At 39.6% G+C, this 226,979-nt stretch overlaps 1 protein-coding gene across 3 annotated transcripts; it reads left to right on the forward strand.

The window, feature by feature from the left end:
• Positions 1-83,473: 83,473 nt before the first annotated feature.
• Positions 83,474-222,635, forward strand: ABLIM1 (actin binding LIM protein 1). 3 transcript variants are annotated; one of them, XM_026069785.1, is made up of 23 exons: positions 83,474-83,535; positions 100,172-100,306; positions 120,718-120,901; positions 123,528-123,637; positions 139,440-139,566; positions 140,764-140,857; positions 163,130-163,217; positions 168,061-168,119; positions 177,168-177,245; positions 179,357-179,512; positions 184,852-184,887; positions 186,141-186,270; positions 198,655-198,759; positions 201,102-201,149; positions 203,538-203,678; positions 205,889-205,980; positions 206,098-206,194; positions 208,284-208,345; positions 208,635-208,695; positions 209,710-209,717; positions 211,018-211,092; positions 214,120-214,200; positions 215,424-222,635. In XM_026069785.1, the coding sequence occupies exons 1-23, from the start codon at positions 83,520-83,522 to the stop codon at positions 215,535-215,537; spliced, it is 2,097 nt and encodes a 698-aa protein (XP_025925570.1). In that variant the 5' UTR covers positions 83,474-83,519; the 3' UTR covers positions 215,538-222,635. The 3 variants fall into 3 exon arrangements, with proteins under 3 accessions (XP_025925570.1, XP_025925568.1, XP_025925569.1); XM_026069783.1 differs by lacking the exons at positions 83,474-83,535; positions 100,172-100,306; positions 120,718-120,901; ... (1 more) ...; positions 139,440-139,566; positions 140,764-140,857 and adding an exon at positions 148,070-148,266 and having other exon boundaries at positions 215,424-215,999; XM_026069784.1 differs by lacking the exons at positions 83,474-83,535; positions 100,172-100,306; positions 120,718-120,901; ... (2 more) ...; positions 140,764-140,857; positions 203,538-203,678 and adding an exon at positions 148,070-148,266 and having other exon boundaries at positions 215,424-215,999.
• Positions 222,636-226,979: the final 4,344 nt, after the last annotated feature.

Raw genomic sequence — 226,979 nt, forward strand, 5'->3', positions numbered from 1 at the left:
GCCGCGCCGCGCTGCGGTGGGCGGCGGCTGCGCGGGCCCCTGCGGAGCGGGGTGAGGCGAGGTGATTTCGTCCCCGCTCCCCGGTACCATCTTGCAGCGCGGCCGTGGAAGCGCTGCGGGGCGGCCGCAGCGGCGCTGGCCGCCGCAGAGCGTCCGCGGAGGGGGGAAGGAGCCGCGGGTGCGGGCGAGGCTTGGCGAGCTGCCTCGGCCCGTGAGGAGCCCCCGCTTGGGGCTCAGCCCCCGCGAGCCGAGGAGCAGGTGTAAGGTGCGGCAGTCTGCGGGGCTTTTAAATTATAGTGGGAATACGTGCATGTGGAGAAGGGAATATGGTGGTGAGGATGGCTTTAGGGTCAGAACTCAACACATTATTATTTAGGAAATATTAACTGATTGGTACTTTGTGTCTGCTGAGCGCTAGCAGGGAATCTGGCCTGTTGTATTGCCTGTAAAGCAAGTGCTCATGCTAGGGCGTGGTGTCCAGTCATCAGACCGTACCTTTGGTGGGCATTTGCACCTAGCTTGAGATGAACGTTTTGCTCCAAATTTGCATTTGTTTTAATAATGGCCTAAACTGGAATAGCCTTTCTGCTTTGCAAGCATTTTTGTGTAGGCTTTGACTCTTATGCTTGGTAAGTCTGGACTGCAGGCGAACAAATAACCCTCACGAAATGCAGAGCATACCTTGTCCCTAACTTCTGCTTGCGATTTGATAAACTGATGCAGGCAAGACCCAGAGACTGATGTTTTCAGTTTGTATGGTTACAATTGCTGCCAATTAAAGGACTGGAGGAATGAAGTTAAACATTTTCTTAACATTGTCATAACAAAGCAAAAATATTAATAAGTGTTTTTTTTTTCTAAAAGAATAAACTATCTGCACAATAATGGCAAGTCAAACACTCCCTGGTTATCTCTGAATTGAAAAGTACTTTGTCAAAAATACAGATTACAAATGAATGAACCTCTCAATGTAGGGATGCATCCTATTTGTTCATCCCCTTATTTCTCTGCATCTTCAGGTATATTGCTGAGTATGGACCAGCTCTTTTATTTCCTTGGATTTCTATTGACATCTAAATGAGCTTCTTGCACAGGGAACACATTGTGCCACTATGCTGAAAGGTTGTCAGTACTTTGTGGCTATGACCATATTCCTAAAGCATCACACCCATTTTAGATATAAATAATAAATGGTGTTAGATAGCATAATTCTTCATGGCACAGTAGAATTCTTGCTTTAGGAAGACATGGGATTCCAAAGAATCCATTTCTTAAAGAGTTCTGATTATATTAGGATTCAGTGTTATGGTAAGGCTGCATTAGTACCTGTGGGGAAAATCCTGACCTCAGCAAACTTTATAATATAGATTATTTTTGTTGTCTTCAAAGGGGCACCTGGACTGAGGAAGTGATGGAAAAACTTTGCAATTTCAGCTCTGCAGGTGACTCCCAAAACTGAAGTGTAGAGAATGGAAACCCAGGGAACATTTTCACTGGCCATATCAGTTCTCCTTCCCCCACTGTCCCTCCTTTGTATTTTATCTGCACAACATGCATAACGTTTGATGCCTGCTTGATTCTGCTGGAGAGCTGCCTGGAGATGAAGGGTGAATTCTTTCTCAGCCTTTCCAGTGCCATCTAGTTTTTTCAGAGTAATTAATTGGAGAGAGAGAGAGATCCCGYGCATTTATAGAGAGGTACTGAATAAGATTCAAAAAAGAGATTAAGATACTAATTTGTATCGATACAAATTAGTTTTAATGCATGGACTTAGTTGGAAAATCAGCATGTCTGTGCGAGTAAATTGTAGAGTTACTCAGTACTGACCAAAGGCTGCTTTTGTATAAAGCAGTATAGAACATTTTTATTCGTAACTGTTTTAAATGCTACTGCTGTTAAAAACTTACATATGTATTTACCTTTACACATTTATGTGGTATAATGGGTCTTCATGGGGATACTCAAAAGGATGGAGCTCAAATAAGAAATATGTCTTTGTGGGATCAGGGCTTTGTTTGAATGTCAGATAGGGACCCTTTGCTCCATGAAGGCAGAATACCTCATGCACACGGAGTCTCGTTAAAGCGATTGTATCATTGGGGTCTGCATGTTCAGCTAATGTTGATTGTTAGTATTTTATGTTGCGCTGGCTGTCCAAAAGGTGACCATTATTATTCTGAATGTGTCAGAGACATGGAGCCATCTGCCAACTGATTACACACCAAACTTAACAAGAATAKCAAAAGAGTTAAGCATTTACCTGTGCCATTTTTATTACTAAACTGCTGTCAAGACACAGTAAAAACCATGACAATATCAGCTGTGTTTTTATCTGTGCATCAATCTTTATTCATCACTTTTGCTCCAGGAGGCAGCATGGTCTAATGAAGTGACTCCATCAGATGACAGAAGAAACTCCTGAAATCTAGCAGTAGCCCTGTAGTTTTGGGCAAGTCCTTTCAGTTCTTCTGCTCTAGTCCTCATTTGTTATTCAACCATGAATACCCTTATAGTCAATGGTATTATGATAAAATGTAAAACAATGTGTAAAGTATAACTGATAATTTAAATGAATGTAATTTTGCCTTAAATGGAACTCTGGATGGAGATTTCTGTACTTCCCTACTTGTACAATGGAAATAGTGGTAGCTAACTTTTCAGAGGGGTTGCTTTGAGGACTAACGGTTCACTTGTGTTTTAAGATCAATTTTCTGGAGTCTTCCTTTCTTTTCTACCACCCTTCACAGACTCAGTTGTTGCAGTCCAACACTCTTGTCCCACCCTCTCGCTGTTACGAAAATGTAAGGCCATTCCTTTGCTGCTTTCCTCATAATACAGCTCTAGCCGGCGTTTTGACCAAACGCCAAATGAAGTAGTTGAGTATTCCCAGAAACTTGGATGAATCATCGTTTTGGAAATGGGGTGATTTAACTGGGAACTGAAATGAACTTCGAAAATCCCTCTTCACTTTCCTGTCTAGCTGGAGTCCTTTCCAGAGCACCCCCCCGAGCTCTTCGGAGGCCTGGTGGAGTCAGCGGAGGGCTGCCATTGACTTCAGTCACGCTTTTCAGTTTTGCAGACTGCAAAGGTCTTCATGTTCTACTTAGAGCTGTAATGGTACTAAGAGTTGTTACGTAATTCCTGTTAGGGCTCATCCCTGACTGAATTTGGGTGTTGGAGTAAGCCTAATAGGTTGTTACTTACCTAAGGGCTTGTTTGTAAAGAGCTATAAATTCTCTGGATGAAAGACAGTTTTCTAAAGCCAAGTATTACTGTGACCTACTTGTGCATGTTATCTCAAACTGTTTGAAAACTGTCAAAACTACTTGTTATTACAAAGGTCTAAGTTAATGGAAAAATGGCCATTTTTAATTCCTATAATCTTTAGTTATGCTAGGGCAAACAGGCATGATTGGTGGTACTGTTTGGTGTGGTCAAATAAGATCTTTGCTAATATTTTTTTTTAAATACTGAAAAAATTAGCATGAGCTATTTTTAGTCCAGTGGGCAACTTTTTCGGGAAAACAAAGACACATGAAATCGGAGTTTTATCAATAGTGGTGTCTTCTCAGCCTTTTTTGTGCCACAGCAAAAATCACTAGATTTTGGCAGAAGTCAGTATTAAAAAAATATTCTTCTTGTCTAATAGGTTGTGCTGTGCTTACTCTGGTGTTGCGAGTGTGGGTGTTGTAGAGAAGATAATTGTATTTTTTAGCCTACTCAATAGTCAACATAGTAGGCTTAGTTAGTTTGAGAATTTATTTTATACAACAATCCTTGTCTTTCACCTTTTTCATTTTCTAGCAAATGTAGGTCAAACACTTCTCATTTCAGACAAATAAATCGCCATAATACTGGTGGGAGGGAGGTTTTGTCCTTATTTTGAGGACAAAGTGAGRCAAGAATTGAAATTTTTTTTTGTTTTCGCTGAGTCTTAGAGGTAGGGTCAGAACAGGGGAATTCCTGTCTTCTGGTCTTGTTCTCAGACTACTGGTTTGTACTTGTACAAACTGGTAAGTGAATTCTAATAGAAGATTAAAAATGTTATCTCATTATGCTTTGCTCTGGTACTGGTTCTTTTTTCATAGGCATTGCACACATCACTTGGTTGATCTGTCTCACAGTTGTGAACTTTTGCGTGAGGAAATCACAGGTCTTTCAGTGAGAAATTAAATAGTAAGGCTTGAGCCTTACATTCCACAAATTACTTTTATTTTTCTTTTTCAAATCTTCTAGCCTCCCTCTAATAGGCACTGCAGTTGCTGTCAGTGATGGTTTTGGTAGCTGCTGAACTTCTGGTCAACATTTTATTCTGGTCTGTGATTTTTCACAGTAACATTGCTCATATCTAAAGGAACTAGCCATTTAAGAGCTGGTGATGTTGTCTGCCATATCCCTTCTGAAATCTGTTGTGTTTTTCTACTTGATGTCAGAGGTATTTCTGTCAAGCATGTAGCTGCCCTCCCTAATAGCTGTTAGTGGTGTGACTAGTGCCTGTCTATCATCACTCTCAGGCTGAGAGACCTGGTGAGTGGGGTGGGCAGAAACGCATCATGGGAGAAGGGTGGAATATATACTAATTATATCCTGAGATCAAAATTGTTTCATGTAAATTCTCCAATTCTGCAAGGAAAGAAGAACTGAAGCTAGGTGTCACTGATAATTTACAAACTCTCACCAATCTGAAAAAGATTCAAATGCAGGGTGATGGGTTTGGTGTTTAACCTCAGATTCCCTCCACTCCTGTTGTCTGGACCATAGCACTGGTGGCTTTATACTGAAATCACTGCTGCTGTGCTCTTAGTAAAATGGAGGAATAGGCTGTTTTATGGAATTGAGATCCCATTAAGTTTATTTTCCATATATGCGTTTTGCGCAGGTCGGTCCTGGTATGCTGTTTGGTTTCTGTGAAACATTGCTCTTTTGTTTAAGTCCCACTAGAAAAGCATCTGTGTTTACGAAGAATGTACTTCAGTTTTCAGCATTATGTCCAGGTCTAGTAGGTGCACTGGATGCACCTGTGCAGACTTTGGAATGACTGCAGTTATATAGTCTACGCAGCTGATCAGGCAAGTACCTAAATGATCTTGTTTAAGTTACATTTTGGTGCTCTACCTCTGCCCTTCAGTAATATTAAATGGTGCAATCCTATTCAATTATTTGGTTTGTCTTCCAAGCCGACTAGACATTTCCTTAATTTTAGTATGTTTAGAGTAGTAGTTATTCTAGTTTCAAGTGCTCCCAGGCCYAGTGATTTCCACCATTTTCCTTGGGATAGTGCTCCATAGCTTGAAGGAAAGTGTACTTGGCAGGATTCAGTGCTGTGCAGCATTACCTGAGACAAAACTCTGTGACAGAGTCACACCGACACAACTGCTTGCTGGTTTTGATACCTATGCAGCGCACAATATAGAACTGGCTGTGTTCTCTCCCTAGTTTTCACCCTGAGTTTCTTCTGTACTGATTTCATACAGTTATTTAATCCTGTCTATCCTTTCTGTTTACTTCTTCCAAATACAGGTAGTCAGTTATGTTTTTCCGTAATTACTCCTTTTAGGGCTTGAACCTCAACTTAATGGTTTAAATAGCTGCGGATCCAGACCTAGATTATCACTGTAAGCTGTACTTACTTGTCTGTACATGCGAATCTGCAGCCTAATCCTTAGGCCTGGTAGAACTTCTGTTTTGATGGAAAGGAAGAATATTTTATTGAGGTATCTGACTTAAAGAAAAATATCTCTTTTAAGCTACTCTTGTGTAAGTTTTGCCTCCTCTTCCATCTTTTTCCCACCAGACAAGATTAGAGTCTGTGCTGCTTAACTTTTAGGATTAATGAAAGTTAGTCCTGAATGCATGGAAAAAGTCGCATAGGCTAATGGCAACAAGAGGAAACTGGGACAATGAGGCAGAATCTATTTTAGATGCACAGCTTTGAATGGAGTTGCACAGAAGGAAAATAAGCATCAGCTTATGGATGGAAAAGCAGACAAAATTGCATTTAGTGAAAAATACCAGAACCGCCTGTATTTTGCAGTCTCTGAAAATAATTTGGGGGGGATTATTTTAATGTGTTTGAATTTAATATTTTGAATAATTTTAAATCARACCTGTAAATAATTGAAAATGAAAACCAGATGTGGTTAGTTCACGTGACTTCTATAATATTTCTTATATTTTGCAGTATAAAAGCAGGAATGCATAGTAGAAAGCAGATGTTGATCTGTAAGCTCTGAGACCAGCAAGTAGACCCTTTTTCTTATTGCATACTATTTAGGCTGTTATGTCTTTATGAGTAGGTGTTCTTCTTAACTAAAACCAAATCAAAATTACTCCTAGACATTATACAGGAATAGAGGAAAGAACTCAAGTGATGTTCTCATTTTTTTTAGCCATTCAGCCCTTATTGTAGCATGTTTTCAGAAAGGACTTGCTTGTTAGAAGATCAAACCCAATTAAAAGTCGTAATCTGGTAAACATTATTGAGCATTACATTCACTATGTTTACTAGTCCTGTATGTTGTATAAAGAAACCCTTAATTTGTGAACAGAGTTGGACCAGACAGACTTCAGTAAGATACACTTAAAACGAAAGATTCTTATTTTCTTTTTTTCTCATTTGTAAGCTAGAATTAGTGCTTTCATTGAGTCAGGTTGCAGTTTGTTTCGGGTAAATCATGAAACACATCCACGCTGCAGTGACTGCTCCTTACGTGCACACATCTAAGGTAGGCTTAAACTTTGCGTGGCCTTGATCACATAGAGCTCAGCGAGAGCTGAACAGGAGCTGCCTGCCCAGGTCCCTACCCAGCTTCGCGTGCGAGTTCTGCAGCCTGCGTGGCCTCCTGTGCTGTTGTGGTTGGTTTGTTGTAGCCGCCTAACCAAACTCAAATGTGTTGATGCCTCTGAGGTAATTATGGAGCCTTGAAGTTACTTCCCCGTGGCTACAAAAGATTGGTTGCACTTCACATTTGCTGAAAACTATGAATCTGTTCATGTAGGCGCTACACTTTAAAGTGAGGGTCTGTTGTCATGATTGTAAAGAGAAAGACTGAAGTGTGAGGTACTAGAGTGTTTGGTGGCACTGGTATGCTTCCTGCCTTCAGAGAGGAGGCAATGTGGTTTTCCTGCTGTATTTGTATTACTGCTGTAAGAGATCCACTGGAGACACACCTGCTCTGCACAGCTGTGGCTGAGGGGTGCTGTGGAAGGAAGCATGAGCCATCCAGAAGACAAGGCACTCAAAGGTGAGGGGAAAATGTCKTCTTTTTTTCCCTGTGGCATATTTGCAGCTCCAATTTAGAGGAGGGTGGAAGAAAAACAGTCCAAGCAAGTCAGTGAATTATGAGGTTCTGATTCACTGAAGCGCCTAGACTTAGGCTTAACTCTTTTTGGAGTATGCTGAAAAATGCAGTGCATGTTGCTTTTCACTGGCCAAGTCTTTGGTGGCTTTTTCTGTTTCATGCTCTTAGACTTTTCTTGATAACTTACTGGCATGGCACTTAAAAGCTGTCCTTTTGGAAAAATGTCAGAGAGGTGAGTAGCCTAATCACAGTAGACTTTCAGAGGACAGCATGATAAGAAGTTGTAGTTTACTGCTTTCTTACTAATAAAGATGAAATATTCTGTTTCTGGAACTGCACAGACAAGTAATGTGTTATCATAGAAATGGACACATTTTAATCCAAGGTGGCAAGCAGCTGAACTAGAAAAGTTTCTGTAACTTTTTTTTCTTTTCTTTTTTTTTTTTGTACTCATCATTCCCTTTGCTATATCTGAGACCTTAACTTAGTCATTTTTAATGTGCTCTCATTTCAAGTACTGTTTCCACCAATATAAGTCTTGTATGAGTAAGGACTGTGGGATTTCACTCAATGAAAGGATTCTGCTTTAATTACTGTTATTATAAAGCTGATTTTGTTTCTATCACATCAGGCTCTTATGAAGCATCTTTGATCAAGAGAGAAGTCATCAAAACTGCTGTTCAAATTACAGTTTTCTTTTAACTAGTGATGAAAGCTTTCGGTTTATTTTTGGCATTAAAAATCTGGGAGTCAGGCAGGTTAGATAAGTGCTGAAACTTAGTTTAACTATAAAGGAACATAGCTAAGAGACAATGTAATACAGCCCTAAAAAAGGGACTTGCTCCAGCTCTAACTGTCTCGGAGCCTACTCATACAGAAGATGCAAAACAGCTTAGGCTAAAGTGCTGTTTTTCTCCGGTGTCTTAGGTTTGCACTTTTGTTAATCAGCATCTGTGGAAGAGCTGTCTTTAATAAATACTGTGTAAGATGAATGAAGTTCATAGAATTAGGGTGTAAAAGAAGAGATGGATCTAAGACTTGGCATCTCAGTGAAGATGGTAAATCTCTTTTTGAGTTTAATAAGAATATAGTTGAGTCTAACTGTGTTCAGTAGACAATGTGGAAATCAATGGTTTTCTCAGAATGAAAACCAAAGGAAGAAAACACCTTCTTTTCTTGATTCTATAGAGTGAAAACTATAGAATTTTCTTTCTTCAGAGATTGTCTAGAACTTGAACTTCCCRAAGTGTATATTCTGCTGGTTCAAATGCCTGTGAGAGACAGAAGTGAGAAACTGGTTACTGCCCCAAACGCAGATTTTGCACTCTTCAGCTTATGTTCTAGAGTCTCATACTTCAAGCCATCATTGAGGGTCTTTAGTTTGACTTCTGCCATCTTAACTGAGATGTTGACTGTGCGTGTTTAGCACAGTTCTAAGCACCACAAGTTTCACCTTTAAAATTAGATTAAAAAATTAGACACCCACAAGTAATATTTTATGCCTATTATTGAAAATGGACATAGTGTAAGGATACTAATTTTGCTGCCAGAGGACTTACTTTCTTCCAGTCTGAAGGGCGTGTACATACATGAACATGCAGTGCCAAGGGGTGTGTGAATGTTTGTGTTCGACAAAAGGAAATCTACAGATGCTCGAGTGGTTTTTGATGAGCAGAGCTTTAAAACCTCTTGGCTTTCACAGGAATTGTGCCCAGTTTCATTTCTTTAATCTTATTTTTACCTGTACTTGTCAATATTCTCTTCATAAGAATGCAGAAACTCAGGACAGGATTGGAATGTTTCTATGGCCTTTTGCTGCTGTTGTATAATTTTTTTTTTATTGCCATAGTAAGCCAATAAAACAATTTAAATGATAATCAGACAATCCATTAAAAAAATGTAGCATTTGTAAAAAGGAAAAAACTTACTACAAGAAGACAATATAGTTATATAATAATGTAGGTGTCCAAAACTAATGTTTGTTCTACTTTATGAGCTGGAGATAATCCTAAAATGCTAGTCTTTGATCTAGAGAAGAATGATAAAACTTTGATCGTCGTTGAATCAACAGCTACTATAAAAAGCCTATGTCACATTTCTCTAACACAGGCTAAACCAGAACAACTGATAAAAGAATTTGATGACTGCAACTTAGGGATGCTTTCTGACTTGACCTGAAGTAACCTCTGTCCAAAAATGTCTATAAATATTTTTCTGTTTTCTGTTGCCAGATGTTTTGATATTTGAGATGAACGACAAAAATGTTTTGTGTACACACGTGTAATGCGCATTTAGAGGCTAGTGTTTCAGAGAAAGAGGCCCTAGTTAACTGATTATGTTCATACATAACATAAGATTAATTTATAATGAAGTTCTGATGCCATGATCAAGATGCCATTATTATTATCTTGCTTTCTATCTTTCTGAAAATGTAATTTAAAATCTTAAAATAAGTGGCTAATATCTATGAATATATTATAGTTACTGTAGTGATGCTACATGCTTGCAACACAGTATTTTACTAAGTACATTTGTGGCACACTTGTGATGTCCTTCCTGCAGAGTTGCAGCTGGACAGTGGCAATTAATTTAAAGAAGAATGTGAAGAAAAGCCACCTATCCTTTTACTGATCATAAATTGGGATTTTTGAAAAATCCAGAGTTGTATGGATCATCAAAGCTCACAACCTTGTAAAGTTTCTTTGGTACTTCTGAAATTCTACCCATAGTATACTGAATAATTAAAATGGCTGAAAACACAGAATCAAATGGCAGTTGATTTTAGGCTCCTTATTGTGTTTTGGACACTTACATATAGTTCCTTCTCAAGCCCTAGGTACTGTCAGGGATCTTTTAGATCTGTGTGGCAGGGATGCTGTGAGGTTAATGTAATGTTTTGTATAGTGTGTCAAGAGTAAAATGCTATAAAAGGGCTTAGTGTTGCTCTCCCCTCCGTCAAGCTCGCATTACTCTGCTTTCTGTTTGCTTTGTACAATATGTTGTGGCTGAGAAGTTAAAGCAGGGCAAGATTCAGCCTTACCCTTCTTTTGCTTTGCATCTTCCTCCCATCTGGCTCTTCGCTTGGTGTAGATAACCTGCAGATCTACAGTTTTCTATAATACACGGGCCCTGCGTCTTGGACAGTAAATCCTATTGTGTTAAACATGTTGAAAATCTAGGTTTGGGAGATTTTGGGACTTTTTGCAATAGCAATTTCCCCCTCCTCCTATTCTCCTCTGGTGMCAGTTTTTGCAGATACTGGAAGTTCTCATTTTTCCTTTCTGCAAGGCAAACAGACTAAACAGGCCAGTGCTATAAGACACTTTATTCTCTGTGCATTGTTGCCACTCTGTATTTACCGAAAGCAAAAAGACTATGTGCCCCAAGGGGGATTAAGAATTCTTCCCATCTTGCAATTTATGATATTCAGGAGGTATTTTTAGTAAACATTGTTGGCAATGATGCCAAGGGGTACTCCTGATGTAGATTAATTCAGGAGGTAGCCAGCTGAAACTAAAAAGTACTGTGGTTGGAACTGCAGGGAAGTGGTAACAACAGCAAAGACCCTTTGGTGGTTTTGAGTGTGTATGTGAGTATGTATGTGTACACATGCATATACACACACACACACACACACACGCTATAGTCATCAGTGTTCACTGCAGGCATTTGAAAGAAGAGAAGAGGGGATTAATTCATGCTCTTTCTACCTGATACATGTTCCTGAGAGATTATCAGAGTTGTACAGAATAGTTTTACGAGATATTTAGATTCCATACCTGAATCTTCCCACCAAATATACATATACAAATATATCCAGCTGATCTGATTTCTGTTATTCTTATTCTGATCTTGCTAATACAGGTTATGACTCAGTTTTCTAAGGGAGCAAGGTCAAGATTGAACTTGTTCTGCCCTTGTTAAAATAGCTTCCTACACTTTTCTTCTGAAGACTGAGAAGTCATGAGAGCAGTGGGGTAAAGGACTGAGTAAGAACTGGAGAGAGTGGAAGCAGAATAAAAGGTTACCTGAGAACAGTGAGCAAAAAGGAAATCTTTAAAGCAGAGCGAGGAGAGAGAGCGCGTGTGTGGGAATCCTCCTTCAAGATGACACAGACACAGATCAGAACTGGCCTTGAGTATAAAAAAGTGCCTTAGAATAAAAGAGATGGAAGCAGAGAATATTTGGAGAACTCAGTTACAGAGACATCTCTTGTGAGAGGAGCTGTAGTTGTTCTGATATCAAAAAGTTTCTTGTTTTCATTTGTTCTGGGTTTTTTGGACACCCCAAACAGCATAGCAGTGCGTCTAGGGGAGTGTGTAACTGTCCATTGAATTGCTGCAAATATTTCTGTGTTTTTCTGGAGAGTGTGGAGGGAAGTACTGTTTTTTAATAATCTGAGAAAAATTCTTAGCTGCCTAAAAACTCTGAATTTTTCACAAACTACTGTAGGTGCCTGCGCTCTGTCGGGTCATATTCTTAAGCAATTAGTTTTTTTTCCCTAGCTTTCTGTAATTATGCTTCTTTAGCACTATCACACAAGAGTAGAGCCAGGAAAGGAGGGAGGAGGGAGTGCTCCGCAAGCATATGACTTTTGAGGAGAAAAATATAAAACTCCTAAGTTTGGTGAATCAGAGTTTGCATAGCAAAGAGCTAATCTTCAGTGTGACTGAACAGCTCCAGGGCTGGTGCGTGCTCCTCCTGTTGAGTTATGCAGATTGTGTTGCTACTTAAAGGTAGAATCCATGGCTTTCCTTGAACATGTTTCTCCTAATGCCTTATTTGCACTGCAAGTTGAAGTTTCAAACAGAAGTACTATGACTTCCCTAATGAGGTTTCCTGGGGCAATTAGGAAACACCATCAGCTGGGTCATGTAAAGTAACTGGAAAGCATGCCGACAGAAGTCCAATGTTAACTCACTGGGAGTGGATAAATCATTAGATCATCTAAGATGTCTTTTTGCTTTCTGACATGTCTGAAGAGCCCCACCGATGCAGCCAGAGTAGATTGTGGTTYTGTAAATGTAACAAGTAGTTTTTCTATTTGCAAAATACACTTCAAGTAAGTAAGTAAATGAAATTGGGAAGACAGAAAAAAGTATTTGGAATAGAGAATAAAGTCTACAAGAAACACCACTGCTGTCTAAATGCTAATAACGCTATTAACAGTTCCATACTAACAGTTTTAGTCAGAATCTCTTTTCCTTCATTCCTGCAGGATAGCTCAGTTTACCTAGTATGTTCTAGTTTCCTGACTTCCAGCAATAAATGTGGTATTGAAAGTGTGGCAAATGAATCACACAAAGATTAGAGTGCCTGAGATTTTTCTTGGTTCTGGGGACAATAATGTCTTGAAACCTACAGAACAAGATTTCGGTGAGACCAATACAGGAGATTTTTGGTCCATTTAAAATGCATGTTTGTGTGTCTGCTCAGTTCTTAGTAATGCATTCATTGATATTTTTCCCTAGCCTGTATTCCAGAAACAATATTCATCATGGACTGAAATAGTTCATGGCTACTAGAATCTATTAAGTTTCATTTTGCCCCCTGCTTGACTTCTCTAATGCAAGGTAACCTGGTAGGAAAGCTTTGATTCAGTTTTAATTCTGTCCATTATTTACTGCTAATATTGGTGTGTTCTGGAGGCATGTTACTCTTAATATTGATAATTCATCTTGAGAGTGCAAAGGTTTAGAACCAATTTCATTTTCCAGTAGGAAATTGAAGTAAAAAGCCTGTCCTGCTTCACATACATTGAAAATGTCGGTCAACAGTGTTGGCGACGCTTGAGCATAGTATTCTGCAATATCAGAGGGTGAGACAGAGACGGCAATTTGATCTTTCCTTTCATAAGTGCTTTAAAAATAATTAGCATGTATTTTATTTCTGATCTATTTCTGGGCTGAATGGCTGTTTAGAAACTGCAATACTTACTTTATGGACAAAGAATATATTGAAGACAAAAGTTTCTTTGTGGCAGAGCTCTTGGAAGACAAGCTATACTCTGTTGTGTTGTGTAAACCTGGAATAACTGTGGAGGCTAGCAGAGTAATTCCAGATTTGTGTCAGCTGAGAGTTGAATTGGCTGGATTTTGGTAATGATTCAAAGTAGTGGAAGACATTGAGCAGAGGGAATAGTTCATCGTGCCTTGACGCAGGAGAGGCACATAGCTTCTTCAAGTCCCTTTCACCCTTATTTTTCTGTGACTTCTAAGGTTCTGTGCTATAGGACATAAGGGCTTATTCAGTTGTGCTCAGTCCTGAACCCCTATTTTGTAGACTTTGCATTTAAAAAACTTTTTTTTTGCATGTACATTAGTATATGAYGGCAGCACAGATAGCCTCAACTTGTTTATATATATATAAATATACATATATATATTTATATATATATAGTTATTTAGCAGTTTAATTGATAACAAAGTTGGAGTTATCCTTTGGCGTGTATAGAAGACTGTTAATTGTATATGGTGATTCATAAGCTACGTGAAGCTGAATAAGTATTCCCCCCATTTGAAAGTAGAAAAACTGGTGATTTGGGGGGAATAATTCAGTTAGAAGAGTTGGTGTAAAACCTGTATTTCATCCACAGTTGTGTGCTTTATCTGATGTGGGACATGCTAGATGACATACTTTTCTAGAAAGAAGGTGTGAAAATTGCTTTTAGCTGTTTCTAGGGTGTTATGTCAGGTGTCAGATATAAGTTGGTGCAGAGAAGAGAAGTTGTGCAAAACTGGAAATTGATGCTATTCCTAATGAGTTCCAGTTCTGTAAGTTAATCAAAATACTACTTGCCTTCCTTCCCTCCCTTTGGGCTAAACCCTGCTCTGAACTGAGGAGCTCTAATGAATTCCCTTGCCACCCTGGCAGCTACATTGGCAAATTGCTGGAAACATGAGGAACTCTGCAAACTTTAAGTGTGTGTATATAAATGTTTTATTTGGTTTGTGTGTGTGTGGTGATCATGATTTCTGGATTAGCTGAACTGTAGGCAAGTATCTGTTTGTTTTTTTGCTGGGGGGGAAGGGGGGGCAGGCATTGCTTAGTGCACAGTTTGTTTTCCAATCAGTCACGCTTCATCTTCTCTAGAGAAAGTGTAATATCCGGACACTGTTGTTACTTAGTTTTAATACCTCTTTGGGAGAGCTTGCATGCCTGAAGTGGTATGGAGGGCATACTCCCGACTTAGAGCATGGTGGCTTTCTGTCTTGGAGGACATAAACACTCTTAGCAGGATGAAGTGAGCTGCAAGGTTGTTCAGTGGCCAGGGAAAGAGATTTATCGCATCTTTTCATTATTTTTTACCTTGTAAAAGTAAGCTATGAAAGGGAAGGCAGCATGTTGATTATATTTTCTGATGCTAAATTCACATTCTCTCTGCTTTCTTCTGTATTCTTTTTTTAGCAGAGATTTGGCAATGGTTGTATTTTAAATTATTTGATGTTTGGCCATCTGGCGCTGAGCAGGGCTTTAGTTGCACACGTTAGCTGTGTTAAGTGGAGCAATGTGGAAAYTAGGGCCAGATTCAACTCTAATGTAAGCGCAGTGGAATTAGCAAAGTTACATCAGGACTGGGCTGGGTCTTTCAGGTGGCCATTTGCTGGCAGATTACTGAGAAATGTCGTCTTGTTTTCTCCAGTCTGAGGCAGCTTGGTGTGAACAGGCTTGCAATGTTTGGGGTAACTTGCCTGACAAGTAAATGGACACCAGTCAAATAATTTCCAGTGCCTAGGTTCTCTTCAGTCTGAGTCACCTGCAGTTAAAACAAATAATAAGCAATTCTCCCTGGGTAGCACAGCATGCTCTGCAGGGCACGTGGGACCTGCTGACAGCCCAAGAGCTAGCACTTACAGAGCCTATACTTTTAGACTGCATTTAGAGTGCATCTTATTCTCTGGATCTCTCCCCAGGCTCTGCACTGCCGTAGCTCTCTGCCCAGCTTTCCCAGAAGGGATGGCTCCCAGTGCAGAAGAGAGTGAATACAGCCTGACTAGCTTCTGGGATGATTTACTGCTGGTTTGGTTTGGTTTGGTTTTTAATTGAATTGTATGTTGAGTACAGGGAATGGTAGTGGAGGCAATGGACAAGCACCCTTATATAATGGTATTTCTACTTCCTTAAAAATGAGGCTGTCAACACATTTCTGGGCAAAAAGTTTACATTTCACAAGCATTATTATTGGTGATGGTTTCCTTCTTCCAGAACTGTGCTGTCCAGCTTCCTTCTGGGGCTCCATTAGCAGCCCGTAACAGGTTTGTGTACCTCCTGTAACAAGGCAGCGATGGGTCATCTCCAATCTACTTACTTTAAGAAAGCTTGTATTTTTCTCCCTTTATGTTATGAACCTGAATCCTTTGGTATCAATTCTGTGTTTCAGGTATATCTCCATGTGGAGCAGAATATTACTTTCATAACATTTCCCCTCACTTAGCAATTAGCTTTGTGAGTGCTTAGTTAGGACTAGAAAGAGATTGTTGTGGTTTTCTGAAGACAGATATTTAGGGCAGTTAACGGTAGCTATATTTGTTCTCATTCAGAAAAATAATAGCCTTATTGCTGTGACTTAACTTTTCCAACTTTTCTGAGCCCTTGTGTGGAGGTCATCTTTGAAATGAAAGTTTCTTTAGAGTGTTTGATCAAATGGCTTTTGACATGTATGTAATAGGCCAGTTACTGATTTTTCACATTGGGCASTGTACACTGGAGAAAGCAGCTTGGTCAGTGTAGTGGTGCTAGCTGTGAAAGGTGCCTCTGCAGGTGCAGGCACAAGGCATGGTGTCTGGAAGATGGCTTCTCAAAGACCCCTTTGAGAAATCTTGTCAAAATATGAGTTRTGCAGTAGGTGAGAGCAGTATATCCAGGCTGAGCCTGGTTAGCAGTCTGGAAATGGTGCTATAAACAGGAGTCTGTACTAGTTGTGTTTGTTGCTGAAGTATAGGAGTGTGGAAATCAAAGCCTTCTGTTGCTTCTTATCTGCAGATGAGGGGTGTGATTACAATTTGCTGCATAACATGACATAACATCTTCAGTTGGGATTGTCTGGGTACCAGTACGAGGGAAGTCCCGGTGGCTTGAGATTTAGGGAGGGCAGAGGGACTCTGCTTGTTTTGGTGGTTAGCCCGAGCTGAAGTACACATCACTGTGATTTAGTTGTTGCTAGTTCCCAAGCTAAAGACGAATTCAGATATGGCTATTGCTGCCGTAGTCGTGCTTTTGATGCGGTTTTAGACAAGCCCCTGAGACTGATCTTAGAATTCCTCCATCCTATTTCRTTGCATTGCTGTTAATTTCTTGCCACTATGTTGCCCAGACTCTCATTGAGCTTTTCTCCTTATGCAGCCCAGCTGGAAAGAATGAAGGTCAGCAGGACTATAGATGTATATAGCTTGAGGTAGTATGTTTGTTTTGTCAACATGTAGTCTAGCCTACACCTAGTGAGTTTATTTCCTCTTGGACTTTGGTTTCAGTGCTGAAGACAGCTGCTCACAACTGTGTTGGTCCATTTTATAAAGCTTTGATGATTAAAGCTTTTAATGCACAATACAGTCGAGGGACTACTTTAGTGCTCCCCCATCTGGTGATCAAGCTCTTTAATACCTCCAGTGATTGCCCATAGTGGTTCTCTGCCTTTCCTGATGTCTGGACCTGCTACTTGACACAAGTGCTTCTCTTGTTATGGAGCTGAGCGGAGAGCTGGGCCTGACAGCTGACGCAGGGCGTTGTCAGGAGCTGCACAACAGCCTCCCTTTCCGCTGCGCTGGGAAGTCTCCAGGCGGATAGTGGAAACTGATCTGCAAAATCACCTCACCTGTATTTACAGGATTTTCAGAGCTGGTTTAGGAGAGAGAGTTAAGAAGCACAAATTATGGGAGATCAAGTATCACATAGCCCACCTAAAGAATCACTCAGGGAGGAAACGCACTTACACTTGTGTTACTGTTAGTGAAATTCACTTTAAAATGTTTAGTTAGCAGGCATTTTCCGAAATGTGCATGCACCATAATAATTTGATTGCAGGGGGTCAGACTGGATGTAGAAGCCTTAAAATCAATGAATTGTGGAATGACAATAGAGAGAGCAGTCATGGAACGCATTTTGAGTTTGATTGTTACCGTCCCAGGAATCAATTGTCACCTATAGCTCAGTTGTCTTATTTGAGTGCAAAGACAAAGTGTTATGCCAACTGAGGGAACACAACTTCTTGTTGAGGGCATGGGACAAGTGAGGCAGCTCAGTGCCCTGTTTGGGACATTGAGGAAAGCTTGGCAACATTTACATGTGGTCACAGTGGATTTTGCTGTGTGAATCGCCTTGCTTGAGAGCAGAATGTATCATTAGATTTTGGGGACTTTATTTCAGAAGCATTTATTACTTAGTGCTGTTCACTCCCTAGATGAGCCTGGAGATGCGGTTTACTAAGCAAGTATGTAATTTAAAATAGTTGGGGCTTTATAGTAATTCACTGTTGTTAGTGTGTTTGATAAGACTCAGAGCACTGGAATTAGGAAGTTTCTTTGAGTGTGAGATTCTCAGAGCTAGCCCCAGTTTTGTACTTCTCCACTGCTAAGTACAGGCTCAGACTTTCGTATCTCAGTGCTGCAACTTCTCCCCTTCTCTGTGATGCCACATACCAGGCGCCAGCGGTCAGCATGAGCTATGATGGCAGGTGCAGGTCATGATAGAGGAGAGGGTATATAGGATCAGATCCTTATGGTTGAAGGGGCTAGAGAGCACACGTGATAGCATAACCTAATAATACTATGTTGTTCCTTCCCTGTCATCTAGTTCTGTGTGATAAGCATGTCTCCCGTTACCTAGTCCAGAGTGGTGCGGTCTCATTTGTGCAAGAACATTAATGATATTTGGAATAGGCTCACATAGGATGTAAGTGTCATGCAGAGGTGAGCTAATCCTTTGCATGGGGTTGTAGTGAGCTGTTTATGCAAACACATAGTTAGCCTTTTTATGCAAATGTAGTTAGGTACAAAAATTAACAGTTCTAAATTACAAATTCAAGTTCTTTTAAGGCCACTTGGTAGCCCAGGAAGTACCTCAGCATCTCTAACACAGTCCTGAAAAGATGTAGCAGAAATTTGCCACAGCATTTCAGGATGCAGATCTAGTTCTAGTTAAGTGTCATGTGATTACAGGGTGAAAGAGAGAAGGTTTTTTGTCTTTGAACAGGCTAAGTTAAAAGACAAAATCAAGTTTTCCAGCTTTACTGATTTAAAAGAAAATATCGTTAGGAAAATCTCTGTAAATGTTTTTTTGCTCTTACCTGCCCAATCATAATTTGAAATACCAGATGATCAGCTTGGAGGAAAAAAGGTACAGGATAACTTACAACCAGAGGCTTATATTGAGGCTACACCAGGGAGCAAAATGGAGCAGGTTTAAAGCTGTGTTTGGATGACCTTCAAACCCCATCTGCTGAATTCTTTTTAGCTTCAGATTTCAAATGTCAGCTGCAAGTAGATCATTGCACCAGAAACACTTAGGCAATAAAAGATCAAGGATGTCCTCTTTTTTGCAATTGTTTTAGAGGAGAGAGAATTGCTTTGCCCCATTAGGAACTGCTGTCCACAAGTAGACTGATGTCTCTGGAAGGAATTGGGAAAACTTGCTCAATGGGTTGATGCATTAATCAAGGGTGAAAATGGCGACATCACCAGGTAAAGCATAAACCTTAAAAATCCCCCGTGATAGCAGATTGCTCAAGTCTGGCATTTGGGTTTTGCGCCATGAGTTTTTTATCAGCTGTTGCTGAAGAAATGTAAGGGAAATAATTCAATAATTCACTGTTAACAACTGTCCTTCCTTCTTAAAAGGGCGATGTACTCAAAAGAGCACTGTGAAAACAACCCTGTGCGATTTCCGATTTCACTGATCAGTTCCCAAGTGCAACTGGCTCAGTTAAAAGTTCTTCTCTAATAGCTAATCCTTATATCTCCACCTTGGGTTAAGGTGTTGGATTAGCTCTCCATTGGCTTGATTATCTTTGTTGGTAATAAAGTTGATCTAGGCTTAGTTATAACATTAAACTAAAAATTCACCCTTTGTAACATTTGTGTAGTACCAAAGACAGAAATTGGATGAAACAGACTTTAGAAAAATGGAGTGACTCTTGGGAGATGGTGCAAAAATTAGGAGGCGAACAGGACAAATTCTGTCGTAGATGTGAAGCTGAGGGTTAAGAAAGTGCTTTGTGGAAAAACGCATGGTATGAGCTGTAAAGATTGAGAGTGCGGATGTTGGGGGAAGAAAGCCCAAACAATATGTGTAAGGCATAGCTAAGAATATTTAGCCAGCCCTATGATCTCGTGCCTCCTTGAACAACAGAATTTACCAACAAATCTGAAAGGCAGGCTGAGGGAAGAAATCCCCCCCCCCCCATTTCAGCTGTGAACTTTAAAGGGGGAGTRTATTTAAGGTACTGTTACTTTAGAAGCAAAACATTAGCGCAGAGGTTTCTGTCAGCTGGGATGTTCTGTGAGTCCAGTAAAAGCCCAGAGCTGTAGCTGCCCCCAAGGGGCCTTTGGCAGAACTGGGATTGCTGGGAGAGCTCCGAAGCCCGTTTGGCAGTGCTGGAAACGCTGCCGGAGCTTTAATTGTTACCGGTGATGTCATTCAAGCCCAAGTCCCACTGGAAGTTCCTCTGCGTTAATTATGGTCCTGAGGATGATAACTTGGCAAACGCAGCTGCAGCATTGCTGTTGCATCACTTAATTAATCATCCAGGCTGGATTGGAGAGAAGATGTGTTTCTTTACCCTCACTTCAAACAGCTGTACAGAAATGAGGGCATGGTTTTCAGGGCAAAAGGTCCTTTTTCAGCTGTGTTAGGGTGTGATGGCTGTAGGATCCTAATATTAGTGTGCAGTTTGGGGTATGTTCATGTTTTTGAAGGGGTGGTTGTGCTTTTTCCCAAAAAGGAAGTGTGAAATTCACCAAACTTGCAAAAGCAGCTCATCTTTGGTTACACAGTAAGCTATAGAAAAGCTTTGTGTTTGAAATTAATCCAGCAGTAATCACTTTTTATAATTTCACAGGTACAAGGGATAGATCATAGTAGGAATAAATTGAAGATATCTGGAGTGGCTTGCTTAGACAAATGCACAGAGATTATCTCTGAGATGGCTTTGGGAATAATTTGCATGCTCTGGTGATATTGATTTCAGCGTAGGGTTATCAGTCTTTCTTTAGTGCAGCTCTCTGACCTGCTGCTAAACAATGCAAACAACACTTTAAATACACAGTTCATAGGATTCTATAGCAGAGCCTCAGCTGTAAGAACCTGGCCTTTTAAAGGACCTCTGCCAGTTTACGCCTACCAATGATCTGACCTTCTCTTTATCTGTTCCTGTTAATCATTAGGAATATTTATAGAATTTATTGTCCGAAGTGCAAACTATAGTATCTCAACATAGCATTCAGTTAAATGTTGAAGCTAGTGATGTGGCATGTACTTAAGCATAGACTTAACTATATTGCTGAACTGGGTCGCTCTTTCTCTTTGTGAAATTTGATTCTGAGCCTACTTGGGAGCAGAGGTAACACTTCTAACACCATTATTTTGCTGTCTAGGCAGATAAAAGTCTCAAACTGCTTTGTGTAACCTACCTCATGGATCCCTCATGTTGGCTTTTTCTAAGGCAAAAATAACTTACAGGAATGTCAATAGCGATAAGATGAGGTTATTCTGGAGCTATTAAGCTAACTGCACTGAAAACATTCCTTGTATATGATGACAGCAAAAACACATTCATAGTGATAAAGTTATCCTGCAATCTGTAATTGTATGATTCCTAATTTGTTAATTAACTTCTTTCCATGGAATTTGTGTGTGTGTTGGGGGGTGGGGGGGGGTGGGCTGTGTTGTCAGTAGGCCTTTGCAGAATTTGGGTTGTGTCCAGTGATTTCCAGGACAGGCTTGTGGCTAAAATAATGGTTTACACTGTCTGTCTTTAAGGAACAAACTTGAGACAGGGTCTGGAGTGACCTTGCTGGTGTTACTGTGGGAGACCTCCCGCTGTGCCCTGTGCTTGGAGTATTCCCCAAGGTGCACTTAATCATACTGCAGATGACCTGCCTTTGTGGTGATGAGTTTAAGTAAAAAATGGCCTGGCATCCTGCCTTGTAGGGTGCTGAGGTACTTGCTAGAAAGGCCCTGGTATCGGCTGTTGCCAAAAAACCAGTAAGATTTGTAAGAAATCTGTATTTAGGTTAAGTTCAGGCTTCCAAAAGAATGGGGTGGACAGCTGGTGCTGCATATTGGGAGCACCTTGGAATACACAGCTAACTCAGAAATGCTCTCTCTGCAGCCCTGTTGCTTTAGATATGCCTCTCCTTGGAACAGTAAGTGTAATTTCAGTGTTTTAAGATGGACATAATCAAGGTCAAGATATTAAAAATAAATAAATACAAATTTCCAAACCATTTTCCCTTCCTTGACACTAATCTGATCTATGGAGGTAGTGCTTTCTTGATCATTATAATTTTTTTGTTGTTGTTTGCATCCAGTCTAGAACACATTTTACTAGATCATTAGTAAAATTGTACTTTATGACAGACTGAAGTAAACCTGCCTGCTCTTGGCTGCATTCGTAGCATCACAGAGGTTATGACTGTGTGAGAGAGCACTTGTCCAGCAAAGAGGAGGCTGAGGATATACGCTGTGTGAAAATGTTGCACAGATTGCTTTATTTGGCATGGTCAGGCCACCTTGAGAGCCTGCAGCCATATATGCTCCATGGTGATCCTTTGCCTGAGCAGTGTTTGGAGGCATCAATCATGGCCAAAAGTGTTTCTGCCAATCATGTCTTTATTCCTACATTTTTTCTTTCTGCTTGCAGTAGCCTAGTAATGAGAATGGACTGGAAAAGCTTTTCCTTTTGCTCCTGAGCCTACTATTTTAAAATGTATTTTCTTTTAGTCTTTTACTGTAGGCTGCTTTATGGTTTGTTGTGTTTCCTTACAATAAAAACCATCGAGTCCGAAAATGTCAGTTGCTGAATGGAGAAATAGTTGCAGTCATTAGATTTAAAAAAATGGCTTTTTTAAAGGTCTGGATTTTGATCAGCAGAAATATGTTTATGATCATGAAAAATTTGCCTTGTGCATTTAAGAATTCATTACAGAGAATTGGGGAGGAATAACAGAATTTTGCTGGTGTCACAAGGTTTAGGTTTTCAGGAAGAATAAGCATGTTTTGGGAACATGATTTAAGCTAACTTAAATCTGTCAGAAGCCATTTTTTTCCCATTGTTAAAACTGTAGAGGTTCTCTTTAACGGTAATTGTGTTGAGTTAACCTAAGGCAAGCATTTAGGTTGAGGGCTATAATAATTTAATATGTCCGGTTGGAACAGTTGCTGAGGAATAAAATGTGGAGTTCATCATGAAGYGCTTGACAGGGGCGATGAATTGCCCTCTATAGATACTTTTTTCTGTTGATTGTAGAGAAAGCCTTGATGGTTAGCGTTGAGAAGATGCTTATCTTTTGGACAACTAATGATAGGTAAGGTGAATCTTGCTCTAAAAAATACATTCATATTATTAGAATTAGATTAGCACTGGGAAGGCCAGCAGGACTGGGGTGAGTGATGGGCACTGTGCCAAGCCCGCTTACRCATAGGGAAAGATCAGTGCCTGAGGGGTCAGGGATCCAAATAGACAGGATATCTAGAAGGCAGAAACAGAGAAACAGTTTGTAGCCTTTTTTTTTTCTTTTCTTTTTTAGATCTATGTAATGCTTTTTTAGTAGTTCGGACTGTGATAAGTTACTGTAAAGGAGCCAGATTAGCAGGCAAATGGCAGAGAGTTCATCAAAGAAACACAAACATGCAGTTCATCAAATGGATTTAACCATGACTTATATACAGGTACATGTAAGATGTTGAAAAATGAGTAACAGATCCAGAATCAAGTTAATAAAATTCACTTTGCATGGCAGAATAATGTATTTTTTGTTCTAGATAAACAGAGACACGTCATTTTTCAGGGAGTGCTTTTAATCAGAGGTACGTGCTGGCATTATACTATATTTGGAGGATCGTGAAATAGACTTTAATACCCATCTGACACATTTTTAACTTTGACCATTAGCGCCTGATACATAGAGAATCCATGTAAAAAGGATATTTTAAATGAGTTTCTTTACTGACTTTATTCATATCAGAAAGCTGAAATAAAGCTACACCTCACATGATTTTAGCTATGAGATCTAGGGATCTTTATCAAAGCTGTAAGAATGACAGGATTAAGAACATCACTTTAAAAGATCTTTTCCATAAAAACTGAAAGCTGACACTGGTGAATGGAGGCCTTTTACAATCCCTGGATGGCGGCCACAAATCTAGGTCACTTTTGAGTGCAAGTATTGAGGCTGTCAAGTTTTTAAATATTATTTAAACTGTCAGCAGAACGGGCAGAGAAAACTGCAGGGCTTATATTAGGTGTATTGCCGGCCAGCTTGTGTCGTGCTGTGTCTCCTTCGGGTGGGAGCTGCGGTGGGCGCAGGGGGAGAAGCGCCACAGGGATTAACAACTGCCCGCAGAGCGCTGGCGCGGATCTTCCGCGGGCTGCGCAGCGGCCGCTGAACGCCGATGACGGGGCGCTGCGCCCTGCGGGAGGGCTCGGGCCGCCGCTGGCGGTGACCGCACGACTCGCACCGCGGCCACCCGAGCGTTAGGCCGCTTTTGTCTTGGTCTTAGAAGGCAGGAGGCGAAAAAACGCGGCTTTGGGGCTTCGTGGGTGGTAGAGGAACGCGGGGGCCTTGGAGCGGGCTGAGACGCCGCGGCGGCGCCCCCTGGTGGCGGGAGGCGGGCAGCGCGCGTGGCCGCGGGGCGGCCGTTGGGGCGGCCGTTGGGGCCGGGAGCGCGCCGCCGCCGGGCAGCTCGCAGGTCGTGCCGGGCCTGCCCTGACAGCCCGCGCTGGGCGGCGGGCCGCGAGGCAGGTGCGGCGAGGGTGCGAGGCGCAGGGCGGGGTGGGAGTCCGGGTGTGGGGTCCAGGGCCCGGGGGTGGCAGGTAGCCCGCAGGGGTGCGGCTGAGGGGAGCGGGAGCTGCGGGCCAGATTTTTACTTTTGCTGGCTCTTTGAAGATGGGGATCACAGCAGATTCGAGCTTCCCTGTACTCAACGCAGTAGGTGACAGTTAGGACATTACAGTTTTGGCCCTCTAGACAGTGCTACACAGCTTGTACAGGCTCAGAGTGTGTCTGTCGCTTTTCGTTATTCAGAGGGCTCGCAGGTGTGCAGGGTCCTGCGTTGGTGGTAGTCAGCCGTCCTCCACTGGGGTGCTGTTTGGTGACCAAGCATGTGCCGGTGCTGCCCCCACACCTGAGGAAGCAGAGGGTGGGAGGCACTTCGCTTACTTGCTGCAGACACTCCATCGCACTTACTGACCTCTGAGAGCGTTAGATCAGACTTTCAGACCACTCATTGCTGGCTCTAACCCTGGTTACTCTGAATAGGCTTTCAGGGGTGAGTACCTACATTGATAAGTATGGAGCATTCCCATATAAGACTTTTTTTTTTACTCTGGCTTTCAGTTCAGATTCCACATAGTTTTCTTATGTTTGTACTGAGTCTCAGTCTCCTCTGTGTGAATCTGCAAGGTTTTGAGATCTCTTGGTTTCACTAAGTAATTCTCTTAGTTTATCAGATTTGGACTTCTGAAACTAAATAGTTACAGTCCTATATTTGTGTTTTCACTGAATTTAATCACCATGCTTTCACGCTGTTCTAGTGTGTAATCAACCTACTCCTCGGGGGTAAATGAGCATCTTTGCTGGTGGTTTGTTTGTAGATACTGATTTGACTGGCATTAACCATCCCAGAATTCTTGTGAGATAAAGTTTTGCTTTCATAGTTATAAAATGGGCTTGAATGAGACAAAGGTGCAATGACTTAAAGCTGCTGTCACTCATTCTCATTTCCTAAGGATCTTCCTGCCTGTAATTCTGCTTGCAAAGTCTTTTGGAACCACATTGGCAGCTCTTCAGCCACGGGCCTAGCCCTGGAGCAGGTAAGCTTTGGGCTTTTTTTGAAATTATAGACTGGCTCCAGACATTGTAGCACTGTAACTATACTGGGTGGCCTCCCAGGAGCACCTTGATCCTGCCAAGTGATGGCTCTGGAATCCGGACTTCACCTGTAAAAAGAGACAGGCAAGTCAATTTTTTCAGCAATAGGTTGGTTATGTTTCACATTGTAGGTATAAGGAGTAATTTTAGGCTCTACAGACGTTGCTTAGTGTCTTCACAAGTTCAATTCAGTCTCGGAGCGGGGAATCCACATCCCAGATACTTTCTTCAGAGCCATACTTCCTCTATGCCTCTCCCAACTTTTTTTCTCGCTTTTCATCTCCCCTGGTAAAGGGGTCGGTGTCTTAGGGTAGTCTTCTTCTACAGCATCTCTATTCCTTGTCTGTACCCGATTAATACTAAGAGTCAGTGGTGAGTAGTCCGTCTGTCTGGGCTGGACTGGTATACTTAACTCTTTTCTTGGTTGTGAGACTTCACGTGCTCTCAGAGGAGAGACTAAGGGAATTGCAGTGAACTTAAAGTCAAACACTAACATACTCTTCTGTCCTTGCTAGTCACCCTCAAGGCTGGGATATAGAAATGTGTGTGAGGGGAGTTGGGAGTGGGGATGGTGCTTGTCCTCTGCTCTCCCAGTCTCATATGTGCTGTCTCTTTAATGGTTTCCATCATCCTGAACTGTAATGCTTTCATAGACCAGTGTTGGGGAAGAAGTATGGAAGCTCTCTCTCCTTACATGGTTTTGAAGTGTTGTTTATATTTACATATAGAACTTTCAGTTATCCTGAAGGTAACTGGAGTGCATATATTGCAGCAATGTTATCTGAGAATCTGTGTACTTTATAATACAATGAATTGGATTAGCTTTGGCATGTTCTGTTGTACCATAAACTTTCTGACCCTTGTGTGCTGGGAATGAAACTCATGCAACTGCCTTTGCTCTCGTAGCCTCTCTTTTGTGAGGCCTGACTATTATTTATTAGCAGAGCAACTTTACAACCCCTTTTCAGCCTGAGTCACCATGCATCATATGCAGTTGATAAGTCTGATCTGCAGTTTGTCAGCCAGTCACATGGAGTACGTGGGGTCCCAGAGCAGCAGTTAGGCTGTGGTGATGCCTTGCAGCTCTAGGAGTGCCATGCTGCAGGACCTGTGTCAATGAGCAGGCATGCCTGGTCAGCAGCAAGCCTTACGTCATCCGACTGCACGTACCACAGTGTCTCGTTATTCCCCTGCCCCCATCCATTTGCTGGTCATCCCTTTTCTTCACCCACTGAGTTTGTTTTTCATGTGCTGAAGTAGATCTGAGATACTAGGTAATGTCATACTAAAACAAAAGGATGGGGAGAGAATCAAGGTATCTGCTTCTCTGTTGCTGTGGGGTTTTTTTTCCTTGTTACATTTCCTTTTTCCTGTTACTATTCTTTGGAGGAATAAAAGCAGTTGATCTTCAAGCAGAAGGAAAAAATCCTGAGTTTGCATAAATAATTTAAAGCGATTACAGATTTTATTTGGATCTATGTGCATCCAGCTTCTGCTGCCTGTGGCAGAGAATAGTGTGAGAGGGATTATTAAAACCACTTATGGTGCTTTTTCTGTAGGAATGTATGCCATTGGCCTCCTGGGATCCTTTCTCTTCCACAGCCTCAGTTCTGTGTTGTGGGAGAGAAATAAACAGTATTTTTTTGGATCCCTCCGTTTGGCCAACCATTCTGGAWTGGACAGTCTCCCTTTTCCCTGTTTTGCAAGCATTTAACACTAACATGTTCTTTAATTCCTCTCAGCAGTGCAGCCTGGAAATCTCCAGCTGATTTGTCCTATTTTCCTGCCAGCATGTAATTTCAGTGGCAGTAAGGGAGCAGGTCCCTCTTTGTTTTGGGTAGGGAAACTCAAACTGCAAGACACTTTCACAGTAATATGTTACATAATACTGCGCAAACTGAAAAGTAATTAATGTGTAGGTGGAAAAGATATCCTTACTACTCAATGTAAGGCCATTTTGCCTTTTTGACAAAGATAGTTACCTCCTACCTCTTCATTTCTATGAGACTCACACTCAGTATCCCAAAGATAAGAGAAAATAATTGGAAATTTGTCTTTAATCTTTAGCAGAATCTGGTAATACAAGCAAAAGGTTGAGGCTACCTTATTCTGTCTTCTCAGCCACTTAGTATTTGGAAACAGCGAGCAAATAAACAGCTAAATGAAAAAAGATGCAGTGCCCCCTCCTCAGGGCTGCGGAATACCACATTTCTTATCAGACCAGCCAGATTATCATTTCATGATGCACTGGTGAAAATCCAAAGTAACCTAGTAAAACTAATGGCTTTGCCCAGAACAGCTGAAATCGCAGTGTATAAAACCTAGCAAAGCATCAGACTAGCTCCATTTACTACTGGGTTAGCTCTATTATTGCAGAGTGTAAAGAGATGAAAATCTCTTGCATATGTTCACTGCCCGAGAAATGGTCGGACTGCTGAGTTTTCCCTGTTACAGCCTTTCTTACATGGCCCTTCATAAAGATTTTGTTTTGCAGCAGTCTCAAGATACATGAGAATATGATAACAAGAACAGAGTGTGGCTAACCTCCTATATGATGTTCATCTGATTTAGACAATGTGTAATCGTAGATTAAAAATACCCTGAGCTTGGTTACATCCTAAAAATACTATTCAAGGTTCTTAGCCACTAGCCACTGTTACTAGAAATAGTTTACTATTGGGTGGGAAGTACAGTAGAAGCAGAAAATATAAAGACTAGCTTTTTTTTTTCTCTTTAATATTCATCATGACTTAAATACTATGTGTTCAGATAAATTTCTTGAGCACTTGCTCTTAGACTACTTGCAAGGACTAAGGGGGCAATTGAAAGGGGGTAGAGAATGTGGCATATAGAAAATACTGTACATTTATATTGATAAGTGATGAAACTTTTCCTGGAATATTTTGCAGTTCTGATTACTCCAACTCAAACTAAAGAGAGTTCAGAAAAGGGTAACTAACATGAGGTATGCTGGAAATCCATATGATGAAAGACTAAAAAAAACCTGGGATTATTTATTTTAGGCTCCCTTCTTCATGTCCTTTTTGTGTCATGTGAGTAGCTAACATTATAAATGGTATAGAGACGATAAATCAGGACCATCTATTTTCTTTCCTCTTTAACAAAAGTATCAGGGCACTCAGTGAAATATAAATCACGGGAAATTCAAACTTCTAGAGGGAAAAATGAGTGTGTGGTTAGACTTTGAAGATCACTGCAACAGGCATTTGTTGAAATCAAGAAATTAGCAAAATGATGAAAGAGAATGAGCTCCTGAGAAGTGTCCAGTTTTATCGTAATTAGAAAACTTTGCTTCTGAGGTCATGGGTATAAGATAGGTGGGTTGAAGGGGTTGCCTACATACTGAATCACAACAGCATTGTGAGACTGAAGAAAGCAGATGAAGTTGTTATAACTACATGTGGCAGTGCATTATTTTATTTTATTTTATTTTATTTTATTTTATTTTATTTTATTTTATTTTATTTTATTTTTTTAGTTAAGAACATGTGCTGGGAGCCAGTTTTTAGATGCCTGTACCGTGACCAGCACTGGGCACAGCACTTGTACTTCTATGACAAGTCTAGGGCTTCCAAGTCTGAGCTGCTTTTTTTTTTTTTTCCCTAGAATAAATCTCCAGAGATGAGGCTGTCCAGGCCAATACTTTTTCTGCAGATTTGCCAGGCTATATTCTTCCCTTGAGCTGTCTTCGTATTAGCTTACTTGGTGGGACCCTGAAAGCTGTGCAACTCTCTGCGTTGCAGAAAGTGCAGTCCTACAAGTGTGTTTACTTGCAGAAAAACTGTGTCCTTTTAAATGTCCAAAGAACTGTCTCTAGTGTATCAGCATCTGCATAGTATTTTATTTTGTCTGAAAAATTCTGTACATCTTTCCTTCTCCCTTGAAAGTAAGAGTCTTTGCTTTTCATTGCAAGAACTTTCTTTAAAATCCAAAAGAGCTTTACATTATATGTTTACGTATTATTGCCTTTTTTAAAAGAAATTTATTTTTTGTAATTGTCCCTCAAAACAAAATTACTGTATATATTTTGCAAATGTCACCCCATACAATCTTTGTCTCATGCTATATCTTTTAAAATGTTATATACTCTTCACGTGTGTGTGTGCATTCTGAACATGAATTCGGTGTACTTGCCATAATCCTCTCATTTGTCAACCCTCTAAATATTCCAAAAGAAATTGTATTTTTGGAAGTCTTGGCAGAAAGTGCCTTTCATGTGCAGTAAAAGCAGATGGTGGCAAGCGTGCTAATCACCTTAGAGACCATACTCATCAGTCAGTGGTTTCAAGGTATTCTGAAGAACAAACTTAAAAGGAAAACCCCTTGGTTTTGACACACTCTGTATCACGCTTCAAGAATGCAGTAGTCATGACAAGCACCTTCAGTCCCAGAGTATATCTAATCTTGGAGTGCTGCATAGAAAACACTGCCAGAACCAGACATGCAGGTTCTAACATATCAAGAAAAATAATTTGTCATTCTCTTGCTTTAGGTGATCATTTGATTCTGAATGTTATAACAGAAAAAGAGCTATGGTTATCTATGTCTTTCGTCTTGTCAGGGCTCTTCATGTTGTGCATGAGATCTAAATTTCCTAACCAGTTTCACATGTGTCTCCTGTTAGGCGTTATGAATGCAGTGCTTGGCATTTGTAGAATAAAATATGTGTTAATTGTTATAGTACTATTTCATTGTGCTTTTAATATGCCATTTTCAAATTATCTCATTGAAAGCAAACACAAAACCCCCCAAAGGTTCATGAAATAAACAAGAATCAGATGCTTGCTTACTTTCTCATTTGTCCTATTAGGCTACATTTCACTTGCGATGTAAAATACTTCCTTTAGGATCATTACATTTCCTATTAGCCTTTTTTGAAGGAGTAGGAGCATTAATCTTGTTATCACCTTCAGATTACATTCTGACCTTTTGCCTATGGAAAAGATGCTTCTGGTTTCAGAGCATAGACATGATGTGGACATGAACGTGGCATACTTCACATCATGAACTAAGTGGTTGAATCATGTTGCTTTGTGCCATTAAGTGACTGTTGTACAACACTCTATAGGCAGCTGCATTTGCCCTGTGATTTCTGCTTGGGTGGGAGCTGTAAGAGTGATGGTGCCGTGTGTAAACGGGATGCATGGGAGTTAGAGATCATCAACTGAAGGCTTGTAAGCCTCCTGGCTCTTGCTGGCAGTCTGGACTGTGTTTTGGCAACTGTTGCATTCTTCAGTCATCTCCCTTGTCTCCTTTCTCTTGCTGTGCAGTGGGGAAGGTATGCTCCAAGCTATGCGAAACCTTTAATTTGTACCTCCTAGGATTAGGAAACTCGGCAAGCCCACCTTAGGTAGTCACTTGTGCTTTGAAACAGAGGTCGGGGAACACTTAAGAGTAGATATTTTTGTGGGTTTTCATTGCTTCTGATTCCAGACTAGTCTGAAAAGTATAGGAGACATGAACACTTTTAAAAAAGGAAAATTTGACATAGCTGTTCATAATCTCAATATATGTCTAGCTATGACTGAGTTGGTGGAACAGGCCAATGCCTATTCGTGCTCAGGCAAAATTTCAGTGTGTTCTTTCAGGTGTAGACCCATTTCCCAGTTCTGTCTGTGATTTGTCATAACTAGGTTTATTACTCTCTTAATTTTACTTTCAGCCTTTCTCTTTGTCAATTTTTTTTTTTAGTTCTTCCTTTAAAGCCTTCTTTAATCTTACAATTTTCTCTTTAAAATATTTTGTGAGTCTTTGTAGAGTGCACTACAGAAAATAAGCTGTATTGGATTTTGTGTTGTGTGCTGCCTGAACAGTAGGTACTTCACTGAAAATCAGTATCTCTCAATGCCTTCATTGTGTTTGTGTCATTTGAGAGTTTTTCATGTAGGGATTCTAAACTTCCACACACGGTCACATCAAAATCAACTAAGAGCTTAGAAAAAGAAAATACAAAGTCAATTTCAGTCAGTTAGGCGCTCAGTTAAAGGATGAATCTTGCTGGAATTGTTATGTGAAACTCATTTTTTTATTTATTTTTTTCTTTTAGCTGTTGATGTGTCCCTATGATAATGTAAATTGCATCTTATGTCAAATAATTGTTGTTGCTAATAGCAGAGGTGAAATGAACAGGCTTGGAAATGTAGATATACCTTTGATTTTTGGAAGAAGTTCTTTTGAATCCAAGAGGTCTAGAATCACAGACACGTAAAGCAGCCATGTACATTTTTGGTAATCTCTTATTGATGTTAGATTAGTAGAAGGGAGCAGAGAAGAATGCTTTTATCAGGGCTATTTCTGATGCAGAATTGTTTCTATATTTATTCCTCTTTCCTAAACCCAGTCTAGTGTTTTAGTTGAATATTTTTTTACTTCTACTTTAATGTGGCATATGTTAAGTTCTGTTACGTGTCATACTGTACCCGTACTCCTTAGCCAGGAGGAAGCCTTTAGTGCAGATAGTTTTATGTTTTTATACCAAAGGATGACTAGCAAAATATGTGCAAAATTTGGGGCATTGTTCAAATAATTACTGAAGTTTGTAGTGCCTTCTGGGATTCATTTGACTGAAAGAGTATAAGCATTACATCCTGCCTTTATATATATTCCTTATTATTGCAGTTTATTTCTATCTTTAAAGCAGAGTAGAAGCTTCATGATAACTTGGACCATGGGAGACAAGTACCTGCAATATCAAGCTGGATCTTTTGTCTAATTATTGTTATCTAAAGTATATTAATTAGTTAGTGATATCTAATCTGTTCTTATTTTTAACAGTATTGAGATTGTATTTTTAAACGATTGTGTTTTATTTTGCATTTAAATGATAGTGAGAAGATCAGCTGCTTTATTTTTGCAACTGCATGCAAAACGAATAGTAATTCCTTTACCATTTGTAAAAGGGATTTGGTGAAAGGCAAATTGGACAGCAGCCAGAGAATCACCAGCAGCACGCTTAGATGGCAGATGAGACTGATGTATTAGGGAGAGATACTGTATTCAGTGTTTTTTTAAATATATATATAACTTTGTTTCACTTATGTCCTACTTCTTCATTTTAGCTTCTGAGTAATTATCAAATTTGTAAATGAAAGAGTTGTAACCTTGTCCAGTCTCTTTACAGCATAGACTCTATAGCTGTAGAAAACTTACAGCAGAAAATAGCTTCTCTTTTAAAGACAGTAACCTTCCTGCCAATATCTTTTCCAAATATAACTGCAGTAATCTGTTCCATTTTATAAGCTCAAAAGTCTGGGAGTTGTGAAAACCGTGTGTTTAGTAATTGCCTTTCTGTTTTGAAAGCTATACTGTGTTACTGCAGTATGAAAACCAAACAAAGAGTAGACAACAACAAATATTGTAGTATGTAGTTAAGTTTTAAAGAGTCACAAAAGAAGCCAAGGTAAAACCTTCTTACAATTCATATAGGAAAAACAGTGCACTGAACAGGCAAATAGGTGGGGTCAGCTGAGGAACTGAGAAGCAGGAGCCCTCAGAACTGTTCCCCTGACTCTTGGCTGTCTGGTTAAATTAGGCCAATATTGCTTATGTGTCTTTGTGTCTGTAGTGACTAATGTTATTTCATCTTGTGTGGATAATTCACCTGAGGAGTGAAGATGTACAGGTTTAATGCCCTGATTTATAAGACTTTTCTTTCTGATCTTAGAATTCTCTTCACTGCTGCCCCACAGAGCTCCCAGAATGCCTGTAGCAGGGAGGAGGATTGGGCAGTTCCCTGTCAGCATTGCTTTACTTCGTCTGAGAATGACTGACTTGCTGGTTTTGATGACTGACTTCTTGCTCTCATTTTAAAAATTTAAATAATAGGTGGCGTTTAATTAAAAGAACTTGCTTTATTCTTTGCATCGTGTGACACATATAGCTACTATCAAGTGTCTAACACTAATGCGCGCGTGTGTGTGTGTATATATATATATACATACATACGTACATACATACACACACACAGGGTTTGAGGAATATATATAAGCCTGTTTATATTTTCTCCAAAGATTCTAGGTTATTTTGCAGAATTCAGATTAATATTGAATGCTGTTTTGAACAAATCTGGGTTCTATGGTAGTTGGATACTGCAGTGACAGTGCTATATGAAGCTGTAAGGGAGTAGAGAGGAAAGTGACATTTTTCGAATGAAAAAACTGGAGTACTAAGGAGTTTAAATGGATATTTGAAAATATATTTCTGTCAGTATGTGAGCTTTTTTGCCTTGAATTTTGTTATAACTGAAATTTAATGCAGGGAGAAAAGAAGTCTTTTTTCATCCCTTAAAAAGGCAAAAAAACCTTTGAAAAACACTTCAGGCTAAATTTTTAAGGTACCTACTAATTTTAGGTACCATAGTTTTGGGGTCCCTATTTCTGATATTTAGAGCTTAATTTTTGAGAGGTGATACACAGATCTTTAATCAGGCAAAGCAGGATAACTCTGTGTGAAGAATTAGCCTGGAAATTCTGTTTCCCCATTCTTTGGCATCCCTGTCTTGTTCCTTTACCACATTGTACTGCCTGTTTTAAGCAGTACCAGGGACTACCCCAGAAATATGAATATTGTGTTATATTTGGCACACTCTTCAGACAGCCTTTTCATCCAGTCCTAGATAAATAGTAATTTATATAATGAAAATGGTTTAAATCAAATGTTTTAAAAAATATAGCCTGGGTATCTGGATCTGCCGGACTTTTTTCTAAGTAAATAATTCTTTTTCCACAGAAACTTTCTCTCAGAAACATCCTAAGATGAGTCTGTTCAGGTGAGCAGGTTTACTTGCCAGGTATGCCTGAGTACTTGCTGAATACTTACAAGGGGGAAGGAAGAGCAACATGAGATCTGTTTTCGTTATGCGGGTAGACCTGATGCAGTTTTCCTTTTTTCCTATGAAGGTGATAAGAACAGATGACTCTGAATTTGAAACTGATGATTTCAGCAATGCTTAGAAGAACTTTTACAAGCTGAGAGTCATTAGCAAATTACTAATGCAACAAGGTGGAGGAAAATAAAACTTACCTCCTTCTCTTGAGGCTACGTGACAAATAGCGTTTTTGTTTTCCCAGGCTTTCTTTCCTTCCTTCTTTAGTCTTTTCAGAAGGAGAAAGTTACCATAAAGTACTAGCACCGAAGCCAATCAGTCTGGATGCGATACTTTTAACAACTGTTTGTCTGCCTGTTGACAAGACTAGAAATACAATAGAATAATAAACAGTCATGTGATAGGGGAAGGAAAATATAAAATTCATTCCACTAAGCAGAATATATTACCATGGCTTTTTATTTTTAGCTCTCACCAAGAAATTGCTGTCAGTAAGAAGTATGATGGATGTTGGCCTATCAATGATACTGATGATGGATATTTTTCAATTATACCCTAGAAATTTGGAAGATGTTTGTCTTCTGTTTTCTGTAGAGCTCTGCTATCATGACCCTTGTCAGCATACTGCTTCTCCTGCAATTTTTGTGATGGAAAGCAGTGCTAGGCTTGAATCACCCTTGAGYGAGCTTGGGCAAAGGAGTAAGGAGCTGGCTGCCTGCAGTTCTGTGGGGGTGCGCTTGTATCCCTTGTCAGGGCTGAGATGACATTGCAGCATGTCAGTATGTGAGCTCATCATGAAGGTGCTGTTTCATATCTCATGAAATCAAGGTTCTGACCTCATTAAAGTGCCTGAAATCATTTCAACAGAAAACAAAAATTAAATACAGATCAAATTCTGATGGTGTAATTATTATTTTTCTCTCCTGTCTTACCATCCATGTATAACTGCTTGATGTATTTTTAGATGCAAAACTGAATAGCTCCATTTACAGATATGATAGCCTCTGGTTACTTGCTTATGGTACTTCCCACTTCTTGTGCCTCAGTGCTGTATGAAATTGTTGCATTCCATGTAAGAGCTTTTAGTCTTAAATGTTACAGTTTGCTTTTGTAATTGGTTCATGCTCCAGGTATTTTCCTGTTGTTTTGTTATCATTTTACTATTAGAAATCATCCTACACAAGACTGTCTTCATTGAGTACGTCTTCACTAAGCGATGTGTATTTGAATGTGTGTGGGTAGAACACTAAGCAAAGTAACATGTCACCTTCATTCTTACTTCTTTTCATCTCTGTTTCCCTCCCTGGCCTGTCTTCAGGTATTTTTTGTGTTGAAGGAGACTGGACTACCTGCATGTTTCTGAGAGTCAAGATTTCACTTCTTTTCATTCAGTGAAAAAAATGTAGATGGTTAGTGAAACAAAGACTGTGTAACAGTTCAGTAGCAAAGGGAAAAACTTGCTCATGGTTAAAAGCAATTCTTTTGATCATGCCATGAAATTCTCAGGCTTCAGACAATCTGCTGTGCTTTTGAGATTTAGATTTATCCTCAAGCAGTATTTCCCTGCTACTGAGTTTGGCATCAGTTTGCAAATCCTATCCAGCAGGTTCTCTGAATGTGAAACCCCCATTGCTCACTGCCGTTGGAATTCTATGTATTAGGGCCTTGTATCAGCCCACCTCATATTCCAGTAAAGGTTGCAAAGTGCTCTGAATCTTCTGGGACAAATGGAGCTACATGTGTAGATGCAGCACAGTAATTTGGAGCACAGTGTGAATGGTTGGCATACACTCTTTAATACAGCTTTAAGTCGGTTCCTCCTTCATCTCCTGCATGGGTGTTACGATAAGAACTTTCAGGAAACCTACAATTAAAGAAGCCAAAGCACTCTTAAGGATTTATAGTTTTTGTCAGAGTCTCCGTGTTAGATATAAGATAAATAAAAACAATCTTTGTTTTCCAGTGAGCGTTCATTTAACATGTGAGAGAGAGAAGTGATTTGTCCAAGATTTCTCAGTAAGTCTGCGGCAGAGATGGGGTTTAAGCTCAGGTATCTTGGGTGCCATTGCAGGCTTTTAGTTACCACCTCCTTCTTGCTCTTTCGTGCCTCACTTGTGCTGCCTTTCTTTTCAGAGCTATGTACAGATAATATTGACATTTCCAGAGCAGGGCTCAGTGAAGTAATGTTAAAGACAGAGAGAGAGAAACACAGTCACCCCCTTACTCTTAAATATGTACTCTGGCATGCACACCACTAGTAGCTTAAATAGGTGTTGATGCAAGGCCAAATTCACCTGGGTTTATGCCATTTCAAGTTCCACTGACAGTGCTACTCCAAGTCTCTGGAGTCCCAAAGGTTTATACTTGTCATAATTGCAAAGTACCTGGTGAAGCCTTCAGTTACCACACTGCAGATTTTCTTTAGGCAGGTCAATATCGTGCTAATTTGATCAGTGAAACACTGCTCAACTTCTTCAGGGCTCACTGCTTTACAGAGATATGGGACATAAATACAGATTAACTCTTACCCTTTGTAATCTTGGCGCTTATAAAAAAAGCTACTCTTCCAATTAGTGAAGGGCAGAAAGGTTGTCTGACTAATTCTGATCTTTTACTAATGCCGTATGAGAGTAGAAGGTGATTTAAAAATTGTGATCCTAGGAAAGATGTGGTATTTTAGAAAGTGGGGAATACTGGTTAGAGCTTGTTGTGGAAAATATTAGGAAGAGGCTTGGCAAGCAGAGCGAGTTTCTTCTCAGCTTGTTTTGCCTCCCATCTGTCTGCTTGACTTTGTTCTCTGCACATGTAACTTCCTTGCATTGTTGACTGGAGAAAGGGTGTTGTTTGAAGGAAATTGGTTATAAAAACTCGTTAAAGCTTCAAGAGGAAACAGCAAGAGGGCTTGAGCAGTAAATCTGTCAAAACAGGTTATTCCTGTCCCCAAATGAGGCAGCTGGCAACCCTGGTTATGAGGGAAAGTCTCAATACTCAGTGACTGCTGCACGATCCTTGTGCCTATTTCTAGCTCTGAAAACTTCAGTAAAATGTAGGCAGTTTTGAGTCATATGCTTTGAGCTTCTTCTGTAGTCTTTCTGTCTAGTCTGCACTTGAGGAGAAGCTGAGGGCTGTCAAGTGCAGCTCAAGTCACAGCTGGCATTATCCACAGCATTCAGTTAAAATTGCCTTTGGAGCAAGGCCTGGCAGATGCTTAATTTGCTGTTGCTGCTTTGTCTGATGTGAAGACGTGGGACCTGTTGCTTCTGACACCCTGTGCTGATTGTCCCTCACTGACCTCTAGCCACAACCTGCGGTAACTTTTTCAGGGCTGTAGGGGTGAGAGAAAGGCTGCTTCTAGCTATTGCTGGGGTTGCTCTTCCAGAGTATGCAAGGCTTTTGTTGCCAGGTATTCATGGGGAATATTTAAAACAAAAAAACAACAACAAAAACCCCTGCTTTTCTGTAATGCTGTAACCACAGATGGTACCTAGATGGCAGTCCCACACATGCGTTGATATAGTCACCAATATAAAAACCAGCTCTGGTAATGGGGTTGAAAGAGCAGTGATATTGGATGATAGTAGGATTTTAGATATAACAGCTTCCTCAGCTGTTTGCTGCTCCTGTAGTTGGCCTGACACCTTCCTGAGGAGTTTATCAGGGTTCAAAAATTTGAGTGGATGCCAGAGCTCTATAGAAGAAGTTATGGTATATGAACAGGACAATGAACGTATTGTGTCTAAGCAACCCAGTAAATGTTGAATCTACAAAGCAGCAACGTGTCCGTTTCAGATATCACTAGGAGATCTTCCCTTTTCCCAAACAGTCAGTTTTATAGTCATGGTTACTTTGGTATTTGAAACAAGAATATAATAGCCTTGTGCAATAGGATGCCATGTTACAGGGGCCTCACAGTATGATGACCAGGAAGAAAACATGGGAGTATTTGTTTCTTTCCATTTGCTCTCCAGTCTCAGTTTGACACAGTCTGATGGAAAGCCACAGGAACAATTAATACAAATTAAGTAAAGATGTAAATTCAGAGTTGAAGAGGCAATGATTTATCATGACTTATTCCTGTAACAAACTAACTGAAATTGATTAAGGTCACTCTTGTTTATGAGCAAGTGTGTCCACAAAAGGCTTTGAAGTTGTGTACGTAATCCATTTCAGAAGTTAATTTGAAAGAATTTTCTGAAATGTCTGCAGGCAAAAAACCCATTAGAGTCTGTACTTGAAGACTGCAAGTACTCAAAAATAAATCTGCCTGGCTACATGTCCTCACTGCTGTCACAGGTAATTATTACAGAGAGAGTGACATCGTAGTGTCCCAGTGGGTTGCAGGTGGCATGATATTACAGCACAGTGCCTGGTCTCCAATGCTCAAGTCTCTCTTCTGTGCAAAACCTTTGCCTCCAGCCTGCGTCGGGGACTAAAGACTCTTACTAAGTCTGATAAATTTTACCTACCTCCAGTAATTTACATTTCTTTACCCTGGATCTGGTGTATGTTGCCTTCACTCACAGCTGGGAGAGCAAGTCTTTAAACACTTTCTCCAACATTTAAGCCAGAATTATTCTGCGGTCAGCTCTTGGGTGGGACAAGTGCCAGGTCCCCAAGGAATGAATGCACCACCTGGCTGATGAGCTCCAGTTGTCTGGCTGTGTGCCTTGAAGACTTCCTGTACTGCTAGGTCCTGCCAGTTGGTCCCAGCATGTAATTTTTTGTTGTTAATGCTGTTCTTATTAGTGACTCAGACAAGATTGTTTTTAAAAAGCAATATCTCCCTTTTAAATTCAGGAAGGCTATGAAAAAGGAGGAAAGGATGGGCACATGGGAACTGCTCTGAGCTGTTTGTAATGTTCCTCCTCTAAATTACCGCTGGAATATCACTTTTGCACTGTGCCTGTGCTACTCAGCCACACAGAAAAATTGTTTGAGACTATTCTGACAGACTCTCTGCTGCTTAGAACAGCATGTTTGTTGGAACTTCTCTTCAAATTCATGGCTCTGTCATACACTGCTATTGTTAATGGATTGTATTATTCACAGGCACTAAATCAGCAGCCCAGGAGATCCCTTTTATACTCAGAACTGCCTGGAAAAGGCCTCTGCTTTTATGGGGTAATTCTAAGGGATATACAGAGTGGGGTTTTTTTTTTTAATCATCTGTCTCTCTTTTTTTTTTTTTTTAATCATCTGTCTCCTCAGATGGTAAGTAGATTGCTTCCTCAAGAGTAGCAGTCCCTTGCCATTGAATTAGTTGCCACAATAATATGGCAGTGGAATATGAAAGTAATGAGACATGCTGTAATAAGATGGTGCATTAGGATCACCACTGAGTAGCAGATCTCCACTGTGGTAGGTACTAACAAGTCTTATAATACTTTGATACCTTAAAGCCTTGCTTGTGAAGCAGTAGCTACATTAGACTAAAACTGAGCCCATGCATAGAGTTATACGTGGAAACCGTCCAGGAGCTGAAGTCAGTGTAGACTGTGGCTGCCCACTAATTAAGTTGTTTTTGTTACTGCGGTGCCCAGGATATGTGCTGGCCGGCTGTCAGCAGCTGCTCTGTGCCAGCAGTGGTCCGGGCTGGTTAATGCCTCTCTGCCTCCTAGCATTCTCCCCGAGCTTGGCAGTGCTTGCGTAGGTGATTCGCATGCCATTCTGCGGCCTGCCAAATCTTACTTCGCATGTTTGAAAGGTGGAGGCATTGATCCTTGTTTCTGGAATAGATACTGTCATCTCTGAACACAGTGCTGTCTTCCTAGTTCCTCTGGGAGGGCAACAAGGGACATAACCTGGGGGTCACTTGCGTTGGCAAGAGTGGAAGCTTGTTTGTCCAGCCCTAGTTCATGAGTCTGTGAGTATTTGTTTGCAGAGATCTTACTGCTCCTGTGTGTGTGGCGGGGCTTATGCAGGGAAAAAGTTCTTAAAGTGGGAATTCATTTAGGGAAAAATTTGGAATCAAGAGTAGTTTTTCCTTAAATTGAAATTCATTTCGCTTGAGCTGCAGGCAAGAGTTATCACTACAGGCAGGTCTGGAACATGCATTTCAATAGCTTTTAAATAAGCATCTTTATTTAGTGCTAGCACGGGACAGTTTATCACATCTCCAAAGCACTGAAGCCATATAAGATGCTTCCAAGATATTTCCAACTCTTATCTCCCTTCAGATTGGTTTATGGAAGCTTTACTCACGGCATGCATTTAGATTTATGAGAAGATGCCATAATATCTTCTTATGTGTGTTTGTGTTGGAAAAGAGCACGTATTGTCGTATGGCAGAGTTGAGGAGGAAGTAGTGCCTTCTAGAGGTGCCATGATTTTTCACCTACTTCAAGTGCATGATGTGCTAGCAGTTTTTTTTTATTTCTAAACAGCTTCCACAAGACTGAAAACCTCTTAGGCTTTATTCTGTTTTTAATGTGGTTTTACCCAGAGGCAATACCACTGGCATGGAGGAGCAGTGTTTTTAATTTGTGATTAAAATGCATATCAGGACATAGATACCATTAATTATTCCCAGGATTAAATTTATTTCTTTTTGTGTATGTGGTTATAGTTAAAGAACAGTAAGAGCATTTTTCTGTGGCAGCACAGCTCATTCATTTAGTTTAGAAGCTGCTTTGCACTCTTAGATTTGCAAAAGCTGACTTGGAAAAAGAATGGAACTCTCATTCTGGAGTTTCTGGAATGATTGCTTTGCAAATTAATTGGCGATAATGTATGTTAAAGTTTGCTGAGACAGATAACTAGGAAGGAACAGGGTGGGGAGTGGAAGAGGGGAATTGGTACAGTCAGATCTGTTGGAGATTAAAATACAATTGTAGAATGTATTCTAGTGCCTCTCAGAGTAGGGGATGGATGGCCTGGAGATGAGGAAAATCAAGTCCGTTATTTTTGATACAAATTTATCTCTTTTGAATTTAGAGTCTAAGACTCAGTGCGGGCGTTAAGTTTTTTTAGAATTGATGGGTAACACCATGGCTGAAGAGTGTTTTAGATTGATGAGAAAAGAACGGTCATTGTAAATTTAGTCCAGGGGTCACCAGAATTTTCCTGGCTCTGCAAACGTGTGAGTACAATCCAAAATGAATCTTTAAGTACACAGTGACTTTAAGCCTAGCAATGAGCCAGAGCTTAGGATGAAAATAGCATTAGGTCTGAAGCTGAAAATAGTTATGAGCTGGAAAAATCAGTGACACTATAATAAAGCTATCTGGAAACTCAGCTTCCGAGAATATGTGATCCACGTAAAGGTGTCTGCATGAGATGGACAAATGCTCTAAGAGAATGGAATGAAGGATTTGTGTTTCCAGTGTAGGTGTCTGTAAGGTATGTGTTATCCAGCCTTTCAAATCTCTAATCAGAGACACATACTGTAGGTGGAATTCGTTTTGAACTGCCTTCTTTGGCAGCACAGTTGACCTTGAGTTAGACTTCTGATCCCTTTAGTGTACATAAACAACCTGCTGAAAGGCCAAACAATTTTTTTTTTTTTAAACCATTAATTTGTCATGGAACAAATGTAGAACTCATGACAGAAATTAGTGGAATTAGTGTGGGGGTGTCATCAGTGTGTATAAATTGCTGACTAAGTGTTCAGTCAAATGCCAGCTAAATCATTGGCTTGTATTAATTTCTGTTCATAAAATTGTTCCATGAGTTCTTCTCAGATGCCAAAAGGTGGAATTGTTTTCTGATTCATCTGGGATGGATGAGTATCTACAACAGCTCATTCTTTAAATAGAAAAAAACAGACTGCATCTAGCTGCTTTCTGTTCTTTGCAGGAGATCGGATAAATTAATAACAAGAGAATGAGGTGTTAAAGAGCTTGCTAGTATCCCTTTAGTGAGTATAATAGGAAAAAATGAACCAGAGAAAGTTGTTCCTGGGAATATAGGGGGAAGGGAGAAAATTGCAAGTGGTAAGCCAAACTTTGATCGTTTCTGTTGAACGTGCATACAAACATCTTGGATTTCTGAAATGATGCAATAAGTTTTCTTAAAGCTGAGTTTCACTCAGTGGTGAGCACCCTTAAAACTGTTTTGTCCAGGCATGGGTGTGTAATAGGGGTGCAGCTTTGAACTTGAGTGTGCTTGCTATTCCCCAAGCCAGTACACAATGAAATTAATCTCCCGTAGCATTTTTGTAGTCAAAGTGGGAGGATATGGACTGAATGGTTGAACTACAAGGTGTGTGATAAAACTGGCTGTACTATCAGGCTCAAAGGGTCAGTGCAGCCTAACTAGCAGCCTGTGACAAGTGGTGTACCTCAGGGTTTGTTACTGGAGCTAGTACTGTTCAACATCTTCATCAGTGACCTGGATGGTGCCTCCTTAGCAAGTTCACAGATGGCATCAAATTGGGGGGAACAGTCAATACACTGGAGGGCAGGGCTGCCATTCAGATGGACTTAAGCAATCGGGAAGAATGGACAAGCAGGAACATTATGATGTTTAGCAAGGACGAATGCAAACTCTTGCATGTTGGATGGAATAACCAAGCAGACTGGGAGTGACTGGCTAGTTAGCAGCTTTGCAGAAAAAGACTAGTGGGTCCTGATGGACAAGTTGAATATGAGTCAGTAGTATACACTTGTGACACTGAAGGCTTAGGGCACGCTGGGATTCACAGAATCACAGAATCGCTGAGGTTGGAAGGGACCTCTGGAGATCATCTAGTCCAACCCTCCTGCTCAAGCAGGGTCACCTAGAGCACATTGCACAGGATTGCATCCAGGCGTGTTTTGAATATCTCCAGAGAAGGAGACTCCACAACCTCTCTGGGCAACCTGTTCCAGTGCTCTGTCACCCTCATTCGTTTGCTGGAGTGTGGCCAGCAGATCAAGGGAAGTGATTACTCCCCTCTATTCAGTTCTGGGGTCTTCCTCTGGAATACTTTTCCCAGTTTTGCCCCTCTACCCTGCCCCCCCCCCAGTGCAAGAAAGATACAGAAAAATGAGCAAATCTAGCAGAGTGCTACTGAGACAATTAGGGAGTTGGAGTATGTGACTTACATGGAGAAGCTGACGGAGTTTGGTTTGTTTAGTTTTTTGTTTAGCTTTCTCTTTAGGAGAAGAGAAGACTCAGGGTGAACATAGTTGCTGGCTTCAGCTACCTGAATTGGTCCATCTTCTCTGTAGAAACTTCTTTCTCTGACTCACCTTGGAGGTGCACAGTGAAAGGGCAAAAGGCAACAGTCACAAATTGCAGCAGGAGAAATTCCAACAAGATACAAGGAATTTTTTTTCAGAATGAGTGTGCCTAAGCCCTGGATCAGATTGCCCGGAGATGTTGTGGAATCTCCATCCTTGTAGGTTTTCAGAAGTTGTCAAAACAAGGCCCTGAACAACCTGATCAGGTTTTGAAGGTAGCCATGCTTTGAGCAGAAGGTTGGACTAGAGATCTGCAGAGGTCCCTTCCAGCCTGAATTATTCTGTGATTCTTTTTATGAATCAGTGATTCTAATCATGGTGGACTGCGAAACGTACGGGCTTCTGCTCTTCAGTCACCCAGTCCACACACTGAGGTCTGGAGTAGGTAGACCTAGGCCGTTTTTTGGGGGGGCTCAAATCTTTTCATCCTTACTCCTGTCTTAATGTACAGTAAGGATATGAGTGGGCTGCTTGTAAGATAAAGCCCTGGAAGAGTTTCAGAATTCATATAACCAATTGTCTCCTCCATCCCCCAAGCATTCATTGCTCTTGCTTGTCAGGACTCTTCCCTTTAAACTCCTCTGATGGTGAATGACTTGACAAATCAATGATGCGCAATGTGAATTACCGTATCCTGAGTCTCTTGACCCACATGTAAGTCCTGGCTAGCATTCTGCTTACTCTAGCAGAAAATTTTGGCAGAAAGGGGAAAATAATTGTACTCAGGTGAGCTCTCTGTGCTCCCAGCGTGTGGTTTACAATGCATGGAACACTGAGTACTAGGAATAGCAGTGTTGACTATTGGTTAGATATTGCATATAGCAGGCCTTTGAAATAAAGATAATAAATGAATAGAACAGCTGATTCTGCAAGGAATCCCCTTATGCGTTTTAAATAACTAGATGTAAATGTCATTGCCCCACTTCTAAATAAAACTTGCAGATAAAAAAGCATGTGAGCATGGGTTAAGAGAAGAATAACTCTCCCTCCTTTTTGACCCAGCAACCTCTATTGATTTTAATCTTGCATGTTTCTGACTATTTAACATTCTTTATCATTTATTTCTTAGATAAACTATGTGCAGATGCTCCTGAGGCCTATTATACAAGCACTTTCTGTTTTTTCTACTTACTATAATAAAATGTATTATTTTCTCAGATTCACTAGTGGTTGGCATCATAGTATTTTCATAGAGGCTGTTACCTAGACAGCTGTTGAAGTTAAGGTTGTACTTAAATTTCATGCTCTTTTATAGGTGTCTGCACTACTTTGTTTTAATCACTGCAATAAGAAGGAAACTTTTCTTGGTCTAGAGTCACATCTCATACCTAGTGTTTTCAGTGGTAATAATATTTTCATGAAAAACTTTTAATACAGTCCAATAGGCTATGATAAAGCTTGCCTTGCAGCAAAAAAATAGTTGTAAGGCATCATTTGCTTTCTTTTTTTTTTTTCTGCATTCATTTTTTCCCTGTCAGCTGTGCTGTATGCTTAAAGCACATGCAGTACTATAAAGGCCTTTTAACTGCGTTAGATTTGCACCTTTAGCATATTTTTGAGTCTTGGTTCTTCAGATACCCTTTCAATTTATATAAGCAACACATATCATGAAGAGAGACAGAGAATTATTTTTTAATTTTCCTATATTGTTCATTTGTCGTCATTTTTAGTAGTCCCATCAGATGCGTCTGTACTAAAAATAAAATAAAATAAAATTGTCTAATGGGTTCCTGCCAGGAGTGTTCTAATATCCAGGTTCTCTTTCTGGCTTTGCCACTAGTCTGTGGTATGCAAATTTAGACAAATTAATTTCTCTCTCTCTCTCTGCTTGATTTCCCCTCCTGTTATCTCACCTGTTCAGATTATAAATTGGTACTGGAATGTTACAGTGTTACTGACCCTCGTCCAAAAGGGGTCTTAGCTTCAGTAGGCGCCTGTAGGCATTATAGAAGTAAAGAGGAAAATGGCTACACCTCTTGTTTTCTCATGAAACAATGCTGTGGCTATTCTGGAAATGTAGAGGATGTCGGCTGAATTCAACGCTCATTTGAACGAATTCTTAATGACAGAACTTAACCATTGTTTTTCTTCCTGTGGGTACAGAATGCCTTTGACTCCACTTGAACCAACAGAGCAGCTTAGTGCAAGAGTGACTGGTGAGGGGTCATCTTTGACATGCTAGTGTAAAGCAGGGCAGATGAAATACAGACAAAAATCCCTAAGCTTGAATGTTAGTTCTGGAGAAATTACTTGTTAAGGTAGAAGAGACTGAGGTTCATACATGAGTTGTGAGGTGGGCAAGAAAAATAATAGGGGTCTGCTAATGAAGTGTACAGGTGACACAAAGCTGGGAGGCATATTCAGTATAAGTGGGGATTAATGTATTGTACAGAGGCGTTTAGAGCAAGTCCTAGAAATGGAATGAAATTTGGTTGTACTAAGTTGTTTGTATACTTGAGGACTAAGAAGAACAATTTTTGCTGTACAGTAGGAGTTTACCGGTGTGGGAATGGCTGTGGAGGAGAATGATGATGCCTTGTTTGATGACAGGATGGTGGCAGGTACAAACTTCTCTAGGTCTCTAAACAAGTATGTGTTGGTTTAGACTAACAAAAAAGATGCTGAGAGAAAATACTGTACCTATTAGTACATACCTCCAAAAGTATAAGCACTAGTGAGGGGAGAAGAGCTGTTTTAACTAGTGGATGACATTGTCACCAGGAAAAATGCTCAGAAACAATCCATTAATAATTTAGTATGGGAGCTAGAAGAAAGTGAATGCCTAGCCCAGCCTTCCGGTGGGAGTTGTAGAGGTTACTAGTTTTAGACTGGAACTTGATCAGGTTATGTAAAGAGCTGTGCAATGTGATAGATTGCTGATGGCTGAACTTGACACTCTGGAAAGCTGCATCCATTCCTGCCATCCTGGTGTGATATTTTTCTGTTCAGTTCTACACTCAATTTTCTTATAAAGAAGAATAGTGGAGTCTTTTTTAGAGGTTTTTTTTTTTTTTTTAAGAGATTGGAATAGCATATGCTGTACATTCATGCAAATGATGTAATATTACAAAGACACTGGTAAATTAAGTAACCTCCCATTTTAAAGACTCCCACCAGGTTGTGGAAGCCTGATGCTGAGAATGGACACAGTCTCAGGTGCCCAAACTTATGAGTATTGTTCACTTTCTGGTGTATCATATCACGGGTTGAGGAGTTGAGTTTCTGAGCTGACAGTCAGGTCTGTTGTATTGTACTAAATATCCTGACATTGATAATGCCACATGTGTTGATGCTGAAGGAGAACATCTGCAATACTTTCTTCTGTCTATCACTGTTTATGCTATGGATTAGTAACCTCTACATTTTCATGCACTTTTTTATAAAGAAAGACAACTTTGCTTCTCTATTTTTCTGTGTCTCTTTGGAGTGTATTAACATAATCCTGCCTCATTCTGAAAAATAGTCAGAACAAAAGAAACCCATTTTCCCTGACATAAAAGGAAAAAAAAAAAGGATGGGGAAAATGGAGGCACTCTCTAAACTCTCATGTTAAAAAAAAAAAAAAAAGCTCTTCTGCTTGCAGTGATGTATATCAAAAATATTGTTGGGTTACTCCTCTGTTTTAGCTACTGTAGCAAACAGGCACAGGTGAAAAATTCATGCGTGAGTGTCAGTGAGTTTCCTTTCATGTACAGTGCCTACAGGCCTAGGCTTTATTGTAGTGAGTGCAACTGAAACCAAGTTTTTGCTTTCTGTCAATCTGATTTCATGTCTTTATAGCTATTCTTTATTGTAAATTAATCCTTCAACAGTTCCTTTCATTTAGGCATCAGCTGACTTCTGTAAGGGTTAAATAAGAGTCATCCTTGAAAAAATCAAAAATGTAAATATTCTTCTGTCACTGACAGAGGGTTTTCCTTGAGAATTGTTTGGAAGGTGGATCAAAACTGCAACCAGGTTGTGTCAAAATTAGGACCATTCAGAAAGATGTCTATAGTAATTTTTGAAAGGCAAAGACTGAAACAACAGGCCGGGATTTCGCTACTGTACTGCAGCATTTTAACTCCCCAGAGTGAGTAAGTTGAAGGAAAAAGACTGGCAAGAAATTAGGATTCAGACTCTCAGGTGGTGTAAACTGATGCACTGACATCATGTTTCTCAAAGAAAAAGGTTATTTGTTAGTATCAAGGAGCAAAACCAACCATCACTAGCTGAGGATCTGGGCCCAGATTATTGTAGATTATTGTAGAGATCTGTTAAATGCCAGCTGCTGATGGTAATAAATGTCATTCCTTAAACTAACACACTTTTCTTCTGAAAGAAAAAGCCTTTGCTTAACCAACACAATGCCAGTAAAAAATAGAGTTATAGAAAATTTAATTGACAAGATGATTTTAATAGGTCCTATTTTGTTTCTTGGCAACATAAAACATATGACAGTCAAGTGGCTGCCAAACGTTTTATCTGCATGTTATCCATTTGTAATGCGTTGCTTGGCGCCTGAGTTCAGAGCCAAGGCAGGGGAAAGCAATCAGTATCAGTAAGTTCCCAGGCTACATCTGAGTGTGGAAAAGCACAGAGGGAGGTTGCACGTTATTCTAGCTTTGCAAACACTTAGCTTAGCTTAAGAAAAGACAAAATTGTTAAGTAAATCTTTAAAGTGTAATGGGAGACTGACATTTTAGTCGTAGGAACTATTTAAAGCTCAGCATATCACAACTGAAATATTTGCATTTCTTGGAAGTATACATTGAAATCCCAGTAGAATTGACTTGGCCTCCACCATTTTGCATAGATATGTTGGGGAACATGCAGTTTACTCCCTCTCTGCCTTCTGAGACAGCTTGTAAGGTCCAGGATGCCTGGGCTCTTTCATGAGGCCTGTCACTAGCTCTGTGTGTGACCACAGAAAGTGACTTGGCTTCTCTGGGTGGAATTTTTCAAAGTTGGGTGCCTGAGATTAGGCATCTAAATATAAACAGCTTGTATTCTTGCAGCGGACCCAAATGCCTGCAACTCCTGTTCACTTGTCTTTGCCTTTCACTTCAAAAAAAACCCAACCAACCGAAAAACCTTAAAAACAGATGTAAAGGTCTTGTTTGTTGGAAAAAATTGTGTTCCATGTTTGTTTGCCTATATATAAAATTGTCTAGCTTTGAGAAATATGATAAAATTTTCTAAAATCTCGGTTCAGGGAAAGCATGTAGAGAATGAGAATACGGCTTTATTTTTGTCCCCCCCCCAGGATGTAAGATTTGTGGCCTCAACCTGATAAAATCAGCAGGTAGCAGGCTTAAAAATAAACAAAGTTAATTTGGAAGTGTTTCTTTGTACAGCACTGTACTACAGGATGGGGTTCACTACTGCAGAGTGTAGGGCAATGAAAAGGAGGGAGATCTTCCAACAGGAATTAGAAAAAGTTGTAGGTAACAGGTGCATCAGTAGTTGTTAAACACAGGTCTGGTGGCAGTCTCCAGCTAAACCACCATTTTGCTGCAATGTGGGAGACAGTCGAGAAGGATCATTTAGTATTTGCCCTGGTTCATATTCTTTTTCCCCTAAGCACTGGGTCTTGACTACCAGCAGAGGCATTGCAGGTTTTATGTCTTTATTTATTCCTTACCTGGTTAGAATACTGTGCAAGTTAGTTAATGTTTTTAAAACACGGAGATCATCAAATGAAATGGATATGAGGGAATTTCAAATGATGTCTGAAGTGGGAGGGAAGGTCTTCTTCTAACTACAGAGATTTGCAGTTCTGCTGTTGGCCCAAATAGCTCTTCTAATGTATTTATCTACAGGGTGCTGCACTGGATATTAGTAGTTCTGTATTAATGTAGGCCTCCTTTTGAATCCCTGTGACAGTTTACAAGTGCTCTGGGATATGTTAGGATGAAAGGTGTATAAATGCATGTAAAATGCTATAATTAGGATGCAATTAGCAATGCACAAGAAAGAGGTGTTTTCCTGGCTGCACTTTCTATGTCTATAAAGTTTCATTATTCTGAAGCACAGAATACACGGCATAACACTTGCTCTAAGCAGTTACACCAGAAAATAATTGCTATGCACAAGCTCTAAGGAAGCTATTGCAAATTTGTTTTTGGTGTGAGACAGAGGCACTGACACTGATGCAATAATTTCACACGATGGGGAAAAAATTCTAGAAGGATCATCACTGGAAGCAGTAAATGAAAAGGAGAATTACTAGCAGTCAGGAGTCTCAGCGCAGACTGGGGGGTGAGGGACACGGTTTGCTGAAGTACCAAGGAAGACTCTGCTTGTAATTTTCGTCCTGTGACCTGTTGGCTCTGCTGCTGTCACTTGCGAACCAGCCCTGGTGAAAGGACTACATCGTCCCCAAGGACTGTGTAGTTGCAATTTCTATTATGTGGAACTTGGAGTGAGATGAAATAAGGAGGAAAGCCATGAAAGAACAGGGTAAGTTAATTTCCTTATGATAAGAGCTTATTGGTCTCCTTCAAAGTCTCATTTTTTTAATATTCTTCTTTAAACAGAAGGTTGAGTGGTTAAGCCACTGGATTGGGACTCAGGAAACCTATGATCAGTTTCTAAGTTGGACACAGGTTTTTGTGATCATGGACAAATCACTTTGCCTGGTGTTTTGGTTCCTTATCTGTAATATGGAAATAATATCTCAAGAAGGAGAAAATCTTCCAGGGCTCCCTGAGCCTCAGCACACTGAGCTAGTATGGTCAGTGTTGTCTGGTAAGAACTTCTTTGGAAACTCAAAGAAGCAACAGAGTGATTCCTTGCGTGTCTCCCCCTAGACGCAACAGGAATTTGCTGTCTTACGAAGCTATGGCTCTCTGAAGAGTTGCTGGTAACTCTCTTGGTCTGTATGTTTTCTGATAGCAGGTAGTTTGTGATTATGGGTGCTTTCAGACATGAAGTCTGAAAAAAAAAAAAAAAAAAGCATTAAAAGAAAATGGAGATCTCACAAACAAGCTCTTAAGTTTAAGAAAAGTCAGATTGTTTGCCTGTGTACTGTAGTCATTAAGAGCGCTGCTGCTGTTCTGTTCTTCTGACACCAGTGTAGATCTGCACAGCCCTTGCAGTACTGGGACTGATTATGCTCATGCACTTTGTAGGAGCTCTGGTAGTCATGAGAACTGTGTAGGATGGAGTAAGCTAGGTCCAGATGAAATTGCTGGAAAGCTAATAGCCAGCATGTCTCTGCTGAGCTTTAATAGCCAACAAAAACATCTCTCCGCTGAGCATAATAGACTGTCGTCTTTCAAAGTCTTGTCACTTGGGGAGGTTTGCGTATCTTTCCATGGCAGCAGCGCACAATGTGTTTATGCCCGCGCGCTGGTGAATTTCAGTTGCTTTCCCCAAAGTTTCTGGGGGCTGGACCTTCGGCCAAGGAAAGTCTACGGAAATTACTGAGGTGGAACTTGGGACTGGTGCAACAGGCAAGAATTGATCACTTCTTACATGCTGTACTAAATTACTGGGTATGGTCAGTTAATTTAGCATAGATGAAAATCAGCATAAGGTCAGCTTACATTACAGAGGGGATATGTACTTCCATACATAGCCATATAGAACACTTATGTTAAAATGTGGCTCAAATATACCCTCTAATACTATGGCAACTAGTAATATAGCTAGTGTGAGCATGCTGACTCGTACAATATGTAGATGCGTATCGAATCATTGTCATTTTTCTCATCTCTTCCCCTAAGCAAAAAAGATATAAATGTGGTTGACTGCATGCATCACAGTGGCATACTACAGAAATGTTTCTTAATGATGATAGAAGAACTTATTTCTGGACCTACAAAACTCCTCTTTACAGTTGTATCTGAGACTTCGTTCCTAGAAGCAGAGTAGCTATAAATAAATGCTAGTGGTCAACACCTCCTGGGAATGTAGTGCTTTAATCTTTTTTGTCTGTAGAACCAGAATAATTATATCTGTCTACCATATAAGAGTGGTAATAATGGTAATTAATACGTGGGATGCTTTGTTTATTAAAAAATACAGTGGGAGTGGAGAGAAAGCATTATTTCTGGTGAGCTAATCATTTTCAGTCAGGCACATTAGAAGTCCAAAGTGAGTGAACGCCCTGTCCTGCACTAAACTTAACTTGGCAGCAAATAAAACGTACAAAGCCAGAGGAGGAGAATGCCAGACTGAGAATAAAGGCAGAGAGACCAAATTCTGTGCCTGTATATCTGTCTGTGTGTGTGCGTGACTGTGTATTTTTAACAAGCTGGCTGAGAAGGTGACAGTTCAATGTAGAGAAAATGAAGTCAAGAGTTCAGGAAATTGAATGTCTGATCTAGTGCTTGAAGCAGGAATTAAAAATCATTGGCCAAAATTTGGATCTAACTGTTCGTACTCAGGAACCCAGCATGTCATGCATGTTTCAGGCATCTTTTCATACATGTTTAGAAGAGAAGTAGTTTTTTTGTTACTTAAAGTAAAATCTTAGGGAGAAAATGAGATTCTTGATACAGCAGCATCTCTCGGTCCATAGAGTGTACAGACTACAGTAAGTGTAGTCTGCAGAGGTCTTCAGGTTGCAAGTTGTCAGCTTCTGTGTCTTGTGCTTGGCTGTTTTTTGGTCTCATTTCCTTGAGGCTTATACAATTCTGTCGTTCTTCCTTCTCTCCCTCTTTCAGGCAAAAAATCTGGGGGTCAGTTTCAGATTTGGCAGAGGGGAAGAGAAATCAAAGATACTCACTCACCAGTAGCTGGGGTGCAGGGGAAAGCAAAGAAGGTAGTGTGCAATTTAGGGGGTATGGGAAGTAGTCAAAGATACTGAAGCATTTAAGGGAGACAGCTAAGCATACTGTGGAAGGATTTAAAGGGCACGAAGAGAATATGGGAAAGCAGATAAATGGAAAGGAACTGAAAGTGTTTCTGGGAATGGTATTGCCCAGGGAATGTTAGGTGGAGGTAGGGCAGACCTCATGGGTGTTGAGGATGTTGGACGCAAATCTGTCAGAAACAAAGATTCATTAATTCAGCTGCTTATGAAAGGGTTTGTCTCTTGATATGTACAATTGTGTGGAAGGAAATGCCTGGAAGTCTACACTTACGGTCCGCCTAATCGTCTCTGTCAGAGTGGGGCGTTGTGGGAGCCTAGAGCAGATGCATGGGGCTTTGGCTTCCCTGCCATGGGAAGGGGGGAACTGGGAAAGTGAGGACGGTGTTTCTTTTATCCCCATCTTACACGGGCTCTTACTCCTTTACTTAGGCACAATATATGCCTAAAAGAAAAGCAGTGGAGTGGAGACACAGATTTAAATAGAAATAAAACAGTCATAGGGCACAAGTTTGTTGTTTGCAGTCAGCTTTTGAGGCAGATTAGGATCTTTTTGTCTGAAAAAGAAAGTTATCAGTGATAGTAGCTGCTTTGAGATGATCAATATATTGGAAAATTTCACTGTTTGAAAGGCAACATACCACGGTCCAGATGACTAATGGGATATCTAGAGGAAAATATTCACTCTTCCTTTAAATTATTTGGGAACACAGACACACCCGGTTTGCCAGGGCCGCTCCCTTCAGGAGTGCTCAGCCCAGGAAATACTAGGAGTAAAGCCATAAAGTGAGCCATCACTGAAGGATCTCTGTTGTTCCTCCAGCTTGTCATCTCCTTACTCTGAAAGGAGTAAGGAGCTTTTGAGGTCCAGAAACTTTACGGCTTAAGAGCACAAATGGAACTACAAATACATCAGAGCTCCGCAAACAACAAAGGTTTGTCCTGGGCTAGTTCTGCTATATAAATCTCTATAAATAAATTACATAGGTTAAACCATCCACAGGACATTAATTCTAGGATTCACAGAAGGAAAACAGTCTGAGGAAGTTCTGTTGAATTGAACTGGGGATGTTTGTTGATGGAGCAATTTCTATATTTTAGTTTATCTTTACTGAAGAAACAGTGAACCACCTTCCCAGCCTGGTGTTTTTTAAGAAGAGTGGACTTTGTTATGTGGCTGAAGAGCCTGTGCGTGCATGCACGTGTTTCTCCCCTGAACTGAATTTTTTAATAGGGGAGCATAGCTCAGTGGGATAACAGCTGAAGTCTCTTTGATCCAGCTCTGAGTCCATGTGTGTTTTTGTGAGAGCTACTTCACTGCTTTGTTTTGCAGTTTCTTTATTTTTTGATTAAAGATGGTGACAGTATGTTATTGCTGCAATCTAGTTTCTGTATATTCTTAGAGTTCTTTTGTAATGGAAGGTGACATAAAAGTTCAAAGTATTGTTAATTAATGCTTTGACTGAAAAGCTGATAACTGATCTGTTTTAGGGTGCTGTTGAGAGAGCTTTCTTTGGAATTTATCCTGAGGAGACATTGTTATACAACCTGGGACCTCCTGACTAAGCACACCTACGAGCTCTTGGCTGTCGTAGCACTGTCTGTCACTCTGTTTGTTTTTGCACGGAGAGGCAGGTTGCAGGATGTTGAGCAGCTGTTGCTGGGAAGCAGTGCTTTTTCCTTGTTCAAAGGTGCTGCGGGTATGACTGTATGTACAGTACAGAATGCCAACGTGTAGCAACCTGCAAGGAGTTACTAAGAAATGAGACTCAAAACACCTTGCTTCTAAACACCAAAAGAGCAGTCAGCACAGTTTTGGTGGTAAGTTACAAAAACTGATACAAAGGGGCTACTCCTTGCATCCAAGAGGCCTGCAAATCTTAACTCACTTATTAATTATTTCTCTTTTTTAATATCAGAATTTTGGCAAAAGCCAGGGGGCAGGGTGGAAGAGGTGTAATTAAAAATACATATTTAAAAGATATATTTAAAAGATGTATTTAGCTTTCTTAGTAACTCGGGTGTGGGTAGTTGCTGTGCTTGCTTATTGTGTTCTGCTTGGGCAGGTAAATAAGACCTTCAGGGACCCATTTGACTTCAGGGGTTAGAACTGGCAGAAGTAAAACTTTATTTTGTCTTTGTATTTGTCTTTGTATAATCCAATGCTTGCTGCTTAAAAATAACTTTTTACACAGATCTATCTTTATAGGTCTGGCACTTTAAAAATATGTAGGTGTATATATTAAAGAGCTCTGTACATCTATTTATGAAATGTTTCACCTTACCTTAAAAAAAACCAACCCTACCAGCTGTTCATAATAGCAAAAAACCACATTTTTTTCTGTTGTTAATTAGCTTTTTTAGACCAAAGACATACATAATATTGAGCTGGATACAACAGTCCTGCTTTTTTTGTTTCTTTTAACATGTGCTGAATTAGGTGTGCGAAATTACTTTTTCTGACCTATTTTCTTAATATTTTCTTATTTTAATTCCATTTCATGTTAAATGAATATAAATTTATCTGCAGAGAAGTATAAGATGTTAGTATTCAGTTAAAATCAGATATTTCTATACTGTTGTGATGTGGGAACCTGCCATACTATTAAGTGAACATACTGATCAAATGGACATTTGTCCAAGTCCAGTGGGGATTAGACTGAGTGTCTCGTTCTCCGTTCCTGAACACACACACTGCGAGTGGGCGAAGCCTTGCTCATACCTCTGCCTGCTTTGGCTAGTGCAGATGCACTCTTGTGTCGAGATGGAAACCTCTTCTCACCGTTGGGTCCTAGTAGATAAACTCCTGACTGCCACGTTGATAAAGGACAGGAGAGAACGATTGCCATTCACTGCTACTGAGGATATTTGAATTTTCTCTTTCCTAGCATTAGCAAGAAGTTGAGTCTAGCCATTTCAAAATGTAATATACACAGATATGCTTGTTTGTCATTTCATTAAAGTAATGAAAACAGATTTTTTTTTTTTACTTTTGTTTTTAATTCAGTTTCATGTGCTCTTTTTCACACTATAGAAAAATGATTCGCTGCTTCCTTTTGTCAGATGTCTGTTTTGAGTCTAAAGGCCAGACCTTATGACCTTGATGATAATCCTGTAACAGCTGGAGAACTGAAATTTTTTACTTCTTCAGAATCGATTAATTGACTCCAGGAAAAGTACTGGGAGGGTCTGGATTCCAAAGAAAGCGTAAATGTGGGGAAAAAAGCCCCAAACAAACAGAAAACCACTGCAAAATAATGGATTAGCTTGTAACTCATTCATAGTTAAAAAGGAAATAACTGGAAGCTGCCAGCTAGTTTCAGTCTGAAAATATGCATAACATATGTTTATAACATAAGGGTTTTTACTGATAAATTCCATAGTGGTCAGCACCTGTTTTAACTGATTTGTCTGAAAATGCTGCTCATTGCTGCTTAGAAGTTCATCAATCAATTTTCATTAGCACAGCCTGACAGGCTGGCTGGCTGGCTGGCTTGCCTACATTTTTTTTTCTTCTCTTTTTTTGCTATTGTCAATTACACAACTATTCCTAAATCAGGAAAAACTCCTACTGAAATATATGAAGACCCTTAGAGAATGTAAATACTAGAGGGCATGATGAAGCTGAACCTGGAAAGTTTGTACATTGAAAAAGAATTTTTTTTGTCATTGATCTGTGTCAGTGGTAAATCTGTAAGTTAAACAAGTACCACAGCGATAATCATAGCACAAATAAAAGAAAATTAAACTTTTGTCCTAGACTAAGGGAGTGCTTACACTTTAAAAGAAAAAAAAAAGAAAAATCCTAATCTGCACTAGTCGTAGTCGTTTGCACTCTATGTAAAAACTGAAGAGTCGAAGCTCTCATTGTGGAGCGAGTAACCGTATAGATTCAGCAGTCAACATCTCGTAAGTACCAGAAGATATGGAGACTGTGGTGATGACTAAGCATGCAGCAGGAACAGATCATCTCTCAAAGATGGCAATGGCCACCTTAACTTTAAATTGTGTTTTAGCTATAGAATATTTCTTAAAAAAAAACAACAAAAAGTCCTTTTGTTGAATATTCACCTGCTGGAACAGCTACTTTTTCAGTAACCCTAGACTCATGTGACCTTAACTGGCAAAAAGAAGTAGCCTTGCTAGATGGCATCTGGTCAGGCAGTGACAGGATAAGAATTTGTTGCTGAACAAATACTGCTGTAAATCATTGTTGCTTACCTAATAAGGTAAATATCAAACAAGCAGACCGCACAGTGATCTTAGATTTCTTTGTAGCTATTCCAGTTGACTCATTCTGCCTTCCCATAGTTTATGATATCTCTAGGATGACTTTCCTGGTCTGGTAAGACCTTGTTTCCTATCTTTTATTCCAAAATTGTAAGCTTACTAGAGATTGAATGCCCTCCACTTCCACTGCTGGATCAAGACTCTTGACTTAGTGCCATCTGGGAACAACTCTCCTGGTATTTGATAGGCACAGCTGCACAACGTTTTACCTGTTAGGGAAATATAGTAAGATAAGGCCTGTTTGTGTTGAGCACCACTGGTCGAGAACAAACCAGCTGTATCTGTGCCTTCAAGGCAAGGGCATGTTTCCCCATTTTAGTGTCCTCTCAGCTCTGGAAGTTTTGTGTGTTTCTATGATTGTTGCTTTTTCTGTTGGTGCCAGTTTACAAACTGTATTTGAGTAAAGACTCCTCTTGACTATCAAGAAAAAACAAACTTACATTATCATCTCTGCAAAGTCAGGCCATGGAATACCCAAGAGGACTAAAGCCTCAGTTTGCCAAATGCCAGTAGGTTTTTTTTGTATGTTGTAGGTCATACCATGTCATGAACTGACTTGAACTAAATTCCCTGAGTCTGTCTTATGTTCCGTCAATGTGTTTGAAACATAGAAGTGTCCAACCTCATCTCTGCCTGTACAGAACATGATGCCTGTGTAAGCAAGAGCTAGTGGTAAAGACGTAATTTTGCTTAACTGACAGTCATTTAGTTTATAATACGGCTCTCAATCACTTGTGTGTGCGTGCACGCTGCTGATGTATTAACCAGAGGATAGTGCTGACCACGAAAGGAAGGGTTCACCAGTGTTGTAGGATTTATTTAATTACAAAACAAAGATTAGCCAACGCAGCATATTTGAAGCTGCTTTTAGTAGGAATGTTGGCAGTGATGAACTGATCTGATGTCATTTCTGGCATCCTGTAGCAGTGCCATGCTTTCCACTATATTGAAAGACAACCTCCTATTCTTAGTTTTGTTTTTGACAGACATTGACAAAAAGTTTGTACCAACTTCTGTTAGGTACTTAAATTAGTGCTTGGAGCACAGAGAAAGAATCTGTTTTGGGGCTTCACTGGAGCTGGGAGGGGCAGTAAGACTGCAAATGTTAGCCCTTTAGGGTTATGCCGCACTCTGAGAACGGCTTCCATGTTGGAGACAAGGAGAGTTTGATGCACCAACAGGAATACTTAACTGTCTTTAAGATCATGTGTGCTGGCTCTTCACGTCTGCAGTAGAAGAGCCACTGTGATGAGAGAATGGTGAATGTTAAACTAAGATGTTCAGCAAGTTCTACAGTGAACTGAGACTCTCTTTTAATTCTAATACAATTCCTTTTTCAGTGATTGAGTAAAGTTACTGTGTACATTTCTGTAATCATGTGACTTGTCAGAAGAGAGAGTACAATAATATCCAGGTTATTTTAGTACAGAACAAGAGGAGTGGTGCTTTCTTTGATGTCATGCTTACAGCACATCACACTTTATAAAGGTACAAGGAATAAATATGAGGGTTGAAAGAACAACGAGCTTTCAACTTTGATCTCTTTCCTTCCCAGCTTATATCTGTCTCAGGTACTATGAAGTCTCCATTGTGAACAGAATATCACAAAGAATTTTTCCTCTCAGCTGGAGACAAAAATGTCCGAGTTCAGAAAAGGAAAACTGAAAAAAAAGTCTGATTAAAGGAATTACATTTATCTTGCATGTCTGTGTTGAGTTGATGCCACCTTTGTGATTGTCTGAAAGGCAAGATGAATGTGAAACACGGTGGGGTGCTATTTTAATGAACCATCTTTAGTTCTTGGGGCCTCTAGCTAACATAATTTAGTTTCAATTTTTGGATTTTGATAGTTATTCTTTAAGTGGGTCTTTACAGGCTTTACCTGTTAAATAATAGTGACCACAAGTAAATAGAAGAAAATTAAACATTTTCTTCACTATAAAAGTTTTTCCACAGTAAGTATTTTCACCTCAAATATCTGCTTAAATAAAAGACACTTCAACATTGTTGATGAATAGAAAAAAATTGGTTTCATACTGAATATCTAAAGGAATGCCAGCTTTTGCCATGATCCTTTTTGCTAATTATTCCCTAGGGTTGCTTAGACGTCTGTTCAACTTCAAGCATCGTGCGTAGCCCTGTGAAAGTTGTGGGATTATTTATGAGCCTTGGGATCAGCAAGCACTTGAATTGTCTTGTTGAGTCAGTTGTTCAATCATAGAAACTCTTGGGGGTGCAGCAGTTTTTATATTTGTATTTCATATAGCTGTGACCATATCCTACCTACAAAATTGCATCAGTTGTCAGCAATTACAGTTGTTTCTTTTCCACTAATAAGTACAATGGATTGCTTTTGCTATAAGAATATGTGGTGCAGTATTCTTGACAATATAGATCAATAGATTAGTCTTTAATTGTGCTGCCAGGAAATAAAATGCTGAACCACCTCATCTTGTAATAATCCAATAGACCGAACCATTAATGCACACACTGACATTTTGTGTTTGAAAATAGTTGAGGGCAGAGTTATTCTTTTCCCAGACTAGTCTGAAATACACTTCTGAATTGATAAAAAGGAAGAGAAATATCCTTTGGTTGAATCACACCTATTGCCGTAACCTGACCAACTGAGCACCCTTCTAGTCAAAGCAACCGGACTACCAATGATTTTGCTGTTTGGGGCAAAAGAATTTAACTGTGATAAAAATGGAATTCCTGGATCAGAGATGATGTACAGAATTAGTTACATTTGCCTTACCCGGTAACATGATTTTTTGTTGTTTAGTTGAATAGGGTAGAAAAGGATGTCCATAAGCTGTTCTGGATGCAGCAGTAATTCATTTGGATGTTGGTGACATTCTTCACCAGTACTTATCTTAATGGAGCACCCTACTTGAGGCCTCTGATAATTAAAAAAGATAAAATAAAGTCAGCATTGCAGGTGCAGTGTCACAGAAACAACACTTCATTTTTGGGTAATGGCAGGAGGCAGTGAGGAAGCTGCATAGTAGTAAATGGAGTGGAAACCTCAACAAAAAATCTCTACAGGCCTGGGTGTTAGAAAACATCATGGACTCTTAAAATTCAGTCAAGGCAAGTGTGTGATCTTTGTTATGATTAAAGGATGGCTGTATCCAGAATTCATTGAAGTTTTGCATAAGAGTCAAATGATAGAAAGAGGATGATGAAGTCACTTAGCTTGGTTCCTTGATGGACCCAGCTTCAGTTCTCAGTTATTGTGGGTCCCCCCCCCCCCAAGTTTCATAGAACTATAATGTAGAATGAATAAATATTTTGTTACGTGTTAATGAAATCACAGTTTTACAAAGAGGTTTGTTTGTTGCTTTTAAAGAAGCAATAATAACTGCTTTTTAAAAACAGTTTATGTTTATTTACTTGTAGTATTCTTAATAAAAGTGGATTATCCAATATAGAAACAGTGTCATTATGAAACTGATTTAAATCATTCTTTCATCTCCAGTGAATGTGTATCTGATCTCTGACAGCGGCCAATACCTGATGCTTGGGAAGGAAGGTTTTAAGGCCTGCAAAGGCAACAGACAGTACTATGCTGACTGACATTATTGGTTTGGGTTTTTTTTCTAACATCATGTAAACATTTTACTGGACACTTGATTTTCTGTGTACTATTGGAGCCCAGCTAATAATTTCACATGGTGGAAGATGGCTCTTGATCTCTCTGTTGTCCCACACAAAAAGGTGATTAGCTGTAATCTCAAGCATATTGTTTTGGTATTTTTGTGTGTTTAATCTTAAGATGCACTGTCTCACTGAGGGATAAACTTGGGGGATGCTGGGGTTTAGAGAAGCGAGTCAGATTCAGTTTCTGAAACTACAGTAAAGGGAAAAGCATTCCTAAGAGCTTATTTTGCTGCCTGTCCAGCTTTACAATGCTCTGCAAAGCTGACTTTTTGTTATCAAAGGCTCATGTGCCATGAAAGTTATCATACACAGTTGATAACAGGAAGCTGAGCACAATGCTTTAATTCAGCTGAAAGATTTTGCAAATGTCATCAGTTGGGAAAGGAAATTGTCACTATGTGGTCTTCAATTAAGTCCTGAGATAGAAATGTGATAGTGTTTTCTTTTGTGTTTTCTCTTGATAACAAATTTTATAAAAGAAATAAAGGGAAAAGCAATGTTACATGTGTTTTGGAATGAACACCAAGAAAAAATCAGTAAATTCACTTACTTATTTCTGAATTAGTTTAACAAAATGTAACATAGTTTTGTAAATATGTAAAACTGATATCCCATTTGCCCTTTGCCACCTTGGGAGATCCCAAGATGCCTTGTCAAAGAGTTAACGTTTGATGCAATGTAAGATGATAGAAACGTGGCTCCATCCTATTCAACCTTCAAACTAAACTCAGTTTCTTGACTGTTCTTCAGTACTGCATTTTGCATGTGCGTGTGCTGCAAAGAAAGGTGTTTCCAATGGAAGTTGGCTAACTGGTTAGCTAAATGTCAATTATAATAGCAGTGAGGACAAAATCTTAACAGCTTGATAACAAGCCTTTAGGGGTGGCTAGTGCTTAACTGGGTTGCTCAGCTAAGTTATAGCACAAATTATTTTACCTTTGATATCACTTTAAGCTGAGTTAGCCCTTTTCAATAAGCCATTCTTAGCCAATCTCCACCTCTTTTGGTAATATAGACACCCTTTGTCTTTGTCTGTGGGCTATATGTTTCTTCTATTGAAGGCAGTAGTATAGGTTATCTTACACAAAGTTTACTTTCCGTAAGTTTGGACATATCACCAAATTCCTGTTACCTGAGGAGTGCCATCAACACTACCATAAAAAGCCAAGAAAGATCTGTAAGAATGTTGCTTTGTTTTCTGCTGTGTGGAATGAAGCCAATAAACTGACTTGTTAGAGATATGTGGACTGTTGGGCTTACGGCTTCCTCTCTCTCCATAATGTAGGAACCCCTTATGCTGGAGAGCATTTTTGTGATGCATTTGTTGATGTTTTTCTTTTTAAGATTTGTCTTTAATCTGGTTTTGAAAACAAAGGTGGAAAATACAAATTCAGAAAACTTGCCTACAATCAGTAATCAGGAAACAAAAATCACTAGCAGAGCAGAGATTCCTCGTAAAATGACTGGCAAATGAAATAGCTTTGGGAATATGAAGAGTAATTTACTGTGGTTGTTAAAGTTGAAATTACGTGTTTTAGTTGGCTTCTTGTTAATATGGGCTTGGTTAACTCATGTTACAGAGTTCAAAAAACTGAATATATGATGTACAAGTCTGTTCTGAAACTATACTTTGCTAACAGTTTAGGGAGAGTTTGGGGCAGTTGTAACTGAGTACAAAATAAAGGCAAATTTTAAACATCCTAACTGAATAACAGTAAGATACCATGCATTTTCTGGGCATTTTTTTTTCCTCCTTACCCCAAATATTTTGTATGATTCCATGAAGTATGTATCATTGACTCCTTTACTCTACTGATGTCCACAGGTATTGTAAAATATTGATCTTTTCCTACTTGACTTCTTACTTGCCACCTAGACACTTGCAAATTGTTGATTGTTTCATTATATCCCATTGAATAACTCTTTGTACTGATATCTGAATTTGGCCACCTAACAGTATAAAAACTGTTCCAGAAGTAGCTTCACAATTTCTAACATGTGACATACAACTTAATACTAAATGTAACAGAAAATGAGGTAGTATAATAAAACCTTCAGATCAGAAAATCTTCTAGAGCATGGAGAGCAAGAACATGGAGAATCGGACAGGTTATTCCTGTTGCCATTTCTCTAAATGGCTAATTCAGGTATCTGTTTACTATGTTTATGTTCATGATACAGCTCCAGCGTTGTTCAGAAGCTGTAAAATTCATATCTATATGGATTCGTGAGAGCTTTTAGCACAATAAAAGACAGCAATGCCCCTGAGTGCTTTCTTAGATTTATCTTTTGCTTTTATAGACAAGAAATTGTTGAAGTAGCATTAAATATGAATAGCTAGGCTTTTTGATCTGTTGTGTGTAAAATTTGCATCCTGATATACCAACATAGATCTTTTCCGAAAGTTGCTTGTGAGTAATAACAGTGCTTAATATGGGCATCAGCAGTCATTATATGACTATTAATTATTTTTTCATGAATGAATGTGATCTTGGTGAAGAAGCAGCAGGCACTGAGAGAAGGAGAAAGAACACTGTGGTGTGCAAGGAGCGTATTTGTTACGAGGAACTCCTGTGCTTCGCTTGTGCTGATCCCCTGAGCCAAGAGCATATACCCAAAGCCATTCTGTGCTTATTTAGCTAGGTAGGCATCACTGATTGTGTGATTTGTACTCTGAGGCAAGTGTACAAACACTTTCTCACCCTCTTCTTCTGGTTAGGTTAGTCTGATACTGCCATGCCTTTGTGAGAAGCGAAACAGAGACAGGTGCCGGTGGTCTGCCATGGCTTTTGACCCAGAGGAGGGCTGCTGAGTCAGTTCTCCTTTATCTTCTTCCCACCTTTTGACCATTCCTTTTGTTGCTGAGATCAGCCCACTTCCCCCCGCTTGCAGTGGAAGCAGCAGGGATCCTGAGTGTGTTCTTTGCAAATTTACACAGTGGGTTGCTGTTTCAGTTTCTCATTACCTGCACGTGTTAGGCAAGCCAGGATACCCATAAGGTTAGGTTCGATTCAGGCTGCAGTGAGTAAGCTGACACACAGTCCCCCCTTTCCTGTTGTTCAAGGCTGTGGTAGCTTAGTTCTTTTGAAATACCTTGTGCTAGAAAGTACCAGAAAATAAGATGATGCTAGTACCTGGGCTCTTTTTTATTTTTAACTCCCAGAAAATATATAACATTTAGGATTGGGGTATGGTATATATGAGGGACTAAAAATCCTTGTACAGCAGTGGACATGCCTGCTTTTTGGAGTGTAACACATTTCCTTAACGGTGGTAATTTTGTTCCTGGGTTTGAGCTGGGTGAATATGTTAAATGTTTCAATGAGCTGAACATCAGCCCAACTATATTTTCTGTTGCGCAGCAAGAGGATGGATCTTGTTGCAATTTGAAAATATCGCCTGTAAACTGTTGGAGTATAATAACCTGAGATACTTTTTAAGGACTAAAACATAATTACTTCAAAAGCCACAAAGTAGCTTTGCACTGCCGGTTTTTAGAGCTCAGCAGATTTTATGTAGTGCCTGAATTATTAATGGAGATAAACTGGAAGAGAAAGCTCCGTAGTCTTAATCTCTCTCAAGCAAGCAGTAGCTGGTTGACTTTGCAGAGACGGGCAATTCCCTCTGAAGAAATGAGTGAGCAGGTACCTGCCGAGGAGTCCTACGGTGAGAATGGCCTGTGTCAGTATGCCCAGAAGATAACTGCCTGTTTTGGACGTTTAGGTAAAGGAATTTAAAGATCTGCATGTGAGAGGCATGAAATGAGAAGGTGTTTTTGAAACAGTATTAATTCTGATGTGCAAAAGCTGTGAGTTATGGTTTAAGTGTTCTTTCTAATCTATATTATACTGATGAGCCGTTTCTTCCAGTTTACAATAAATAGCAAAGTATTTTTGTACTTCACCCAGCAGTCTTGAGTAAGTAAATTGTACGTGGCAAAACTGAAGAACGAAGCTGTGTGTCAGACATATATAAAATCATTTTACCATAACTGGAAAGTTTTTGTTTCTTTAGGTGTGAAAAGCTGATTTTTAGAGTGATCTTTCTGCTCTCTCTTGCTGTTTTATTTATTTATTTTTTAGAATCACTTGGGTAACTATATTTCTCGGTATTATGGGTGCAGTCCTTCCTCATTTTCCATCTGTGTGAAAGGTTTTTCTTTTTTTATCCTCAGTATCTGTGAGAACTCTTACATGGGAGAAGATGATGATCCTGTCATCTTGGATAGCTCCATGAAATATTGTTTGGGTCTGTCTAAGTATGCAGTAAACGTGCTGTCCTCTGAAGTGGTATGAGGAAGGAAAAGGATAATTTGGTTTGGTTTTCATTTATTTTCTGTTTGCTTTTTATTTTGATTTTTCTTTGCAGCAAAATTTCACTGAGTTGGAGTGATTAACTTCAGTTTATTGATTTTTTTTTTTCAGTACCAGAATAAAATTACACTAAAATGCATCTGCAGAAAATTAAGTTCTGATGACAGAAGCAATTAAAGACAGCATTATGAGTGCACTATACATTTCTGTCTTTTATGAGCTAAAGGGCCAGTTTAATGTTGCTGGAGAGGAGGGAGAGAGATTTTTTCTGCTATGATTTTAGCCCTTGGTGTCTAATCTTTGCTGTTATTCAGTGTATGCTATTCTGTTGTGCAATTTGTTGATTCCACAGTAAAGGTTTGTTGTTACTTCGTGTTCTAGTAGCACTAGTATAGGAGACTATTCCTGGTTGTATGCAAAACATATATGTGCTTAATCATCTGGGCAGTTGGTTGGGTTGGTGAGTTCAAAAGGGACTGAATATGAAAAAGCTTTCAGACAGATGAAAATATTTGTAGTTAAAATACATATAAAAGCAGTAATGAGATCAAATATTTAAAGTATCCAATCTACCTCATTTACATCTCATATCCAGTCCCTTGTGAATCTACCGGTGTGGGAAGCGGTCACATCTGAAAATGCCTGCGAAGCCCCCGTGTTCTGCCAGGCTGGGGCACCCTGCGCCGACCGCTCAGGTCCGACGTGGCTGCGACGCTGCCGTGAGTCAGACGTATTGCGCTACTTGGCAGACACAGAAAATTTCCTCAGTGCTGCTTCTGGGTTGGGCAGGCTGCGTTCCTCAGAGCATTTTTCAAGAATTTTTCTTTTCTCTTCAGCAAGCATATTAGAAATCAGCCTTTTCCATTTGATGGGGTGCTTGATTTAAGTGATCAGAGACTGCCACTGTCTTTTTGATTCTGACTAATGCTAAATCCTAATGCTTGGTAACAGTTCATTGCACAAGGCTGCCTCAGACCCTGTCCGTTACGTTGGCCACGGGGATCTGACCCTTGGAGCCAGCTGCTCTAAACAGCCCTTAGTCTGATAAGAAAACCCCTGTGATGCTTCCTGGTCTTATTTTGCGCACTTCTACTTCTTGTCCTCTTATATTACATATTGACAGGATGGAGGCTCTTAAAGACACACCTTGTGCTTTAAAAACACTGACAAAAAATCATACTGCTTTGCCTTACAAGCAGTATCTAGTATCTGGCCCTGGAAATTGTCCTTATCGGACAATGACAGCAATAGCCTGGGCTGGAAAGGAGCATCAACACAGCAGGCTCCCTCAGAGCACAGTGGTGTTATTTAAAAAAAATTATAAGACAGGATGCTTGTATGGTGACTTGTTAAAGTCACGAAATGCGCTTCTAAATTGAGCTGTCCCCCAGCAATGCTGTGAGTATTAGCGGTGGCAGGAGACTGGATTACACTTAACTGTTTGAAATAATACTTGACCCTTCTACAGCAGTCACAGTCGGACTCTGCTCCTGTGTTTGGAGACACTGTGGAAAAAGAGCACTGACCTCTTTGCTTCCTTTCAGGTTAGCACCAGGGGCTGCTCTGTCTGCTGATGTCCTGCCTAGCAAGTGCAGAAACAGATCCTCTGCATGGGTGAAAGCAGGTTCAGCCTCTTGTGCCTCTGCTCTGCCCCTTCACCTGTACCCCATCATTGCTCTTCTAAAGTTATTCAAGAGTTAAATGTGCAGGGACAAACTGCAGTATGTGATTAAGGGAGTTAATGGAGCTTTCATACTACTATTATGGTGTGTGATTATGTGGCAAAAGACTGCAGCTTCTTCTGATAACTGCTACATAACAGATCTTACTAGTTTAGTACTTTCTGCATTAGCTGGTGTAACTGCTGTCTAGTTGAATGTAGCTGGAAGGTTGGAGTCAGCATGGCTAGAAGAGAAAACTGTGTGTCAGTCTCAAATCTGTGAATTTAAACTCTGGTAAATGACAGGCCCTTCTGCTAGGGTTTAGGCAGACAAGCTGTAGCAAACCTTGTTGCAACAGTTTAAGAAGTTACTGGCACAGCTTGCCATTCTGCACTCTAAGCATTAACTTCAGCACAGTTAACTTTTAGGTAATGTGTGCTTTTGCCTCACCTACTTTAAAGAGCAAAGTCCGGTGTCCAGTGAAAGCGCTGGTGAAGTTGGGTAACTGGTGCTGCTGTCGTCACATGTTCTGTAGCCTGTCAACATGCTTTACAGATTATCCAGCAATACATGACACTGTTATACTAAACTGAGATATGTGTATTGGAGAGAGTGCATCCAGCCATCTCCTGTGAGCTGTTATCTGTCTACTTTAAGCACAGATTGATGATCCACCTTCAGCTGAAGTGGTGGAAGCTTTTGGAGTTTAAGGAGCTCTGCCTTTTCCACTGAGTGGCTGTGGTGTGCAGGTCAGTAGGCTGTGAAATCTGGGAGAGACTGAGAAATTGCTGCAAAGCTTCATTTCTGCGGGGAATGTTGTGAAACGCAGCATTTGCTGAGATCTGTGATCTCTGATCTGGTAGAAGATGCTCTAGGACAGAACTCTTAATTCTTAGCTGTTACATTTATTGAGCCAAACCCTCCTCAAATATAAATTAGCATCATCCAATTAAAATGATTGCATTGGTGCTGATTTATACTGGCTTTGTACCACGGTGGGTATGATTGGTTACAAAACCAATGGCTGTTTAATAGGAACCATGGTTTCAGGCTTGTTTTTTAAGATAACACTACTTAAAAAATAAAACCCAAATGATCTCATGGGAAAGCAAAACTATGTAATAATAGATGATCCAAGACTGGATTGGAGAGACAATATGTTGTCTTTAAAACAGTAAATAAAGCAGTCTTCTCTTCAAACCTTGTCACCATCAGTAGGTAGTACTTGAACTCTATTTGGGTTTTGAGGGAAGAGTTAAATGATAACTTCCCTAGCAGTTTCTCACTGTGCTTAGTAAGCTCATTATTTTGGTGTCTCTTCACTTTCTAATTTAGTGAAAGCCTTACTGGAAGCAGTGCAGTTATTACCCATGGTCATTTTGCGGTTATATCTAACTTCTGCACGTTAAGGAAAACTGAAAGCCTGGGCTGAACGTCATCTGTGCTGTTATCTTGGAGAGTTTGGCTGAATAAGGATTCTGAAGTTGTCTCTGATCAGGGGCCCCGTCTGGCTTCTACCTGTAACTTCCTGTTAGAGATGATAAATGTTGTTTTAGTTTTTGGGGGGGGAGTTGGTCTTTTTTTGATCTTTGGCTTTGGAATTTCCTGTGGCTTTCCAGCGCCCAGTTGATGATTAACTCTGTCTTTACCCAGGGAGAAATATCCATTAGATGATTAGATTAGCAAGTTGCTCAAATTGGATTAATGTAAATACTTCTTGTAAGTGAAGCAGTAAGAATTGGCACAGTATCTGTGAAGCTTCTCCTGTCAGCCATACAGGAAAGTGGAGAGGAAGAGAGCGTGAGGAAATCAGTCCTCAGTATTTAGGGGAAAGTGTAAATGCTTCTGTTTGTAATAGACAGTGGAAGCAGCAGAACGGATTTTGCCAAAGAAATCTGCTTATGAAGTCTTGCTAGTCAGCCTTTGTACATGCCTCAAAAAGGAGGACAAACATGCCCTGCCTTTCGTATAACCTTTTCTCCATTATAAATACATACCTGGCATAGAACAGAGACCTGGTAGATTAAATGCACAGGTGTACGTGTATAGCTTATGATGATGATGATTCTTCCATAATAAGATTTTTAACACAGCACGGTTTTTGTTTTTAACTAATCCTCTTATATACCTCAGATACATTCTTCCTCTTGCCCTGATTAATCCGATTTTCAGATACCCTGTGTGGCTCTGCTTCAGGTTTATGCATTCCCAGGGATGAGTTGTAACTGATTACAATAGTTTTAGATGGTGGTCACCTGACCAAGCATACTGTCATAATCTCTTGAAGATAATCACTAAAAATATAGCTTCCTTAATCTCCTTTGCTGGATAAGGGAAAAAGAGAAGGATCTGTAAAGACAGTGTGCTGTGAGTAGCAGACTCAATATGTGCACTACAGGTTGTTCTCCCTGGCTTCTTGCTAATAGAAATGCCTTCTTTCCCCATTTTAAACACCTTTGTGAAGCTGTGTGGATCAAGTAAAAGTAAAGAATTGGTTTTGGAAAAGGTGAAATTCAGAAATTCAGTCAAAAGGATGTCATTTATTGAGGATGGGGACATTGCAGAGGTCTTATATCTCATTCCCGAGAAGAGTGTACTGAAGCAGCTGCCCTACTTGAATCCAGATGACTATTACTTATGTGAGTGGTTATTTGACAGTCCTAAGGATCTGGGTAAGTGAGGACTGGCATCAAATATTGTTTTTTCTCGGTGTATAGATTGGATTGCTTTACAGTTAGCATATTTTTTGCTTAGCAGAAAGATGTTTATGACAACAGATGTCCTCAGGTGCAGATTAGTGAATGACGGAGAGGATGGAAAAAGAATAAAAACAAATCAATCTGAACAGTCAAAAATAGCTGATGGATATAGACGCATCTCTCTCTATGTGGCCATCTTGGAACAAAGAGGGTCTTAATCTGCAGAAGTACTCAAGCTGGAAGAACAGCTTGTGAAAGTACAGCATCCTGTGATAGTGTTTTCCAGAGCCCGAGTGTGTGTTTTATGAAACTGTATTCCCTTTTGTTTGTTTTAAACCTGTTGCCTATTAGTTTCATTTGAAGCTGCCTAATTTTTGAATCAGAAGAGACAATTAGCAATCGTTCCTTGTTCACCTTTTTCTTGTCACTTGTGAGTTTTAGACCTCTGTCGTATCTCTCACCCAGATACTTCTTTCCCAGGATAAGCAGTCATAGTTTATTTAGATGCTCTTTGTGCCTCTAAAGTCCATGCCTTTGATTATCCTTTTTTACCTTTATCTTTCTAGCTCTACTATAACCCTTGGAAACATGGGGAATAGAACTGCATACAGTATTCAAGATACAGCATGATGTGGATATATGCACAGTCATAACAATCCTCTCTATTCCTCCCTGTAATTCTTAACTTTTGGTTTGTGTTTTTTATTAATATTTAACTTTGGTTTATTCCTTAATAGAACTGTTTATTGGTGGAGAGACTGGTGTATTCATCTGCTTAGCTGATTTGTTATGATCTATTAAGAATTAAAAAAAAAAAATCTGCAAATGCCAGTCTATGAAATTGGTTATGTGTGTTCATCTGAAGCTTGCATACAAACTTCAAAGATACTGTCTTTTGTGACTTGCGTTATGGACCTCAGTTTTGATACCCAATTTGCTTATACGCTGGAATTTTGCCTGTCCCTTGGCAGATCAAGCAGACTGCATATACTTGTCATTCTATTCAGCTATTCAAAATGTTAATAACAAGTGGCTGTATATGGCAGACAAGCATTTTTCAAAGATCTGCTTTCAAGTTCATTACTTCTCAGTGCTAGATAACATTTTTTGTTCTGCGCAAATAGTTTTTTTGCTAGTTAGCTCTGTACCCAATTAACTTCATGGCAGAATAGTAATACTGGCCAAAACCCATATACTGTTTTGGATAGTTACTGCTTCTGAGTAATCAGTTTTGTTAAAAGGAAAATTTTAATGAAGCCATTGCTAAAACATGAGGCAAGTATGTAATATGGCTGTGAACCAGAAAAAGCTGGTAGTATTTGCCTTGCCAGCCCCTCCAGTGTTGTGCATTGGTTTTCTGGAGAAAACTTAGACAATGAGGCATTTTTATAAATCATAACTCAGAATAGAAAATGAATAAACAGTGACAGGCTGTATTATTGATCCGTGCAGGGACTCCAAAGAAATTCTTTGCCAGTGTAGCAGACTGGGAGTCACCTTTTTGCACAGGTGCAGTTTTCTTCTAAATCATAGGAGGCTTATAAATCAGTCTAGAAATTGGCAACCGTGCGATTCTTCACTCATTTGTCAGCAAGTGCAGAGGCAGTGGGTTAGGTTCTGATTAACAGTATGCTCTGACAGATCATGCATAAATCCTTTGGGCCTAATTTTTCTTTCATCCATCAATATGGGTGCTACCATTTTATGGGATGGTAATATGCTCCTGCTTTCCAGTGGTGTGAATAACGCAAGCAGAGAATTTGCAAGGTGTCTGGCCTCTCAGCTTTACTTAAATTACGGCAGTGGAATCGGAATAAGAACCCCAGCTACTTAGAACAAAAACAGTGAAATGGTTCCTGGAAGTGAGTGAGAATGTGCATTATTTATTGGCCTGGTTGTAAAAGGTGCATGTGCCTTTAAGCTACAAACGCATCAATCCCTGTTTTAGGCCATGTGCCTGCTTGGGGATTATGGTGCCTCAAGTACTACAAGATTCAGCAGCTTATATACCCTGCTGGGAGAGAGTTTGTTGTCTGCATTTGGTTTTACAAACAGGGATTAGAGATGACCCTGTCCAAGGCATTTGGAGACAAAATAAATATTTCACTTGCTGCTTACAAGTGGAATGATAATCATCAGGAAAGGCCCAATTTTTAGATTTTTGGAAGGTCAGAAATTTTCTCAACAAGTGCAGAGCTGTTTAGTATTCAGGAAGTGAGTTTGAGTCTCACAGGTTTAACCCTTGACATGCAGATTTAGCACTCTTGTCATGAAATTCCACTGTTTCCCTAAGGGTAGGGTTGGAATATCCTRTCTCAGGCTAAATGATGGCATGGTGCTGTCAGGTAAAAGTACTCTAAAAGTAGAAGAAAACTTCAAAAAGAGAGTTCAGAAGAGTACTGAATCACTGAAAGGGAAGGACAGAAGGGTGACCCTTGGGTTTGTTTGACCAGCAAAGACTGATGGAGCAGCCTTCATTCCCATTTCTAGGGAAGGTGGTAAGGGACTGCTTTCCATGAGGCAAACTGCCAGTCAGAAGGTTTGCTGCAGCCAAATCCGTGTTAGCCAAAAAGGCCTGGTTTGACGTGTGGCTTTAAGCCTCTCAAGGCCAGGCTCTGGTAAAGGGGTGGGTATGGAAAAATGCTTGATGTTCAGGGCTAGCAAAAGTTGAAAGTTTGTCGCAAAAGAGCCATGGATTTTCAAAGAGAAAATAGGCTTGTGAGCTGTGTTGCTTCTTGCATGTGGTACTGTCATCTCTTGCTTCTGCGTGTTTCCCTACATACCCCTGCTCTGTTCCTGCAAACTGAATGTTGCTCAGATGGAACAGGGATGTATACCTGACGGGAAGAAGATAAACACTGTATTATCTAAGACACTTGCTGTATGAGTTTAGTAATGTTTTATGTAACAGTCTTAATTTAAAGCAGGGTTTGTGAGAATGGCTGCTTGTGTTGGATCAGTTGGACGTAGAGGAAGACAGAAGGCATCTGTCAGAGGATCAGAAGAGCATGGCGGGAATAGAGAGAGCATGAAAACACCTCCATGGGGAGCCAGGGAGCAGACTGTACTGGTGCAGGGAAATGTGCAAAGCCTTGAGACACTGACAAAGGGGGTCTGGGGAAAAGAGGATCTGTTTTCTCTGTATGCATGTGTGCAGGTGTCATGAAGGAGTGATGCACTTCACTCATAAGAGGGAAGCAGCACTGTGTTTATTGCGGTAAGATAACAACTTAACAAAGTTCAATCGTAAATAAGAACGTTTTAACGAGGTTCAATTGGCAAGGTTCACTCAGTTATTTACTGCATGAAGGACAGGGTCAGATGCACATGCAACAGAGACCCTCCCGTTGAGTCACGAGGTTCAGAAAGGACCCCCTTGCTTTCTAAACTCCTTCTGAGAGGAGCCTAGGTGCAACTGGATCCAGTCTTAGTCCCAGACTTGGTCAACAGTTTATGTCTAAAGGAGTGTGTGCGAAGGAGACCCTCCCGTTGAGTCACGAGGTTCGGAAAGGACCCCCTTGCTTTCCACACTCCTCCTGAGAGGAGCCTGGGTGCGGCTGGATCCGATCCTAGTCTCAGACTTGGTCAACAGTTTATGTCTAAGGGATTATGTGCACAATCAATCAGAGATATAACTCAGCAAAGTTTCGCAAAGTTTGCAAAGGTTCAGCGTGCTATTAATCACTTACCGAGGATCCGTCGTGGGTCAGGAATCCCTCAACCTTGAGGAGTAACCTTGAGAGGCGTCCCTGCTCAAGAGGAGGTTCTGCAGTGCAGCCCGCTGCCGTGCAGGAGAGCTCCATGGGCTCTGGGCTGCCCCCTATTTATGGGGGGGGGAGATGATTGACTCATAGTCATATTTGCATGCTGGACGGGTCTTAGTTGGCGCGTGCTCAGTTAGCCCCTGTCTACATGCTGTTTACAGGGAGGTCCGGTTGAGGGGCAGAGAAGCACATCGGGGGGAAAGGAGCACACCGTCACAGCAGGGAGGAGGGTCCAAGAGATGAACAAGGTGACATGAGGGCATATGAAGAGGTAAGGTGTTTTTTTTGAGAGGAATTGGTGTTACAGATTTGGAACTGAAGGTCCAGCTATAGAATACCAGCTGCTGCATAAACATTTGAATCTTTCCCCAATATTTTACATCTGAGATCCCACACATCCTCTTGCTTCCTCATCAGTAGGATTTTCTTGCTGTGCAAGAAAGCTAGAGGGTATGATATCCTTGCCATCAGTCCCCAGCTAGGGAAAGGAAAAGGCATTGTGTGCCTCATTGCCATTTTCCATGCTTTGTACCAAGAAATGCCCAAGTTCTCCCTGAAGTCTGCAGCTTCTTTAACAGCTGCCCCTGTTGTTGCCTGGACAGAGAGAAGGAAGACACAGTGGAAAAATGGATTTGTATTTTAATCTTTGGTCTCACCTGCTAAAGGTGTTCCTACTAGAGACACCTGGAGTAGGTGTTCCCCACAGAGGGTGTAATTGCTGTGACCTACAGCCATAGAATTTTAATGGTGCCATATGAGTGTGTCAAGTCTACTAAGCTAAGCAATCTTGAGTGTGGCAAGTGGTGATATGGGAGAGAGAAAAATCCAGGTTTTGTTGATATTTTAGTAGGTGGTACTCTACCCTTAGATGCTGAGAGGTGGTACTCTTCTTTTAGACGCTGAGAGGTGCCATACAGACTGCTTGTGTACATCAGACAAGGTAGTTCTGCTTTTTGGTAGCTCTTCAAATGAATTCCTTCAAATGGTGATCTCTCCTGGCCCCAGTCCTATAATATTTTTAATGCTGACTTACATGAAGAAACAGGGAGCATGCTCATAAAATTTGCGGTAACCCAGGTTTGGAAGCGTTGTGTCATTCTTCTGCAGGACAAGATCTGAATTCAGAATGATCCTGACAAGTCAGCTAGATGGTTTGAAATCATACAGTTGAAATTCAGTGAAGACAAGTGTAAAGTGCTGGACTTGCACAAATAACAAATGGAAGATAACTAACAGTACTCCAGAAAAGAATATAGAGAATAACAATGCTTATCACAATGTAAATATGAATCAACAGTATGATGCTGTTGCAAAAAAGTTGTACTTATTCTGGGATGTGTTAGCAGGAGTGTTCTTTGTATAATAAGAGAGAGAATTTTCTACTGTGCTTGTTACAGAAGAAACCCCTGCTGTATACTGTCTCTGTTTTTGGATATCACCTTTTAAGAAAGCTACTCATAAACTGGAGGGAAGCTAGTATAAGGCTGTAAGGATAATAAGTTTAGAAGAAAAGACTTATGAGGAAAGATTAACAGAATTAGGTTTGCTCAGTCTAGAAAAAAGGAGACTTGGTCAACTTTCAGATGTGTAGAGGGTTGTGAAATGAAGATGTATCCTCCATTGTATTGAGAAGTGCAGAAAGAAATTGGCTATATTTGCAGCAGAGAAGATCCAGCTTGGATAATAAGGACAAACTTTGTAGATACAGAGGCAATGAAGTGGAGGAATTGATTCCCTAAGCATGCTGTGGAATCTTTTAGGAGATTTTTGTCAATGTCACTGATGGTCTAGGTGCTTGATCCAGTGCAGGACTCTGATCTTTTGAGTCTCTTCCAATCCTCTGTTTCTGTGATTACAGATCACTGTGAGTTGATCACCTGTTTGAATGCACAATTATTTGTGTTTGTGGTGGGAGGGAGGAGGGTTTTTTTTTGGTTTGGTTTGGTTTGGTTTTTTTGAAACACATGGTCCTAGTGTCTTGACCCAATTCAGATTTGGGGAACTGCATTTCTCCCTCTTCGCAGGCCCATTTTGGGGGTGGAGGGGAACGGGGTGTTTGTGGCTTGTGGCTTTGCAGTGTTACTGCAGAGATTCCTAGGCCTACTGTGCTGCATGGACTGAGCATGTCATCATTTCCATCCTGGAAAGAACCTGCCTCTCTGGAAACTGGTTGCAAACCTTTGCGATACCAATGTGCAGCTGGGGTGCAGCATGAAAGGCCACGTGTCGCTGGTAAGGATTAGCCAGGCATAGCAAGCTGCTGTCTCCTGGGGCACCTGTGCTCACAGGGCCATTCTAACCACCACCTTGATGGAGAAAGAAACCTTGCTTCTGTTTTCACTGCACAATGCCTAGGTATTACCCCAGTGTTAAATCGGAAGGACTTTTGCACAGACAGCACTCAAAGGTAAAAGCCTTTTCTATCTCTTTTTTTAATAAAACTGCTTTCTTCTCTGCCCCTTACCACAACAGTAGTTAGTGCTGTTGTGATTTTGATCCTGCAATGATTGCATATATTGAAGATGTATTTACTTATTTCATCAGCTTTACCAGGATGGGGTTGTTTTTCACTGCTGTTCCATTAAAACTTAAACATAAGCGAATGTTTTCGCTTGTGTTGCTCCAAGAGTCACGGAGAATGGCTGCAGTGGGCAGAATTCACCTGATGCAGTTGCTTCAGCGTTATCGCACGAGGAATAAATCTGCCTGTGAAACAAGCTGAGTAATGGTTTCATGTTTGAGAARGAAGTGTAGATGAAACTCCTTGTCTGTGTTTGACCCTAAAAATCTTTGCTCTGTAAATGTGCACAGTTATCTCTGTTTTTTAAAAAACAAAACCAAAACTCTTTGAAATTCATAGGCTTCTCAATTAGAACTAGTGCTTCATTTTCTGCTTATGTGTAATGTCTCTGCTCCCATTTAATCACTGAGGTGCTACATTTTTACTTAAAGTACCTGAACATCTAACGTCTTCTTAACCCCTGCATCCAGTTTCTGCCTTCCAGGCATTGAGGGGCGGGTTGTTGCTAGTGTTTTGAGTTCAGTCCAGACTAACTTGCTTAATACTTCGGTGGTTAAGCATTAATCTGCTTTAAAGTAGCATGGTTTAGAGCAACTCGATTCACCTCTGTGGGGCTCTCCACTCCCTCTCTGTCTAAATTCTTTGTCAGCTGTTTTATCCAGTAAGCAAGAACACAATTGCAGTTCCTACTGTTACTAGATGCTGATGAGAAAGATTAGCTAAGTCAGATTTGAGCTGAAGGAAATAATGAAAAAGAAAATTTTTATACAATACATGGGGTATATACATAGGTATACATAGGTAATAGCAGCAGTGTGAAGATAATTAAGGGGAATTTAAGCAAAGAGCTCATTTGCTCTGTAACTCCATAATACCGATAGGTACAGGCAGCTCTGACTGGAAGGAGCATACTCTGGCTACACATCCCCCACTGTTGTTTACAGGGAGTCCTGCTTTTGTTCTATATCTGATTACAACTTCCCCTCCTGTGTCCGTCATTTGCAGTTGTATAATCTTGGTATTTTTTATCAAACAACTGAGAGAGAAATGCAGTCTCCTTCCTGGGCAGGGTTGAAGTAGGAGAGCAGGTTTAGCTTGCCCTCCACTGCTTAAGGTAGAAGGAGAGCTGCCCCTCTTCTGCTGCTTTGTGGGTATTCAGAGCCACTACTCCTGCCTTCCTTGTAAGCAGGAGAGATGAAGGCAACCTAGACAGTTAAATCTGAAAATGGAAGCTGGTTTCAAGCTGAGGAAGCCTTTCTTCCAGTAGGTAAAGTACTAGCGGCACCGGGATGGGGAAAAGAGAAGCAGAAAGTGCTCATTCTTCTGCTCAAAAAGCTATGTCTTGGGCCTACTCTCCCTTTCCAGAAACTGGAATACTGGGACAGACTTCAGAGCAGAGAGAAGGGAATAGGAAATGGCTGTCCTCACTCGCTCTGATTTCGACTTGGGGTGGGGAAAGCATGGGAGAGGAGAGAAACAGAGTACATGGCCTTTCTTCTACTCCGTCATGTTCCTATGTACTGGCTGAGGAGAGGAAGAATGCTAATTCCTGGTAGACCCCTTCTCCACCTTTATGCATGAGAAGTGGGGATATCACTAAGTAGACTTTTATATACAAGGACCTTAAAAGTGTCTTTTAGTTTAGGAAGATGACAGATATTTGACAGACCTCTGTGGGTTTTTTGTTAAAATGGCAGAGAGCTAATAGAAGGAGAGGGAAGAAAGGAAAAGCAGGAATGTTCATCACCCCTTTCCCTGAATGGCAAGTATGGGGACAAGCTTTTGTGAGGCTATCAGGGAATATTTCTTCTCTGCCCGAGTTCTTTTCTCCTTACATGCATGGCTTCGGTATGATATTATGTCCTGTCATGGTGAGATTGATAATGACAGTTGTCAAAACTGTTAATATTCTTCTCATTTTGTCTTACATAATCATAATTCTTGAACTCTTCTGCATTTAGGTGTATGTCATGTTGGCTTCTTGGGCTAGTAAACTTGTGTTTAATAGAGCCGACTTAATTCCAGATTTTGGAAGATGTAGTAACAGGATAGATTAATACTAGACTGCATAGCCAAGTTGCATCTACTTGGAAAGCATATTTTTCTCTTTTCTTTGAGAGCCTCTGTGGTTCTTTTGATAGGACACTGGATGGGGAAATAGCTGTTGGCAGTGAGATACATTTGCAGCACAAATTAGGTGCCTTTTTTAGAGAGTCCTATTTATAGTTTAATGTGGAATCAGAGGAGGAAGCTATCATTTGACATAGTGAAAATTGATTAGTCCAGTTTAAATATAAGGACGGTATATATCCGTTGTCCGCATGATGGATTACCTCATCTTCAAGGATAACAGACTTGCATAGTTATATATTGAGACCTACACTAAAGGTTAATGCTACAGTGAGGTACTCAGTCACGTCTCTTGAGCTTGCAAAACAAAGAGCTTGCTTCTGTCCTCTGCAAATTAACTGACTGGCAGGAAGCTGCTTCGATCTGTTATTTCATGGACCTCTCATGGAGAAGCTCTTCAGACTAGAGAGTCTTTGCTGCACTCCTGCTGATGTCACTAGGTCAAAAACTCCCACAACAGGCTGTAGGAGCTATTCTGCAGAGTTAATCCAATTCTGATGTGGATTATCAATAACAAATCTCTTTAACCTTAGACATGTACAGGAAAACATGACACTTGGATATAGGCTCTCCTGTCAGGGATTCCTGCCTTCATGCAAGTTACTTGCAGTAGTCAGCAGCAATTATCAGATGGTTGCTGACAGTACACTCGTATTCCTATCTACAGCAGTACTRGTTGTGATCATGATTTGGCTAGACTACTAATTCAGATTTTAACAGGTGGTTAGTGATGATTTTATATAGTAGTTTTTAATTAAAAAAAAAAAGACTGTAAACCACTATACAGCATATTACTGTACTATATCTCAGTTCATTGGGTGAAATGTAATATCAAATATGTGTGTATAGTGTAAAAGTTCATGCAGGTATTAATAAAGCATAATCTCCTTTGTAAGGATTAACAGCAGCATAAGCAGTTTGGAAGCCAGTTGTTATATCAGTAATATAAATCTCTGTTCTGAGTTAAACATATGTATATATCTACAGTAAGGACAATACCTGGCAGTGCATTTTGTGTATTTTGGGGGCCACTGTAAAGAAGTATAACGTAACCATCTTTTCTCATCTGTTTGTAAAGGAAAAGATGATCTAGAAGGTTCCGCTACTCTTTACATAAGGTTGTGTGTTACAGACTTCTAAATGCTTAGAGCAAAGCCAAATGTCCTGGTTTCCTTATTTTGTCTTGCAATAAATTAGGCATTACCATTTTACTGTTTCATCTGTATTTTTGCAGACTACTATTGCTGTTCTTGAGAGTAGTAGCCTACTAACAAAATCTTGCTTGCAAGTACCTTCAGAAAATCAAATTCGTTTAAAAAATCCAGACCTCTCAAAATCTGGGAAATGTTGTTATTCCTGAGGAATTTAATTTTATAGAATATTAAATGGTTCTATTCATAAAAACAGTAAGCCCCCAAATCTTGATGCATCAGAATGAAACAGTCTATGTGTTTTGCTCAGTCAGATGATATATTTGGTAAACTTTAATTTCATTTACTTTAAAAGAATGATGCCCCATGATTGTAAGTACTGACATTACAGTATGCTTGAATTCAAGATAGCATGACATAGGCTACAAAGAGAAGCGCAGCACACTGGAAGAGTTATGGATAGGACCCAGCCCATCAGTCATCATTTGCCTATCAGCAAGGATAATGTGATCGTCCCAGGATGTAGGGCTGCAGGGCTGCAATATGTGCCAAGGAGGAACCATGCTCCTCTAGACCGCTTAAAACTTGCGGTAGGGCAGTATAGAGGGTTTCAAGTGGTGAGGTCAGACTGTGGGGTCTTCACAGCTCTTTAACATTCTGGTTCCGCATAGGGCAGTATGATAAGGAGATGGGGCTAGAGGGAGCTTGGCTGCCTAAGGCCACTGGATAAGCTGCAGTGTGAAGTCTGATATCAGAGAGGACAAACTGCGCTGAGGGTATGGAAAGGTTGTAGAATGGAATAACTGCCATAGAGGGACTTGCCCTGCTGCTTGCTACAGGTTTGGAGGACTAATACGTTTATTGAGGGATACTGTAAGAACCTGCAGAGGCAACAGCATTGCATGCAAGAGCGGTCTTACTAAACACCTTACGTCTGTCTTGAGGAGTGAACACCTAGCTATTCAGACCTAGTACGGGGGACAGTTTTGTGTCAGGTATAGGCTGAATTCTGTTCTGCAGTCTGTCTGGGTGAATCTGAAAAACTCCACTGCAGTCATTTGTCTTCCTTCTTTTCTACTAGAGCCAGTAAGAAGCACTGCTGCTTGTGCTGGTTTCAAAGAATGGAAAATGTGTCACTTGGACAAGTGACTGTGGACACATCAGAGGAATAGATATGTTCAAGAGGAACAGAAGCCAGGAAATACTTACCAATATAGCCTGAGAATGCTAAAACTAGAAAGCACGAGTTTCCCTCTCAGAGCACTGGGACCACTGCAGGGTGATGGGCCTGTTGCAAGAGAGCCCTTGTTGACATTAATGGTTTTCCTCCAAGCAGGCGCAGTTAAGACAGGATAATAACTAAAGCAGGTCACCTTCTCTTTAAGAGCATGGTGGGGGGGGGGGGGTTGTTCTTGGAGTAGGAAGGATTTTGCTGAATGCCGGAGTCACGACTTAACAGAAGTGCTGTCTCTTAATTAACTTAGGTTGTGCAATGGTTAAGCCTGTGGCAGGCTTTGTTGTCAAAGCCGTTTGTGCCACGGTTTTTGCCAGAAGCAGAAGAACATTAAATAGAGGGTATTTTCCTGGATGTCACTTACTAAAACAACTTCCACCCTTTCCCCTTTGCTTTCCATTTGTGTTTTCTAATAGACAGTTTCCTTCATTGGTCAGTTAACAAGAGATCTCAGTTTTGAAGAAATTGTGTAAAAATCATGCACTGATTTGTATAAACCATGGTCTCATCTGTGAAGAATGAGAGCAAGATAAAATTGTGAAAGCCAACTTTTAAAATGAGAATAATAAACCTTAGGTCATCACTGAGCTGCTTAATATCTCACATGTACTTTTTCAACATTGCCACCAGACAAGAAAAAGCAAAACAAACTGGTTAAACTCTTTCCCTTTGTGGAGTAATCTCGGTATGATTCTCATGTCTTTTGCTGAATGCACAGAGTATTTTTCACCATAAAGTAGTCCCAGCTATTCCCCTAGGCCTGTTGTTAGCTGTTGTATGCTCACTGTGACTCACCCAGATTGTGTTCAAGGAAAACTCTTTATTAGATTAAAGTTGTACAGTGCAAAAGGTTATTTAAAGAAAAAGGTTATTTTTCTTTCCTTTAAAATATGCACCTTTAAATAACAGCAAGTCCCCGGGGTTTGTTTCCAGAATTACTAGTTATTCTTCTTTCATCTCCTGTTGATAGGGTATTTGAATAGATTCTGAATTGTACAGCAGGGTGAATTGTAGTCTTCAGGATTAAAACAATAAGATTAAAACCACAAATCATTCTAGTGTAAAAAGACTTTATTTATAATGCCAGCATTTGCTTTTCATATTCTTTTACTTGGGAGTAAATTACAGTTGATTCCAAAAATCTCCAGTATAATTTACTGCAGTCTCTATTTTTTAATCTCTTTTTATGTGCATGCTATGGCCTAACATTGCAGCTTTCCGTGGCTGAGTGATGGAAGGGAGGGCTTCCATTCAGCCAAGGGTGAGAGGAGATACAGCAGTGCTAATCTCTAGCACATGTGAAAAATGGAGGTATTGAACTCAGAGGACAGAAAGTCCCGATACCGGCAGTCGGCTTCTGTTTCAGCAGCTGCTGAAGCAAAAAATGAACGCTGATCGCTGGTGCAAGCCTTCTGAGGGTGTCTGAAGATTACAAGAAAGGGTTAACAGTATCCATGCATGTAGAGCATAGACTGTATAGCACCTCAGGGCAAATATTTATGAATGAAGGTCAGGTGTGCCCCTTTCAGGACCCTGTCATCTAACTGTTTACAGAATACCGTGTGGTTAGGAGCACAGCTAGGTTGAATTGCAGCCTGACTTTCTCTCTAGTGTGTCAGAAATGTGACATGACGTATGATGTCCCAGCGTTGGTGGGGTTTAGCCCAGTTCCACCAGTTGAGACTCAAATGCTATTATTAGTAGCAAAGTGAGTCATAGGAACAAGAATGTCAGGCTGCCTGGGTTGTGCTTCTCTTGCACGTTAGACTGCTTACAATAGAAAGCCAGCCTAGATTTGTTAGGGAATAACTATTTTTCCCATGCATGTGCCTGGGAAAAAAATATACACACACACACACGCATACACATACATACATATATATATATATATATATATCCCCTTTTTTCCTTAAGTAAAGAATGTCAATTGAGTAAGAAATATCCTCTTATTGGTAAAACAGACTGGTTTGTTTAATTTCTTTTTGTTGTTCTGGGTGACATATATATAAAACACTTCAAATTCATTTACTACAAGTATTTTTAACACTGGATATGTGCTCTGATTTTCCATCATATATCAGCCATCTGCTGCTCTGAGTGATGCCTATGGTTTGTCTGTTTACATTAATTTCTCTCTCTGCTACATATAGCAGATCTGAGAAGGAATCCCCTTATGGTGGTGTGAGTTCCAATTCAAATCCAGCTCTCAAAAGCCAGAGAATTGTCTACCTCTGGGCTGAAGAGAGCTTTTGCTTTAGGGATAGGGACTGTGGTGCTGTGTAAATGCAAGTGTACCTCTGTCACGCAGCCTATAGCACACGTGCACTGAGTTGTGGTCAAGTTGAAGCGGTAGCCTTTTGCATCTGCCCTTGGTCTTGCCAGGAATACCTTGTTTTGAACCCAGTTCTCTTCTGCGGATGACTGCTCTCTCCTTGGCAAGTCTGTTCATTTTCCTTTCTCGTTTTCTCCACCTCTAAAACACAGATACTAAAATTTACTGCCCAAGAAAAGCTGTGATAGGGTTGATTAGTACCTGTGAAGTCACCGGTAGCTAGCTACAATGAGAAATAAAGTCATTTATAGAAGAAATAAGTGGCATGTAAATACAGTAGTATGAACCTCAAATGCTTAAGACTATGACAGAGACTCCCCAAAATCTTGATACTGGCAATATATGTATTTTAAAAATAATATACATTAAGTGGTTTGTAATGAGCATTCAGAGTTTGGAGAAAGCACATTTCCAAGCTTTTCTCCATATCTGAACAAAAGTTCTCTTAGAAAAGCTTCGCTTCCCACCTGGCTCCATGAACTTCCCCAGCAGGGCTTTGTGTAGCCGGTGCCGTGCCGGAGGGTCAGTTCACACGGAGCGGAGCGCCGCCGTTCCCAGCCACTGCTCTCTGCTCAGCTCCCTGAGTGCTTGTGACTGGCGCCTCCGAAGGAACAACGTAAGAGGAGTTGGAGCTTGTATTGGTTTGGTATCTCAGAATACAGCRATTACTCTGACCCGCACCAAGATTTCATTTGTTGTACTCCCTGATTGTGCTTCTAAACCTGTTGATTACTGAGCAGTGACAGTTCTGATTTGTATTATTTTTACTGTTATTTCAAGGTAGTGAAGAGAGTCAGTATTCTCAGTTTGCACAGATTTTGTAGGTTATTCTATTCTGTACCATGGTCAGAAGACATTGAGAGACTATTTCTTAGCATGTTTTAAAGTCTAGTTAATGACATTTGATAGCAGTTTTAAAATAAAACCAGGAGTGGATAACCAGTGCTCAGCAGAGAAAATCCTGTGTGCTGCAGCCTGCCTGAACATATGCCTGTGTTCATTGCATATTTCCTTTTTTCATCCTGGCTCAGTTTGAGTAAATAAAATAATAAGAAACTCATAGATAGCACTTTACCTGTGTGTGTGTGTGTGTGTGAGTGGGTCTGAACAGCTCTCCTGCTTTCCCTCTTATCCCCCCCTTGCAGTCTTTTGTCCGTCGGTGGGGAGCACGTTGCAGTGGCCGCGCGCCCTGCAAGGGCAGAGGAATGCAAGGTGGTGTCAGTGGCTGCAAATTAGGGACGGTGCAATTCTGCATTTGTTACACAGCAGCAGCTGTAGCTGGTTGTTTCAGCACAAGGGGCAGAGTCCACAAGCAGGGTATGAGCTGCCATTAGCAACACGGAAAGATCAGAGTGGGAGAGAAAAGGCAAGAGGCAAAAAGAGACAGTGACGAGCAATTGGACTGTATCGGATCCAGGGGGAAATCTAGCCGAGGAAGATAACTCTCTGGAATAAGCTGCCTCCCTTTCCCCGTGTCCACTTCCATCTCGGCCAAACATTGCTGGAAAAGAGATTGTGTTTAAATTGCTTCAGCTAATCTTTGCTGCTTCCACTACAAGAAGAATTTGTTTGCCATGGTGAAAGAAAAAGGTAACTATGTTTATTGATAGACTGGAGCTGAAATGATCTAATATGCCAGCCATAATCACCCGAGGTTTAAACCTGCAAATTTAAAATTAAACCTGTTTTGACTGACAGTTGCTTTTTTCTCTCTGCAAATGTGATGTGCCAAGAACTGCAGTGGATTGTGCTGAGTATCTTTGTACCTCTTTCGATAAGGATAGAATCTGGGGGATACCTCACTGAAAGTATTTGCACAGCAAATACTCATTCATCTCAAGTTTATCATTGACTGTTTTTTATTTATATTTAATATAGTTCCAAAAGCTTTGACCACCAAAGCAGTTAGCTTAAAATTTTTAACATAAACATTGGTATATTTAGCAATTCTGGATTTGAGAGGGACATATCTTGCTGTTTTACCTTTTTATGAAGAAATGGGCTATATGGGATATTGTCTAATGTTTGAATTTTTCAGCAGTAAATTAGATATCTGTTTCAGTTACTTTAAATAGTATTTTAAGTCTCCTGCCCAAACATTATCTAGTACAAGAATTCAGAACTGCTTGTGGAGTCTTTCCTTGCAGTAATAGTGGTCTGTGTTTTTTGTTGCATTATGAAGATGTGAAATACATTCGAAATTGTATTTGAGTAGCAGTTTGGATTTAGTTTTGGAGCATTACATCATCGTAGATATATTCAGAGTTAGTCTCTGCTTTCTGAAGAGGAGAATCTGTGTTACTTTTCTGAAGGCTCTGTAAAAGTTAATGTGGAGTAAATTAAAACTAAGGAAGAAAGAGAAACAAAAAGTAGTCATGTTGAGCTACAGTAAGTAGATTTTCACCTCTGAACACCCACATTAAGATTTGATTAGTACTGTAAAAGAAATAAATAGAGTGAATTTAACCTCATCAGGTTTAGATTCAAGTGAACATGACAGAAGCCTCAGTAGTCTGCCCATAGTCTGTCAGACATACAGAGAGAGTTATAGTCCTAGCCATCATACAGTCTACTGATARTTTTTGTTGATGAAAAGCACTTGTCCAGCGTTAAGTACTGTTAGCTGCTCACCAGGTTTGAGGTCCATTACTTCAGATTTGCAGGATCTTTTTTTATAGATGTGGTAGATACATATTTTATAGATGTGAGCTGTTGGCCCACCATCGGTTATCAGTTAGCCATACCAGAGTTGGCTGAAGAAGCAGTTTCACCCCAGTTCCTTGAAACTGTACATCTCAAAATCATTTGTATCAGCTGTGTCCCTCATCTTGCCTGAAGAAGTGTATTATCATTCAGCTTACCATAATTGTTTGCTTGTTTTTGAAGTTAAATTTTAAAATTAGGCTGCTGATTTTCTTGAAATGTACATTAAATTTATGTGGCAATTTTAACAGTGCATTCAGTTTTGCATACTTTTGATGTATTTCCCCTCCCCATGCAGCTGACGGGGCTCCCCATGTGCTACCTGGGGTGCACTGTAGGAGCACTCTGTAACTACAACTTTGGCATCTTGCAGCATGAATGGCGCCATACACCTGTAAAAAAATTTAAATAAGCCTTAATGTTTATAGAAAATGGGAGGGGGAAAACATGCTAGAATAGTGCGAAAAGTTGACAATAATTGAATTGTTGAAAATATGCAAAAGACTTGAGTTTAAATCACTTCCTTTCCTTCTCTCCTCCAAGTTTAATGCATTACAATAACTACAATAGCTATTAAAACTGATGTTAGATATACAATTTGTCTTCAGTTCAGAGATTGCAGACTTAAAGAGCTAAATGCTGTCTTTAATTTTGTGATTCAGTTACTGGTATTTTATATCTCATGGCTGCAGAGTGAGAAGGATAATATTTTTTAGTATCTTGTTTTTATGCCTTACTATCTTGAAATAATTTCTCAAACAAAGTTGGTTTTTGTGTTTTGGGTTTTTTTTGTTTTGTTGTTGCTTGTTGTTGTTTGCTTTAGCCAGAAGGTCAGGAGTTGCTGCTGATTTAGAGCTGCTATAAATGCCATTCTCTGAAGTGACACACTTGCAAAATGCCAAGCCAGTATACTACAGCTGCTAACTTCCCTTCCAAGCATTGCCTGAATTGCCCCTTTTAAACATGCTGAAGATACTTTCAGTCCAGTATCAGTTCATAAGCATGTTAACTAGGCACTGGAGGGGCTGGTTGGGGGGCTGGTTGCAACTAGAAAAATGCAGTCCCAATTCGCTGAAGTGCAAAACGGTTGGTAACAGTTTTTAGCAAATTAGCACGCTTCATTATACTCCTACTGTAGAATGATGGCAGTGTCTGCCTGGTCAGTTCACATACAAACAAAAAAACTCCTGAGGCCAGGGTGTTTTCTGCTGACACCAAATAGTGCTTCCTAAATTGTTTGACTGATACCACATTTTCATCTCTGACTGCATACATATCTAATTCCAATTATGAGCCCTTATTATCTAGTTACTCAGCTAAATTATTGCCATTGTGTTTCATCCAAGGACAGTCTGTCCCCTTATATCCTGTAACAAGAAAAAGTTTACATATGCATTATCTGTTTTCTGCAATTTAAAACCCATATTGTAGCATGTGCATTCTTAGGGCGTTGAAAACCGCGTTGTCTGATGACATAGATYGTTATAGCTTCATTTTGACCTCCATTAGTTTACAGCAGCTGAGGATTTAGTCCTGATTCTTGATTTCTTGACCAACTGATTAAAAGAACCTGCTAGTCTATCAAAGCATATTGGGAAATCAGCTCTATGTGCGATAAAATCTTTGGTTGGATCACACATGTGCAAACTTACAGAGGTGGTCTGATATCAGTTCCTGCCAGACTCCTTCATGCTTGGAAGGATAAGAGGAGGAAAGAGGAAGGTTTCAGAAGGACTTTTGGGGTTAAAGTGGGTCCAGAGGCTTTACGATTTCTGTTCTGTTCTTCAGTTACTGCTTCTCCTGATGGGTAGATTCTGGCACCTGCTGGGTATCAAGGTGCAGTAAGCTAGGTTGTATTTGCATGTTCTTACAAGTGTCAGTATGAATATTCAGTTGGTGGTGGCTTGCCCAGTAGGCAACACAGAAAATTTTAAATGTATTTCACTCAAATGTTGACAGCATTTCCTGTATAATGTGGCTTCTGGTCTAGTTAAGTGTTGCAGAGAGAGATTTAGTCCTCTGTTGCTTCTTTCATGCCTATTGACAAGATACCAATATTCCTTAAACTTATGACCAAGAAAACTCTCTTTATGGTTGCAGTAGCTCCAGTCTTGTTTTCTCTTCCATTCACATATCCAGGAGCCAGTAGGCTTCAGACTTTTTTTCTCTTGAAATAAATTGGATTGCTTTAGATGGGATTAGCCTTGAAGACCATGCAAGATGTTAGCTGTCTGTTAATGAAAAGGTGTTATATATCTGGAACACCATATCCCTAGTGCTGTGTGTACTTCCAGTCCTAAGGTTGGTTTCCAGCGTGAATCAAGAAAATCCTGAACAATGGGTTGTGGTTACGGACGCTGTCTGGATGTCATGGATGTTGATGAAATATAATCTAAAGTCGTGACTTCAGAACTTTTGTCCCCAGGTGACCTGGGAAAGTCTCCAGGTTTGTTGCTTTTGGAGCACATGGCGAGACTGTGCAATCACACTTTGTCAGGGGGAGTGTTAGAGGATTTTCTTTTCTCTTTTTGCTTTGGTTTATTTTGTTTTAAATTTATTTCTGCTTGACAGTTTGATTTTGGGGCTGGGCATTTTGCGTATTGTTTTGGTTAAGTCAATGCGCTGCCTTGTAGAAGGCACAAAAAAGGCATTTTATAGATATGTATAGTAGTAGAGGTTAAAAGATACTCTTGTAGTTAAGCACTAAAGTAGAGAACAGTTATAGCTGTGTTGGACTCCTAAGGTGACCTTGGGGAAGTAATCTGATCTCTCCTTGTGTTAGTTAATATGTGAAATGAGGATAAGAACATTCCTCTTGTCTGCCTTGATTATATGAATTAGAGCTCTTTGGAGCAGAGAGTTTCTTTCACTTTGTGTCATAGCTATCACAAAGAAATCTTAGTCTTGGCTTTTAACTACTGCCACTTGACAAAAAAAATCCTAGAGTATTGCTTTATTAAGACAAAACACCTGTAGAAGAATTACTTTTTTGTTGGCAAATATGTGATGTTGCTTGTTCTCTCCTTTCTCTTTATAAACTTATTTTTAGTACAGGCATACCTTGAAGATATTGCGGGTTCGGCTCCAGACCACCGCAATAAAGCAAATATCACAATAAAGCGAGACAAGGGTTTTAAATGTACTGGCACCTCCTGTAATAGAGTCTTTGTATAGTGAAATTGCACATGTTTAAAATATGTTAAGCTGGGGCAAAGAAATTTTCTTCTGAGGGGAGCTAGGAAATGTGGTAGGAAAGTACTTACTGTTTAGGATAATATTTTGGCCTGCCACTTCCTAAGAGTCAGGGGTCCTTTGTGTGGATAATTAATGCATAGTGGGGGAAAAGACAGTCCCGTTAAGCAGAACGTGCTGTGTCTTTTGGGTGGGAGAACCTGTGGAACAGGATTTGTTTATGCCCGGTGTCCCTAGTTATGTCCATAACTAATTTAAAAAGGATTATTTATAATGAGGTTGATTCTCCACCTAGAGAACAGTCAGTATCCCCTAAAGGATGATTAATCCTTGCCTTGGGTGAGCCTGGATAGCTTTCAGCTCCACTAGGGACCTGGCTTGAGGAGAATACTTAAGCATTGTCTTAAGCCTCTTCTGTTCAGCAGAGGATGTCATTAAGTCCAATTGAATCACTGGGATTTAAATTTAAGTAAGTGCTTCAGTGTTGTCTCAAAGTCAGATTCCAGTTTGGGGGGCTGTATGATGTTTTTGTAGCAAAGTCATGTATTTTGTTAATGATGTCAGTTGTTTTGTGTTGTATGTTAGCTGCACTGTTGCGTAAGAGACAAAAATGAGAGAAGTAATACTGACTTTTATATGGGTTTGTTATAAAATGCTATAAACCCAGAAATGATAGATTCCTTGTATAGCTCAGTGGTGTATGTTATCTGTTATTATATTTCATTATTTGTAGACAGGGAAGCAGAAGCAGGGAAGCTGAGGAATCTCCTCAAAGCTGCAAAATGAGGTGTAAGTGCTAGAATAAGGATCAAATTAAGTAATGCTAACTGTTTAGAAGTGAAATTTTGGTGCATTTATGCTGTACAAGAACCTAATTGACGCTGTTCTGTAGGCAGTGTCAACAGGCTCGCGCCCCACAGTGTTAGGCCCAGTGCTGTTAGCAGCACTTCAGTAGCAAGGATGTTAGCGTAATCCATATGGCAGTACTGTGGATTTGTGTATTAGTTTAGTATCTGGTACAGAAGCAGGATTTTAAAATGATGGCACGTTAAAGAAGTCATCCAAATATAAGTAAAGCTTTGCAGAACAGTGAGGACTATATATTTTTTTTTTACTATTGTGTTGAACAAGAATTGATGCAAGTGGCTTGTTTATTCAAAAAAGCAGTTACATTTGTATTTTTTCTTTCTCCAAGGACACCTCAAAGTGACACTAATGTATGTGAGACAGTCTGCTTACTATCCACTACTTGAAGCGCTGACCAGGGGAGCAGACTATATTTAGGACTACTGTATCAGTCATCAGTATTTTCTCTATGATAGTCTATTTACATTATAGCATTAAAAGTTGATAGACTTTCAGAGCTCACCATTATTCATTGCAGAAATAATGTATGCTGAGGAATTGATTTTTCTGCTGCAAGTATTCATAAGATCTGGGTGCCAAGAAGGGCAATTAATCACAAGGCAGGACCTGTGAAATGTCTGTTTTATCAGCTCTGTGCATAGAAAACCATCCAGGGAGTCAGAAACCACTTGGAGAGTTGCATTGCTCAAGTGTGGTTCTCTTTAGTTTTAGTTTGGCTCTGTGGAGTTAAATCCTTGGCAATGCATGAGGTAGGGGAGGTATGGAATGATGGAGATATAATATCCTTAATTGAAGGAGAGGTTCTAGGTGTGTTGAACAGAGCTTCCATGATAACAACTATGGCTGCAGACCCTTGGTGTGGTTGCTGGATGTCACTGAGGAAGATTATACTACATATTCTGTTTCAGTAGACCTTCTTTATGTCATTCTTATTTCTATGAAGGCTTTCCCCTGTTCTTGATGCACACATGAAACTACAGCAATAATATGTCACTGCAAAGATACCAAAAGTTATTTGGGAGACCAGTGTATTAAAGGAAGTCAGTGGCTCACCTCAGATGCTCATTTCATGATAACCATTTTTAAAAGTTAACATACTTAAATTATATTCTGAGGTAGGTCAATATAATTCCTTTTACCCTATGAAATACCTTTGGCAGCCTAAAAAAGRAAGCATAGAGGAACTTGAATGTAAGTTTATTGCTGCTGAGAGCTAAAATCTGTAGGTGGATAAAAATGCTGTTAAGGTAACTATAGACCTGTTTGACTTTTTTAGTCCTCTAATGGTTAAACACTGCTCATCGCTAAAACAGGTTTTTCATTCTCTGTGGAAAAAGCAATTGTGTTTTCTGCTAGCTTCAGCAACTTGCTTTTGTGCAGCCACCTTGAGAATCTGCAGTGAATAATTTGACACTTCTTTTTATTCGATGTTCATACCTAAATCTTCCTCAAAACAATAAATGTTGTGTATGAGATGGTTGCTCAGAAGGCTAATAAGGGCTCTTGAATTTCTTATTACCCTTGTCCTGTGTTAGGTAAAAGGGACTGTTTTGAGATAATGAGTGTTTTTTTGTGTGTACGATGTGTTGATGAAGTACATTGAACAAAATGATTTTACCACTTATAAGGCTGGTATGATTGGTGTGTGCTACAGATATGCAGATTTTAGGTGTGAGAAACACATATGTGCTATGATCTTCCAAACCTCCAATCAGGAATTTTGAAGGGTGGATTATCTTGAAATACTGTCTTTTTAGTAAGTCAGTTGTATAAGTAAATTCAGACAACTGCTTGCTGATGTGGTGAAGATAATTAAGGTACTCTCACTATATTGGATTGGACAGTCTGGGTTCACTACCTTTTTATCACCCAATTTGTATCATGCTCTGTTTCATGAAAAATTACTCTCTGTTAATGTAGAAATATGGCAGACTAAATTCACTTTGTGCATCTGCCCTTTGGTTTGCTAGGTACTTACCAAGTAACCCCTCAGTTAACAGTCATGTGGAGTAATGTAGTTTTTAATTCATAGACTGGCTTAGCTTAGTCAACATTGTTTCAGCATCATCTGCTTCACAGCAAGTCTTAGCTTGCTGCTTACTTCATTGCAGGATCAGTGCCTTTTCATTACTGAAAATGGTTTAAAAACAGCCTGTCACTTTTCCTGTTTCAGCTTCAAACAACACCTATTCATACTTAGTTAACAAGTTGTTCATTAACTCTTCTTTGTAAGGATAGTAATTTTTCTTAAACATTGATTGTCAGATAGGATATATCATGTAACAAATAGAAATAATCAGAATAATTTTGTCAAGGCTTTTTGCTTCTGCAGTGTGGGCCATGCTATGGATGTGCTCTTGGTTCACTGGCTCTGAACTCATAGCAAGTGGCCCAAGGCAAACACGTAAGACCTCCGTCTTGTGGGCTGCAATGTGCAGAGGGGCACGATGAAATTTGTCGTTGCCCAGAAAATGAAGAACAGCACTGCTGCAACTTTAGAGAACGTTAAATTCTTTTAATGTTGCCTCTCTGCTTTTGTATTGAGAACAGCATAGCGTAGCTGTTCTACTTGTGTGTAGAACGGCCGAGGATTTGGCCCATAGGCTTGATAATACTTTTCAGTTTAAATGTACTGTAGTGCTGAGTTAGCAAAAGCATGTGCTTGTACTGCACAAACGGAGACGCGCACAGACTGCTGCCCATTCAGAAGCAAGAGCAGAGTTTTTAAAAAGGTCTAAGTAGTCAGGCATAGATGCATGTTGAAAACCGGTAAGATTTGGGCTTTGTCCCTGAGAAACTGTTGAAAATTGCACACTTAAGCTATATGAGATCAGAATCTGTGGTGTAATTGTTAATGAGTCCAGGTGAGGTTGTAACTCTGAAGTAAATGTAACCAAATTTTCTTAATCTCTCATAATCATTATAAAAAACACTGTCAAACTGCATCCACCAAGTGCATTTATTCCAATTCCAGCTAGTACACAGCATTTTGTATATGGTGTAGAAGATAATCAGGTTTCAGATAGGATCAAGCAGGTGCTATATTGAATATTTCTGTTAATTTTGAACTGTTCATGTGCATAAATCTGAGACCTAAGGCCCAGTTCTTGCAAGTTGTTCTGTGTGGAATTGATTGCAGTACAGGCATCCCTCATTTTACTGCACTTCGCAGATATTGCGTTTTTTACAAATTGAAGGTTTGTGGCAACCCTGCGTCAAGCAAGTCTATGGGCGCCATTTTTCCAACAGCCTGTGCTCACTTCGTGTCTGTGTGTCACATTTTGTACATTGTTTTTTTAGACATAATGCTATTGCACACATAATAGACAACAGTATAGTGTAAACGTAACTTTTATATGCACTGGGAAACCAAAAAAATTCATGTGTCTCGCTTTATTGCGGGGGTCTGGACCCGAACCCGCAGTATCTCCGAGGTATGCCTGCATCAGAGCTGTAGATAACAGAAGAGAGATGGGAGGAGGATAGGAAACAGAATGCAAAATACAGAGTAAATGAGCAGGTTTTGTTTCATTGTTTTAGAATGCAACTGGAGTGTGATTTTTTTTTTCCTATTATGTTTTAAAGCTCATTATTCTCTAGCTGTTTTATTTGTTTGTAAGTATTTGAAATAAAACTTTTTATTTTTGTTTGTAAAAATAACATTGGAATCTTCTCAGTTTATTATTTCAAGTTATAGCTGTTAATTACCTCACACTTGTCTCTTTTATTTCATCCTGCTGCTTACCTCTGCTCTATCCATGTGGTATGCACATTTGCAAATATTTAAGAAAATATTTAAATTCTGGCTTTTTTATTTAAGAATAATACACACACACACACACACACACACACACACAGTTAACTCAGATAATCCAGCCTTCTTTCTTGGGCTGTCCTGCTTGCTAAGCTCTAAGCGTCACCCTCCACAACACGTCCAGAAAGGAGGGAAGATTAACAAGGGGGAGAGAAGCGGGTGCCTGGCCCTGCCGGTAGGAACGCGTTGGCCAGAAAGTGTGCTGTTACATGGGTGTATGCGCCCTGGATCCCCATAATTAGGACACTGCTTTGCACTGCAGCAAAGCGTACTGTCCTACTGCCACCTGATTGCTACTGCTGTCCTGCCTGTCCGCGTCCACTGTGTCCAGCAGCACGCCAACTCTAATGGGAAACAAACAATCGCATTGTGGAAAATATTGGGAAGTAACAACATACATTTAAAAATCATGGCAAATAGAAATAAGTTTCAGGTTCCCCCCCTCCTGCTTTTTAAAGACAGCTAATCTAGTTACATATAGACTGTCTCTTAAATTAGTTTTAAGCCAAACTGGCAGTCTATAGAAGTAATATAGATGTATTTATTTACAGTGAGAGAGCATCTTAAAATGTGACTCTTCAGATATGATTTGAATGGCAATAGCATGAGTAAGCCTCTGTCTAGGATTTTGCTGTCAGGTTTTTCATACACGTGTAGGCCTGGAGCTCCCCAGTGTCTCATTATGGGAGCGACTCCTGCCTGGGCGTCCTGGAACGCCCGAGGTGCCGCTCTCGTGCCTTTGGCTAGTGACTTCAGCAACTTCTGTATCTGCTCCTGATAGGTGGTGGTGTGTGTGTGGGGGGTGATTTGACTCTCAATCATTATTTAGACACCTTAACTATAGGATTCTCACAGGATTAAGATTCTAGAACTGAACCTGCACATAAGCAGAATGACGCTCTATTTTCACCCATTCGTTTTACTAGGAATTTCAGTAACTCCTCAAGGCTCCAGTATACTTATGAAAGAGGTATTCCTCAGAGACTTCACAGGCTCTAGTCAGCCAGGCTTTACACACCAGAGTTTACAGATACTCGCCTCTATGAGGAACACTAAGGATGGAAGATTACTCTTTCTCCTCTCTTTTTAAGGAGGACATAGAGATTAAGCGATATGCCTGACCTGGTTCTTGAGCTTGGGTCTCTGCTGTCTCTCTAGTGCCTTTTATCCCAGAACAGCTTTTTCAAAGCTTCTTGTCGTGTGCACACTGTTTACCTGCCCGCCTCTGTCTTGTCCCGAGCAGCCAGCTGCCCAGCGGGAGTTTTAGGACAGCTGCTTGACAACATCAGAGACGTGAGGAATTTTGTTTTTAAAAATTTAAAGTTTTCAAATCCTGTAAATTGGTTTTAAAACCACCAGACTGTTCCCTCTTCTCACCTGCTGTTTTCCTAAAGAGACCTGAGCAGAAGACAGCAACCAGGTGCCACTCCTAAATGTCCGTAACACCTTCTTTTCACTATCAGGTGCTGATAAATAGCCAGTTTTGCAGACTGATGACCAGTGAGTCCTGGAGCAGGCCTTTCTCCTGTGCTCAGAGACTGAATTTAAACAGTGTTCAGTAACGGTTTACCCTCATATAATAACAACTATAGTCAAAATTTTCCTAAAGGACATGTTTTTTAGCTTTAAAATAGAGATTAACGCTAAGCTTCCTGAGTGCTATTGTAACGTAAGAGTAGCTAGGTTTCTGTTTTGAGACTTGTTACAACTGTGATTCTGTCAAATGCACCATAAAGGAATATTGGGTTCTTTTGTCTGTGTAAATATCTGGGGAGATGATGGTCTACAAAGCCACTTCAGGTGTTATGGAGAGAGAGGGCAGAGCGCACTGCTGGCTGAAGGAAGATTCAGTTGCATTTAGTGCTTTGGCAGTGCCTAGCACCGTCCTCTTACCCTAATTCCAGGAAGTGGTAAGGAATGGGGGTGGGGAAGTTTAAAGCATGTAGCAAAAAAACACACAGCAGTTGCACACTGTTAAATCTTTGCTTTATTTTTCCTTCTTAATAGTTCAATTTTCAGCCAAAAGTGATTATTTTGCACAGCAGCCATTTGAAGAATAGTGTTTCAAGGAGTGCTCTCTGAATTAGACCCCTCTTAAGATATAAATGTGTATCTGTGAAATTCTAGGCAAAAAAGCCCAGAAGTTGTGGAGGTAACAGTCATAAAAATTGTAAATCCTAGCATGAGGTTAAAAACTATGCCTGCTACAACATGGTTAGAGTTAGCTGAGCATAACTGCGATTTTCTTTGGGAGGCTGAGCATGTAAATGTGCAAGCTACAAAATTCACCTTTTAAAGAACAATAGCCCATATCCTTCTCCTGTTTGAATTTAGAGGAAGCTGCTTTTTCCTTCAGCTGGGAGAAGTGCAACATATTTTGCTATGACCTCTCCTTTGCAGCATGCTCCTAGCAAGGCGTTTCCCAGAAGCTTCTCTCTGACTTGCAGTAAAGAGGGCAAGTATCTTGTGGCTTGCAGCAGAGACGTGGAGCCTTGCCAGCGAGACTCTGCAGTGTAGTCAGCATTCCCTTAGCTTGGGTCTTTGGCTTCCCACTAGATCTGCATTCAGGTCAGGTTCGAGCAGAAAATCATCAATAAGGGATGCTGCAGTTTTTATTTTCTTTCATTTCTTTTCTTCAAGAACTGGTATTCCTCAGGTAATAGCTATAATTTCCATTTCAGAAAGGTTTGATGTGAGTACTGAGGTCCTTTCTTTGGCTGAGGCAGGAAGGCATACAATTACTGTAAAACCTTTGTATGACGATCTGCTCTTCAGAATGCAGCACTGACATTACAGATTTAAACTTTGCACGGCAAATGAATTCTTTCATTTTGCTCAGAAAGTGCTTTAGGTTTGTCATTTGGACATGAACTTCGGGGTTCACTTCTGTGTCCTTTTTTTATTTAAGCCTTTCTTTCTCTGTGCAGATCTGGGATTATTTTGGGATGCTTCAGTAAAATGCAGTAATGAGTCCTCTCAAGCCCTTGGAGATGCTTTGAATTTACATCAGTGTAGTAGAGATGCAAAATGTAATGAAATCAGTTTTGCATGATTCACCATGGAATGCAAAGAACGATGTGAATTATGATGATATACCTGCGCAGTGGGGTTAGCACAAAGCAAGAGTCCAGTGACAAGGACTTTTGTCTTCCTCTTGGAAAAAGGTGCTATCGATTTTCTGAATGAAACTCTGTGATCCAGAATTCTCAGTTGTCCCAGTGAGTGTCCATGCTACTTTGGGTAAATGAGATATTTAATGAGCCGTTTATTTGTCTTATTGGAAACCCAAATGAACTGAAGGAAGTGTTAATTATTCAGTTAAGCTGGTCTTGTAAGCAAGAGTGGAAGTTTTAACTTAGCCTGTCTTGAAAAGTTCTTCTTTGTTTATCTATGACTACAGATTTTGTTCTTCATTTAAACAACCAAAAAAGTCCTTGGGCAAGTCCCAGGAACATTGCAAGTTAAAACTGTTAGAAAGCAACTTGAAACTATGGAAAAAGTTTTGTTGGTGATCTCTTGTAATTAGTCTCTGCAAAATTGTGAAGACTGTAACAGCTTAAACTTTTATAAGTACCATAGTCTTGATAGTTAATCTTGAAAAATGCTGGAGGAATAAACAAGAAAAATATTCAAAGAAATTGTCATATCTTTCTTTGTTCTGTATGCCTGCTTCCAGCATCCCCTGGGGTTTGTTCAAATAGGCATTGCACTAATTTAACTAGAGCCAGTTTAAAAAACAGTTCAGTAGGAGTGGTCTAGGTGCTTTTGAGGAAATGGCATTTGTTTAAAGCTAGTTATATTGTGTTAGTAAGTATCTGTACCTTACTGATGTGAGCTAGACAGATACATTGTGTTTAATCTTATACAAAAGAATCCATGTACCTTGTTATAGAGGTTGGATTAAATCTGATACAAAATCACATCTCTGGTTACTCTGGCATGATTTGTATGTAGACAAATCTCAGTACACATTAGTATGCTGGAATTGGTAAATACTTCAGTTGTGTTTATATTACACTACCTGGGCAGTAAGTTTGCACTTTATGATATGGGTGCAATTGTGATCCCCAGTACTGAATGAAGAATGCATTGCTCTAGTGGCATCTCTGCCTCAAAAAGTAGTTAATTTATGTTCTTTTAATTTGGAGGGGAAAAAAACATTTCAGAGAAATCTAAGACTGCATAGTATCCTAAAATGAATCATGTGGGTTTGCTCCTAACTAGTGTAGATGGAAAGGAAATGTTAGTTTCCTTCTAGATAAAATTATTTTCATCAATTTCTACATAGGTATTCACTAAGGTAGAATAACACTTCTGAACAGCAGACTATAACTTGATTCAGATTTTGATGATCTGGGTCTGCCACCGTAACACAGGGCTGAAGAAGCTTGAGCTGGCCAGCACCACTCTTGGAGCTTGTGCTCACTTGAGAATAGATTATCGTTAGGACATAGCCTTCCTCAGTCCCTTTAATATGCACATTGGTAGTCATGGTATGTTAATATATTTGGGTTTGAGACTTCATTAAAGCTGACACATACTCCTCAAGTGTTCTATCATTCACTCACATTCCAATAAATTTCCTTCCAGGACTGTGGCGGATGTGGTGTATGTAAACATCACGACTAGCTTACTGTCTTAGGTGCTTATGTGAGTCCTTCCCCCTAGTGCATGGGAACTTTGTAATCTGTATTTATTCTCACAGTAAGGTGCTGTTACACCTGTTTTACAGCTGGGGACACTTGAGACAGAGGGTAACTAAAGACATATTCAGATAACCTAATTTTAAGCAAATAGGATACAGACTCAGGGACTGAGCTGAACTTTACTGTCTGACTTTAGTCCTTTAGAGGTAAGAGCTTGCCATCTGAAGAGCCAGGATGTCTGTTGTGGAGCAGGGATTGGGACCTGGCTTATTCAGATCCTATATCGATGTCCTGTCTGTAGTCTCTCATTACACTGGCTGGAATCTTATATTGCCTCAGTCATGCTGTGGAGTTGCACCACTCCTGCTAGTGCATGATGCCTGAGAATGAATCCTCTAGCCCGCAGCTGATGTAGGTAGGGCTGGTGCAGGCAGAGCCTGAAATATTCAGCCTGTGTCAAGATGTGAAGTGCCTGTAAGGAGATGAGCCTAGCTCCTAGCTGAAATCTCTGCTCAGGGTTTTCAGTCCGAAAGCAGCCCACAATTCACATGTCCAGTAAACTGGCTGGACTTCAGTCAGAAACATTTAAGAAGAGTTGCTTGTAAAGGTATTTCACTTTCTATTTAATTACCTGTTCTGTCCTCACTGATGACTGTAAAGAGTCACCCCTGGCGCTGAGAAGCCTTGCTGTGTAATGCAAATATCCAAAGGCTTATAAGTAACTCCGTGCAGAAGAAAAGGCGATTACTAAGTCTTGACATACGATGCCAAATTGAGGCCAGTAAGTCAAGGACCATAATTAGCTTCACTAAAGAGATCGGTCTGGAAATAGCAACTGACAGTATTTGTAGCCATTTAAATGGCTGTAAAGGCAGAACTTGAAAGAAGTAGTGTCACTGGACCAGTCTTGAAACCATTTATTTACTTCCAGTAAAGAGCCCAAACTTGTCTTTTTCAACCAGATGATCTGGATGCTGGCATGCAGAGTGTGTTAGGGTGTCCTTTCCGTGTGAGCTTGAGAGAGCAGAATATTGCAGGGTACATATTTCACTCTGCACCACCTAAGTTTTAGGGAGCATTTGTCCAAATCCTCAGTCCAGTTCCTCATTTGAGCAACTTTAAAAGTCCTTTCTGTTACCTTTATGTTCAGTGGCCTTGGGATCAGGCCGATTTCAGGCTGTCTGGGTCTAAGAGGGAATTTTCCTCATAATAATTTAATTTTACCAGCAGTTGCCTGTGTGTTTGTGTCTTTTTTTTTCTTCTTGCTACATAAATAGTGTGTTTCCTTGGTTACAAGTTAATAGTTAGTAGTCTTGCTCGAAAGAATAATAACCCTGCTCTTTCACTCCCAAAATAGTATTACATTGCAGATTAGATGAGGTTCACTCAAGGCAATGCATTTCTTGGGGCCATATTTAGAAAGAACTGCTAATTAAAATATTAGTTGGCATTACCAACTGTATTCTGCTTACTCATATGGACTGAATTACTGCTCAGGGGAAACAGTTGAAATGAGACTACTGGAGGAGGAGATGCATGAAACTTCATGTCTGAGTAGATGAATCCAGGCATTTTTTTCTGAAGATTTTGGGGGAGAGTGTGGGGGGGAAGGGAGTGAAAAAAATAGCAGCTGCCACATTAGTATGGCTGAATTTAACAGCAGAAATTATTGCCTGGAATACTTACTATACTCTGTGTTTGATGTATTTATTCCCCTTAACTCGTATTAGTTTTTTATTGTTAATCTTGTATTTAATGTATATAAAGCAGAGTGATTGCAGCATTTCTTCACTAAGGTGTTTATAAAGGATTGTGAGATAGAACATCATGAAATTACATTTTTTTTTCCTAGAAATTTATTGAGGGAAGGGAAGAAACTGGTGCAGCAAATATGAGCAAGGTATCTGTTCTGTTGCTACATGAGGAGTAACCTGTAAGAAGGCATATTCCTCTCTGGGGCAGTGTCAGAAATCAGGAGAGGACAGTAGAAAAAGTAGGAAAAACAGAGCTCCAGGAAAAGCTGGGGTATGAAAATGGAGATGATTCCCAGGGATAGTGAGAATGGTGCAGGTGTATGAGCAGTCAGTCTTTCGCAGGCCAGGAACAGGAATGGCAGAAAGGTTTGTGTTATCATGTTCTGATGAGTATCTCTAGTTTGCGAAAAGTATAACAAGGAGGATGGCTTGTTCAGTGTTTCTTTTCGGAAGTCAAACGTGGAGCCATAAAACTTTTATTACCACAATAAAATATACAATAAAGCTGACACAACTCTTTCCTGTTCCTACCCAAGACCTACTCGGGACTGTGGGACAGCTGATCATTTACCGGTACCTGAATCCTGCCTCCCTGATTACTCTGCAGATGCTTTGGTCATTTCTGTCTATTCATAAAATCTCTAATTTACTTTTAGAAAGTTGTTTCTACTGAAGTTTATTGGGAGTAGAAAAAATAAATTGGTTTCTTTTCTCTTCAGACATGCTTTTCCTTTACTAAACATGCTGTAATAGAGAGGAGATGGTTGTAGTTTTAATATTGTCATTTGCATACCAAGTCAGGCTGCCTGGTTCATCTGGTTTCCCAAATCATGGTTTGGAATTACTTTCTCTTTATTCTTTTTGCTTGGGTTGTATTTGTTCTTGGATTAAAATAGTTCAGTTCTTTCTGCCCTTTGTGCTTATTGAATGGTTTACACACACTCATGTTCTTGGAAAGAAATACTTAGGGAGTCTGAAACACTTCATGGCACTGAAACTATGGAGGGAATTTTTCCTTTTCTTTCCTGTCCATGACAGCCTCAGTGGAAGACACAGTAGTTGATGCAAATGGCTTAAACTACTTATTTATTAAAAGGTTGCATTTAAAAAATGTTTGTGACTTGTTAGATGAGCTTAAAGCCTAAACAACGGAATGTGTATTGTGACTAAAAATGACTGAGAGCACAGATTTATGCATAGGAGAAAATCCTCTTTTGATTTGGGTTTAAGTCATATTTTTTGTTTTGCAGTGGCCCATCCTCAGGAGCCTCACCACCCCTCTGAAAAGCCAGTCATCCACTGCCATAAGTGCGGGGAGCCATGTAAAGGTGAAGTACTCCGTGTTCAGGCCAGACATTTTCACATCAAATGCTTCACCTGCAAAGGTAACACTTTGTTGTTCATCTGTTGTAAATGAGTCAATTTGTGCGAATGAACCAGTGAACCACTTCTGAGAGGTCAAGCCTCCTGCGCTCTGCCAGTTAGAAGATATTCTCAATGTTCAGTATGTGAAGGATTTGTGGGTGGGGAAAGTAAAGACTGGATGCTGATCAACAGCACACTGAACAAGCTCTCTGTGTAAATATCTATATTTTAATAGAAAAGAAGAACTATATGAAACATTTGATTTTTGTTGTTTGGGATAATTGGCCACTACGAAAAGACTCAAAATAGCACATTCTGCTCTGAACACTTACATACCTATTCTTTTTTCTACCATTCACTGGGTACAAGCTACACAATAGATAATTGTACGTCAAAGAGATGAGAGGAAAAAGTCTTGCCTCTTTTTATTTTTTTATTTTTATTTTTGTTTTTGCTTCATACAGTTCTATTTAGAAAGTCAGTTTCACGTCTCTCCTGAGCGATCAGTTATGCCATATTTAGCACCTGACTGCTTCTACAGTTTTGTCTGTTTATGTGGGAAGCAATGGAACAGCACTAAACACCCAAAATGAATTGCTTTGTATAGAGTAACAAAAGGTAGGAAGAGCAAGTATAGCCCTAGTAGCTACCCAGAAATCCTGTGTAGATAATGTGCTTGGGTTTCAAATTACTTGTGTTGTATATATTTTCTATTATTTTCATATATGTGACTAAGATATCTTCAGATTGTATTGTGTGATATAGTAGAAGAGAATATGGCATAAGAATACTTAAGAAAATTCTGTCTTTTCATTGTTTTTGTTCTAAGTACTTTTTATGGATTTGTGTAAATGTTTTCGAAACTGATAAGTGCAACCACTGCACTCAGTAGGGATAGTTATGAAAATTAAGCTCCTTTTAACTGAATTGGTTGCTGAACAGTAAGTACCTGCATTCAAAAAACTGGTGGATACTGACATCCAAGAAAAACATGCAAGTGTGCTGGCTGAGGAATTAGAGCTGGGGGGGAGGCCGAGGGCTTAGCCACACATTTTAGGAGAGATGCATTCTCTGAGAGCGAGAAGGGTAGTTAATCATTACAAAAGGAAAAGAAGCAGGTGACAAGGGACCTCTGTAGCAGCTACACTGACACTGTGACCCTGAGAAAAAGCTGAGCTGGAGCTTTTAAGCTGAGTGGTAGAAAAAAATTTCTTTGCTTGTTCCAGTAGTCCGATTCTGCCCGAGTTCAAGAAACAGCAACACGTATGTATATATATTACCCCTAAATAAGTTGTATGGTGCAGAAGATTACTGCCAGAGCTTTGCCCTCATTGTGGTTTAAAAAAAAAAAAGAAGAAAGGCTTGCAAGACCCTAGATTTTCCCTGGCCGTTTAGGTTAAAAGAGGTGTCATAGTACAGTGAGTTGAGGAATGAGTCAGGGAAAAATATTACTCTGCACCAGCATGAATTTATGGAAGAACTCTTGTGTGCCTCTGTTAGAGGTGGAGGTATGTTATAAATAGTTACTGACCTCATGTGCCAAAAGAGCATGTTTGAAAAGGATCTCTCTGTTTGAAGTTTAGTTCATTCAGCACCGTAAAGTAAATTTACAAGGCAGTTTTGTTTGATAAGAGAAGCCCTTTGTCAGCCTGAATTCTACAAAAGGTTTCAGTCCTGAGGTGTTTGGTTTTGGAGCTGCCTTGAGAATGGAGGAAGCACTGCCTGGCTGTCAGAGCACGGACACTGGTGTGCTCTCAGCTGCTCTGGCTCAGACTGCTGAGTTCTGTGACTGGGAGCACACAATTCTGATTACTCTGTGCTTTTTTACAGAAAAGAAGAGCTGAGAAGTTTAATAAAGCATTAAACAATTTTAAAATATCACTACTCTTTATAAAGTCATTACCTTTAAAGATGGGTATTTTGAAACAGGACGGTCTCCTGAATCATTAAGACAGTTTCTGTTTCATTGGCAACCATAAAGTTTCGAAGTCTATTTGATTGAATTAAGTAACTCTCTCATCACAATATGTATGAGGAAATGTGTGAATATGGAGAAATAACATACAGCTCCTTGTGAAACAAGGAAGGGATATCCCATGTACAACCATCATTGGTCGTGTTTATCACAGTCTGTTCTAACGTAGTACGGGATACAATGAAAGTGTTTCACGACTGAAGTGAATGTGGCTGTGCTAATGGAGAATCTGGAGTAAGACGGTACTGGTAAATCAGATTAAGTCTGTTGTGAAACCATCCTGAGTTTAATAAAATACCATAGGTAACCTTAATTGCTTAAATTGTAGATGCTTTACAAGAGTGAAACAGTCAAACACTTTTTGGCTATGCTAGTGTATAGTTTCTTGCTAGTATAGAAATAATATTTTAGAAAAGATTTGACTTTCATCAGTTTGTCAAATTTTTCCTCATATATTTTACAGTAAATACAACAACTGTAGTTGAATCATCTGCTGCTTGTGGCACCTTACAAACTTTTGGCCAACCAAAACACAATCAAGACCAGTAAATAGGATCCCATTGTCTTCAGTGGGTATCAACATCTGCTATAATGACATATTGCAACTGATTCAGACATCTGCCGGTGTCACATATGTAATTCTGGTATGTTGCTGGCCCACACTTCTATGCAGAGTCTGTACTAAAGACTTCATGCATTCCTTTACTTGAAAAATCTAAATCGTATTTTCTGGAAATCTGAACATGCCATCTCTCCCCATCAGTTGTCGATCTTCAAACAGGGTCTCATGGTTGTAGAAACCAAAACGCTGTTGCCAACACCAGTGGCGCAGCCAGTTGTTAACTTGGAAAATCAGTCACCCACAGGAAAGCAAACCATGGTTCATCATTTCTTGAGCCATTTTTGTATCATGCAGATGAGAGCAACCACCCAGCATTCTTTATCAGTACCCACTAGATGCGATGTTGATGTGTGATTTGCCATTTCTGTCCCTATTGAGTATTTTCTATGCAAAAGGCATGAAAAAGGATCAAATACGCAACTACTTATATCACTGTAACAAAGGGGGTTGAATGAGGGGTGTACTTACTGTGTCCATCTGCATATGTATATATGTTTTCATGAAATTTAGTATGTCAGTCATTTCAGGGTACAGGTAAATTTCCATTATGATCATGATTCAGGGACCCACTTTAAAATGTGTGGGTTCAGTTAGGGTCAGGCTCTAAGATCAGGCATCTATAACAGTAGTTAGTACTAGTATCTGCTTAATATGTGGAGTCTACTAGTAGATGTATTACAACAAGTTGCATATGATACTAAGTTTTAAGCACTTCTGAACATAAGTCTTTTGTTTGTTTGTTTTTGTCTGTCACACCTTTGTCCTTCTCAATGATTAGAGCTGTTAGGTTCTCTGATAGTAAAGACTGCCTAAGTAAAGTTTATAAAATGATACCATAATGTGGCTTCTGTGTTTCTGTTGCATATGGTCTTTAAGTTAAATAGGTATATAAGCTCAAAAGATACTTAACTTTCTTCAGGAGATTGGCGTCTTTCATCTGTGTCAAATTGGAATGGTAACAGCTCATTGTGGTAGGCATAGAGGAGCAATACCTGTGCTACAGCTGAAACTGTTAGGCTAATGTCTGTGTCTTTATATATTACAGTTATTGTATTTTGAGCGTGTTTTAGTGTTTTATAATTCCAAAGCAGTTCAAAGACAGCAGCAAGTTTTCTCTTACTGTTCCTGCCTGTAGTGAGTAGTGATCTCAGTTTACACAAGAGACTAGAGTAAACATGGTGGTGGACCAGCTGAGACCCTTTGAGTCGTGAAGAATAACAATTCAGGCCAGACTGTAAACAACATGCCTAGGACCTACCAGTGATTTAAGTGCAGCAGATGGGAGAGAGCTCTGGAATTGTTCTCCTGGTGAATGCACCAGATTAATCTTGTCGTTTCCTTGGGGTCTAATTTCTTCTTTTACTTGTTTTTTGGTTATCTACTTCTACACTGCCTTTGTGCTTTGACTGTTCTGTTGCAAGACTGGTTTTAATAGGTTACATATTTTTGGGGGGCAGTGTCTAAACTCATTGTGGCTTCTGTTTATGGAGATACTTCCAAACTGATGACAGTTTAGTATTCTGTAATATGGTTGATCTCATGACTGATTCCACAAAGATCACCAGAGAAAGGAGAGCTATAGAAATAGTCTCTCTTGATGTACATGAGACTGGAGTTTATCATTAGCTTGTTATGGAAACTCTGAGCTTGTGGAAGATAACTGGTTGCGTGTCATTCGCCTGTTGGTTGGTAGGAGGGTGGCGGAGTGTGGCTTCCTCCTGTTTGTAGTATTTGTGTACCCCAATTTGAACTAAGGGCCACTGCTGAACCTTAGAGACTTCTCTCTTTGCTGCTCATTCAGTCTGTGCCTCATTAACTGGGTTTGCCAGCAAGTGAGTGTCTTTTTGTGTGTATTCATTTGCCTTTGAGAGGAAGGAAGAGTGTGTGTGGTTTGCTCCAAGTCCTGGGTTGCAATTTCTAGCTCCTTTCAGGTAGAGCTGCAGAGCTTGTTTATTGTTGACCTCTCACGTTTAAGTGAATGCACTTTTTATTATACCATATAGTTATTTACTTACATTGCATGTTTTTTTTAATCATATTAGTCATACAGGCAGGACACAGCTGTTCAAGTAAGCATTTTTTTCCTCTTAGTCTAACGGATTTTTAATTTGACATGACTGCTACTCTACAGGAGGTGGAGTTAGATGCCCTTAGCTTATACAGTATGTTGTTAGCCAGGGGAAAAGACCCCTGATATTGGGAACAGAATTCATTAGCTACATCTACAGGTGGTTTGGTTGTCTTCCTCCTTTCCATGTACTGAAGTTTGCTCTTGATGCTTTAGCTCATACATTTACAGTGTGAAAGAGCTGTACAAACTCATACTTGTCTGATTGCTGTCATACCTGCTAAAAACATTTAAGCTTTTACTCAGTGACTTTGATAGTCTAGTGGAGATGTGAGAAAAATCTGTTTACTCATACAGCTGTCACACTAGTGGTGTAGTAGCAGGGGCTTCAGTGGGATTGATTTATTCTCTGTAATTTTGCTGTGTGGGGGTTTCCTTGTTTTACTATTGTCATGCATGCTCTCAACTTTGTTTACATCATACTGTGGATTATGCTTGATGTTATGACAATCCTGCTTCCCTAGATTAAGTCAGAGATGCATAGGCCCTCTTTGATTGCTTGGCATGCATGCGAATGGTGGCTGTTGCTCTACAGGAACAAGGGGACTTGAGGCTCCGTGCTGCATCAGCCAGCTCAGTACATGATTGTGTGTTGCATACTGTGATTGGACAACTTTCTTCCCCTGTAGTTTGGTGCTGCATCCATCTCTGGAATCTTTCTTGGAACAGGGTAACTGCTTCCTGACAAAGATGATAAGTAAAACCTTCTAGCAATTGATGTGTTCCCATATCCCCAAGATAATATGCAGCCAGTGGTTATTTCATGCCCGTTGAGAACCAAATCTATCCAGCTCTTTTCTCCTATCTGCCTAGCAAGGCTGGCTAGTTCTATTTGTGGCTCAAGATAAGAACTAATAAAGGAGCAAAGAGCTGAAAATGGTGGTGCTTATCCTGCAGAAGGTGAGCTCTGCAGGCCTCTCGATAGGCAAAGAATCTCAGGCAGTCAGCAGCTGACTGCGAGCTGCAGTTAACCAGAGAGTGATAGATGGCAGGGAGGGAAGGGGGGAGTTAAAAGACCTTTAGGAGTGCAACGCCGGCAGCACTCTTTAAAGCAGTTGTCTTTTTCTGTTCTATAACAAAATCACTTGCCTTGCTAAGGAATTACACCATCTTGGGTTACACATACAAGTTTAAATGGATTCTGCTTTGTCTCATTATTCATTAGTCTCCATTTTCAATAAATTGATTTTAGATTTTAATTTCTATTATACCAAAAGTATGCAGATCTTACTGTACCAAATTGTTGATGGTTACCTGGTAATGAAAGCAACAGGCTGAGTGGAAGGAGGGTTAGATGAGATGGCTGGAGGGAGAAGACACCGAGCTGGAGACATCTTTGTTTTACTTTTTGTCTTTGATAATCATTAACAATAACAAGAATGAACTAGCAGTTTATAAAGAAGTGAAAAATTGTTCTTGTAAACATTTATGCATGTGAATAACTTTTCTGGAAGAACTAACACTATGTCTGTTACATATGTGAATGTGTGTGGGATCAGGCTGCTAATTATGATGTGCAGTAGCAGAGATTTTAGTGTCTCAGTTTAGATGGTGATTTAATGGTGATCTATTATGAATGGTAATCTTCTATAATTGTCAGTTGATTACAATTCATTTTACCCTATTGCAGGTAGTAGGAGAGGAAGCTTTGATGCTAGTAAATTGCTATAATAAGACTTAACAACAAAGCAGCCTGTGATCTGTTGGGTTAGAGGGGAATGCTGGTTTCAGTACACAGAGTATTGCTTAACTGAACAAGCTTCAAGCTTTGCTAGTAACAAGGTAAAAGTTTACTTAGCTTGATTCTGGTACATGTAGAGTGTGTTGCATTATCTTAACAAGGTAATGTAATATGTGTCATAACAGCATTTCAATTACTGGACAGTTTCCCTGTTCTTGATGTTGAATAAAATTTGGAAAACAGTCAGCTTCCCTATGGTAGAATCTAAACTAAAAAAATCTCATAAATGAACAATCCTGCCTTGGGATTATGGGTAGTATCCTAAAGTTCTCTCATCCATAGTACATGGCATAAATGGGAATGTTACACTGTGTATGAATTTTTCGCATGCAATAGCAGTATCAGGTATCAAATGGCAATTACCAACTGATATTCTTGCTAATTGTAAGAGAAAGCCTAGTCTTGGCATACTGGAGGCATTCCACAAATCCAGAGTATCCAAAGGAGAAGCAACTATTAAAACTTCTTCTATTAAACCATTGTTATAAGTAAGCATGAAGCAATTTCTTAATTATGGAACAAATAGGCTAATTATTCTCTTTTGAGTCAGATGTCTTTCAAGATTATGGAGGAAAGGCTGCATCAATACATGCTGGCAGAATCCTTTACGGTATGTTTAGGTTCCAGGCACATGCCTGTTTCAATTATGTTGTTACTTTTGTAACACTACGTCATCTGTAGTTCAAAAGAGCTTGACTGGGAGGGCGGAAGAGTTCCTAAGTTTAGATCTTGGGATGCTCTGTAATCTTTGACTTTGAACTGAATCTTCCTCCCTTCAAGGACTGGGAAGAAGTTAGGGTCATGTAAGCAAACACTGTATCAACTGGCAGGAATGTGTTTTAAATCATTAGGTCTTTGACCTTTGAGCTGCTCAAATTCCTTCAGTGGTGGCAGGGGAAGGCTACAAACCAGCTACTAGATATTTTGCGTTATTAATAGCTCAGTATCATCAGATGGAAAGTTTAAATATGAAGACATTCCTGTAGCGGGTTTCCAGTGCACTGTTTAAAAGATTTTTGCTTTTCCACAAATATTTCTGAAACCTTGTCTGTGGACAAGGTAACATATCTAGTGTGTCCCTTCCCGAGTATCAGGAAATCCTACAGGGCCCTTTGATGCCCTGAATGACTGAATTAAAGAACCTTCTTTATATAAAAACTCTCTGGGCTTGTAATTATCTTAAGTTGGTTGTGTTTGCCAGCTTGTGAACTCCCCTTTTCAGTTTGGTTATTTAAACAGCCTTTAGCTTTATTAAGTTGTTTGATTTTTCTCAAGGTTTTATGTTTTTGTATAGAAAAGTATATTTCTAGTCACTGAAATACAAAACACTGGAAAATATGAACCTGAAATGCTTTAACACCAGAATACAAATTAAAGGGGCAGAAATGTTGTAATATCCTGGTGTGGATGGTCATGACTTTTGGGATCTAACTTGTGATCATGAAGGATGACAACTCTGCATCCTTCATCCATGATAGAAGGTCCCATAGGAGGGAATAAGGAAGAGAAACTTAAGGTTTTTAGCATGAAAATTAAAGAGAAGAAGTACTTGTTGCTGAGAACATTAGTGCATAAATCAGCAAGATCTGAAAAAGTGAAAGGGGGGCACGCTGTTGTCTGTATGCACTGGGAGACTTAGGAGGGACAGAGAAAACATGTTTAAGGACAACAAATCAGTTTTGAGAAGAGTTAGGAAAATCTGTGAAGAAATGGTATTCTGCTATTTGTAGGAAGCCAATGTAAATTGGAGGTGAAAAGTTCTCCTGTGACAGGAAATGGCATTCATGTGAATTCAGGTATTCAAGTAACATGATATGAAAACAAATCTCAGTTACAGCTGTAAGAGTAGCTGCTGTTTCTATGTTTTCATGTCTTAGCAGCTATGTCTTGAAGCCTGTTCTTTTTCTTGAAGTGATTCTCAATGGTATTTCACTTCAGGTTCAGGGAAGGGCCTGGGAGTTCTGCTTTAAGGTAGCCTGGTTTCTTGCAATATGTTCATGGGGGAGCTTTACCACCCCGACAGGCTGTCCTCATGGGAGTCTTCAACTGATGATCTGCTGGAGAATCAACACAACACAGCACAATCCAAAAGGTTTCTGGAGTGCATTGATGACAACTTCCTAACACAGGTGATTAAGGAACCAACAAGAGGAGACACTCTGCTGGACCTCATACTTACAAGCAAGGAAGGACTGGTCGGGGATGTGAAGGTTGGGGGCAGCCTTGGCTGCAGTGACCATGAGGTGGTAGAGTTCAGGATTCTGCAAGGAGGAAGCAAGGCAAAAAGCAGGATCACGACCCTGGACATCCTGGCACACTTTGTCCTCTTCAAGAATTTGTTCAGAAGAATCCCATGGGATATGGCCCTGGAGAGAAGAGGGGTCCAAGAGAGGTGGTCGATACTCCAGGATCATTTCCCCCAAGCACAAGAATGGTCCATTCCAACAAGCAGGAATTCCAGCAAAGGCAGCAGGAAGCCTGAAAGGATGAACGGATTGGTCCTGACAGAACACAAATATGAGAAGAAAGTGTACAAGAGGTGGAAGCAGGGACAGATGATCCAGGAGGAATACAGAGACACTGCCTGAGCATGCAGGGATGGGACTAGGGCCAAAGCCCATCTCGAGTTCAATCTGGTGAGGGATGTGAAGGGCAGCAAGAAAGGCTTTTACAAGTGCATAAGCATTGAAAGGAAGGCTAGGGAAAATGAGATCCTGCTGCTGAATGGGGCAGGGACCCTGGTGACAAAGGACACTGAAAAGGCTGAAGTACTCAATGCCTTCTTTGCCTCCAGTCAGAAGCGAACCATTGGTGCTGCACCCCTAGGGTTGATGCTGGGTCCAATACTGTTTAACCGCTTCATTAATGACCTGGATAATGGGACTGAGTGCACCCTCAGCAAGTTTGCAGATGATACAAAACTGGGATGAGTGGCTGCTGCACCAGATAGTTGTACTGCCATTCAGAGGGACCTCAACAGGTTGGAGAAGTGGACAGAGAGGAACCTTGTGAAGTGCAGCAAAGGGAAAGGCAAAGTCCTGCAGCTAGAGAGGAATAAACCCATGCACCAGTACGTGCTGGGGGTTGAGTGGCTGGAAATCAGCTCTGCAGAAAAGGACCTGGGGATCCTGGTGGACAAGTTGAATATGAACCAGCATTGTGGCCTCACAGCAAAGAAGGCCAATGACATTCTGGATTGCATTAGGAGGAGTGTTGCCAGCAGGTCGAGGGAGGTGATCCTTCCCCTCTACTCAGTACTGGTGAGGCCGTATCTGGAGCACTTGGTCCAGTTTTGGGTTCCACAGTACAAGAAAGACATGGACCTACTGGAGTGAGTCCAGCAAAAGGTCACAAAGATTATTAAGAGACTGGAGCATCTCCCATGTGAGGAGAAGCTGAGAGAGCTAGGGGCTGTTCAGCCTGTAGAAGAGAAGATTTGGTGGGGATCTTATCAACGTGTATAAATATCTGATGGGAGGGAGTATAGAAGACAGAGCCAGGCTCTTTTCAGTGGTGCCCAGTGTCAGGACAAGAGGCAGCAGGCACAAACTGAAACACAGGAAATTCCACTTGAACATAAGGAAACACTTCTTCACTGTGTGGGTGGCTGAACACTGGAATAGGTTGCCTAGAGAGCTTATGGAGTGTCCAGCCTTGGAAATATTCAAAACCCAGCTGGACACAGTCCTGGGCAGCCTGCTCTAGCTGACCCTGCTTGAACAGCAGGGTTAGACCAGGTGATCTCCAGAGGCCCCTTCCAACCTCAGCAAACCTGTGATTCTGTGACTATAACCCAGAAGTAGAAGGGAGGGCTCTTTCTCATTAGTGGCCACAGCTTCTGGGTGTCAGTGGGCTGTTTCAGGGGTTCAGCAGATTTTAAATAGTGTTCAACACATTGGCAATGAAATTAGGCTGAAAACCACATCCATAGTCTGAAACCAGACCCACAGTTCTGCCTCGCATTGTTCTTCTGTCCTGACTCCTGGCCTCTCCTGGCCTTCTTCAATTTGTTTTCAACAGTAATGTCCTACTTTGTTTGGGTTATGTTTTTCTTTTCAAATGATACTTTCAGTAGATTTTTGGAGAAAACACCAAATTGTTAATTTTACTCTCTTTAAATATAGATAGGAAAAAAATCCCAAGGAGTTTCATCCCGCTCTGAAGGGGATCCTTGTGTTGCTCTTGGGGATTTAAAGCTGTTGATGACAATTGGTTGACACTGATCTTAGTTTGAGTAAGCCTGATGTTTCTTTCAGCGACCAATATTTGACAGGAAATGGAAATAATTGCACTACATGGCTGACATTAATGAATGTTGACAGATGCCATATCAGATTTTAGTAAACTACTGATCCCTTTGAAAGCAGAAGTCCAGCAGGATGCTTTACAGGTGCTTGATGAGTGAGGCACAGCATCCTTATGAAAATACAGAAATTTGCTTGGGTTTGTTGTCTCAATCAAATTTGATCAGATCCTTATTAAAAACAGTGTGCAGAGTATCTCATTTAGATAGTGCTTTTTGATGAGACAGAATCTTCCGCAACAATAACAAGGTATTAAGAATCTTTATTGTGGAGTAGATTTTTCTAGGTTGTGAATTTTATATTATACATTAACTGAAAGTTTCATATAGTACATGGCCAAAGAATGAAAAAGATGGAAAGAGCAATATTTAAATTTTCCTAGCTTTCAGTGTTTTTTGCAAGAAATATTACTTGATGTATTTTAGAATTCTTGACAGATCAGAACAGGCAAAATATTTGTCTTTTCTTGATGAGTTATGTAGAAATCTGTGAGAAGGAGCAGCAGTCTTACAGTGAGAAAAGAGATGTTTGGGAGAGAGTCGGTCTCCGAAGTAATCAATCAGTGTGGAAGTTCAAACATATTAGGGGACATCTGTGTAAAAAGCCTATTTGAAAACATAGAGGAGGTGGAACGTTAACATCTATAAATGCATAATGCTTTTGTGGTCCTCAGATGCACTCCTACTATAGTGCATTGCAGAGATCACTAGAGTTGTCCATGTCTTTGGCTGTGTTGAAAGAAAACAAACTTAATACCGGTCTCTAAATTATCTGTCCCAAGTTTTCTTCCTAGTAAAACGTGCAAGGCCAATTGATAATTATATGTGATAAAATGAACTTCTGTTATGAGTTTTCTCTTTGTGGATTTGATAGAGACATATTTATTATCTCCAGAAATAATTGCCATTGTAAGTATAGGAACATATTATATCAGTAGGATGGATCTGAGCCTGTGTAGAATGAAATGCAAAATACACCCTCATATATATTTCTGCATTTCAAAATATTCTGCATGTGCACATTTCAGTGCTGATTTTACAGAGGGGCTTATCTAGAAAGTTAACACTGTGTGAATAAATCTACATTTAGCATCATAGTAACTAAGAAGCATATTCTGATGTTAGGGTCTCATCCAAATTCAGTTTGCTGATAACTACTCAGTGGTATTTCTATTTTCTTGTGGCTTTAGATTTAGTAAGTCTGCCCTCCAAGAAGAAAAGGTTGTACTTGTAAGCAAAATGTCTGTATTAACTGACATGTTAGATTATGTTATGAATCAAATACTGCAGAATCTATCCAAGGTATATCACCTTTTCTTATGGCAAGAAATAACAAAATAGTTTTTTTTTCTTTTTTTTTAAAGGATTGAAGTTAGGTTTGGCTTTGCATTCAGCTAGATTTAAGTAATCATTTGCTCAGGAGATGGTATAATTTAGTAACAGATTAGGTCTATCCGACAAGGAAGTCCAAAAATTTCTGTAATGAGATCTTTTTCTTTTAATGCTTCATGCCATAGACTTCATTTTAAGTATTGTCTTAAAAGTTTCCCCTATTTTTTTAATCAAAAAATATTGAAAATTACAGCATTTTCCAGCCATTTTATATAAGTTTCTAAACTTATGTTACTAATTGAAATGAAAGTTAGTTGTTTTTTCAGAAAGTAATAGACTTTCTGACTCTATCTGTATCTTTGGGTTCTTAAATCTTTAGGTCTTAGGGTAATAAGCAAATGATGAAATGACGTGAATCCAGTCTTCTCATTTTCTTCATGCACCTGCTATGAGTGTTTTAAAAGTCATTGACTTCAGTGCTCTTAACTCGTGTGTCTGTGTTTAACATGCCAGATCACTGCTAACAATGCTGAGTGAATGGAACAATCTACCTGCTTGTCAAGCCTCGAGGGCCACTGTCAATGTTTCCTTCATTTTCCTGGCTTGTTTCATAAGTTTAGGAATGAGGCAGATTTCTTTTTGTTCTATTCTTCTTGCATCCTTGGCTTACTTATTTATAATCTTTTTTAGAGAGACCTCTCATCTAGATAATTACAGCCAAGCTATCCCAGGCTAAACTTTGACTTTTTTCCACTGATTGCTTTCTCTTCAAGGTTCATTTCCCACAGACCCATAAATGACTTTGATCTCCAGCTAGGGCTTAGTTTAATGTGAAAGGTGTTTTAAATGGTTGAATGATTCTTGCCATTGTTCCCATCTTGGTGCACAAAACATTGATATTTCATTTGGGAAACTGTCACATTGCTATATTATACATGGCTGTTGTTTGCTTGCTCTTGAGCTCAGGTACCAGCTATTCTCTGTTAGACTGTCAGAAAGCCTGAAATACATGCATGTCAGACTTGGACAGGAAAGTTTCTCCTGTGCAGTATTACGTCATTTGAAATATTGTATCTTCAGTGTTAGGGAGAAAACCAAAGAAAACTGACTGAGTAGGACTAAAGAGAGCGTTACGGTTTTGATTGGGCAGCTGATTAAATTAAAGATTGGAGCTCATCTGAAACTTAGTCATTGCTAATGGTTTCAGTTGATTGAATATTTGCATTAAGTGTTTGGGGGTTTCACATAAGTACCTAGCTGAAAATTATTTCTGTCATAATAGCAGTTGGCTCAAAGTAGTTGTGTAGGCAGGATGGCTGGTCTGAAAGGGAGGGTCAGGATTTTTCAAGGGAAGAGGAGAAGAGCCTGGATGGAGGCTGAGGGATGCTGGTCTAGGGGATCGTAGACTAAGTTGGGGGAGAGGAGAGAAATGCAATCTCATCTTTTGCTCAGGAGGTATCTTAGATACTGAACCTTTCATCCTACTCCCCCTGCAACTGACTTTAGCACTAATTGATCCCAGGACTGCTAATCTCTGCAGAGATCACCCAAAACTAAGGTTTCTGGAGACTAAATTTCCGTATCCTTTACACAACATCGTGTCATGCTGTCTTGAGGATATTCCTAGGCAGTGTGGGTTGCTTGCAGGCTTGCTGCGGTCTGTGTTGTTCCTCCCCTTTTGGAAAAGGAAAGATATCTGTGGCCAGGCTCTTCAGACAGTACTCAGCTACCTCACTGGAGTTGCATCTCTGTCTGCTGCTTTACTCCCAAACCTCTAAACTGACTCTTTTATCTAAACCCCCACCTGGATCTCTGGTATGAAGGACTCTGGCTATTAATGATGTATGCTGCTTTCAGCAGCTGTGAAGGACTGTGAAGCTGTTCCAGCAAACCAACCTCTGGGCCTGCAATTCCTCCTTTAAGGAGGGAAAGGATGCAGGAAACTGTCACGAGTTCTAGATTCTATCACATGCTTGTGTCAGGGTTGATATGAGAAACAAGCATAACCGATGACCTCAGTCACAATACCTTGTAGAACAAAATACAAGAAACTGAGCTGTACTGCAAGAACAGATGACTGTATTTTTGGCACAAAAGAAATGAGTGAGAATAAGCTGTGGAATGAAATAAGAGACTGGCAGAAGTTTTCAAATGTATGGATTATACTTGGGCAGGAAAACATCTCTGGCCTTGATCCCGTTATTTACAGTTTTTAATCATTTTTAAATAACTCAAAATATATAAGTTAGAAATTAATGACAGGTCAAGTAGAATATATGAAATAGAAAACCAAAAGAGGGCACAGTTCAGTTCAATAGAAGATAAAATTTATAAGAAATCACAAATAAGCACTGGGAAGGAGATGATGTGAAAGCTGCAAAGAAAATAAAAAAGAATTAGAGAAATTTCACAGCATCATAGAACATACAGTGTATGGGACACTGAGGTTGCAGAACTACTGGGAATGCTGGTCTCAGTTCCAAATAGCTTGGATGGAAATGCATCTATCATCTCTATATGGTGAAGGAAAATCTGCAGATGCAGGAGTGTGAGAAACAGAGCCATCATAATCTCTGTTACAGTTTTTGCAAAAAGCTGTGTGCAATTTCTTAATAGTGCCTAGCAATCTTCTAGTAATTGTAATGCTGCAGCGTGTCTTCTAAGATTCACCATCTTCATCTGGTCTCCTGTTGCTTCTTTCTTTGACATACATTCATTCCTTAAATAACTCAAGGAACAGGAGGTTATGCCATCAAGAAAAGTGCTGATAAGAGGAATGAAATAAAGACAGGGAAACAATTAGTTCATTTGAAATGCAGAAACTTTAAACTTTAATAAAAACATGAACCATGCTTTCATCAATACAGAATTTGTTAAACACTCTCTTAGGGAAAAAAAAACCCACATTTTTCTGTGCATTTGTAGAGATGTAAATGATAAACTGATACAATGCCAAATTCCTTTTTACCTTCAAACAACAAATCCATTATGTCATAAGAAATAAAGCACGTATGAACATTTCCTTGCCTGAGAACAGCACTGTTATTTTATGAAGCCTAGAAATATAAGAAATGAACAAATTCCCAAATGGAAATTGCATTTGCACCTTGTTTAATGCATGGTGATGAAGGAGATCGTTAGAGTTCCTAATGAATAGCATTCATTTTTGTAGATTGAGAGCTCACGTGCATACAGTTTTTTCTTCAGTTTTTAAGCAACTTTTACTTACCATGGAGACAGGGTTATTTCACTAAGGGTCCAGTTTTTCAGCTCTCACTGATAATAACCCTGTGGAAATCCCACATCATGCTGAGTAGGATCAAACCATACTTCTGTTCACTTTTAAAAATTCTGATCTCCTCATTTTCGCCATCTCTGTTAAAGCCTGGAAGTGACTCAGCTACTCACTGAACTCAATTTAAAACTGATCATGGTCCCTTGGAGATTGCAGGCAATTGGATTGCTCTTGAGCAGCTATGTTTTGTCTTAATAGTTTAGACTTGTATACACAGATCTTGTAGCTTTGAAAGCTGACAGCAGCACTGACTGATAATATCTCTAATCCTTTTGTGCTCCGAGTATGTATAAGAGCAGCTCCATTATAGCTCGAGAAAGAAAAAGGTTGTAAGTCTGTGCTCTCCATACAGTGCGAAGCAGGCCCATATTCCAGTCTGCTCCGTTTACAAGAGAGGCAGGATCCGATGTTCAGAACGTGTAATCCTTTGAGATGCAAACTCTGAGGCAAAGGCTGTTTTCCTCCAGGAGCCTTTTCTTTGCTAAATTTTTGTCACTCTACTGTGAAACTCCAGGGAATAGATTTTAGTAGAAATGCTCCTCAGTGTCGTCTCTTTCAGAAAGTAGGTTTGGTCATGTGAAATTGAATTTCTTCCATCTTATCAAGCGGGAAGGGTTCTTAGGGAGGTGTTACCTATTTTCCTGCAGAACTGCTTGGCTGACATAATTCCTGATCACAGAACTATTTCCAAATGATGGATGCCTACAGAATACCTGTTGCTTTTTGCCTTCTCAAGCATGAATTGTGCATCATTATTGGTTCCACTAATTAATTCTTTTGAAGATGTTTTTCGCATCAGCATAAAAAAACAAGGGAACATAATTTGATGTTTCCTGTTAACTGTCATCATCTTGGAATTCTTTTTTTATTGATGGCATGATATTTGTATCACAGTAATTGCCTAGATCACACTGTTGGGATTTGTTGTGCATATGTATTGATCACAGCTGTTTTATCTTCCTTGCCTCTGCTGATGTTGGTGGCATGAATGATGCTGGGCAGATGGTCCTTCTTTTAAATAAAAACAAGCAGTCCATCTTCTCTGTGATATTTCTACAATGGTCATAAATAAGTGTGCTAAGGCATTATTTTTAAGCTTGACGGAATTTGTTGTCAGAATCATGACTTTCAGCACAGTTACCAAAAAAAAAAAGTTGCTTAAATCCCCTCCTTGTTTCTACAGCAAATTGTGCAGCAATTGTGGATACAGTCATGTTTATTGTTTTTGATTCAATCTGTCTATGACTGAAAGTGAAGGCAGCCTGCTGGAGCAGTATTTTTTTGACCATGGATGTTAATGGTCTGGGTGACCCTTATTTGGCCCATGTAGCCCAAAGCTGTGATTAGTGCTAAATTGTCCGATCAAATCTGTTGTGTGGGATTGCCAGGACTTGTCCTCAATTCCTGCAGTTTAGTGTTTGCTTCCTGTTGTGAGTATGTCAAAAATGACGAGTCAGATGGTGGTTCACATCATAAGCAGTTCTACTTGTGCTCGAATTCATGACTTACCAGTGTGAGAGGATTTAACTCATTCTCAATTGTTCAAGCAAAGAGAAAAAGAGATTAAGTTGAAAGGAAAGCCTTCATAAAGAAAAGGGTAAGAGAGGGAGCTTCTTTTTAATAACTGTGATGATTGCCTTTAAAAGACTTTCCAAATAATTTTATCCCCCATTTTATTCACCATGCTTGAATCCCTGTGGCCAAGCAAAAGAGAGAGAGCTTAATACTTGTGAGTGTGTGAGCCCTTTCATTTCATGTTTATGGTGTTTTTTGCAAGCATTAATTTTTCTGCCCTGGACCTCTGTATGAAACATTGAAGCTGGATTTTCAGAAGATGTTACAACAGAGGTTCCATTGAAAGTCACTTTGGATCATCCTACCTTATGAGAGCAATTGGCTAGGCAGGTAAAGTGAGCCATGATGACTACATGAGTTTTTCAAAACTCAGTAACTCAATGGTAGAACTGGGAACCATAGTAAAGAGCCAGAGAGATCATATATACAGCTTATGAGGCAGATCCAGTAGCATGCTGAGTGCCTTCAGCTTGAAGCTAAAATATATATGGACTTTGACTTTAGCTACAAGCTAAAACAGGAACTAAAGGAGATTAGGAAGAAACTTTCATGTAGATACATTAGTACTTCATAGCTCTTTATGAAATTTAGCACCTTCTGAAGCATCTAATATTGGCCACTCTGTAGGCAATAATAATACTGCGATTCATTCACTGTAACCACACTACCTGACAATCTGAATACTAAGGTAATCCCTAATAGCTTTTAGGCATTAAATGCATTATTCTAGGTTTCTCAATGGTTGAATTGTAAGGATCCACCAAAGGTAACTTGGAAAAGCAGGTCAGTGGTCAGTAGGCTTAGGCTTTGCGTCTGGACCTTCAGTGGAAAATGTCTAGATGGTCCCCAACTCAGGAAAGGTCTAAGACAAAGTGGTGATGTGGAGTAGAGGCCACATTATTTTCTGCCTAGTGGATACATAATGTTGTGCTGTTAATTTGTAAAGAATACTTTAAACAAAAAGGGGATGCATAGAAAAATATGGAAGCGTGACGGAAGGTTTTTTTCCTGGAGGTATACCTGAAAACCAGCTTAGAGCATTTTGCAGCATTGTGACAGAGCCTTAACAATAGTTCTCTGTAATTCTCCTAAGTCACTGATAATTGAGTTTTGGCTGCTTGTGGATTTAATGTGACCGTGAAATGTAATTTGTTTGCACATGAAATATTAACTCTGTTCTATGGAGAAATGTGAAACCTGAGGAGTGCTAGCACCGTACTGCTTCAATTCTAACTTGCATTTTAGTGCATTCTATTTATTAGTATTCTATTAATTATTGTTACAATAACACTCATTAGACCTTTGGGGCATGGCATTAAGCAAACACAGAGAATTTGCAATCTCTGCTCCAAAGAGCTTGCAATTTTAATTTTCAAGACAGGTAACTAGTAGGGTATTAGCCCGTTATAACAGGGGAGAGAATGATTGTTGTGCTCAAGATCATTCTTGGAATTTGTGGCAGAGATGGGAATTGATCCCAGTTCCCCTGATAACTTTTTCTCTATTTCTTATTTTAAATTTTCAAGGACTTTATAACTGCAGGGAACTAGAATGCTACTTATTTATTTATCCCTTAATAATCAGAATTTCTGATATTTGATCTGAAGATACTCAAATGTTATGAGGAAGGACATGACAGAGTATCTTGCAGAGTAAGGCTTAAGCTAGCATCCTACACCGTTGTGAAGAATAGCTTCTCTTACTGAATTGCAGAGATTCAGCAATATACAGTGGCTGAAACCAAAAAGCCTGGGAACTGTCATATATATATATGTGTGTGTGTGTGTGTATATACGTATATATATTTAAAAAAAATATTCATCCAACAGGTGTTAATTATGCTTTCTCAGAGAAGTGAATAAAAAGATTTTTTTAAAAGCCCTTGATGAAGCAAGTAGTCCAATATTTTTGGTGCTACTGTGGGATGTTGAATAGGTAGGTTCAAGTCCTTTGTTCAACCCAAGTTAAAGCAGAAATGTGAAATTCAGTCTTGCATCTCCCTTGTCATTTTCCCTCCATAGGGACTGGCTGTCCTGGGATGGATTGCTCTCTGTCTTTTGTGTTGACCAGAAGTGCCAATGTAGCATTATGAACATTTTCTTAAAGCAAAACAGGCATCTGGATGTGATGTGTTTTGGTGGGTGAAAAAGCTTTAACAGTGAAAAACTATTTAGCCAAAGAAGTTCTTGACCAGTCCTTCATTCTTTTAACAGTACAATTGTTTTTCCCAGTGAAGTTGTACATGGCTAGCATTGTATATGGCCACAAGCTTATATCCAAATATTAGAGTTGTTTATCTAATCCATGCAGTATAGTGGGTATAATATGCCTGGTAACTAATGCAGAAGACTAATGTAAGTGCAGATCAGCCACTGAAAGGCAATAGCAATTCTTGGGACATTAGCTTGTCCAGAATACAGGCATTTCTCTTTATTCCCATTTGCCTTATTCAGCATCCAATATGCTGTTGTGTGGTTTGGTTGCCTATATCATAAAGTATATATGGTTGGGACATGTCTGCAGTACTACAGTCTTCTGAACTCAATGGATTTTTAATGGCTGACTCTCTTCACCACAGCCTTCTCCCAGTGTTTATGTCTAAATTAATATGGTGAAATTACCCCAAACATTTTGAAAGCCCGTACTTTCTAAAGCAATGGGAAAAGTATTGATGCAGTGGTGGTGGAGCAGCTCAGCATTATCTAGGGGAGTGGAAATGAAGGAATTAATCTAAACCGTACAACATTTTCAAAATATCCATTGTTTCAAAATGAAGCACCAGCATGAAACTTCTTAAAAGAAAGCATGCAATTGCAGGAAAAATGTGTGTAAGTATATGAAATTGTAATATCTGTTCTATTTATAGAATTGTATTTTTTTCCTCTGCTCATCTCCAGTCCCTGAAGGGAAAACAAGATTGCACTGGTGTAAACTACTTCTTTCATGGACAAGTGATAGGGAAAGGGGCAGAGTCCCTTGTGCTGTGGATGTATTTATTTTATAACCTTCTGGAGGCAAGCTACTATATTCTGCCTTTGAGGAAACTAAAGCAGATACACCCCTCCATTAAAGACTTGTGGGATGATTTCAAGACTGAAAGGTTCTAAGTTTGTCCTGCATTGGTTGACTTACACGTGCACCTATTGCTTTTCAAATATAAGGCAATTAGCACTGTAGATTCATAGCAACATGAAAATGATTCAAGAGGTTTTGGCTAGGACTAAGGGCATGAAGTTATGGTTATTCAGATTTCTCCAAGAAACTCTTTATTACAAACTCTCTTGTAGCCAGAGAACTCACTGGGTTGTCAAGTCACATAGTGACAGGAGGAGAAGGCAAAAATCTGATGGAAGGGACCAAGACCACCAGGCTCATCTCATTTGTTGGCAGCATAGACTATTGCTGACATCCTTAGTAGGTATATTTTTCCAATCTGTCTGTGTTGCTTCTTTTTTTTCAGTGTGTGGCTGTGACTTGGCACAAGGAGGCTTTTTCATTAAGAACGGGGAATATCTTTGTACCCTGGATTACCAGCGCATGTATGGTACCCGCTGCAACGGTTGTGGGGAGTTCGTTGAAGGAGAAGTAGTGACAGCTCTGGGAAAAACTTACCACCCCAACTGCTTTGCCTGTACTGTTTGCAAGTAAGTGATCCCTTTCAACTAGCATTGCATTAACCCAGTACAAGAAACACAGGGAGAATGGCATCGCCCTGAAATACAAGTCTAAAGGCATATTTCCCTTTAGGATGTGTTTGGTTAGAAAAGTTCTGCTGCAAGTCTTCAAAACACCACAGATTTATTTAGGACACAAAGCTTTTCTGTTACATATAGCTCGCTGTTCTCCGAAAGTAGCTCTCATATATGAGGGAATTGAATATTGGGCTTACATGTTGAGATAATAGACATGTTAAGTTGAACTGAGGTGATCAGCCTAGTATGATGGGGAAAATGAGGCAAAGGAAAATCCTGCGTAGTACAATTCAGAAGTTGGTTGGGCTACCAGAACAGTTAAACAACTGAAAACATACTAAGACTCATCTGAACATCATGTAAGAACACATGGCTTGGAAACAAATGCATTCTCCCTCTCCTCCCCAAGTACTATTTCCTCTTCCCAGTATGAGAATCAATCTTCAGTTCTACAATGGATACAAAGAAGTTAGCTGTATGGATGGGCCAAAAGGTGGTATTTTTAACTTTTATTTTTGTTTTAACTCTCACTAAGATATTATTTCAGAATTTAGGAGACTCTAGGGCAAATCTTCCATGTGATCTCATAGCTTGTTCATTCGAGCAGTTCCATACTTGAAATCTCAGCTGAGCTTTCCAGCCTAAACTCTACCCGAAGTCCTTATGTATGGTGTTCTCTATTAGCTGGCTCTAGGCACAGATACTAGGATAGAATTTTATCTGTCTTAGTATGTGCCTTATTGCTATGGAGACCAGTATAGTATTTTGGATACACTTGAAGAAATAAAGCTTCTTTAGGTTTTTGTAGTAGGGGCACATATTTTTTATAGTAGTGAAAATAATCTAAACATCAAGTGAAAGCAAAGTGATACTATGGTGCCCTCATCATTCTGCAGAAAGCCAACTGTATTATTTGTACTAACAGTTTACTAAGCTGAAATTATTAAGGTTATCAGGATGTTCATTTCTGCAGTTCTGAGCCCTGCAAGTAAAACTGATCTTTTAAGTAAGTTTGTTTTTTGCATGAGGGGTGTATAAGAAGCATGAGAGAGAGATATATATAGATTTCATAGAGAGGGAGGACCCAAAAGACAAAGCCTGTTGCTTTGTAGTCTTGGGTAAGAATAGGACAGTGGAGTTCACCAGAAGTCAGAATGTTTAGACTGGAAGGAGCTTGTCTTTCCCAGTAGTTAAGAGCAACTGAGTGGTCTGAAACCTAATGCAGGAGGGATGACATGAACAAGAAAGGCAAGAATCCATATTCTGAGATAGCACCTTGTTGGAGATACCATCATATGACACTTCCAGGTATTACTGTGCCATATTTGTCAGGTGCTACCCTGGTCTTTCATAGATGTCTGTGACTAGTAGATTAAGTACTTTGACCTATAGTCTGGTACATTTTTCAAGACTCTTCCATATAAAGTATTTTGATCATTTTTCTATTTGTTTTCAAATACTGTGTGTGAATTGACTGCATATTGGGGATTCATATCCTGTGTATGTTACAGATTTAGTTCCCAAATACAGTGTGAAAATAGATGATATGGGTGTGAAATATGGCATCAATTTTCTGTATATTGTCTTGCACCAACCTTTGTATGTTGAATGAACAAAAGATGAGTCATCTGGATAGATTCATGAAAGGCAATATTGCTGCTGATTTGTTTATGACACACTTAGGAATGGCAGTAGAAAGGGAAGCTAGAATTATGCCTTAAATGTTTTCTTTTGTGAAAAGAAAAGGATGTTCATTTGCAAAGCACAATTTTGGAATGAGGTGTGATGTAGGGGGTATATCTCTTACCTCTCAAAAGATTTGTAGAGAATTTTCTCATTTTAGTGAAATGCTCATACAAAACCTTGTTTGTATTCAGTTTTATACACCAAATAAGAGTTAAAAGCAATGTCAACTTCTGCCTGGCACACATTCTTAAGATTTTGTGGGGTTCAGCAGATAAACTCATCTTCCATAATCTGTGCAGCCTTTACCTTTCTCCTGACCCCATCTGCACAGGTAGCAATTACAGGGATGGTTCTGTAACATGGATACCTGTTTTAAAGCTCTCGGAGAAGGAATATGGATAACATTTCATTTTATGTGAACCACTGCATTCACTGCAATGCGATCATAGTTCTCATTGCTCAATACAGGTGAAGTTAGTTGTATTTATCAGTGAATAGTTCCACGTTCCTTCACTGGCCCCAAGACCAATTCAAACTGTTCCTTTGAATACTTTTCTATACTGCTTGCTACCTACAATGTTGAGACTATCGTAAAAGTAGCTGTTGTGTCTAAGAGGATTTCACTGTCTTCTCCTCTTCAGATAAAGTTTGTGTGATAACTTTTTGAAACCAAAATACTAGGCCAGTCTAACCTCTGCTCTGCTTGAATCTGTGGATTGGATTTCTTCCAGTGCCTGCCTTTGCCAAGGCCACATTGCAGAAATCATTTGGCCTTAGTTTCTGTAAAATATTGATTGTACTAGGGGAAGGCAGCAGACTCGAGGCACAGGGAACAGAAGAAGATTCCTGGCATAACCTTGGCTAAAATACATTTTTCTCTTTAACTCTTCAGGCGCCCATTTCCACCAGGTGATCGGGTTACCTTTAATGGAAGGGATTGTCTCTGTCAGATGTGTGCTCAGCCAATGTCCTCCAGTCCAAAAGAAGTGTCTGCCTCAAGCAGTAAGTATGCCATCTTCTTTCTGAAACCTGTCACTTGTCGAGGCTCAGGAGCAATTGGTTGAAACTAACTAAAATCAGTTGTACCTTCTTAGAACTGTGGATAATATCTGTGAACCATCTTTGGTTTTTTTGTGCATGTGCCTGTGACTGGTACTGCAGATGGGAAGAGACATTTACACATTTTAATATGAATGAATGACTTTTCCCCAAAGATAGGATTTTTAAAAGGGCTGATTTTCCTTTATAGGCACTGGAAAAGTGTCTGCTTGATGAAATCTGCAGTTTCAGAGTTAGTAGATTCCGTTTTCTCCATGTTTAATTGCACAGGTTTAAGTATTCAAAAGAAGACAATGTCAGAGGAAATTAATTCTTTCTGCTACTCTCTAACATTTTAATTTAATTACATTATCTTTTAAAAGGAGTACGACCGGGCTTGTGCCTCCAGGAGATTGATATGAAAATGATACTGTGATCAGAATCACAAGAAACATTATAAAAAAATTAGAAAAAGAATTGAAAGGAAAGAGAGAGAAAGAGGAAAACCAGAGAGGGGAATTAACTTGTTTTGCTGTTGAGTTTTAGTGCTTTTAAAAGGTAACTTTTTAGTTACTGGTTCACATTGGGCACTCATCTCTGCCTGTGGTAGTTTTAAAATCTTTTGAAATTTCTGATCCTTTTCTGACTTTTCTGGATTATCCTTAGCACTCTAATTTCACAGAATCACAGAACAGTTGAGGTTGGAAGGGACCAACCCTCCTGCTCAAGCAGGGTTACCTAGAGTAGGCTACCCAGGACCCTGTCCAGATGGCTTTTAAATATCTCCAAGGATCTCCACAACATCTCTAGGCAACCTGTTCCAGTGCTCAGTCACCTTCATGGTAAAAAAAAATTTTCCCTTAGATTCAGGTGGAACTTCCTGTGTTTCAGTTTGTGCTCAATGCTTCTTGTAATCTATAATGACTTACCCAGTATAGTTTGAAAATTCAAAATGGTTCCAGATTTCCTTGTGACACTAAGTAGTTTTCCACCCATGTTTTCTACTGGTACTTAGCTTTGAGAACCTAGGATTAAAGAGTGCAATGTAAAGGCAAAGTCAGATAATGTTTGTGCTCTGTGGATGAGTCAAGTGAAGCTCAGGTTATCTGAATTGACTGAGAACATGTAATCAGACATGTAGTGAAGTGAGAAAGGAAAACCATTTTTCTGGATATCATACCTTCATGTCTGCTGGATGATACTATTCTGCTATAATTATGGATTTGGAGCTGAAAATGCACAGGCCTGATCAGTTAAGGAAGAATCTAGAAATCTCTAAAAAGTCTTTGAAGACATACAAACCAACAGAGAGATCTGTCAGGTACTTCAGGCACCCAGAGGATCATTTTGAGACAAGAGAATGATGTAGAAATCCAATTAGTTTGAATTACTAATATTTTGGGGGCATAATCAGTGAGGAACTGCAAGGCATAGGGACCTTGGACAATTCATTGACATTGGACATTGATACTGTTTTATTAAGCATGTCACAGCACTTGTTCCTGAAATAGCGTTGTTCCATGATGGAAGTGTCTGGATCACATCAGACCTGGTTCTCAGTGGCAGGCTCATCCAGCACCGTGGCCTCTTTCCTGATATGTGACTCGAGGTGGCATATTGTCCCCTAGGAAATGATAAGTTAAGTTTGTATGTTAGTCGTCAAGCAAAAAATCAAGAGTCACTGCTTTATAGCCTTAGTCTCTGCTAGAATTGCTTCTTAGGTTCCAGACTGAAGCCATAGATAATGTAGGTTTTAATGCATAATTTAATCTGCTATTTGTGCCAAGATGTTTTGATCAGAATTGGGTTCTGTTGGGCAAATTGCCTTACCAATATACAGAACAAGAAAGCTCCTGCTTTTAACAGTTTACTGTGCACTAATTAGAAATCTGCAAGTATCTGTCATTTGTATACTGTTCTTTTGTGGACAGCTACCTGTAGGTAGATACAGTATGGAGTTTCTGGTCATTCTGAAACAAAACTCCCCAAAACAAAAAAATGAAGGTGGGACCGGCATGTGTTTATAAGTTCAGACGAATGAAGCTAATGAAGCATCCTCTTTAACAGAGCGTCTTCAAAGATAAAGCAGCTGCTGCTTTAGCTTTGTGCAAAAGTTGACTTAAATACTGCAAAGTCTTTCTTGCTGGCACTGAAGAGTACATTTTAATTAGTGTAAGTTGTTCCATATTGCTTTCACTTCTCTCCTGCTGATTGAATCAGACACATCAATCTTTTCTAATGGCTTTGCCCTTCTTTGAAAAGGTGTTTTTTAATGCAAGTTCATTTAGGAGAGAATCTCATTCATACTACGCATCTTTTTTATGTCATATATTGCTCTCAGTTTCCCGTGTTTACTTTCATGTAGATTACTGGAGGAAGCTTTCCTTAAAACAAAGAAAGTTGGAGGTGAGGAAATTTGATAGACTAAAGTATATCAGGTTTGGTTTATTAATATAGTGTGAAAGGAAGCCTTGTACCCACTAGAGATGTTTGTTGTCTGCCTTAATATTGACATACAGTATTCTCATCTCTGTTACTTTAAATAAATAGGAGGCTTGTTGACAACTTTTCTTGGATGATTTAAAGGAAAATCAAATGCCTCTTAATACAGGGGTTAAACACTTTGCATAACATGAACCTGAATATTTTTTGTTGCACTCTTTCCTTGTGCACACCCATGAAATTCAGAAGAAAAAATACTGAATAATTTATTTCCCTTTTTTGTTTAATATTAGTTGGGTCCATGATACTCCTTTACCTTATTTATGTTATTAAAATATTTCTTTCACTCCACATACATTACCTGGAATAGTTTTACAGATTATTTTTTAAGCAAACATTTCAGTCAGTGCCTTTTTATTCTAATTTTGTAAGACAACCCTTTTCAATATGCAGAGGCTGCAGAGTAATAATTCATAATTCAGTTATCCCTACTCCTTAGACACTGCTGGATGAGCTAGGTGCATTAGCTTTAGGATTTTCATTGAAGTCAGTGAGAAATCTAAGGCTAAAATGCCTGTAAATAGCTTTGTAGACATGAAATGGGTGGTGTTCTTGTTTCTGTTTTATTTCATATGGTAGCTTGATAAATGAGATGTGATCTATAAAGCAAAATGACCAGGATGGATGTAGAGCATCCCCAGTGCAGGGGACAAGTGGGTGGTATTTAAAAGTCAAACCAGAGAAAAGTGAAGATTTTGGAAGATGACAAGTCCAATATCAATGGCTTGGATTATTCAGGGTTTTTAAGATCCTGTCAAAGATAGGAAAGTTATTTTTCTTGGTCACAGTAAAAGTGTAATGTGAATAATGTATCTGGTTCATTAGTCTGAGTTTTGAACAATGTCAGGTTTATTAAATAACATCATGATTGCTTACTTTGACTGTCTTAAGCTCTCTTTGCTCTTCGCTGTGTGCTAGCTAGATGCTAACACATCTGTGTTTATTACGGTTCATACTGTCTTTTCAGACAAGCGGTTGTGTAGGCATCTATTATTTGTAAATTTTAGACAAGCTTGTAACCTGTGTGCTTGGCTGCTGGACGATGGATGCTGTGCTTTTTTTGTTTCATTTTTTAAATTAAGATCTCCTCTATCACGTCTCTGTTCCATCTATGACAGCCTCATTTCACCCTCCCCCAGTATTTTTGAGCACATATCCAATGGACTCTTTTTGAAGGGTATCTTTCAAAATCTCCAAATTGTACCTTTTTTCTAAAAACATGCTGTAATTTAGAGTCAGAAAGAGTGCCTCAAACTTCCAATTTTTTTTGTTATTGTCTGTCATTCGGGGCATTCATGGTTTACTGTTTCCGTGTTGTCAGAGGAGTGATTATTTAGTGGTTACAGCTCTCGCTTAGACCTGGGAAATCTGAGTGTGGCTTCCTGTTCTGTCGTACGTGTTTTGTGTATTGGTGTAGGTACTTCAGTCTCAAGGATCTGTTCTCTACCAGTAAACTAAAATAGTAGCACTGCCCAAGCTTACCAGTAATTTGTGGTTATAAGCAAACTGAAGACGGTATAGTGCGTAGATAATGCAGTCCTAAGCACTGTATTACTACCTGAGTCTTATCTACTGGTGATAAAGTCATTATAAAAACTAGAAAATTTGAGTGATTTTAACTTGTGTAAGGAGAAATTCAAGCACCTGAAGTCTACCCGAATCTTTGTTCTTCACCCCTGAGAGGGCAAGGTACCTCTGAAAGGGTAGTATTTGGCTTTATAATATGTCTGTTCAGCCTCAAACGTCTCAAACAGCTTCATTTACAAAACGGCCGAGTGGAGTGGAGACCAAGGGTAAGCACTGTCCTTGCGTTTCTATTAGTATTAGTGTGTGAAGCAGAGGCAAGTAAAGGGGCCACAGCGACAGGCTTTTGCCCTCTTGTGGGTTCTCCATTGGGACGTTTTGTCAGTGAATTCTCACTAGGGCTGCTGAAAAGTGAACTGGTGTGGATATTTGAAAATAAAAAGCCTAGTTTAGTCAGACCTTGATTTTTAAAAAGGACCGTGCCGGCTTGAATTTCTACTTGAATGCACAAGAGAGTAAGTGAAAAGTCCATCTGACAGCGAAGCAGCCGTAGAGCGATTCCCCACCCTCGAGGCAGGCACGGGAGGAGGTGCCCTCAGTTTGCACTGGTGGAGCTTGAACCTGCAGTCTTCTGGCTCAGAGATCTTCCTTGAAAGCCTGGAGAGACTGTGTGTCTTTGAACACAGTTTTAGGTTTCCCTTTTCCTCAAAGAGTTTTCCTCTTTGGTATTCCACTTCAGCACTTCCACTCGAAAGCACTTCAGTAAGAACGTTGTGTTATTTCTCTGCCTGAGATTTAGCTCTTTCTCTCTTCATTCCTTGTGTGGTTACTTGTAAGGAAGTTTTAATTACTGCTGGTCACCTTTTCTTCTGAAAAGTTGGGTCATTTTAGTGAAGAGCCTGAACTAACTGAGAAATTGCATTTCAAATGAAAAGCAGGTTTTCTAGGTGGATAAAAAAAAAGTCCCTATCCAAAAGAGACTGAAGCATTGCAATCATCTAGCAAGAGTTTTCTTTTGGAAAATGCATAATTTTTTAACATGAGGATGGAGACTTTCTTAGTTTCCTCTACTTCAGTGAAATAGGTACTTGTGTCCCACAAATGCTGAAATATCCAGGAAAACTGTTTGGAAAGAAGCACAGAGAAGACATGCTCAGTCCCTTCCTTTGTGATGGTCTCTGCTGGGAGTTAAGAAGGTTACAGCACAGACAAGACGTGGCCCAAAATTTCCCAAATGCCCAGTGTTACGTGTGCGTAAATAATCTTTGGTGCAGCTGTTCCCCGAGCAGCCGGCTTCCCTGGGGAGATTTCACAATACTGTTTTGTACGTTTGCCCTTGTCTGCTTTGTACATTATGTTCTGCTTCAAAGAATGCAAGTTCTCTGGGACAGATGCTTTCTTCTTTTATGCCTCTCTGTGCAGAGTCTAACAGAATGGCATTCTGGCTCACAACTGGGGATCTTAGCTCTATTGTGATATAAATAATAAGCTTAATGCTTAATGAGCTTGTGGGAGAAGATATCTTTGTTAATTACTCAATATCCTTATCTCTTCAAATAAGATACAGTAAAGCTCCCAGTAAATATCTGAAACTTCCAACAAAGCTTGTGGTAAAACTGAAGAAGAGCCGAACTGACTATCAATTGAAGAAAAAGGTGAACAGGAAAATTTAGAATCAGAATCTTCTCTCACTGCCCAGAAAACTGCTGGGGGGGGGAGATTTGGGGGAGCTGCTTTTGAAACAACAAAGCAGCGAAATCAAGAACAAGCAGATTTGCTTCATAGTCCTCTCTTAAAGGCTCTCTAACTGTTAATAATGCAATCTTATGCTCAGGACGTAACTGTTCTTTCATTAGATATGGAGGTGATTCTCACTGGTAATCAGAAAAATGTCTGAAGTGATTTATGGACATCGCAGACTTCTTCACAAGAAGTTAGCAGGGTGAATAAAATGGATGCAAAATTCCTTTTAATCATGGTTCTTGTAAAAATTCTGCAGCTAGGACTTGTTACTGTTTAGTCATGTTTGACTCAATTTCCATTATTTTCTTCTTTAGTGTCTTTTTCTGAGCAGTCTGAAAACTCCCTCAAGTCTGTAGGGAAAACACAGAAACCAAAGGGGAAGAGTAGTGTGACTATTTGTAAGCAAGCTATCCACAGTGATTTTTGGCTTAAAGAGACATTAAGCAACATCCAACACATGATTTTGAGCTCACTATTAGGAAATATCTAACAATTACTTACTGTGTGTCAAAGATACATAATATATATAGATATTGTACAAATACTTGGCATAGATGTGAATAGGCCTTAGTGTAAGTCACAGAGCGCAATTCTGCCTCCAGAGACACACACTCAGAATTATCCATGAATGCGCTGGAAAACTTCGAAAGGCTCAAAAAACTGGGTTTTAAACATGAATTTTTAAATCAGTAAATCAGTTTTTTAAATTCTGATTATAGTTTTGGAGCTTAAGGAATTAATTTTTTGTGTGTGTATGTCATAACACACATTTTCTTGTTTTGTCATTCCTGGCTTATCTGTTAAAGGTGAAGAAATGCACAAATCTTGCTGTAGCATCCAGGCCTCGATATCTGTGTTTAGGTGCTGGAGATTCAGCTGAGGATCTTTGGGACTTCATGGGGGGGTGGGTCATGTAGTCCTATAGATATTTATTTTTATTTTTATTTTTGTAATTGGGACGTATCACAGACATTGTTGTGGACTGGTTTCAAATGCTGTGATTTAAATCACTGATTTTAATCATGGTTTAACTAGGAAGCCAGAAAACCTTGATTAAAATAATTGATTGTAACCTGCCTTACATATGTATTTTTCATTATTTTCCTACAGAGAAGGCTAATTAATTGGTATAACATAATTTGGCACTATGCTTTTGATAAGTACGAGAGTCCTCCGTATTGATACATATTTAAACTAATATAGCTCTGCATAACATCTGTATTTTTATGTAATTAGTGGTTTTGCTCATGATTTATGTCAAGCTCCATTTGAATGGAAATTGAAGTTCATTTAGAATGCATAAAAATGGCATTGTGGATTAAAAAAATTTTTTTTCAGAAGCTACCTGAAATCTGCTATGAAGAAAGTGAAAGCATTAAAATATATTTTAATTTTGGAACTCGTGATTTGTCAAGGGTCTGTAGCTTATAAAGCTGCTTACTTTGGATTACCATGTCCTTAAAGATGTTAGAAGTGGTAGTTCTTATACCTGATTTTGTTCATAGATTGGAAAGGGAGAGAGCAAGTTTACTTTCTGTGTTTTTAGATCCCATTTGGATGCTTAACTTTGATTTAATTAAAATTTAAAATTTTAACTGAACTCCTTGATTTTAAAATATCAGTATTTAATACTCCTTATTTTAATTTAAATTTGATTGTAATAATCTTGCAGTACAACCACCTTTATGACTTCATATATTGAGAATACAGTGGGTCTAAAATTTTACTCACACACCCCACCTTTTAAAAATAAGAAAAGTGCACAAAAATAGTTCTAAATTCAGATAAATGATGCAAATTTCAAGCATAGTTGCGTTCTGGCAAGAGCCAGTATGATCTGGTGCATTGATTATGGCTGAAGAATACTCTGCTCTTCCCTTGGTAAATCCTTCCATTGACTTACTTTGATGTCCCATTTTTATGATGAATGTAGGAAGATCTGTTCTTTTCAAGAGTCTTTGAAATTTTGGATGCATTTGCATCGTTTGAGCAGCTTTCTTGGATTAATTTTAGTCCCAACTTACGCTTCATAACTATGACTAAATTACTTGAGTACTCTCCATTTACTCAGCTATTTCTTATTTTATAAGGATTGGTGTTTTCACTGCTGCTTTATAAATTGTCTTAGATTCTTCTACTGAGGTGTATAAAGCTAACTTTCGAGGTGTACAGGCTAACTTTGGGTGACAGAAGACAGAGAGCAACTGTGTTGAGAAGTCTTTATACAGTTGTGGCAGGGCAGGAAGTTTCGACTTACTGGTTTTCCATCAGAAAACATTCCTTCACTAAAAAGACTGTTTTGCAGGAGAGTGTTTTCAGTCCAGTATACCCATTTATTCTTATATATATTCTTATGGTGTATGTAAACAGGGCAGAAACAATTGTGAATTGAGTAAATATAGTAAACATCTGCTATTATTTGTGTAGGCATAACCTTATCTTAAACTTTGATTCAAAAATTTTCCATTTCCTTTGGTTTTACCAGCAAAGGACTAATCAGAAGATCATCCCAAAGAAAGTTCTGGGGGAAGTGCAAGCATTCACTCAATAAAGGGATGTTGCATTAAGAGACATCACCAGTGTTGTACATGCAGATATAGGAAAAGTTCCCCAGAGACAGGAGGATTTGGGAACTGTGGTGTTCAGAAAGCCTTCCAGGCAATAAGTCAGGAACCAGAGATCACTTAAGAAGAATGTGAAGAGTGAATTAGTTTTTAGGTAGACCTTAGTTTGCTGTTGGTTATCAGGGCATAAAAACCTTCCTAAAAATTGCCATGTGTTTCATTCCTATTGTTGGAGATTGTACGCTGTTTGAATTACTTGTTCTCCAAGAGTAACAATGGAAAATGACCCAAAATAGTCTGCAAATGAAGAGACACAGAATGTACTCTCCATGAGCTGGGCATTAGGCAGTGAAGCTCATTTGCAAACTGTGCAGCTCACTTGGGTACAGTGAGTTGGAACTGTGAATTAAATTCAGCTGGAGTTATGTGCGTGCTGAAGTGTGGTAAAAGAGATAACAGGGTAAAGACTAGCCTCAGCTAGTAGTAATCGGTGCCACTGTTTGGATATTTTGTGACACTGATGAGCCTTTCGAACAAGGCTTGGTGCAGTCTGAGGTAGCTGTGGGTAGGCTATGGATTCTTTATGCCTGTTTCTCTCACAATAACTTCTCTTTCTCCAGCCAATTTGGTCTTTATTGGAGGCTGAAGCTTGTCACTGATGAAAACAGATGCAAAGGTGATGTTGGATCATGGGAATCCCTTATCTCCCTCATTCCTCAGGGGTATGAAACCCCTTACCACAGCACAGCCCCAGTCCTCATCTACTCCTTTCCCAGAGTGCATTAACCCTTGTGGGCACAGCAGCTTTTCTTTGGCATTTTGGCTGGATTGAGGAGGGAGTGCTGATAGCAAGAAGTAAGGATGATGGCTGTGGCCTGCTTTCAGGCTACCCCAGCTGCCAGAGCAAGACCTTGCTAGTAGTACCACCCTTAAGGAGATGGGTGGGAGAGGATATGAGGGGAGGGCCCAAAAGCACAAAGGGGCTGGGCTGGGTCCTGCAGTGAGCCATGATTATCATTATAGATGCTCCAATAGATTGAGCTTCTAATCATTATGATATTGTGTACATGTGTTGTAGCACTGCTGTGGTGTCCTTTACCTCATCCATGCCTGTTACTGGCTACAGCATTGCTCTTCAGTGGCCAAGGAGAACTAGATATTCCATGATAGAGTAGCTGGGTCCCGGCCACAGAGATCTTGAGCAATCAGAGGTGTTCCACTGATCTCCCAGGTTGCTCTTACAGTAAGACCTTGCAGGTTTGGCTTAGTGACTTGTAGCACTGATTATTAAGAAACTGCTTAAATGACTCTGATTTAAAAAAAAAAAAAAAAAAAGGCATGTGGATGCTAAAATCGGAAGAGCATTCATCCTTGCAAACCAAATTAAATTACAACATCAAATAAGGAAAGAGGTATTTACAGTAATGATACATCCAAGATATTCCTACGAATTGATTCCTTCAAATAAATGGCTTTGCATTATATTTCCATGTATATTAACCAATTTCTTTAAAAGTCAAGCCATTGCTAGGCACTCAGAGATGCTTGTTAGTGCAGACTTGTGTTACAAGCAAATAGTGCTAGTTTGTGGTATTTGTGATTTGAATCCATATTTAATCAACTAAAAGAATTTTATTGAGGTCTTTTAATACTTATTTTGAAATTATCGTTTTTCTCAACTTGCCATTTATAATAAACTTCCAAAGCTGTACTCCACTTCCCTTGAGAAATCTAGTTTCCTCCACTGTGTGTGCCCAGCCTCTTATTGTTACATTATTCAGGAGCACAAGGCAGCCAGCATGGCTTTGTTTTGCCTGTAGCAAGAAGGCAACAGTGTATTTAGTTCTGACAAATATTGCCTCCCCTTGCATTGGCAAAGAGGAAGTGTCTGTGGCAGCAGATTTGATTGCAAAATTGAGAAATGTACTCGGATCTAAATCCTGGATCTAACAATCCAAATATTGTATGGCATACTCTGATCTTCTGGAACTTGCTGCTGCCATAACAATCAAATGATTATGGCTTAAACTTTGAAAGCATTTTATGTACTGTATCAGATGAAATCAGTGTGTATTTTTAGCTTTTGACAAAAATATCTTGATGAGCTGGAAAAGCCTGCATGATAACATCAAAACTTTTAATTTTAAAACAGGGTTTTAAATGGCATTGTCTTGTGGTTAAAGGGTGATCAAGAAAAACTTATCTGTGATCTTCCTAGCTGTATGAGAAAGGATAATTGCTCAACCTTCAAATTGCCACAGAAACACTATTGGGTTATAAGTGCTTTTTCTAGGTGGCTGGGAGTCATTTACAATTAAAGATTTGCTGACCTTGATTTCAGTGGTATCTTTTGACCCTTTCTTCACCACAAAATCCCTGTTTATCATAGATGCAGTCCAGCAAAATTTTTAAAACATATGTGTAATTTTAAGCCTGACTGGCCTCATGGCCTTCACTAGAGCCATTTATGTGCTTGAAGTCATATGTGCACTTGAATACCTTGCTGAACCAGATCTGTGTCTGCTCTTTAGGTCTGAATATCTTTGATAACATATTTATGCGCGAATCCAATTAAAACTTGTTTGTTTCATTTTCCAAAAAAAATGCCCACTGTTTTGCCCTCTTTTACCTGTTTCAGGGCAGAAGCCTGCTGATGCTATGTCTTCATATAACTAGTATATTTGTATTTGTACAGAAAGGGGAACAATAACAAAAGCAGTACAAAAGAGTACTACTCCTGTGATCTGTAGGGGTTGGGGCAGCTTCAGAGTCTATCTAGACATGTGCTACCAAGGACCATCAGGATTAAAAGCAACTTTTTGGTGACTTAATTATGCATCGTAAAGCCAGACTGCTGTTATCTCAGTTCAGACCCCTGTACAGATCAGGTTTGGTAAGTTCATGTAAAAACTCCCTGCAAATGGTTTGTGTAATTATATTCATTAGGACAAAAGCAGGTGGGGATGATTCCTCTCTCATAGTTATGTGGGGTGAGTAGAGAGTGTGAGGATAAAGATAAACTTGCTAGGAAATTTTCAAAGTAACCCAAATGCGAGTGGGTAAAGTCGTATGCAGCGTGCTTAGAGTTAATACAGCTGTAGCGGCTCAGAGCCCCGGTGCCTGCGATGTGATCAGGCAGTGGGAGAGCTCTCTGCTATTGGTTGGAAGGGGGGGAGGGAGGCAAAGGAGGAAAATCCACCGCTTCATTTAGGCAGTGACGACTGGGTTGCTGTGCAGGATGTTTCACTCCTGGATCTCTGGGGTGATACAGATGCTAAAAATGGAAATGCTTTTTCTCTCGGCATCATTGCAAGCAAGGTGTTGTGGATGGTGGCTCATCCTGGCCTTCATCTTCTAGTGAGGCTACCTGAGGTGCTTGGAGGCTGGAGAACTTAATCGTACATAATATTACAATTTCATGCTACTTTCTGTTGTCCTACCCCCCACGCTTTCCAGCTTTTGGGCTGGCTGACTCCACATTCAGTTACAGCCCTTTGTCCTTATTGGCATTTGCTTTTGTTATCTGGACACATCAAATATGACACCCTTTTGGGCTATTTTATTCCAGAGCAATAGCTTATATACGTTAGGATATATCTGCAGATTGAGCAGGCCTAGTCAGGCTTTCAGTGCATGAAAGACACAACAGATATGTTAAGCATATCAGGCAGAGAACTGCAAGAAGCTTCTGCTGGGCTAAGAAATGATGCTGTCAGCTAATGCTGTTCAGAGAGAGGGTGAATTCAAATTTTCTGCAAAATATCTGAGCAACTGGGCATTGTTTGTGGAAGCTACGAGGGAGGGAACTGCAGCTGCTGGTGTCACAAGCTGCCCAGGGAGGCTATGCATTGGGTAAGGTTACTGTATGCCAGTTTTCCCGGATGCAATCTCATTTTTTTCCGTTTAGGATGCATTTTAGGATGGATTTTGGTGGAGCATGTTGTTTTTCTGGTATTTCTAGAAATATATTAACTTTCTTCTGATTGGGTCGTTACTGAAGTCATACTCCAGTGCTTTCACTGAGAAATGGCTTCCATACAGCTGAAATTCTGGGCATGGCCACAATACATGTTAACATGCATTGCTTTACATTTTTTATAAGAATTAGTGCCTGTCTAATCTAAGGTTTCCAGTCTTCCTTCAGCTCAAAAATAATTCCACATAGTCAATGTTTTTGTGGTATGCTTTTCTTTACATCATATGTGCATATAGGACTGGCCAGTCATGCATTTTAACTAGTACACTGCACTGCACTTCTCTCCTTCATTATGCTGGCACAGCTGAATGTGTGGCCATGCAATGAATAGGAGTAGGGAAGAATGGATTTTATGACAAAAATAAAGACAGTAAAAGAGAGCTGCAGTGACTAGGGGTGCAGAGTGTTAGACCCAGCTGTGTAGCCAGAGGTAGGAATGGTAGGAACCATTACACCAGATTTTTGGGGAGGGTTTTCAGGTTTTTGGGTACACAAATTTGCTCTTGCATATGGTTGTGAACTGCCAATCTTACCTTGCAGCCCTTGTATTTCCAGCACTTGCTGTTCTATTTTTCTRTTCACCAGCTTGGGTTGGTGCAGATCATGCTTAGTGTGATATTAAGATTCTTCCTGTATATGGTGTGTGCTGATGAAATTTAGCCAAAAGCTTTAATATGTGTCATGTAAGCCTGAGAACTTAAAAGACTTTTATTTGTGGATTTTGGGTGAACAAATGGTCTTCTTTTCTTAGCCCAGCCTTTTCTGCTTTCTATTTTAGGAAGAATATAATGATAATTACTAGCTTTTTATGCGTATACCTGRTGGTTTTGCCAGAGGAAAAGCCAGATTTAGTTAAAAGCCATCTTAGCATAATAAGACAATACTGGACTATTGGCTTACTTTGATTTTAGACATTCACCATGTCTGTGACATTAGCAGAATGGAGATGATGATGTTTACTTTTGCAAAACTCTTCAGGAAACCCCAGAAAGAATAAGTAAAAGTCATTGCTGCTATAGAGGAACTCATGCATGTTATCAACTCCCTGTATAACACACAAGCACCAGAGTGGTCAGTCCAGAACCACCACCTTTGGCTTGTAAGAAGCAAGTAAACAGGTAGAGATACTTCATGGATTCCTATTTCCTCTGTGCATCTGCTTTTGACATCAGTCAAAGATACTGGACCAGGTGGACCTTTGGTGTAAGGACAATCTTCTATTCTGACTTTACTTCAGAAATTCAATTAGAAACCAAAGTGCTTAAAAAATCTCTTTTTTGGTTCTGTATCTGAGAAATTTCAGCTTTACAGAAATTTCCTGGATAAAGCTAAAAGCAACATGGAAAGCACTGTAGAAACTTTGGAAGGATTGTTGTAACAGTGAGTGTAGCACAGTCTAGCATGRCCCAGGTCAGGAAATGTGGAAGCTGGCACTAGAGAGAAGCATTATTGTTAAGAAGCTGAGAAATGAGTGCTGTTTAAAGCTGCTCCCACTGCGATTGGAGGAAAGATCCCATTTGTTGTCACAATAGGTAAATTGCATGGTTTCAGAACGAGCATAAAAAAACTCAGGCTGGAAGGGACCTGAAGAGATGGTGTAGCATCCCCCCAAAACCAAAGGCAAGATCAGTGTACCCAAGCCATCCTGACAGATGTTTGCCTCAGCCCCGTGCTGGAAATTCCAGAGCCTCCCTTGGTGATTGGTTCCAGCGTTTGCTATCCTTGCAGGGTGGCACAAAGCCTTGAGCTGGCACAGAAGAGCAGAGGGATCCATTACATGCTGTCCGTCCTTGTCATTCATGATTTCAATTTGTTACATTTGTCCTCTAGAGCAAAGTCATCCTGGTATTAAGACATCTCGGGGTTGCTTTGAAACTCCAAGTCACGTCATCAGGCTGTGACATGCATTTTACCACAGGGTACCATAAACAGGCTTTCAGGCTCTTTTTTAAGGGATTAGGGAGAAAAAATGTGCTGACCAAAAGAGAGACATGCTGCAAATGGTGACCTGGATAGCAGGAATGCACAGTATATATTTGGGACTTGTCTTGGCCTGTTATCCAGCAAATGAAAAGCTTGCCTTAGCATCAGAGGGCTTGACTGTCCTGTCATTGTCCTTGTGATAATAAACTTGAACTAGATTTTTGCAAGGTATGGTGTTACCTGGGCTATAAAACCATGAGGAGGAGAGGGTTTTCGGGCTGTACCTGTTCAGTGAACTTCAGCAGTGAAGCCATGATGTTCCTTTCCCTGGTGACTGGGCTTGAACTGCTTTGATTGCGCTGTTCCTGCTGGTCTTTGGTTGATGTTGGAGGAATGTGGAGAGGATGTTACATTCACCAAAGGAGTTTGGGGATAGTAAGATCGGGAGGAATTTAGCACTTTGTTTTAGCTGTCTGGTCTGTGGCTTTCCTGTCTGCCTCAGTTTGTGAGTGTTCCCTTTCTGCCTCACTAGTTTTCCAGGCCTTTGCTTCCCACAGTCCCTCTATCCCCAGAGGCTGGACACAGAAGTCGTAGCAGAAGCCTACAGTTCAGTGCTGGCCCCCACATCAGTCTCTTCAGATCTTACYGTGTATTGAATTGCCCTTTACCAGGAAATCTCTGAGTATTTGATATTTGAATGGAGAGGAACAGGAGCTTGGGGCTGAGCCAGAGGTTTCTGATGTGACATAAGACACTGTGACATCCTCTGAGACAGAGGGCATTCAATGTTCCAGGCTTTAGGTTTGATTTCTACCATCAAAGGGTCTTTCAAAATCACAGGGAAAAGTGAGCATTGATTACCCAGAGTGAGAGTCTTTATGCCTGTTAGAAACCATGAGAACTGCTGTTTTCCACACCTGCAGGTRGGGGAGAATATAGCCTGTCATACAGCATTTACTGCTGTCTTACTACTGCCACCCTTGCTTTGGGCCYTAGCTGTAAAAATGGTCTCTCCCCCAATCCAGGGTTGTGATGGGCCAACGCCCATGAACCGGGTGAACAGGTAGGGCTCTGCTGCCACCCAACGGGGAAATGCGGTGCCTGAAGAGGATGGCAGCCAGGGTGCTCCTGATGATGCTCATCCAGGCCTACTTATGTAATGTCCCTTAAGCAATCAAGATCTTGCTGAGAGCAAAAARAGGAAAACACTGATTCCATTTGAAGATAGGTACGCTTTTGAGTGATGGTTTATGTAGTTCGTTCCTAACACATTCTAAAGTTTCAGCAGAGTGCTAGGCAATCTTTCAATCATAAACAGTATAAAAAACAGAAGAAGGACTTTACCTCCTCTGCTGATTATGTCTGCGATGGTGAAGACTGAATCTTCGTACAGGACCTGTGAAGTGTCTGAGGGAAGCAAGACACATCTTCGCATTGCTGTGTAATTCTCCCTTCTGGTTACCAATTGGTAGGTGGTTAGTGAGGATTAATGAAGCAAGTAACTGACAACAAATACATGTCTGTTTATTTGCAGATTGTGCTGGCTGTGGAAGAGATATAAAAAATGGACAAGCATTGCTAGCTCTGGATAGGCAGTGGCACCTGGGATGCTTTAAGTGCAAGGCCTGTGGGAAGGTCCTTACAGGGGAATACATCAGCAAGTAAGTAGCCTCTGCATCTCTTCTGTCATCTTGTCCTGGAAGGCATAGTTGCATGAGTTCTTGTTGCCAAGGGGGAAAAGCTTGCAGCAAAGTTCCCCTTTGGAAATCCTGTTTTCACCACCTTTATGTRTACACCAACATCCGTGCTCTGAGTTGGGAAATAGGGGTAAGTGAAAAGAGTTAGTGAAAGGTGATGTTTACCAGTAGGAGGCCATATTTAATACCAGTATGAAAGGGGTATATCTCCATGATCCTACGAAGGGTTGGATGAATTCTTGCATATGTTTCCTGTGTTGCCCACATACAGCTTTGTGCCATTTTCTCTAATTACTTTGCTTTCCAAGTTGTGATCTTGASAAAAAAGTAGCAACCTGTCCATTGCTTGTCTCTGCTAGAGAATGGAGTAAACATGACAATGTGATTGACCTGTTTCTCATCTCCAGATAAGAAACTAGAGAAGAGAGTTTTGAGCATAAGGAGGTGTGGAGGAGGAGAATGGGGAAAAGTGTTTTAACAATAAAATAGGGGGAATGAAGCTACAGTGTCTGTTTCAAATATATAAGAAGGAGAAAATGTAGGGAAACAGAGTCTGTTTCACAAACCTGTCATTAAGTGCAGTAGTGGATACAATGTAAATAAAAAACTTTAGCATCTATGTTTTCTCAAAAGAACTTCTGTGTTGGTGCCTGAGAAATTCTCTAAGCTGACTACAGTGTTTCTACTTACGTGTTTCTCATTCATACCAAAAAAAATCCATAACCTTAGAGTTAAAAGTGACTGCTTTTGCTCCTTGCAGACTACCGAAAATTTATTTACTGAAGTGAACAGAAAATATATGCCTATCATAAAGACCCTGATCTCCACTCATCCCCACAGACATAGTTCCACTGATTTCCCTGGAATTACACCATCTATAGCTATAGAGAGTCAGTTCTAATGAATGAGATTTACTCCAGTGGTTTGTGCTGAATGCATTTCCTTGATGGCATTTTAAGGAATAATTTTAGGAAGCACTGATGAGAATATGATTTTTTTTCTTTCTTCTTTCTTCTTCTACACAAAAGTTCCCTGGAATTCTTTCCCATTTGCCCCATGCTGTTGGTAGGTGTTCCAGACAGAAGACAAGGGAAGAGCACAAGTCATGCTGTAACATGTTTATTAAAAGGTTATTTGTATTTTATGGATTTTCTTTTTCAGAGATGGTGCTCCTTATTGTGAAAAGGACTATCAGGTTCTTTTTGGAGTCAAATGTGAAGCATGTCACCAGTTCATCACTGGGAAAGTCCTAGAGGTAGGTATTTTGCAAACTGGAGCTGAAGAATTGGGCCATGTCCTATTATGTCCTCATGCAACTGCAGAGAATTCAAAAGTTCTCACAGGAGAGTTTTACTGTTGATTTTAGAACAAAATTGCTAATTTTCAGAAATATTTTCAGTGTTTTAGCTCAAGTGACGGGTAGAAGTATGTGGTAGAGAATAAATTGCACTAGTTTCTAAGGATTTGTGGTTTCTATTATTTTTCCTTTTAATGTTGATGTGCAAAGTCTGTTGTATTTCTGACTCTGTGCTASATTTGATACATTTATAGAAGTAATTTGAGTGTCAGAATCACCTTCGTAACCATAAATATTCTTAGTTGTATAGCCATGAAGAGGAGTTAGTAATATTAGACTTCTCTTCTCAAATGAGGCCAGATGATATGAATGATGCTGAGAAGGTGACAGGGAGAAATGTGCTTGAGAGGGAAATAATATGTTCAGAAACGAGAAGGCACAAACGGAAAATGTCTGAACTGTCTGTTCAGTTGATTGTTTGTTTGGATCCTCATTCTTCTTATTGAGTCTGGACAAATCTTTAGAGTTGTGTGTCTTTTGTTGTCAGCACTGATCTCCATCTCCCATGGCTGTGACTAGTTCCCCTTTGTTCTGGGATCCTTGAACTGTGCATGGATCATCATAGAAATGGAAAAAGGGCAAAAATGCAGAGGACCTCCTTGTCCCATTATCATTGAGATATGAGAAGCAAAACTGTTATCTCCTTTCCACATACAAAATTGTGTTCCATGGAAAGAACCTGAGCTTTGGGCTCAGGTCTGGAGCCAGACTGTATGGCTTGGTTCCAGCTTTAGTAATGTTTAATATTTCACCTTGCCTGAAAAAAAAAACTTTACACAATAAAGCTTGTGACAGAAACGGAGAAGCAGGAAGAACTTCAGCTACAGATGTATTTTTTGAAGAAACAGGATGTCCTGTTCTAGTGAATAATAGAAAATAGACCTTATAGTGTTACAGAGATAAAAGCACCTGGAATCCACTAGTGAGTGTGTATTACAGATTCTCTTCTCTGTGCACCATTGCCTACAAATATAAGACTGTCTCATTTGAGAAGTTTTATATTTGTCGTCAAGTGGTAACAGCTTGTGTTTTTTAGCTCTGGCGGCTCCTCTGGTTCTGTATCCAGGATATTAGCCAAGATGGTAGCCAACAAATGAGTGACTAAAAACACATTTGGACACCCAGAGCACTTGTCACTGCTTCTACTGATAGGAAGTACAATTTTTCATTTAGCCAGGCTTTTAGTCTGCCTCCTTTGCAGTGTATATCTAATTCTTTCAGAGACCCACATAGATAATTAGTGAGAAAAGTCTGGATTTTCCCTAAAGTAGGAAGACTGCATGCCTGGCTTTTATCTAGTGGTCTGCTTCATCTCCTTATCTACTCCATCTACTGATGAGTTTTTCAGTTTAGTACCATGTATTGGTGATGCATAGTTGGGATGGGAAGCACTATAGGAGAGCAGTAATTGGATTTTTGAGATCAGGAAACATAAAATAATACTAAAAAGACTTTAGATGCTATTCCTGCTGTTATTGTATTATATTAAACGCACATGATAAGTGCTAAAGCCTACAAGCAATGCAGTCTGTTCAGAGGCATGGAGATGAAAATGATAAAAGAGTTACTGGAGACTATGGAGATCTGATAAGAAATGAGCTATTTCTATTCGGAGTAGAGTCTTTTGAGCAGTGGCTGTGAATACAGAAAGGCTGCACTCTTGTTAATTTGGAACGATCTTGAGCTGTATCCTTTCATAACTGAATGATCTGAGACTAAGAAGAAATTAGTTCAATTGAACTGGGGCTCAGCTGTCCATCATAACCTAAGCTAAAATTCAGGTTGTCAGAGTCTGTCTTTGTGTCCAAGACAGAACTTTGATGCACAGTTGTTTTGGCCTCTGAGGCTGGTTTCTCACCCCATGTTTTTTTCCTCTTCTGATGGGTATTTATTATCAAAAGAAAAGACAACATTTTGCCAAAACATAGAAATGAAACAGGTGTATACCTCTTGCAAGGATCTACCTCTTGTAAGGGTCAAAATCAGAGGAAATAAGTTAGATAAAGATTTTTCCATTTGGCCTAGCCCCTGCAGAATCAGAATATATCAGTGAAATAGAAAGAGACTCTTTGAATGGTCTTATAAATACATGGGAATATTAATCATGCTAATTTCAGGGCAAGACTGTAGAAATTTTTGCTTGAATATTATTTGTGGCTCTCATTGAATATCAGAGGCACAACCCGTAATAATACAGTAGAGGGCAGCACTAGGTCTCAATATGCAACTAAGACAAAGCTATAAAGCCTGTAGGAGTTGAATTACTCATATATTGCATCTCTTTCCTGATCTGTTTAAATGATATTTGAAGGCTGACTGCTGTCTGCAAGGTGCAGACTGGACAAGTCCTTGGAGACCTTCACCTGAAAATTAGTACTGTATTGTCAAGGAGGCCGTTCGGAGATTGGTTTTAACTGAACTATGGTATATTTTAGCATCCTGGATAGTCCATGAATTCTCCAGATACCAGATGCAGGAGAGACATTCAAGCACTGCCTGTCGTTAGGTAGCACTTGAAAAAGATGCTTAAATGATGAAGTTGAGCGACTAACATTCAATAATTAGAGGACTGTCAGAACCTTGGGCTCCTCCTAGAAACCTTTTACACTGTCAGAGATGCACAGTTCAAAAAAGGGCAATGTTAATGCCTCTATGTTAGAATAAAGTAGCTAATAAGTGGAAACCTAGGTTGAGAAAATCATGTGTCAACATGTCCGTCCCTTTGGAGCAGAAAATGTAGTTTAAAGGGTGGGGTCAGAGCAGACATGAATCCTCTAGTAAGGAAGGAGATGAGAGATCAGAAGCAGCCACAGAACCGAGAAGAGAGTTAACAGAATAGAATGCCACAGTCCGTGCAGTGCTGCAAACCCTTCAGAGGCAGGACAGTTAACAGTCGTTTTAGCCTGTACAGGGAATCACAGTCAACCTTTCAGTACCCCTGAAGTATGCGATTTAGATGAATCTTGAGACCCTCGCAGGAGGGTTACTATTTTCCCCCTTTGTTTTCTTAAGCAGTGTTTCTTTGGGAAAGCTGGATATTTTTTGGCAATTCATATAATGTGAGTTGTCCCTTGTCCCACTGTGTCTCTTGGGAAAATAAACCACATTCTTGGTGTGAAGTAGCACAATTATAGGAATAGTCTAAGCAGAGGTTATGTCATCACTGACCAGCCAGAGCTCCGCCTAATATCCGGTGAAAAAGTACACATTGTATTTTGTCTTCGTTAATAGAAATAATATTAGTAAATTCACTAATCCATAGCTTTCATTTTATTTGTCAGTAAAAGAATTTGTTATGTCAGGACATAATTCACTATTTCATCCCATCTGAAGAGATTGGATAGATTAGAAGAGATTGGAGGAAAGTATGTAATTCATTGTATACAAACATTTCCCTCTAATGGATCAGAAATAATAGGGAGTATGCCCTTGTGGTGCTGCTTAATTTTCCGCTAATTCTTGTTTTATCTGGGACAGTTTATGGAAAACCAGGAAAACCAAAGAGAATGAAAACATGAAGCTTAGTTTTGTTCATGGAGGCTGGTGGTAAATATTTTTTCAGTAAGGAGTTAATTTTTTAAAGGAAATTTGAAATATTTTGAAATTTTGCTGGTTTGCAGCTCCTGTTAATTTTAGTGTATTGGTATTGCTTGGCAAATGAAAAATCAGGCCTTCAGTGCTCTACATTGAGCAGCCAGTGACAAAGACATCCAACACTGAAGAAGTTTGATTTGGGCCTGAGCATCCTCATCTCAGAAGGTAGCTACTCTGTGCCCCTCATAAGCAGCCCCAGCAAGCTTTGCAGAAAGGCCAAAGTTTAAGTTGAGAAAAAAGCTGAGAAACCTTGAGGGGATGGAATTTCTCCAGCCATCCTGTAGAAATGATCTCTTTGGTCAGTTTTGAAATGCTTTGCTAGAACAAACAGCACTTACTTTACTAATATTTTCATACCATAGAATCTCTTAAAGAATGAATTTTTTTTTCTAGGCTATAGATGTGACGAATTTCAATAGCCTTAAATGTATGAAAGAGAAACACCACGTGCATTTAAGTCAGCTCGGATATTTCTCATGTATTGTTTTGTACATAACTTTCTGTGACAAATGGTCACAGATGATAGATAAACCTGCATGCCAACATAGTAAATGTGATAAATGTCCAGTGGGAAATAGATCTTGCAACTTTCTTGAGTGTTCAGGATACTTCAGTACTTGAGTATTTCAGGAGACTGTTGTCAAGGCAACAGAGGTCAGTGTTCTTCCTTGGGTTTCTCCAGCAGAAAGGAACCATTATTTATGAGAAGTTAGTCATTTCCTGTTAACTCCAGTGAGCAACTTTTCTTATCAGACAATAATGGTACAATGGGGATGTGAACTGACACATAGACTTTCCCCTAAGCTGTTGCTTTCACAGCTTTAAGACTTGCCTATTGAAAGATGCCCGGTTGATTCTAATCATGCAATTTCTGTGTAGCTATCTGTAACTACATATCTGAGTAAAGTTCAGCATATATTTAGCTTTTTGAAAAGTGATGGCCTAAATCATGTTTATCTAAAATGGATATAATACAAAATAATAATTATTCCTCCAGGACTTAGTTTAAAATGTGTTCAGTCAATGAGAAGCTTTCCATTGACCTCAGAGAATGGTGGATCATGCCTCTATGTATGCATTTCATCCCTGCTTATGTAAAGTGTTTTACAAAAGTCCTAAGTAGTAGTCTTTCAGTTTGGCAGAAAGAAAACACCAAGGCACAAACAGGTGAATCATTTGAATGAAACAATACAGAAAGTCTGGGAATAACATGCAGGTCTTACAGTTTTCACTCCAGTGCCAGACTGGCTTTTTGGCTACTGCTGATCTGACCATGATTTGATCCAGTGATCTAAAGATCAAGATGTATATATCTACTAACAAATCCCTCAACCACCTGGCTTCTAAAATACTGCTTGTTTGATTGGCAAATAAAAAGGCATCATGTGGTTTACCCTGGCCATGCATAGCTTGAGTTCCTGTTTTGATGGGGTGCTGGCTACTCTGTATTTGTTTCCTGTGCGCTGTTGAAATTTGCACACCACCTTGTAAGTAGTGGCATAATGCCATTTTAACAGATGGACCTGAAAAGAGAGATGTGAGGGAACCAGACGGCTCCTTTGACTTCAGCCTGCAAGATCAAGTTCTGACTGCTTTTGATAATATTATTTATGCTGAGCTTCCCCTCATTTTAAAGAGGAGTATAGTTAAGAGGTTATCTTTAATGAGGAGGAAGTTTAGTACTTGAAGATGGTCTTATTATAATGTGACAGAATTTCAAGATGTCTCATCTGTGCTGTACCTAATTCAGAGAGACACCAATTCTGAGACACTTAGACTTCAGAAATTAGAAGTAAATACAAAAATAATAAAAAACCCTCAAAGATAGCTGCTATGGTTGTATAAGGAAACAAGGAAACAAATAAATAGCACTAACAACATTGCTGTTCCTCATACAAAGTGTAAATGATGTAAAAGAATAATGCCTGCTTAAGATATGTTGTCCAAGGGTGTGCTTCTGTCAAAATTTAACCATGCAAGCAACATTGCTGATGTGGATATTGGTATTCAGATGCTTCAGTACATTGATTTTTGGGGAAACTCAGTAGCCTATGTGCATAAGTCATTTATTTTAGATTTTAAAAAATTAAAATCTAAAATTTTATTTAAAATTTAAATCTTTATTTTAAAACAAGACTTGAGCTCGTAGCTCACATGAAAACATCACCCTCTCTGCAAAGATACATACAGATACTTAGGTACTTCAGTACTTTCATGCCTCTGGTCCTGTGTCCTTATATAAGTATGCTTTCTAGATTGAAGAGTTGTGTAGAGAATCTCTTTAAACACAGATTTATTTTAATTCCTTTCAGAAATGCTAAATGAAAGGCTAACATGTATTCTCTTTCCTCCTGCTGAATTTAATATTTGTCAGGGCTGTTTTCATAGTGGTTATGCAGGAAATATCACAGAGCATCTCATTTACTGGATGTTCATGATACAACCTCTACTAGTAATACAGGTTGAGGTGGTTTAAAATAATAAACACTTTTATAAATGTAGAAATTGATAAATGGAGAGGAAAGATAGATGATACGATGGATCCAAAAGGGTTAGTTTTTGGTGGTGTGTTAAAGTTGTTACAAATAAAAACTCTGAAGTGTGTATTACCATTCTGTTTTCATGGCACCAGAGATCTACTAGTTTGGGTGTCTTATAGGCGTGGGGGGGGAATTTGCTTTCAGCTAGCATCTCCCAGTCAGCAGTCATCATCACACAACAACATAAAAATGCAGAGGAAAAATGCTACACAGCATAGTGATGAGAAGCAGTGGAGTTTAGCGCATGCCTTGTGAGCTCTGTGATTTGCTTTGTTTGTATTCAATTTTACTGCTTTTGTAATAAATGGAAAACATAAACAGGTAGCCTAAATGATACAGGTGAGTGATAAGAAAACAGCAGAAGCACATTGCTGTGATTGTTTGCTCTGTGTTTGCCCTCTTAGTTATCAATATTGTAGACCACAGTTTCTTCTGGTTATGGTACCTCTTGTCATTATACCTGTAGAAAGATCAACTAGAGTCAGTTTACAGGGCCCACTGTAAATTCATCAAATATTCCTAGAATTTGTCTGAGGCATGATCTTAGCCAGAATGTACTGACAATATAAAGGGATATATGAACCAGCGTGAGAAGCAGCCCCAGCGCTCTTCCTGCGTTAACCTGAACCGGAGGAGAATACAATCTCAGTGTAAGGAAGTGTTTCTGACAAAACCAGACTAACACCCAGGGGGCTGCATAAATTCTTCAGAAGCTGTGGAAGTAATATTTAATGACTTCCAGAGACAGAGTGCTGATTTCAGACTCGGCAAACACCTCTCCCTGAGGGAGATATGTTCTGAGTTGTGTCACCATCAAGTTATGACCTACAAGCGCTGAGAAGCGGTGCTGTTCCTGCGCGGGTCGGTGTTCTTCCCCCTTTGCTTTTCTCAGAATGGGTTGGCCCGTTACTGCTAGAGCGTGTTGCAGGCACAGGGAGGACTATCTGCTTGGTTTGGTGGGTGGGTGGGTGCTGGCAAGTCGGTAGGAGCAGAGGAGGAGTGAGGCTAAGGCTATGTGCAGTCAGAGACACTCACTATGAGAGCTGGTTCAGTGAGAATATAAACTGTCTGCACATCCCTTCTTGTAACGTTCCTGATTTGAAGGAGGTGGGGGCACTCCGCTCACCAGACTGCGGGGGGACTGGACTTAGCCCCAAGAATCCTTAYCAGAAGGTAAACGGGGAGGGTCGTGGCTTTCTTGTGAGGGAGAGGTTGCAGCTCCGTGTCACGGCTGAACAGCTTGCGAGTGATATCAGAATAGGATATTTGTACTTCTATTCCTGAGTACCAAAAGGACCTTTTAAAAGGCTGAGTGTAATTCTGTTTTTAGATAATGTTGCTAACACATTTTTAAGTCTACATATTTTGTGAAGCTGCCAGGAAGAGAGGATAATGGGACAGAGTTTGGGCTGCTTCTGATTGCTGTTGATTGCTAATGTATGGGAAACTTGCACTTCTTTATCTTAAGTAATTCTTGGTATAGTATGTTGGCCCTGATTACTTTCTGATTACTCTGGAGTTTTGTTGCATAGCAATAAAGTTTGAGTTAACTTCCAGTTTTCCTGCCTTTCAGCTCAGAAACTTGTTTTATGAGTTAAAGAGCACTGATTTTCTTGAAGGTGGTTAGGGTTAGGGTGTTTGCATAAAAATGGGGAAATGAAAAGTTTAATAATAACTCAGGGACATGGCTAAATGGTTCAGACCAGTTGTTTATGCAGCAGAAGCATAGATTTCATTTTAATTTGAACTATCCTTCCCTGATGAAAAATGTGCTAGAATAATTCACAGAACACCACACACCCACACAATCAAAACTCTAGAATAAATATGCCTTCAGAAAAATAGCCAAAATTGTTTGATGTAAAAAAAATCTTCCTAACAGGATTTCTTGGTGACTCCTCCTGCCTCAACTCAAAAGACTGAGCTTGACGAGAAGGATATCTCTAATTGGGAAAGGCCTGATCTATAAAGATGACAAAAGAGAATATTTGAAGTTGAGGGAGCCCTAACAGAAGTTCAGTTGCTATGGTAGCATAATCACAAGGCATTAACTTCTCAGCAGCGGTTTGGAAACCATCCTTCGCTCTGTTTGCACATCAATAGTAAAGGGAGGAATGTTAAGAGGATAAAGGGAGGGATGAATAAGAAAAGCAGGCTGTAACAAGTAAATTGAAAAATAACCAATTAAAGTGTCATTATTGCCACAAAGGGGTGTGTGAAATCTTGCAGGTGCTTATAAAAATACAGCTTATCTGTATAAATTGCTTTCTTGAGTATGGTGTTGCTAATTAGAAATGTTTTCTATATCTCCTAGCACAGCATCTTCAGCTTTTACCTTTCTGTTTTAGTTAAATATTCTCTAGTGTATTTCTTGCACTAAATATTCCTGGAAAACTTTAGTAGGCTGATTAACCTACTTTGGAATGGCATTTCAGTAGAAACATTTATATTAGCATTGCTAAGAAGTTTAGTGCCACTGACAGCTGCCTTTGTGATAAATAGTCATTGCATGTATTCCAGTAACACGTCAGGTACTTACAACAAGCAGTGTTCCCATCTGAAGGGTACACCTAACTTGTATCAATTTTTTAGTGGAAGGAAAACTTATGTGGGCTACTTTATTTTTCTCATTACTTAACTGTATTAGGAATTCCATTGCATGGTTGTCCCTGCACAACAGGTGTTGATTTCCTCTTGATATACTCTATTTTAGGGAAAACATCATACTGTATTTCTGTTTTGTAGCTCCCTTTGTTTCTTCTGTTATTCTTCATCATTTAAATCTTTTCATTGTGCTAGTGCTACCAGCCCCAACCCCAACCACAATAGAGACATAAGATTAATAATGATCCCTGCATCAAAGTGCTTACACTGAAAACAAAACTTCTTCCAGTGTCACAGTCTCCTGTTCAGTTGTGATGTAGTGATATGGGAATGTGAGACACTCTGTGGCAATACTCCTTGTTTCTCCTGAACTGACTCTCACATGTCCCCTGTAAAGAATAATTATTGGGAAAAATGCAGCAAGACCCTGTCTGACACTTGAGAGGTGGAGAAGAACCTGTTGGTGCAAGTCTATAGTTCTCACACATTTGTAACTGGCTCCATCCAGGTTTTGTGCTTAATGTTCACTCTACCAGGAGTCAGCCCATTCTTTGGTTTGCTAGGGTGCTTTCCTGACCAAAACATATGCCTGGAATTTGACTGGAATTTGGACTTTGAAGTCCACTGACTTAACACCTGAGTCTCTTTCCTGAGCAGGTGCTCTACAAACAAAGAAATATGATAAGCATGAGAATTTTGTGATTGTGATGTTTGAAAAGACCACCTGGAGCACAAAATGGGTAGATTTTAATTACATGCTTGTGCTGCATTAAAGATCGTGCAGGTCTAATAGTTCTTTGGACAGACATCTGGGATGTATGACATTTATTACAAGCCTTTCCCTTGGTAAGAGGGAAAAATAATGCACAGCAAGAGGTGCACTTGTTCTTCACTGGCAACACTGATTCAAATGGCATTCAAATGGTCTGAAACTGGCCTGGGATATTTTGTGGTTTGCAGAGGTCTCTGAAATGAGGATCATAAGTCATTTGTGTATGACCTAAAATGTTAAGAATTTGACTGTTACACGTAGGATTTGGAGAGATTTGTTATGCATACAGATGGATCTGTTGTTGCTTTGAATTCTGTGAAGTAGTTGCATCTTGGCTGGGAAATGTTGTTTGCTAGCAATGTCTGAGGCAGTAAGAACTTTAAGCAGACTTATTTCAGCAGCACCCTTGAGCTACCAATACTGAGGCATCAATTGTGGAGACACTGTAGTCAACTGAAAATTGCATGGCAGTAAATGGTGTTAAGTATCCCTTTCTACTTTATGCCCATCATCTCTTTCCTGTTCATCACCATAATAGTATGTTGCATCGTGGTTATTTTGTTGGAATAATTTTCCCATGGTACCTGGAAATCTTGATTTTATACAGTATCGAAGAAAAAAAAGTGGGGAATACCTGTATGTCTTGGTTCTGACAAAAATAATCTCAAGTGAGCAAGTAAGCCAGCTAAGATTCAAAAGTATGCCTGCATAGTTTTGCCTCTGTAATTGAAAATTCTACATATCAGCAGTGGGAAAACTGACAGATAGAAGAAAAAAAGGATTACCACAAAAAATAAGAGGCTCTGCTTTTAGCAGAGTACATAATGGTGGTCTGATAGTTATTCTAAGGTATTCTATTTGAAAGAGATAGCTGCTTCTCTGCGTTAACTATTCACTGGGTTAACTGATGTCCTTTGATATTTCCATTTTGAATTTAGTGTAATGTAAACACTTTGACTAGAATTACAAACCAGGGATTCCTGAGAARTGACTGGATGTAGTCAAATCCAAGCTTGTAATTATGTATCAGTGACTCTGGAGTTGAGCAATATGTTTGGGAAGAAAATAGTCGATGAGAACCTGTCCTTTCCTTGGATTGTCACTTGTTGCTTATTGTGACCTCCTGCTGGAAGAGATTTCCAAAGGTACCAAGTAGCATTGTGGTTAATCAAGGACAAAACCTGATCTTTATACTTTTTAAAGCATTATAGGATCAGAATAGTTTGAATGACAATGACTTTTAGGATTAGTTTGCTACAAGAGCAGACTGTGGTCACCAAAAGAAAAAACATTCTCTACTCAATTTACTCTTAGCACGTTTTCCTATGTGCTCCAAGCAGTCTATGATCTACCAGGTATTCACTAGCATATACTGAGTGCTTTATTTCTGCTTTGGTTTTTGTAGGCTACCTTTGCTTTATGTCCTCTTGTTCTTTTATACTGACGTGTACTTCATATGCCCTCATGCTTAGTTTCTTTCCCTGCCTCCTTTGCCCTTTGCAACTTTTATTTTTGTGTTGTTATTGGGACATTCCCTCTGAACTGAATGCAGACATCAGAATAGAAACCATGCTTTGCCAAATTGCATGCTGGAGGTTGCACAGCTGCTGAAACAGCCTTCTGACAGAAAAGTGGAAAGAGTTTTATGTCAGATTGACAACAAAATCAGGCTGCAGTTATTGAGATTTAGTGGTGTGCTGCTCAGAGGTCCTGCAGGGCTGGGAGTCAGAGGATTAGAGTTCCGTACTTGGCTTTGCTGCAAACACTAATATAGACCCAAGGTAAGTAGCTTAATCTCCCATTCTCTTGGTTGCTTCATCAATAGAAAGTGGTGCCTGCTTGCCCACTGAGCAGGTTAACAAGAGTTTTGCCCTAGTGCTACACCGAGCTGTTTTCTCACATCTTACCTATGCTACAGAGCCCCTGTTGCTATAGCAGTTGCTATACCATGTCAGTAGAAATTCCAGTGCTGATGCAGCATATGCTAACTCCAGAATTTCTCCTGCTGTTACAGTTAAACTGCCTCACTGAACCACAAGTCACATCAACAAAAGCTCACTTCTGACAGCCAAGCTGCTGCTATAACATGAATTTTGCTACTTAACCATGGCAGAGCTAGGAGTAAATCTTTCACACTCTGAGCTGATTTAACTGTACCAGAAATTTGTCCTAATTATTCTGCTGTTTTAGTCCAGACCTGAGCTGCCTAGGAGCAGCCTGTTGCATGGGTAAAAGCTTCTCTTTCTGTAAGGCCCATTGGAATGGATTTTAAGGTCAGAGGGACTTCTAAAGTCATTTTGCTTGACCTTCTCTTTCCAAAGTCATAGAGCTATTCCCTGGAAACCAAATAAATTCATATCCTTTGGGAAATTATTCTGCCTTTTCATGAAGACTGCAGAGTGATTGTAAGGCTACAGCTTTCCCCACTTGTGTTTAAATTACCTTGACTTCTTAGAAAGTTCATCTTATTTGAGGTTAAATTTATCTTATTCAGCTTTCTGATCTTGTTGTAACTGTCATTGGGGTTGAAAAACTCACTCCTTCCTACCATTATTTCCTTTCTTTGCCTTTAATTACCTGTCCGTTGTGATCTAGTCATCTTTGAAACCTCTCTCTCAATAAATGATTTGACTGAGGCCCTTCAGGTTCACAGCCTAAGGCTCACATTGTTTTTATGGCTCCCTACTGAACTCTTTTCTGTAAATCCACATGTATCCACTGATCAGTGTTAGAATAGTGATTTTGCCATATCTGCAGTCAGAAATAAAACCTTTTTTCCACTTTTCATTTATATTCTTCTTGTACATCAAATGATCAGAAGAGACAGCCATTTCAGGTAGTATGAGAGCTTTTTCTGGGAGAGTATTAATGATGTTCTCAAACTGCCTCTCTTGGTTGTAGTCCACAACATGGCCCTCAGTTTTACAGGGCCCCATTTTCTTGTTTTGCAAACTTTTTGTATATTACATTAGACTATTGAAATATAATTTTTGTTTTTTGACAGCTTTAGCAGGCATTGTCTTTGAGTCATTGGCAGACTTACCAGGAAAAAGTTTATATTCTTGCCTGCACCAGTAGCAAAGGTACCTCATGCTGTTGGTAGAAGGAAATAATCTCTGAGGTATCTGGCTCATTAGTGTCCCCCTGCTAACATATCCATCTGTCAGAGAACTGCCTACCTATCATTGTCTTTAGATTCTTGAATAGAAAATTATTGAAGTCTCTTAATTTGTAAATGCTGACATATCACAAACACTTTTAAAAAGTCTTACATAATTCACAGTATCAAACAGGAAAATTTTCTCTTTTGGCTTTGTTAAATACATATTAGAAAGATACACCTACTGAATACTTCTGCCTTTTCTATATCATTTTTCATGATTTCACCACCTGCAGTTCACAATTGCCTGATCAGTAATTCTTTTTCTTTATTTTTCTTGTGATGCTTTAATAAAGGCTCTTACTGTCTTTAAGCATATTGTCCGTAGTTATTTCTTTGGTACTTTAGCTTTATTATCAGTTACCTCCCTTGCCATTCATTTCTTTTTTTTTTCCTAATTAATAATATCTCAATTTTTATGCTTTTTCTGTGCATAAGTATATGGACTGGTGTAACTGTTTTGTTTGTTTGTATTTTAGAATACTGATTTTGGAGATATTAGGTAGGATGTCTTAAAAATTCCTAGATTTCTCCTTTTATGGTTACTTTAAGGTCTAGGAATATGTTCCTTAAAAATGTCGGTATATGGACATACCGTCCATACATGGACACTCCAGACATGTCCATTCCATGGACAGTCCAGACGTGTAGTCCATGTATGCACATACAACACTACATTTCTATCTATCTGTAAATGCAATCAGATCATGATTGGAGGTAACTGCTAATTTGTAGAATAGCAAATACCCTTTTTATGTTAGAATGAGGTCTAATATTTATTTACCTGCTGTCAGGTGTGGGGCTGTCTGGTTTATGAAATAATTGGGAATTTTTAGATAGAAAGGAGGTTTCTTATGGATTTTTTCCAGCAAGATTTCAGTAGGTTGAAGTCAGCTATAGTTCTATTGACTGAGAAAGTTGTTTCTAATTGAATATACCAGATATTATCTCTGACTTCCACAATACTTCTCACTATTTTGAAGGCATTCTTGAAGCACTGCATACTGCACTTGAACTTCAGTTAAAGCGATCTGCTTAACGTGTACATGTCAAGCTTTGTTATTAGAAGTTCAGCCAAAGGGACAGGCCGAGGGAATAACAGTCGCCTTGTGCAGAGAGTTAAAAGGAGAACTGTGTTTTTGTTTCACTTTTGAACTCATGTGTTTTTGATAACTCAGCAGTCCTGTTATCAGCTAACAAAAGAAAACATGAAGGTGACTTGGAAAGTGTGAGATTTCTGGTGTTGTGGAAGATTGTCGATCTGGGACATTACACATCTGGTACGTAATCCATTTGCAAGACTTTGTGCTGTCCCTTGACTTGTGTCATATAACTAGCACTCAGGAACAAACCAAACTAAGGGCTTTATTTAGCTTTCAACATGCTAGAAGCTGCAACTGGAATGGCTTTCTTCACCTTGCTGCAGAGAGACTGATCACAGAACTGTACAGCTTAGCAATCCTGCACAACAGCCCTGTTAGTCCGTAGTAGTATTTTGCTGGCTGGTTGAAGAAAAAAATTAGTTATACCAGAATTAGGCAGGCTACTTTGAAAAGGGTCTTGGCACTAGGCTGAAGTTACTGTAAAATAGTTTTGATTCTGATTGCTTCCAAACTAATTTAGCAATATGAATGTGGCTGTAATCAGGTTCTTCATGTGAGTTAGCTTTTTACATCAAAAGCCCTTGCTGGACAAAAAGCATACAAGATGAAGGAGTATTTAGGTATGGAATGTTTTGTGAAGCCTAAAGGTTACAGAAGACAGAAGAAGTCTACATCTGTACTTATGAACTGGAACTGTTCCAGCAGTGTTAATAAACAGAGGAGAGAGTTGTGTTAGATCTTGTCCAATACTTCCTGTTGGGAAGTTCAAAATAAAAGCATCTGTGCAAGAAACACACTATAAAGGAGAACTGAATGGTGATGTTAAAGATGCTGGATTTTGCCCTCATCTGCAGCTAATATAAGTGTAATGAAGGCAATGAATTTGCACATTTGTATTATAATTAGATTGGAATATGTTTTGTTTGCTGTTTCAGCCATCAAACAGCTGGTAGGATATAGTTTCAGGAGCTTAAAGTATATTAAAAAATGTTTGAGTCTTGCAGAACTTTTCCAAAATATTACCTACCTGCTGATGGAAGCTGAATGGGAAGGAGCTGGTGAATTRCTTTCAAACTATTTGTTAAAGCACACCTCTGCACTGAGAAATAAGTATAGGAATGGCATTGCTTGGTTCAGTGGTTGCTGTTTCTCAGTGAATCAACAGGAGAAAAATTCTGTTTACAAACCAGGGCTTTTCCTGAAGTTTTGGCCTCTTACCTCTGACCTGAAAACACGCATCTGGATTACCTTCATCAGCCATAGTGACTGTAATCATTGTCTTAGCTCTTACATCTCTGATGGAAATAAGTTTCTAAGTAAATTATCCCTCTAGATCCTAGATCCGATCAGTCTAAGTAGAGCAGAGGATTAGAAGACAATGGGAGAACACCAATGTATAAACGAGATAAAGTAGTGAGGTGGATGAGACTAGATGGAAAATCCTGTCAATGTGTTTACCTGTTTACATCAAATCAAAACATATACATCTAAAATAAACACTGCTTGCATTCAACAATTAGTCTTCCCTCTTGCAGAATATACACAAATCTTAATAAAATATAGCGTGTATAATAATAATCTAATAATAATCTAATAATTGCATTCCTGTGAGCAGCAACTAATGGGTATAACAGTATGTTGACCTAATTAACACTAGTAAGTTGCAAAATATAATATAGCCCATCTGTTAAGGAATACATTAGCAGGACATTGGCAGCCACTATTGGGATGCTGGAAGTATTTTTGTGTAGTAATGGGAAACCATGCATGAATTAACAGTGCAAGTGTTCATAGCAGCAGGAGAGCTGCAGTTTTGGCTTACTCGGACAGTGCAGCAGTCAGTGGAAAGTTTTGAGGGTCTTCCATCTCTCTTGCATGTTGTCATTTGGATTTAGATTCATGGCTGGACGCTCCATTTTCCACTTTCCCTCTAGTGTGGTGTCTTGCAGCCCTGTCAGCCTGGGAAATGATGGCGTGTGCTTGAAACTCAAATCTAGCTCCCCAGGGAACATTTTCAGTGGTGTGTGAGCAATTTGCAAAACAGAACTTCCCCTTCTGAAACTGTCAAAGGGTTGGTGCAAACTTGGCCATGAAGCTTGAGCAGCATACAAACCCTGGCCTTTCTTTCTAATCTCTAGTGAAGGAATCACACGAAGTAGATTTGGGTTTGTACTTGAAATTTTATTGATATGTCTTTCTTTTGTTTAGAGCTCACGTAAGATATCCATGCCTGTGGAAAAAAGGGCTAAAAATCTGGGGTGATGGAATATTGACATCATTTTAATTCAGCCACCTTGGGAGATGGGGCTCATGTCTCTGTAGTCAGTGTGTCTATTAGTGGACAGAGAGGGAGCTCCACTAGCAGGTGATTCAGAACACAAGTTAGGCTGCTGTCTTGGCTTTCCTCTGAAAGAGTTTATTATCTTCCTCATTGACTAGGAAGGAAGGTTAGGGAAATTGGTCTCCTGGTTTAGGAACCTGGGTAGCTGTCCGCAGACCCCAGAGGTTGATTATCAGAATTCATCAGAATGGAGAAGAAACCATACAGTATGAATCCAGAGTAAACCAATACGGACCAGCAAGCAGAGGGAGCGGGAAAAGGAGCTGTACTTCCCCCTGTTCAGTCCCATCTCTCATTGACCAGAGGGAGGGACTGTGCTAAGAGATGTTTCTATTGATATGATGGTAGTATTAACACCAGCACTAGAAGGTCTTAGTTTTAAAGGTATATATCAAACAAGGATTTATCCTACTAGAATTATTTTTAAGGCTTAAGTCATGTTACACTTTCTTTCCTTTGGTATGGAATGAGAAAATTAAAGTTGATTCCAGAGTCCTTTGTGAGGGTCTGCTCTTTTACTTTGTATGTGAGCACACTATTTGTAGTGACTTGCTAAGCAGATAAGAGTCTAGGAAAAATGAGTGGACAATTTGAGCCAGGATGTTGTTAAAGGCAAATTTCGGTTCTCAGAGTTTGTGCTGTTCCACCCGCCTGTGAGATCAGTGAAGCCTGCAGAGAAGAAAACAGTTGAAGCTGATATTGTACTAAACATCAAACAGGGTTAAAAGTTCTATGACCTCTGCAAGTAATTAAAATAAAGCTTCACTGCAAAATGTAGGCTTCTGCTACAGTTCCTGTTTTACAATTCATGACATTCCTTAAGGGGTTTAAAATACAGGTGGAGTTATTCTTTGGGCTGCTCCTTCATTCTTAAGAGAGTTAAGAAATCAGGTCATCCTCCTCAGAGTCATGGTAGAACTAAATATTTGATTAGATTTGGTTGTCAAACCAGAGCCATTATACCTGTTTATAAAAAGAGAAGGGCTTACATGTGTTCTTAAAACTGCATAGCAGTTTTTGTGGTATTTAAATACTGCTTTGAAAGTAAAGCTTTCTACATGCTTAGTAGATGTTTATCAGGTGATTACTTAGATATCTTTGAATATTGGGAGTGAGTGCAGCTGTGCAAATGTAATGCAACAAAAATGCACTTTACTGTGTCTCTTGGCCAACAGAAAATGTCTGTTGGTAATTAGTTCTTCTACCAGACCTACTGGCATGATAGCTCTCCTAGTGGGATTCTTGTTATTGTCCTTTCTGGCTCTCATTCACTGTTGTTCTGGAAAGAAGGGCAGAAGTGAAGGCATGAGTAATAGATCTTAAGCTCTTACATTCACAGAAGAGGAAAACATTTATATAATCAGATCAGAGCACTCATAGTATAAAAATTAGTTTTGTTGGAAATGGGGACAGAGTAAGCGGATGGAGTTTGAAAATGCAGTTGTTGGCTTTTAAAGTACCACGATCATGGGGTTAAAGCTGTATGTGTGCTTATGAAGTGGGTACTTTTTATGCTGGGTTTCTGGGTCACATTGCATCAGCTTGCATGTAGCTGTATGTGTGTCCTTTGGGTTGGAATCAATCATCTTGTTTAAAATGTCCTGTGGTACCCACCATTGCCTTCCCTGACCCCTGTGAGCAGCAGTGCACTTTAAGCTTCAGGAGGTCCCCGAAGGCATCTTAATAAAGTGAATGCAGATCAGTGTTTTGTGCATTGCAAAGAGGCTTCACTGTCAGCAGCGTAAAAGGGGTTGTAGGGGAACACTGTGCATTGCATTTAGCTGGTGTTTCAAACAACTCCCTACCTCTTATCCTTACAGTTTGCCTGTTAAACTGCAACGGGTCTTGTAAGCTTGATGCACACAGGGTGTAACGTGAAGACTGTGTTCTGTGGCCTTTCCTGTTCCAGGCAGTTGGTGAGGATTATTACTTCTCCATTAGAGGGAGCCTTCAAAGCCCTCTGAAAGCAGCACAGAGTAGCTTTTAAAATGGCATTGAAGACTGGTTTAATCAGCTAAGGAGGATTTGTATGTCTGTGTTGAGGTTATTTAAGAGATTAAGATGCTGCAAAAAGGCTGACACTTGATAGCTGCTGAGTCCGAAAGGGTGAGCTATGAAAAATTTGGTCTCTTGTTATTAACTGTTGTTACATGTCTTAGTAGTATTAAAAATCATAATACAGCTTGCACTTTTGCTAGTGTTAYCTGGGACATGTGCACCTTTCTGCAGAACGTACACATCTGGCTCCCCTGTCTAGCACATTATTCTTGAATCCTAACTACTGACAATCCTAGAGGAGGAGAGGAGAGCTGATTATGAAGCCACCTTCCCCCCCCCCCCCCAACTGGTCATTAGGAATACATTTTTGTAACAGTTTTTCTTTGTGATGTTTCTTCTAAGCACTTTATAGAGGACATTAAATGTTACTTAACCTTATTCTATAGATAGGAAAACTGAAGCTCAGTGTTGCTAAAGATTTGATTCCTGTATAAGTCTTGAAATTATCAAAACAAATAGAACCTTAATACTATGTAAAATATTGTTAAAATCTATTTTATCTACATATGTATACATATAAAGCATTTAGTGTGTATAGTAGATATATATAGTAGTATATAGTAGATACATAGCAGGCCTACATCACTGGTCAGCCATGATTCAGTGAGAATTGCAGAACCATGGTAAAGTACTCAAATTTAACATATATGTTTATATCTACATTTATAATGGCATTTATAATCATATGTGTTTGACTATTGTTCCTTCATTCTGCAGTTCTGAGGCTCTGGAAGTATTTGATGAATGAGTAAAGAATACTGTTTTTTTTTTTAATGTAAATTTTTATGTCCACTGTGTGGAAATGGGATTTAATCTGAGAACCTATTTTAGATTTGTCAGTATGGATAGAAGATAAATAAAAAAGTCAGAAGAGATTGTGTGTTGCTACAGTTTGATGACCGATGCGAGGATGGCTCAAGCTAGTAGAAATAACTGAACAAAGTTGTTGCGAATAAACTGCAAAACAAGAAACAGGAATGTCAGAAGCCTGGGTTAGGACTGGCAGGGTAGCTGCGCAGTGCCCAAAGAATTGACGCCTTTTGCTTGTGGCGATGAAATGTGGCATTTGATTAAAACATTGGGGTAATACATCTTTCTTGTTTCCAAAAAGCACACCTCAAGGGCCAGACTGGAAGAAGGACAACAGTTAGAACTGTACAAGTGTGAATGTGTGATTTCCGTAGTCCACACATCATTATATGTTGTGATGCTCTCACAATATATATATCTCTACTGGATCCTAACTACCCTTCTTAAAACTACTCTCCCTTAGTTTACCATCAGGATCTTCAGTAAGAATAAATTTTTTTGTAAAACCTGCTTCATCAGATTATACTGGTGTACAGACTTTTTGGAAATTAACTGAAATTAAGAAAGCTTTTTACCACAGGGTTATTTCAGTCCTTTGTTTCTGGGAATTTGGATAACATCCAACACATAACAGGCCCTGTACTCTTTCAAGTTCAGACTATGTAGCTACTTCTTAGCTACCCTACAGAACACCTTTCCAGAAGTTACAAATTTTGTTTCAGAAAAATCCRTATGCCTACTGGAAATTTGAGCTTTGTTAAGCAGCAGCACAATTATGTCGCAGAGATATTCTTTAGTTGGATGAGACACAGGCAGAGCCCAAGAAAGATTTCTGTTTTATTATTTCTAATGTACTTTTAAAATTATTGTCTTCCTGTTTGGAGGAGATCCTTTCCGGCAGTGATTCAGCCTTCTTAGAAATTTTTGTATCTCATTAACTGCGAGCAGTTCCCAGGACACAAGATTTGGCATCATCTCTAAGTCAAATATGCCTGGAATCGCTTGTGACAAGCACCTCTGTGGATCCCACTTTGCTGAAGAGCCTTAGGAATGCTCAAAAGTTTTTCGTTGTTTTTTTTTTTTTAACAGGTACCAAAAGAATTGCTGTTCCTCAGTATATACAATATTGTTTCTGTGGTATGTCTCAGAGAAAAGCAAAAAGTGAAAAGTAGGATTTTCAGCTTCTGCTGAGTGTTGAGCTGTCCAAATTGGAGATGTATCTTTGAACTCCATTCAGTATTCACAGCCCTGTATATTTATGTTCCATAAATATACAAGTAACTGTTCTTCTCTGCACGTCTGTGTTCAAGATCAGAATCGCTGTGGCTTGATTCCAGCATTATGTTTCAGATACATACAGAATTTCTTCGTTTTCTTTTTCTAAATCCCAGTCTTGAATGGAACCGATGGGACATCTCAGAGGTTAAATCATTGCTACAGGGAGTCAGAGCCAGAGAGGACAGCCAACACTGAAAATGATAGAAAGAGAATTAGCAATGAGTATGTTTTTCCATCTCAGTTCAATATTGTTTTTGTTGCTGCAAGTCAGGAACAATACTGTGTCTTCTCTCTCCTTATCTAATCTTTCTTTAATTGCCATATCTTGTATTGACCTCTCTCATTCTCCCTTTTACCAGACTCCTTTTGGCGTGGTAGTGGTGTAAATCTGCGGTGCACAAATACTAAGGGCAGTTAATCCTCCTGTTTGGCAGATGCTGCCCTCTAAGGAGCCGAACCAACAGCAAAGATAGAATCTGTGCAAGAAAAGTACAGGCTCATTTGCAAAWGCAGAGCGGCTGTATAGCTAACCCACCAGCCAACTGACTGCTCTCCTCGGGCCTCTTGTGACAGAAAGTCCTAGAAAGGAATTGTCCTTAAAGAGATCATGACAGATGAATAATATCTGCAAACACCAGAGTCTCTGTGAATAGTTACCTTTCCTGACAAATATATTTTTAGTTTGCCTCCACAGACGTAAGTAAAGATTGAATTTCGTAATAAGTTACAAGTATAACGAAATAGGAAATTATTTGATGAGATTTTACAAGTCAGCTACAGAGTAAACAGGTATTTTGTGCATATAGCTTTTCAGCTGATATGGAATATTTTTTGAAAAAAGGATTTGAGGTTAACTTGTGAAGAAGCCACAATTTTTAAAAACTTTTAGAATTCAGTACTTGTTACTATTCAGGGGTTTTTTTAAGACTAATTATTGTATATTAAAAAAAGCCTAATGTGGGTTTTGCATGTTCAGTTTCTGATGCAAGGGAATTAATATATTGGTGGCTTTGCTCATCTAAGGAGAAGAAATCACATTAGTATCTGTATCCCTGATTTTCCCTGTCCTCATTATAGCCCTGATATCTGATCAGCCTCGTTGATTATGAGTATCAATGTATTTAAGAGACTGAATGACTCAGAGGATTTGGATTTGGGTAATGGGATCTGGAGTATTTAGCATCTTTAGGTCAATAGTTCAAATTCAGTTCCAGCTGTGTGTGCCAGTGTGCCCTCTGAAGTCAGGCATATCTGAATTAAGCTAATGGTCCCAGAAKTTGCCCTAGAGAGCCCTCTTTTCCTTAATGCCCGTATCATCAGTGTCAGGAAGAAGGCCAAGGAACGAAATGGCAGGTTATTCGTTGTCTGGATTCATCCATAGCAAAGGGACAGGAGAAAGCACATGTTGCTGGTGTGCTCTCTCTGCAAGGCACCTGCTAAAATGAGGAGACAGCAGGTTTACAGAAATGCCTGATTGCATTGTGACCTTCATTACTCTGGATTCTTAAATAGATGAAGGTTCAGAAAGGTGATGGGCAAAACCATGGAGGATGGATAGAGTGGGACATAGCCTCTTACCCAGGAAATCTTTAAAACACTGGTCACTTGAGCCTGGGAAGTTATAAGGAGGAAAGGCTGTTCTATACTTGTCTTATTTCTTACAACCTTTTTCCCTAACTAGCTGCTGCTGGTCTCTGCTGTTGAGGCCAGGATACTGGATTAGGCAGACCTTTGGACTGAAGCAGTATGTCAGATCTTACGTTCTCGTGCCTCCTGTCACATTATAGGGCAACATTATATCATTACAGATGAACTAGAGGAAGAAGAACAGTGGTCTGTCAGCAATAACAAGTGTTCACAAAGCAGTGCAATGTATTGAGCCCTCATTTCCCTTTTTTATTTTTGTTTAGGCAGGTGACAAGCATTATCATCCAAGCTGTGCACGATGCAGCAGGTGCAACCAGATGTTCACGGAAGGAGAAGAAATGTATCTGCAAGGTAAGGATGTCTCCAGGCCCCAGCTGCCTCAGAAATGGTAGGCCTAGGCCTGCGGCTGTTCAGCCAGCTGCCATGGAAACAGCCCGTTATCAGTGGCCTTCTTAGTTCATTGCCTGGCAACAGAGGAGCTGGTTCTCTTACTAAACCCAAACCAGAAAATCAGGCTTCTTAATTCTTCAGTCACAGAACTCAGCGGTTTATAAAGCATCTGTACGTTATACAGGCAAAGAGGACGAGAGCCATTCTGGCTTCATTACGGTCTTCTGATACTTTTTCACTTGAGGCTCTGTTAGGTGGCCATAACAGTGACTTCGCATTCACTCCACACCTTCACTGCCCCAAACTGTGTTTTCAAAAGGTGTATAGCAAAAATGAAATTTATTAGGCTGCCTCTAAATTTGGCATCTCACAGAGAGCTTAGCACGCAGACTACTGTATGAGATACCAGACAAAGTCAGCGAGTTTCATGTCATTTTCCCCCTAATTATTTTGATCACTTTCTCTCCTCTTATGGACCAGTCTCCAAATAGTAAAAGGCAGTGGAAAGACTTCCAGAGATTGTAGTGAGCTTTCTGAATGATGTAGATCTTGTTCCCTGTGCACATTGTTAGATTGTCTACTCTTCTGCTTACTCATATCTGTTTGCCTAAGCTGTTTCTCTTTTCTCTGGTCATGTCTCTCTTTTCATTACCATTTACGTTACTTTTATTGTTGATTATTTATCTTTAATTTACATTATTTTTATCTCATTCCACAGTCATTTCTTTTTTGTACACTCATTTTCATCTCCACTTTCTTATTAATATTCTCACACTCACTTCCAGGTGTTGCCAAGCATATTTTTTTCCACAATCTTTTAATTTCCCAAAGAATGTGCTCTTTACTTTGAAAAATATTCTACCTAGTCTCCCAGAGGGTAGCACTTTAACTATTAGGCTACAGCTATTTTTCTGACTTGCTATAATTTTAATGAATATAGGTAGAAAGACATCTAATATGCTTTTATGCAAACCAGAAATCAAAGAGAAAATTCAGCTACATATTGTGATTTTGTTTTAGAACTAGTTTAGAACGGCTTGTGTACTTGTTTTAGAAAACTTGCCTGATGTGCTTGAAAAGGCCCTAAAAGAACAGGAAAGAAATGATGAAAGTGTGGAGGCAGTGGAAATTCTGAAGAGAGATTCCTTCTGGAGGAATCCCAGAATAAGATATTGTTAAGAAGAGGAATTCCTTTGAAGATAACTTGTATTATTTTATAGTTTGTCCTCTGCAGTCCATCTTTCTCCTCCCTCACTTGTAAAGAGTTGTATTTTCATCATCTCATTCCAGCTGTGCACAAAATTGGATATAGAGTTGTTTAACAGTACTTCCTTGCAAGAGCAAATAGAAGCTGAAAGAGGGTTGGGAAGGAAATACTGCTTTCTAGTGGTAAATTAGAAAAGACTAATTTGAAAGCAGCAGGGACAGCACCTGACAATTAATAATCTTCTTAGTTTCCTCACATCATAGTAAGAGAAAGTACAGGTAAAGTTCAGGGTGAGCAGATTAATTCTGTAATGATATTAATAATAACAAGTGATGAACTGATGCAATTTGCACAAACCTAGTAGAGAATAGAAGTTCATGTTGATTGGGCAGGCTTTGGTGTAAATGTCTGTGGATCCCCAAAAGACAGGAAGTACTAGCTCCTGATTAACCAAGGATACACTTGTGCAGGTGATATGAGAGAGGAGAGATACGTGGCTCCTTGGTCTGCCATCGTTCTCTTCCTGGCTGTGTCTACTTCAGTATCTCTTTTCTTGTGGCCACAAAGCAGTGTTCTTCAGGCTCACTTAGTCTCAAAAGACGAGCGGAAGTTATATTGCTTTGTTATGTCCAGCTGTTTTCTGACCAAATAATGTTATTGCTGACTGTACCCCAGACTGTCCAGCCAGAGCTTTTCCTGCTGAATTCAGCATGTTCACAAGTGTAAGGGACCTAAAAAAAACTTCCCCATGCAAAGTGCTCAGCTTCAGCTGAAATGGTTATCCTGACTCCATCTAAATTGTTTCCCCTAAGGAGCAGAATAACAGCCTTCCAAGCATTTTGCTGAAATAAAAACACAACACCACAACACTAGAGCTAGAGCCAAAATCACATTATTGATAAAATAAAGGAAAATAGACAACTTCCTTCTCAGTTGTAATTGTCCTCTCCACTGGGCATGAAAGCACCGTGTTGGTATCACTTTGTATAATAGAGGAGTGAAAACCTGGCATGTTTGTGGTAGCTACTTCTATCAGAAATGTGTAGGAAGCTTGCAAAAGGAAAAGGCATGGAAAAACAAGCCCTCTATCCTGGGACTTTCTATTTTAAGGATGGTTTGGATAATGCTAGCAGAAGCACCCTGGCTCTCCTCACCCCAACCCATTCCCCCTACCCTCCACCCCAGGAAAATGACAAGGAAGCAGCATCATTTTCTCTTTCCCACAGACTTCCTAGTAATATATTATAATATGGACTGCCCCAGAGGACTGTTGCCAAGCTAGGATGTTGCTTAGCATTTAGAGGGGTGCTTCACTTGATTCTCACACAGGCTTTTAGCCTTATTTATTGTATAAGTAATAGATCGAGTTACTGTGTTTTAGAGAGCTATTTGTTGGATCAATGATACATGCAGAGTGAAAAATTGCATAAATTAATATGTTGGCTGGGGTCTGCCAAGTGAGCAAACAAACATATATTAAGAAGGGGTTTAACCGCAATTTGCTGAACTATTTCCAGTAGGAAAAAGAGAGGTGACACAGCTTGAGTGTTTCAGAATAGGTTGGCACATTTGGGTGGATGACGTCTACAAGTTGTGGTTGGCTCGGAGTTGAGGATCATGCAAAATATTTACTTTTAACTTCTCAAGCCTACTCTGTCTTATTTGGGTTTTAAGGTTTCGCATGTTTCAAACCTCTTACCATTTTCTGAAAGAAAACTCACAACTGTTAGCTCAGTTTCACCATGAAAATGGCATCTAGACCTTCTTGCATTTCTTGTTCACTTTCAACAGCTCCAGAATTCTCCTGGGGTGTTTCTAAAATTAGGCCAATTTGTACAAAATGCTGCCCAAAACCACAGTGATAGCCTTTGCTTTGATGATGGGGATGTTTTGATAGAAAAGAAACCAAGGTATAGAGGAACTGAGAGAATTTTTATCAGGGCAACACAGGAAGTCTGCAACTGAATTTGAGAATTGAGCCTAAACCTTCTGAGTCCTAATTCATTGGCCTTATAGAGTGAACTCCCTTCTTCCTGAGAGCTTAATTTGTCTGATCTCCTAATCAAATCCACAGGGCATGTTTCTCTCCTGACCTTTGCAGACTCTGTAGGGTCTTGGCTCTGAGGCTGCTGTTTGTTTACAGTGAAGGCCGTTGGTTGTTGTCTGATCATTTCCCCCTGCCAAGTGCACAGTTTCTTCTTCCTCAGCTTAGACTGAAAGCCAAACATCTCAGACCCTGATCCAGAGTCAGTGTTCTCTCCAATCTTCTCATGATGATTATTATATCATGTGCTGCTGGGAAGTGAAATCATTCCTGCTGGTCTTTACTTCTGTACTGAGTCATGCAAGGGCTCGTTGGAATAAAGTCTCCAGGGCCCCTGACCCTTGCTTTTCAACTGTCTCTGAGGGAAGGGTTTCCTCTGGCTGCCCTTGAGCTAATATTCACCAGTAGGAGATCTGGACTTTTGTTTCTTTCTTTCTTTGAGGACAGAATGAAGAGGAGAAGTTCCCTCCTGCAAACAGGCAAGGCTCAGTATTGGCTTTATAGTAGTTGGAATGAGGTTTGAGTTTGACCACAGCAGCAGTCAGTATTAAAAATCATCATTAGCTTCTGCTCAATTTCAGTTTGGCTAATACCTGCCAGCAGTGACCACGGTTTGCACTCTATTCCAAAAGATAACTGAAATGGGATAGAAATACCCCCTGCCTCTGACACTGCTGGGCCCTCGAGGGCAGTTGAGTGTTTACATTTTTACAATGTAAGAGAGAATCCCATGTTTTGGGGTACGAACAACAGAGCCGTTTCCTTTTGCAGCCAGATATGCAGCTGAAAGCTGCCATGGGGAAACCCTAGTGCAACACATGCCACTGATCTTACAGAACAAGGGGTAGAAATGGTGCATGTGCCAATGGCAAGTATGGCACGCTGTGATCTAGGGAGAGGCTTCTTCATATACTGTTGTGTACTGCCTGTGTCATACTGGCCTCTCTAGCTTAGTGTAGTGGGTGAAATTTAGCCCTGACCCTGCTGTGTTATGAATTTTCTTATTTTTCTCCTAATGAGCTTTTCTTGTTGCATTTTTTGGTTGTTGCAGGGAAGAGGTGCTATGAGTAATACTTTGCACTAACTGAATATAGTTAGGAAATTATAGGACTTTCCCAGAATCGATGGACTTAAAATCAGAACTTTCTTTTTATATCTTCCCTTTTTGGTGAGGTACATAAGGGGAGAATAGATGAAGTAACCGTGGCCCAGTTCTTTTGCTCTAGCCCTCCACCCTGGCCAGAAGAACCTTCCCTCTTTCAGCTCCAGCACCTGATTCTGCCTTGCTTCCATGCTGCTTGAGGCTGTTTGAGTTTTAATTAAGAGTGTGCGCTAAGTGCTTTGAGAGTCTCAGACAAAGGCTGCTCTAGGTGGGTCAAGAATTTGGATTTTTGTGTTTCACCTGTATTTCTCATGAGCTGAAATGGAATATGAATACTCAGGTTCATACAGATCACCATCTGATGCAATGAAGGGGTTCTCTTTAATACCTGACTTTTCATGAACAGAGGTCATCCATTTCACTCTGAATAATTTTTTTTTTCCTCCCCTAGGTTCCACTGTCTGGCATCCCGACTGTAAGCAGTCCACTAAGACTGAAGATAAGCTACGGGTAAGCAGAATTTGTAGCAAAAACACACCAGACATTTTTGCACATGCAGTAACTGAACAGTCTTCTTAAGAGAATGATTTCTCATGTTTTTTATTGCATGTCTGTGACCACTCTGGCAGAATAAAAAATAGCACCACGTCAGAGGTATTACTGTGCTTTTTAGGCTCATCACCTTCACATATCTTTCAGTGCACTGCTCCAAGGACTCTGAAGTCCATCTCTTGGCCTTTGATTTCCAGCATGTAGCATTATGTCATCTGGATAAATAGTGTTCTCAATGACCAGCTTATCACTGTGTCAACCAGCTTTAACTTTACCATGTGAGAGGCAGAATTGCTTTCAGAAAGGTTGTAAGGATATTGCATCAYCCAAGGAGCAGACAGATTGTTTATACCAGTGCTCAGTAGTTAGAAGATACATGGAAGGTATATATAGAACCACTCTTGGCGCCAGGCCTGTATTTTCTGGTGGTTCTGCAAAAAGCCAGTGATACGGCCTCTTTGCTCTGCTGGATTTCCTTTCCCTGTAGAACAGAACAAAACAAAAACCCCTTTTATCATTGAAGCTGCTTCAGAAGTTTTCAGSAAGCTCTGTGTTCTCTCAGTAACTGAATTGTGATATAAACTAATCAGCACTCTAGCTGGTCAAGATCTGAAGTGGAGTTCATAAAAACAGTGGTTGCTTAAGATCTTCCTCCCACTGAATATTTTGGTGGAGGATTACGAAGCCAAAACAAGCAGAAAATAAAGCAACCCTAAATATGTAATGAGAATACATTGCTTGCCTTTACTTTTTCTCCAGCTGTCTGGCAGTTGGTGATTCAGCAGTGAGCAATATGGAACATACATATTATAATGCACAATTTATTTTCTAGCAAGTAGGTATTAGTAACTTGTTGAAAAAGAGCTTAAACTCTGGGTTGGGGGAACTGCTTTCCTTTTCACTCTTCTTTTTCCTTTTTATGTTTCATGACAGCATTCCTCATCTGAATTCTTTTATCCAAAGAGTCTGGTTCTGCGCAGGCCACGCTCTGCAGAGGTTTGCTGTTGTGTTTTCATAGTATTGTTAATAGTCTTCCTTCCTGAGAAGATATTATTCTTCATTATTGTCACCTGCTGCTCTTGCTACTACTTCTGCCATGCAGCTTTCCTGCCATCACGTGCCACTCTGGGCACCAGCTCTGTATTTTGCATTGTGTAGTGCAGTGTTGTTTGTTGACTCTCACATTTTGATTTTATTTAATGAAATGCTGATTTTTTTTTTTTTTGATTTACATGAGCTTTTGGGTGCTGTAGTATTGGTCTTCCAGGGTTACAGAAAGTTTTTCTTCTGAAACAAAAAATAGGTGCAAGTGTGAAGCAAATGAACATGGTAAAAGCACCTGGTTTTGAAGGGATGGTTAAAATGAAGTAGTTTTTCATGAACAATGGTTGATGTTTTTCAGAAAAAAATGCCATTAAAATATCAGTTGTTTCTTTAAGTGTTGACCAACTACAAATCAATGTTGTAGTTGAGGAAATATTTACAAAATTTTGGATTTGGACATGTTCTGTGCACTGTCCAAAAGCATTTGCCTCCTGTAATCAGGGGCATATCCATTTCAAAGTAAGGAGGTCCTCCCTGTCCCCTTCTTTCTAGACTGTCTGTTTACTTCCTCACCTCAAGTTTGCTTTGTGTCCAACTACACCACCTCCCTCCATTTCTTCTCCTTCACAGCAGTGCTTATTTATTGGTTATATCTGCTGCGTGAGAGGACATATGACTGCAGTGCATGTAGGCATACCTGAGGTAGCTTTCACCTGATAATGAAGTAAAAATATGCTGAGATGGACTTCAGTGCAGACTAACAGTAGRCAGACAGGCTTATAGCATCCCTGCCACTGGATTTCCGTTATGCCTACTCATGCTACCTTCACATCTCTAATTGCAGCGTAGACATAAGCCATATCATCAGTAAGGGCAGGATATTTGTGTTAGATGCAGTCTGCAGGGTAGTGTTACATGGTTGAATCCAACACTGTGATTCAGTGGGAGTTGATGCATGTCCTGTCCCCTTTGTCCTGCGCAGTATTTTGCTCAAAATTAACTTTGGAAATTGCAATGCACTAACTGCTCCTAGGTGTCGGTCTCTCTTTTAGCTACAGAACAATCTATAAAGTGACTCCAGCTGTAAAGATGCATTATCACTGTTTCTAAGGAGGGAAATGTCTCTGCTGTCCTAGACTTTATGGAATCAGATATTGGAGGCAGAGAATAGCAATCTGCGGAGTCTTTTCGCTAATCTGTTAGGCCAGCTTAATGACTTTTGAAGCGCTACACAAACGCTSCTTCAGCTTAGGATGCCGGAGTTGTGAGCTTTCAGTGTTGAAATACAGGAGCCTTGGGATTAGAAAAAAAGAATCCTATCCAATATATTAGAAAAATATGCAAGGAAAAACAGGAGTGCCCCTTGTCAAAATAAAGGCATGTTCTCTTTCTTACTTTGTAGACTGCGTAGGATACAGGTAGCTTAGGGTCAGGTGATATCCTCTTGTGTAAGCTTAATGAGTGTTCAGTTCTGTCTGGATTTACATGCTTATTATGTAAAGTGTAATTCAAAGCAGACTTTGGCTTGAAGTATTCTTCTGTTGAGTAGACATAAAGATACCATCATTGCTGTTGCAGTGTAAAAATGGGCCAAAGACTCAAATCTACAGGAAAATTGTTCTTATTTTTTCTAGAGCCTGCCTGATGCAAAACCCATTTGCAAATAGTAAGCAAGATCCTAAAGCTTGCTTTGTAAATATTATCTGCAGTTTTCTCCAAACCTTGGTGGTTCAGTCTTGTTGATTTCTGACTAAAGCATATTTCAGCAGAATGGGACACGTCTGCCTTGGAGAGGGTTGGAGCATTAGAAAAGGGCATTGTTTAGAAATTCCGTTGGTGCCTAGATCTTGGATTCAGAGGTCTGAGACTAATTTGTGACTCAGCTGAGTATCAAATAGCTAATGGTAAATAAGTCACAGAATCTTAGCCAACAGCAGAAACACATGACATTTTTAGATCTATGAACAAACTTTGGTACCAAAGTCAAGAATTTTTGAGCCTCAGAGGAACACCCGCCACCAGTGAGCTCCATTTAATATGTATTTTTTGTTGCTGATATGGTGGCAGATTGTTCTTCTTGCAAGACAGAAAGGGCATATGCTTATTCTGCAGCCTTCCTTCCATGAATAGTCCCACTGAAAGCAAACAAACTTGTTCTGTTTGGATGGTGTATGGAATCAGGAGAAGATGGAGTTAATCCTCACTGTTTATGATTCAAACGGAACTTTACTTCAGGCACTTTAAACATAAGTTTGATGCAGTAATTACATCCTGAGCATTTAAGACCAGCACCACAAAAGTTCTGAGGTACCAAACCTGAGTACTGCAGCTTCCATTGAGATCAGTGGAAGTTAGGCATTTCACTAGGAGTTAGATGCCAAAGGCTATGCAAAAAAGAAAACAAAAAGAAAATAAGAGAATTATACACTTGATGCATTATAATTGCTAATCTTTTGCTGTAGGCAGCTATCCAGGGACTTGAGACTTACATTTAAAGGTACTAATTGCTTGCTAAATGTAAGAAGAAACCCAACAAATTGGCCTAACTAGTTTGGGGGGAAAGTGTGTCTTAAGCTACAGATAGATTGTAGTCTTTTTAAAGTTTTTTTTGTTTTTTTTTAATATACTTGCAATATATTTTGAGAAAATCATGCTCTTTAAAAAATTTTGAGAAAAGAAGCCAAGAATAATTGAATTCTGTGAGAATTTTGCCACCGAATACAGTAGGTTCTGGACTTCCAACTTTATTTTTCTGCCTTTGGCTTGACTTACTCTTGGGTGAAGAATACATTTGCATAAGCAGTATTGTAAAAGAGCTTATGCTTTTAGCGACTGGCCTTTAATGATTATGTGCTGCAAATTGATTCTCCTTGCCTTTGTGTCTAGAAAAGGAAGAAAAATATGTCGTGACYTATTAGTGTGTTGTGTGAGTTTGAACTAAACCTGATCACTAATTTTGTCTTGATACATACATATCATAGATTTTTTTAGGAAGAGAAATAATGAAAGGCTGCATGCATTTGAAGGAAACACACTTGTAAGGAGAAACGTACAGTTATTAAAGTAACAGACACCATGAATGCTGTAGCTTTAAGGTGCTTTATAGGTCACTGCTACTAAAAATTATGGAAATCTGCAAACTACTGAAATCCATGCGAATCCTGTCTTTAATGAACCAYGGTTCCAAGTCCTAAGTAACTTCTCTCCTCTGTAAAAATTTGATAGTTGATTAGGCAGGTAGTCAGAGTAGCATGTGTTGTACTGTGGAAGCCAAAGTCCTTGCTGTTGCAAAATTGCTTCTGCCAAGTAGAATAAATTACGGAAGAAAACACAGATTTTCTAGTAGCTTATTTATAAATATAATGCCCTTAAAGTAGCTACTGAGGCTTAGAAGATTTGCTTGAACTGTAATGTTACRTGTTATTAAGTGAAAGCATATTCGTTTTTCTGCAGCTATTATCACCGCCTTGCATAATGAACTCTCTCAAAAAACTAAGGCAGGTACTGTAAACAACGTTGGCGATGCCTTTATTAAACAGTAGTGCATCCAGCTGGCCAGATGTTCTTGAGATCACTTTTGATCTGGTTGCCTGCCCTTGTAAGCTTTTATAGAGCATGATTCTGAACATCTGTACTTTAGAAAGCCATAGCCACCACATTGCAGCAGCATCTGAATGATGTGGATGGCTCTAGTGTGGATTTTTTTTCAAAGAAGTTATTTGTTTAGAAGATGTGCCATGCATGATTAAATGACAAGCTGAGGTAAATCCAGATGAACATCCTAAGCTTTGCAAACTAATACTAAAATAACAATCAATTTGGGGCATATGCATGGGTGATGTGATAATTGGGCTTTGAAATTCACAATGACCCCAATAGGATGGCCATCAAGAGCATGACAGTTGGTGTTACCTCCTCCAGTCTGCAAATGAAGTTGATGAAGGACTTTTGCATTGAAGACAAATGCATGAAATGAAGAACAAAAAAATAAGAGATCTGCGATAAAGTGGAAAATACTGAGAAATCTTGTAGATATTTTAGATACTTTGTGATTTGATTCTTTCTTTTGGCTCCTTTAATGACATGCATGAATTTCTATTGATTGAATTTCTATCGATTCTTCATATACATTCATAGACTTCCTGTATCTAATAGACGTCTCATATTAATGTATTTACTACTGTTACATCCATTTGGGTGGAAGAGGAAAGAAAGAAGAGATGACTCTTGTGCTCTGAGAAAATGTGGAGAAAGACCACACAAGGCATATGCATGTGTGCAAACACACACACAGATTAATTGTAGTACTTAATAGAAATTTGCTTTAGATTTCTGTGAACAAAGGTGGTATAATGAAAAGCTCTGGTCAAATCCTTCAAGAACAAACATGGTCGTATAAAGGATGTTCCAGATCTGTCTGAGAAATCCGTACAGGACGTAAGAGAGCTTAACTTGCTCAGTTGCTTGAGAGTAGAACAAGTGTCATATACCTATTTTGACAGAGAAGTGAATGCTATTAAATAAATGCATATATATAAAAGGAGGTCTCCTCTAATTTCTTTACACATCTGCTTCCAATAATGTGTGCAAGAGATGCTCATGTGATATTGCCGCTGAAGGTTAAAGGTTAAATCAGGGATAGCCATTATTCTTTTCCAGTTTCACCTGTGCTTTGATTAGCTCTCCCCTAGTGCGAATATACACCACATTGCAATTGCATCAGTAGAGAACTTGACCTCCAACATGTCTCTTGCCACCTGTTTAGTATATAAAGTCACAACAGTGGTACATAGGGTCAAGGATTCTTGACTGATAATGGAAATGTAATGTACGATGTAATAAAAGCCATGCCCAGTCACAAACTTTCAGTCAGGAGCTATTATAGGCCTCCTAAGATATGAGCCAATTATGGGAACTGAAAGTATGCCAGAGGAACAGTTTATATCAAAGCATATTCAGTGTAGGTTTGATGAGTCAAACAGCACAAATGTTTTTAAGTGTAGAGCAATTGTCTTTAGGGGAAGGTGCAAAACTCTGAGGGATTCCAGACCATCCGGGAAACGTTCTGTGACAGAGTAGGAAATAGTTAGCCATCTGCGATGGAAACAGCCTGTGTAATTCTAAACAAAAAATAGGTCAAAGGGAGGCAGGAAGGGTGAGAGTACATGTAGAAGTCCTCTTTTTCATGCTCTGTCTTCAGAGGCAAGTTGTAAAACTAAGCAAGACATAGGATTGGGGGCAAATAGAGGAGCCACAGAACTCCAGCTCTGCATGGATTAAGCTTCTCAGGACATGAACGATGTGTGTTCAGGCAGTGGCGAGCAGAATGGCATCTTGCTCAGGGAATGTGGAGCTTTGCCATAATCYGAAGGTAAAATTGATGCACACAGGAAGAATTTCAGAAAATAGAAAACTGGATTTGAGGAGGGTCATATCTGGTTTATGGCCACATTAATGGGGGGGAGGGTAATGAGGGATTCGAAGCAGGAGAAAGAGCGCTTTGAAGAAATAGGGAAGAGGTGCTATGACTTGTTTGTCCATCTGACAACACCCACTGAATCCCATGCAACTGTTCCTGTACTACAGGATTAAGAGCACACAAGAAAGTTAGCAGGATATGGTTATCTTCTTAGGGTAAAAGACTTTATTGAATAAATTCACTGAAGTGCTTAGCACAGGTGAATTTTCCTTTGCTGAACAAGTTCTTATCAGTGAAACTAAGAGATGAGGTTAAGAGTCAGACCAAGAGCTGAGAATTTCTGATTTTCTGAAGCTATTATGAAAGGACAGAGAGAGGAGCATCTCAGAGAGTGTGCCAGCTCAGAAGAAGACATAACTGCCTCTAAAGCTTTTTTTCCTACTAGAGAGAAAATTAGACAGACAAAACTCTTGAAGAACGTCTGCCAAAAGCAGAGGGTAACAGAGACACTCCTAACAGTATCTCAAGTACTTAACCTTGTTCCTGATGTTGTAATGAAAACAACTGAAAACAATTCTTTTCCATAGCAACTGCAACAACATGTTACATATGTCTCCACTCAAAGCAGCAGTAGTGTGAAAGAGCAGAATAAAAGGGGGAATAAGGGGGTTTCTCAACAACAGCCAGATTTTCCTCAGCTTAAGTCTTTTAACATTTCCATAAAACAAGCAGTTTTTTCTTTGACTGCATTATGGGAGAAACTGAAGGGCAGCTGGAGCAGCTGAGAAATTCCTGTGCTCCCTTTTGGGATATAGGATTTTGCTGCTACAAAGAGAAAACACGAGAAACTTGTAAAAGTCCAGCTGTGAAATGTTCTCAGATGTGCTCTGGAGAGGATTTGCAGCTCTGTCATTCCATGGCCACATCTGCTCTCTGTTTGATCTGAATCTTCCCTTTTTTGGTGGGACATGTTCAAAGGCCTTTATTCCCCTGACCCTCCCAGAGTGTGGTGGTTTTCCTTTTCCACAAATGGAGAGAGGGAAAACTTTATGTATAATCCATGAATAGTCTTCAGCATTTTTATAAGGATAGTTCTAATAACTTTCCTGGCTCTGAAATAAAAAGCAGAAAGACTCTGGGGGTTGTTGACGGATCCTTTCAGCAAATATACACTGAGAGACAAGAAAGCCCCAGTAGCCTTGCTGTGTTCACTCTAGGTATTTCCTGAACAAAATCTGTGAGCCAGGCTGTAAAGCTTTGTTTCCCTTCAGTGTGTTACTGAAGGTCCCTTAGTTCAAGCTGACAAGAGGCAAGGACTATTTACCAAGATTTACTTTACAATGTCATTAAAGTATCCCACTGCACTTGTGTCATCGGAGTCATCTGCTGGTGCAATTGCTTTGTGATGAGAGCTGGTTCTTTGCTGCCAATTAGGGAGCAAGAATTGTTCTTCTTTTCTCCAGTGGAAGCATGGTATCTCTGATTACCTTTTTTTAAAGTCCATAATAGCTAGATTCAAGTACCTATTTAGATATCTAGCTGCCAGTAAGACCTGGGAGCCTAAACCCCTGGATCTGGTGATTAGTCTCTTTCCATTACCTTGAATCATGTTCCTTAGGTGATAATCTTTAAATCGAAACAGCGTGCTTTGCCATTTTTGTTTACCTGTGTCTCCTGCATGCTAGATTTAGGAGTAATCACCCTGATAGGCTCAGTGACTTTTGACTGAATTAAAAGTTTTCAGATTTATTGAATTTTAAGGATCTCCACCTCTCAGTAATAAGTTACTTCGTCTCCTCTCCCAAAACATCCCCCAGACAAGTAGTGTCTGTTTAGTACCGATGATGTGTCGGAAAATCCACTAAATGTTTAAGAGCACTCACTCTGTAAAGGCCTGAGTGTTCTCATGAATTTCAGTTTGCAGGACAGTGTTATTAAACATCAGGACTTTGGGGAAGTGTGGGGAATCATGAAATTTCAACCAACATTTTAACTTTGGTCTTGCATCTAAATTGTGCTACAAATGTAGGGAACAGTTCTGAGCCCAGGATTTGTGGTCAGAGGGGCTGAACTCACTTCTGTATTTATAATGGAAATCCAGTCACTAAGACTGAATATCTGGAAAATGATAATGTGTGTGCTGTGTTCCTCTTCAACAGTTTTGGCTGGGCTACCGCTGATATCTCTAGCTGTTTGTGAACTAACATTTTGATAAAATCACCAGCAAGAGTATCTGACCTGTAGTTTGTATGGCTGCCTGCAGTGTATTTGGCAGGTGTTGTTTTGTTCATTATTGTTGTCAGTCTTTTACAGTGTATGCTTTAAAAAAATCTCCTTTCCCTCTCACAACACTCYTTCTCCTGCAAAAAAGCCTACCTGCCTCACAAGATTGTGACATTTGCCGGAACACATGCATTTGTGTTGATATTTTTTCCTAAATACGATTAATTCTAAGATGTATTAAGATTTCTTCATTTAAAACCCATATTACCAATGTTAATGGCTTCAAGTGTCTCTGAGAAGTTACCCTGTTTGTTTTTCAGCCTACAAGAACATCATCAGAAAGTATTTATTCCAGACCAGGTTCCAGTATACCTGGCTCACCAGGCCATACTATCTATGTAAGTACTCCTTCGGATGAATAAAGTGATGATACCTTGGTTGTAGGCGTGAAATAGTCCATACTGAAATAAATCACTTTTATACTGATGCTAATGCCTTCCTTCTAGTGGTTAAATTGACAAAATTCTCATTATCTTGACAGATGTAGTTTTTATCACTGTGACATTTCAAGAGCAGGGCAGGCCACATTCTCTTTAGAAAGACTTGGTAGATTTCTCTTAAGTCACTTTTGGGGTTATAAAGAGGTACAGAAGACAGGTCATTTCACTTTGCATAGAATCTGAAGTTATGTGAGGAAATATTTGCACCTCAGTATGCAGTTCTTGAAAGGTCTGCTGTCTGCAATTGCAGAATTTGGGGAGGAGTGTCAGCCACATCGAAGGAATCTTGGCTGATAAAACACCTTCAGTTTCAAAGGCCAGATATTTTGGCTGTGGAAGGAAAGGTTTTTGGTGGTGGGGAGGGTTGGTTGGTTGGTTTGAAGAAATAGGATAGTAAGGATCCTTCTGTTATTAATATAACACTGCTGAAAATGGTGCTGAAAATGCAAAGCTATGATTATRCTAATTTATTTGTAGCTATTTGAGATTTAAAGGATAATATGATTCCTGCAGTAACTAAACCTCCTCTTTCAGTATTTTAGATGATCTCTTTGACTTCTTGGCCTTGTTATTAGTGCCTTTTGAGCCCATGCAATCTTGGAAATTAAAGATGGAAATACTTTAACATAAGGTTGGGCCAAATTTTTTAAAGGAGTATTGGKTTTTTTTTTTTCCATTTATCTGCATCTTCTTCAGGAATTTCAGTGTTATAAATGTCRGTGCCTTCTTTTTTCTTGGCAGAGAAGTCCTAATGGTCAAAAGGAATCATCTTTTTGGCTGCACTACTCAGTTCTAAGCAGGAAGAATATTAAATCAAATGTACTTGGGTGAATAACAGAACAGCTCAGATTTGGTGTCTTTTTATGCATATAACCTACACCTCCAAAAACTCACATCCCTTTAAAAGTCCTTTTCCTTGAAAGTCCATATACCCTGCATCCTCATGTAAATCACGCTCGCAGATAACCTGCACAAAATCCAAAGCAGAAGTGGAAGATAACAGCTAAGGAAGGAAATCACAGGAAAGCAAGTTAGTGAGAGAAAGAGAACCCATTATGAGGGGATCAAGGACAAARGTATGTTGGGAAGAAGAGGCAGACTATAGGGCTAACTTTCTCCTCTACTGTATATCTGGTAGAAGAGTTGAAAAGGAATTTGAATATTTTCTTTCATTTTTAATAATCAAAGGCATTTCTGTAATGCAGGTAAGAATGTATAATGATTTTGTAGCAAATTTCTTTTAAACAAAGAGAAAGATTAACTATATAAAATATATGTAAAACCTCTTTTCAGCTCCTTCTGAKGCAGCTCTCTTTGGAACTGATTTCCTACTTTGAGCTTCTAGTTTTGAATTAGTCAAGACTTTGCAGTTTTAGTGGAAAAACTAGTTAATGTTAGTCCTATGTAGTATCCTGTTAATAAGCAACATATGCTTTAGCCAGAAGACTGGGTATAGGTTGAGTGATGAGTGCAATATAATAATTTTATTTGGGAGTTTGACACCTGCTTCTGGCAATTAGTCCTGTTTGCCTTTTGTTTCCTTTTATTAAGTTGTATATCCTTTCGTGTGTGAAGTTATAGGTTGGCTTTCTGTCTGTAGACTTCTCCATGGAATCCTCTCATAATCTCTGTGATCTGCAAACTAAGATGATGTTATCACATATTTTGCAGATGGGCAAACAAAAGCAGAGAGGTGAAAAAACTTGCCTGAGGCCACAAAATGAGAGCTGAGATTTCTAGCTCAGTACTGGGGATTGTAARTTTTTATGTTGGATCTATATATGCAATGTTCTTTCTTTCCTAAACTCAGAAGACACTGTATGCTTTTGAAGAGAAGGCCTGCTGGTGAAGAACAAGAAACAGTTACTTTGCATGTAAACAAAAAGTGCCAAAAAGGGTTTTACATAACAACAGGGTGACAACAAATACACTAAAAACATAAATTGTATAAAATAGAAACTACCAGTACTTTTGTGTAAGTTAATTTATCTTCTGTCTTTGACCTTTAGGCAAAAGTAGACAATGAGATCCTTGATTACAAGGATTTAGCAGCCATTCCCAAAGTCAAGGCCATTTATGACATTGAACGTCCAGACCTAATTACTTATGAGCCATTCTACACTTCCGCCTACGAGGACAGACAGGAGAGACAGAGTCTTGGAGAGGTAACGAAATGACAAGCAAGCCATTCTGCTATAAGCTTTACTCAAAGCCTGCTTTGCTTCTATTCTCTTTTGAAACAGTTTCTAATTGACACTGCTGTTGCTGCTGCTGTTCAAAGTGCTTTTTGTCTATTTGATGGGGGTTTAAAGGGAAAAATTATGATGATGCCTTACATGGGAAACAGCAGAATTAAGCACACAACTCCATTTCTTACCTACCTTAACATCAGCCGCTAGCAGAGGAATGGGGGGGGTGCAGGCCGTTGGTGTGTGTTCTCATAACTCACGTAAATATTCTGGTCTTTGGGTACAGCCCAGTCCAGAACATGAAGCAAAAGCCAGTCTAGTGTTGTGCTGTATAGTAGGCATGTTGCTTTAAAGCACTGATACTCACAACTGAACATGAGGAGTATCATGATGTTCTGTGGCAAGAAAAGGATTAATAGCAGCCGGATGCACTCTCTCACAAATATCAGACAGAAATGTATTTCCAGAGTGCTTTGTCAGACATACTGGGTAAAATATGCAATAAGTCTGCATGAACTGCTTTTCTACTTGGAAAAGCTGGTTAGTTGCCGTATGGAAATAGTTGCCTCCCATTTTAAACTGCTGCCATCTTTTATCCTGCAACAATAGATACAATCATCTGATATATTTTCTTAAATTTGTATTTAAAGATATCTTTTAGGTTGTAGGGCTTCTCCAGTTTTCTCAAGGGAACTTCCATACTTGCAATGGACTGCTAATATGGTTCCAGTGCAGACTGTGAAGCAGGTTTGGAAGTGCTGTCATGTCATTCCATCTGACAGTAAACATGGAAATGGACTTACTTCCTTGTAGTCTCTGTGACTTTACTGAGAGTAACTGAATTGAGTATGAAGATGAGCTGGGGAAGAAGAAAGTACAATAAATCATTCAGACGCCAGTGGTCTGAAGATGCCCAGATTAGTGACTGATAATCTCCTCTCTTGGCCTGGTGTCCTGCCCGCCAAGAGATCAGTAGCTTGTGCTTGTGAATCAGGGTTACCTCAGTTTTTATATTTTGTTTTTTAGTGTTCTTTAGGATTAGTCTTTTAAATTATAACATGAGTTGGCAATTCAGGAGACTGTTCAGCTCAGGAAAAAGAGAAGAGATTAACAGGTCAATATGTTAAAGAATTTTCCCCCTCAAATTCAGGTCAGTAGTCAACCCAGCTGACATCTGATTTGAAACCATTGTGAGAAACATTGGTGATCTCTGACCAGCTCCAACAGACATAATTCTGTGGATGGTCACAGAGGAGGAACTAATCTCACTCAGAGAAAATTTGTTAATCCTAAAGGGGATGCTGCTTTCTGATAAAGCAGTATGTTGGAAGCTGCCTGCAATTATGCTTTTGGGGGGGATAAGCAAAAAAGCTTTGGAGTTTTCCTACCCCATATTTTCACCAGCATTACGTTCAGTTAATCTTTTGTGACAGCACTATCTGGAACAAACGGGCTCTCACCTTCAGTTCAGGAGATCTGAGTTTTCTACCAAATGCTACCACTGATTTCTGTGTCCTTGGGCAAGTCACTTCACCTCTTTGTACCTGTTTCTCCTCCTGTTCCTTGCCCTAATGAGAAGACAAGCCCTTCTGGGGCAGACCCATCTCTTAGTTTGTGTTCGTACTGTGGTAAACCCAGTGACACCTTAATCTTGGTACGGCTTACATCAGTCACCATCCTCTTTAAAAAGCAAAGGAGATGACATATTTAGGCATGCCAGGGAATTGCAGACCTTGAGGAATAAGCCAAGTTTACAGCCTTTTGTGTGAATTCATGGTTTGCTGTTCTAGTCGCAGCCATTTATGCTGTAGAGCAGTGAATTGTGTAAGAATTGTTTGATTTACTATTTATAAATGTTATATAAACAGCAATAGTTTAGATTATAAACAGATCCATCCATCATTGTATTAAATATCTCTTTTTAAAGTTGTGGAGTCCAGTTTATGCAGACTTTGGTTTGGGGGCTAAAAACTGTGGTCCCTAACAAAGCCAGCTTCTGCTGACTTCAGCTAAAGTCGTGCTTTGTTTTGCTGAAGTAAGCAAAAGAATAATTTTGGCTAGGCTTTCACTGTAGATTTAATTCAGGTTTGGCACAAAGGCCCAAGAGTCTGGACTAGTATAGCCCAAATACAGGGAGACATGCTCCAAAATCAGTCCCAGTTAGTGTATCCTGTCTGAAGCTGTCTTGCTCAAGACTTCAGGATCATGTCACATTGTTCTTCGTTCCATGGTAGGCTAAATCACTTTCTGTGATCCTTTCTCAGCAAGTACTGGAAAACTGTTTGACCTTCTGGAACCCAGAGAGCTTTGTGATAAGGTTTTGGAAGACTAAAACTATTTGAGTGATTTAGCCTGCATTCTCTTTGCAAAACATGTGCATGTGGTGGCATTAAATAAAAAGAGAACCTGAGCTCTAACTTGTACTCCAGAAATGTCCTTCACCTTGACTAAAAACATCACTAAATTCAGGTAATTCCTGGGTGTATGAGGGAAATGTGCAAGAGCTGCCAAAGTTAACCCAGTGGAGAGGACATACCCAGATTGCAGGGACACTTTAGCCACTGAAAGTGAGAAAGGACAGCAATAGACATTTTTCTTTATTGCAATGAAAAAAAAATGCTTTGAGGAGTTTCTCACTGACAGTCTCTCTTGATCAATTAAATCACGATGTTGTTTTTCTGAAAGTCTGTGATGAAAAATGTTTTCATACAGCACCATCTAGCGGGAGCTGACATGCTAGATACTGTGAAGATGCTTCAGCAGTTATGGGGGGAAGTGAAAGGAAGCTCATGAGGAGTCCTCTGGTACACTATGGTTGTTTTAGAAGATCTGCTTTCTTGAGATCACTAAATAAACTTTCTCCTACTGAGACAGACACTTAATGTACTGATAAACTTTCCAAAAACTGTCATTTAGGTCACAGAATGATAGGTCCCATTACTTCTGCCCTGCTAGCAGCCTGACCAGCACAGAAATCGAATCTTTTTTTCAGCTCTGACTTTTCCTGCATAAATATTTAGAGAAGCAGTATTTTACCTGCATCTTGTATTCTGTCAGTTGAAAGCACTGAACGTCTGTAACAGCCTCCTGAAAACAAGCTGTTGTAAAGTATTTCTTCTGACATGACAGATGCTTCAAAACAGAGCAAACTCCTTACCTCATACTACAACAAAAAGAATATTAAAATGAGATCAGTGGAAAATGCTGGAACTTCTATTATAAAATGACACCTGTAAATGTGGCTAAAATAGTGTTTGCCAAAATTTCCCAGACCATGAAAGGATCTATATGACTTCAAGTATCTGAGCAGTCCCTTAGGTCTTAAAAGTAATAGAACATTGAGCCTGTTGCAGTGAGTTTTACCATAAATTTGGTCAGAGCAGGATTTCCACACAGATTTTGTTTTGTTTTAATCCAGAGTCATCACTTTGTATTTTCGCTGGCTTGCTATTCTGGAAGTGAGCTTATCCTTCCCACTTTACTTGTACAGTGTATTTCAAACTGACTAGTGTGAAAACTTCTTTGATAGAACAAATTTTAAAAGACCTCACAAACAGCAAAGAACCAAACTTTCCCTGGCAGACTCAGAATTTGAGATAAGGTAGTTCACCTGTGCACGATAAAACAGTAAGTTGGCTGTAGCATATGGTTGCCTTTCCCAAAAAGCACGGACATGATATCAGACAGCGGTGAAGTAGAATTATATGAAAGGTTGGTCATGGAATCAAGTCACTGTCTGGGATATCTTCTCAGTCTTAGAGTCCTGTGACTACTATTTACAATAGTTAATTACTTTAGCATAGCATCTAGGCAACCACAGCAGATTATGGAAATCRGTTTACTTATGGTAAATATGTAAATTACTTGTAGAAAAACTTGGGAAAGCACACCACAAACTGTGCTTTGTTCATTTATATTGCAAGTGTTAGGTTTTCATTCATTGTTTTTGTAGAAAATGATGCTACAGAGCACTGTAATGTGATATATTTCATGAGGATAGTGAAGTTTTCATGGCTGCTGCTATTCAATCTATAATAAAATGGTGTTTTTCTGTATAGAACTTGTGCAGTTATAAGGATTAGGAAAACAAGAATGTAGAAGAAGGCTTTGATAGAGAAGTTTTTAAAAGCTTTATTGCTCAAAAGGAGATGTTCTGTACCCAAACTAAAAATGTCACTCCTTTATTTGGATATTGTGCATTCCCAATGTCACCAGCCCCTTTTATGGTCTCTCACCACTAAGTGTATAGGTGGACATTTATTACCGGAAATTCTGCATGCATTTTACACTACTGTTGTACTTCATTGTAACAGATAGAGCAGAATCAGCAGTTTTGCTTCTGAGACATTATCTTAACAGTTATATGGTACTGTAATAATTGTGGCCTTATTTAAAAGCATCAGTTCTTGCTGGGTTTACTATGGCAATGGAATAATATTGAAGTTTAGTGCATAAATGAAATACTTTAAATTCTGATCTTCCAGCTTCAAAATGTCTTGTAATTAAAAGTACATAACTGGGAATCATACATAGCCTTTATTCTTGTTTGTACTGCCAACTAATGCATGATCTTATGCTTCATTTTTAAAAAGTATTTCATGCCTCAGTTTCCCTAGCTCTGTAGTAGAAGCTATTCATAAGTACTATGCCCATTTGCTTTTGCATAGTTCCTCCAATTTAGACGCTTGTAATTCCTGTCTGTTCTCCTTGCATAACTATGGAAGAGCCCATAGCTAATTTAAAGAGAGATCATATCAAAGAAATGTTGATGACAACTGCTTACTGCTTTGTAAGGATAGTATATGAAATGTAAGGCCTTGGGGAGAGGCAGACTTTTGCCAGAGTATGTGTGTTGGAGGAGAAATATGCTTCATCCTGAAAGTTTTTCTGTATTCCTGATGCCRTGCAAAGCCCTGAGTTAAGATTATTTACTTTTGATTTCCACTTTAAAGATTTCTTCATAACAGGCACAGTTATTAAACTAATAACTCTTTCAGATTTTGATCTTTACAGCTATGTTTTAATTACCATAATGATTAGGTGGCTCAGAGATGTTGTTGCATAATATTTGACTGAATTAATCTCACTTACTGTTATATTTCTCCCAGAAACTTAAGTTGCTTCAATGACTTAAGGAACAGTTCCTGAGCAATGTAGAAAAATTAGTTTTCAGTGTTATAATGGCCTCAGTTATGTCTACACTGCCATTTTATACTGCCATGTATCTGTGTACCTGCAGCAATGTTTAGATTGCCGTTTTCTGGCCCAGCACATGCAAGGATGTTTCTGTAACCTTATTTTTTATGTCTTTGCAGTCTCCAAGGACGTTATCTCCTACCCCTTCTGCAGAAGTAAGTTTGGTGGAACCTTTGGGGACAGTATGTTACTATGATTAGTTATTTATTTCAGGAATAAAATGCAGGTGTTGATTTTGTTACCAATCTGATCCACCTCTGCTGCATAGGCATGTTTTCTGATAATTAAAACTTAAGGAAAATTAAATCTAAAAAGAAAGCACTAAGTTCTCCTTGACAGATTATACGATAAATGAAACTGCTACTCTAACTGATTTGTTTTCTACAAAGCAGAGTCTTTTGTCCAGCAGAGGTCACTTCTTGCGTGTTCATCTTTCTTGTGGCGCAGACAGGGACTCAGATCTCAGGATCCAGTTGAACTACATGACCTAAAATGCTGCTCAAAGCATTTAAATAATATGCCATGGTTGCTACTGAAACATTGGCAATTTTGTCTTGAAGAAAACATAACTATGGCCTTGTTTTGTTTTTTTTTTCCCTAGGGGCTTTTATGAACATCGCAGTAACATTAAATATTTGTAAAGTCATTTGTCAAAATTGTGTAGGTGCCATTGCATAAGCATTACTGTTTTGGGAGTGGGGGCTGTTGCTTGTTTGTTAACTAAAAGTCGCTCTGATTGCTACATGTTAAAAAGTTGCTATAAAATTTGTCCTGTGTTTTCATGCATTCAAATCACTCCTTTCCCATTTGTTCTGCTTGGTTTGCTTTGTTTTGTTTTTTACAAGAAACCGAGTAAACTGTGTTTCACTCTACAAGCAGGTGTGTTGTTTTCAGATGCAAGGGGAATCTAATTTGGATACTAAAACCCTTTGCTGTGGCTAGTTGAGAAACACGGTAAATTAAGCTACAGAGAACTCTGTGCTGCAGCTATTGAATTTTTACTGGCCTCCAAGTTAGCTAGTTGAAGGCTAGTTCATTCATCTGTACAGTAAGCTACAGGACAGATGTACTATGAGCACAGCGTCCCTTAAGGAATCACAAGCATGGGGAAATCTAGGATAACATGGAATTTAATAGAAGTTACCCTGAAGGACAGGTGCAATTTGAACCTTCCCAGACAGAACCCTGATAATGACTTTAAAAATGGATTGGAATCTTTGGTACAGATCATTTGGAAAAAAAAAAAGAAAACAGTAATACTGAAGTAGGTTGAAAGCTTCAGGAATGTTTTTATTTCAATAGCTTCTCCTGATGTCTTCAGTTCCATGAAAGTTAAGTGCTGCTAAAAACTGCATAAGGTGCATTTACGTGTATTAGTGAATTCTTTTGAAATGCTTCTATCCTGCAGGGTTATCAGGATGTTCGGGATCGCATGATTCACAGATCTACTAGTCAGGGCTCTATTAATTCTCCAGTGTACAGTCGCCACAGCTACACACCCACCATGTCACGTTCCCCTCAGCATTTCCACAGACCTGGTAAGGGCCAACTGCATTAGAAGTATACATAAAAGTATTGTTTCTTTATCATGTCACTGAATGGCATAGAGAAGCAGTTGTTTCTCTTAGTAGTGAAAATTTAGAATTGAAAAATTGTTGCATATTTTAATGTCCTTTTTTCTACCTGTTTTTTTTTTCTTTTTATTCAGGCAGTCTTTTGCACTAGATTAATGAGTGTGCCTTATATCATAAATAGTGATCTTCTGGGTTTGTTTTTAATTAATTTTTTAAACATTTGCATGTTTTTGAAAGTAAGCAACAATTTGTAGTGGTGAATCATGAGCTTCATTCTGGCATTTGGGGAAAGTATCACATCTTGAGGGAAAAAAAAAATTGTAACTTGACTATACAGAAGTAACTAATGTAGGATTCCTCCCTCCTTAAAAATCCTTTTGATGGGCCATCTTTTCAGGAAATGCTGCATACCTAGCTTTTAAAGCTTGGTGCAGCCATGGAATCTCAGGTTAAGCACCCAAAAACCCAGATAGTCCAAATTGCTGGTCATTTTTAAAAACATGGACTTGTGGTTGCCAAGATAATTTTACTTTTTTTTTTTTTTTTTAACTAGAACCATAGGCAATAGCTAAGTAAGTTTTAAAAAACACAAACTTCAGTTACTCATGTAGCAGTAATAAAGTTGCATGTACAATATAGAAAACGTACAGGGCGTTCAGATTCCCAGTGCATTCAGAATTACTGGTTGTATATATGAAAGCAATACATGAACTTGGACTGTTCATCCAAATACAAATTGCATTAAAAATGTATCTCTCAACACTGTTCATTGAATACTGTTCAAGACTGATCTTATTCTTGATATTAATGAACTAAATGTTTGTGATCTGTTTTTAAATTAAGTAATACAATCATGCAGTTCCGTCTTCCTTGGTGATTACAGATGCATGGTTGGGATGCCAAAAACCCATACACAATCGGAGCTGCATTTTTAAAATTAAAGATTTATTGTAGAGCCACCACTGTGGAACTTGAATGCTGTAGCCATTTCCTAGTGGGGGTGGGCTGAAAGCGGCTAATTGTGCCTGTCAGTGAATGCTTTATTTAAAGGACCCAAGTGAGGTGGGACAGAAGCAAATTGTGTCTGATATTTAGTGCTGACAACATGGTTGTGTTTTGAGTTGACACTACAGCTAAAACCAAAGGAGACTGACAAAGTGTGAAAAAGCTGCAAACTTCTGTCTCTTGACTCTGGCAATTCTGTGGGGATTTTTCCATTTATATCAGTTGTATCAAGGATATGAACAAATCCAGGCCTTGGTCCAGACTTCAGTGTGATTATGACTTTTACTGTCTCTGTTCAGTCAAGGACCTTCCTCACAAGCAGTCTCAGTTTATATAATTCTTGTAATGGACAGATGGATCCAAGCCCCAGAGTTTGGATCCAGATCTGAAATCTTCCAGAGTTTGCAGCCTGTGGGAAATTCTGGGAATATTTTTGTTCAAGCTTRTCACTGTTCAGATAATCTCATCTTTGGCTCACCTGTTTCTGTTTCTCATATAACACAGAAGTAATTCTGTAGAATTCATTATTTTGATCTTTGCCACCCTGCCTTGGGGTAGTTGTTAATGTTACTCTGTAATTTTTCAATGGTGTTATTCATGTTGAATAATAAGACATATATATTTACCATTTTTCTCCTAATGACACTTCTTATCACCATGTTATTTGCAAGAGCAATTTCTCTCTGAATAAACCTAGTGACCCCAGATAACTTCTCTTTGGCTCCCACCTAGCCCTTGAGAGAGAAGTGAACCACTATGTTGATGCTGTCAGCATAAAGTTCTTTAAACAATTTGAGTGTTACAAGTTTTGAAAGAGTTTGCAGCTTTTTCCTCCCATGGTGCCCTAGTTGATGTTGGCAGCATTTTTGGAATGTCTTAAAACAATAGAAGGCAGCTTGCGTGCCTTTTGACTGACGTTTTTTGGTCGGGCTCTTTTCAGAACAGCTGCATTCTGAACTAATTGAGCATCAATGTTTGTGGTGTTTGCATGATGGTAGCAGGCTACTTTTTAATAACAAGGCATAGGTCAGAAGCTCATTAAGCCAATGAATGTTATGCTAAAGTAGCAAAGGATTAAAAATTCAAGCCTCTCTTCAAATACTTCCTGTAACTGTCTTAACATTTATGAACCCTTTGGTACGTCTTTTAACCTTTTCTTCCTACTTTTCAGAATCCTAATTGTTCAATACTTTTTTTTTTCTTCCTTTGAAGCCTCCTTCCCTGCCTTTCTCTTATTGTTTTTCTTTGTTTTCATTTTGTCCTGCCCCCCGATTCCCTGCTGCTGCAGAGCTGCTCTCTACTGGTGTGCAGCGGTTGTCATACCTGCGCACTAGCAGTATCAGCTCCACCCACCATGACTCCCGCCCCAACTCCCCCTTCCGACACCACTTCATCCCCCATGTCAAAGGTAAGGAGCCAGGCCTCTCCAGGGAGTAGCGTTCAGAGTGGAGATCTATTAGCATTCTGTCAAAGCTAATAAGGTGCATCTCCATAAGGTCGTCATTGGCTGTGTAGCTGAGCATGCCTCGAAATGTGCCGTTACACTTACAGCTATATTAGAGTAGACATAATGTCCTTTCTCGGAGGAAATATGTCATTTCTAAGGGCCCTAGTTGAAGAGTCATTAAACGATTACCTATTAGAAATATACAGGAAAGCATTTTCATTTATTATTTAGAACCCATATGTACTTAATTTAGTTTCTTTCTAAAGCAGTACATGACAATCCATACAACAACTAGCATATCAGATTTAATTAAAATTTCCACATTCTTAAAGCGTGAAGTTAAAAAGTAACTACARATATTGCCCAGATGGAATCAAGGTGATCAAAAACACACACACAAAAAATTCGTATTGAATAAAGATCAATGGCAACAAGAAAATTCATCATTATTAATTGTATTGGCAATAATTAGTGCCCCACAATATGCAATCGGTAGACCTCTCCTCAACTAGTGAGAATCAGCAAACTCTGCTGAAGGCAGTAGAGTTGCACAGATTTATACTAGCTGAGGATCTCATCCTTTCTGTTTTTTTTAATCTTTTATTTTTCATGGTTTGATTTTTGGTGGGAGGTTTATTGTTCTCATGCTGTATCCCTTCAAAGAGCTCATTCAGCTCATTAAGCTTTTAGTTCTGGTTCATGCTTTCTGTGAAGGTGATTTTGCCTTTGCTTCTGTTGGAGCACTATCTGGCTTTGTCCTCTCTTCTGTTGGGAGAGAAGGTCATAGCTTATATTACCTACAAGAGCTCAAAAAGAAGCAATTGAGTAAGTTGAGCATAGTTTCTATTCTGGCACCACTGATTAGTGCAGACAGCACTGGACAGCGTTAAAAACAGTTGCAAAGAGGTTGTTGTCATGGACTTTCAAGAAATGCTAATAGATTTCAATATTTTATCTCTTCAAACACTCAGATCACCATTACTGATTTTAGTCTTGTATTTTACTTGATTATTTTCATTAATATGCACTTTTAACTTTATTATTATGTCGCTATAAAAAAATCTCACTTCGAACTTAAAAGATTGGGACCCTTAAAAATAGATACAGTGCTCATTTCAGCATGCAGTTAATCCATAAACTTTGCAATTTTAATGTTTCTTTGCTGTAAATTTAAATTAATGCTCACATTCTTTCAAGTGGCATTTTCATCCTTTTTCTGTTGAGAAAATAGCTTCTTCAACAGATGTGTCAGAAGAACTCTTTGAAATCCATGCATATTGTTTTCAGATTTCAGAAGAGCACCTGTTGTGAAGATTAGGTTTGTGGCTCAGTTATCAGTACAAATGGCCAAATAGGATTACAAGCACTGTACTGAAAGGGGCAGGTATGTTTGTTTTCAGGTGGATGCACATAAAACATTATAAGAATCCACCACTTTCTGAAAATTTTACGTAAAGGGCTTAGGCCTGGACAGGATTCTTTGATCTAGTTTCAGCTGTTGTATCTTAACAAACTTCCCCAAAGCTCAATTTCATGTTCCTGTGATAGTGTTCACCATCTGAGGACATGGTACACAGGGGTGGGGCAGGTGGCAGGTATTCACATCTTGTTATTTACATGCCTGAATTGGGAGAGTGGTCTCCTAATAGTAGGTTGAGAAGAAGCAGCACCTCCTTTAGGTGACCTGGAGCACCTAAGTTTGATACCTAAATTTATGTGGTGGGAATATACCCATGGTCTTCATTCCAATCTGTTTTTTCTCTCTGAGGGGAAAGAGACTACTCAACAAAACAAAAATACGCTGTTGTGTTTCAGTCTAGCTTCACTCAACATCACTGCAAGCTGAGTTCCCCCAAGGCATTGAGCCAAACTCAGACATTTATAAAACATACACAGAGAAAGTGACATTTTGGGTATTTTTATTAGTGATCTGGAAGAAAATATTGCAGAGTTTCCTGATGACGTAAAGACTGTGAGAATAGTAGTCAACAAAGAGCATCGCTTTTCTCAGTGAACAGTGTGCAGGAAAATAACAGCCATTTTCATTGTAATCAAATGTAAGTCGTGCTTCTAAGGGATATTGTCTGTCTGTACATGCTGGGGGAGAACAGTAGCTCTGAAAACGACATGATTGTTCTGGTGGGTGGTAGTCAGGACGGCGGAAAGAGATACTCCAGCTAAAAGAGCTGTTGTAGTTTTTGGATGGATAAATAATAGAATGGCAGGTACAAGTAGATGTGTTAGATACTTGAATCAGGCTTACAGCAGAATGCTAGTTCCACAGTCCCAACAGGATGGGTGACATAAGAAAAACTGCTGAAGCTTCAGAGAAGAACCATCAAATAATTCCAAACCTTGTAGTGAAAAGGTTATGGCTGTTAATTTATTAACACTATCAAATGGAAAGATTCAGTGGTGATTTGTTCAGTGTCTATGTACCTGTGTAAAAGAAATGTGTGGTAGCAGAAGGCTCTCTGCTGTAGCAGGCAGATATAATAAGGTGCTATAATTGAACATTATAATTAGGCAAAATCATCATCATTGCTCTAACTTATTGTTTAAGATGGAGATAGGTAGCTTTCAAAACAGCTTAGGAAAGGTTTTATTTCTTCACATCACTTAAAAATGTTTAATCAAGCAGGAACCTTTTCTTAAGAATACGCATGTTTAACCTACTCTCAGTAGATACTAGTCCTTTTGCCTGAACTTTAGGATTATAGTGGTTCCTACTGTCTTAAAACCTATAATACCACACAAAAGGCAGAATGTTGGATGGAAGGGTTTGTAGCTGAACTAGTGCATTTCAGACAGTTATATAAATTGTTTCACTGGTGCAAAGGCAGTATAGCTAGAATAAATTATCCAACATGCAAGCATTGTGTGATATAGATGACAAATGTAAAGCGATCTCTGCATGCAGGTTATTGTCTTAGGTCAAAATGGCCTGAAGTCCTGTGTAATTTGTCCAGCATGTAAACGATCAGCTAAATGCTCACAAAACCCAAACATAAGACAAAGATTCATAATGTTCCCGAAGCTCTGGCTTGTCCTATAAAAAGATTATGATGGAAGATAGTTCTTAATCAAATGTAGGCTGAAAGCACACATAGTGTGTGTACACGTTTATGCACCACCAGTGCACATGAAGTTAAAGAAAGACAAGATTATRGGGAGAGGTAATATTTTTGTTAAATAAACCCTACTATTGTTACAACATGTAAATATATATGTTTTTATAGGAAGAGATAGTRTAGTTTGCCCAGTGTATGATTTCGGGGTTTTGTTTGGTGTTTTTTGACATTCAAGTAGTGTTGGGTGAAGTTCGGTTGCACTGTATCATATGTACCTTTCACTATTCCATGTTTATGAGTAGATACTCTGTTATCCATTGATAGGGTTGATCTGAGTGTCCCACATGGCTCTTTATTTGTCTTCCCTGTATACTACATATGTCCAAGTACCTCCTTTTTACATCTGTGCAGCAGAGAAGAAAGATTGATCTGGCTGCATCTAATGACTCCTTGATGCCTTCAAGGCATCAGGGGATGCCTTCAGTATTCTAGGTGTCCTTTTCCAAAGTTTAAAGAACTGCCTTTACCCTTGGAAGTGGCATTTCTATGCCTACCAGGGAATTAGACCCTTGTGAATACCTCTAAAATGAGGTCTGTAGCCCTGTCTGGGGTTAATTAGATGCGATACATTTGTGCTGATTCAAAGAAGAGGCATTATGTGATCTCCTTTGTACTTGGTCATCCTCTTTCAAAGCCACTTGTGCCTTTAGCAGGGAGGTGAACTGCATGTAAGTTTGTAAGGTAAGGATTTCAGAAAGCTTTATTTTTTATTTCTTTAGGAGTCACAGAATGTGGATCATGCCATAACTGCTTTGGTAGAGGCACATGATTTCCAAACAGCATAATGATAATGAAAGTAGTATATGACATGTTATGCCAGTGTATATTATATTTCATCAAGCCAGAAAAGTTGACATTTAGACCAGTTTCAGTGTGTTTACATATATCTCAGTTAAATCAGCGTAATGCTCAAGCCTTGTAGAGAAGGCCAAACTTAGAGAAGACCTCTGAGGAGTAAACGGGCTAAATATTGCTAAGAAAGTTGTAATAAAAGGTCATTGATGTGACATATGTGTTGAAAGGATTAGAAGAGGATGCARTATCCATCAGCTTAGACTCAGACTTATTTGGGCTCTCCATTGAATTTGGGCTTGTCTCTATAACGTACTGTCTCTGCTATGAAAGAGTGAAAACAAGTCCATGAATGAAAGAAACCCTGACCCTAATGAACTCAGAGACAAAACACTCATTTAGAGCCAGGATTTCATGGCACGTGCCTAAAATTTTTCAGAGGCATTCATAAATATTGCAAAGCCCCCGTAAGATTCCTGAGTAAAAAGAGCTCTGAGTTGAGAGGCATTTCTCTGCTCACAGACCTTCTCATAATGAATCTGCCCACTTTCATAGTGAATTTGGGCTTGGTTTTCACAGATTCCTGCTTTGCTTACATAATGTTCCCTCAGGCACATCTCTGAAATCCAGTACTCTCTGTGTGTGATAACTATTTCCAGGGTTTTGCAGATGCAGCTGAGAGCTCTGCTCTGGAAAACAGCCATGCTTTGGTTGTTTTAGGGCTTTCTGTTCTGTGTGGAAAATATGGGCTATACATCTGGGCAAGCTGATGAATGGTGGTTTGACAAAACCTAAAAGGGACTTAGGCTTTCAAGTGCTGTTGAGCTCACTTTTCTGGGTTGATTCAGAAGTACAGCAACTAAATCACAAGTTGACAGAAGGCTCAGTTTTGGTTGCGTACTGGGTTTTTTGGCCTGATTCCTTAAATTCAGCTTGTGAATCACAAGTTGGCCCAGCGATGAACACTTAGAAAGCAACAGGAACCTGCATTATGTTGTGCTGTATATAGTGAAGCARTTATATCCCTGACCACTGCAGGTCATGATGTGCTGCATCATTTTCAGTTGAATGTGAATTTTCTTTGAACTTGGAAACATTTATTCCCCTCAGCAAGAAACCCAACAAGATGTTTCGTATTCTGGAGTCAATAGAAAAACAATGCAGTTTTCCTGAAAGACTGACCAAAGTGTGATCAGTCATTTTTTTTCACTTCAAAACCCTTTCTTTTGTGCATCTCCTGTGATCTCCTACAAAGATTAAAATCACCTGCATTAGCATTCTTTCATTCTCCACTAAGTTACTAAATTCTATTTTACCTCTTCCTTCTCCTTTTTCCCTCCCCTTTTTATGATTTTCTTTTTCTTGCAGCTTCATTCTGCATCACTACGTTATCTGTGCATGACTGAGGAAGAGAAGGCAGTGCATTCATCTTCACTGTCTTATAATCTGCATAGCTTCTTGAGTGTTTTCTTGTATCTTAAATGCTGAAAGAGTGGAGGTATAACTACCAAGATGGTAGTTAGATGCTGCGCCATTTTTGTCCACTGTTCAAAACAGTTTATAAAAACATTGGCCACAATGTGCTTCTCTTTGCCAGAAAAATCTAGTTTTTTGTGCCCTTCCCCCTCCTTCATCATAATATATATATATGGTTTAGATCTATTGTRATGTATGTTGTAGTATTTACTGGAGCTGTCCTTCCTAAGGGACTTCTGTAGAAGTGGAAGAAAATGGGAAGTTTGTTGTACTTCCTAAATTTTGGTGTCAGGTGGCTGACAGCTGCTCCCTAAGGGAAGGGAGCCAGCAGGCAAATGTGATAGCATGGCTGTCAGGGCAGGAGTCACGCCAACCAGGGCCCAGTCCCRCAGCCATGAGCAAGCTGACCAGGGCAGGCCCAGGGATGGTAGCCAGGTTCACCCAATAGTCCATATCCCCAGACAAATCTGTGGTGACAAGGCAGGTCTGAAGTTAAGCTGGAAAAGGCATCAGCAAATCAGGGTTAGGGTCAGGTCTGGTGATATTTACCAGGGCAGGCACAGGCCAGTGATCGCCATGCAGGTCCATACTGATGAAGCAGGTCTGAGGTCAAGCCAGCAAGTCAGTCTGCAGATCAGGGTCCAGATCAATGAGGTCTGTAGCCAGGCATAGGCACGGCTGTGACACAGTCGGATCTCAGGCAAGGCCCAGCAATAGGGCCTTAGYTTAAAAGCAACTCCCAAGAGAAAGGGAAAAGGCGGCAGGACAGCCTTGTTGAGGCCTCCCAGCAGAATTGTCTGGCAGAGCTCTTTCCAAGGTCACCAGAGGGAAGAAGGTTGCCCTCAGCTGCACCATCTCTTACTTAGCCCTGAGCTCAAGCAGCAAAAGCCCCAGGAGGGGGGATGCTCTCAGGGTCCTTACGTTGGGTTTGATTCCAAATTGGTTTTGTACCAGGGTCCCTCATCTGGGGCAAGACAGGATCAAATCTAAACCTAGACAGTCTAGACACTTGCATAGACAGTAGATTACTGAAGCAAACCAAACAGCCATGTCTACATTATGTATTTTGCTTGTGTCAAGCCTAGAAAGCCAGGTGWTGTCATCTGTGAGATCCAGTGTATAGGACAGAAAATACTGCTAGAATTTCAGCAGCAGCTGTCACTGCACACACCTTTTCCATTCGTYTTATAACAGCAGCAATAGTTGGCCAAATTCTTTAGGACTCTTCAACTTTCTGGCCTATCAGTTCCTTCTGTTTTTAGTTGTACCAGCCCCATATCATCTGAGATATATCTGAGTTCAAACTGCCTGTGCTTCTGAGAGACCTTGAACCATCTCCTTTGGCTGTATTACTGTGCTAAGGTGAGGGACTCGCAACTGCTAGCCTTTTCTGGACCTTTAGGCACTGCCTACAGTTCAGCAAATGCCTATCAAACCTGTGTTACTTATTAGAGATCATTTTAGGCTCAAGGCAGTGCCATTTTCCAACAAAATCCAAAAAATGTCCAAGCAAACTCTAGAATGATACTCCTAAACTTTTATGCTCATAAGAACTGTTGTAACCGGAACATTAAAGCTGTTCAAGATAAAGCTGTACAACTCTTCTTAGCAAGTTGAGACTTATTTATTTTTCTTTAACTGAAAAATGGATATTTGGATGAACTGAAACCTTATAGCAGTCCCACATAGATTTTACAGATTTGTTTCAGTAAAATAAATACAAAAAGAAAAAAGGATTTAGAAACAGATTTGGTAGTTGAGGAACAAAACATTTTGGTTTTCTGTGTAACTCGTAGTGATTTTTAAGGATTACAAGCAAACTGAAAGAATTATATTCATGATTTTATGCAGAAGCAGGTTCCTGAACATGAACTTTAACACAAAATTCTGCTTTCATAAATAGTGGGTGTTTTTACAGCTGCTTCTGGAGCACTTAAGCTTCATTATGAGAGTGATCATCAGGAGTGATCTAATGAGAGTCTAAGTAGATGTACCATTCTCTCCTGCAGTGGTTAGAGTTAATGAGCCTGCCATCTTAGCATGTGCAAAGAAGAGTCATTTTTCAGTATTAGCTGGACTCATTAGAAAGACAGACACCGTACAGGAACCCCAGGAAATACAATGCAACAAAAACATCTGTAAAGCAACATGTGCAGGATAGCAGGCTAGTTGTGGCTGTATGCATTATATAACGTTAGAAGTTCTCTCTAAACAAATTATCAGTGTACCAGATGTGAGATTAGCCATCATACGTTTATGGACTTGGTTGTGTCTAGCTGAAATAAAGAGGAGGTGTAAGTGTCTCTTCCCTGTATTTGCAATGCTGGTGATAGAAGCCTTGTAAAATTAACATGTCCACATTCTAAGAAAAGAAAAAAAACTATCCATTTTGACTACCATCTCCCAGCAGGCAAAACATACTTGTGGCTCCTCTGCTGTGACAGTCCGTGGTTCAGTAAATCTTTCTTGATTCTTCTCTTTCATTGAATTTATTCATTGCCAACAGAAGCTGGAAGACAGAATGACCTGTGTGCATAAAGGTTATAAATTTTAGAATGAGCTGTATCTTCAAGCCTTCTAAACATTGGGGTTTTTCTTTATTAAATAATGGTTTTGCTGAAAAGTAACTCATAATCTCTTCATAGAAACAAAGACAAGTAAAATAAGTCTAACCAAGTTAGATGTGTCACTGTCAGGGTTTTTCAAAGGATGGACTAGGAGAACACAAGGTTAGAATTACCAAGTAAAGGACAATAGACTGAAATATGACAATGTTATTTAAAATATTCATTCATTCTGCTATTCAAAGCTAGTAAATCTAGTGTTGACTGTTATCTGGCCAGAAACTCAACATCACAGGACCCAAAATGTTCTGTGGGTGACAGAATATCATGTTGGAGGATATAATGTACAATAAGTCATTCAGGGCCAAAATATCAAGGTGCTAAATACAGAATTGTGCACATGCATTCATCTGGACAGATTGTACACCCAGGCCCCCCRAACTGTGTGTGCATGTAGTTTTTAAAGCATGTGTATGCAGATAATTTAACTCGTACACTGACAGAGGATATGTGGCACAGATCCCTCAGCAAGATATGTAAAGAGCATTGTTTTGCCCTTCCAGTGCCTTTCAGATTAAAAGGTGACCCCTCTAGTAAAAGAGGAAGAGTGTAAAAAATACTTTCTTTTTCTCCCCCTGCCCCCCAAACAATATGTAAATAAGAAGTGTGCTGAGTCAGGGGTTTCAGACCCTCTAATGGGACACAGGAAATATGCAGCTGAAAGGAGGCCTGCAATTTCTTTTCTGTTGTGTTTTATAGCCCTCTTGTACTTGTCTCCTACTTTTCTCTTGCTTTGTTGATAAGTTCTGCTAGGTTTTTTATTCCTTTGTGCATATCTGAAAAATTAAAGGGGTTTGATGTTCCCCTACCCTTCATCTTTGTGGTCACTCACACCCATGCAAAATGAGAAATCAGGTAGACTATTACTGCTTGTGACAGTTTGCACTAGTTTGAAGAATGGCACAAAGTAAAAGGCAATATCATTCTTTTATGGTATATACACAGTCTTGTATTTGGAAATCTGGCTTTTAAGTCTTGATGCTTGGGGATCAGCCTGCATGGTTCTGTAACAGCCCTCTGGCCCTGACAGCCAGAGGATCTTTCAGGGCTGTTGGATTAATATGGTGGGTTGTTAGGAGGCAAAGAAATAATTCTGATAAGAATAATCTTATAAATAAAACTTAATTTTTTAGACATTGGATTTAGGTTTGCTGAATCAGCAGTCATGAACTATTGTTATCAGAGCAAAATTTGTCATTGACAGAGATATGGGTGGCACCAATGATTTTGGTGCCGCAGTCAGGTGGGCTGCATTGCTTTGCAAATTATTTTGCCATGAGATATCAAAAATTTACTATCAAAGGACTAAACCAATGAAAGAGTGTGTAAGGAACAGTTAGGCCTTGTGATATGGGCCAAGTGACCTAACAGCTATTTTCCATCTCTGGCTTCTGTGATCTTTTGGTTTAGGATACTATAGTAGCTGCCAACATCTGCTTCTACCTGCTTGGAAGTTGGTTTCATTTTGAGTTTGCATATGACTTACTATGCTCCATGCCTGTGACTTTTAACTCCAAATGTCAGTCTCCATACTAAATCGTTGTCAAGTAACCTTCCATTATTCTTTTCCACCTTGCCCATCTAACCACCAGCTTCCAGCACACAGCTCCTACCTGCATGCCGTCAGAATGAGTGGGAGCTGCTAAAACTCAACTCCAGTCTAAACATGAAGCTTTGTCTCTGCAGGAATGTCAGAAAGCAAAGTCAACAGGGCTACCAGATCTTGTTATTGTTTGCATTTGTATTTTTGGTTCAAACTTCTTTCTTCCCTGGAGGTTTTGATTCCACCGATTTTTGGTTGGGTTTGATTGGGCTTGCTTTTTTTTATTGCTCTCCCTCTTCTCATTTTGTTTTCTCCATTCTTTCATTGGAGGCAATGAGCCGTCCAGCGGTCGGAACTCCCCTGTCCCCTATCGGCCAGACAGCCGCCCTCTCACTCCAACTTACGCTCAGGCCCCTAAACATTTCCATGTTCCAGGTAGGAGCTGGCACTGTATGTGTCTCGGTGTCCTGTCACAGTGTAGAATGTAGCCTTTGTAACTTTTGTCTTGTCTCCATTGTTTCACGCTGTTTACCGTGGGATGCACACACAATGTTGGGAACTGCCTGCTCCTGAGCTTGCTGAGAGGAGTATTGTGTTAAGAAATTTTTGGGACRCATCATGGTTTATACCTTGCTCTGTCAATCAGGTGTTTAACTGTTAGAATGCCTTGTTTTTCAGGGTCTGTTAACAGCCCGTGAGCTGGATATGAGTTATGTAGGGCCTGATTCTTCTCCCAGTTGCACCAGCTGAGCACCAGCATAACTCTGCTGACTTTGGAGGAATTGGGTTTGATTTACAGTGGCATGCAGGAAAGAGCTGACCAGTGAGCAATTACATATGTAGTTCATTGTCTGTCTTGACATGACTTGCTTCAGTCTTGAAGCAAACAGTTCTAGTTTAGTGTTGTTTTCTTTTTAGCTGGTGAGGACTTTTCTGTACTTGTTTCATACGTTGGCTGGTGTCCCCATAGAGACCTGCAGATCTGCAAGGATATGTATGAATCAGGATGTCCTCTCTACAAAGGGTAGTCTCTGTTTTAAAGTCAGCTGCACAATTCTTCCAGCCTGTGAGAAGATCCTCTGTTCCTCTGTCTTTTATTTTGATGGAAAGAGGGTACGTGTCCCTTGGGCTGTGGACATACATCTTCTGACTGCATCAGTGCTGGCTGAAAGCCTACTATATCCAGTTATTCCTCAAGCCACCTTCAGTCAGTACCCTTCACACTGCCAGAGATTATTCCTTCTCATCCTTCCCTCAAATCTGGCAGATAAACTGTTTGTGTGAGCTCTCCCTTTAAGTCAGTATGAGCTGGCTTGGCTAAGGCAGGCTATTTCAGCTGCTTATGCTAATGTGGCTCACGCTGACTTGCGTAAATTAAGGTGCACTTGCATGAATAGCTCTGTTGAGTAATAAYGCCTGTCTTGGTGGGAGTGATTGGTTGGTGGGAGAGAGATCCTCTTCAGCTGGCACAGCGCAGCCGCAGAAGAAGTATGTTCTAGCTTTCTGGCATAGGTGTGCACAAAAGTACTGCATGACTACCCTTGTAGTGTTTATACCTATTTGCTATTCAAGTAGGCACAACAGATCACTGAAGAGAAAGAAATACTGTGGTTTCTTTGTGTGCAATGAATTTGCCTATTTAGTCAAGGATGTAGGGTTCTATAGAGTAAGATTTGCCTCTATTTCCATAGATTTCTAGGTTTAACTTTCCTTAAAGCCAAAGGTGAAGTTGTCTCCTGCAGTACTTTAATTGGATCTGTGATATATAGCATGTATTTCTAAAATGTTTTTTGATCATTTTGCTACTGTAACTGAAAAATATTTAGGGAGCATGAAGTAGCAAAATTGGTTTCTGACATTAATTTTCTAGTTTCTGGTAACTCATGACTTATGATAGGATTCTGAGTTTGATTTAGCACTGCAGCACTAGTTTTGGATTAACTTTTGTATTTTTAGCTGTACAGAATGCATGAAGTGTTGTGAGGTTTTTTAGAACAAACAGCTTCCTCTCTTAAACATCATTGTTTTGGAAAATATTAGAACTTTTAGCCATGCTGTAGATTTACTGCATTAGAGTTCTGGGAAGTGCTTTTATTCTAATTTACATTGATAGTGTGCAACGTAGTGATCTCTACATAAAAAAAAAAAATTATAAAGAAAAGATCTGTCCTTGTGGTTTGAGAATTAGCATTATATCAGTTAACATCACATAAAGCATCCCTTTGACTCAGTGAAGTCTACTTGTTGCTGACTGTTCAGAATAGCATATTAGGCAGTTATTTTGTTCTCTGGATTTTAAAGTGACCTGTAGGCTCATTGCATTCTCCTCAACTCAGTCCAACCAGTCAGTTGGAAAGGAAATTGAGCTGTTWCAACTGAAGCACAATTTCCCACAGAAATTATTTGGGGTAGTTTTTTGCCAAATTGCTTGTGTCTTCAACACTGAAATTTCTTGTTTGTTTGCATTTCCACTGTAACTTTTATCCCAGTAACAGTCTTCTGAATTTTTAAAATAGATTGTACATGACTTAGATGCATCCACATGTTACAGAATAAACTCCAAAGGACTTCGTGTCACGTCTTTGACTTTTCACTTGTTCTTACATTTTCTTTTCATCAAATAAACTGGTTCTGTGTAAAACTGGGATTAGTTTTCTGGCTTTTTCTTGTACTACATCCTTGATTTGGTCTGTCTGTTGTTTCAGTGTTGGAGTTATCTTTTTCTACAGCTGAAATAGTTCCCATATTCACATTTTTCTTACTACTTAATTTCACAGATCAAGGCGTCAATATTTACAGAAAACCACCAATCTACAAACAACACGGTAAATGATCTACTTATATTTCAAAGTCAGAGTGTCAACTAAACTAAGATACACAGACTAGTGAAAAACATTCAAAATTTAATGTATGAGCATTAAAAATGAGAAAWTCAAACTTTAAACCACTTCTATTGCATGTCGTGCTGAGTGATTATGTTTTAAAGCATGTTGTTTGATTTGTATCATATGGTTTAAATGTTGGCCACGTTGATGTTAACAGCAAAATTGCCACTAACTGGGATTTTACTGCCTCTTTAGCATTGTAATGCCTTTCTGTATTTCACTTCTTTAAGTTTATATTTTCAGAGTACAGGTATTCATCATGGTAAAATGGATTAGCAACAGTCCATTCGCTGACAGGAACTTCATGGAAAAYATTTATTTTAGACAAAAAAAGTACAATTCTTTATCTCATCAGCAAAGGTGAACATGTTATCATCAGATTAGAATTCCAAATGTACCTGTGCTTTAACTAAGAATCTTCAGTTTATTGAAGATAATATAGGTTACTTACCACTGACAGGGCTAATTTGACTGTCAAACCCTGTAAAACAGCTCAGGTAGTACACTCTATTTGTTTTTCCAGTGTTTAGATTAGAGTTGGGCAATAGTGTTTCTAGTCCGGAAGGTTTAGAACAGTCGTTGTTTTAGCAAGCCTGAAATAACAAAAGCAGAGGCCAGCTGCCTTACCAGTCTTTAATACTGCCGAGCAAGTATTATAAATATGTTATAAGTAAATGTGTCCACTCGTCCCTTCTCTTGTGAAAAAAGACTTTAAATAGGAGAAGATTTTTATGTAATTTGCTAAAAGACAGATGTGTCTACTTTTTAAACACTTTGAGTTTGCATCCCTTTGCAGACTCTTTATCCAGTGAAATTTATTTAGGATTAAGTAGCCAATGAGGAGTACTATACGCTTTAGATGAACAATTGCCTGAGAGCCATTGGATTGAAATGATTAAGAAATACAGGGAAATCCTCTCCGTAGACAGGAGTGAGCATCCAAAGAACAACACTATTGTGGTTTTACATCAGTTTTTTTTCCTTTTTTACTTTTTAAGTTTTGAAACCATATGCTCATTTTAGAAAGTCTTAACATTATTTTTGTTTATTTTTATGGTTTTAATGTCTCCTCACATCCCATTAACATGTGAATGTTTAACCACTGACATCACCAATTCTAATATGTAAGTACTGTTTGAAGTCATGCTTTTGTAAACTCTGACTAGCTTCTTACGTGCTTGTAATTATACTTATAGTTTCCCAATCATAAAATTCCCAGAATTCCCARTGACATCTAATACTGGTGTTTTCAGACTACCTTGAATGGATTGGATGAGCAATTCCCATAAATTAATGGCAATAAGGATATCTCAGTCCCTTGTGTTGCTTAGAAATCTCARCTTTGAGTAGTAAACATTTTACATGTTAAAAATGAATCTTTTATTGAGAACCATCTCCTTTTGCTTGTGTTCTGCATCACTGCCTTAACAGATGTTTTTCTATTAAAAAAAAAAGAAAAAAAAAATTGATGTCCTTGTATAAGTTAAGGTGTTTTGAACAAATGGTTTGCAGATAATAGGTAATTATGGCTGTTTTCATTACAAACTGAATTCAGTTGGATTTTTTTGCATGTCAAGAAGTGGAAGGCACAATGCACATCCCCACATGATTTTAAGAGATGATGGCTCAGACTGGAATCTTAAATGTGTGTCACACTACTGAGCTATGTTATTGGTGAGGTTCATTTCACTGGAGATGCCTTTCTCTGCTGAGGTGATCTGAATGAAGTTTAGTATTTATTAATAAATTCACTTCTACTTTTATTACTGCATGTTAATTACAAAATACATAAGCAGAAAAATTCCACTGGTTAAATAAATGCATCTGTTTGCTTCAGGTTTCCTTTTTTTTTGTTTTTGTTTTATAGCTTTTCACAGAAGCACAGGAAATAATTAGCTTTAGTGAAGTTAGTGCTGTCCCTCTGAAATGTTTCTGTTTTCTTGCCCCAGAGGGAAGACAAACCAGCACATTAGAGCTCTTTGTTAATAGTCAGATCTTCTCAGGAGATTTTGGCACACACCGTTAGCTTGAATTTTCTCGCTCTTGCTTAATCCTTCTAACAATGTAAAACCCTAGTAAAATCCAAGGCTGATTTGGGGTTATTTTGAGGGTGGGGATGAGGGAAGGGAGGAGGGTTTGATCACAAGATACTGGCAGGAGGAAGATATTTCTTTGCTTCAAATTGCAGTTAAAATGGCAAAACATAAAGATGTTCACTTTTGAAAATGGACTTCTTGTAAAGCATAAAATTTTGCCAAAATAAGGAAAACCTTTACATTGATACTGATTATTACATAGCTAAGTTCCCTGATTGCCATCTAGATGCAGCTGCTTTGGCAGCACAGAGCAAGTCCTCCGAGGATATCATCAAGTCCTCCAAGTTCCCAGCAGCCCATGCACCAGCACCCAACGAGATACCAAAGATTGAGACGGACCACTGGCCAGGTCCTCCCTCCCTTGCGGCCATAGGTATGCAAAAGAAAGATGGTACAAGTGATGCGGATTAAAAGGTACTGGTAACCAAAGTAGACTAATATTGAATCTATAAGATCCAGCGGCGAGGACTGTGTCCACCCCATATCTTCACTGCAAAGTGTAGTCCTTCTGGTGAGACGTCTGGGTGCCCGTGTAGTTATAACTGTTGAATAGGGCTGAGGAAAAGACATTTTGCAAAAGCACATTGGAATTGTTCACACAGATACTCCCATGAAGTAGTTCACAAACAGTATGATGTGTCATGCAAGCCTGACTTCTTTCAGTTACTCTTTATATAGTCCTTTAGTCCTAAACTAATAGTAAATATTTAATGGAAAATATCATTGCTTCTGGCCACATGGCTATTTCTGTGACAAGAAGCAATGACTGCAGCGGCACAGTTAATAGGCTAAAAAAGTCATGTTTTTCAGAATCACTGTTTCTACAGACTGTGTATTTTTCTTCTGTGTTGTTGYACTGCACGTATCTTGTTTTGTTTTCTTTAAATCACGTACATGATCATTTCTTAACTTTTTTTTGGTACTGTATTTGTCTTCTCTGTTGATTTTGTTGACCCCAAGTAAAACATAGTATAAAGTAAACTACCTACCTTGGCTCATCCACAAAGTCACCTCAGAAATGCTGAAGGTCTTGCCCGTTTCAGATTTCTGTGTAGGAATTTATGGCTTTCCTTGCAGCAGGGTTTTCACGGAGGGGCTGGGAGAGGAGGCCCAGGGTGGCAGAGCTCAGTGGTTTGTGTTGACATGACCAATGGAAGGGGCTGTACATGCAGTGGGGACTTTCAGGACTTTGGGGGAGTGTCATTTATGGAGCATTGGAACCTCAGAAACCTTACGATCACATTGATAACATGCAGGTACTTAAAACTCTCCTGGCAGGGTCTGTGGTAACGGCAGCGTTGTTATGCCAGCTGGCTGAGGTGGAGCCTTTGCTAAAAGTGTTGGCTGTCAGCTCAGTCTCTAGGCAATGGATGACAACTTTTGATTGTTTCCAGTAAAACTTCTTTGTAAATTGGCTCTCAGGTGATTTTGTTACACCTGAGAAACTAAACCGGACTGTTTGGAAACTGTACGGTTAAAAATGTGATATGGCTATTTTGCATTCGGAAATAGAAAGACACTGTACAAGATTAATCACTAAAAAACAAACCTTCAAGCCCCAGGTTTTTGAATTTGTTATCTGATTGTCTGAGTCTGATACTTTATGTACAGAGCTAAACTGAACTCAGCTATCAAAAGAGGAGTATTCCTACTATTGTACTGAAAAGTTTTGCAAAAGCCTGAAACACTAAACAAAATAATACATAATTTAACTACAAAGGCTTAATTTCTCTGTGACTTTTTGTTTTTCCCCTTTCAGCAAACCTTCTGATAGTTTAGTTGCAAAATTTAGTCTTCRTTCAAATAAAAGTTTGTCTCCTCTAGGATTGTTGTATAACTGCCTCAGGGTGTAGCCTGTGAAGAAAGAAYTTATGTAGTGTCTAACTGCCTTCAGCAATATCATATTCTATGTATTCRTTGAAATGTCCTGCTGTCTTAATTGGGCCATTTCTCATAAATATTCAAGAAAATAAAGATTAATCAGTAAAAAGTGAGAAACTAAAATTTAGAACACTTGTTCAAAAGTAAAGTGGTCTTAATTCATTTTAGCTTTATCCAAAGGATCAATTAAATTAGTTTACTCCATTTTAGACTAGAAATAAGGCCATGTTCATTCCAAATATGAGTATTTAGGAAAGTAATGTAATTTCATTTTCCACTTGAAATGTTAATTCAGATTTGCTTTTCTGAGCCTAGATAGAAGTATAAATGTAAATCAGACCTCCTGTTTTCAACCATTGGTACATGTACCAGTGCCCTTAAACCCCATATTTCCATAATTAGCTAACTAAACTCCTTTTCTCTATTAAGTTGATGGGTAGCTTTTGTATCCCAGACTGTTGCTTGGTTGAAAACCCATGTACAGTTTAACTTCTTGTTAATATTAGTAGAAGCCTGGCAGCCATAGAGCAGACTATCTGAGTGACTTCTATTAAGGGTGAGTTTTGAAAAAGGCTTTTGAGTCTGCAAGAAAATACTGCTTGCTTTATTTAGTAAATCAAACTGACCAGTACTTTGAACTAGTATTGATGTGGTAGAACTGATGTAAAAAGCTCTTTCTGTATTGTGGTTTTATGGAAGCAGGAGCTGACATGAGACGCAGATCGAGTGGAAGAGAGGAAGAAGATGAAGAACTACAGAGACGCCGGCAGCTGCAGGAGGAACAGCTTTTGAAGGTTATTATAACCTTGTCTGAACACCAACCAAAAAATGCCCTTTTTATTCCATAAGCAATTTCTATTAATACCTTAATCACTTTATTTTATTGCAATATTTTTAATTGCTGTTTATAGCTCAACTCTGGTCTGGGACAATTGATACTGAAAGAAGAGATGGAAAAGGAGATTCGTGATAGGTCATCCCTTTCTGCCAGTCGTTATGATTCTCCAGGTAATTCATATAGGCAATAGACCTAGTAATGAACAATGACTGGTTCTAGGAGACCCCTTGAAATGTATATGCCTGTTGTTCTCCCCTGAAAAGCATGGCCTAACTCATTAGCTGGTTTTGGGAAGGGGAGAAGGGTGATGCTTGGTTTTGTATTTTTTTTAGTTAGAAGAAATATGAGGCTGAAGATTTTGAGGCAATTTCTGGGAGAGAGATTTTCTAATATAGATAAAGAGGGAAGTCAAATATAGCAGTAACTATTACCTCATGCATATGCTAATAGACTAGTTTATTAAATTACAATAACACATTTTCTCAAACTGGTGATTCCCATCACTGCTTAGTCTCTCCTCCCAGGAACAGAAAATCAGCCACGTTTATGAGTGGGGATGCATATTCCAAACACAGCCAATGTCTCTGTCTTGGCTGGCATTTTGACCGGGTGTATTATGTTCCAGAGCAAAGGCAAAAGCACCAACTTTGCTTAACAGCTGGCTTAGATTCTTGGCCTCGTTGCAAGTCTTGATACATCTGTGGCCATCTCAGTACTCCAGAGGTTTTTGTGGTTTTATTTCACTCTCTACATCCACAGGTCCTTGCAGCACAGCAGCTGTGCTTTAGCCAAGAAGGTACAAGATGACTCTCCTTGGAGTCATCTAGTGGAGCAGTTGCCAAACAAATTAAGATTTCCTTGTGTTCGTTGTTATATAAGTCTGTTGCCTCTATTATGGTCTGGGAGAGAACATCTGTGRCAAGACTTGGATCAGTGCGCTCAATAGTACCACAGATGCCTTTTGTGGAATCACTGATGCCTTTTCCAAAGCTTCTTATTGCCAACATGCATTCTTCTGAATGCCTCAGGTTCCACATCCACTACCCTCCTGTGCTAAAAATAATGTTTAAAAGGTCAAAAATTGCATTCTTATATGGAGGGTCTTGTCTGAGGGGGCTGTAGTAACTGTAGAGGTGCTGTTGACCCTTACACTGGCAATCTCTCTAGTTGTCTGTCCATCTTTTTATCTATATTTTAAAACACACCCTTGACATATCCACATTATCTTGCTCGTGCAATTTCTGGGGTCAGTGCAAATGCTAAGCTGAATGTCTCCATATATCTTATTTCACTGCTATTTCGGTGGAAAGCAGGAGGCATGGAGATGTATTGATTCATGTCATGTTCTCAGAAGTGTCATGCCATGTGCAAGATAACAATAAATTCAAATTAGGTTGCCACATTCTCAAATTTGTTTAAACTGAGTCACCACTGCCTGTTCTGATCCTCTCCTGCTGAAGTCAGTGCTCAAACCTCTGCCAATTACATTGTTGCAGGATCAAAACTAATAACCCTTTCTCCTTTGTAGCAAAACGTACTGAAAGCTAAAGCATGTGAATACAGAGAGAATGGAGTGTGCTAGTCACAACGGTGAATGTTGGTCTCTCTCTGGTAACTTGGGTTATGCAGCAGCAGCAGCTGGGAGTATAATTGCTATAAAGTATTATTCTTTATACTACTTGCAGTGGGTAGGGTAGAAGGAAGCTCATGTAAGGTTCAGAGGGTACAGTGAGATATTATAAACCATGTGGACCACTTAGGAGAGGGCAATACCAGCCCGGGACACTAACAGGGAATCTATCCAGTCCAGCAGTGCTAATCTTGTTAGATTTCCCTTGTTCTTTTCCTTGATCTCATCATAAGAAATCACACAGTGTACCTAATCAACAAATTTATAATACTTTATCTACCTAATGACTAAAAAGTTATTCTGCTCTGTTCTCTAATCTTTAAGCATTACTTTCGACACAGTGGAGACCACCTTTGATTTTGATCACAGCAAAATCACAAGTGTCCCTTTCTGATGACCTGCCACCACAACATGACAATGCTGCATGTAACTTACAGAATGTATGGAAGGATGTGATGAATTTGGGGCTGAGATGTTAGTTTCTTAAAGTCAGTGTGTCTCAGTTGGTTATGTATATGGTTAGCTCTTTTAATTGTGTTTTTGTGCTAGTTGATTCCTTAAATGTTCTTGGTTTTGAGTTTCCATAGGATTTTTTCCAATAAAAGATTTTTCTCTTCCTCATTCAACAGCACATGCTTCAGCTTCCAAGACCTCTTCTCTCCCTGGCTATGGAAGAAATGGGCTTCACAGGGTAAGATGATGGCAATTTCGAGAAGTGGAAGGTGGCTTTAATCGTCTGTGGTATTTATTTCCCTGCTAAGTGTATTGAATTTCCAGTTAGATCAAACTTGCTTATAAAATCATCTGAAGTCAGACAAAACTTAGTTTCCCTTCCCACAAACCAGATTATTAAAAATGCAAGAAAGCCTATGAAAATTGGGGGGGAAAAGCTTGAAATAATTTGTTACTCCCAAAATACCAACCCATTTGTGAAGTCAGGAACTGTGACTTTATGTGCATGTCCCCTTTTCCTGTTACAGCCGGTGTCTACAGATTTTGGTCAGTACAACAGTTATGGGGATGTGAGTGGCGGAGTTAGAGGTAAGGCTGAGGAGCTTTTTTTACATGCCACTTTATTATAGAACACGTTAAGATGTTTGATCATTTCAGCTGTTCTTTTTTAAAGTYATGGATATGGTTGCTTTGTATTTGCTCAGTACATTTTAACTTCATCTGGTAAACTCGACAATTAACTCGAACTCTGCAAATACATATTAAAAAGTTTGGGTTTATTTTGGTAAATCTGCTGTGTAGAGCTGATCCTTGTTTATGCYAAGAGACTACCTTAGCACTGGTGCAAATGGAAAGCAGGTAACCTGTAGCTAATTAGGAATATGTTTTGAGTTTTGTTATGGTGTTTTTTTTCTCTGAAAATTATCAACCACTGCATGGTCTGAAAGAATGAGCTATGGTGAAGAACGGAGGATAACGCATAGTAATCCCAGCACTACTTGGATTTGCTTTGTGACTTTGAGCTGATCTGATACCAGTCCTTCCCTCATTTTCCCCATCTGTAATAAAGTGACAATTAGTATTTATCRAAGTTATAAAACTTTATGTCAGTTGATGTTTTGAAATGGTTTGAGCTCATAGAGACAAGAGAGACCAGTTGCCTCAAAAGTGAGACTGATCCCTTCTATCTTAGATACCCTAAGATCAAACATCTTTTGTTCATGCTTCTGTCGATTTATAGACTGTGGAGGAAGCCTAGACAACTACCTGATGGCAGAGGCTAGATGAGGTGAATCCTCTCTACTTGTTAGTATATTAATTTGCTATTTATTTACCTGATGGTGGCTTTGTGTGTCTTAATATCTCCAAAGTGACTTGATTTTCTTGAATGAGAAGCCTTCTTTAAAGGCAAAGAACTGCAGTGTTGGCAGAGTTTCACTATTTACAAACTAAGATTAAAAGTAGGAAGGCTCACTGGCCTTAGAGAAACAGGTGAGATTTTGAAATGATAGACCGGAAGACGCAAGGATTATCTGGTTGATAGTGACCAATTCCTGTTATTCCACACTCTAAACCTGATGAGATTTCTCTTTTGCTTTTCAGATTTTCAGGTAGAGTACGGATTTTCGTCAATCAACTGACAACAGAAYTAAAAGCCTCTACTTTCTTACTGAAGTCTGAATTTCTGCTACAGGGAAGGGTTTCTTAAGACTTTAGTTTTGATTTATCTGCATGTTTAAGCATAAGCAACAATGTAGACTCTTACCAACAAAAAACAGGCATAGCCTCAGATTCCTCCTTGTACCTCCCCAGAGCTGCAGTGCAAAGGCTCATACCCCAGTTCTGTGACTTCCTCTGTAAAATCCACTGTCTGTTGAAATATGAGTTACCTGTAGTAGTTCTCTCTGGACAGCTAAGGGTGGATTTTTTTCCATCCTCTCTAGTACTAACCCCAGCGTTGTATAGAAACACTCTTCTAGAGGAAATTTTCTTCCATACCAGGAGCCCTGAACTCCTTGTTTTTGCCCTGGAATTTGCTCTCTAGAAAAAGATGGCTGATCAGTAGCTTTCCACAGTGCTGCCATCACAGATTAGCTAGTAAGAGATGTCTTTGCAAATTCCAACCCTTTCSCCCCAAATCCTGATTCCAGGATTTTTTTCCAGAGTAGTTTTGAGTCCAGATGGCCCCTCAACACAGTCACAATATGAAATGACAATATAAGAAAGGGTTTAAATACTTGGATATATTTACTATTTGCTATATCAAAACTGTGATGGTTGGGARGAGAATGATAAGGTTGTGGGAGGAGAGAGGGGGTTGTCCAGGTATTATGGTCAAAACATTGTTTTGTTAGGAACAGTACCTGTGTCAAAATAGCAACTTTTAACCAGAGAGCTATCCCTGTTTGGGTTCATAATCAAAATTTCCCATTGTAGAGACAAAAAGAGGCTTGGCTGAGAGGGCCCCGGCAATTGTAAGTGACAGGAAGGACAACCAGAGGCATAACAGTGCCTTGTATATGCTATTGGGTGGGGTCTGAATTAATGATCCTGCATATTTGTCCAGAGAAGAACTCTACTTAGTCACTGGAGTGGGAAGGGACCTACCACTCTCTGGGGATCTTCTGGTTCACTTGGAAAATGCTGTTGGTAGGCTCTGCAGAGAGCTATAACCAGCTGTAGCAGTGAGCAGAAGACTGTGGTGGCAAAGGAGGGGGTGGAAGGATTTCACAGCATGCCTCAGAGAAGCGATAAGCAGTAGCCGTGGCATTGTCCTATATGATAAGACTAAACCTTAAGACCTGAAAGAACTCTCAGTGTAAATTCACCTTTGTTTTCACCGCTACTTGAGTGCCTTTACCCTCTGTGTGTGTAACCCACGTGTCTGATGTATACCTGTATCTGATGCAGTCMCTCCCGGATGGTCATGTCCCTGGAATGAGAATGGACAGAGGAGTATCTATGCCTAACATGTTGGAGCCAAAGGCAAGTGCAGATGTTATTCACTTTACTTCAAGGCAGTGAAGATTTTACTGTGAAATGCAGGTGAAATACGGGAAAAGTCCTGGTTCCCTTGTTTTTCTTTACCTCACCCCAGTCCCTGCTCCTTATGTGCCAAACCTCTCCCTGTGCTCTGGACTTTGCCTGTTGTGGGTATTAGTGCTCAGGCAGGCTGAGAGCAGCCACAGTGTGAGGTACTAAGGAGGTCTTCCCAGAGAGAAAATGAAGATGCTGAATGTGCTCGATAGCTACTCCTTCTGTTAAGCTTTTGGTAGCCAAAATTGCAGGCCAGACTCAATGGGAGAGACTCAGTTCTGTTAAGTTTGAAAAGCAATGCGGAATATTGTGGCTCACAACATGCTGCTGAGGCTGTCTTGTTTTAACAGTTAATGAAAAATTCAGATCTTTGTTCCAGATAGGCACCTATATATCTTTCTGGATCAGGTCTTCATCTTTCTTAGCATTGTTAGCCTGATATCTTTCAACAATATCGAAATTTTTTAGGAGATTTGTTGAAAAAAGAGGCAATGTCAGCTGAATATAAGTTAGGATATAAATTAAGATGCTTTCACAGCTATCTTTAGAGATGTCTGAATCAGAAATGAACAGTAATATATAGAGAGGTTCAACTAAGGCTGTGTTTTAATCTTGTAACTTTCTCTACTGCTGATGAAACTTCTGAGAAATCATGATTTTTCCAAAATTATAAGGATCAACATTTCTGCCAGTAAAGTGAGCAGCTCTTTTTGCAAACCAGATTACTACTTGTGCTTCCGAGTCACCTCGAGGCAAACTGTACAAGGCAATAATCATAGCTTTATAAGCTGAGACCCCGATGCAATGTACACTAATGAGTGTTCATATATGTACATATGTACATATAATCTTGGGGACATCCCCAACTCCTCAGATACTGTTTTTTGTTCCAAATAATTCCTCTCTCAGTGCAATAGAAATTCTTAGAGCCACCACTGCTGTTGATGCACCCGGTGATTTGGAATGTTATTTAGGGTCACAAATTCTGTCTTATTGCTAGCGGTAAAATTTATGGGATTTTTTGTGAGACAGTAGGTCACTTTTCCATTGATATTTCAAAGGTTATGCATTAAAAGGTTATGTTGTATGACTTGGCAGTAGTTCTGTTCATTTCAATGGTGCAGGACCAACTTAAACCTGCTAAGGTGAAAAAAGCCAACTCAAAGTCAGTATGAAAAACCTGGGAAATGAAAATTAGTAAAACTTAGCATGATCAAAGCTTACAAAATGGTATTCCAGAAAGGACAGAATTTGTGCATCCTGRCAGCCCAGACTGAAAAATGCTTTGTTCTGAATACCTAAGTATAAAATGTACTTATGACCTCAGACCTTGACTGAAACTCTGCCTGTTTAAATATTATAAAAAGTTACCTTTTAGTTTATTGTGATGCTGTATATGATAGCCATTTTCAGTACAGAACGTAAACAATGTAATTCAAAGTATAGACTCCATTGTACAATTGTGAGAATGTCAGAATCCAGTAAGAATCCTATCTTACAATTGGTATGTAAGCACACATTATTTAAATTATTATTACTTACAATAAACTCAGTGGTGTGTTCACTGATGCCTGAATCTTATTTGTTATATTTCTGAAAAGTTCATTGGGTTAACTGGTGACAATGGAATGAACTTCATTGCCCAGTACCACACTAAAGTTGATTAGGTGGAATTTCTTCTGTTAGAATGACAATGGAATTAATAGCATTTGATGATCGCTCAGGTGCCTCTCCAGAAGAGTTTTGGTGGTCTTACTCTTGTTCCCAGTGGCCAGGTATCTGAATCAGTAAAACAAGACTGTAAATACCAGTAAAGGCTAAGCCAATTCCCACTGAAGTCTGTGGAAAGACTTTCGTTGACTTCAGTGAGGGTTAAATGAGAACCTCACAGAAAATGCTGTTGTCCTACTCTGCAGGGAGACATGAAATGAGAAGGGCTATAGGAAGGTTCTGTCAGATGGGACGTGAGCTCTCTAAGTCTTTCCAGGCATTCATCGAAGTCTGGGCCTGAGGAAAAAGGCTAAACAGAGAATTTTATTTACCAGTGATGATTCCAGAAACTGATTTTAGGCACTTGATTTTCTGAATTCAGTGTTTTTTCTGTTGGGTTAGACTGATTCGAGACCAGGAGAGAGTAAACATTTTASCTCAAACAAAGAACCTGTACGAGTAAATGAAAACTGAATCTTTTATGCATTCACAAATTATTTATTAGCCAGTAACTGATTTTGTATAAGTTCTGGGCATTCTTTGCAATGTAAAGGGAAATCAAAGGAAATGTTACTGGGARATGTGCTGAATGGATGCTGAAGCAGATGAATACATGTAAGATAAATATGTCTACAAAAACTTCTTTAATCCATCTGTGTATGTCACAGCCAGCAAGCACAGTGGGGGCTTGTTCAAGTTCTGTAACTATCCAAAAAGGCAAGGAAAATAATCTGATTAATTCCACTGAATGCAGTGGCCCCCASTGATAAATATCTTGCTTGTTCAGAGTTGCTGCTTTTTCTGATGTACTTTGATGTGGTACTTTCATGTACTTTTTAAAAAGCCCTCTAAGCATCTGCTTCCTTAGAGCTGTCCATGTTTTGGCAACCATCAGTCAGACCCGTGAGTACCAACTATATTTACCTTAATAAACTCTAAATTCACCCATCAGTGGGTGAGAAAGTTTATTGACTAGAGAGGAACTCTGTCTGATCAAAGCCAGCCTATGCATTATACACTCTGTAATGATCAGTGGGGTGGGCAAGTACACAGTGGCTCTACAAAATGAGGCATTTTGGTATTGGTATTAAACAAGTTCTTGTGCTATCCAGATTGGCTTCTCTTTCATGCAACATTAAAAAAAAAAGTTCTGATTTCCTTTGAAAAAGAAAGCAAATGTTTGTGTGGTTATGAAAATAAGACACGTTCTTTCTGCTTTAGAATGTAAATACATCTCTTTTTCCCCCTTTTATACATTGTTAACAGATTTTTCCATATGAAATGCTCATGGTGACCAACAGAGGGCGAAATAAAATACTAAAAGATGTAGACAGAACCAGGCTTGAGGTAAGAGAAGCAAGTTCCTAAATGCTCTTTCCTACTGAAGTTGTTTGTTGTTGCACACTTGAAAGCTCAAACATTGAAGTGTGGGTCCTTTTTTGATTGGGATTTCTCAGCATTAGACAGAGAAGCAGGAGTCAGAGAGCAGGAGGAAGCAGCAGCTTCTCCGCGAACAGTTCCAGGCCAGGAGCTCAGTGTCTCTGACAAGGAGTGCATGTGCCTCCCTGCTCCTGGACAGAGCTGCTCGAAGTCCCTTATGTTGTCAAGCAGTTACTAGGAGTCAGTTCCAGCTATTCTTGAGGAGCTGAATTCTACCTTCCCCTAACTCATCCATAAGTCCTGTGAGTTCGTTAAACTGGCGGATATCCAAAAACATGAGGATTTAAATCTCTGCTAACAAATAAAAAATGTTTACAATTTTGTGGATTAGAAAGATTTAATCAGTCCAGCGGAAATACTTAGCCAGGGATGTTTAAATCACTTGTAGTTAATTAATCTTGAGGAGAAGAATGAAAGGGGCCACAAGAATTCAGATAAGTACCCATTTATGCACATTTTTAGACAAGAAGATATATATGATCATTAAGCAGAATTCAACCTTGCGTTACGTTAGTGCCACAGGCAGAGACTTTCCCTATCCAACACACTCTAAAGCAGCTGAACAAGATACATAACCAGTGCACAAAACAGCACCAACAAATGTTTCATCCCCAGTAATGCAGTGTGCTGGACAGTTGGGCTGACCAGACATTTTCCTTCTCAGAACTTAGACTGTAGCACGTCCAACCAGCAGCCCTTCTGAAAAGCTCTCCAGAAACCCAGTGTCTGGTTGAAATTCCATATGTGAAAGGAGATGACTTGCTAAAGCCTGGGACGGGACAAAGAAGAGCTATTTTTGTTCTCTGTTATCCCACTGCTTGCTTGGTGACTCCAGGCAAATCATTTTCTTGTCTCTCACTTATCCTGAGACTGAAATAGTGGTCCTGATCTCCTTTGTAAACTTCTCTGATTTAATCACATTGCTAGATGGGAGCTAAATGTTTTTGATTCATTAGTGGTCAATGAGAACGTGGATACCTGTGTCACCAAAGCATTATTATTTCATCAAGCTCCTATCAGTAAGTCCTGCAATGGCTCTTACACAGTGAAATGAAATCCCTAAGGTACTCCTATCTCCTGTTATGTCTATTTGGTTTTGACTGACCATGCCTTTTCTCCCTTTTTCCCAGCGTCACTTAGCACCTGAAGTTTTTCAAGAAATATTTGGCATGACGATACAGGAGTTTGACAAGTTACCTCTCTGGAGACGCAACGACATGAAGAAAAAAGCAAAACTCTTTTAAACTCCCTTTAAACAAACCGACAAAAAATGATGCATAGGATATTGTATCATACAGTTCAAACTATTGGGAAACAACTACTTCTCCACCAAAAAGGGAAAATCACATAGTGGCACCTCTATACACAGCAATTGAACAAGATGAATGTTTGCCCTCCTGGAGCATAGGGAGAAAATATCTGTGCTCAGAAACAATGATGATAGTTTTCACAGGTGTCAACCTTTTACACGATATTATACAAGATAGGAAACTGTTCTGTTCTTCTCCCTCAATGATGTTCCCCTTACTTTTCTCTATAATATGATGGACTTACTTGCTAGAGCCAGGAAGTGCCCTTAGGATGCCTTGTAGATTAAAGTAACTGTAACCACTCCAAGAACCGAAATATATATATATAAAATATATATATATAGGTATGCGTGTTTGCGTGTGTGCCTGTGTGTATTTATATCTATCCATCTATCTATCTATATATATATCTGTGTGTGTATGTATGTGTATGTATGTGTATATATATGGAAAGAAAGATAGATAGATATTCTAGTAGTTAAGAAGAAACCCTTTGTAACATATCCATATAGTTACATTAATCCTTTTGCACAGCTGTTTCTTAATTGGCACTCTTTTGAAATGGCATCTTCTTTGTGTGATAAAAATCTGCAAAGCTGGGCTCTCTGCTCACTCACACTGCATACCAATTGAATTGTTGGAAAATAGACTCCTTGCTTATACTTGTACATATTTGCTAAGTTATAGGTAGTGAATTACAGTGTCTGTTGTCAGTCTTCCCTCTTCCATACTTTCTGCTTGAATTAATAAGGCTGGAGCTTAACCAGTCATTTAAGTAATTTAAGATCATTTAAGTAATGGGAATGACGGAGAAGACTCAGTTTTCTTTAGTCCAGGAGATAGGTGGGTGGGGGTGGGAGTGACAGAGTAAGAAAATGCATTTCTAAGTGTGCCCTGGTTAACACCCAGAGATTTTGGGACAGACTCCCTGCTCATAATTACTAGTACAGCTCCTCAAAATGCAGTGGAGTTGCAGTATTTTGTATCAGCAGGGAAGCTGGTTCTCTGAAAACCGACACCAAATTTCATCCCTCTTGGGGAGGAACATTTATGAGTTAAAAGGTACCATCAAGGTGCCATGTTCTGCCAATAGAGGCTCTTTGATTAAATTGCAGTTGCTGATGTCAATATGGCACAGTGCATGGGGCCAAGCACTCTCTTTTTAGTCAATGTAGTTTCACTTGTGCTTGGAAAAGAGGCACAAACATTTTTTCTTCTCTCTTGAAGTTTCAAAGCTCCAGCCTTGGTTATCTTTATTTCCCTTTGTGCCTGACATAGTGAAGAGAGAGAAATCATGCAAGATAGTTTCTGAGCTGCATTGAACTCCTTATTGCTTTTGGTCTTCTTCCACTATGCTGCAGCTTTAAGAACTGCCTGTACATACCTTAACTGCTTGTAGGGATGTTCTATACAGAGGAGGATGAGCACTGAAGTAATTGAATGAATGCTTTGTGGCTGCAAGGTCAGCTTTTTCTCTTCCTTGGTGCTTAACTGCCAATGCATAATGCACTAATTAGTACATCTCCTGATATGGGAGAGGGTCATTTAGGTTCTGTGTGTGTCGAAGAATATCAAATTTTCATTTTTAATGCAGAGCTGTTGGCACAGGAGACATCAGAACCCTTGTATTTTCTGTTATGGGAGACACTGGTGTTAAAATCTGGAAGTCAGGAAGGGGAAATGGTCCTGCGCAGTTGTGAGGTTCAGTATCGCTGTGTTGACTTCTGTACGCCACCAAATGGCATTTCACTTCCAATGGCAGTCTAACTAAAATGAATATACAGGACAGCCCAAATCCTGCCTTTTCTTTGCTGGTTTAGGAAGCCCTGTTGCAACATATCAGTGTGGTTCCTTTGATGAAATCTGGGTTAAAGATTCAGTATATGAGAGATTGATGCAAGCAGTCAGCACCTGCTCCATGTCCCTAGAGGTAAGGGAATGGTGAGTCCAAGGGACGAGCTGGAGAATATGCTGCTGTGCATATCTGGCATCATAGTCCCCRTTTAATAAAAGTCCTCAGTGAACACTGTGACACACAAAATTATGAATAAGCTCTCTGGACATTACTGAGATTCAGCGAAGATCAATTCAACATGCTTTACTTCATTTTTCAGAACAAGCATCTGAAATGGCTTTAGAGCAACGCTGAAAAGTAAATAGGAATGTTAGGGGCACTGGCAGTTTGAGATGCATTTTTGAATGACTGCTGAAACCAAGTACATATGATGAAAGAACAGCGGTGTTTTGCAGTCACAGACTTTGTGACTGCTGGAGTCTCAGAAATTCAGTGTTTGTTACCTGCAAGTGGTGGATTAATTTTGAGATGAACATTTGAGTTTTAATACATTTAAAGTATTAAAATTCTCCAAATTTTGTCAGCCCTCATCCTACAGATGATACTGTGCTGCCACAGTATCTTGGACCCTTCTGACCAACATAATGGGCATTCTGGGTCTTTAGCCCAGATCACCTTCACAATAAACCTTCTTGATCCCAAGACTGCTCTATGAAGGATGTGAGCTGCAGGCGTGCATTCTTCTCTTCTCGTCTTTAGGTTACTATTGAACTTCTCACAGCAGATAAAAATACATTACCCAGTCATTTCAGAAATGACTAAGCCAGGTTGTGAGCTCTTCTCCTCTTCTGCCCTTTTTCTCCCCCCAACCCCCCAAAAAACAAGTCTGTGAAAAATGAGTGGGTAATTTGTATCTGCCTCATCAACTGAGAATTTAAAGCTACAATTGCAACATGGGAAGGAATGAAGAGAAGCCAGCTTAGATGCTCTAGATACAGTTGATCCAAATGGATTTTTGGGCCAGTGCTGGTTCACATCTGGCTGGTGAGGAGTGTAGTCAGAGGCAGCTCACAGCTCTCTGCACTAGACTTAATACTGCTTTACTTCCTATTGAGAATATTAAGGGTTTTCTGAGCTTTAACTTCATGCCTGTAGTTGATTCCTCTTAGCTATCCTAGCCATCTGCATGTAGACACACTCCAAGAGATCTCATGTCCATGAAACCCATCCTGCTGCCAGCCATAGGGTGTGTGTTCGTTTTCTGCAGTGGGCTGTTGGCAATTGTCACTGCAACATTTTCTGTTCTTTCATCAGCTTATCTCACCTAATAAACACAGAAATGTAGCCCCAGGGAGAATTTTCTTCCTAAGTAGTAAAGCGTTTTCCCAGTAGCAATCCAGTAGCATTTCGTTTGTTGGGCAGCTCTGTCCTCTTGGGCAGTTCTTTGTAATTCCCCTCTTCAATATTTCCTTGAGACATGTGACTGATAATTGAACTGAATATTGCAATATGGCACAGAATCAGATTTTGTTTAGAGCTTTGTAATAAGGTTCTGATTCAGTAAATACTTAAGCGTGTGTAAAGATGTGCCTTAAGTATATGCTTAATTTCCTTTTGTCTCCTACAAAGCATTTGAGCTTCTGATAAAGCCCCATTGAACTCAGTGATGTTGATAGAAAGTCACTGCCCTAAGTGCTGAAAACTGATAGCTTTTGCTCTTTTTTCTTTTTTCCCTTTCTGCTTTAAGAGCAATATAAGAGCAAAGGTACAGTGTCAAAGCAGGCATCCAGGATGGAACTGCAAAATAAACATGCATATGCGCAAAATGGGATTATGTACACATGCAGGTTTTCAAACACAAATGCACACATAGCACACTCCTCGTTTGGAGTTGAGATAACATGCGAGTAGTTAACCTGGAATTTCCAAACAGTGCAAAGTGTTCAATAGATAGCAATCATTAAATTATGACAGCTGTCATTTGTATGTGTGCATGTRTCTGTTGGGTATGTGGATACCTGGTTCTGTGCACTCTGTATTGAGTGTACAAAAGACGGGGTCAGTTTCCCACACTGTCAAAGTGTCAAGTTGGCCATAGGCAATATTATTTACAAGACCTTTTCTGCATATGTGAATAGTTGCAGCACCCATTCCTGGCACTGCTTAGATGAAAGGGTAAATACCCTGTGCAATAGTCTTCATATTAATGAGGAAGCCAGTGATTTGACTACTAGTTTTTGTCACCTCTCCAGATACTGGTGTGAAAATTCCCATGTGAACTAGTGGATAACAGTTCTGCCTTACAGTGGCAACAGTTGGCCACACCCCATATCCTTGCCTTCACTTAGTGTAGGCTCCATCTGAAGATAATAGAATTAAGTCAACTTGAAGAGTAGATTTGGAAATTACTTAACTGTCCATTATTTCCCAATGAAACAATTGTGGCCTCAATCAATTAAGTAAGCTGAATGTAGCATCTCAAGTCTGCCAGTGTCCTATCCCAAACTTGCTGACTTTCCCTACAACTGGAAGAGTAGGTTCTTTTGAAGCTTGCTCAAGGAATTTCATGATTTTTTTGTTTGCTTGTTATCATTTCATGCTGGTGTCATTAAGACAGTTTTTAGTGGCATAAGTCTCAGAAACATACTTGTTTTCAGTTTGGTTAGTAGCCTTTCATTAAATACAGCTTGTGGTGAGTTGTAGGCTCCAGCTAGCTGCAGCATGCTGTGAAAGGTCGGACTAGGAAAGCAGTAAGTTTATTAATGGCCATACATGGAGCAAGACAGCTCTATGGCTCAAGCAATGCTTTTGCTTCTGTCAAGACAGGTTTCATTTCTCCTTGTGAGGCTACATGGTCTCAAGACTGTGTGGCTCCGTGCTGAAGTGTGCACTGTTCTTTCCCTATTGCAATTTGGAAATCCTTTTTCAGCCGTATGGTTCAGAACTCCCACTGTTCAGGGAAGGTCACTAGGATTCTCTTTTTTAAAAATCTGTTACACTGAAATCAGATATATTTTGAAGTGAAATCCCTTTCTGTAAGCCACTGCTTCTCCTGATGTATTTATGCCATGGCAGGTAATACTGATGAATGGGGAAATGTTAAGTTCTGGTAGAAAGATGGCAAGTCTGTCCCATGGGAAAGAGGAGGGCTGGAGGAGGGCTTGATTTCTCCAGGGTTTGCCAGGGTCAAGTTTAGTTGACTTAGGGAAAAAAAAAGCRTGCCAGCCTGAACCTGTGCTACATATTTCAAACCCTGGGGAAGTCAAGTTTGGAGCACCTGTAAATCAGGAGTGTCTGTGCCGAAAATAATGGTATGAAAATGTTATAACAAGTGACGGAAAAATTAATCCCCCAAACAGTAAGAATATGAACATCCTCTGAGCCCAGCATGGAATGATTTATCTTGGCTCCTTCTGACTTTAATAGAGGCTAGGATATCTTGGCACATTTGGGTCTTAGCCTCATACAGTGCTGGTAAAGTCTTTCTCCCACTCCAGGATTCATTACTTTCCTTCAGAGTTTATTTGTGGAGGAGGATGTCCACATCCTGAAAGTTACTTGAGGTGCTAAAAAACAGTCAAAGATGATGGTGGTGATGATGATGATGCAGCAATAAAAAACATGCAGGAAGCAAGAAAATCAACTGACCTGTTCTGAGATGTCACTCATCTTTCCATGGCAGAGACACACTTAGGGCTTGATCCCACAGCCTCTTTCCTCATTCAGTTAGCTCCAGGTCATGGTTTAGTTCTTTGTGCCCTGTCAAACTTTTTGGTCCTGCCAACACCCCTGCTGAAGTGTGCATGTGCAGCTTAGCCTTCAGGTAGACACATAGCAAGGAGTGGTCTTAACAATGTATGGTATGTTTTTACCCCATTGCTATGTAATGAAGAGCTAGACAAAGCCACTGAACACTGTGATGGTAGAACAATATGCCTTTTTCTTTTAGTTTGGAAACACCCTTATCACTGTGGGTTGCAGGACTGCTGTGGCTGTGGTGAGTTTTGCCTTCTGATTTCTCCCACACACCTTGTTTGTGCTTAGTAAAAATAAGGAACAAAAAGTCTAGCTCAGTGCAAAAATACAGAGTTCTTAGACAACTCTGCTGGCAGGAGCTATTTGATGCCTGCATTTGGCATGAAGGGAGTAAGTATTATTAATTTTAATGTAAGCATCAGTGCAGGAAGTGGGATTGTAATTGGCCATTAATGTTGTTTGCCTGTATGCAAAATAAATTATTTGTTGCCCAAAGGGCTTCTAACAGGGAAACAGATTTCTGCTAATTGCTTCCAAAAAAATGCTTGTCCATGTGAAGAGGTAGTACTTCCACATACATTGTGGTCTTTCTCTTCCAAGGTAAAAAGAGACAACTCTGAAGGCACACAACAATCTGTTTTGTCAGAATCACTATAGTTAATAAAAGTGGTGCTCCTAGGGCTTGAGAATCTAAGGCCCACAGAACCTTGCTCCTAGGCGTTAGCAAATAAATATTTAAAGACATAAAGATGCAGAAGCAGCTGTGAGGATTCCAGTGGTGCCCTTACAGGCTTGAGTTTTTAACTCATTTAGGCACTTTGACAGATCCCCCCAGGCACCTGCCTGGGCTTTTGTCACTGGCCTCCTTTCAAAAAGTGCATCCCCTAGGCCAGGTGCAAAACTGCTGGAATCAGTGGAGCCTGTCCTTGACATCCACATGCTTTGGACTAGGCTCTTTCCTGGCTGGCTGGACCAGGAAAGTCTCTGACTGCTGTGTATGCCCACAGCAACAAGCTCTCTATGTCACTAATGGATCTGTCCTGGCCCAGCAGTGTGACTTGGTAGGAGTTGCTGACAACTTTTCCCATAATGGGGCCTTACAGCTGGGGGCTTTTTTTTAAGCTTTGGAGACTGAAACTAATTTTTCAAAGGTATATTTTCTTTTAAATCAGTAGATTTTGTCAATAGCGTATTTTATTTTTGCTTTCTCCTCTCTCCATGTGTGTTAGAAACTGGCATTTTGGGGGAGGTGTCCTTGTTTTTCCATTTGTCTGTGAGACAGTCTCTTTCTGAGTCTCTCTGTAAAAGCAAATTAATGTCTTGTCTATACAGTAAGTCTTCTTGTATGCAAAATGAAAAGTTGACCTGGGTTGCAGTTCTGTACAATTAGTGTTTTCACTGTCATACCGCAAACAGCACATACTGCACTCCTGTGCCACTATAATCTGCATCACTGTTGTACTCAAGTCAATGAATAAAGTTTGGAGCTTTATTCTTAATGACTGGATGCATGCTGCCTCATTTATTTGTTTTTCATCTTGCAGACTTATATGAAAGTCTTCTTACAGAGCAGGAAGTGCTCTCAAGAGAGGGGGAGAGAGAGAGAGACAAGTGGCCAGGTCAAGACAGACGAACAGAATTACGTGCCTTCAGTAAAATTCTGACCAATGGTATGAGTGGGAGCACAAGGTTTCCTGTAACAAAGTCACTAGAAATATATATTGGTACAAACCACATAGGAGTGATAATTTTGTGGGGTTACTTTGTGGTTTAAAAGCACCTGAGATGTCAAGGATGTCAGCTAGGTCACACTGTTATATCAGCTTCACCGTCTGAATGGCTTGCTTTCTTTATACCTGTGAGTTTAGCTAAAGTTCAGTCCCTGACTTGAAAAGATATTTCTGTGTCTTAATATTTAAAGTTAGGTGTTTGCTTAGTTACTGGGAGCTTTAAACCTGCCCAGCCTTGGTCTGCATGTGGAAAATAGAGGGGAAGATGTCATTCAAGGAGACAGGGTCATAAAACACCTATGAATGGGCTGAACGCCTGTGACTCCAGCAGACCTTAGTAACAGCAGAGTTAAGCACACTGCACATCAGAGGAATCTGTAGCGATTCCTGACACTGCTTCAGAAGACAGAAATATTAAGGGAAGTTGCTCGTTTTTTCATGCAGATATCTCCTGGAAGAGTAGCCACACATGTATGCAGCTCTCCAGATGACCTGCTAAACATCTTCACTGGATTAATTTGAGCCTCCTGCAGTTCCAGGACCCAGAGAAACCAGAGCTGGAGCTTCATTAGGATCGGTCTTGGGGTTTGCTTGTCAAGGGGTAGGGGGAGGTTACTATTTGAAGTAAAGTCCCAAAACTGGGGATCAATCCTAGAAACATGCAAAGGGCTGGGGAAGAATCCTAATTCAGACCATTGATCATCTGCATTGCAGCCCTCTGTGCAGGGGCAGGAGGCGTGATACAGCACAGATTCTGCTAAGTGTCCTTGARCCTAAAGAGAGCCCCTGCAGAATCGAGGTCTGTGCTCTGCAGGTGATGTGTTCCCCATYTTCTCTTCCATTCCTCATCCCTCTGAGTCTCATCCCTGCCCTCACCCCGCATCAATACTCTTACCTGCATGCGTTCTCTCTCACAATGAAGGTAGGGCTTCCCTCAGGGTTTATTTCAATGATGTTGTATATATCTAAGGACATATGTTGTATATGTTGTATATATCTAAGGACTGTGTCTCAGATGAGGTGAGCATGCAGATTCCTGCTTGGAGAGCAACAAGTGGAGAGTTCAACATTCACAACCTAGGCAATGCCGAGACCTATGTTATACTGTATTTGTGCTAGAACTTACAGAAGAGAAGCTTTTCTATGGATGAATCCACCAAAGATACCAGGTAGCAGTTAAATGCTCCCTTTTTTGAATGGCTTATTCCAGAGATTATATTTTTGCTATAGGTGGGTCAACAGAAAATAAGGTTAATTTATTGCGAGCGCTGGAAATATGACATGATGAGAGGCAGAAGCACCACTTCAGAAATGTATTTAAACCCAGATTTTTTGTTAGTATGTGGCTGCAGTGCCCAGCTGAAAGAGCCCTAATTCAGAGCTGGACCATTTATAAGCATGGGCCCAAGATGATGCCTGTCCCAAACACTTAACAAGCTACCTTTCAGCAGGCATGCAGGCCCATGGACTTCAGTAGGTCTGTGCATATGTTCCAGTATCCCTTGTTTCTCTGTCTCCTCTATGTTTATAGTCATTTCATTTCCTGCCACTTCACAGCCCTCAGAAATATGTCAGATCATCAAAAATGAACCATGACATAATAACTCATTTTCTCTCCTTCTTAGCGCCAACATTAAAAAACACAAGCTTCAGGATTATTAGGAAACCATACTCTCTTGTGGGCAAACCTCAGCCTGTAGCACATGGTGTCGTGCAGGTTTCTGAATGTGCTGAGCAAACCTGAGSCAGAGAAGAGTTAGGAAGACACAGGGACATTTGTAAATGGATGCCTGTTCCTCTGGAAGTTGAACACATGTCTAAGAGAGGCCTCTCTTCGGGGAGATTTGCACTGCTTATTTCCCATTTCCTTGGACAACCAAGCATCAGGGAGCTCTGCAGGGCAGCACCTCATCCCCCTGCCTGCCACTCTGCAGCCCCCAGACAGTTCAGAGTTAGGTGCTGGGAAGGGTGATAGCCTCTCTCGACATCTCCATGCACTGAGGGAGAAATGAAGGTCTGTGCATGTTGCATCTGCTTACACAAAAAGCACAGGTCTGTGATTTGGCCCCAGAATTTTTTTTGAAAATTTACCAACCATAGAAAAGTTTTTTTTTTAATCTTCCTTTTGAACCAGTCGCATTTGCTCTTAAGAATCCTCTGCTTGGCTCCCAGCCCCCCTCCTTGTAGCGACAGTTACCATCCAGTGTGAGGCCTAGGACATGTCCTGCTCTGTGGCTCTAAGGAGCATTCTGGGCCCCCAGCTGGAGATCCTTGACCTAGCAGTGTGACAGAGCAGTTGCCCTGCAGACTCTTCCTCAGTCCATAGATGTTGGGAATACTATCTCCATGAATGTACTCCTATTCGTAGAGCAGATATGTAAGGATCTGTTCCAGTTGTCACCTCCATAGTGTGACAGTGCCAGTCAGCCTAAGTGCATTTTTAATTTCTCTCCAGTTAAATACAGAAGCCCAGTAAAATCTAAGTCCTGCATTTTTTTTTTTTTTTTTTTTTAATTGTTAGGCCATTTTCCCTGTTCCCCTCATCCCCATAAATAATGTGAGGGTTATGACCCCTGAGTAATGATTGTGGAATGCGCTACATCCTACAGCATAGCAAGGCATCTGGCAATGGGAATCTTCACAGTATGTCAAAAATACACAGATAATACCACTGTAAATAGATTAGATCAAAACAAGTCAAATGTCAGTGCTAATTTGCTGTCAAGTATACAGCTCAAGACCACTTCCTCCTGCAAAAAGAGAAACCCAGTTCCCAAGTGTGATTTGCTCCACTGTCAGAGGAAGCTTGTTCCTCACCAAAAATCTCCGTGAACTCTGAATGAACAAGACTGTTTTTTTCCCCTTGCTGTTTTATTTTTCTGTAGCTTTTGTGCCTGTCTGCTGCTGGGGCTGAGTCTGTGAACAAAAATTCAATCTTGCCTGACATTTTTCTATTGTAGAAAGGGACTCTTGGGAGAGATATTTACTGTTTTCTATGGCTCAGTCGGAGGGCGAGAAAGAAAAGTTGTTCCAGGAGTTCCCATTACAAAGCTTTTTTTTCCACATAGACTCACTTTTATTTTTAACAACTTGGAGATTAAAGAACAGGCAGCATTAAAACAGGAAGCTTGCTGTATGTCCAAAGGTCAGGTGGGTCTCAGACAGCCACTGTGTCCAGTTCTTCTTTGTATACACACTCCAGAATAAAATGTATAAGGAGGACTGGATTTAGTCATGGTAGTGATGGGGGCCCGAGAATTGACAGGGAAAGAAAGGGGGAACAGGAAAACAGCACAGTACAGCCTCTCCTCAGGCTGTGATTTCATACTAAGTATTGGGCTGTTCAGTGAGCTTAAGGTATTCCCACGCCCCCACAGCTTTTTCCTGCCATCAGATATGTCAGCATGACTGTGGGGTCATTCTCATTGGGGAACAGATCCTGCTTTAAAAAAAACATTTTTTACTTACTTTTTATTTCTTTGTATAGTTTTTTTTCCCTTTTAAATGGAGTCAGTTCCCTGCTTTGACTTATGCAGTGGCCTCACAAACAGTTGTGCTGGCGTAAAAAATGGGAAAGGCTCAAGTGGCACAAAGGGGTAGGAAGAGAGAGGTAGAGCAGAAATACTTTAAGCTGCTGTAGATTGTTCATACTTTGTGTCATGAAATCACAGTTTCAGTTCCACGGCAGAGAGGGCAAGTGGTAGCCTCCCTTAGTTTTTTCWGTTCCAGCAATACATTCACACCTTCTGTTATAAAGTAATTAATTAGGAAGGGTATAATTGCCTCCAAGATCTTTGAGGTTCACATTGCTGAAGTCAGATGTTTTTGCAAAGCCAGGAGTGTTTCAGTTGTCATCCCAGACTGAATGAGGGGGAAAAAAGTGTTGGACTAAAACCCCTTTCAACTTGAATCCTCCAAAAGAGATGACTGTTCTACTGTGAGAATAAGCCAGGTGCAGACTGGCACTGCTTGCAGAGCCATTGTACTGGCATGTTTTCCTGTGTCCTGACTATTCCACCCACTCCAAGTGGAATCCCTTTGTTGCAGCGCAAAGGGATTTAATACTGATTACTGATGCCGCCTTTTTTTTTTTTT

This window comes from Apteryx rowi, unplaced genomic scaffold (assembly GCF_003343035.1).
Source record: "Apteryx rowi isolate R43461 unplaced genomic scaffold, aptRow1 scaffold_3, whole genome shotgun sequence".
Classification (NCBI taxonomy): Eukaryota; Metazoa; Chordata; class Aves; order Apterygiformes; family Apterygidae; genus Apteryx; species Apteryx rowi.